Raw genomic sequence first — 257,389 nt, 5'->3', positions numbered from 1 at the left:
TATCATCTAAAACACTATCTCGTCTATCCCAAACGTGCGTGAGGTTTGGGACACTTGGGTCTCAACTGTGTTTAAGAGCTATTCCACCGTCAAGTCACAAAAACTTTAAAGTCAGCTCTTGACTGCGTGTGACGGAGCTGGTGGGTGCGGTTGGGTACACCCAAAACACATCATACCAAGAGTGCCAACTCCTGAGCGGCTATGATGTTGAGTGCGTGTGACTCTAGTTGAGCTCATCCCGTTCTCACCACGCGCGAACACAGCAGAGAGCCGTGTCAATCGTGCGCTACCTACCTACAACACCAAAGTACATTACACATTACACACATTCTCTATGAAGGAATGACACACTGATTAATTACACACATCATTCAAGTGATTACACTTACGAGCTAGTATCTAGAGGATCAGTTATATGGGAGCTGGGGATTGATAAAAGATTGAGACGATGTTGTTTTTTACAGACACACTCACACACACGTTATGAGTTGAGAACCATAGAGTATGGAGACACAGGGCTCGCGATCTCACACACACGATTATCTCTATAGTGATGTCTGGATTTTTCCTCTCTCTCTGCGTGTAGGTACGTACTATCTCTCTCTGTGTGTGGAAGGAAAGGATGTGTATGGAGATAGGTAAGGGAATGGGTGGGGGGATGCGGTTGAGAGGGGAGGCAGGGGGTGAGGTGCAGGGAGGAGTGCGCTAGGGAAGGAAGAGAGAGAGAGAGATATATGCGCGGTGATCACACACATCATGAGAACTGCATATGAGTAACGAGCAGAGTAGCGTGAGATGGATGGTTCTCTGCTGGGGCGCGAGTTGGGATTAGAGTCACAGGATAGTTTTACAAGATGTATATATATACGAGAGTCTAGAAGTAACATTTAGTCACACACACACGTCTCTGAACTGGAGATAGAGAGAACTAACATGGACAAGAGGTGCATCATATCAGGAGTGTATGAGTGCGAGTGGGTACGAGGTGAGATGTTGACTGTAGCTCTAAGGTCTGGGAGTGCCGAGCAAACACAACGAAATTCGTCTCTATTTATGTCTTGAGGCTGTGGTGAGGGTACAATCGATATGTTCTTTTCTACTGGTTGGAGATGGTAGCGTAGCTGAGGTGTATTTTGTTTAATGATTGGGACTGGTTAAATTTAGTGTGAAATTGGGGAGGTGGGGGGGGTAGGTTCTTTATGGTTTAGTAGTTGGGAGTGTGGGAAAAGATGTTTCTAGATCTGTAGGGGAGAAGATTTGGTTTGGTTTGTAGGTTGAAGAAAGTAATGTGAATGGTTTTGTAGGAAATATTGAAAGAATTAGTGGTTTGGTGGTATGTGGGGGTGATGAGTTGGTATAATGATAGAATGTAGAATGGAGTTGTTTATATGAGATGGGGATTAGTTGAATGAGTGGGTAGGGATGGTGTGTTAGGTATTTGGGGGAATAATTGGTTGGATTATTGGTTGTTTGTATTGGATATTAGGGGTAATGGATTTGTTGGGGGAGTTTTGTATTGGATTGGTGAGTTTGGGGTGGTGTTGTGTTATTTTAGTAATTTTTGGTTTTAAGTTAGAGAGAGTTTATTATTGTAAGTTAAATTGTTTAGGAAAGATCACCTGGCTTTGTGAGAACTAATCCCATTTGATTCATATCAAAGGGTGGTGCACACAGTTTGTGTTCCGACCCATGATTTCATTTAAAACATTCCATATTCCTCACTATCGTGCCTCGCCTTCATATAACCTTCTTTAAAGTATCCGTTTTTTTTACCTTATTCAATTTTGTGACTTGATTACGTAGAGAACAGTATTTCCGCCTGTCATCAATAGATCCAGAAAGTACAAAGAGTTTTTTAGCTGAATCTCTCTCTGCCATTAGCGACCTAAGACTAAGGTCAAGCCAAGGGGCAGACCTATTTTTGACAACTAACTTTTTTAAGGGAGCATATTTGTTTACAGCATCCATAAACATTGACATAAATAGATCCAGTGCCGCTTCAGGGTTATGCTCACTACAAACCATATTCCAGTTTGCATTAGCGATTTCACTTACAAATAAATCTTCATTAAATTGCTTATAGGACCGTGTTAAAATGATTTTAGCTTTAGGTTTTGGAATCTTTGTTTTTCTACTAATAGCAATTATATTATGGTCACTAAAACCTACAGGCACAGAGATTGCCTTAGAGCACTGGAGAGCAGCATTTGTGTAGATGTGGTCAATGCATGTCCCAGAGATAGTTCCATCACTACCAATATTTATTCTTGTGGGGACTTTAACAATTTGAGACAGACTACATGCACTCAATATAGTGAGTAACGTTTTCCTGTTAGGACAAGAATGCACCAACCAGTCAACATTTGCATCACCCAGCAGATAAATCTCTATTTTTATCTGATATCTTATCAAACATTTCACACAACCCAGTCATATATACAGCATCTGCATTAGGGGGTCTATAGAAGCAACAAACTAAAAGTGGTTTTAAATAAGGCACGTGTATTTGTACACAGCATGCTTCGATGTCCTCCCTCATCAAATCAAAGCGTATTTTGGCAGGTAAATTATTTTGTACATAAATAGCCACTCCACCCCCAAATCTATTTCTGTCTTTCCTAAAAACAGAAAAACCATCAATGGCTATGCTTGAGTCAGAGAAGGAATCATCAAGATGGGTCTCAGAAACAGCAATGATGTTGATACAATTATCTCTGACAATTTGCTCCACGTCCAGGTACTTGTAACGTAAACTACATACATTCACATGAGCCAACACAAGTCCCTTATGCAAGTTCAACTTAATGTAAAGCATATCCTTACTGGGCACAGTCATACGCTATCAAAAAGAACATTAAATATATCCAACTATAAAACTAAAAACAGCATGACATCAAAAAAACCACAGACTCATACAAATTTTTCTAAATCCTTCTGACTCCTGACTACTAAAACTCGTGCCTGCTCAGGTGCACCATTAAGTTTTATATAAATCTTACAATTTGAGGACCATGTTGCCTGTATTTTTCCCTCTTTACGCAGGTAACGAGCTCTCTTTGCAATATCAGCATTGCTCTTCGTCAAATGTTCATTAATATAAACTTTTGAACCTTTTAGCTTCTTGGCTTGTCGCAAAAGACTGACTTTATATTTTCTGTTTGCAAATCTCATGATGATGTTAGGTGGTTTGCTTTTGTCTATTTGAGGAAAAGGGTGACAAGCTTCAATGTTCTCCTTGCTTATACTAATGCCTTTTCCGTGGAGAAAATTCACCACCTGTTGCTCCACAGAGTCCAAATCCTGGTCCATGGGCAAAGAACCCTGGATGCCAGACCTCACTGCAGTAGCAAATGAAGAGGGTCTTGTTGAAAGTCCTGTAATAATAACATAATTCATTCGAGTATATTGCTCTAACTCAGACAATCTGCCTTCGAGTTGTACAATCTTAGCATCTTTCTCCTCATTTTGTTTTTTCAGTTCCTTAATGTCTTTCATCAAGCCCATCAGAGAATCTTGCTTACTTGCCATAGTTTCCATTTGGTGTGCCATGAACTCCACTGATTTCCTCAGCTCCTCATTTGCTCGTTTTAGCTCCTCCATGTCTCTTTTGGTGGCCATGGTTGGAGATAGAGCAAGGTGGCAGTCCCAGCAACCAGGGCAGATTACACAGAGGCGAGGTAGTCAGCTCACATCTGTGCCTGGCCTGGTGTTGAAAGCTGTTGTCTGGCCTGGTGGAAGAGGCTGCTGCCTGGCCTGATGGTGGAGGCTGCTGCCTGGCCTGGTGGTAGAGGCTGCTGCCTGGCCTGGTGGTGGAGGCTTCTGCCTAGCCTGGTGATGGAGGCTCCTCCTTGGCCTGATGGTGGAGGCTTCTGCCTAGCCTGGTGATGGAGGCTCCTCCTTGGCCTGATGGTGGAGGCTGCTGCCTAGCCTGGTGGTGGAGGCTTCTGCCTGGCCTGGTGGTGGAGGCTTCTGCCTGGCCTGGTGGTGGAGGCTTCTGCCTAGCCTGGTGGTAGAGGCTGCTGCCTGGCCTGGTGGTGGAGGCTTCTGCCTAGCCTGGTGATGGAGGCTCCTCCTTGGCCTGATGGTGGAGGCTGCTGCCTAGCCTGATGGTGGAGGCTGCTGCCTAGCCTGGTGGTGGAGGCTTCTGCCTAGCCTGGTGGTGGAGGCTCCTCCTTGGCCCGATGGTGGAGGCTGCTGCCTGGCCTGGTGGTGGAGGCTGCTGCCTAGCCTGGTGGTGGAGGCTCCTCCTTGGCCCGATGGTGGAGGCTGCTGCCTGGCCTGGTGGTGGAGGCTGCTGCCTGGCCTGGTGATGGAGGCTCCTCCTTGGCCTGATGGTGGAGGCTGCTGCCTGGCCTGGTGGTAGAGGCTGCTGCCTGGCCTGGTGGTGGAGGCTTCTGCCTAGCCTGGTGATGGAGGCTCCTCCTTGGCCTGATGGTGGAGGCTGCTGCCTAGCCTGGTGGTGGAGGCTTCTGCCTGGCCTGGTGGTGGAAGCTTCTGCCTAGCCTGGTGGTGGAGGCTCCTCCTTGGCCCGATGGTGGAGGCTGCTGCCTGGCCTGGTGGTGGAGGCTGCTGCCTGGCCTCAGCAAACAAAGTTAACAGGCAAGCATTCAACTCAAAAATCCATCAATGACCCGCTTAATGAGAAAGATTAATTAAAAAGTCAAACTAAAACAAAGCAAGACTGGTAAAAAGTGGAAAATAGTATGAGACAGTCCTGATGTCTCAGCTCCTGCTGCTCCTGCTCAGTGGGTGTGTTTGTATAGATCTTTAGTGCAGGTTTGTGCATTTTAAATGGTAATTTGTAAAAATGAAAAAATTTTTTTTTTAAAAGATTGTGTTTGCAACTGTTTCTAAGATATTAAGGATTATTTTTTAGGTCACCTAGAGATCAACTATCCCACCATTAAGCTCCGAATTGAATCGACATTATCTAGCCTCTAAATTAAATTAGCCTAATTTTTCACTGCTCCTTCATTTGTGCAGGTAAAACTACAGTATTGTTTGTACTGATTTGGTTTTGTTGATGTCGTCACCATCTCAAATGACGGTAGTGCTGTGCTTGTTCCTAATTCAAAGTCATTGCATCACATCACATGTCATTCCTGTGCTGGTATTGAATATAGCAGTGGGCAGGTTTACCTCCCAGACCCTTCATTTTCCCTGTAAACGCATGTAATTTCCTGCCAAGGTCTTGCTACTGGTATTTCACAATAAAAGCACAGGTGAAACTTAACATCACTAATGCTAAATTGTTCCCTATGAACAACTGTTGAATCACCTTGGAGAGACAATCAATTTATAGTGCCAAAAAAAGCTCTGAAAAAAGGAGTCACTTTGGTTCATCTAGAGTTGTGTCTGGATGAATTTCAGACTTGGCGGGACTTTCTGTAAATCTACCCATGCAGAAAGCACCAATGCTGGGCAGTGGGCAGTGACAGACTGGGGTCTGTGCTGGAGGTGAGGACGAGCAGTGCTTCCAGGACTAAATAAAAACAGCTTTCTTGAAGCCACCAAAACCTTTTGAGAATATACCTTATATTTAACATTAATTTATCTGTATTCCAGACAAGTCGTGGACTTTGTGACTGAAAAAGTTGATGCATATGAGTTTTTTTAAATGATTCCTCAGGCCAATATACAGAGCTTGACAGTATTAATGCTACGAGCGGGGATCCCTCCTTGAATTAGTGACTATGTTAGTTGGGAGATGAAGGATCGCTCCTAGTATACAGTCATATATTGGTGGATTCTGTGCCGGCGCAGACTTTGTTTTTCTCCTGTTAGCCATATTACTCCATGGTTTCTGTTAGGAAACTGGATTCATCCTCACAAAGGGTGTTGAGGAAGCTAGAATGGACCAAATTGTTAACATTTTTTACCAATGGCTGCATGTTTTTTTCTTTTCTTTTTTTTGCTCGGCAACGTTTTATACATGAGGCCTTTGTTCCAGTTTTTCTATAAAGATCTGAGGTTTTTTAAGTTTAAGAATATCTTCTTAAATATCAAGTAACACAGCACACAGGTCAGTTGTGGACAAATCCAAGGAAAGAAAAAAAAATCTGCTGTCTTGTTATGCTGCCTAATATTTAAAACTTGGGTAGAGAGTTGAGACAGAATGTTTAGAATTTATAAAGAAGATTAATATTTTTACAAGGCACTATAATAAAATAATCTTAATTTCTCTGTTTCTACAGGCATGGTCTCGCAAACAACTGGGTTACTTACAGTGGTTTGCATTCTCAGTTCAATCCGGAGGAAGCTCAGATGCGTAAATTGAAGAGGATAATCATCCATGAATTTTACAACTCGATGACCTTTGACTACGACATTGCTCTGCTAGAGCTCAATGAGCCTCTGGAGTTCAGCAACACCATCCAACCAATCTGCCTCCCCTCATCCTCTCACGTCTTTCCCCCGGGAATGTCCTGCTGGATCACAGGCTGGGGCGCAGCACGGGAAGGAGGTATTTGGCTTTAATCATCTGATTTATGGTGATAGTCCTTGTTCTAGTTATTATTGTACCTTTAAAAAGTAGTTATTATCTTTGTCTTTGTTGCACTTCCTAGTTTATATTTTTCATCTCCATCTCACTTCTTTCTGGACTTTTTAGACTTAGACAGATTTTATTGTCATTTTGTACACACAAGTGTAAACAAAATTGTGTATACACTTGTGCATACTATTATTTTGCCCCCGTTTCTTTTCCCGGCCTTCTAACATGAAATACAGGTGCTGGTCATAAAATTAGAATATCATGAAAAAGTAGATTGATTTCAGTAATTCCATTTAAAAAGTGAAACTTGTATATTATATTCATACATTACATACAAACTCATATATTTCAGATGTTTATTTTGTTTAATTTTGATGATTACAAATGACAACAAATGAAAATCTCAAATTCATCATATCAGAAAATTAGAATATTGTGAAAAGGTTCAAAATTGATGGCCCCTGGTGCCACACTCTAATCAGCTAATTAACTCAAACCACCTGCAAAAGCCTTTAAATGGTCTTTCAGTCTAGTTCTATAGGCTACACAATCATGGGGAAGACTGCTGACTTGACAGTTGTCCAAAAGACGACCATCGACACCTTGCACAAGGAGGGCAAGACACAAAAGGTCATCGCTAAAGAGGCTGGCTGTTCACAGAGCTCAGTGTCCAAGCACATTAATAGAGAGGCGAAGGGAAGGAAAAGATGTGGTCGAAAAAAGTGTACAAGCAAGAGAGATAACCGCACCCTGGAGAGGATTGTGAAACAAAACCCATTCAAAAATGTGGGGGAGATTCACAAAGAGTGGACTGCAGCTGGAGTGAGTGCTTCAAGAACCACCACACACAGACGTATGAAAGACATGGGTTTCTGCTGTCGCATTCCTTGTGTCAAGCCACTCTTGAACCACAGACAGCGTCAGAAGCTTCTTGCCTGGGCTAAAGAGAAACAGGACTGGACTGCTGGTGAGTGGTCCAAAGTCATGTTCTCTGATGAAAGTAAATTTTGCATTTCCTTTGGAAATCAAGGTCCCAGAGTCTGGAGGAAAAGAAGAGAGGCACTTCATCCACGTTGCTTGAAATCCAGTGTAAAGTTTCCACAGTCAGTGATGGTTTGGGGTGCCATGTCATCTGCTGGTGTTGGTCCATATTGTTTTCTGAGGTCCAGGGTCAACGCAGCCACATACCAGGAAGTTTTAGAGCACTTCATGCTTCCTGCAGCTGACCAACTTTTTGGAGATGCAGATTTCATTTTCCAACAGGACTTGGCACCTGCACACAGTGCCAAAGCTACCAGTACCTGGTTGAAGGACCATGGTTTCCCTGTTCTTAATTGGCCAGCAAACTCTCCTGACCTTTACCCCATAGAAAATCTATGGGGTATTGTGAAGAAGAAGATGCAATACACCAGACCCAACAATTCAGAAGTGCTAAAAGCCACTATTAGAGCAACCTGGGCTATCATAACACCTGAGCAGTGCCACAGACTGATCGACTCCATGCCACGCCGCATTGCTGCAGTAATACAGGCCAAAGGAGGCCCAACTAAATACTGAGTGCTGTACATGCTCATACTTTTCATGTTCATACTTTTCAGTTGGCCAACATTTCTATAAATCCTTTGTTTTTATTGGTCTTCAGTAATATTCTAATTTTCTGATATGATGAATTTGAGATTTTCATTTGTTGTCATTTGTAATCATCAAAATTAAACAAAATAAACATCTGAAATATATGAGTTTGTATGTAATGTATGAATATAATATACAAGTTTCACTTTTTAAATGGAATTACTGAAATCAATCTACTTTTTCATGATATTCTAATTTTATGACCAGCACCTGTACTTTGCTGCTGCCTCCTAACATCTCATTTTTTCTTATCTGTCCTAATTATAATCTTGGCGAGATGTGTTATGCAACTTTACCAGCAGATTATGAACCTATTAATAATTAGAACTGGAGCTTGTAGTTAATTAATATGTCATTCAAATCAAGTGTAAATAAGTAATGGTCGTTAGTTAAATGACCATTACTGTACCCGCTCCCGAGAGTGAAAGCCTATTAAACCCGTGTGAGAGCCCATTTCTCCTCCATGAGGTGCAGGGATGCAATAAGATGGTCGCTTGGATGGATTTCATCTTATCCATATTTATACATAAACAGTTTCCCCGCAAATAAGACTACTGGTAAATTAAAACATCATGACATTCTTGTATGTGTGTGTGTGCTGCAGTGAAAATGTTAACCTGTCGATTAAAAATTTGGCAACCGAGGCATCAGTGGAAAGCCCGGCCTGTTATTTCAGAGTATGCCATCGCATTAAGAATCTTCCTAAAACACTGTGGTCCTGTTTCTCTCTTCTGAGGCCTTTCTCTTCTTCTCATACGCAATTTTCAAAGAACCGCGGTGAGCGAGGCAAGCTTCAGTGACTGGCTGAAACCATAGCTCACCACATAAAAGTGCGCATACGCAAAAGACAGCTAACTGAGAATGAGCATGTAGGACGGCCTTACATAAACATATTACCAGAATGATTGACAATTAGGACCACTTATTTTGATGATGGAAAAAGAACATCCTCCACTATACCTTTACATATAAAACTGGATTTATTTGCAAACATTAAAAGGTAAAAAAAAAAAATGCTTCTGGACATAGGTGGAGGTAAGGACAAGTGACTCAGTTGTCCCCCATAATTCCTGTGTTTTTATTGTCCATACACTGTCACAAGTACAGCGCAACAAAATTCACTCTCTGCATTTAACCCATCCCCTTGCGGGGCAGTGGGCTGCCATTTGCGGCGCCCAGGGAGCAGTTTGAGGTTGAGGCTCTTTGCTCAGACACCCAGAGTGGCAGTCTGTGGGACTGTCGCAGACTCAGGATTCCAAGTCCTACGGCCTAACCACTAGGCCACCACATCCCGCCACCATTGTCTCTTTTAGCACAAGTTAGACTTTTTCTACATACTACATGCTACATTTTCATGTGCATTCTTTTGTTTGAAAGACTCGTTTTTTTAATATCTAATATGTTTTTGTGTTTTCTTTTTTTTTTTCTTTAGAGGGTTATAGTTTATGGATGTCTACTAATAATGTACATTCTTCTTTTTGAAAATTTCTTTAAACTAATGTCGGTGTCATATATATTACATTTTGAGCTGCATGTGTTTGTCAAAAGGATAAAGGAAAAAAACAAAAAACTTTAATAATGGTCTCAAAATCAAACCTCCTGATTCTTGAGTCACTTAAGTTTCCTTTCCAATCTTTAACTCAACATGGACTCTCGCTCTTAGAAAGTCCCCTAAGCTTTGTTAGCTCCCTCTAATCTAGGACATTAAGGCCTTTTAACTTAGCTTTGGAAATTAAGAGAGGGTAACATGGTAAGATCTGATGACCTCTCTGTTTCTGCTCACCAAGGTGGTGTGCAGATCGTCCTGCAGAAGGCATCTGTGAAAATCATCAATGATAACATATGCAATGAGGTCTTGGGTGGGCGGCTTACATCCAGGATGTTCTGCAGCGGATTCCTGGCAGGAGGAGTTGATGCATGCCAGGTGAGATGAAGCAAAATTTTCCATAGAAAACATTTAAAAAATAGAAAAATCCATTTTCATATCTCTGTAATCACTGTGCCCTCACATCCATACCCAATCTAATTATTTTACACTGATACATGTTATGCTTTCTAGGGAGACTCTGGAGGGCCCCTGGTTTGTTTCGAGGAAAGCGGGAAGTGGTTTCAAGCTGGCATTGTGAGCTGGGGTGTGGGCTGTGCACGTCGGGATAAGCCTGGAGTCTACTCCCGCGTCACCAAGCTCAGAGATTGGATCAAAAGGGAAACAAACATTTAAAGACCAGGATGATGTGAGGAGCAGCAGCAGGGAACAGCAGAGGGCTAAAAATGGTGAAGATGTAACATTTTAATTCCAGCCAAGTCTCTTTGAGTGTAATGTCTTCATTAGTCAGAGTAGCATACTGTTTTGTGGAGCCCAGCTTTTGAAACAATGACTCTAAGCACTTTATTTGGTTGCCAACGTCCCACAGGAACTCCACAGACTCAAGATTTTAACCTTTTCTAAAAGTTTCTCTTTCCTGCCTGTTGTTCTCCCATGTATTCAAGCAATATGGCACTGGTGAATACACTACAGAAAGAATGTAACTTGTTCAATTTGGGAAGACTTTACCAGTCACTGGTTGTTTAGTTTAACTTTTTTAACGTTTTCCTTGGCCTTTTAAACACTTTTTTTTTTAAATTATGTATGGTATAAAAAAAAAAAAAAAAAAAAATCTAATATATTTTTTGTTTTATGTATTCAACTAAATTCAGCTTATTTTCTGGCAGCAAATTTGTGTGCCACATTTGTCACAGTTTTTAAATAAAATTTAGATTTTAAATTAAGAAACAGACCTGAGGGGAAAGACTCAAACAGACATTACCAGAAAGGAAAACTGAACCAACACCATTTTAATTAGCTATGTTTATGTTGCGATCGGGAATCATAAATACCAGGAGCTGAGTGGACTGTAAGGAAGATTTTTTACATTGATCCTGTGTCGGATATCTTTTGAAAGGATAAATTGGCAGAAATAATATTATAAATGTTTCTTTTAAAGTATTAAGGAGGACCAGCCTTGAGTTGGTATGTAAATCTTTGTACAATAAGTTTGATTAGGGAAAAATAAATATTTTACCTTTTTTTTCAAGGAGTAAAGCAGCATTTATTCCTAATGTTGCTAAAACATACTATTGATTATACTTAAGTAAACAGCTTTATGGGTAATATATAATTCTGATTTGACAAATATTTTTTCCCCCCTTTAGGTCAATAACGAATAGGAGAAAATACTGTTGTGATTCTTTTGGTTGAGGTGTTATTTTTGAGTTTAACTGAAAATGAATGCATCAGAAGTTGACAGTGTATTACTGTAAATATCCCTGTTTTTGTCTTGTTGATTTAGAAGTTTTATTTAACCATCCCAAAAGTGCATGAAACTAAGTGCTATTGGTAAAAGGCTTTAAAGACCAAAAATGATGGGAGGTCTTCATTTCTAGGGATTTAATTGAAAAGGGAAAGATACATTTTTATTATATAATCTGCTGATTACTACTCAGACCTGAGTAAGGTAAAACTGGCATCCAAAAAGTCCCCAGCAGGAACTTTATACAGTTCACCATGGCAGCAGAAGCACAATTGCTCTGTGAAGGACAGTAAGAGAGGCTAAAAAAAGGCTTAAGATGGGGGTCAGTGTTATCTTTCAAAAGGACAAAAAAATCTAGTGCATCATGTTTATCGATACCATTCAAACCTGAAGCGTAATGTTTTGTGTATCATTTCATCAATCCCTTTCACATAGATTAATAAAATATAGACTACAGATCTGCTAAATTTAGCTTTAGTTGCCAGGACTGCCATTCTGCAGTTGCTTTTCCAACAGCCGCGCATGGTGTACCTTCCTGACAGTAACTGTTATAACAATGATTTGTGAGCTTCTATTGTGATTTGCATCATATGCAATGGCCCTTCATTTGATTAAGGCAAGCCAACTTTGACATTGAAAGATATGTGCCAAAGAAATGGGGTAACTTGACATTTTAGAGTTTTTTTCTTCCTTTTTTTTTTTTATTTCATAGATATGCTTTATGGGTAATGCCTTGTGTGAGATGTGGTTGTATATCATAAATCCAAACTAAATGCTTTGATGTGAACTTGCTTTGTTTTTATATGAGAGAATTGTGTGAATAAACTTTTATCTGACTATGCAGTGTCTAAACACACTACTGTTTCCTGTCTTTAATACGTTTTGTGTTGTGAATTATATATTGCATGATAAATGCATGTGTTTAGAGAACTCATCTCTCAGAGCAAATGTGATGAGGACGTATTTCTCCTCCCTGTTGTGCTTAATAGGGCTGGGTAAAAAAAATCTATTTAATCGATTTTGAATAGATTCCTTTACATTTTTGCAAAATCGATGTCTAGGGAATGAAATCGATTAATTTTATGGTGACCCGCTTGACGTTCACATTCAAATAAGCAGGAAAGATGCACTCAAAATTACTTCAAGCCAGACAGCTGCAAATATACCAATAGCCTGAATGACGACATTAACAAATGGGGCCTGACCAGCAAACACCCTGTAGTTGTTACAGACAACGCTGCAAAAATGGTTTGTGCATTGAAGATAATGCAGCTCATGAATGTCTGCTGTGTCAAGTCTGCTTGCTCGAGTGAGGCTTCACTTTGTCACTTTTCACAAACAAGTTTGCACTTATTAGACAGACAAAATACATGAGTATTTTTGAAACACAGTTGAACCATTGTCATTATTGTTAAAACAGATTGAATCGAAATTAATCGATTTATAACTGCATGAATCAAAATCGAATCGATTCAGGACTTTAGCAAAAATACCCAGCCCTATTGCTTAATAGGGTATGCTTAATATGCCTAAGGGTAAGAGGGGAGATAAAGAAAAGTCAGTTTTGCCAAATAATACCTTATTTGGTCACAGCTCTATCTTATTACCCTACCAAATGGCCATGTTGATTTCAGGAGGTGGATACACGTGTAGTGGGGTATCTACACCTACATGTACTCAGCCGAATAGCATGTAGATATCTGACTGAATGTTGTAACAGGTCATGTATCTTTCCATTATTACCTCCACCAAGGAGCTAATGCTTTTTGTAACAGTGGTTTGTGTGTTGATTGGTTTACAAGATTATGAAAAAATTAATTATAGATGGACCCCTCTGAAATTTTTACTCCAGGTGTGTCTTAGCACAACTCGGAGATCATTTTATTTTGATAATGAATAGAAATATTTAAAGCGGTTCTTTAAAACTCATATACAGTAGGGAACTGAGTGGAATGGCAGAGGTCTGTGCTCTTGTGCTTTATAGTTGTCAATGGTACAGCATGGCTATTTATGAAAAAAGTTGAGGATATTGAGTGTTTGCATTTACAAACAGATCAGCATAAAGAACATTCTGAATCTTGTTGCCATTGAACAAAGTAAATATTACAGACTGGCCTCTGAATCGATTCATGTCAAGCTCTAGCATACATTCCATAGCATCCTCTCTGGTATTACTGTACTTCTCTTGTAAATACCAGTAAGGCTTTACTTAAGCATGACCCACAACTTCCTCTGGTGGAGAGTGGTGATATTACAACATTAAAAAACATTTTCAACAAATTTTAATATCTAATTAAGAAAAAAACTATTTATAGTAAGTCAATTTGGTCAGAAAATTTGGATTTCTCTTATTTCATATATTAATTTATTCTATTTACCAACTATAAAAGTTTTTACACGGTCTCTTTCACCTGCTCAATTCTCCTGCTTGAGGGTGTTTGTAGACTACTATTATTACTACTCTGTTGCCACACTTCAGGATTCAAAGACAACATATAAAACTATTACGGTATTTGTGAAGAATCAACAAGTGGGACACAATAATGAAGTGGAAAGAAATTAATTGGATATTAAGAAAAATTATTTAACAAATAAAAAACTAGAAAATTATCTGTGCAAAATTATTCCCTAACAGAGCAATTTGCTCTCAGTCTGCAAGTTTATTTGTGGTTCCTAGAATTTCTAAAAGTAGAAAGAGAGGCAGGTCTTTTAGTTATCAGGCTCCTCTCCTGTGGAACCAACTACCAGTTTTGGTTGTTTTTGTCTACTTTTAAGGCATGGCCTTTTTGATAAAATGTATATTTAGAGTGGCTCAGGCTATCTTCAGCTATCTCTATAGTTATGCTGCTATAGGCTTAGAGTGCTGGAGGACATATGGAGCCATTTTTATTATTCTGCTTCATTCTTTCTCTCTTCTCCCATTCTGCAATATTTTTCGTTCAACCTCTAAGTTTATGCTCTCTCTGCCTTTTTTCATCATAGTAGCTTCATCTGGTCTGTAACTGTTTGACTGTGACACCATCCCGCAGAAAAATATCAGCTGCGCTGCTGCAATCAACACCTTTGTTTACAGATGTTGTAGCTTGCCCTGTTCTTTTAGAGTAGTCCTATTTCTCTTACTATGACTAACTGTATGTGCTCTCTTCCATCCTCTGACATCGGAACCGGCTCAGAGCTCGTTTGCTTGGCTATGTTTCCTGGATGGGGCCACCTGTGGAGCTAGTAAAAGGTTATCTTTAGGATACTGCTTCTTTCTGTATATCTGCTTCTATCCCTTTGAATGCAGTTGGCCTTGGCATATGGCCGCTCACAGTGAGCCTGGTTCTGCTGGAGATTTCTACCTGTTAAAAGGGAGTTTTCCTCTCTACTGTCGCAACATGCACGCTTGGTGTGAGGAATTGCTCAAGAGTTTATGCAATCCGCTGGTTTTCCTTAGAAAGAAAACTTTGAGCCAATATCACTGTATAATTGTATTAAATCGGATAATACCGTAATATTGGTTCAGCATTTCCATAGATAGAAAACTTTAAACCATTCTGACTGTGTGATCTGATTGAATTATCTCTGTAAAGTGATTTGACAAGAGATGTTGTGAATTGGCTCTATATATAAACTGAGTTGAAATTAAAATGGCAATCACAATGATTGACTTTAGCAAGGAAAAAATTCAAGTGGACTCATCTTACTGCTAAAGAGCTTTGTTATTTTTTTAGCAGCTGATATTTTTTTGTATATTTTTGCATGTTCTATCAACAGCTGACTTGTGGAGAACAAATTCACCTTTCAACTTTCAGCTTCCAAGAGAATACATGGCCCAAAAAGCTCTGACGTTATCTTCTACTGTGTTAATCTGTCCAACATTGATAAAGAAAACCAACAGAAGAAGGGAACGCCCCAGTATGAGCGACTTCTCCAGATTAGACCCCTCTACGATGAAATGCGGATTGCATGTTGCTCTGTAATGTGTGGATGAGTATGGTGGTGAGCAAGGCCAGGATAAAATTCCAGCAGTACTGTACATTAAGGAATATCCCTCCAAGTTCTGACACAAGTTGTTTGTCTTGGCTTATTCCAGTTGTAGGTACACTTGGAACTTTTTCCATCTATGAGGGAAAGACTGAGAAAGTCAACCCAGTCTCATGGGAAAATGTACCCCCACTACGTTGGTCCACACTGCAAAACGTAGTGGAGGTACATTAATGGCCATTTTTTTGTGGTACTGTTACGTTTCTTCTGCCTATACGTTTTCTATTGTTTTACGTCCTAGTCACGTGACTTTCAAGATTCCAGCTGGGAGAAGAAAAAAAATATATATATATAGATGGCCAACATTCGCTCATTTTTTGTGGAAAGATTAATAACTTGAGTTTGTTTTTGCATTAAAATGAGTTTTGATTACATTTCTAGTGAGAAATGTATAGTTTGTTGGCAGAATATTTACTCAGGGAATGTACATATTCACTTGCTTGTTCGTTTCTTGCAAAGATTTTTCAAGATAATGTGAAACTGAAACGTTTTGGTATAAACATGGCTGAGATTTCTCTAACTTTTAGTGGGAAAATCAATAATTTCAATCAGTTTCTGCATTTAAATGGGTTTTGATTACATTTATAGCGAGAAGTGTAGGGTTTATTTACATAATATTTACTTCGTGAACATACATAATCACCCGCTTGCTAGTTTTTGCTACGTTTTTCGGATCTCGTCAGGATTATGTGAAATTGCAACGTTTTGGCTGCTACCCATCGCCTAGCATTTAGCTGCCGCCCCGATTCAACATTGAATTCTTTGTGATTTAACTCCATCTGACGGATCAAACCCTCGCCACTGCGTGCGTTGCGTCTGAGGTTGATTTTCAGATCAATGCATTACGTCGTGGCATACGGGAGAAACTAATTAAACTAGTTAAAAAAAGGATCATGGGTTAAGATCGGATGTGTTTTATTTGGAAATCTACCGGATCCTTTGTGCAATTAACTTCCTGTTTGGTGCGATCTCATTGATGGGTTTTGACCAGATTTTGACCAAAGAGGAACTAAAAAAAACAAAAAACAATTTGAATACACAACCAGCATATCTGGAATCAGTGACAGAGAGCGACTGGGACCAGAAGTTTATTAATTTCTCCCCACTGATTTCCATTCAAAATGTTTTCGATCCCACCGTGCTCTAGGGAAGGGGCGGGCATACCGCCACCTACTGTTCATGAGTGTGTAGCAACATTGTTTTACATCTATTAAATTCTATTTTTTTTATTTTGTATTCTGAAGATAAATAAATAATGCTTTCCTTAATCTATAAATATCTTTTATATTTCCTTTATTTCCCAATAATCCTTTAAGACTCCATTCTTGGCCTGTCCTCTTTTCAATTTCTTCCTTTCAGGTCCAGTTGTTTTAAAGTTCATCAATACGTGTTCTATATTTTCTATCTCTCCACATCCTTCACATTTATCATTATTTTTCCTCCCTAGTAAGTATAAATTGTCATTTAAATAAGTATGACCTACTCTTAATCTGATCATTATTATTTCTTCCCTTCGGTTTCTCTCATTAATATTTCTATTTAATACTGACTTTTGTACTTTATATAACCTTCTTCATTTTTATCTTCATTCCACCTTTTTTTTTTGCCATTTTTCAATTTCTTTCCTCTTAATAAATGATTTTCCTTCCCCTTTCCCTAAAGGAATTGTAATTGTTATTTGTCTACTTTTCATTCCAGCTAACTTTCCATTAATTAGCTTGAAAACAGCACTTTGTAGGCACCCAGTTTCTCTAACAATGGCCCTTTTTGGGTTACCCTCCATGCATTGGGTGTCAGTTCAGTGGCAGTTCCAGAACATTTTCTTAGGGTTGACCAGGCAGCACAATAATGTGCATGTGGCCAAAAAGTAATAGGGATCAAATTCGGTTCAGAGTCAAGCTATTGGGATCAGGCATCAGGTTCAATTTGCATATTTTCTTAGCCAAAACAAGGATTTGTTGGGCTACTGTAATTTTGAATTGAAAAACGTCCTGAATGGGAAGTCTTCAAACTTGAAAAACAAAGTCCAAATTTTTTTTTTGTTTTTTTTTTTGGAATGATTATGACCTGGATGTCTAAGAATCTTCACCAGCTTATCAGGGAAATGAATGCCCACAATGTCTATATTCTCCAAAAGAGAATAACAGAACAGACCTTCATGAGGCCCTTGTTAAAGCTATGCATATATTTATGCATCTATGCTCTTCAAATAACTTTCTGGTTCGATGCAACATTTACATTAAATGGGTTGAGAGGTTGTTCTTTACCAGTAAATACATAAAAGATTCCCAGATGACTGCCGATACAAACTCTCCCCTATAAAACCTAAAACTAATTCTTATAAGAGAGTAAAATCTGTATTAGTCTTCATTAAATGTAGCATATTGTTGTACATAATCGATTGCTTTATTTTTGGTGTCAGCTTTTGGTCAATATACTAACCTTAAAAGGTCAAAGTGGGAAAATGTAGTAGTAGTAGACAAATTAGCAATTAGAGGAGGCAATAACAATTACAATTCCTTTAGGGAAAGGGGAAGGAAAATCATTTATTAAGAGGAAAGAAATTGAAAAATGGCACACAAAAAAAAGGTGGAATGAAGATAAAAATGAAGAAGGTTATATAAAGTACAAAAGTCAGTATTAAATAGAAATATTAATGAGAGAAACCGAAGGGAAGAAATAATGATCAGATTAAGAGTAGGTCATACTTATTTAAATGACAATTTATACTTAATAGGGAGGAAAAATAATGATAAATGTGAAGGATGTGGAGAGATAGAAAATATAGAACACGTATTGATGAACTTTAAAACATCTGGACCTGAAAGGAAGAAATTGAAAAGAGGACAGGCCAAGAATGGAGTCTTAAAGGATTATTGGGAAATAAAGGAAATATAAAAGATATTTATAGATTAAGGAAAGCATTATTTATTTATCTTCAGAATACAAAATAAAAAAATAGAATTTAATAGATGTAAAACAATGTTGCTACACACTCATGAACAGTAGGTGGCGGTATGCCCGACCCTTTCCTAGAGCCCGGTGGGATCGAAAACATTTTGAATGGAAATCAGTGGGGAGAAATTAATAAACTTCTGGTCCCAGTCGCTCTCTGTCATTGATTCCAGATATGCTGGTTGTGTATTCAAATTGTTTTTTGTTTTTTTTAGTTCCTCTTTGGTCAAAATCTGGTCAAAACCCATCAATGAGATCGCACCAAACAGGAAGTTAAATGCAGAAAGGATCCGGTAGATTTCCAAATAAAACACATCCGATCTTAACCCATGATCCTTTTTTTAAACTAATTTAATTAGTTTCTCCCGTATGCCACGACGTAATGCATTGATCTGAAAATCAACCTCAGACGCAACGCACTCAGTGGCGAGGGTTTGATCCGTCAGATGGAGTTAAATCACAAAGAATTCAATGTTGAATCGGGGCGGCAGCTAAATGCTAGGCGATGGGTAGCAGCCTAAACGTTGCAATTTCACATAATCCTGACAAGATCCGAAAAACCGTAGCAAAAACTAGCAAGCGGGTGATTATGTATGTTCACGAAGTAAATATTATGTAAATAAACCCTACACTTCTCGCTATAAATGTAATCAAAACCCATTTAAATGCAGAAACTGATTGAAATTATTGATTTTCCCACTAAAAGTTAGAGAAATCTCAGCCATGTTTATACCAAAATGTTACAGTTTCACATTATCTTGAAAAATCTTTGCAAGAAACGAACAAGCAAGTGAATATGTACATTCCCTGAGTAAATATTCTGGCAACAAACTATACATTTCTCACTAGAAATGTAATCAAAACTCATTTTAATGCAAAAACAAACTCAAGTTATTAATCTTTCCACAAAAAAATGAGCGAATGTTGGCCATCTATATATATTTTTTTCTTCTCCCAGCTGGAATCTTGAAAGTCACGTGACTAGGACGTAAAACAATAGAAAGCGTATAGGCAGAAGAAACGTAACAGTACCACAAAAAAATGGCCATTAATGTACCTCCACTACGTTTTGCAGTGTGGACCAACGTAGTGGGGGTACATTTTCCCATGAGACTGGGTTGGAGAAAGTACAACAAGAGGGCCTAAGCCTTGGCAATGGTTACCATCTGTATGTAGATCATTTCTACACCAGCCCTGTTCTGTTCTACAAACCGGCATGCATTCACAATGTTACATGTGGCACCATCCAGCAGAGGTAATTTGGCTTCCCAAAGACGATAAATACCTTGCTCAATTTAGCTGCAAAAAGAGACATGAGATGACTGCAAAAGGATGGACTTCTGTCTGTAAAATGGAAACACCAGGGAGGTGACAGTTTCAGTGGAAAAACCGTCCAGAGGAGAGTCAAGAAAGTGTGTCAGGGGTGTTCAAAGGACATTTCTGTTCCTGATTCTGTGAAGAACTATAATCAGTTAAAGAGAAGTAGATCAGTGAGAGAAGTAGATTTGTCAGATGCCTTGATCCATTCAAAATCTGTCAGGGAAAAAGCATGAAATGGTACAAGATATTTTTTCTATCATTTCATGGATATTTTTATTGTACACTTTCTTAGTTGTAGGCCGCTGGAAAATGAGACACAGAGAAAGTTTAACATTTCACTTACAAAGAATCTGAAAACGGTGAACTTCAGGAAGCGAGTTGAACTTTCAGGTTGGTCTGAGGGGAAAAAGCAGAATGATTGAGAAGGAGTTTGTTGATAACAACTGATAATTGATTTGTTCACTTGAGAGATGAAGTGAATTTAACCCTGTAAAGCTCAAACCATTAAATAATAGACAGAAAATTCCAGTTCTTTGAAACTGGAGCCTTTATTAGTCCTTCTGAACAAAAAAAAAAAAAAAATCAAATATCAATTTCCATATAGGAATTTTAATTTGTATCATATTTGATACAGCGGGTTACAATGCTCAAAGATTTTTTTTTTCTTGAACAAAAAATACACAAACAAATCCAACAAAAACAATGCAGCAATGGAACTGGCAGGGTGGAAGTCTGGAAGACATAACATTTCAGTTCTTTTTACTCATTTTACGATTGACACACTTTCTAATTTTGAGTGATGATAGGCTTGAAAACAGTTTCTGTCCTTGTTCAGACAAAGATGCACTCTGCATTTCTCACAGTACACATGGGCAAAGTGGCCTACGCAGTGCTTGCATCTCTGTCGGGTTGCCCATGTTGGGAAATGATGAAGGCCATCTTTTCTCACATCAAGGGGCAGCTCAGGGGTTTTCCTCTTCCAGGGAGTGGTTGGCGAGAGGACAGTGGTCTGCCACACTTTTTGACCTTTCCTGCGCTTATGAGGGCGGTGCCAACAGAAGCCTGAAACCTTTGAAGGGGCAGGGCTTTCTGCCTGGGCTGCAGTTTTTCCAGGTCTCTTCTGTAGCGGATCCTCCGCACTGTACAAGTTAGTTTCTTCTGCAATTTCCTGTAGCATTTCCTCCCTCACAAAATCTTTGAAATACATATATGGTGTCCAGTCAAGTCTCTCATCAGAGTCTTCGTCAACACATTCCACAAACTCTACAGATGGAGGTTCAAACTGTTTTCTTCTCAACCAATACTCCTTTTTTACTTTGCCCCTTGCCAACAGCTTTGGTGTTGTGTCCTCTTCTGGGATTTCTGGTCCTTCATCATTGCCACCTGGGTTTTCCTCTTCCTCATCATCACTACTTTCTGGGCTTTCACCAATCTTTGCAGTAGGAGCCCATTCCTCCTCATCGTCTTCCCAGAGCTGCTTAATGTCAATTGAATTCCCATCTATAATCATCTTCAGAGCATCTTAGACACAATTTTTTTGCAAGATTATTGTGTATTTTTCATTTGAAATGGTCAGTTTTTAATGAAAATCATTAAGCAAATCGTAGTTGCTCTCCATCGTACCATTGCACCACCCAACTAGTCATCATGGTACAGCAATTTGCATACAATTATTTTGCACTGAATTTACCAAGTAATGTAATTTAAACATTTAATTAGTTTACTTGAAAAACAAAAAGACTGTATGTTGCTTGATTTTATTTATAATGCATGAAATACAATATAATGACAATTGACTGATTTATGGTTACATGACCTTATACACCTGCTGTATCAAATTTGATACGTCTTTTTTAACACAGTTTTACTAAACCATAGATTATGAAATATTAAGTAATTTCACATTGCATCAACCCAGTAACTGTTCCTATTGAGGTTTCACAAAAAAAAATTACATTTTTTTCTTACCATAACGTTTTCAAAATTGGCAAAGTTCTTCTGAAAAGTTTATGGCAGTCTTGTAGCATGGCTGGAAAGCCCTCTAGTGGTAGTAAGAAATCACATTTCTTACTACCACCTGGTGGATGATCTATGTACTGCATGTATATAATTGTATACATTGGGTTTTTCAGGGGAAAATTTTTTACACTGTCATGTGGAGGGCTCAAAAACTCATGTATCACATATAATACGTTTGGCTTTATAGGGGTAAGTATGGAACGTAGGTAAAAGATTGAGGTAGTGTGGATCTGTAGGGGTTTGATTCAGCAGGCTATGCAGACTGTACCTCAGGGGTCCAAGAGAATATAAGTGAGATCTGAGAGCATTGGTACTTCTTACAGACATTGTACTTCTTTAGACAAACTGACACAATTTAGCTGATTTATCTCTTCATTTTTTATATTATGCTGTTTCCATTATTGCATTTAGATAGCCTAAAACCAGACTAAAAACTAAAGGTGATCGTGCCTTTATGGCAGTGGCACCGAGGCTCTGGAATAACTTGCCTTGGCATGTTAGATCAGCAGGCTCCTTTGAGGTTTTTAAATCCTCTTTAAAATCACATTTCTTCTCCCTGGCTTTTAATCATGTCTAAGTGGACATTTGGCAAAATTTTATTTTTAATTTTATTTTATTCTAAAATGTATTTTAATTGAAACATTCATCTTATTCTATTTTTATGTGTTTATGTATTTTAGCCTTAGCTTTTATCTTATGTTCCTTAACTGCGAGTCCTGTACAGCACTTTGGTCAACCCCGGTTGTTTTAAATGTGCTTTATAAATAAAGTTTGAGTTGAGTTGAGTTGAGATATAAAATGGGGGTAAATACTATGAAAAAAAAATTTGTGATATGCAAAAGTAGCCATACATTGAAATCAGCTATTTTATTTTCTATTTCATTTACAAGAATATAGAAAACTAATAGAAAGCTAGATGTGTTGCATAAAGAGAAAAAAATAAATTCATTCAGCAACACTGATATGGAGTCAGAGGCAGAAATTCCTGTTTGGTTAGTTAAATGTGTGTAATGTGTTGTGGGCGGGCTTATGCCTAAGGTGTGTGAGAAACATGTTTCTATCAGGTGATTTATTGGCACAGAGATTTTTATGAACCTCTGAAGGACAATTCATTAGATTCGACTGAACTTTTCAATAGAAGATAAAGAAGAAGTTGTGGAGTTGTCGTCTCTTTAAAAATGAGAGAAGCCACATATATGGTAAGTAGGTCACACCAAGTAAATATTTCTATAGTTTTTTTCTTGTAACTCAGAGTTAGCCCAAGTAATGAGTAATCTGCTTACCATAAGAGCTCTTCCATAAATACTTGAATTTAAACATAGATAGAAAAAAAATATATATTTTTTATTGAGAGTAATAGATTTTTAAACTAGATTACAAAAAATTTATATGTTTGAGACTCTTTTCCCAGGTGAAGTCTTACTGTAACAATTATTTCTCTCTTCCTTGAAAAGAAAATAGTGGATGTACTGTAGATAGACATATTTATAACTCTGTATTCTTAGCTTTTATTTTGTTTTTTTCTAAAGTTTATATAGTTTTAACAATTTGTACAATTGAATTGTTTGAGATGGAAGTCAAAAGTCCTACAAGTGGTGTAGCGACTACCAACCACCTTTTTGTCGCTTGCGGGTGCGGGGAATCTGGGATTTAACACGCTTAAAAGAGGAGATGGAAACCAGGATATGAGGTATGGGCGTTCCCATTTATTGAAGTACGTTTGTATATGAACAAACTTTCCAAACAATCAGAGTAGCGGTCTTTACATCAAGTGAGATGGACAGGTAACTATGGAGAATGTGAAAGATAACAGAGTTTAACCGGAGGACGCAGGCTATTGTGTGCCAAAGAAAGCGGTAAAAACCGTATGACCTCCCGTCACCCAAAACCCTTTCTGCCCCCTCACGTCTTACCTATAAAGCATTCCCCTCCACACCGCCACCAGTGGTAGAGCAGAATATAGGTCACCGCCACCCAAAACAAATAACCCAGAAACAAACCATACCTAAACACCAACAACTATAAATGGCTCCTACACACCGGCCCCAATTGTGTAGACAGCACAATTCAACAAACATCAAAACAGGAGCCCCAGAAATGTACAGGCCCAAGCATTTTTTATTTTTTTATTTTTTTTTAAGTTGGTTCAAATGGCTTCTTGAAGAAGAAATATTTTGGAGATGGGTCTTTCCAGTTGTCCTGTTTGTGTCTTCAACTGTACAGCACGCACAAGTCCATGTTTATCTGGGTAAGTATTTGTAACTCTTCCGAGGATCCAAGAACCACGAGGAGCAGAACGATCCACAACCACTACGATATCGTCAACAGCAAAACTTCGCCGAGGTCTGGACCATTTCTGTCTTTCTTGCAGCAAAGGTAGATATTCCTTTGTTCATCTTTTCCAGAACAGGTCGGAGAGGTACTGCACTTGCCTCCAACGTTTCCTGAGGTAAACATCACTTTCTTGAAAAACACCAGGAGCAACAGTAGGCCTTCCTTTGAACAGCAGAATATGATTTGGAGTTAGAGCTTCCAAATCATTTACATCATCCGAAACCTTTGTAATGGGGCGATCATTAAGGATAGCTTCCACTTCACATAGAATGGTTTGAAGACTTTCGTCATCCAAGGTTTGCTGGTGAAGAACGGAAAGTAACACCCTTTTGACCATTCTGATGAGCCGTTCCCACACTCCTCCATGATGGGATGCAGCAGGTGTGTTAAAAATCCAGTCAATCTCTTTCAACAACAGGGCTTGATGGATTTTTGTATGATCTACAGCTCCCAAAGCCTCCCTTAACTCACGCTCTGCACCAATAAAATTGGTGCCATTATCTGATCTCATTTGCCGTACTGGACCTCTGCGACATACAAAACGCCTGATGGCATTGATGCAGGAGTCAGTTGTTAATGAATGAGCCACCTCCAAATGTATGGCTCGACTGGCCATGCATGTAAAGATAACACCGTATCTTTTAACCATAACACGCCCTCTCTTGACCTCAATGGGCCCAAAGTAGTCCACACCTACATTAGTAAACGGTGGGAATTCTGGACAGACTCGTTCCTGTGGCATATCAGCCATTTTCTGCTCTGCTGGTTGTCCTCTGTGGCGTCTACATACAACACATTCAGATAATATCTTTCTGCAAGCTGAGTTGGCGCGAGTAATCCAGTATCTTTCTCTGAGAGCTGACAGCATATGATTTCTACCTGCATGACCAAGCTGCTGGTGGAGGTCTCTCAGAATTAGTTTGGATACATGCTGGTCTTTAGAGAGGATCAAAGGATGTTTCTGTTCCTCAGGTAGGACTGAGCGACTAAGCCTACCCCCCACTCTCAATAAACCTTGATGTAGTACTGGATCAAGCCTGTAAATGTTGCTTGTGTTCTTAACAACAGATGCTCCACTTTGCAGATCTTTAATTTCCTCTCTGAAGCTGGCATGCTGGCTGTAACGGATAATGGCAACCTCTGCCTTAGAAATGTCCTTTACTGTAAGAAGTTGTTTACAAATGGCAGCTCTGTTCTTTCTCATCTCCTCTTCCATCCTCCTAGGAGCTATAGAAGCGTCAACAGAGGGACCCGTTGCCATCAACTCTTTCCTCTTCGTACTCATGCTGAGCAGAACATCCTTTAATTTGAGCAACCAAGCAACTGAAATCTTAAGTTTGGCCCAGCTTGAAAAATAATGGACAAACTTAGTAGTAGCATCATGCGGTTGTGTGTCAATGGCATTTATCAGTATATCTCTTTTCACCTCTGGGTCCTCAGAACAAACAGGCTGGGGTTCAAAGGGCTCTGGCCACTCCTGCTCGGGCCTTTGGAGGAAATCCGGGCCATTTATCCACCTCTTGCATGACATAAAGCTGTCTGCAGAAAGACCTCTGGAGGCCTCATCTGCTGGATTGGACTTGGAACTGATGTACCTCCACTGAAACACATTGGTAGCCTCTCTTATTGCAGCCACTCTATTTGCAACGAAGGTGTGAAATCGTTTGGTATCATTACTGATGTATCTCAACACCGTTTGACTGTCTCTCCAGAAGAATGAGCTATTCAGCTGGATAGAGAGCTCCCTTTTCAACATTCTGTCCACCTTGACAGCCAACACAGCGGCAGTGAGTTCAAGGCGGGGAATTGTTGTCTGCTTTAATGGAGCTACTCTAGCCTTTCCAAGCATGAAAGCCAAATGCACATTTCCTCCTTCATCTTGTACCCTCAAATAAGACACTGTTCCATATCCATGGTCACTACCATCTGCAAAATGATGCAACTGGACAAGTAAACGTCCTTTAAAACTACTTGGCTTGATGCAACGCCTCACTTTAAACCCTGCTATTTTCTCCAGGTCCTGATACCATGATGACCAAAACTGTGACATAGACTGGGGAATAGGGTCATCCCAAGACAAATTTTGTCTACATGCTTCCTGTAACAACAACTTAGGTTGCAAAGTGTAAGGTGCCAAGAAGCCAAGAGGGTCATAGATTGAACTGACCATTGAGAGAATGCCACGCCTAGTGTGAGGCTTTTTTTCCACAGCAAGTTCAAAGCAAAATGTATCACTCTCTGCACTCCAGCTGAGGCCCAGCGCTTTCTCCACAGGCAGCCTGTCTCGTTCCAGGTGAAGTTGTCTTGTTGGTTTGGAGCGCTTTTCTTCTGGAATGGTTGACAACACTGCTCGGCTGTTGCTTGTCCATTTCAACAGCTGAAATCCTCCCTTTGAGCACAAATCAGTGAGATGCACCACCAACTGTACTGCCTCTTGCTCTGTGGCCACAGACTTCAAACAGTCGTCAACATAAAAATTTTTGTAGATGGTGTCAGTCACATACTTGTTGTAGCTGTTTGTATTATCTGCTGCTGTCTTTCTTAGAGCATAATTGGCACAGCTTGGTGATGAGACAGCTCCAAAGATATGCACTTTCATCCTGTGTTCGACTGGTTTGACCGATGTATCTCCTAATGGCCACCACAAGAAGCGGAGAAAATCCATATGTTTCTCTGACACCTTCACTTGATGAAACATAGCCTGGATGTCTGTCATCAATGCAATGTTCTCCTCTCGGAATCGGGTGAGCACACCGAACAGGGAATTTGTAAAATCAGGCCCCTGTAGCAGCTGGCTATTCAACGAGGTGCCTTTATAGCTTGCTCCACAATCGAACACCACTCGCAATGTCCTCTTCTTTGGGTGGTAAACTCCGTGGTGGGGCAGATACCACACACCTCCATCCTTGGGTTCCAGCTGGTCATGAGGAACAACCTCAGCATAGCCTTTGTCAATTAGGTCAGTAACAAATGCTGTATATTCTTCCTTATAGGCCTTGTTCCTGTCAAATTTTCTTTTGAGACTTTGAATGCGTTGCTCCACAATACATCGGTTATTGGGCATGATTGTTTCATCCTTATTAAAGGGCAAATCCATGCAGTAATGTCCATCTTGGATACAAGCTGATTGCTCCAATATTTTCATAAACTTCTTGTCCTCCATTGACATTTCATGCTCCTCTTGCAGTGTCTTCTCACTGAACTCCATATTGTATTGAGACACCAACAGCTCCTCCAATTTGACAATGGAAATCCGATTAGTGTAAGCAGTAGGACAGCCTTTCTGACCACCATTTCCACTCCTTAAAGGTCCGTTTATGACCCATCCTAATAGGGTTCTCACGGCATAGGGTCCATCACCTTTGCTGTTTATAATCTCCCATGGCTCCAGGAGCTTTGGTGCGTTTGTCCCAATCAAAAGTCCAACATCAGCATCCAATTCTGTGATCTTAATTTTTTTTAAATATTCCCATTTCTCAACATCTTGCTGACGGGGAATGTTGGTCTTTGAAACGGGAATAGTTTCTTGGGTGTAGACCTCTGGAAGCTCTATGAAGTTGTTTTCTTCCAGCTCAGAAATTTCCAGTCCAGAAACACAGTGGCTAGGCACCACTTTTTCTTGACCCATGGTGCACAGCAGAATATTAGTCCTTTTACTTTGTAGATTTAGATGGTTCATTAGCCTACTGGTGATAAAAGTGGCTGTACTCCCAGGATCTAAGAAGGCATAGGTCTGCAACACCGTATCTCCTGTCTTAGACCTAACTTTAACTGGAACAATAGATAAAGTACAGTCGTGGTCCCCGGCCCCAGTACAAGAACCAACCTGGTGAGACACAAACGCACTACTTACTGATGGTTCTTCACTGTCTAGATGCAGAATAGTGGGGTGTTTTAGATAACATTTGTCGCAGGTGAGCCGACTCTTACACTCCTTACTGATGTGTCCAACCTTTAAGCATCCAAAACATACTCCTTTCCCTCTCAGGAATTCAATTTTCTCCTTGTGAGAAATTCTTTGCAGTTCTTGACACTTTGATATTAGATGAGGCTGTTCGCAGTAAAGACAGGAGAATGAAGGAGGATTGTTTTGGACAATTGGCTGCTTGTAAAATGTTGGTGCAGAGGCACTATCCGGTGCTGAAACTGATGTTACAAAGCTGCTGCCTTTGATGTTGTCCTTTAATAAGGATTTAGACTTAAATGGTCCCCTAATTACAGGGCTTGGGTTGGTGTCAGAGATGTCTCCAAACAGTGGATGGGACAGGATCTTTACTTGTTGTTCAAGAAAGTTGACCAAATCATTAAATGTGGCTCGGAAGCCTTGCCGCTCTTGTAGTTTATAAGCTGTTATTCTCCATCTTTCACGGAGCTTATAGGGCAACTTCATGATTACTTGTCTCATATGAGATAGAATGTTCAACTCCTCCATGTACTGTATTTCTAACATGGCATTACAGCAGCCACGTAAAAACAAGGCGAATTCCTGCAATGCTTCAACATCCTCAGATTTTATGACTGGCCAGGCAAACACCTTCTCCATATATGCAGAAGCAATGTGATGTTCATTTCCAAAATGCTCCATTATGAGTTCCTTTGCTCGCTGGTAGCCCTGCTGTGATGACATGTGCATGCAGCTCCTGACCAGCTCCCTTGGCTGCCCTCTGGTATATTGCTCTAAAAAGTACAGACAATCCTGATAATTGTTTGTTCTTTCTTCCACACAATGTTCAAAAGCTCTTAGGAAAGATATGCACTCCAAAGGATTGCCATCAAAAACTGGGATCTCACGCTGAGGAAGAGTAGCTGATAACTGCTGCTGAACGAGCATTGATGTGATTTCATTCTGTTTTTGCATAATGGTACAGATTACATTATCATTTGGAATTGATGGATTATTTAATTGTTGTTGCATTTGTGCCTTGTGTGTTACTCGTAATTGTAGATCTGATGGTTGAAAGGGAAAAGTGTTTAGTTTGGAGTTGACGTTTACAGAAGGTAATCCATCCAACTTTGAATCTGGTTTAACAGCGCCATACAGTGGTTGTTTCGGGTAGTGCGGCTGATCTTCTGGTTTTATACTGCTATAAACCTTTTTCCTCACAGCTGGCGCAGAGGGAGCAGTTGCTGTAAAACCCATCGGGGTGTTTGTGGCAGCATTGGGCACAAATTCTGTCGCCTGTGGGTTGAATTCAGCGCGTCTTTGCTCTTTAAGTCCCTTACTGACATAAGAGTTCATTCCATCGGACATCGATTTAGATTTTCCTCCAACGCTACTGCTTTCCAACACAGAAAGGCGTGCTGCTGCAGCTGCTAATTGCGCATCCAGTTCCAGTTGTTCCTTTTTCTTTCTTATCTTGTCAGCTTCCAGTCTGTGTCTCTGCTCTAATTCCTCCAATTCATGTTTCCTTTTCAAAGCCTCTGCCTTTGCCAGTAAAGCTGCTTGATCAGCCAGGGCTCGTTTACGAGCAGAGGATGTGCTGGACGCATAACTGCGCTTAGAACGCTTACTTGAGACGTTTGAAGCACTATCCTCAGGGTTTACGTTATCTTCGACCGCACCACAACAGTTCTCCACTTGAACGTTAGCAGCATCAAGTTCATTACACGCCTTCAAATTTTCTTTCAACCAGGTGTTCACTTTATTCACAAACTCATTATTTGCGCCTTCTTTCTCCTGAAACCAGGCATTTTGTCTTTGTTGCTCATCCTCGGGCAAATTAAAATTATTTAACAAGTTGTCGTGGAGAGATGATGCCTTTTCACACAACGTATTGAACTCTTGTATGTATTGTTTAACCTCAGAAACATTTTTATTTGACAACCACAGCTCTGTTATTTTCGACTTTATTTTACTTGCATTTTTAAACACTTCGCTTCTTTCCTTTTGCACCTTTTCAAATGCAAATACAGTACCCTTTAGCGAAAGTTTCCTTTGTCTTTTTTCAGCTTGTGTGCCCATAGGCTCAGTTTCATCATTAATATCACTCATTTTCCACGGTGGCTTAATAAAGACAGTAACGTGCTGCGTTACGTTGCTCCTGCTTTACGTTGTCAGAAACGTTCCAAACTGCAGAACACCAGCGCATTTACATTAGTGGCTGTTGAATATTCACACTTTGAAACATGAATGAAAGAAAGCCATCACATTAGTCCTTGGCAATAAAGAGTATTAACTCCAGAAGACGGCCCGACGCCGTTGCGCATCAAAATCCAATCCAACACGCCCAGCTTTATATTTAATAAGGATGACTGCACTCACCGGAGATGTCTTGATGGTATTCGTGCCTCATACCTTATTGTTTGATTGATCTTACTTAAGATGACAGCGATGGATGGCTGGATAAATCCTTCCTTTGTTGTGCAGGTGAGCTAGGACAGTGCGACATGACGTGCGCCCAACTTATCCAGGTGAGTCGTCCTCTTAATCCAAAAAGGTCGAGGTTTTTACTTTGTGTAGCGACTACCAACCACCTTTTTGTCGCTTGCGGGTGCGGGGAATCTGGGATTTAACACGCTTAAAAGAGGAGATGGAAACCAGGATATGAGGTATGGGCGTTCCCATTTATTGAAGTACGTTTGTATATGAACAAACTTTCCAAACAATCAGAGTAGCGGTCTTTACATCAAGTGAGATGGACAGGTAACTATGGAGAATGTGAAAGATAACAGAGTTTAACCGGAGGACGCAGGCTATTGTGTGCCAAAGAAAGTGGTAAAAACCGTATGACCTCCCGTCACCCAAAACCCTTTCTGCCCCCTCACGTCCTACCTATAAAGCATTCCCCTCCACACCGCCACCAGTGGTAGAGCAGAATATAGGTCACCGCCACCCAAAACAAATAACCCAGAAACAAACCATACCTAAACACCAACAACTATAAATGGCTCCTACAAGTGGTATAGATTTTGCACACTTTGACGCTTTCAGCAAAGCATAACTAACCAGTTTTAAAGGCACATAATCACGATATTTGACATTTTTTAAATGTATACCACAGTAACCGTAACATAACATTTTTATAACAGATTATGGTGTTCCACTCGCACAGTATTTGTTATCTTGGTCTGTTAAACGTAAATAATTTGTTATTAAATATAGAGTTTCTGTGTATATTTAAAAACAAAACAGAATCATACATACAGACTTAAGGCCAGCAACTTTTCAACAACTGTTTATTAACTACTGGTACCATTAATTTCTTAAACACAGAACAGAACAGTATTGGTATTTTATTTTTAATACTTTCAGTATTGTAGCCTTGAACATCAGTTATGCTTTCTGTTTTTCATGGGGCTTCAGCATACAGTGCACCTCGCCACGGTGTCATCATTCCTCACCATGGCCGGTTCTAGACAGGGGCCAACAGGGGCCAGTGCCCCTGTAGATCATGTCCTGGTCCCTGTTATGGCCCCTGTACTGAAGACATAATACTAATTCTAATGATGATATGCACTAGAACAGACGTGGTTACTGATAGGTCCTTTGGATCTATTTCATTCTTTTTCTTTATAAATTCCGTTATTATTTACAAATTCTTATTCAAAAACTGTGATAGCTTCAGTGGTATTGAGATAGGATCTCAGTTTTCATCTGTTAAATATTTTTTTTCACAATAAATAGAATAAAAAATGCTCTAATTATTACAGATGAATTTAACAGTTTTTCTTGAATTCTAATTTCAATTTTATAGAAAACTGTAGTTTTAACTTAAATTAAGACAAAAATATTTAAAATTAAATGTATATTGACCTCAAAAGAAATAGAATCTTTATTGAACCTAATTGAAAAGAAATTTCTCTTTATGCAGCTCTCTTAATATATTTGAATCTCTTGCCCGTTTTTTTTTTATTTCATGCTCTTCTGTGCCCCCTTGAAAACATGTTGCCCCCCTCCTGGCCCCCTGGTACATTTGGTCTCGATCCGACACTGCTCCTCACCTTCCCTGGAAGTGGATATACTTTAGTATATTCTGCTGTAAAATTAGTCCTATATTTTTGTTTTTTTACTTGAGGATTCAACCTCTGCCGTTTCACAGGATGCACAGCTTTGAGTGAAGTGACTGCCTGAGAGTCACCAAGAAAACTTATCGGACTGATCCAATCAGCTCTCTGAGAACCAGTCATCTGGAACGCTCACTGAACAGAGCATCGCTTTGTACAGATACGCTGCACAGGTTTCACCAGCAACCTCCTCCGCACACCCCGCTCTCTCTTGTTGTCTGCGCAATCTCAGCAGTTCTAATCCACACATGATGCACGAGTTATTGTACTGCCTGCTGGCTCTCACTCGCATTAAAAAAACACCACCTTGCATAGTCTAAAATCCGGGATAATTTATCCGACTCGCAGGCATACGTGAACAACTATCTATATCAGGGAGACTCTCGGAACTTCCGGGAGACTTGGGATGTCTGAAAATTGGTCAACAAGCTTAAGTAATAAAGGGAATTAAGGGTGGAACTCCCAGTGTGGTTGCAAAGAAAAATCCAAGATCAAGTGTAAGTGCAAGAAAATGATTTCAAGAGGGATAAAATTCAAGTGTGCTGGTTAGTTGCGCAGTATAACCTTTGCAGTAAACCTAAGCTCAGAAATATCTCAGATGTCATTCCAAAGTTGATAGAAACATGATTAAATGTCATTGCCAACACTCCTATGGGTGTTAGCAATGCTTTTAAGCCCCAGTTGGTTTTCCGAGAGGCATTATCGCTCAGTTGGTACTTCCAGGCCTTATTTTGTAACTGCGTCTTACCTACCATCTGTCTTTTTGGTTGTTCACATATGTTTATGTCAGTTCTTCCCAGCTGTTTTTGGGGTCTATTTTGTTATCCATCCATTTTCTGTCACGCTTATCCCAAGCGGGGTCGTGAGGGGTGCTACTGACTCCAGCTGTCTACAGGCGAGAGGCGGGGTAAACCCTGGACAGGTCGCCAGTCCATCGGAGGGCAACACATAGACACACAGAGACAAACAACCATGTACACACACACTCACACCTAAGGACAATTTAGGAAAGCTGATTAACCTAACAGTGATGTTTTTGTACTGTGGGGGCAAGCTGGACTTCCCAGAGGGAACACACGCATGCTCATGGAGAACATGCAAATTCCATGAAGAAAGGCCCCAGGCCGGGAATCAAACCCAGAACCTTCTTGCTGCAAGGCGACCACTGTGCCTCTCTATTTAGTTAAATATTTCAAATGGGCTATTTGTACACAACTATATTTAGTTTGATAATTACCAATACTGGTGATTACTTTGATGCTCAAACTTTTTCTCTTAGCCCCTCTACTCCATCCTACTAAATTTCTATTGAAAAGTTTTAAGTGGTGGAATTGTTGTGCATGAATTTGTTCAGTGAATGGCAATCACTGAATACGTTCATATTTTTAGTGAATAGTGAACTAAAAGGATCGGTTTGGAAGTGATGAATGTAAACGAGAGTGACGTTCGCTCTGAGGATAATGAGCAACAAACACAGCCGTTCATTTGATAACACTTTTTATTGGATAACAGCACTTTTCATGGCAAACAGCATGACAGACCAACATGTCTGCTGCTAGTACTAGTCTGTGCAATTCGGACTCATCTACAGGTATTTCTGATGCCAGTTAAAAAATTACCTTTACTATTGGGTTGTTCCTGATGCAATGCATCTAGTTTGTTCAGAGTCTCTCCCTGGTCTGGGTGTCAGACATAATTGGGTTAATTTCTGGGTAAACAAGTTTTGTCAGTTTATCTTCCAACAGTTCATACCCCAAAGCAAAACTGTAGTTTGTTATAATTAAAGTGCTTTCGCCGTCCTCGCCTAGTGCTTTCACGGTCCTAGGCAACCTATTCTCATTATGAGTGCGTGTGAAATCATACGAAAAGTTATGCACCGTAATTTTGTACGTTTTGGACGTTTTTTTCGTCGTATGTGCATGCGCATCTGACGCACCATTCACGAATATAGAATATAAATTACAATTAGTCCTAACCCTGACCCTAACCCTAACCCTAAGATATAAAACAGCAAGCAACGTAGTTAGAGACATGAATAAGTGATGATTGCACTGTTTTTCCCATTTTTACATCCGTCCGCAGATCTGTTTTTTTTTCTGTCTGCCAGCGCATGCGCACTGATGTGGTTTTTTGAGGAAAATCGTCCAAAACGTACGAAATAGTGTGCATAACTTTTCGTACAATTTCATACGCACTCATAATGAGAATATGTTGTCCTAGGATGTGATGACCGTTCAAGAACTAGAGGAGGTGTCTCAGCGAAAGAAATACTGCTAAGAGCTTCAGATAATTTATGTGGGACCGCTGCAGGTTCTGGCTCCAGAGACCTCTTACATAACGGCCCTTGTAAATTCCTCCCAATCCTGACAGGCTTGCGTCTGTGGTGATCCCCTTCTGTGAGACCAACAGACCTTATGGCACACCCTGCCTTCAGGAAGCCCGGGTGGTGCCAGGGGCACAGCACCCCAAAGCACTGTGCTGTCACCGCCACCCTCTGTACACCATGTTGCACCAGGCAGCGTGTGACTGCAGCTGCCCAACGCTGAAATCCTCTCATGTGTAGAAAGCCGAGGGGAAGAACTTGGATGACGGAAGCAAAAAGTCCCACAAGCCGAAGGTACAATCTGAAAGGGACTGATCGGAGCAGGCGAAATGAATTGAGACAAGATTCCAGTGTGTCCACCCTGTCTGCCGACAGACTAGCAGTGAATAAAACTGAATCCAGTGCTAATTCCAGAGAGATTATAGTTTGTACCTAAAGCACTTTTCTCTCAGTTCAACACGAAACCCGGATTTAGTAGGTGGCAAACGAGCATCTGTGTGTGCACCACAGCTTCTTTTTGGAATTGTGCCAGAAGGAGCCCATCGTCCAAATAAGTGACGAAGCGGATGCCCCACACAAATACTCTCGGGCTCAAGGAGAGGCCAAATGGGAGCACTGTAACAGACGCCCTGAAAAGCGAATCTCAGATATTTCCTGTGTGGTGTGTACACTTAGAGATGCAAATATGCATCCTTTAGATCTCTGGAGGTAAACCAATCGCCCCTTTGATTTACCAAAATAGGGATGCGTGTGTGAGACTGGGCCTGATTGCTCCTTTCCTCAGCAGTGCAGAGATTTCTTTCAGCAGTGTGCAAACAGAGTTTCCCGGAGCCTAACTGGAAATAATGCCGGAAAAATTAGTGTTCTTCGGGGACATTGGCAGCCATGGGTGCAGGTGTGCTGCTGCCACCGGTTCTACTGCAGACATGAGGTGGATGGTCAGTTTTTCCATGACCTCGCATTCCGGCGGTCGTTCCAGGAGACCGCTACCTCGTCCAAGAGGTCAGGGAAAAAATAGTAAGCAACTGTTTGGCTGCCTGAGTGGTCTCGGGGAATTTCTGAGGCTGTAGCTATCCCTTTGCCTTCCCGGTGAGCCAACCGGGACCTGTTTGCTCTGCAGCCTCTAGGCTTGTAATGTCATCCTCATCATAATCCTTCTCTCAGATGACTTCATCTTCATCCTTGTAGTACAGCTCCTGGACATCCTCAACTGGCGAGAGTGAAGCGGCTAAATCTGATTGGGAACCCCAGCTGGCCTTAGCACTCAATCTTTTATGGACAATCCTCCCCGGTTTGTCGTTGTTGCTGGGCAGATGACCAGCTAGCTTGGCACGCTAGCCATCTACAGAGGCAGTTCAGTGTGAAGCGGGAACAGTCCGCACATGAACCCAGGGCATCAACTGTCAGGCAGTGTTCCAGCCCAAGACATGTCGAGCACACACGGTATGGGTCCTAGATTGAAATTATTTTCCCACACCCACAAAGGCGAGCCTTTGTGCTGCAATCTCCACTAGTGTGAGGGGAAGCAGGGTCCCTTCCTGTAGTTAGTTACTGTAGCCAGCCAAACAGCCCAGAACAGGTGATATTAGCTGGTTTGCTAATATAGGGAGTAATACCTACAGACTATGGTGAAGAATGGAGTTGTAGCAGCTAGAACCTGATAACAGAGAGTTAGCTAAAAAAAACTTCACCTTCTAAGGACGGTTTAGCTAGTGTGCTGTGAGAGAAGCCTCATAGCAAGAAGAAGTTTTTGAATGGTGCTGTGTCGTGGGGCAAGCTACTTATAGGATAGGTGATGTGGATGTCGTGATCACCAACCAATCAGGATTGGCATAATGAGATAAATGCTCCTGAGCAATATGGCGAGGGGCGTATCCCATAGTGAGACATTGAAACGAAAGCTATGAATGAGAACTGACAACATATTAACTAAAAGCAGTTAATAGGACTAAGACTATGAATAAAATCTGACAACCAATTAAAGGAATAGTACACCCAAAACATGATTAGCCTTCATTTTCTACTCACCCCCATGCTGAACAACACCCTGGAGTACTTTTTTGATATCTCAAATGCATCTGGAGATCTGGGAGGCTTCTTGCTGTCTGCTGACATTCAAATAATGGAGGTCTATGGGGCCTGAGACAGAAAGGTCCATAAAAGTCCACAAAAAACATGTCAATATTCCTCCATACTGCTCGTCCAATGTATTCCAAGTGTCCTGAGTGGGTAACATCCAGAATTTACTTGAAACGAAGTCATTTAGAATGTTTTTAGAGCATAAACAGTAGTGTATAGGATTTCCTGAAGCCCTGCGCGTTCATGACGCTACGGAAGCCGGCAGACCAAACCAGATGAAAGTGCGCATTCAGCGTCTGCTCTGCCAATAATGCAAGCGTAGAAGAAGAAATGTGCTGTTTACCTGTGCAAAGAAAGAAACAACGAAAGAAAAATGTCTGAGGACTTCAGTGTTGAGGAAGAGCGTGAGTTCTTTGCCGAGCTGAATGCGCACTTTCGTCTGGGTTGGTCTGCCGCGGTTTCCGTAGCATCGTGAACACGCTTTCAGGAAATCCTATACACTACTGTTTATGCTCTAAAAACATTCTCAATGACTACGTTTCGAGTAAATTCTGGATGCTGCCCACTCAGGACACTTGGAATACATTGGACGAGCAGTATGGAGGAATATTGAAACGTTTTTTGTGGACTTTTATGGACCTTTCTGCCTCGGGCGCTGGGCACCTCCATTATTTGAATGTCAGCAGACAGCAAGAAGCCTGCCAGATCTCCAGATGCATTTGAGATATCAAAAAAGTACTCCAGAGTGTTGTTCAGCATGGGGGTGAGTAGAAAATGAAGGCTAATCATGTTTTGGGTGTACTATTCCTTTAATCAAAAGCAGTTAATAGGACAAAGACTAAAATCTCCAGACTAAAAGTAGCCTAATGGGAAAGAGGTATATACATTTTTTTTCCTCAATTTACAATACATTTTAGTCAAACGACTATAGGCAAACACTTATTGAAAAATGTTTAAACTGACACTGGTTAAATGTTGCATTCAATTTGGATAAGCCTCTTGAAATAATGTGTCTGATGTAGTGGTGGGCCGTTCTCGGCGTTAACATGCTGCATTATCGCCAGACTGTCACGGGCATTAAAAAAATATCACTGTTAATCTATTCTCAAATTTGGTTAGGGAGATGGGTCTATTGCTATGATGAATTAGCTCAGATCTATATCTGGTGTGGATGTATATCGGGGGGCGAGAACGAATCAGTCTTGTGTGTCAGCCTGCTGTTAACACTTTGAGCATAACGTGTTAACAATGATGCAGTTATAAAGCCACAGAGCTTGCTTCAGGGAAATTTAATTTTAAGAACTCCGATCAGCATGGTTAAAGATGATGGGCTTGAGCTTGTTCTCCAGGCGGCCACAGGTGACTCATTTTACAAACTACCTGCAGGGCAAACTATCATGAGGAGTATACATGAGAAGCATGCCATGGAGAAAACAGCAAAAGATGAGAAGTTGGTTGGGGCGATAGTGGCGTTGGATGTAGGAGTTTGCCCTGAAATGGAAGGGTTGACAGTTCAAGCCCCGGCTCTGACTTTCATTGTCGTTGTGTCCTTGGGCAAGACACTTCACCTGCATTGTCTACTGATGGTGGTCAGAGGGCCCGGTGCCACCAGTGTACAGCAGCCCTGCTTCTGTCAGTGAGCCCCGGGGCAGCTGTGGCTACAATGTAGCTTGCCACTAGGGGTGTAAATAATAATCGTTTTGTATCGATGCATCGATCCAAAAGCCGACGATCCGATGCATCGACACGTCGCAAGATAATCGATTCATGTTTTTTTTTCCTCCGGTCTATTTTTATCCATTTGCTCCTGGGCGTAATTCTCCCTCCCGTGCTGCGGTGCCGCTAAACCTATTTTGCCCTCCTACCGCGCTTCCTGGTTATACTCTTACAGCAGTTTGTTGCAGCAAGCTTCACACAGACATTTTTAAATTATGCTCAGTATTGAAGCGTGGTCTGTGCTACACACTGTGGGTCTAGATACGGCCGAGGCGGTGAGGAAGTGGGGACGAGTTTAGTCCGATGACGAAGGGACATGAGGGCAAAAAGAGCGGAGATTCAGCTGGAAAAAGGGTCCCAGCGTTCTCGCGCACCTCGCTCTTCTAGCGGGTCAAACTTCACGAGTTGTTTTCCGCAATTTCGGTCATAAAAACAAAACAAGCCGGCCTCCTGTCTGGTGCACTGTTTGCGGTCAGCTACAATCTGGGAGAGGAGCAGCGGAGCGTCTCTCAAGGGGGCGGTGACGTCAACACTCTGAAGCCTTCTTCTTCTTCTTTTTTTTAATGGCGGTTGGCAAACAACTTATAGGTGCATTACCTGCCACCTTCCAGAATGGAGTATGGACCAGAAAAACTATTATATTCTCCCTAAAATACCCGTTCTTCTTAGAAAATTAAAAATACTACCAAAAACTACATCCCCAGATGACCTTTGAAACAATTCCCTTATATGTAGTTTATTTTTATTCCTGTCTAACTCTCTAAGCAACATCTCTCTTTCCTGAGTATATTTATTAGATTCTAAAAAAATATGTTGGACAGTTTCTCTGGAGCCGAGGTATTGCATTGAACTCATTACACTGATATTGTGCAGTATTTTTGCAGTATTTTTTGATGCAACTTTTCTACTTCTGTTATTTGCTGTTGTTTCTAAAGAAAATGCATAATGATATTACAGCTTTCATTGATTTATTTCAAACTTGAAACTTTGTTTAGCCTGTAAGGTGTAAAAAAAAAAATAATAAAAAAAAAAAAAATAACCGATTAATCGATTAATCGAATCGAATCGTGGTGTATTCTTGAGTATCGAAAATAATCGAATCGTTGGGTCAGGAAATCGATACTGAATCGAATCGCCATGGTGGATGTGATTTACACCCCTACTTGCCACCATCAGTGTGTGCATGAATGGGTGAATGAATGTAGTGTAAAGCACTTTGGTCAAGTCTCCTGACTTGAAATAAGGTGCTATTTAAGTACATACCATTTACCATGTGTAGCACTGACGGGGACCACTTGACACCTTTCAATAACGACAACTATTTCGGTGTCACTGTACACCTCATCGATGAAACATTTTAGTATTATCCCCAAACAAAGTTTGGCCTCAAAGTTGGTCTGCCTGAGTGACTGGAGGAAAAAGGAGATATAGAGCTTGGACTGACTGACACAAAGCTTCTGACTGTAGAAAGTTCTACAGTTCAGAATTCATGTTTATCTGAATAAACCACAAATACATCTTAATGAATATTATTTATTTTCATTGCCAGTTATCAGACTAATGCGCCACCTGGCTTGAGAAACCTGTTCATGACTTACTTTTACTTAATATTATTTAGGTAGCACACACACTTCATCCTCATCTTATCTTATTCTTATCCTTATTTTATTTTCATACTTATATGCTATTTTTACTTACAATATAATTTTCTTTCTTCTGTAAATGATTGCACTGCAAAAAAAATTGTGCAAGGATTAATAATTCTGATTCATGAATCCCTTTGGCAGAACTCAAATGAGCCATTTCAATCTAGATTAATTCCAAGATTACAGTGAGATTAATCTAGATAAAAAAACAAAAAAACAACAGATGATGAATCTGATGAAAAAGTTGACTTTTTACTTTTATATATCCAGTCTATCATCAATGGCCTGCCACGCTCTTACCTCTAGTTTTCTTAATGGCAGCATTATTTTTCTTTTTCAATTTGCAAAATAATTTTTCACACGGTTTCCTAATTAACTCCACAATTTACCGCACAATCTGCTTTTATATGAGGCACAACAAATAAGTTGAACCTATCTTACATTTGTGACAACAAGCAAGCAATGCCTTTTGGTGGAACCCAGTAATCACAGCTTAGGATGTTTTGCCTAAGTTGATGCAGGATAGAGTGTCCGAGTCATACTTTTCTGGGCGAGTTTCATGAAATCCATATCCCTGCTGTTAATGTTTTTATTATGATCCAATACCACAGATATTAACTGTGTTCAATAAGTAGGTGAGGTATTAGACAGGCATGTAGACTTAGTGCTATCAGAATAAATTTGGCAAAATATATACAGGCATTAAATTACTGTTTTTAGCTGTATAACATTTTGAAAACCATCTATGCCTGTTCATTTCTCTCAACTGTTACATTTTTAGCAAAGAAATATTCATGTACCTTTGAGCTTATGGTAGCCTATGTCCAATAAAAAAACTGTGTGGTCAGCAGGATGAGAGCTGTAAAGCTAACAGGCAAATGGAAGTTAAGTCCTTAGAAGTCTTTAGTGGCTGGTTTGGGATTGGGCCATAGAAAATGGAGAGCAGTAAAGTGGAAATATCCAGCAAATAAATAAATCTATAGGATACTAACACAGAAACATACAGAACATTACTTTAAAAAAGGAACTAGTTATAGTAACTTCTCCAGATAAGTAAATTAATTAATATAACAAAATTTGAGTTAGTTTTTGGTTTGCAATAAATGAGCAATAAAGCAGATGAGATGTTTCAGAATTCTATATTTTTGATCATCGACAGCATTTAGCTTGCTATAAGATTAATATAAATACATAAACAGAGATTTCACTATATCAGAAAAAGCAGCAGGGCTGTTTAATCCCAATTATTTCTTTTTGATAAAAAAAAAAATCTTAAACCACGCAAGTGAATTTTGTATAATGCTGAAGAAGAAAAGAGCCTGTTAATTGAAGGCAGGCAGATGTCAGTGCTCAGATGATGTGAGAAGCTTACAGATGTTTCTAACCATTTGCAGCCTTTGTTACAGTAAATAATTAGCAAATCACAGGAACATTTTGAATTCTGCAAGCACTTTTCTTTTATTCTGTTAATTAATCAGTGGCTCTCTGCATCATCGTCACTCCTCTCAGTTTGTGATTATAGAATGCTGAACAGCAACCCACATTACAGCTTCTAAGCCAATTACATGACGTATGCCTCTATCGCAGCTTCAACCAATGAATCAGGGTCACGTATATTCTTCCCGCTGGTCATTGCATTAAAAATGACTCTGCAGCAGAGGAAGATAACTTAGAAAAAGTCACTTTGATAGACTAAGGCTTCATTCACACAACAGGTCTTAAAGTTCAATTCCGATTTTTTTGTGAAATGCGATTTTTTTTGCATTGTCTTTCACATTTCCAAATATATGCGACTTGTATGTGGTCTCCTGTGTGAACTGCGTTCAGACAATGCAAGCATCCTGCATGAGCAGTACAGGATGCAATGACCTCACAAGCAAGCGTGCTCTATGCTTACTGAAGTAAACGTGGATGGTAGTCCTGGAGCACATCTTTCTCAACCTTAAAAACTCAATCTTTTAAAGATGGTTAAAAAAGACTGCTCTCCACATTATCGTCTGCCATGGTTGTTGTTTTTCTAACCGCTTCTGCGTAGCAAGACACAAAATAGTGACCTTTAATGAGTATTAAGGAAGTTTAGGTCGGATGAATGCTGGCTATTTGAAAAGATCAGATTCGTATCGGATTCAGGACGACATAGCCAAGTGGCCTGGGTCGCATTGGAAGAAAATCGGATAAGTGTTGTTCAGACTGCCGTGAAAAGATCAGATACAGTTCGTATATGGGCAAAAAAATTGTAATTATGGTTATTTCAGGCTGCAGTGCGAACAAGTCATAGTGATGCGCTGCATTAGATTGCAAATGGTGCTACTAATGCAATCTAAGTGATTAGTCAGAATACTTTTTCAATAAAGATCTTATAGCCATTGTGTACTCCCAACACTGCAAAACACATAGAAAAGAAGAATGCTGGAGGTAGTATAAAAAACTGCAAGTTAAGAAGAGCAGCAAAAGTGTGCTGCATAATGGAAGTGTCCACACCACTAAGGGGAGACAATCACCAACTCATTTGGGACCAGATCTTTAGTAAAGAAATAAACAGAGAAAGATGATATCTTAAAAAAAAGATTCAAAGCAAAGCTTACCTTTTCTTTCTTCCATCCAGATTTCCTCTACATAGCATCCTGTTTTGTTTTTGCTAAGGGTCTGGTTCATAGATATAATTTCATTGTTTTTTTGTCTTTGTTCTCTTCCCATATGATTTTATAATCAATTCCCCCTAGTAGTCAGGAGAACTCGTTACATGAGGCTAGTTTGCTGATTTTCTTAATTTTTATTTGTTTTTGCTACTTGCAGCAATTTGTTTTCTTTAAATGTGTTTTTATGTCTTAGCATCATTTATCTATTTGCAGTGGCTTCTGTTTTTGCAGCAGGTTTATACTTCTATGCTCTCCATTTTCTGGGATTGCAGCTTTTCTTAAATTGCAGATGTTTTTGCTACTTTTAAAGACTAATAAAAAAAATGAAATGATTGGAACATTAAACCTTAAGGCAGAGGAAATACTTCCAAACCACCTTGCCCTTTATATGTAGTAGATGGCTCAGCAGATAGAAGTAAAAGAAAACCAACAAAACATGTTTACTAAAAAAGAAATTTATTTGAGTGAAATTTCATGGTGCATTTAGGTTAAAATAAGCTTGACCTGCCATTAGTGGTGCTACTTAGAATATTTGGTTGGGTAGCCACTATTCTGTTCCAATAAGAGTGGTGAAACATTATAAAAATATCCTTCAAGTAAATATTAAAAATAAAATGCAGTACAATCACCTCCAAAAGTATTTTTTTGTCAAAGAATTTTATCAATTAAATGTAACTTAGTAAATGTAAGTAGTTACTACCCACAACAGCACCTGGATGTTGAGACAACTTCAATAGGAGAGCACTTTGGAAGAAATTGTTCATCATAGTGATCCATGATCAAAAATAAACTGGAATCAAATGGCTTGTTTACATCCTCAGTGGCAGCCAAGTTCTCCAGATTCCTCCTAAGGACTTAATCATTCGATTAAAGTGTGTTAAACAGCTCCAAAAGGTGTAGAACATAGGCCATTGAGGACTGGCATCTATTGTGTTCTGTTCTAAATCTGTAACGAAAACAAATTAACTAATCATATGAAAAGAAAGAAAATTGCTGCAATAAAGTCATGAGATATTAAAATAGGCAGCAGTTATGGGTAATGTGGACCAAGTACAATAAACAAAATCATGAGTTCACCCTAAAGAAAAGAGTTTAAGAATTGACTTCTCATAGGATGAGAAACTATGGTGTTAAAATTGCTCAGAAATTCCTTACAAGCCGGGACAGCTCTATTTCAGCCACACCTTACTGCTGTTTCCTATGAGTAAAACTGGTTAGACCAGGGGTCTTCAACTCCAGTACTTGGGAGCTGCTGCCCTGTAGATTTAAATTGCATCCCTACTCTAGCACATCTGAATTCTAAAAAAGTGTAATTACCAGACCTCTGGCTGCCAAACATGACCATTTCCAAATAAGTAATTCATTAATTAGACCAGCTTATCTAAAATATGTAAAACAATAGCTCTTCGGGGCTGAAGTTGGAGACCCCTGGATCAGACAACAGAACAGGAGTCTCCATCTCCAGTCCTCAAGGATTGGTGTCCAAAAACTTTTAGATGTGCCTCCAAAATGAGCTGAGTAAGCAGAGATTGACAGAGATTGACTGCATGATAGTGAGGTAGATTAACCATTCTATCAAGGTATGTAGGGCAAGGGGCATCTAAAACCTGTAGCACTTCAGCCCTCAAGAAAAACACAGACGTAAACTCTAAAGCTCAAGTTGATTTCTTCTCAGACATGAATAATTTACGCTAGTGGGCTTTTGTGGGATCTTCTTAAATAGCACTTTAAGGGAGAATTTATCATAATTTGCATGCGGGATTGTGAGTCTTTGAAGTAGTGCAGATTGGAATATGATAAAGTGCATATAATGGTATAATTAGGCCCTGATAAGGATGATTGACGGAGAAGAACCTTGGGGCTCTTGCTGACCCCCTATCTAACGATCCTCCTCATTCTGGCCCATGATTTCTGTTACAGTTTCCAATGAGAGAGCATTGCCTTGAATAATCATCTAGACTCAAGTAGTTGAGCCCCTAATCTAAGGAGCAGCGGATATGACAAATTGATATAATACCAAAGAGATTCTCCATCCATAATGGCACTCTGGCTTCTTCACTCATTGGCTGCAGGCAGCAGATTCCTTGTGTGTTGATTACTGAGCAGCCAAAATTCTTTTTTTCTCTTCCCCCCACCACTTGATAAAGCTGAACAACAGACGCTAATCATTTTAGAGCATTTTTTAAACCCCATGCCTGTAATTTTCCTAAACACATGACCTGTTTATCACCTACTGTAGTACGTGGATGCATGTAAAACAAAATGACATGGAGTTGTTTCGGGTGTTACAGTAGGTATGTTAGTGTTGCAGAACAGGTTTTAAGAAAATATGTCCTTTGCTTTTCAGAGCTTGTTCCTCTTAGAAAGTAGAACAAGGTGTGTTCTATAAAAACAACTGGCTTCCTGGTTAAATTCCTCTATTCACAAATTGCACTTCAATTGTTACTTCATTAGGGTCTTTATAGAGCCCTGATATGGTCCTGATATAGAGTTTTTTTAATTAATAAAAACAATTTTTTTTTTTTTTACATTTTTTAAGTAAATCTGTCTACACACTAGTTTCTCTTATGTTGTATGAACAAATCTTTGTCTTCTTACTGTATGTTGCCCTACATAACTAGCTGGTTATTTAAAAAGTTGTAGTTTGTGGCTATTTACTTCCTTTATCATCAACCATTTATATCACCAACAGGCCCAAGTCTGATTTCTACATGACCATTAAAAGGCAAAGTATTACCTGAAACCATGAGCTAAACTAAAAGCATCCCAAAAAGCAAAACAGAATAGCCCAGTATGCAGCGGGTTCTCTGGGCAAATGGCCTGTACCACAACCCCCTAGGCACGCACAGTAGCCGCCATAATCAGGCCCTCAAAACCATAAAACATCTTCAGGCAATCAGCCTGCCCATATAGACCTTTTGATACTGCCTTCAGACATAACCAGTATCGAGAATTGTGAGGAACCACAACCAAAACAGAGAGCCTAAGACATTTTTGCATGAGATTGTGCTGGATCACTCTTCTATTGGATGGGGTATGCGACTTTACCAGTGTGGGACCTCTTTGGATGTCTTGGGCTCTGATCTCCCTACTGAATGCATTTTTTTCCCTTTCTGTTTCCATTTCTCTGTCCATTATATTTTGAATAATCCCAAAATAATAACATTTGTATAAGTACTATAAGTACTAAGTGCTATAAGTACTTCTTTGTAAAAGTAGTGAGCAGAGGGTAACTTCAAAATTTGATATGCTTCTTTTGAGTTCTTAGGTTAGATTTTCTATTTTTCTATTTAATCTTTTTCCACCATTTTAGCATTTTTCTAAAATATTCTTCATTCATTTTTTATATTTTACTTTTTAGCTATATAGAATAGAATGTAACTTTATTGTCATTACAGTGTCACGAGTACAAAGCAATGAAATTCACTATCTGCATTTAACCCATCCCGTTGGGGAGCTGTGGGCTGCCATTGTGTGGCACCCGGAGAGCAGTGTGGGGGTTAAGGATCTTGCTTAGGGACCCAGTGTGGCAGTCCGTGGGAGTGGGGCTTCAACTCACAACCTCTGGGATTCAAGCACAATGCCCTAACCACTAGGCCACTACTCCCCTATTCGTGTTCCCTCTATGCCACTACAGTGTACTATTCTATTTTTTCATGAACATCTATGAGTTCGAAATTGTCTCATGTACAGCACACAATGAAATGTGCAAAAGAATATAGACTCACCTTGCCCTACTTTCTTAGAAGATGCCTACAGTAAGATGTTTTAGAAAGCTAATTCCCTAAATCAAAAGAAAACAACACAAACTTAAACATACTTCTTGTATTTGCTTCTGGCTATCAGCTTAACAACAGCAGAATTGAACCAGAAGGAACCTCTAAGTGGCCATATAAGTTTTTATTGCTATTTTTAAGTTGAAAATGTTTCCTCTCTGTCTTTTCCCAATTTCAGAACCAGGAGCACGTAGAGTTCCTAACCAAGAAAGAGAGGAGGTCATCAACATACAAAAGGTCATCGCCGAAAAGGACTGGCATCCTCATCGGTAGTCTTGTGGTGCTTCTTATCCTCTTGGCTGTTGCTGGATTCCTCATTTGGTTCTTCCTCTGTAAGGAGTGACACTTTATTTCCAATTGTTTTTATTAGAAATATATTAATTGAAATGAGAGATCCAAGTATTCAGATTGTTCATTGCTGTTAAAACTGACACAACATCTCAAAGTGGATGATTAACACTTTCTGTGAAAGCAAGACTCTTTGATATGAGTGTGTAAGAGTGTAAACTTAAATTTCCCATTGGTGTTAGCCTATTTGACACCTCTGAAGTTTTACTTTGCAGTGGAAAAATAATGTCAACAGCTGTTGCACAGTATCCTTGTCATTTACACAGACAGTGGCTCACAAAAAGACCTCTGAAGTCATGAACTGGATTCTGTTTTAATTGCCTCGACAACCAATCTGTTGCCATCGATCATACGATAAAGACTAAGAATTCTACTTCAAGGCCCTGTTTTAAAGTTTTCTCCTTCATCAGAGAAGCAATCTTTCTGTGTTGTAGATGAATAATCAACTCTGTTCTATTTTCCTTCTGTCAGTTAAGGACGCTGATTCCCAAGCCACCGTAAGGAAGCAGCCAAATGTGAGGCTTTTTAGTGGTCACCTTAACATGGATGGTGAGAGGTATTACCAAAAGCTGGAGGATACATCCAGCAAAGAATTTCGTGGTTTGGCTAATAAAGTAGAGACCCTTGTAAGTATATCATCCAAAATGTCTCCTATTTATATTCTCTGGTCGACATTGCTGCAACTTTTGATACCTTAGCCTTTAGGCGTCTACTCTAAGTAAGATTACCTTTTAACATGGCTAGCAAGGTTTTCTAGAATGTCCCTTCCTATGCAAAATAACAGCTTAATTGCATCTCTGATTGGGTGAAAGAATAAAACTTTATACATTTCCTGAAGAGCATTGAAGATATAGAAGTTTGCATTACACCTTGGAGCTGTTGATAACTAAAGGCCCTTGCTGAGACCCTTCAAGTACAAAAAAAGACAAACTAGTGAAAATGACATGCAAACATGGGGAGGAAGGTTGAAGATTGACCACAGTATCCTGCAGCTCTAATGACAGGTGGTGCACGGTGAAGGTGGTGGAAAGCCTATCCAGTCATTCTTTTCTGGTGGGTCATTATTCGGGAAATATTTATTGAATGTTTCAAGCAGGTTCCTGAGGTGAGAGGCAATAATTCTTTTTATAGTTTTAATGGTTATGTCCTAACTCTACATAAAGTCATCAAACCCTTGGAACATTTAAACACTTCTCCATCCTCTCACAAAGACGATTGCTCCAGCTTTCTCTTAAATATTGTGAACATAGCGTTCAGATTTGTGTTGTTGTTTTAGTGAAGCCTATTTAGCGGTTAAGAGTAACTGGTTTTGAGTAATAAAATGCCTTTGTGAGAGCATTTGCTTGCCGTCCGGTCAAAAGCTACATAAAATTTGGGAATTATAGGTAACATAAATATGCAGCATAACTATGCTGTTATACTGTAATATTGTAAGACTGTGTTTAACTATGAAATAAAAGATAGGAAACTGCTCCTTTCTTTTTCCAACTCTTTTTTTCTATTATTTAATCCAGTCTGCGGCAGAATGCCTGTGAGGAACACTTCATTAAAGCTTTATGTTTCTAAAAGCCAGAAGAAAACTACCATTACTCCAAAAACACTTTACTCATTAGGAGCAGCATGACATTTTTGCAGTCATGAAACCGTAATTATCTGGAAACCCCATATATACCTTGTCATTAAAAAAAACATGTTCAGTATCATAATTCTCCATATAAGCAGTATATATTAAAATAAATGATATCCTTAACTTTTTGGTTTGTCTGCTTGTTAACACAGCTGGGGGAATTCTACAAGAATGATCTACTTCTTGCAAAGTATTACAACAGATCTGTAGTCACTGCCTTCAGGTAAGGGCACACCATCATATTCCTACAGATCAGATGTAGCGCATTTCATTATGTAAAATGAGACCTCCAACAGTTTCTTGTAAATTATACTATTAACTATGTACAATATAAGCCATTTTTAGAAAGGAACCTTTTCAAAGCTTGCTTGGATATTTTTTTTTTAATGATGGATTTTTCCTGTCAATTTTCCTATCATGAAGTTTTCCTTTTGATATCTAAACTACAGTGAAGGAGTTATAGCCTATTACTGGTCCCAGTTTAATATTCCAGTCACAAACCTGGAGATTTTGCCAGAGTTCTCAGAGCAGCGGATTTCGGATGCACTGGAAAAAGGCATTAAGTCGCAAAACCGCGCAAGACACAGTAATCAAATCAGGGTTACTGAAATTACTGCTTCACGTAAGTACCATCAGAACCAAGTGCTTGGGTTCAAATGAAACTTTGTAGATGTTAGCCCTAACTGGCTTCAGAATATTACATCAAACAGTAAGAAATAACAAAGAAGTATTTGTCATGACCCATCAGCATTGCTTTCCTTTCTATTCTCCATCCATATCATAGTTTACTTCTCTTAGCTGTCTTAATTCGATGATAGATCATTTAGAACTGTTGTGCTGCATCTGAGCTTGATATTTTATACTGTTTGGATTCCTTAATAATAATAGCCATGCCCCTGGCCATGCATTTGTTTTGTCAACATCCTGGCGCTGTAAGCCAAGTGCAAGGCCTTGTGACTCTGTGGTTTTTGGTCCTTTTTTAATATGATTGCTATTAGTATAATTTGAATGCTCCTTTACCAAATTGTTAGACAGAGATGTATGCTGCTTTAGAAGAAGGTGAGATGGAGCAGAAAAAGTATCACATTTTCCTCAGTTCCCTTAACTGCAATGAATTGGAACAGAAACATACATCAAATTCTATCACAAACTTTGATGACCCTTTCTTTCCCTTTCCCTCAATCTTCCCTCTCACTTCTTCCCACATATCTGTCTTCAGTCACAGATTATCGCATGGCCAGGAAACCCACAGCAGGTGAGTACAGTATGTCCTGTTTCAACCACTCGCTGGTGTCATTTTCCTGTTGGCTAGAAGCTCACCCTCCTGCCAGCCTGTAACAAATTATGATTCTGTCCTGTACTGCATTGGCTCTGTTCTTGTCAAAGATTGCAATCCGTGTAACAATCAGATTGAGATGCTTTAAGAAATAAAAACTTCATATACATTAGTAAGAATTTAGAAAAAATGTAGTTCCAATTAGTTTTACCCTTGTCTGTATCCGATAATCTGACTTGAGCAATATTCTTCTTTTTCTCAGAGGACTGTTTCTTCCGTCTGGAAGCAGTTAAAGCTGCACAAAACTTTTCATCTCCAGGGTACCCCAGACACTACCCGCCGAACTCTCATTGTCAGTGGCAAATCCGGACCTCAAAAGAGAATGCCATATCAGTTAGTTTTCCATTTTTCCACATTGAAGATGATTGCAAGGATGACTTTGTCTCTATCTTCGACTCTCTGAGTCCTGACGATTCTCAGGCCATCACAGTGTGAGTAGAGGTGAAAATAACTGGAGAGTTTGGGAGATTTGTTGGTTATAGTAAAGGTAATAAAAAAAGATTCTCCAAGTAAGTTAAGTATTTAGACAATGTTAAGAATCAGTGTTATAAGGCTGCATATGGTTGGGACAGGAAGCTGTTAACTGAACTGAAAGTAATGTTATGTGTTGGAAGGAATTACTTGGAGGATCTTAATCTAGTCACCATTTCCTTCATTGAGGAGATCGGCTGAGAATTCAACGAAAACTAAGACCAACACCATAGTACAGATCAGATAAGCTCCATAAGATTTGTCTTGAGATGCTCAAGGCATGTCTTTAAAATGATGGGGCTGTTATATATTTATATATATAGTCTTTCTCAGTATGCTTTGAGAGCTGGTACAACGCGCCCAGAGTAATTGATTAGGGTGGATGTCCAAAATTTAAAGAAAGGTAACTGGGAGATATGTTCCCACTATTGACAGGTCCATACCAAATTATTATTTTCCTAGCAAAGTTGACCTCAGGTGTTAACCAGTTGTTACATTTTGGAATCAGGGGGAGCAAGAGTTCTCTTTTGTTATAACCTAAAAATTTATGCCCAAGAGTTTTAAGAGTAATTCAGCTTCTTGCTCAGAGCTGACAGAAATCTTGCCTCAGTGAAGAGTTTTGGTTTTCCTGCTGCTAGGTGTGACACTATATTCTTAAAGCTGTGGTTGGTGGATACAACATTTGTCATTATGATGAAACCTAGCATAAATAAAATTGTCACACAGCATTGTAATATACACTCACCAGCCACTTTATTAGGTACCCCATGCTAGTAACGGGTTGGACCCCCTTTTGCCTTCAGAATTGCCTCAATTCTTCGTGGCATAGATTCAACAAGGTGCTGGAAGCATTCCTCAGGGAGTTTGGTCCATATTGACATGATGGCATCACACAGTTGCTGCAGATTTGTCGGCTGCACATCCATGAGGCGAATCTCCCGTTCCACCACATCCCAAAGATGCTCTATTGGATTGAGATCTGGTGACTGTGGAGGCCATTTGAGTACAGTGAACTCATTGTCATTTTCAAGAAACCAGTCTGAGATGATTCCAGCTTTATGACATGGCGCATTATCCTGCTGAAAGTAGCCATGAAGTTGGGTACATTGTGGTCATAAAGGGATGGACATGGTCAGCAACAATACTCAGGTAGGCTGTGGCGTTGCAACAATGCTCAATTGGTACCAAGGGGCCCAAAGAGTGCCAAGAAAATTTTCCCCACACCATGACACCACCACCACCAGCCTGAACCGTTGATACAAGGCAGGATGGATCCATGCTTTCATGTTGTAGACGTCAAATTCTGACCCTACCATCCGAATGTCGCAGCAGAAATCGAGACTCATCAGACCAGGCAACGTTTTTCCAATCTTCTATTGTCCAATTTTGATGAGCTTGTGCAAATGGTAGCCTCAGTTTCCTGTTCTTAGCTGAAAGGAGTGGCACCCGGTGTGGTCTTCTGCTGCTGTAGCCCATCTGCCTCAAAGTTTGACATACTGTGCGTTCAGAGATGCTCCTCTGCCCACCTTGGTTGTAACAGGTGGTTATTTGAGTCACTGTTGCCCTTCTATCAGCTTGAACCAGTCTGGCCATTCTCCTCTGACCTCTAGCATCAACAAGGCATTTCCGCCCACAGAACTGCCACTCACTGGATGTTTTTTCTTTTTCAGACCATTCTCTGTAAACCCTAGAGATGGTTGTGCGTGAAAATCCCAGTAGATCAGCAGTTTCTGAAATACTCAGACCAGCCCTTCTGGCACCAAGAATCATGCCACGTTCAAAGTCACTCAAATCACCTTTCTTCCCCATACTGATGCTCGGTTTGAACTGCAGGAGATTGTCTTGACCATGTCTACGTGCCTAAATGCACTGAGTTACCGCCATGTAATTGGCTGCTTAGAAATTAAGTGTCAACGAGCAGTTGGACAGGTGTACCTAATAAAGTGGCCGGTGAGTGTATTTGTCTGCACCCTATTTCTATCCTTGTCATAATTTTGAATTGCCTATTATCCTTAGTTCCCTAATTTTTAATTGGATAGAGCTGGATAGAGCAGTGGTCCCTCTCCTCTTTTGCAGAAGAATTACAGATACATGCATTATCTCATTCTACCTTGGTGCATTTATATATGGCAGAGATTTCATTCTTTCAGAGATTTCGGGAACCATTCAGCACCCTTTGTTTCAAGGGCTTCCCGCAAAATTTGTTACGTTTATTTTGCTTAGAAGAGCAGGGATTCCAGAGCACAGCCTGGACAGGGATTTTAAAATAAAAGTTGTTTCATTGTTGGCAGAATTATGGTACTATTTGTTTAAAGGTAAATTACTCCTAAAAAAAAAAGTAAGTCAGGTGTAGTAAGCAAAAAAAAAATAGTACTTGACTGTGAACGCATGCAATGCCGCAATTTGTATGTACACAAGTAAACACAGAGGTATAATGGAAGGGGCCAATAATACATATAGAAACAATAATGCACCAGTGAGAGTGGACATACAGAGATGGATACCCGGCATACAGCATACAGGGTACAATGGTTAACCAAATTTCCAAAACCAATAATAAAATGCAGGATGCAATGGTACACTCAATGTTTTAGGGTGTTTTTAAAGTGCATTTATAAAAAGCAGATCACCATAATCCAGCACAGGTAAAAAAGTAGAAAAAAAAAATCAATGTTTTCTTGCAAAAAAAAAAAAAGCCAAGGTACGATTTGTTCCTGTAGAATAAACCCAAGTTTAGCTTCATCTTTCTTACAATGCTCTCATAGTGTAGTTAAAAGACAGGCTTTGGTCAGTTTTAATACCTAAGTACCTGTACGTTAATATAATCTAATAATTTACAGAATATGGTTTTAGATATACATTTGAGAGGTTGATATAAATATAAAATTCATATATTTATGTATGATTTTAAAATAGATTTAACATTTATATTTAATCATAAGGAAAGTGTGCTAATTAACTGAATTGTAACAGTGTATATTGTATTGTGAAATTTTACCATTCAGCACCGCATATTCAGAATTGGTCTCAAGATTCATCTTACAATGTCAAAGAGGAAAGTTTCCTTTAAATTTTGTTTGAAATTAAAATTGAATCTTGATTTCAACAGATTTTGTTTTAATCTTATCAGAGGAGGCTTGGATATCACCAAAGCTGGACTTAACCATGACCTGAACAGTATTTTGCCTGTATTTCATTAGCTGATGTTATGAAAAACTTATAATGCAGAGATGCTTGTTTTGATAATTTGAAAGAATAAACAACAGCACAAATGTAAAGTCAACAGGCTGCCCTCAGTGTTCCAACTTGGGTTGTGTAATGATGAGTGTGGTGACTGGAAGAGAATGAACTGCACATGCACAGGTGCCCACTTCCTCTTCCTGAATTGTACAGCTATAGGGACTTATTGTTGCTAGTTAGCTTAACTCCAAATAATCTAATGTTCACTCTAAACTCTAAGTATTTGAGTTGTGTAATGCAAGTGATGGTTAACTCACAAATGCAAATCATGTAATGCATGATGTATGTATGTACAGCTACTGTAAATTACAGTGTGTCTTTTCAGTATTTCTACTGACTTTTTTGTTGGCCCTATTCACCCCTGAGCATACCTGCTCTTGAACAGAGTGGGAAAATGTATTTGTGAAATCCACTTTAGGCATTGTCATAGTATGTAAAAACTACTTGGTCATTACTAATGTTCCTAATTAAAGGGAAGTTTTGTTAGACTATTGTCATCTAGCAGTGAAATAGGAGTATTTCACATTCATTTCATTTTAAATAGAATTTTGAACGAGTAACTTTTACATGAGAGCCAATACTTTTACTTATAGTTGAGTACCTCTTCCACCTCTGATAATTAGTTGAGCTAAAATACCTCAATAGAAAAACAAATTTCTATAATATCCTCTCTTTCTTTGTATTTGTGTGATGTTGTTTTAAAGTAGTTCGAAAATCGACATACATTTTTTTGGCTACTACTTAATCCTTTGAATACATTATCATGTAGAGTATTCCAATGTAGTTATAAATGACAGTTTTTATCTTTACTGTCTTTTTCTTCTGATAACTATAACTTATTTAATTTCTCAATCTTTAGATGTTTAGTGTAGAGAACACTTTAGGAACTAATGACGAACTAATGGGTTGTTGACTAGTAATTAATTACACACACAGCCCATCTCATACTGGTTAGTTACACAGGAAACAGAGAGGAACTACTGGGTATGCCATTACCTACCAGTGAACTACCTATTTTATTATTTATGAGATATTGTTAAAAGAACTATAATGCATTTCAGCTCAGCAGTGTGGAGGTAAACTCTCTGGAAACAATGGAAAATTCACGTCGCCACTTCATCCAATCTTCTATCCTCCTTCCATGGACTGCAAGTGGACCATCAAGGTTTGTAAGACTCCTAAGTTCACCCTCGTACCTAATGTTTCCCTGCTTTAGCCCCCTCCTTCCTCAGGACGTCCCCTCCTCCCTCTCCTCCATCCTTAGCCTGCTATGGGAGGAGAGAGGAATGCTGACGCAGCACTATTGAAGGCAAGCTGCTCAGTACTTCTATCAACTATAGCCGCAACAGCAGCATCTGACATGCTGCTGTTGCGGCTATAGTTGAGCTGCTTGGTTTAGTGTGTGAGTTTGGTTTCTGCGTTTGTTTATGTGAAATATATACAGGTGATATTTCTGAAGTTTCAGAACCGTAAGCCACTATTGATTTGTTTGAGCCTTATTGTTGGATGTATAGGCGTCTTTTTCTTTGTGCATGTAGGTAAAATACTTGACTGGCACTTGACTGGTTTAAATCTTACTTGCATGGTAAGAATTTTTATGTCAGCATTCTTTTGTCAATATCTTTATATCAGAGAACAGAAAGAAAATGTATCTGGTGTCACTCAAGGTTCCATTTTAAGACCCCTACTATTGAATGACTACATTCTCCCCTTAGTTCAGATTATTAAAAAAAGCATAATCATTTACTACAACTATGCAGATGACACAGCTTTACATTACAATGTCAGCGAGTGTCTGTGATGGGTTCCTCAGACTATTGGACGTGTAAAACATTTCCTCCAACTGAATAAAAAAAAAAAGGTAACGATATTTTGATCATAGGAGGAGAGGTCTCAGTTAGCAAACATCTTCAGTAACTACAGCTTGAAACTATTGATTTTGTCCAAAATCTCGGTGTTACTATGGACTCAGACCTCAACCCTCAGAGGCATATAAAGGCCAGTAACCAGGTCAGCCTTTAAGCACCTGAAGAACATCTCCAGGATTAAAGGAATAATGTCCAAGCAGGTTCTAGAAAAAAATAATTCATGCATTTATCCTTAGTGGATTTGATTACTACAACAGCGTCTTCATATGTTTGCCTAAAAAGTTAGACAGCTGCAGCTGATCCAAAACTCTGCTACCTGTGTTCTCACTAGGAATAAGAAAGTACAGCACATCAGCCCAGTTCTGAATGCCTTACACTGGCTCCTTGTACAATAGAATTTAAAATCCTTCAAATTCATATACAATTCACTGAATGGATCAGCGCCTAAATACATAGAAGAATTGTTGTGAGTGTATCAAACTCCCAGACCACTCAGGTCTTCTAGTTCAAGCCTACTCTGCACACCCAGAACTAGAAACAAATATGGAAAAGCAGAATTTAGTTCCTATGCTCCACTTATCAGGAAAAAAACCCCGAGAAGACTTTAAAATTGATGAAAGCTTGAATTATTTTAAATCCAAATTAAAAACATTTGATTAGAGCTGCTTTTGACTCTTAAGGTTAAACTGTTAACTGAAGCATCATTAGTTTGTTTTTGTTTTCTACTTGCTATGCTACCGGCTTTTATTGTGTTTTTATCTTTACTTGCCATTAATCTGCTTTGATTTCAAATTTATTGTATTGTGTTATTACTGTAAAGCCATTTCAGTTGTCTTAGTACTGAATTGTGCTAATCAAATACATTTACCTTGCATTGACTTGACCTGGTCAGTAATGTTACAAATCAGTAACTTTTATTTATTTGCAACAGGTTTCTCAAGGTAAAAAAGTACGTGTGACTTTCAAGATATTCAGCATGAAAGAGCCTAATGTAGACACTAGCAGGTGTCACAAGGACTATGTGGAGATCATGGGGCAACGGTAAGATTTGATCCTAATTTCAAGCCTAAAAGTATACAACTGACAATGACAATGTCTTTGTGAATTACCAGATACATAAACTTTTTAAAAATTTCGATGCTAAGATTTTTTCTCTGTCTTTTCTCATTTTAACTTTTTCTTAAAATTGAGACATTTTATTAGTAACACAATGAAATTGGTTTACAGTTATAATTGTAAATTTGAGATTTTTTTTAACTGTAGATTCAAACAAGTTTTAATGAGGAGCTAATTTCTTACAAAAGCCATTAATTAGAAGGGAAGTGTTGTGTTTCAAAAAGGTGAGATTTGGACATTTCTTGTGCCTTAATTTGGATTTTAAAAAGTGGTTTGTTCACATTTTTTTTATTATTGAAAATAATTCAATACAAGGTTAAACTGCTTGTCTGGTTATAATATTTACTGCCTAACCTAAAACACTTACTCGATACAAAATGTTGGTGCATTGGTAATTTTGTTCCAATTCTGTCATCTCACATTTTTGTGTACTAAAACATCAGTCATGTTTAAAATAATGGGCTCTGTGTCTCAGATATTGTGGGGATCGATCATTCTTAGTTTTGACCAGTGATTCTAACGTCCTTGAGGTGAAGTTTCACTCTGATGAGTCCTATACTGACAAGGGCTTTCTTGCAGAGTATGAGGCCTTCAATCATTCTAACGGTGAGTTCATTCTGATTTTTGTTGCCCACATATAAACCAAAATTTGAAAGATGAGTGAATTGTCACAACATGACTAAGGCAGTCTCTGTCCACCATTACTAGTAATTATGTCCTAAAAAAAAAAAAAAGACTTGCGACTGATTGGCAGTAAAGTTAAAGAAATCTCGCTTGTGTCAAACTGGAAACTTTAAAAGGGAAATATGAGAGTTTGGCTATATGGCACAAAGCTTATTTATTGTGTGTCTTTTATTTACAGCTGTCTAACAGGTACATCCCTCCTGTTCTGACGTCAGCTTGTATGAATAACAATAATTTGGAATTTTCCTGATCTGCTTTTTAATTCCTGCTGTAAACATGTTGCTTCCTTTTCACTGTATCTCAATGCTGTCTATTTATGCTCTTCTTTTCTGTGTATGTGATTGTGAGCAGCTTGCCCTGGTGAGTTTGCCTGCAACAATGGCATGTGCATCGCAAAGAAACTACAGTGTAATGGCTGGAACGACTGTGGCGACATTAGTGATGAGAAAAACTGCCGTAGGTTGATCATACAACTCTTTTATTCCCTTAATAGCTCTTCTTACTATCATTTTCCCTTCCATGTCCCCCTTTCATTTGAAACAAAGAAATAGTTTATAAAAAAAGAAGAAAAAAATCATAATGGTCCTCTTGCTGAAAGTCAGATGGGCAGATAGATACCTCTCTCATCTTTGTCTTGTAACTATTGCCAGCAGCCAGTTAGCTTAGCTCAGCAAATAGAGTGAGAGCAGGGGGAATCACTTAGCTGAGATCTGTCTTGAGATAACGAAATCTAGGTAGCATAAAAATGACGAGCTGTGGTTTTATGGCCCAAATTATATATCTTATCCTCTCCTCAGTGGAGAGGATAAGACCCATGCTCCTTATAAGAGCATGGGTCATACTTTCCTCATGAAAAAGGGTTAAAACCTAATAATGACAAGGATCATGCGGGCTGCACACCAAGAAATCTAACATAATGGTTTTGTGACTGTGCTACTATTCACACTGTGTCTGGCCTTTAGTCTGGCTCCATCGAAAAGGAGCTGGAATAAACGATCCCTCTACATTAATAAGTATAGTGTTATTATTGTCAGAATGTTTTTAAGAGATCTGACCCACGTGCAGAAAACCACTCAGAGAAACCAGAGTAAAAGTTTAACAGGTTTATTGAGGAGTTCAAATGGGTTGGATTCAGGGGAACTCAGAGAGCTGGTGAACCGGAACTGGAAGTGAGAAGGGAAGTTCACAGAGGTTAGTTCAGGGTCCGTGGGAACTTTGAACGACATCTTGCAAAAACAGAGATAAACGGGCTCACGTTTGCAGAGAAAGGTTTCTTGGTTGAAGGGCGGACACGTTTTGGTTTGGTTGGTTCCTGAGGACCAATGCAGAGCGGACTGCCATTCAGATTTCCAGGAGAACTTGAACGGGACGTGTGGAGATTAATCCCCTGCTCAGTGTGAAGCTCAAACAATCCTTCCGGGGGGAGAAGGCCAAACATCCAGTATGCAGGATGACTTCCTGCCGAAAGGAAAAAGACAAAAACAATGTTAGACTCAGAGAAACAAAGACTCAGTTAGACTCAGCTAAACTCAGCTTGGCTAGAGTACCCAAAACTGGCGAACACTCTGGCGTCGAGGTAGTGACAGTCCGTCGCTGAAATACTCCTCAGTGATGAGCCAACCAGCCGCAGGTGTGCAGGAGGACCAATGAGGACAGGGCACCACCTGGTGGTGGAGGGAGAGAAAAACAGCAAAAACACAACCCACACAAACTGGATTCCTAACAATTATCAGCTCTCCTTTGCACAGTCTGGCATTCACTAGGCTCTTCGTTAACAGACTCATGTATACCTACAATTTGCACATAGCCTGCTTCATTGAACAAGGTTTACAGTCTTCAGCATAATTGTAAATATAGCATACAGATTTGTCTACCTGTACTTGGAAAAAATCCTGCCATCATATTAGCAGTGATGATGAGAAAGAAGAGAAGAAAACAAGGGCTTCTAGCATTTAATTTACAGCAGTACAAAAAAAATTCTGCACAGTTACTTTAGAGCTTCACTTATCAGTCTGAGCTGATTAGTGAAAATGTCATTGATTTTAGCTTGTGTGGTTTCTTTGGATCACAGTTAGCAATGAATTAGCACATAGGTCAGTGCCAGAATCAAACTCTAACACATGTTAACAAAAAAAAATAAATCACCTGAATCTTTTTAATGCTATAAGCTAGGGCTGGGCGATAATTCAATAACGATATATATCGATCGATAGACGTGTGGCGCAATAGAAAAAAAGAGGGTCGATAAAAGTTCGATAAAAAAGAAACGCAGTTTTCCTTCCTTCTCATTGTAGCCTAGCATGTAGGTTTATGCTAGTCACTGCTTCCTCCCAACCAATCACAATCGCGGACCCAGGCACGACGTCACCAAGCGCCGCCCTCTCAAACCTCAACACAGAGCACATGAAGCTGTGCAGCAAGGAGAGGCGGAGAAAATTGTTTCAAAGAAAGGTTTTTGTAGTTCGGCAGTCTGGCAGTATTTCGGTCATGGCAAGTCGGACCAAAAACAAACCACAGTCATCTAGAAAATGTGTCGGGAACCAGTGAAAACCAGTCTGATAACGAAACCAACTTTTTTTTATCATCTCAGCCGCTCACAGCCGCAGGAGTACCAGCTGTGTATGCCCCTACGCGGCTCTCCTCCGAGGAATCTTCGGAAAATATATATATATTTTCAGTTCTGGGCAGTTTCCCACGTAGTTCTAACAATTGAGATAAAATGCTGAGGGGCCAGAAACTTCAAAGTAATAACTCAGGTTAAAGCAGGAAACGGGGGGGGGGGGGGGGGGGGGGGGGGGGGGGGCATTTATTTATTTGTTATATTAATTTTGGTCACTTTTCTGGTCACTTAAGTTTATTCTTTGTCAGTATTTAATAACATAACTCAGGTCTCTTAAGTTATTTTTCTTTAAAACAATTCTGTTATGGTTAAAAAAGTTGGTTAAATAAAGATTTAATTCGAAGTCGAACTGTTTTTTTATTAAAATTCAATCATTTAGCAATATTATAAAAAGTCCAGGCAGAGCTGCACATAAAATATGGTTTCAAATCTTTTCAATAATTATCGATATCGATCAATAAGCATTTTTTTTTATCGATAAGCTTTTTTTCTATATCGCCCAGCCCTACTATAAGCTATAGTAGTCATGGTAATATAATTTTGTAGGCATGAATAGAGACAGCAGGAAAAACAACCTGCATTCCCAAAGGACAGAGATTTTTTGTAAAATCTGAAGTAATCCAGCTGTGTTGACTTAATGGTCAGCTGGTTTTAAATGGTTGTTCATGGGACATTAGGTCTGCTCATTGTGCTGTCATAATCACATGGCATGGTCAAAGACTTGAGCTGCTTTGAAACCAAACTTTAAAAATCTTTAATAGCAGTAGCAGTAAATGGCATGTACTTATATAGCACCTTTATTCAAGTTAGGAGACTTGACAAAAGCACTTTACACTACATTCATTCACCCATTCACTCACACAATGATTGTGGCAAGCTACATTGTAGCCACAGCTGCCCTGGGGCTCACTGACAGAAGCAGGGCTGCTGTACACTGGCGCCACCTGGCCCTCTGACCACCATCAGTAGACAATGCAGGTGAAGTGTCTTGCCCAAGGACACAACAACACTGAAAGTCTGAGTCGGGGCTTGAACCGTCAACCCTTTGATTTCAGGGCAAACTCCTACATCCAACGCCACTGTTGCCCCCAGCTAATGCCTGGTGCTGATACAGTTTGTTCCCTTATCCCAAAGCTCTTTTAATGCTTGCAAGAAATATGATGCCAGGTGCTAAAATTATCTTTGCTACAGGTCGACCTTCTGTATGATGTCTATATTAATTTTCTCCTAAATTTTTTATTTGACAGCTGATTGCGAACCAAACGAGTGGAGGTGTGGAAATGGAGTTTGTCTTCCTCAAGATGTTGTATGTGACAATGTAATGGACTGTGAGGATGGAAATGATGAGGCCACATGCAAATCCTGTAAGAAGATGAGATTAACACTTTTTGTTTTTGACATAATTTTATTTAAAAATATTTTTCTTGTCATTGTTCTTTAACTCCATCTTTCATTTTCTACCACCGACCTTTTTTTTCTTCATCAATGTCTTTCAGATTTCTCTGTACCGTTCATAGATGCTCACATGCTTTTGAGTTTTAATTCTGTGAATATGGAGGCATATTAGGCCTTAATCCCAATCAACGCAATCTGCTTACATTGAAGCCTCACACTGTGTTCTCACTGATTGCATAGTATTTTACCAGTTAAATGTGTGTTTTCACTTTTGTTCTTTTTCAACCCCTTTTGCAGCCCCAAATATGTGCTCTGACTACAGCTTTAAATGCGACAGTGGGAAATGCATCAACAAGGTGAATGCTGAATGTGACCATGTCAGTGACTGCTCTGATAATTCAGATGAAGCTCACTGCGGTGAGAAATTTCTCAATTTTCTTTTTTTTTTGGACAGTTCAATTGTTTTTTTTGTTTTGTTTCTTTTCTATTTTATCTTGTCAGTGTCATTCAAGCTAGATTATAGTTACTAAGGCAAGTTTCATGTTGGGCTGTCTGTTAGGAAAAAAGCCTCAGGGCATGTGCTACTTCATTTTTATTATTTGTTAAAAGCAGCTTCATGTCTAAATGTGTTATTTTATTGATATATATGTTTCTCATATTTAGGCCTCAGAGTTTCCTTATTTTCCTGTTTTTTATTTGTCTTTATACTGTGTTTCTTATTAGGATTTACATATAATCTATATCATTAACAGCAATGACTGGCATTCTGACCATTAAATAAGTTTAAAGTAAATCTCTGTTGAATTTAAGACTGCGGCATCAGGCCTTACAAGATGACACGCATCATAGGAGGGCAGAACGCAGACAGTGGAGAGTGGCCCTGGCAGGTCAGCCTTCACTTCAGGACATCTGGCCATGCTTGCGGCGCCTCAATCATCTCGGATAGGTGGCTTTTGTCTGCAGCTCACTGTTTCAAATTTTCCCATGAGTGAGTAACAGGCTCTTGCACTTACAGACACGCACAGAACAAACAACTAATATGACTTTTAAGACTTTTTCTTTGCATTATACTCAAATATTTTTTTTGTTTAATTCTGATCAATAAAACAAATCAATTCAGGCTGTTGATACCGTACTAACCATAACTATAACCATATTAGTGCAAGCACAGTCATGATACAACCATTTAACAGCTGGTTGTTTTCCAGAAATGTTTTTACAATATCAAAATGGTTGAGTTTACTAAGATAAAACTATTGTAAAGTGTTAAACACTAAGATTTGGAAATAATCTGGTATTTTAAAGCATCTTTTAACATTGTGTTTTTGTTGAAGTTATATTAATTTAACAAGGATTGTATGAAATGCATGTTCTGTCATCCAACTTTTTGCTTAAGAAAAGGACTCTTTAGGTAGGAACAAGCACAGAGAGAAGCAGATATAAACAGTTTATTTTCTTGGATATGCAAAAGGAGAGCAGAATATGGAAACAACTGCGGGGGTTCGGGAAGGCAAGACAAATTGCTAAGTGGAGGAGTATGGATGATGGCATGTTGCATTAAGTAGTTTAAGGCAGCTTATGGTTAGGAGAAGTCCATGATCCCGGAGGGAGAGATTTTAGCTTGTTGGAAGCAGATGATGATTGTGATGGTACATCACAATTTTTTATCTTTTTGTTTTTTCTTCCATACTAAAGACACCAGCATGAGTACGACATTTATTCCCTAATATTATTTGACCCTATTTATCTATCTCAATTAAATTGTCTTAATAATTTTGTCAGGGTTTCTGTGTGTGAGTTAGTGAGAGTTGTGCATCTCTATTGTAGAAGATCTTTGTGGAGAACTTGGGTAGCCTACACAGGTGAAAATAATCTTTATAATCATAGTGCTCGGCTTAAAAGAGCACCAGAGCCTTCATTCAGTGTTGGTATCTTGTGTGTTGTAGACGTTTATTTTGTTGCCTTCTAGTCTCTAGCTTCTCTAACATATTTCCCCTCACGTTATTGGTTTTTGTTTGGTTTTCAGTATTTTTGCCTCTGTTCCCCTTGGACTTTAATAAATCATCCAAACTCATCAGTGCTTACACCTCTCTGCATTTGGGTCTTCAAAACGTCCACACAACCTGATAAATTTACTGTTTAAATTGCCTAAAGTAGTCAACAAAGAAACCGTCTTAAACCAGACAATGTGAAAAAAGTTCTATTTAAAAAAGAAGTAAAAATAGCACCCAAATACTCACCCAAGAAACAGTGGTGTCAAAAGTACACAAATTTGTTACTTAAGAAGAAGTATAGTTAATGCAGTTTAAAAACACTCTGGTAAAAGTATCAACTTGACCTCTTTACTTAAGTAAAAGTGAAACAGTATGTGCTCCAAAAACTAAAAGTATAAAGTAACCTTTAGAAAAAAACAGCCAGATGCCACTATATGAATTGAAAGCTAAATTTTTCAACTATTTCAAAATGTTCTTTGAGATAGGGCCAAGGAAGAGGGAGGTCTTGTTGGTCTCCATCTCCCGATACGTTCTCGCCTGTGTCCGACCTTTCAGACATTTCAAAATCTTTTTCTGAATCCGTTCATTGTAGCATGGCATAGACTATTCGCGTTTGCAGTTTCAAGAACACCTGCTTGCTTCTGATGATTTCCTTTAGCTAACCAATGAGTGTTTGTGTTATACAACTCATCCAATTACACTAGTTTTCACTAGATGTGGATGGAGACAATGATCTGCATTAGATGGCGCACATGACGTGAAATAAATATTTATAAACATTAAACTGAAGCCAAGAGTAACGAGTGACGTTTGTTTTAAAAATGTAAGGAATAGAAAGTACAGATACTTGTGTGCTGTGTAGGTTAGCTGTGGAAGGAGCAGGACATAAGCCTACAGGGGATAGATACAATGAAAGTCTTAGCCAGAGTGGATCCTGAAGTGCTCTGGATACAATAACCATCTGCCTGAGGGAGCCTGCTCCTTCTTAAAGGTCACCACTGACTGAGGTAATGGAAGCTACCGTAAATCAATTAGCCTGCCACCCTGTGAGAGGTAAACTGCAACTTCACCCAGTTCTGAGAACCTAACACTCGGAGTCTCCTTCCTTGGACATGTTCCTAAAAAGGACAGCAGGTCCAGTTTAAAATACTGCTTTGAGCCACAACAACTACAAAAAAGGACTACCGCAGAAAGTTGAAGGATAAAGTTGTGAACAATCCTGAAAAAAAAAACAAAAAAAAAACAGGGATTAAATATAAGTAAATTATTTACCTAATGTTTGTAATGTTTCAACAGACATGGTCTTCAAGCCAATTGGATTACGTACAGTGGATTGCAGTCTCAGTATGAGCCAGAGAAAGCTCAGATGCGTAAAGTGAAGAGAATCATCCTCCACCCATCTTATGATCAAGTGACCTCTGACTACGACATTGCTCTGCTAAAGCTTAGTGAGCCTCTAGAGTTCAGCAACACCGTCCAACCAATCTGCCTCCCTGCATCCTCTCATGTCTTTCCTCCAGGAATGACGTGCTCGATCACAGGCTGGGGAGTTACACGGGAAGGAGGTATTGGGTTTTTACTCTCTGATTTATAGTTAACATTTGTTCTACAATTATTATTGCAGAAGTAATGTTTTGGCTTCTTTGTGATCTTCGAGTCACTAATTTGTCATATTATTCCTTTTTGCTGTTTTCTTTATTTGGCTTATTTTAACTGCTTCTTTATCAGGTCACTTTTCAGTGATCTTGTCTGATCTGCGCCATTCACTTAAAGAGGCATTGCAAAGTTTTCTAATGATACTGTTGCCAAAACCCAGACCTGCAGCACTCATCTGTTTGTTCTCACAGTGTGTGTTCTTAAAAAATAAATAGATAAATAAATAAATAAATAAATATATATATATATATATATATATATATATATATATATATATATATATATATATATATATATACTGTATATATATATATATAGAAAAAAACAGCCAGATGCCACTATATATATATATATATATATATATATATATATATATATATATATATATATATATATATATATATATATATATATATATATATATATATATATATATATATATATATATATATATATATATATATATATATACCGCCCAATCACAGACACTCTGGTGGGAGAAACACAGGTGAGTGATCATGGTCATCTGACTGAAGATGATGATCTCAGTGAGTCACTTACCTGGTTTTGCAGTTCAGTCCATCACCCTTGAAGGGGGTGCGATCCAGCAGATGGGCTGATAGCTGACGTCCCCAGTGCTGCAGCTCCTGGGGATTAGCAGGATGCCGATCCTGGTCAGGGATACAGATCAGGCAGGAACAGACAAAACAGAATCCAGATCAGGCAGGAACAATGGGTTCAAGGATTTCATCCCAATACCTAATGACAGTCAGGGTGCCGCGGTCTAGCCTGTATAGGTCTGTGCGTCCCTCCATGGATATGCCTCCCCAGACCATCAGTGACCCACCACCAAACCGGTCATGTTGAATGATTTTACAGTCAACATAATGTTCTCCACAGCTTCTCCAGACCCTTTAATGTCTGTCACATGAGCTCAGGGTGAACTTGCTCTCATCTGTGAAAAGGACAGGGCGCCAGTGGCGACTTGCCAATTCTGGTGTTCTGTGGCAAATGCCAATTGAGCTCCACTGTGCCGGGCAATGAGCACAGGGCCCGCTAGAGGACGTCGGGCCCTCAGGCCACCCTCGTGAAGTCTGTTTCTGATTGTTTGGTCAGAGACATTCAGACCAGTGGCCTGCTGGAGGTCATTTTGTAGGGCTCTGGCAGTGCTCCTCCTACTCCTCCTTGCACAAAGGAGCAGATACCGGTCCTGCTGATGGGTTGTAGACCTTCTACGGCCCTGTCCAGCTCTGCTGGCGTAACTGCCTGTCTCCTGGAATCTCCTCCATGCTCTTGAGATTGTGCTGGGAGACACAGCAAACCTTCTGGCAATGGCACGTATTGATATGCCATCCTGGAGGAATATGACTGCCTGTGCAACCTCTGTAGGGTCCAGGTAGCGCCTCATGCTAACAGTGGTGACAGTGACCCTAGCGAAATGCAAAACTGGTGAAAAAGAGTCAGAAAAGATGAGGAGGGGAAAAAATGTCAGTGGCCTCAACCTGTAAAACCATTCAAATCAATATCCCAGATGTTTAATTAACTTGATGCTATACTCTGATTACAAAGTGTTCCTTTAATTTTTTTGAGTAGTGTCTATACAGGTGCTGGTCATAAAATTAGAATATCATGAAAAAGTAGATTGATTTCAGTAATTCCATTTAAAAAGTGAAACTTGTATATTATATTCATACATTACATACAAACTCATATATTTCAGATGTTTATTTTGTTTAATTTTGATGATTACAAATGACAACAAATGAAAATCTCAAATTCATCATATCAGAAAATTAGAATATTGTGAAAAGGTTCAAAATTGATGGCCCCTGGTGCCACACTCTAATCAGCTAATTAACTCAAACCACCTGCAAAAGCCTTTAAATGGTCTTTCAGTCTAGTTCTATAGGCTACACAATCATGGGGAAGACTGCTGACTTGACAGTTGTCCAAAAGACGACCATCGACACCTTGCACAAGGAGGGCAAGACACAAAAGGTCATCGCTAAAGAGGCTGGCTGTTCACAGAGCTCAGTGTCCAAGCACATTAATAGAGAGGCGAAGGGAAGGAAAAGATGTGGTCGAAAAAAGTGTACAAGCAAGAGAGATAACCGCACCCTGGAGAGGATTGTGAAACAAAACCCATTCAAAAATGTGGGGGAGATTCACAAAGAGTGGACTGCAGCTGGAGTGAGTGCTTCAAGAACCACCACACACAGACGTATGAAAGACATGGGTTTCTGCTGTCGCATTCCTTGTGTCAAGCCACTCTTGAACCACAGACAGCGTCAGAAGCGTCTTGCCTGGGCTAAAGAGAAACAGGACTGGACTGCTGGTGAGTGGTCCAAAGTCATGTTCTCTGATGAAAGTAAATTTTGCATTTCCTTTGGAAATCAAGGTCCCAGAGTCTGGAGGAAAAGAAGAGAGGCACTTCATCCACGTTGCTTGAAGTCCAGTGTAAAGTTTCCACAGTCAGTGATGGTTTGGGGTGCCATGTCATCTGCTGGTGTTGGTCCATTGTGTTTTCTGAGGTCCAGGGTCAACGCAGCCACATACCAGGAAGTTTTAGAGCACTTCATGCTTCCTGCAGCTGACCAACTTTTTGGAGATGCAGATTTCATTTTCCAACAGGACTTGGCACCTGCACACAGTGCCAAAGCTACCAGTACCTGGTTGAAGGACCATGGTATCCCTGTTCTTAATTGGCCAGCAAACTCTCCTGACCTTAACCCCATAGAAAATCTATGGGGTATTGTGAAGAAGAAGATGCAATACACCAGACCCAACAATTCAGAAGAGCTAAAAGCCACTATTAGAGCAACCTGGGCTATCATAACACCTGAGCAGTGCCACAGACTGATCGACTCCATGCCACGCCGCATTGCTGCAGTAATACAGGCCAAAGGAGGCCCAACTAAATACTGAGTGCTGTACATGCTCATACTTTAAATGTTCATACTTTTCAGTTGGCCAACATTTCTATAAATCCTTTGTTTTTATTGGTCTTCAGTAATATTCTAATTTTCTGATATGATGAATTTGAGATTTTCATTTGTTGTCATTTGTAATCATCAAAATTAAACAAAATTAACATCTGAAATATATGAGTTTGTATGTAATGTATGAATATAATATACAAGTTTCACTTTTTAAATGGAATTACTGAAATCAATCTACTTTTTCATGATATTCTAATTTTATGACCAGCACCTGTATACTCAAAAATATCCCAAAAATCTTAAATGGAAATCTTCAGTTGTTTTCTAGGTTGGACCCATCTAACATGACACCATATCCGCCGGACAGCTCTGAACCTTTTAACCCGAAGTATATTCCGTGTAAATAGGCCACAGGCTTATATGTGCATTGACGCTGCACTACTGAGGTGTCAGTCTGATCATTAAACGATATATTAGTTGAATAGAGTCAAATAGTACAGGCTATTTTCAAGATATTTACGTTATATTTTAGTTATGACTCTCTTTAAGTCACCTTCCCTATCTCTAAGATAAGCATGGACTCTCACTGTGTCTCCTAAACCTTTCTTATGAAGGTAAGATGGTTACATGATAACATGCTGATCCTTCTCTTTCCACTTTAAAGGGCGCAAGGCGATTATGCTTCAGAAGGCATCAGTGAAACTCATTAATGATGAAGTATGTAATAAGTTCATGGGGGGCCGGGTTACATCCAGGATGTTCTGCAGTGGATTCCTTGAAGGAGGAGTCGACGCATGCCAGGTGGGACTGTATAACATCAGAAAAGAAGGAAAGGGGGGAGATTTTGACACCTTTGTGTTTGCTGTGCCCTCACATCCAAACCCAATCTAATTATCTATTACTTGTTCACATATGACACTCTGCAGGGAGACTCTGGAGGCCCCCTGGCATGCCTTGAGGAAAGCGGGAAGTGGTTTCAGGCTGGCATTGTTAGCTGGGGTGAGGGCTGCGCTCAACGGGACAAGCCTGGAATCTACTCCCGTGTTATCAAGTTCAGAGAATGGATCAAGGAGAAAACAAACATTTAAAGATCAGGATGATGTGAGGAGCAGCAGTAAGAATAATAGAGTCCTAAAAATGCTGAACACATAACATTTTAGTATGATTTTATTATGATTCAGGTCAACTCTCTTTGAGTTTAATCTCTTTAACAGTCAGGGTAGCGTACTGTTTATTGGGGCCCAACTGTTGATATAAATGCTTAAATTATTTCCTTGGCGATCTCCCACAGGAGAACCCTCATTTTAAACAATTTTCAAAGGTACCTCTTTCCTTCGTGTTGTTCTTCCATATATTCAAGCAATATGTCACTGTTCGATACTGTCTACAGTAAAATGTAAATGATAAATGGCCTGTACTTATATAGTGCTTTTACAAGTGAGGAGACTTAACCTAAGTACTTTACACTACATTCAGTCATTCACGCACACACTCAAAAACTAATGCTGGCAAACTACATTGTAGCCACAGCTGTCCTTGGGCTCACTGGCAGAAGCGAGGCTACCGTTCATTGACCATCCAAAGTAGGCAATGCGGGAGAAGTTTCTTGCCAAGGACACTGAAAGCTGGTGCCGCATCTAGTGCATCTGACACCTCCATCGCCCCAGTAAGATGGAGGTGTCTCTGAATCCAAATGGTTGCTTTGTTTTACCTTTTCAAACATCTGTCTTGGCCTAATCAACATTGAGTTTTTTTTTTTTTTTCTATGTGCATCATATAAAAAAATATCTTATTTGCAAGATAGTTTTGTTTCACTTATTCAAACTCATTTCAGTAGCTTTTCTGATAGCAAATTAATCTTCCATAATACTGTCACTGCCTTAAAATTTAAATATTATTAAAGATACAGACCTAAGCGGAAATACTAAAACTGACATTATCAGTTGGGAAAAATGAACCATCATTCTTATGATTGCTGTTTATGTTATAAGAATGCATAAATACCAAGAGCTGGGTGGAATGGAAGCAATATTTTTGCATTAATCAGTAATGTTAATTAGGAATGTTTGATTAGGAAAATGCTCCACCCTTTAAATATGACATATGGTTTTTTGCTGGGCCAAACTAGGTAAAAACTGCAGCTTGTTATTTCCCATCAATCTTTTTGTTATTGTTTTTATACCTGCTTGTTTACTGACTTTTGCCTTAACTTGTAAAGATTTAGATACAATTTGATATGTGGAGGTGAAACAGTAGATCCAACTAGCACAGGTCTCTGATTAAAGCTTGGGATAATAGGAGACTTTTGAAGCAGAAGGTCAAGAGTTAAACCAAAGATAATGATATTACTAATAACAACCGATCTGACAGGATAGTTGATTTTATGTCTGACATGTTTTGAAAAATTGATAAATTCGATAAATTGGTAAAACGTAAGTGTAAATGTTTATTCTTTTAAAGTATTAAGGAAGACTAGACTTGAGCTGGTTTGTAAATGTGCAATATCTTAGCATAGAAAAAAGCTAATATTTTACCTTTTATTTTTTTAAATCATTAAAGCATGAGTTGTCTCTTAAATAATCGAACATACTAATTGTTATACTTAAGTAGCATAAATCCAGCTTTACTTTAACCTCTATACCTTAATTATGATTAACAGGTTATCCCATAAGGGAGATGTGGTTATTTTTCATATTTCCATTCTAAATGGTGTGACCATTTGTTTGCTTTTGGTTTTTTTTATAAGATTATTATGTAAATAAACTTTTATCTGACTGTGAAATGTCTTAATACTGTGTGTCACCTGCTTTACCTGTATTTGTTACATTCTTGTTTTGCATAATAAATGCGTTTGTTGAAAAAAAACTCATCCCTTCTTGACAGTGAAATTGTAAGAACAATTTACTTCTCCTCCCTGTTGTGAGCAACATAGTTAACTTGAAAACAGGGGTGTCAAGACAAGCTCCTACTGCCAAATAATACCTTATTTGGTCAAAGCCATACCAATCAAGTTTTGTATATGAAAATAAAGGAAATTTTACAAATTAACCTGCGAACCGTCCTACAACCCCACTCAACCTCGAGTATCCATTATATTTTAAGATAGGTGCACCAGAAATCTAAAATGATCATTTGTTAACCAATTGCAAACTACAAATAGGTGATCAGATTATGACTCTAGCAACAGTTCCGTTTAAGGACGCAAGTTAATGTTTTTTTGTATAATTTTGTAATACAATAATATGGATGACCGCTAATACGACAGGATGGCAGGAAACTGGGGTATAATACTGTTTCCTGGCAAAATATATATACCCTGTACCTTGGCATCTGCCGTCGCGCTGTGTTGTTTCAGAGTTGTGCCGTCAACATAAATACATTACCAAGTTATCCTCAAAACTGTCACCCCTAAAAGGATTTTGATACTTGAAATGATACAAAAGAACTCTGCTGTCAAGTACTTGTCCTGGCCCTGTTCCTCCTTTGGTTAGCCTGATGAAGATCATCATGATAAAGGAAAGCTATAGATAACTAAATAATGCAGCAGTTTATCTATGGCAATGGCTATCCCTCTGTGTCCCTTTCTCACTTTGCTCACTCAGTCACATACACTATCATTTTGAGAAACACACTTTTCACTTTAACACAAGACACAATTCTGTCATTCAATCCCTCAGCTAAATTTTTTAACTATTTATTTTCTCTAAACTAAACTAATCTTACCTTTAATCCAGTAACTGCTTGTGCTGCGTGAATGATTATTTGTTTTAAATAAATCAGTCGATGCCTTGGTGTCCTGTAAAATATCCTACTCTGTGTTACAGATTAATCTTACAGCTGCTATAGGCAGCTGCTGCATATGTAGGCAGCTGCTGCCAAGATTGCCAAATGTTTGTTGGGGGCGTCTCTCAAGGTTACCCGGTTCTGGCTTGGTGAATAGTGGCATCTGGTGGAAATTACTGGAATATGCACAGCAAAAAACCTTCATCTGTTGCTGATCAAACATCTGTCTGTTTAGATGGATGGATGAACAGACGGATAGATAGATAGATAGATAGATAGATAGATAGATAGATAGATAGATAGATAGATAGATAGATAGATAGATAGATAGATAGATAGATAGATAGATAGATAGATAGATAGATAGATAGATAGATAGATTGTTGATAGTTGTGGTGATTTGCTGCATCTTATTTCAAGTAACGTAACAGTCGTGAAAGGTAATTAATTAGATTACTTTTCCACTGAAAAACTACATGAATTGTGTAATTACCAGGCCTTCGCCAAACTTGAGGACTTTTGAAGAGGTACTTAATTAGAGTCAGCTGTGGTGTAAAAAGGTTTCATCTTACATATCCAGAACGGTAGCTCTTCGGGATTACATGTAGAGACTTATGGATTATACCAGAGGAAAGCAACCTGTGGCTCTAGGGCCCCCCTTGAAGCTCGCTGGAGCTTTTTCAAGCAAGCAAAATGAAGAAAGATGGATTTCTTTGTTTCTTCCTTTCTTTTAATATAATGTGTGGGAGGACAAACAAATGTTCTTTGTGTTTTCTATTGCTGTAAAAAATTGAATAATTCCATAAATAAATTTAAACAATAAATGTAAACCTTTCTATCAAATACGATTCACGTCATAGCCTGCAACACCTTTCAGCAGGGGATGGTGCCAAACCAGTGGGTGCTCTGTAATTAAATTATGTCGCAATTATGTTTGTTTACATAGCCTACTTACCTTATCAAAAGGCTGCTGTTTTGAAAGTTTTATTGCACTTTGAGTTTTATTGCATTGTTGTCCCAATAAGGAAGAGGATTTTGTTGTTACTGTGGTTTGAAGAGGACTGCAATTTATTTCTACAAGGAGGTTTAAAACTACAGGAGTCCTATTCATATTTCAATTTTTTTTTTTCAAAATAATAATTTATTGTATTTCTATAATTCCATCAAGGGCTGCTCAGTAGGTTCTGGGTTTGATTCCCAGCCAGGGGTCTTTCTGCATGTTTGAGTTGCATGTTCTCCCTGAGCATGCGTGGGTTCCCTCTGGTTACTCCAGCTTTCTCCCACAGTCCAAAAACATGACTGTTTGGTTAATTGGCTTCTCTAAATTCTCATTACAGTATGTGTGAATGGTTGTTTGTCCTGTTTGTCCTGTTTGTTGCCTTGCGATGGACTGGCGACCTGTCCAGGGTGTACCCCACCTCTTGCCCGTAGACAGCTGGAGTTAGGCACCAGCACCCCATGCAACCCCACTTGGGATAAGCGTGACAGAAAATGGATGGATAGATGGATAATTCCATTGATTCAAGAAATCATAATACATTAATACTGTAATGGAAGTTAAACTTAAAGTAACAAATATCATACAGCAGATAGTCACATGGTGTGTATTTTTCTCCAGAATGTGCTGCATGGAAAATAAACATTTAATCATGAATGCTTATTATGTATTTAAACCTACTTAGTCATTGTGATAGTGGGCAAATATACACGCAGAGCCCTTAGGAGGCTTATATATAAGCCTGTAAGGTTTATAATTTTTTTGGTTTAATATGGCTCTTTGAACATTTTGTGTTGCCGACCCCTGGAATAGACAGTAAAGCCCTTGAGGGTCCTAAAACTTCTATACGCGTCTCTGCTTCATCATACCTGACTCCAATATGACCTCAATAGCACAAGCTTGGCAGACTGCATGCTAAAGTATTAGCCATTCAAAATTTACCCACTTTCCTTGATTGGCCCTTGGCTGGTCCCCTACAATTCCTTTTTAAACATTATTTGTCATAAAATATTCTTTCTTTAATGATTTGTGGACATTCAGATCTAAAGAGAAGCATAGTCTCCTGGTCAGACTTTGTAATTCAGTGAAAGGGTGGAGTCAGAGTAAAAAAATATGCAAGAGGGGGTCACTCCACTGGCTGGAAGTCGGAAGGGATTTCGCTGGGAGTTGGAGGGAAGTGGGCTGCCATTTGGCTGGCGTTTGACTGGGAAGGGCCATTTTGAACGGCTGCTACCATAGTGAGGTAGACATTTTATTTGGTTATTAGGGCATCTAAAATCTGCTGTAAGGGGCATCTAAAAGCTGCATGACACCAAGCACAAACTCTGAAACCCAAGTTGATTTCCTGTCAAACATGAATAATTTTATGTTGGTGGGCTGTTGTGGGATCTTCTTAAATAACGCTTTAAGGGGACACTTATCATGGTTTACTTGTGGGATGTGGTGTCTTTGGTGTAGTGAAAAATGAGAAATGATAAAACGTATGTAATGGTATAATTAGGCTCTGATCAGGATGATTGATTGAGAAGAACCTTGGGGCACTTGCTGACCCCCTATCTAATGATTCTCCTCATTCTGGCCCATGATTGCTGTTACAGATTCCAATTAGAGAGCATGTGTAGAAGCCTGAACTGGGCAGGGATGGGCCTTAATTGCCTTGAGTTATCATCTAGACTCAAGTAATTGAGCCCCCATCTTAAGGAGCAGCGCATATGACAAATTGATTTAATACCAAAGAGATTCTCCATCCCTAATGGCTCTCTGGCTTCTTCACTCATGGGCTGCAGGCACAGAATTCATTGTGTGTTGATTACTGAGCAGCCCAAACCTTTTTTGTCTTTCTGTCCACCCACTTGATAGAGTTCAGCAACAGACACATATCGCCTCGAAGTGCTTTTTAAAGTCCCATGCCTGTATTTTTCCAAAGCTCATTACTTATCACCTAGTGTTTGGATGAATGTAAAGCATATTGCCATAGATTTTTCTAGGGCGTTAATCATGTCAGTGTTGCAGAACAGGACCTCAGCAAATGTGTCCTATCATAGCCTCCCCCTCTTAGAAACTAGAACAAGGTGTGTTCCTAGGAAGCTGTAACACTACTGAAACACCAAGTTGCTGAAAATCTAGATCAAACTTATTTGTTTGAGTGACCTTCCAGTCTATCTTTTTTCCATTTTATGTTTTTTTTTTTTAGCACTTTGAATTATCTTGCCAATGAAATACACCATCAGAACAGTTTAACAGCAGCAACAAAAACAGATGAAATTAAATAGGATCTATATGTCTTTTCATAGTTATTTTGTTGTTAAATAGTTTTCTTTCTGTCTTTTTCTGTTATCAAAAAAAAGTATTTCCACCAAGAGCAGAGAAAATGTCTTTGCTAAAAAGACAGGCATCCTAATCAGTGGTCTTGTGGCGCTTCATGCCATCTTGGCTGCTGCGGAAAACCTCATTTGGTAATTAATCTGTAAGAAGTGACTCCTTATTTCATGATGTATTTAGTAGATGAAGGAATGGAGATAACCAGGTGCCCTTGGTGGAAAAGTCTCCCTCACCATCTGTGAAACTTTAGAAAGTATATTGGAGAGGTTCAACAGTAAGCTAACATGCTATCATCATAGAAGGAAGTAAAGAGTAAAGGCATAGCCAAAGGTCCAGTGCCCAAGTTTGAAGACCTACCAAACCAAAAGCACCTAAAAAAGACTATGGTTAACCTTCACCCTTAGTATTATTCTCATGTAGGTGAGAACAATTGGCAGAACTTTTGTCACTCTTTTGTCATTTGTCCAGAGGCAGAAATTTAAAAAAACATAGTTTACACTAAGTTTTGGGGAAACAGAGAACTCACCTATCCTAAAGAACAGAAGTTGTTTGCTCCTGATTCTACCTTAAATATATATTTTGATTACAAGCTGTCATCTGAAACATTGAAGGTGCTTTTTAGCCCTCTGAGTCAAACTGAGCATATGTTGGAACCAGTCTTTCAGATTTCAACTCTAACGCAGAAATAGCATGTCAACCAGGTCAAGTCATCACAAAGATCAAAATATTTAGAATGAAGCAGGTCTTCTCTGCAAGAAAAAGAACCTGTGTGTGTTTGATTGTAAGGGGAACATCAGTACAAAGAACCGCAACACTTTTTTGTTTGTTGACGAGGTGTGGTGCATTACCGCTCAGATGTGTTGACTGGCAGTCAGTTCTGGTCCCCTCCAACTTATCCAGTCAGTCCGCATTCTGGTGCAGAGGTTGGACGGCCCTTGAATATTCAAACCTCCAGATTACTACACTGCACTACAAAAGGAAGTAAAAAATACAGCTGTTTATTTGACAAAGCCTCTTCATGCCATTTAAGAGTGACACCAATTTCTTTCCTGGAGTTTTTCCATAATGTGTTGATAAGTATGAGCTAAATAACGAGATGTCTGTAGATGTTTACATTTGCAAACCATCACCAGCCAGAGCTGCTGCTCGCTCGCCATGTGTTCCATGCGGATCTATCGGCGTAGTTACAAATTTTAAAAATTCTATGTGTTGCGTGCGAAAATTCTGGCTTCATGGAGTCCGTTGATTGCCGTGAAAGCTCAAATTGTCATAATTTGGCCACACGGACATTGCGGATGCTTCAAGCATAAATCCAGCTATAGGCTCGGACACAGTGTCTCTGGTGCTGGGCAGCAAGTCGATAAGAGCTACCCCCAGCTGCTTGTGAAGTTTACTGTGGTCCTGCAGCTTGTGATTGGGTTACTATGGCATGATTCCAAACACCGCTGAGGCTGCGGACGAACTGTTGTCTGGTTGAGAATGGACTTGCAGTTTAACAAGAGGGGTAAAGGGGCAGACATTCAAGTCCTCTCAGAAGGTTACCACAACCCTGCAAATCAGGGTGTAAAGAGGAAGAAACAAAAGAATTAGTGTTTGAGAATGGGTTGTATGGTGGAGGATCTGGTGTGTGTGTTTCAGCATGTTTTGCAGACACAAAGCAGTTTTCAGATGTTCCACACATCCTTGCTTTCATCCTGTCTTCATTTGCATCTCCTTGTTTTGCTGTTTTCTAAAACATCTCTCAGCTTCATCCATCATCCAACATTTTAAAGAGGCCTTTTGTTTTCTCAAAGTCTGTTACTCTTCCTGCCTTAAATTCCTTTTAGCCACTAATTTCTTCTCATATTGGTTTATCTATCTTCCAACTTTTTTTAGTGTTGCAACATTATCAGAACCTCCCTGAGGAAAATCTGCAAATGCGATCCAGTCATTAATGCATGCAGTGCTTTAGAGCCCACGTTTTATTAGCATAAAATCAAATGTTTCTCCTTGGGGGTAGGCAATTTCCTGGAACCTTGTCTTTTTTCCCATTCTATTAGAACTGCAAATTTGTCCCATTATTCTTAACTAATTTACCCGTGTTCAATATGTACATACTGGTTAGACAGGTAACACTTGGATAATGACGGGGATCCCTCTATAGATTACTTATGTCTAAGTAAAATCAAGGACCTTCTGGTGATACCTACAGCCTTCCCTCTAGTGCTTTAGGGGGCCCTCTCAAGTAATCCTTTTGTGAATGTTCTTTTTGTTCTTAGGTGGAAAACGCCACATTAGCCTACCGTTCCTCTCCCCAATAGAAAGAGTTATCAGTATTTAACTTGTTTTATTTGCTCTGTATTTAAACACCTTAAGTTAGGTTCTTTAATATTATACTGATTTTATTTATTTTAGTTTGATTTAGTATTTTTTCCCAAATACATTTTTGGAACTAAAATTTCATTTATATTTAGTTTTCTAAAATAATCTTTCTGTAATCTATTGAGCAGTTTTCTAAATTTTCTCTTAAAATAAATGACTTTAAACTGTGCCAACAGAAGATTTATCCATCCGTCTCAAAGCAGGAGTTTGCATCTCCCGCCGACCCCTAGGGACTTCGACGACAGAAGTCCTTCCTCCCTTAAACTTCTAAATGGGGTGCTGGAACACTGCTGCTTCAAGTGGTACCTGACTCTGCTGACAAATGCAGTCTTTGGAAAAAAAAAAATCAGTAATAGCAGATCCTGCTGACAATGTTAAATTGTCATAGGAAAAAAGTGTTCAACTATGCAATGCAATTAAATAAAGTAGATCAATAGTAATTGAGTCAGTCAGCACATTTTATATTTGCAAAGATGATAACAAGACAATCATAACAGCCATCACAGCTTGATGTCCTGCCCTGTTCTTATCTAGACAAGATTTATCTCGCTAACTTGAAGGTCTCCACATAAATGTAACCCATACATTACAGACATTTGAAGAAAACAGTAAAATGTTGAATAAATCTTGAGGGGAAGGAGTCTAGCCTGTTCTAAACAATCCCTAATACACAAAAATATCTGGGCAAATCCCGAGTGAATACAAAAAAAAACAATCAAATGAAAATCAGCACTGATAAATCAATATATATAAAGGGAATTAATAGGAAACAGATTTTTCCAATCACAGAAGATGCTCTGAGGACCTCAGTGATATAGTCCAAGTTATACATGGGTAAACAGCTTATTTTTCAGTTGACATTGCGTATATTTAATTCCAAATCCCACATGATCTTAGATTATTACATCTTACATTATTTGGCAGAATCTCAGAACCAAAGAATCTCTGTGCCAAATGATGATGATAAATCAATTGCCTGCCCTGCTCTGCTTCTAATTTTCTAGTACTCACTGCCTTAACTGATTACATAGGTTAACTTTAGGTATGACTTGTGAGCCAATTGGAGGCAGAGAAGGGCGGTTTACGCTGATGTTAATTTTGCTCAAAAAACGTTTACAAGTTTACTCTAAATAATTTGCCTTGACGATTTTTAAAGAATCAAGCTAGTCAAACAACTCAACTTGCCAGTCAAACAACATTTTCATTTCCTAATTACAAACATCCTCATGAATTAACATTAGTCAGCACTTCAGCTAATGTTAGCAAGGCTACCCTGTTACGGTTAGGCCCACATCGATGCCCACTCTGCCCCCCATCCCCGTTGGACAAGATGTTGTCAGTAAGGGTGCATTTTCGCCCTTAGCAAAAGATGTCGCCACAACTTTGGATGTCTGCTACGTTAGGTGGGTTTGGGTCATTTTTATCGTTGGACCTCGTCAATTATGTTAATAACATGTCAGGGCTCGACAGTACTGGGGTAGGAGAATATATCACTGTTAATGTGTTGGAAATGCATTTTATTTATGTTACATATTGTTATGTTATAGATTGTTTTATTGAATGGTTTGAATGATGAATTCCAATCATCATATGATATAAGTATATATGTCTATGAGTTACACCAAGCTAGTCTTTATTTCAACTTTAAGAGTTTATCAACTTTTCAGTTTATCCAATTGGTTTTGATGCATTTGATTTAATTTTCAAATATAATCTGAAATATGAACAAGGATGTAAAATTCACATCTAAAATCTTTTATTTAAATAAAGTTTTTGAGAAATAACTCAAACACTATGTTTGCCTCAACTGTATTGTATATTCATGCAAGCTGCCTGTGTGACCAGCAATACCAACAAACTGCTCCTGATTAAGTTGTGTTAATTTTTTAACAGTAGCCCACACTAACTGTTGCAAATCAGCTTTTCAAACAGACAGTTTACAAAGGAAACTACTGACTTATGAAGTGAGAGAATAGGTGTTATCCATAGATGTATTCAGGAATAAGGAATAGTTCACTAAAAATCCATAATTGTCTCTCACTGGTCTATGGGCCAGTGTTTAGTTGTTTCATAATCCTTCCTTCCTGAGATCAAATAGCAGAAATTAGATGACCCTGAGTAAATACTACAACGGAATTTTGGGGTAAAAAGAGGGCAAGTATACCCACATCTCCAGGGACCACAACACTAATGGAGGACAACACACATGTATCCCTAGGAAAGTTTCTACATTTCAAGCATAGATACTGTAGTTTTAATAGAAATATGAGATCCATGTATTTATATTCTTAGTGTTCATGTCTGCTAAAACTGGCATACCTCAAAAATGGATGATTTACACTTGCTGTGAAGGCAAAGGTCTTTAATATAAGTCTGTAAGAGTGGCGTGTTTGGACTTTAATTTCCCATTAGCATTAGCCTTTTTGACAGGTCTGACGTTCGCCTTTTAATAATGCATAATAGAAAAATGTCAACAGTCATGGCACAGGTTTCTTGTCTTCACACAAAGGGCGCCTGATAAAATGCCTCTAAAGTCTCCATAAATATAACCTTGATTCAATTTGCTGTTTTGATTGCCATGAGAACCAAACTGTCACCACAGATCATATTATAAAGCCTTGGGACTCTGCTTCAAGAAGTATTCCTTGCCTATTTTGCATACCCGAATGGAAAGCAAATAACTTAGGGACTGTAAACCCAAATTACATGTGTGATGCCTTATTTTAAAGTTAACACCTTCTAGTTTCTGAATATATAAATGAATTGGGTATAAATTGCAAGCTGCATCAGTTCAAAATTACTTGCGAGACCATTGTGCACGCTCTTTTTAAAAGCTGCTGTTCTCATGATTCATACAAGTTTACTGTGTCCGAGCAGCCACCCTAGCCCCTAAATCCCTCAATCACTATATAGACCGGGGACTTTATAGTGAACTTAGTCAACTTACCGCTCGGACAGATGATCACATCTCCGTTGGTCCACTGCAGGGTTCTTGCACCATCTTTGTTATTAGTCGCCGCTATCGGATAGCTGCACCCTATGGTGACAGCGGGCCACTTTGATAGCAAATCCCATAAAGCTTTATCAGGAGAGCTCTCTGCACAAAGCTCTTTGGAGGTCTTTCATTATGACCCTTGGCCATTTTCAAAGCACTGTGGTGAGAAAGGTGAACTTCAATGACTGTCTGAAAACAAAGCTTACCACAGATCTACGCCTGAAATCGCGCATGCACAGAAAAAGATAGCTAACAGGACGAGCATGTAGGAAGGGCTTACATAAAGATATCACCAGAATGATTGACAATTAGGATGACCACTCATTTAGATAATCCCCCTGGAAATAAAAGATCGTCATCAAACCATCATGGATGGTTTGAAGTATGACCAAAAGCTGGAGAAGACGGCAAGCAAAGGGTTAAGCTAAAAGAATGGACACCCTTGCAAATATAGCATCCAGAATGCACCTATTTCTTTTCTTTTGTATACATTGATGCTGCTTTTAATGTCTTCCCCTTAAGTTGTCTTCCCTTGGTAAGATTACCTTTCAATATTCATAGCAAGTGGTTTCTAGAATGTCCCTTCTTGTACAAAATAACTGCTTTATTGCACCTCAGTAGTGGTGAAGAATAAAACTCCATAGATTCCTAAGTATTTCCTGTGGAGGAAAACATGGACCTTCATGGGTGGCACATGTGAAAACTCTGGTTCTGTCTGTGTGTCCCTAGGCAGCTATTGTTAAAACTTGCCATCAACAATGTGTGAGTTGGTGATTAAGTTAATGTACTGCTTTGGAATCCTTGGACTTGATAAATTATTTTATAATTCCTAGAGGTGCGTTTGGCATGATATTTTTACCAGATATTGGTAACAATCCATGCAATCCACACATTGAAAGAAATCAAGCTATAGATATCCAGAAATTAAGTTATGTGTAATAAGTGAAATGGCAGACGGAAAACTTATTTAACACTCGTTCCGAAATTCATTGAATACTTTGTACAGTATAGCCTTTGTTGGCAAAAACAGCGTAATGTCTCCTAAACCAGACCAGACTATATTCTCCCAGTATTTCACAGGCTTGTTTAAATGTTATGCAGCAAACTTTAAATGAGCTTCAAAATGCTTTTTCTTCAGCAAGGGAGTCTTGAATGGAGAATGTGCATAGTCTGTCTCCTCACCATTTTTGATACATCCAACTACTGCAGAGTCATCAGAAAACTTCTGAAGGTGGGAGCTCTCTGTGCAATAGCTTAAGTCTATGGTGTATAGGGTGAAGAGAAAAGGAGAGAGGACAGTCCCCTGTGGGGCCCTGGTGCCGATGATCACCTTTTCTGACATGCAGTGCTGCAGGCGTGCCTACTGTGGTCTGCCAGTAAGGTAATCCACAATCCAGGAAAAAATGGGGGCATCCACCTACATCGCTTTCAGTTTCTCACCCAATTGAGCAGGCCTGATGGCGTTGAATGCACTAGAGAAGTCAAAGAACATGACTTTCACAGTGCTTGCTGGCGTGTCCAGGTGGAAGTAGACACGGTTGAGCAGGTAGATAATGGCACCCTTGACTTCTAGTCGGGCTGGTAGGCAAACTGGAGGGGATCCAGACATGGTCTGACTATGGGCCAGAGCTGCTGCAGGATGAGCTTCTCCAGGGTCATCATGATGTGAGACATCAACGCCACGGGTCTGTAGACCTTGGAGCCACTGGGGTGTGGTGTACATGAATGATGCATGACGTTTTCTACATCACACGGACCTTGTGAAGACTGGCTGGAGATGCTGTGGAGGACTCCAAATAGCTGGGGGACACAGACATTGGACACTCCAGGGCTAACATCAATGCGGGCCTGCACACTTGCCTGAACGGAGTCTGCTCAGTTGTCCCCTGACAGGATCAGGGTTGATTGTCAGTGTGGAGGTGACAGGAGGGTCAGGGGTAGAGGTGTTATGCGTCTACTGAATCTGTCTGACTCTTTTTAAACATTCCTCTCCTCTCTCCTAATGTCTGGGTCAGATGTTTAGTTCATTCATCATTCATCTGTCTCCTTTAGTGATGATAATGTGTAATAAGTATAGTATTTTTGTAGCTTTGGAGGCAAGAGTGTCAGATTTAGAGTCCATGCTTTGAGCTTTAAAACATCCAGGAGTTAGAGTTGACTCATTTGTTAACTGCCTGGAGCTGCCAAAACCAGGGACACGTTCACGTAGTGGTTCTTCAACAGCACCCAGGCGACTGGGTGACGGAATGCAGAAAGCTTAGTTGTGAATCTTTACCCACTGGTCACCACCAACCTGTGCATGTTTCTGACCAATTTTTCCCGCTTAGTGACGCACCCACTGGGAAGCCCACTCTGGTAATTGGCAGCTCCATAGTCAGAAATGTAGTAGAACTCAGTAACGACCCCTCATCTGAGGTCACCAAAATTAGTGTTGAAGTGTGTAAGTTTGCTAAAACAATTCGCTCTTGTCCCCTCCCTCATCTTACCGCTGGTTGTCTAGGTGGTGTCCTGAGAATGATGTGGGCTACATTGATAATTTGCAATCTTTTGGGGGGAAACCTGGTCTAATACTAGTTAACTTCATACTGCCTTAGACAACATAGCCCCTTTTAAAAGGAACAAATTTAAAAGTAGAAAGCTGGCTCCCTGGTTTAATACAGAGCCGGGCACTGTGAAACAACATGCTAAGAAATTGGAAAGGAAATGGCACTTTACATGCCATGCCTTCTCCCGACTCTTAGCACTAATGATTTTTTGGGATTATTTATAAATAAGAATGGTTCCATTAATAATAAGGTCTGAGTTGTCCAGGCTCCTCCTCCCTCCCCTTTTCCTCTCCCCCCTGCTTCTCCTTCTCCGGTGAGAGAGACTCATCGGAGAAGGAGTCCTTATTGGCCTTGGGCAAGCGATGCTCTCTACTCTCCTGAACTGACTGACGAGCAGTCATTCGAAGTCAGGAGGCAGATCCAGGTTCAGTCCACAGGCAGAAAGCAGCAGGAGTCCGAAGACAAGTCAGGCAAACAGATCTGAAACAGGAGGCAGGATACGGAGTGCTTTCTTGTGATTGGCTTACACAAGAGAGCTTTGCTATCGGTTGGCAAACCATCCCTGCTTAAAAAAATGCATTTGGGTATTGAAGCACGTCAGGGCAGTCTCAGAAATCCAAACACAAATGCAGTAAAGTTTAAAGACCACTGGTGCTTTCTAATTTAATTTATAATTGTTTATGGACCAGAAAGACTACGGTGAATCTTGTTCTGTACATGTGTGGATCTTTTGTGCTTGAGTGAACCGTGCTCTGTGTGCATGGATTTTGTATTGTGTGTGTGGACCATGCCACTTTCAATTCTACTGTTGCAATTTTCAACATTTATATAATTACTTTAAATACAAAATAATTTATGCATTTAGCACTTTTAGTGTTAAATGGTTTTTGGCCCCCTTTGAAATGTTTTCTGATGGTATAATTTTGATACTGTTGTCCTAGATATTTAGACAGAGATGTATGAGTTGCTGTTGTAGGAGAAGGTGAGATGGAGCAGAAAGTGCTACAACTGTCACCAGCTCTCTTAACTGCAAGGAAATGGAACAGAAAACATGTGACCCCAATATTTTAGGCTCATACATCAAATTCTATCACCCTCACAACTTTGCTGACCCATTCATACTCTTTCCCTCAATCTTCCCTGTCACTTCTTCCCACATCTCCGTCTCTAGTCAAAGTTGCTCATATGGTCAGGAAACCCACAGTAGGTAAGTGCAGTATGTCCTGTTTTAACCACCTGCTGCTGTAATTTTCCATCTGGTCTGATGCTCACCCTCTTGCCAGTCTGTAACAAATTATGGGCTTCTTCTGTATTGCAATGGCTCTGTTCTTGTCACAGATTGCAGTCCTTGTAGCAGTCAGTTGAAGTTACGTTAGCATAAAGCTTTAACACTATGTAAAAAGTCATATCATACTCTTTTCAAATAATTAAAGAAAATTATGACATAAAAACTTCATATGCATCATTAAGAATTCATTAAAATCTAGTTTGCTTTCAAATTGATTACTCCATCTCTGTGTCCAAAAATCTGAGTTGAGCAATATTTTTCCTTTTCTCAGAGGACTTTTTCTTCTGTCTGAAAGGATTTAAAGCTGCAAAAAACTTTCCATCTCCAGGATATCCCGATGGCTACCTGCCAAACTCTCAGCCAACGGTTTACTGAAGATTACTTCAGGCATGACTTTATCTCAATCTTTGGTTCTCTGAGTCCTGACCTTTTATTGCTTATCTTAGGTCACACCACGGTAAGCAAAACACTACCACTAATCACCATACAATTTACCCCGAAGCCCTGCCCATTATTAGAATATGACAGCCCTCGCGCGAGTCCTGGTTCCGGGAGCCACGGACCCTCCCTGGACCAGGGCTCGCACATGAAGATGGAGAGGAGTGCAGCACGCAAAGAGCGTCATGGGGTGGTTACATTTTGACCTCACGTCTGCATCTCTCTCCCTTCTGTGGCACCTGTCTCCTCGCCTATTTTTTTTTTTTTCCTGCTGAACTGCTCGGGACACGCTGGTATCTGGTGGACCCCTCTCGTACATGAGATGGGTGTGGTGTCCAGTACACCCTTCTAGGAATGCGTGAGGCGGGCTCCGCTGGAACCCTCCCTTACCGCCTGGGTGGTGGTGGTGGTGGAGCTTGGGGACCGGATGACCCGTGTGAGAAGGAGTTTTAAAGTTATTAGATACTATCGTTTCAGAGATGTTAAAGATCATTTTTTTAGTTCAGATAATTTTTTTTGGACATTTGTCTTTAGGCCATATGTAACGCATGTATAGAAGTATTCCGGCCCAAGGCCGGATCTCCGGCTCGTAGTGATTGCCCGTGGTTAACAAAAATCAGTCGAAAATAAATTGATGGTAAATAAATTTAAAAAAGACAATAAAAATCCCTCTAGAATTTGTATGCCAATGGTAGCAAAGGAGCGCTTTGAAACTAACAGTATTAGCCAATCAGAAGAGGAAGGGGGCGGGTCTTAGGAAAGCATGTAAATCATCCTCTCGTTTCTTGCTCAAGTCACCAGATAGAATGTGGTACAGTGCTGAAGTTCTACATGTTCAACAGAGAGATGTATAAAAAGTCAAAAAATAAATAAATTAAACTTTGTGTTTGGAGAGAAGGACGATAGAGAGAACGGAATTGCATGGAGTGGGCACAATGCAGTTCATGGTTCCATTAATACTAATATCATGTCACGACCATAGATAAAGGTCTTAAAAATAAATGTCTCTGGGCATGGCTGGAGCAGACGGGGCGAGATGGCTAGCCATTTAGCAGCTGGTGCAGGAAATTAGGTGACCAGACGCTTGCTTCTGCACGCTGTGCTTCAGGAAGCTTATTTACGCCTCCAGTGGCAAAAAGGTGCCACGCAAACATGGGTTAGACCCTGGTCATCAAGCTGCTGTTCCTGTGGGCCTGCACACTACACCTTTACCGGGCACTACGGCAACAGCTGATGTACCAGCGTCAATAACTGACCGTGTATGCGAGTTAAAAATAAGGTTGTGCGCTTTCCTCGCCAAACACAACACTTGGCAGCAAAACTGGATATCAAAAGAAATGTGGTACATGCAAGTGGTAGATATAGATGCACTTTTGCCATCTCCTGGCCGTTTTTGGTATTGGATTTTCAAAAGACAAATTTAGTCTTTAATCATTCATGCAATCTATATGTATATATATATATATATATATATATATATATATATATATATATATATATATATATATATATATATATATATATATATATATATATACAGTATATATATATATATATATTTATTTATTTATTTATTTATTTATTGCATTGAATAATATGTCATTCCTGTGCTGGCATTGAAAAAGAACAATAGAGATGTTTACCTTATTTATTGTTTCAAAATATGTAGTAGTTCTTCAGCCTCCCAGATCCTTCAATTTGGATCTGCCGTTAACCCTGGCAGCCTTATAGCATTTCCTGTCCAAATCTAACTATTGAAACTTCACAATAACAGCACAGTTGAAAGATAACAGTTGTTCTCTATGCATTACTTTTGAATTGGCTTGAAAAGACCACCAATTAATGGAGGAGCCCCTGAAGCACTGAAAAAGTAGTCTTGAGATTTGGGAGTACTTCCTTTTACATAGCAGGGCACAGATCACCTGTGTTAAGGAGAGGCAGCCACTGGATGGTGTCTGTTGTCAACATTATTTTCTCTATATGCCATTCTGATTTAAAAAGGCTTTGCCTCTATCACAGCAACAACCAGTCCCTGATTGGTTACTATGATGCAATATCACACAAATGTTAAACTCTAGCGGTCACTGCTCTGCTCTCTCTGCACCATGCCGTTGTTTGACAACACCTCGTTTTTGTCAGGTAGCCTGTAGAGAGAATTCACCACAGGCCGCTTCATTGCTCTTAACTGTATGGTTTGCAAAGGGATACTACGTAAAGCAACTTCCCTTTGCACTGAAACTGCATTTGGCATGAATGCACCCAGATATTATTATTTAGATTAGATTGGATCATACAGCAAACACTTGCCTTTTTTTACATTTCTTTTACAGGGGAGTTCTATGAAACCAAGCAAACTGTCATTTGCGCACCCTCAGGTTATCATTTTGCTCACATTGTGTAATTAGCACTTGTGCAGTCGTTTATACTTGTGATGATTATGGTCAAGTTCAGACACCATAGAAGGACTTCCTTTTTTAGATCCTTGAGAAGGGCAAACTTCAAACTGACCACCCAACTGGTTTTAGCAGAATTTTGTCTGTGGGGTAGGTATGTAATATGAATCTTCAGATCCTGAATGCAACATGTATACCAGCAAGCAATTTAAAACTCAGAAACCAATGTTAAAGATATACAGACTTACTAAATGACAAATCCTTTTTGATAAAATTATGAACATCAGGCTTTATTTAAAACCACAGGGTTTATGAGAGCTATAATCTAACACCCTGTAATGATATTAATCTCCTGGAGGTGGATTTACTGCTGCTCTTTCAGGATCATTTACACCTTCACGACTTTTCCTCCAGTGATCTTCAAATCCTTTTGTTAATCTAAATATTTAACTTGTAAACTCCACCTAAGCAATTTAATATTAGTGCTATTATTACTCTCCTTATTTATATTTCCCCCCCTGACAACTCTGCTATTGATCTGCTCTCAAACTGCTTTGCTTTTTATCAGCTTAATGTGCTGTGGGCTAATCTTAGAATTATGTGCTAAAGAGCTGATCCACACACTTCAGAAAATTCACAGAGCATAGAAAAATGTTTTGTGGTTGATTGTTAAAACTCAGTTGGAACACATTTTATAGGTGCCTTTTTCTTTTACATCCTCCGACAATGTGGTCAAAGGCCTCCCTCTAACACCGTGAGTATTGTGTCACAGGTTTTCAGGCACAGTACACAGTCATACCCAAGATTAAAGGCATATTTTCTAATATCCAGAGTACTTAACTTGGTTCCTGCTTTCTCCTGTTAATGGTTCAAATCTATTTTGAAAGTGGATGTACAGTAGAGTTGTTTTATTATTGGTATTTTGAGATTTAAGTGGATCTAGCAGTGTCACATTTTTTAGGGTAATGAGAGATTTAAAAAGAATCTCACATCAGTATGCCAAAATTTTTACTTTTATACTAGAACATTGTTTTGAAGTAACACTATTCTTGTTGGTGTATGATTCTCTTATTTTCTGGGCACCCCACAGGGGAAGAACCCATTTTTACACACTATATACACAAAGAAGATGGCCACAAAGCTTGTTAAAGTAAGACTTCTTCTGATGAGAGTTTTTGTCTGCTGAACTTCTTTCTTTCTTCTTCTGATTTTTTGTCAGTTTTACAGATATGTTTTTTTTTATTTTATAGTAGAATTCAGATTACTTCTTATTAATCTACCTGTCTGATTAAATCACTTCTTAAAGAAAAGAATTTAGACATAATCAGCCAAAAAATTTTGTGCTCTAATGGTTTACCAAAATTTACCAAATTCCTTTAAAGATGTTGTTTGAGAAACATTTTGATAAAACAAGAATAACACAAAGAAACAAAGTAAATAACATTATATTACTTATAATAATGATAATAATAGAAATCTACTCCTTCTTCTTTTCTGTAAATATCCAATTACCAGTTGATTTTAGTATCCTGCATTTAAACAAAAACCAAATTATCCTGAGCATGTGCGATTTGAAGATATATATTTACAGACAAAAGAAAAACAATGCTAATGAGTAAAAACAAAAACTGATGATAATCAGAGTTCTTTAACCTCCATGTACCTCATGAAAACCATATTTTGTACCGCTCTTTGAGCTGAGTCCAGCTTCAACATTGCTTAACCACTGCAACCTACCCTTGTTTAAATAAAGAAATAATAAACCTCTTTCAATTATAATAATAACTTTAATGCAGTTTACGCAGAAATTAAAAATGAAAAAAAAACAACAACACATAAATAGAAAACCACAGGGCCATTACTTTTGCTTTAAAACTAAACACAACTGACATCCAGAGGAGCACTAGATAAAAAGAAAAAAAAAAAAAAAATGTATATATATATATATATTGCTGTAAAAGCACATACATGTTTTAGATTGCATTCTCCCCTAAAATTATATTATTGTTACCTCCACAATGCAGATGTGGAGGTAACAAAGGGGAAAACTCACATCTCCACTTCATCCAAGCCTCTATCCTCCTTCCATGGACTGCAAGTGTACCATCAAGGTTTGTAAGACTTAGAAGTTCACCCTCATACCCCATGTTTCCCTGCTTTAGCCCCCTCCTTCCTCTCATCCATCCTTAGCCTGCTATGGGAGGAGAGAGGAATGCTGAGGAAGCACTATTGAAGCCAAGCTGCTCAGTACCTCTTCTATCTTCATCTGTCAGGCTGCTGTTGCTGCTCCAGTTGAGCTGCAGGGTTTAGTGTGTGAGTTTTGTTTATGTGTTTGTTTGTGTGACATGCATGCAGGTTGATATGTCAGCCTTTTTACACCAGGTAACCACTGTTTATATGTTTTAACCTTTATTATTGTACTTAGATCTATAAACTTCTTTCTGGGTAAAAGTTCTGGTCAGTATTGTTACAAATCTAATAAGCTTCATAGACAATTTTCTTCTCATGAGCCTCGGCCATTTTCAAAGAACAGCTGTGAGATAGGTGAGCTTCAAATGACTGAAACCATACTGTAGCTCACCACAGATATACGCCTGGAAGTGCGCATGGGCAGAAAAAGATAGCTAACCAGGTGAGCACGTAGGACGGCCTTACATAAACGTATCACCAGAATAATTGACAATTAGGAGGATCACTTATTTAGATGATCCTTCCGGAAATAAAAGATCCTCCTCTATACCTTTTATTATATTATAGTCATTATTTGCAACAGGTCTCCTAAAGGAAAAAGGAAGATGTGCTGTCTCTTTATGTCCTCGTTTTCTGTGTATGTGAGCAGCTTGCCCTGGCGAGTTTGCCTGCAACAATGGCATGTGCATTGAAAAAAACTGCAGTGTAATGGCTGGATCGACTGTGGCAACATTAGTGATGAGAAGGACTGCCATAGGTTGATCATGCAACTTTTTTTTACAGTCATTAAGGTCTTCTCGCCAAAATCTTTCCTTTCCATGTCCTCCTTTCTTAAAAAAAAAAAAAAAAAAGTTAATTTAAAAAAATCATAATGGCTTTCTTGCTGAGAGTCAGATGGGCAGATAGATACCTCTCTCATCTCTGTCTTGTAACTATTGCCAGCAGCCAGTTGGCTTAGCTCAGCAAAACGAGTGGGAGCAGGGGGAAACACTTAGCCGGCATCTGTCCTGAGATAACGAAATCTGAGGAGCATAAAAATGACAAGCTGTGGTTTTATGAGCCAGATCATATCTTATCCTCTCCTCAGTGGCACGCTTTCAGACTCCAGGAAATCATTCTGTGCTAATGGTTAAGAAATGGGGCACGACTTACCAACATTTTCTACTTTTTACACCCTAAACACTTTGAATTTAACACTCAGACATATTGTATATGGATAACCGAGAGTTTTTCTGTTATCTCAAAGCAAAGCTGCAATATCTGTTTTTAGTCTTCCAGCGCTATCATAACTGCTGAGATATGTGTTCACAAAGTTTAGCTATTTTAAAACCAATTTTTTAAAATCTGTATAACTATAATACCAATAGCACTGTGCTGGTTGGAGACATTTAATTTCAAATCTTATAATTCTTGGAAGAAAAATGAAGCCAAATGCTGAACTCTATCTTTGCTGGAAAACTGCTGCCTTTCTGTCATCAATGTAATTTCCTTATATATTTGTTTCTTGACAGCGTGAGTCAAATGAGTCGAAATGGGGAAACAGAGTTTGTCTTCCACAAGATTTTGTCTGTGACAATGTAAAGGACTGTGAGGCCTCATGCAAAACCTGTAAGAGGATATGATGAACACTTGCTTTGGACATGATCTTATTTCCAAATATTCCTCGTCACTGTTTTTTTACTGCTTGATTAATTTTATACCACCCTCCTTTTCTCTTTTCGTCAATATCTTTCTGATTTCTCTCTACCAGTCATAGATGCTCACAGAGGGCACAATTGCATTTCCTTTTGATTTTCATTTCTGTGAATAAGGAGGCATATTAGGCCTTAATCCCAATCAATACACCCAATCAATGCAATCTGCTCCTCAATCACTGCACATTGTGGATTGGAGCCTCACACTGTGTTCTCACTGATTGCATAGTAGTTTACCAGTTAAATGTGTGTTTTCACTTTGGTTCTTTTTCATCCCCTTTCACCCCCTGACTACTGTACATGCTCTTACTAAAGCTTTAAATGCGCCGGCTGCAAATGCATCAACAAGGTGAATGCTGAATGTGACCGTGTCAATGACTGCTCCGATAATTCAGATGAAGCTCTCTGTCGTGAGAAATTTGTCAATATTTGGTTTTTTGGACAGTTCTTTTTTTTTGTATTTCTTTTAAACTGCTGAAGCTGGCTCTAATCTTGTCAGTGTCATTCAAACTAGATTATAGTTGCTAAGTCGAGCTGCATGTTGAGCTGTCCGCCAGGAAAAAGAGCTCCAGGCCATGTGCTAATTTATTTTTATTCTTCTTTGAAAGCTGCCTCATCTCTGGAGTTTATATATATATATATATATATATATATATATATATATATATATATATATATATATATATATATATATATATATATATATATATATATATATATATATATATATATATATATATATATATATATAAATGGGGAAGATATATATATATATATATATATATATATATATATATATATATATATATATATATATATATATATATATATATATATATATATATATATATATATATATATATATATATATATATATATATATATATATATCTTCCCCATTTAAGTCTTTGGGTGTCTTAGATTCTTTTTTTATTTGTGAATATTACTGTATATCTTAATAGGATTTAAGTACTTTCTACAGCATTATCAGCACTTGGCCTGTTATTGTTCAGTAAATTCAGTCTTATTTTCTAGTTTCTATAAAATTTCTTTTTTTTTTTTAAATCTTGACATAGGCCTTTAAGGTCTTACAAGATGACATGCATCATAGGAGGGCAGAATGCAAAAAGTGGAGAGTGGCCCTTCCAGGTCAGCCTTCACTACTAGACATCTGGCCATGCTTGCAGCACCTCAATCATCTCGAATAGGTAGTTTTTGTCTGCAGTTCAATGATTCGAATTCTCCCCAGAGTGAGTTACACATTTCCTGCACTTACAGGCATGCACAGAAAAAATAAGTGCAGCTTTTAAGATTGTCTCTTTGCATCATACTATTACATTTTCACAGTTTGATTCTGCTGAAAAACAATCTACTAGAACATACACAGTACACAAAATATTACAAATTCCCTGCAAATTCTTGTTTCTAATTTCTGGCTCTCTTTCTGTGTTCATCGAAGCAGCCTGTTGGTGGTGCACTAACCATACTGTTCAGCCTGAGCACAGTCCTATTAGAGTCATTTATCATGACTGATTGTTTTTTCAGAGATTATTTCAGAATATCGAAATGGTTGAATTAATTAAGATGAAACATTTAAAAGTGTTAAACACTTAGATTTTGAAAGATTTGGGACTTTTATTGTTACTCTTTGAAGACATTGCCTTTGAAATTTTGTTATTTTTGATAAAACCATATTAATCTGAAAATGAACATAGCATGAAATATATATTGTGGAGGACCAGTGTAGCTCCCAGGATTCTATTGGAGTCCCTTCCTTTGGGAATATTATATAAAGGACAGCAGGTGCAATTTAAAGCACTGGTTTTTAATTGTCCGGTTTTCTTGTACAGTCCATATATTCATATTTCATTCACGTTAATATTCATCTCATGGCTGTAAAGCACAGCGGTAACAAGTAACATGACAGACAGATCAAGCATAAAGATTTGAACAATCCTGAAAAGAAAGCCAGGCATTTAATATAAGTAAAGGATTTACTAAATGTTTATAATATTTCTACATGGTTGTCTTCATGCCAACGGGCCTACCTATAGTGGTTTGCAGTCTCAGTTTAACACAAATGAAGCATCATCCTCCACCTATATTATAAAAAAAACAAGCCACTGGAGTTCTGCATCACCATCCAACCAAACCGCCTCCCTTCATACTCCCACATCTTTTTGCCACGGGAAGAAGGTATTGGGCTTTAATTCTCTGATTTATACTCGCATTTTTTTTTTTTTATTATTATTATGGCCAAAGTTATTTCTCTGGTTCTCTGTAATAATTGATTAACTCATTTGTCACTTTTTTCCCCTTTTTTGTGCTTTCTTATGCGAGTTTCTTCCCTTCATCTTTATCTCAGTTAATTAGGAATCTTTTCTCTGCTTTGATGTTACTCCCATTTTTTTTTTTTTTTGTCTCCCACCATGGCATATTTTATCACTTCTTTATCAGGCCTCACTTTTCTCTTATCTTTTTTGTCTGTTCTGCCCCATCCACTTAAGTCACCTTCCCTATGTGTAAGATCAGCATGCATTCTCACTCTCTTGGGACGTTTCCTAACCCTTTCTTAATAACATCTAATACAGGATGTTACCACCTTTGATGTTGGCTGTGAACATGAAGGTAATGTGGCAACACGGTAACATGCTGATCTATCTGTTTCCCCTTTTGAAGGTCCCATGGTGATTATGCTGCAGAAGTCACTTGTGAAAATCATCAGTGATGACGTATGCAATAGGGTCATTGGGGGAGGGGTCACATCCAGGTTGTTCTGCAGTGGAATCCTGATGGGAGGAGTCGCTGTGTCCAAGGTGGGTGAGTATGTACAACATCAGCAAAGGAAGAAAAGGGGGAGATTTTGACATCTTTGCAATCCCTGTGCTCTCACATCCAAACCTGGTCTAATTATTTTTACTTGGTCACATATGACGCTCCACAGGGAGACTCTGGAGGCCCTCTGGCATGCCTTTAGGAAAGCGGGAAGTGGTTTCAGGCTGGCATTGTGAGCTGGGGTGAGGGCTGCGCTCGTCAGAACAAGCCTTGAATCTTATCCAGTGTAACCAAGCTCAGAGAATGGATCAAAAAGAAAAAAAGCATTTGAAGACCAGGAAGATGTGAGGAGAAGCAGTTACAAACAGTAGTATTTAAGTATGATTTTATTAAGATTGAGGCCAACTCTCTTTGGGTTTAATCTCTTTAACAGCCAGCATAGCATACTGTTTCCTAGGGCCCAGCTGTTCACATTAATGACTTAAAACACTTTATTTGGTTGCTGACCTCCCACAGGAACTCCACAGACTCAAGTTTTAAACACTTTCAAAAGGTTTTGCATCCCTGCCTGTTGTTCTGACATCTATTCACGCAATATGTCACAGGTGGATACACTCTACAGTTAGAACAAACCATGATGAATTCGGGAAGACTTTTCCTCGCAAGGGTTCTTTAGTTTGATTTCATAAACACTTCAATTTTGCTGTTTGTCGATGCACATTGTTGCCTCAAAAATGACCTACTTTGTAACATTGCAACATTGTAATATTTGTTTTGTCTGTTTAAAGTAATATCTGACAGGTAGATGATGCCCCATCATTTCACCGTAGCTTTAGAGTGAAACTTTAAACTTAGACAAAACCACAAATTTGAATAGAAATACTTAAATAACATAATCAATGAAGGAAACTGGTCCAACACCATTTAAAGTGCATGTTCATGTTATCCTTAGAATGCATTAATACCTGGCTGAAATGGAAGAAAAAAATTGCATCAATCAGTCTAAAAGCCTGTAATTTACTTTGGAAAACTGCCAATGGTTAAAGTGTGCCAAACTTATAATCAGTGGGCCCAACTAAGTAAACATCTCAGTATCCTCCAAGATATATTTTGAGATATTTTTTGTTCTTTTATTTTTTGGTCTGCATGTTCTCTGACTTTTGGCAAAATTAGTAAATTATTTGACAAGATATATCCATACAAATAGATGTGTGCAGGTTGAACTGTAGATTTAGCAGCTAAAATAGCTACATTTAGCATGGGCCCCTGATTAAAACTCCTTTGTAACCAATGCCTAAGAGTTATGCTGACATAAAATGGACTGATAAACTATAAAACCAAACAAAATGTTTATTTTTGGTATGTAGTTCTCTCTGCAAAACTAGCGTGTGAAAAAAAAAACACATAATGAAGTTAACAATTTCTTTGTTTTTTTTTAGCAGAAAAGCTACAGTCGCCACTTTTGTCTCTCATAAGCCACAGATAAACGGTATCTTGTAGACAGAAGCCCTAATAAGTGATGGGTGATGCTCCTGTTGTCTTTCTCATCTGTATTTTTAAGGCGTGCTAGCCCATTTTCAGCAATCCTACAGGTAAAGCTATGCAATTGGTAGAAGAGGGACACAGCTTTAATTACCTCTGCATATGATGTGCAAATAGTCTTTTGATATATTAAAGCAGACTAAAAGGGTGACAGAACATTTTCATAAATTTTGACGTTTGTACAATTTGAACATGTCTTGTCTTGAAGAGATATGACTTGTATATCATATTTTCTTACTGAATGCTTTGATTTGGAGTTCCATTGTGTGCCTGCTTGTTTTATGGTTTTATATGAAAGAATTTTACAGATAAACTCCTTTTTATTTGACCCTGCAGAGTCTAAATACATCACCTGCTTTTCCCGTCTTTGACGCATTCTTGTTTGGTAGATTATATTTTACATAATAAATGCATGTGTTGAGAGAACTCATCCCTTCCCACAGTGGAATTGTAATGAGGATGTACCTCTCCTCCCTGTTGTGAGCAGCGTGCTTACCTGGGGAACAGAGATGACAAGACAAGCTCCTATTGTAAAATAATACCTTTCTTTGTCACAGCTCTATCTTATTACCCTGCCAAATGGGCATGTTGACTTCAGGAGGTGGATACACATATAGTGGGGAGTGATGAGGGATCTACTGTCTCATCTGTCTTCATTAAAGTCACAGCAGCAGTGGGAAAATTGGAAAATCAACATAGACAGTGCTACTAATTTATGTATTCATCACTTTTGCTACATGGGAAGCTTTGTTTGTCGATGTGAAGATCTGGCTGAATATCTTCCAGGATTTGCAGGAGTCTGTTCTTTACTGGAAATGGTTTTATTTAAATATAAATATGTGTACAAAGGTACAAGCAACAATATCTCAGTTCTAGCAAATAAAATTATTAATGCATCAATATAAAAATGAAAAAACAAATGGCATTTAGTTGTGTTCAACTAAAAGAAAATGAGCATTTTAACTGCAGTTGATAATTAAACAACTCCAATGTGAAAAACTGACAGCGACAAAAAAAAATCAAAAGACAGATTACAGATGTATATAAAGATTTACTTTACAATAGCAGCTCATAAGCTGTACTTTAAGGCTTATATAAAATATAAAAATAAAAGACAAGCAATGATGTTGGTCTTCTCTCTTTCAGTGACAGTTTGTTCACTCGTCAGGCTGCCCTGGCACTAGCTCGCATAGACAAATGGCAGTATGGAAAACATCCAGGTAGTAATCAGATGAGGAGAATCCCATATGCTCAAACGTGAAATGGAGATGAATATAAACGCTGAAGGTTTTTGTCACAAGACACATTGTTTGCATGCAACAAAGAGAGAGAGAGCAAGAGCCATTTGTACAGATGCAGAGTGTTTCAGGGTAGTTCTGGTTCTTGTAAACATAGTAAGACAATTCGATTGAATTTGTAAAACTTTAATGATCCACATTAGGACCACCAATGACCTATCACATAGCTTTTCTGAGCCTTTCAGTGGTTGAAACTATGTTCAAGTTTAGAGTTCGAGATTGCCGACATTTTCCTCAACACAGCTTTTGATTGTTCCAATCTTTGTTTTACAATCAGAAAACAACAAGTGTTGGCTCATATTTTTCCCCATACCGCTCTTACCATCTTTTAAGTTTCCGTCCTAACCTTTTCCTTCTTGCACATGTTTAACATTTACTGTACACACATTCTCCTTGTGTTTCCACGTTATCCGCTGGAGAACAACACTTCAAAAGTCCAAAACATGTCATTACCAGTGGATGCTCCAGGAATACAGCTACACAAGATGTATTCCGCTCTTCATACAGTACAGCGCCAGCAGCACTCGTTGGCCAGTACATCTAGCCTGTTGTGCAGAATAGGATAAGCCTGTCTCTGTAAATAGCTCAGTCTTTTGTTAATGATAGGGACACAAATGTGCTTAGAATTGCTTTCGCATGCCAACAAGACATCATATGACAGATTAACAAAACGAAATGTTGTCCATATTGTTCTTTATTTTTTGTTGGTGTTTTCTTTTCTTTGAATATGTTAAACCTTTGTGAGATCTTCTTTCCAAGTATTCATGTGGTCATTTTTGACATGTAGTGTTGACTCAGAGTTAGGAACTGGAATGCAGGTTTAAGGATATCCCAGCTAAGATGTAGTCGTGTTCCACTTGACCCCTTCCATATTCAGACAATTCGTGTAAAACCTGCTGAGGCATCACACACACACTGTTAAATTTTCCATCTTCAGATCCATCAAAGGGAAGTTTGGTTATCCAACGACCATAATCATAGCTGTTCAAACAAATCCTTGCAGGACTGTCTGAGTACATAGGTCTCTTATCATGTTATTTCAACCACAAAAATGGTATCTACTCACTTCTCCTACTTTTGATTCTGTTAACATTTTTCGTGTCCTATCAGACATGAGTCTGCATCCGTTGAGTCTGCCGGCCGTAGTCGGACTGTTGGGAAGACACTTGAGAGGAGGCGTAGGAGAAGCGAGATGAGCTTGACACCTTGCTGGCCTGATCTGATTGGTCATACGCATCAACCTTGTCGTAGGAAGATGGCTTAACATAGCTGGTGAAGGCACGACCGTAGGTGGCAGGAAGGTAGGCCGAGCCACTGTAGAGGGGATCTGTGGGATACATGTTGGCTGATTGGGTCGGCGACTGAGGCTGCTGCTGCTGGGCTTGTGGCTGCTGTTCGTATGAAGATCTGCTCACGGTGTTGGTGGCACATCGATGGGAGAACTCGTAAATACGAGGTTGAGTGCCATGCTGGCCATATATAGGGCTCGGGGAAGGCAGCTGTGATGGTGTGTAGACTGGCCGTGAGTTGGGCACGTACTCTGAAAAGCCACTGTTGCGGATGTGACGATCATCATGGCCCCGGACATTGTAGTATCCGTTGGTGGGGTCCTAAGATGAAAACAAAGAAAATACAAATCCTAGCTATTAAATATGCTTGATATTATTTATTGTTGTGCAAAGGTCTAAGAAAACAATAGTGCATACAGTTCTTGAAGAAATATACAAACTCCTAAAGGTTTTCAAGGTGTTCTCATGTTGCCACTCTCAACATATATCATGGAACACCTATTAAGATGTAATGCAATGGATTATGTTTTCTAATGGATATTTAGCTTTATTCATCTCCCAGAGCTCTAACTGATTTAAAAGTTTTAGCTAAAAAAAAAAATCCCTCCTTCAAGATAATACTACCACAACCATGGTCAGTCTGTTGGAATTGGTTAACAGTCAACTATAGCCCCATTTACACTACCCTTCTGAAACTGTGCCAAGATCAGTCTGAGCACGGTAACTGAGATAACTGTTGAGTGTAAATGGCACACACAACTGAACTGGACCACACCAGACAAAACCAAACCGCGCTTACATACAGTAGTACTCTTTCATCAGTAGTGCTCAGAGCAGTTCAGTTCTGGATCGGTTCTAAGATGACCAAGAGCGCATGAACAGACCATGTTATCTCCTTACAGTCAGCCTCTGTAATCATGAAATTTCAGACATTCATAAAAATACCAACTTGTTGCTTAGTAGTGTGATGAACCCAGAGATGGGAAGTAACGAAGTACAAATACTTCGTTACTGTACTCAAGTAGATTTTTCTGATATTTTTACTTTACTTTACTACTTATTTTTATGGCGACTTTTTACTTCTACTCCTTACATTTTTACACAAATATCTGTACTTTCTACTCCTTATATTTTAAAAAATTGGCTCGTTACTTTAGTTTTGAATCATTTCAATGGAGTTACCGTTATTATTTTTCACGTCATCAATACCAAATTCAATCTAATTGGATGGGAATCTATGTTGCATTTGACGCACCACTACAAGATGAATCAACAGATGCGGCGGTATTCATTCGCGGCAAATCATTGCAGCTTGGTGGTGGTGGCGTTAGCATAGTAGTATGGACGACGAGATGATTGAAAATGAACACAGAGATCTAGTCCTATTGGCAGACATCCATTTAAAATGTAGGCAACGGCATGAAAAAAGTGGTTTCTACTTTTACTTTTATACTTTAAGTAAATTTACAAGCCTATACTTTGTTACTTTTACTTGAGTAAAGAAGTTTAATAAGTACTTACACTTTTACCAGAGTATTTTTTAACACAAGTGTCTGTACTTTTACTCAAGTACGGAAAGTGAGTACTTTTGCCATCTCTGGATGAACCTAAACTCCTGTTGTTGTTGTTAACTGCATCTGTAAGCCCTGATTAGACTTTCCTGATATCCACTTTCTAAAAGTCGATTCTGTCAAGTAAATTCACCTAAGGCTGCCTTCTTTGCCTGACTATCTGCAAACTTCCTGAATGTTACGGGTGGCGCCATGTTGATTTGCTTGTTTACCTCTAGAGAGCAGTAGTACTGTAGATTGTCATTAGGAGGTGAGGAACCGTGCTAGCGTGGTGTGTAAATGGTTGTAAGGAACAGAGTTCGGCATTGTTAACTGATCCAAGCTCGGCACTGATCGGTTTTTAGAGGTTAGTGTAAATGGGGCTTAAGTCTTAGGTCTTTGTTGGGTTAAGGTGTGAGAGGTCTAGAATTTGTCAAAATGTTTTTACAACAGCTATCACAGCTATCCCTGATCTAGCTGCTTTTTTTATGAGGCCTTCTCCAAAGTGAATAATTTATTCTAAGAACAAACTACAGGAGATTCTGTTTATGAACCGATTTCTTTTTTGGGTTACAAAAGAAATGTGTCTGGATATATGTACAACTTTCTTTTAAAAATGTGTTTTGTTAAAATGATAAACCAAAAATATGTTGGAGTAATTGATGCAAAGTGATATATTTGAGAGGTAAGTATAAGTTGTAAGAATGTTGTAAAATACTCTACTTTGTACATTGATGGTCGTTTTTTTTAAAGTGTTTTGAGTTTTACCTTGATGTCCGATCTTTCGTCGTCCTCCTCCTCCAGGAGGTCGCTGTGTTCTGTGCGAGATGTCCCTGGAGACTCACTGCTGTTTGGAGCCTGAGGGAAGACCAAGCATTTCTAAAGAATTACAAGAATGAATAAGACCTTGCTTGAATAGGAACAAAAGGACAGTTTGAAGTTTCTGTTCCAGTGTCAATGTAACCCCTTTCTTTGTAGCTCGCATCACTGTCTAACTCACAGGGAAGTAAAAAAAAATATACATCACACCTACCATTGGTTCTTTGACATCCTCCTCATCATCGTTGCCGCGAGAAGCGTTGTGATCACTGTGAACAATCTGAACCCTGATATCACTCTTGGAAAGTCGAGTGCATCTTTTACCTGTGGGAGTTGAAAAGGGTCTCAAGTGACTTTGTTTTTAACATTTACATATTTAAATCCAAGATAAAACTGCAAAAAAACAAAAATCTGCATTCAGCATGAGAAAAAAGAGATTTGTTAGATATGAAGAATTTTCTATCTCGCACATACTGACCATTAAGCTCACCTTTGCCTGTGTGTCGGCAGCAGAGGGACACCAGCGTAATCACACAGATGAGCAGGACACAACCCCCACCTACTGCTCCCCCAACAATTATCAGCATAGGTAGGGCTTCTGTTATAGAAGAAGAAAAGGGCAGGGGTAGATGGAAGAAAGACAGTATGTCAAAAAATTTGAGGAAAAGAAATCAGAGGAAACCAAGAAACTTGTCTTCTTTAAATTCCTTAAAAACACTGTTGCTATAAATCCATAAAACGTATGCTTCAGTCTTCTCACAGCGTCTGCAGCATATGCGCATGTGGACAATTCTGCATCGTGGTGCTTGACTATTGTCTCTAATCTCTCTGATGGTAGGGTAACAAGGCCTGACATGCTATGAAGCAATAGACAGTAATCTAATTAGAGATTCCAGCAGAAACTGCTGCCCTTCTCTCTCTGGAGACCCCTGCTCTGATACGTTGATGTAAATCACTGTCGAGGACCCTATTTCAGGTGTTTGTAAGGTTAACATTGGCTCTGCTAATTCTGAAAAAAAAAAAAAAACAGGTAAATTCAAGACCACTTCAGGGGGTTTGCAACCTCATTGTCTGAGCCTAGCTATGCAGTGGTGATAGAGATTAAGATCTGAACCACACACACGTCGTTCCTTATCAATATCTACGTTATGGGGAAACAATATTCATTAATATAAACATGATTAAATTACAATTAATTAGAAGAGTATAATTAAGATAACCGCAAACAGATGCTCAGTTTTCTCCAATTAATCTCTAATGTTCTTGTATCAGGAACTGAGAATAACACTATTACACTATACACCTTCTATAAAAAATGTTAAAATATGTCCAAGCTTAGGTCACCTTAGCTTATGCAGCTGTAATTACACTGCAGAAATTGTACTTCTCATGTAGGGATGAGTAATACAACAGAGCTAGCTGCTATAGCAGGGCACAAAGCTGCAATTTAAAATGTTGCCATTGCAACAAATGCTGTGATTTATTAGTAATTATAGATTTTTAAACGCCCTTCTTAAAATTTATTAATGAGCATATAATGATTTCATTATTCCTGTTGCTGAGCACGTGGCTCCAATATCATAATTTGTCATCCACTATGACAAATTAACTCCAACAGCCAGCCATCTGCTTGCGGTATTTACAAGACAGAAAAGACTTTAAAGATCAAGCAGCAGAAAGTATAATCCACATGGTTACCCTGTTTTTACCAGTAAGGATTAACACAGGAAGCAGGATAAGTGTAATTTAAAAAGTCAATGAGTTATTGCTGAAAATATGGTTATTAATCATGTTGTGTTGTGTTTTAGCAACCATTTGCTATGGATGATATTTGTAGTGATCATATTATCATCTTTTTTATTGGGGCCACTGAGCATAGCTGTTTTTTTCATTAGTTTATTACGAGCCACCATGACAAAAAAAAAAAAAAATCAGCATTGTTTAATAGTCTACCAGTAATTATAAGATGACAAAGCTTTAGAAAATGAAACAGCAGATCCTTATTTCTCCATATTGTGGCCATCAAAGCTATGATTAGTTAGGCAACACAGCTGACTACTACAGGAAGCAAGAAAAGTGGTTATGTTGCAGGGCTGTCAACTCTCACCCATTGGGCGTGAGACTCCCGCATCTCAGGGTCTTCAAACCCTTTCACTCCATATCCCCAATTTTCCACACTAAGAAATATCGGACACTAAAACTCAACTCCATCCTGATGCCCTGTTTATACCCAGTCATATTAATTTATATTATATTATATTATATTAAAAAATACCGGGATTTCTGAGCAGTTATTACAACGTATGTCATTTGAACTTTTATCTTTATGTTATCTGGACTAAGATTATTCACTTTGTAAATTAATGCAGACCTTAATCAATCTAGTACTTCAGTAAATGTGAATAGAATGTACATCAGCTAGCTTAAATTATCAATGTAGAGACTGAGTGTAGGATCACATAAAATGGTTTGTTTTCTCTACACATAGTGTTTTTTTTTAGTGAGGTTTAATCCTTGTTTCCTCTTATTTAGCCAACTGATTTAGTCCCAGTTTTTATCCATGTTTTCCCCACAAGTTAAATAATTATTGCTCAGTCTAGTTGAATAATCCCCCATTGGAATTTGGAACTAATTAAACCAACACAACTATCTAAATTCTTAAAGCTTTGAGGTATGCCTTACCAACCCATAGGAGGTCCACAAAAAAGAACCATTTAATTCTATTTGTCAAAAGATCAGCGACCAAAGAAAAGACCAACCAGATACACAGAGGATGTGCAGAACAACTCACTTATCCAGGATTGATAAAGGAGGAACCACAGGGACGTTCTAATTTTTTTTATTATTTATTATCCTTATTTAGGTCCATCGAATATGTTTAGAAACTTAATTTCCATCACACCTTCCAAAATTAAACATTCAGGGGAATGCTGTCTTGTGTCATGGTAAGTTTCTATAGAATCTACTAGGGCTTAATCGGTTAATTAATCGGTTTATTAATCGTGATTACCGGTAATCAATTGTTGAAAGAATCATTAACTAATTTAGTAATTGATTAATAGTTAACTTGAATATAGAGAGTCTAGAACATGCTTTTGCTGACAGAGCAACCTACCTTGGGCAGAAATTATACCAAAATAGCAAAACAAATATTTTAAACTGTTGTATTTGAAATAAAAAAACTATTTCATCTGTCATCATGCTCTATTGAGAACTCTTCAAGTGGAAAGGTTTTAGCTTCAGCTAGTTTAATTTCGTAAACATTCTTCTTTAAGGAACCTTTGGCTATCTGATTATTAATCGAAAAAAAATTACTTAAAGGTAAATCTATTTTGCAAAATAATGGTTAGTTGCAGCCATAGGAATCTAGAGACTCCTAGAGGGTCTGAATTGTTCAGCTTTTTTGTCACTTGTAAGAAAAACTAATAACATAATGAGTTAAAATTTTTAAATGCTTAGCCTATTACCAAATATTCATAGACAGTGAAGTTTGCATGGGATTTGATTCCACTGGTTCCTGTATTAGTGTCAGTATTCCACTAATAGCTTATTAGTTCCCCATTGTTTATTTTACTTGAACTGCATAGAATACTTAATAAACATAGTTGTGAAATTATTAGTTTACGGTTTATTTAAGATGAAGTATTTTAGTAGGTCCCATTCTTCTTTACTCCAGTTCTCTAAAAATCACCAGACATTAGAAAATATATAATGTTTATGTATAATGTGTGAAAACATTTCCATATAACTGCAGATAATTTATGGTTATTCAGTAACATTTACTGTGCTATCAAAAATTCCCCATTTAGCCACTTTGTTTCAGTTAAATCCTCTTAAAACCTACAACCTGTAGCTGCACCTATCCTCAGAGCCTTTTAATCTGACCATGACAAGGGTTGCCTCTCCAAACTATTTTAAAATCTCACTCACGGTTTGGTGAAAAGTTGGCAGCCCTTGTGCTGTAATTTTATTTGGTTTTGCAGTTTCTGCTAATTGGATTTATGGGACAGATCTATGTTAATATCATTTTAACATTATATACAGAGCCGCTCTCAATGTTTACCTTGCTCTTTCAGTGTCACCAGTGCAGTCCCTGTGCCGAAGCGATTCCAAGCAGTGCAGTTGTACCGCATTTGAAAATCCTGAACCAAAGTCTCAGACAGCACCAGAGAAGACTGGACTCCATGGTCAGTGGTTACAGTCTGCACTGAGTAACGACCAGAGGATCCAGAGGACAGACTCATGTCCCCAAAGGTCCACACCTGTGGAGGGTAAACATTAGGTTGGAAATTACTTTTTTACGTAATGAATCTCTGAACAAATGACCAACGCAAAGGCATGCACACTTGTTTATGGATCCCTGTCAGCTGCTGTCAGAACCAGTTTATTCTGCTCTCCATCTGCTGACCTCCAAGGTGCTCTGTGGCTGACATGGCTCATAGGCTCATCCTTAAGCTACCATCAATATCTACCCTGCGGGTGAGGCCCAACGAGGGTTAGGAGGCCATGCAATGAAATAGGGATCCTCTCTGCTGTCTTCAGCTTGAGGACAGCAGGGCACCTGTCTCTCACTCCTCTTCAAACCTTAATTATCCCATTCCAGCCCAGTATACCTGCAGCGGTTCAACAGGGTCAGCTGAGCGATGCCTCTCTGGCTGCTAATTGAATGTAGTTCTGTAAATCCTGCAAAACCCCCATTGTGCGCTGCTCCCCTCACTCTGGAATCCTTCCAGCCTCTCTGTGCAATTACAGCTGTGAATATGTGCACCCAAGTGTGTGTCTTTTAACAAGTCAGGCTGAGGTATGTTGGAGCAAAGGTCTGATGCTGAGGTCAGGGCTAACATTCCTCTGACTGCGCTCTAATGTGGGTGTGGTAAGTAGAAATATTTCAGTGTTTTATTCTCCCACAAATGATTAAATACACCGCTACACAAACAAAGAGGCTTGCTTACAATCTTATCAGGTGGAGGGCTGCTTCCCACGCGGCACTCAAGTTTGCCCTTTGAGTGCTTGACAGCATGCTGTGTTGCGTCTGCTGTGATGATAGGTGGACCTGGTGTGAGGATGGCAGAAAAATAGATAAAGGAATTGTTTTACTTAACTGAAGCTTCAAAAAGAAACCAAAGAATCCATAACCTACCAATTTAAGACGTTAAAACATTTAAGATTTTGTTAGCTTTATTATTGTTATAGGGGAGTACACAAAGCAAGTTAAGGTCAACAAGTCGGGATGTCTGCTACAGAAATTTAGGAGAGTCACAGACAGTGCATTCATTTTTTAAATCACCATTTTAGTGAACTTTGTAAACCTCTGCAGTGAGCATCTTTAGCAGTTTTTATTAACCAGCCTCGCTGGGGATGTGGCTTTAACATGTTCGTCACCCCAAAACAGATTTTTTTGAATCGTGTAACTTCCTTATGTGGTAAAAAATCAGATCTGTTTCCGATAGTTTTCAAAGCGCCTGCAGTCTGAGTGGTCATGTTGCATTTCATCTGACTCTCCTGTTAATCATCTAGACTCTGACTAATCACTCATAGACTCTGACTAATCATTCATAAAGAACCCTCTCTGGCACAGCAGTCACTGCTTCAAAAAACACATTATAAACAGTTCTGTTCTCTTGTCTTACATTGCGTTCTTCTTGTTATGATATGATTATATTGTTGTCAGCTCTCAATGTCAGATAAATTATAATAACATAGAGACCATAACAATATTCCATAAACATTGCCCAGCTAAGTGACGTATACATTTCTGTTGTGCCCATATGGGTTTGGGCTGTGAAACATTCAGACTGGCGTATGATCTTGGTTGCAATTAAGTAGCAACCTGAACAACCACGCAGAAAAAAAAAATATTTCAACAAATCATTGAAAATGAGCAACAATGCATCCTTAATGACTGACAATGTATCCTTAGTTTAAGATCAAGATCTAGTGCGAAACTTAAAGCCCATACAACTAGTCAAACTAATTATGGGCAAAGAAGAGTTTGACTGCATAGAAACTGTAATATTTTACTCTGTCTATTACCCACTGACCTTTTTTCTTAATCTTAATAGGATTATTAAAAAAATAATTTACCTAAATAATGACAAGAGAAAACAGTTTCTGAAATTGAATACAAACTAATCATCTGCAAGTGCCAAAGTATCTCAAACTTTTACAAAGGAACAATAGTTTGTTTCTGTAAAGTCATTTGCTGCAGCCATTACTCACCATTTACTGTTAGAGTGACATCTCTTTCTGCAACTCCTATACGAGGAACAATGGCCTTGCAGGTGTACGTTCCAGCATCCTCCTGGGTAACAGCCTTCAGCTGCAAGGTGTTACCATTACTGAGCACCTGGAGAGAAATTCAAAGAGACAAGTGAGAAATGTGTCAGAAAGGGAAAAGCGAGAAATTAAGCGGTAGAGAGAATAGGCAGACAAAAGAAGCCCAAGCCTTCAGCAGGGGCCCCCTCATTGCGGAGGCAGCGCAGAGGTGGGCTGACCATTGTAAGAAATGCTGGTGGTTGGAGTTTAATTTCATTGTGAAGAGCTTTAATCACAGCATTAAGCACTCCAGCCACCGGTGAGTGACCGTGCTGCTGGGGAGATTGTTGTAATTAAACAGTGGGGACAGATCGTGGCATACTATGTGTTAGTGGGCCCTAGCCTTTGGAGCTTCTACACTCACTCACTCCTTAGCTCATTGATCCTGTCATTGCATCAAGCTGTGATTAATCCATTTATCCCTGCTCTGTCCTCCTCCCTCCCTCTCTCCATCTTCACATCCGCCCTCTCACTCTCTCTATTTTATTTTTTTATTTCAACACACTTATGGAGTAACCCAATTAATCCATTACTCATGGTTGTCTAAGGGGCAGTGGCAGTGGGTGGATTAGAAAAATGCCTGCACATTTTGCTTGGAGTGGCTGAAAGTGTTCACTCTGAGAGATGACGGCACCGCTTTTTTTTTTTTTTTTTTTTTTTTTTTTCCAACAGCGGTCTGCGCTGGGGCTGCTTTCTCCAGCACAGCTTCAGAAATTATATTAGTGGTCTGGAAAGAGGTTCCTAAGGGACGCTACCTTTAATGGTGTGTGCAGGGAAAGACATTTACCAGAGTGATGTAAAGTTAAGATGGAAACTTCTCATTATTTCAACCCAAGAAAGTGACTTTGAGGAGACAGATTCAGGTGTTGTGTCTAGATCTTTTTTTTTTTTTTTTTTTTTACCTGAGCAGCAGAATCACTGTTATAAAAGATACAGGAATGTTTTTTAAGACAAATACCAGACAATCACAAAATTAAAAGTAATTAACAGGCACTTTATAAAAAAAAAACAACAAAAAAAAAAAACATCAGCATTCTTGCTTCCCAATAGCAGAAAATAATATAACAGAAATATTTGGCAAGTCTGAGATCAATTGAAATAGAGTTTGTTGCTCTGAAAGGTTGGAAAGCTATCCAGTAAGGAACAATCTATTTATATCTTTTACAGTTTAGAAATTTTTGCTGTGAGATTCTGTTAAAAGGTTGAAATAATTTAATACCTGACTTACATTAAATAACTCTCTTTGGGTCTTCTTTTAGCTTAGATGGTTCTAACATTACCTCACACTTCCTCCATGACACCACTTTAGAAATATTATGAACTTGGAAGCAGCTTTCCATTATTACTGATTACATGAAAGAGAACCAAGATGGTTGTATACTGTTGGGTTTGACGGTGTAAATACTAATGCGGAAAAAGAGTTGAAAGAAGTTTTCATTACAGTCTAAGGTTCAGAAGTAAATGTTATCAATTTTGCTATATCAAGTGTCGATGAGTGTATCTGGTTAATATCCAGAAGAATAATTAGCCATCTATATATTACAATACTATGAAGATCTGCTCGGATCACTTTATTTCAGCAATGACATTTTCAAAGGTTTTGAGAAATGGATATATCATTAAAATGTAAAGCTAGATTTGTGGAAACCATGGAGGGTAGAAGAATAAATGCCTATTATTCCCACATTTTAGTTGCATTCATTTACAAGCATTCATATCACTATAAATATATACTGTTATTTCACTTAAAGGTATAGTGGAGGATTTTCAGAACAGAAATGCCTATTAAACACTTGCAAGAGCATGCACAAGCCAACTTCTCCTTGTGAACGCTCTGTTTAAAAGTTGCTGTTTGCATCGCTCATACAAGCTTACTTTCCAAAAGAAGATTTGCAATTTTTCCACTATGTCAGACTCACCACCGGTAAGTGAAAATGGGAACGAGCACTTAGGACAGTCTTATGTAAACATATCACCAGAATGATTGACAATTGTGAGAACCACTTATTTTGATGATTCAAATAACAACATCCTCCACTATACCTTTAAGATAAAGACCATATATGCATGCAAGGCTGATATAAGCAAATTAATCAGCTATTTTCATGGAAAAACAACTGATTACCCTGTATTTTTTCACTTTTTCCACCTTGTATAGATTAATAGCAATAATGGCTATCTTTGCTCCATACCCTTTTAAGAAGAGATCATCTAACATTTATTTATAAGCCCCTTCAGCAGTTCACAGAGCCATATCTCATAAGAAAAGGAGTAAAAAAAAAAAAAAAGCCTTTACAGGTATACTATCAATATGCAAATTTTCTGAGCCACTAACTTACTCCGTCCTTGTGGGAACTATCTGTTAATCCAGATCATTGGTCACAGAGGAAGCTAATGGCTAGTACAAGTGTGACCATGACCTAAGTGGGTCTGTACCAATTTAAAAAAAATTACTATCAAAAGTGTCATAATGGATTGTTCTGATGAAAGATGAATGATTTCTCTGATCAATATCTAGGTAAAAAATTTACAGCAAAGTGGATTATTTTTTTAAAAAAAAGAATGATTTTTTTATACAGCTAAGTAATAAAAAAACATGTGTTTAGATTGTTTATAACAAATAGATCAGCCATGACTGGGTAACCATTTGCATCAGCTTCTGGGACCAGTTATTCTGAATTTATACTACCTGATCAGAATTCTGCCTTAAAGGTCTTAGACCACTCCATTAATCAATCTTACATGAAGCTAAAGGAAGAAAAAAACAACAATAAAAAATGGATATCATGCCAAAAGAGAAGCAAAGTATGGACAATATGGTAAGATGTGATCTTCTTATAAACTGTTTGAAGTCAAGTAGTAATTTCTTTTACTTTGAACCAGTTGTCAGCTGACTGATTGACCAACTGATTGCCTTTGACTTATGGCAGCATGCCATGTGCACATATTTTTCTGTATGAATCTGTCAGTGGGCAGACAGTTTTCTGCCAGAGGCTCTAGCCCGAAGGGAGCTAGCTGTGAGAGTTGTTGAAGATTCAGCCAGGAAAAAAGTGTCAGAAAAAGTGTGTGGGATTCTTGCCTCAAGGCCATGTGCAAATGTTTCTCTCTGGAGGAATGTCAGCATTGAGGTTTAACCATCAAGATAAAGTGGTGACTTATTTTTGCTGGTTGACTTACCACGCTGGAGCCATGCTTTGTCCAGGCCAGAGTCAGAGGAGGGTTTCCAGTCCAAGCACAGGTAAAGGCAGCATCCATTCCTATGTCTACAGTCATTGGCTTGGGCTCTGACAGCAGTCTGGGGCCAACTAATGTAAAGCAAACAGTTTCAATCAGAAAGAAAATTATTTTCAGGCAATATTCACCTTTAAGATGTAAAAAAAAAAACAACCAAAAAGGCAGCTTGCTCTTCAGCATTTCTAGTTTCTGAACTAAAACTCACACTGCACATCGACCAGCGTGCTGACATTGGTGCTGCCCACGGAGTTGGACACCTCGCAGGAGACTGGGTCGGTGAAGTAAGAATAGTCCACTGTCACCTCAAGGCTGTCCCCATTGGCCTCTGAGATGGGCACACCTCCTTTTGACCACCTTGAAAGTAAGAGTAACCATATTAAACTGTTTCATTTATTCAGGAAATTTAATTAACCATGCATATGAAAACGGTCATTAGCCGATTCAAGGCCAGTGCCAATCAAACGCTGCCAATCATGAAGCTAATTTCACCTAGATAATTGACTGGCAAAGCTTTTAATTTTTTTTTTTCTAATACACATCTGTGTTTTCAAGAAAGACTGAAATGACATACTTTATGATCAAATCATTGCAGATAATGTCATTTCCAAGGATCAATGGGAACAAACTGAACTGAAAGAAATGGGATACCTGTAACCAGTGATCTCAGGGTTGGCAGATGCAGAGCAGATGAAGAGAACTTTGGCCCCTTCAGTCACGGTCTGAGGTTGGACGGATAGGGTCACTGAGGGAGGATCTTTGAGGAGCAAACATGTTCATGTTAAAGTTTCAGGACTAACGCTGGCAATCCTTGAACTCTTCATCTATTTTTCATGTTTTAAAGATCTGTATAGAAAGGTACATGCACTTACGCTGGACACTGATAGTAACTGAAGTCTGTCGTCCAGCTGGGGCAGCTGGGTTGAGAACCCTGCAGGTGTAGGTGCGTCCAGAGTCACTGTCTTCTGGAATGATTGGAAGCATACTGACAGCTGCCTCCCTCTTCCCATCCTCCATTAGTGTCTACAGAGTTTGGACAACAACAATGTGGAAACTTAGAAAAGAAAACTTCCTCAATGTTGCAAAAAATAAGTTATTACTTTATGACACTGTGGGCTTTATGTTTTATGTGCATAGTTTGAAAATTGCATTCCCGTTCTTTGGAATGTCAGTTAAGTCATATATTTTATGTTGCAGCCACAGAATATTGTGCTGTTTCTACAATTTTCAGAATGCTCCCTGTCAGCGCTCCGTGTTGGTTATCATACTTTAAATCTATTTACTCCTTAGAAATCAATACTTCTAAGTAAGTAAAGCAGTAGATTCTTAGGATTTGGCTTACTGGATGCCGACTTTTTCAATTATGTTTCTAAAAAATGCATAAAGAAATTTTGAGTAAAGTGATATAGTGCTTTGAAAGGCTGTTTATCTCCCTTTAACTTTTTCACATTTTGTCAAGTCAATGAACCGCAAAATGCATTGTATTTTATAGGGGCTTAATGTAATGGACCAAAGTGATGCATTTAATGATAGAATGATAAGAAGACTCTATAAATATTAATGCTAAAGGCTTACTAAAGATATTGAACTAGACTTTAGATCTAAACCATGCCATACTTGCTCTGGCTGCATATCTGAAGTTTTGGTTCATTGTCCGGGTGAGAGCCCAGGTGCCCTATTTTAGCTGTACCATCTTCCCACCAGCTCTGACCATCTTTATTGTAACAAAATAGGTCCCCACTACTTTCTTTTCAAAAATGGTTTTCTTCTAAACGATTTATCCAAAAATCCCAACTGATTTTTTTAACCAAAATTGCGATTGTGTTTTGATTTGATATTCCTTCACACTAAAGACAATCATGTGTTTTTTTCAGTATTCAATTTTTTTTTTAATGCTTCTTTCCAGGGTTTCATTTTTTTGTGACCTTAAAAGCTGGCCCCACTCTACTGTCACGGGACTTTAATATTACTGAAAAGAGGCTTACTTCTACTTGCATGCATGGATCTGTATGCTAGCTGCAACTCTCTCTTCTTTTCTGTGTTAAAGCAAACCCAATTTCAGTGCATTGCCACCAACTTAAGAGCTGGACTTAGAAAGTCAGGGTCTTAAACACACTGTGGTCAAAACTAAGTTCCTCTGCAATATGAACATTGTAATTATATGACAAAGGCAATTAACTGCGAAACCCTACTTTCTCTAGATCAACCATCTATAAAGGTCATATTTGTGTAACACAGGACTAATACTTGTCCTGCCGACATATTTACAACATCTGAGCTGTAGATGTCTGTATTGACAACTAGTGTGTTGCTTTCTTCTCTGTTGAATACCCTTAATGCTAAGCTTAAGGATGTTTGTGGCCATGTGTGCCTTATTTGATAAGGGAGTAAAAATGTACCTAACACAATTCTGGCATTGTGTTATAAGATAACCCTGCTTCTCCACAACTTTCTTCCTGACCTGCCTGGTGTTTTGGCTGAGTCTGCATGATGGTATGGTGCTCACTAATTCTCTCAAGCAAACCTCAGGCCTTCATAGAACAGCTTTATTTACAGTAGGATTAAATTAATAAATTAATTAAACAGAGGCTGCAAAAATATAAATTATGTGGTGATAATGAAATAAAATAGGTTAAAGTTATAACAAAGTCTAAAGAGAAGATAAGATAACTACAAGGGCCACAGAGAATGTGGGGGGTGAGGAAAAGTGTGACGCATTGAGTGTGAGCTGAACCTTTTCCTTTGACAGCCAAATCAATGGAGCAGTTCCTTGGCTAGACAGACAAAAAGCACATTTATGCTAGATCAAATCACATCACCACCTGTCACCACCACTCACTTGGACAAAGCTTTGTCCGACCCTCCACATGGCCTCAGTTGGGAATATTGACGGATATTTGCTCCGTTATTCACAAAGCGGCCTCATGTTTTAACTGAATATTGATGCCACTCTTCTCCTCTTCAATTTCTTATACCTCACATCCTTTCATATCGCTCACCATTCTGACCCTCGCCCCTACCCCCCAAACCCACGCCCACCTCTCCCTCTTTTGCTTCTTTAAATGTGGCCTTTAGCGTCGTTTAGAGTGGTCAGGGAGCATGAAATATGTGACACTTTCCCAGCCACGGCCCGCTGACGCTTTGGTGCATCTCCATTGTGAGTCTACATTGTTTTGGGTGCTTTCCCCGCTGCAAAGGCTGTACTGTATGAAACGCTCATGCCTGTCTGAGCTTTGGCATGCTCCAGTTATGCTGTAGTATGGTTGCATTAGCAAGCAAAGGGGGGCGGGGGTGGGGAGGTGGAAGCATAAGAGGGGAAGGTGGTGTTCAGAAATGAGTGATAAGTGAAAACAGAGGGGGGGCAGCTAAGAAGTGGAGAGTAGTGGAAAGATATTTAGAGCCCTCAAGAGGACTTATATTTTCTTTTAATAGTCCTGTATTCAATGATCTATAAATTAGTACAAGATTACACGGGCGGTTAATGATTAAGCCCACTCTCACACTACCTTGGAATAAATGGCCATCTCCATGACCTCTCCGTCTCTGTACCAGGTGATATCAGCTGCAGGTTTAGCTCCCGAAGCTCTGCAGGTAAGGTTGTGCGGTGTGTGGGCCTTCAGACGTACAACAGGGCCGCCTTCCACCACTGGGTCAGATGGAGGAACTGTGGATCAGAACAAAAACATAACCATAAAAAAAAAGCAAGATTCAGGTGAACGCACATGCTGGCTGAAGCTTGCTATAGCTTTAAGCTTATCAATGTATGACTACAACTTATTACTACTAAGCATCTTTTAACAAGGTGTAGTTTAAGACATAAGGACCAAAAAGAGTTGCTAGTTGGCAAGAGGAAACAAAAAAGAAACACTCAACCTTGTTTATTTCCTTTCTGGAGACTAGCATTATTACTCTATTTGCTCCCACCGTTGCAGAGTGATGTTTCAGTCGAATTGCTTATTTGTTCATTTATTTGCATGGTTTCGCACGCACCACTGGCAAGCCGAGCGTGCCACCCCTGATGAAGGCGTCTATCTCCCCCGACCAATAAGAAAAGGCATAAACATGGGGTTTGTGCTGGCCTTTCTCGCACCCTCCGCCGAACCAATTTCGCTGTGTGTATCTGAATTGTCAGAGGTCCTTCCGTTGCCGCAGCATGGACACTAATGGAATCCGAGTGCTAGGTGATTTTAATTTCCATGCCGATTCCCCTGACTGCACTCCCACCGTTGACTTCTTTGACTGTGCAGGATTGCTTTGGTCTCATCTGGACAACATTGATTTATACACACACACAAACACACACCTACACACCTCACACACATGCAGACTGTTGCACATACAACACAGGAAAGCCGCAGTTCCTTCTTGATAGTTATGTCCTCACAAACAGCTAAACTGGATCCTGATTTCATTTCTATGTGTATTTCAGAGGCATGGTGATAATGAACATCCAGCAGGAGTCTTAGGAAGCTTTCCCAGGAGAAGTGGTAGATTTTCTTTGATTCTCATGGCTTTGCATTGTGTTTATGTATGTATATTCATATATAGATGCAACTGAAGAGTGCTTTGATCATTGTTGTGCAGCTGTAAAACTAAATATAAAGGTGAGCAGTTGAGCAAATATCCACAAACCTCAAACTTTTCACATATTGTATCATTACAGTCAGCAAATATGATGTATTTTATTTGCCTTTTATCTCCCAAACCAGCAAAATTGTTCCCTTAGTGTGAAGTGGAAGGAAAGTTACGCATGGTTGTCAAGATTCTGCACAAATACAAATGTAAACAAAATGATTTTTCCCCCATTGTTGTTTTAAAGAATATATTAGCAACTCTTTGTATAGTCCAGGGTTTCAAAGAGTCCCGTCAACATATTATCTCACCTGACTGGGAGCTCATTTGGTGTTCCTCCAAAAGGTACCACTGGCCTCTAGATTGCTTTGCTAAAGTATGCTACCCTTTTATAGCCTTTGAATTTAGATAAACACCTGTCTTAGCAGGTTTGCCGTTTACTGTACTTTTCCCCCCAGTTTCTAAAAGTGGATTTGCCAGTGCTTTGTGATCTTTACAAAGCTTGGGATATTTTTTTATAGTCAGACTGTACTTCAAACACCAAAACAGCTTTCTCCCTAACATATCTGCTGTTCTAGAATTGCAATGCTTAAGGTAGTTGCACTTTGGAGTAGCTCCTTTAGCTTGATTCTGATATTCTTTTTTATTCAATTTCTCCTTGGGGTTAATTAAGTATTTTTGAGTTTAATTTTCTTGAACATGATGATGCTGTTCATTTACTGTTCTGTAAAAGCACCATGTTGCCTTCACAGAACAGCTGAAGTTTATATACAAACTGGTGGACTCGTTTTGCAAATTAGGTGGGGGGGATTTGGTGATTCTATTTACAGTTCTTAGAGCAAAGGGGGATAAATACTAATAAATACCACACTTTTGAGATTATGTTGAAAATTTTGTGCATATTATCTTTCTTTCACTTTCCAAATATTTATCACTTTGCATGGGGCTAGATGATGAAATGCACCCCATAATACACTGAGGCATGTGGCTGAAATAGGGCAGATAGTCTTTTGTTCTATTTGAGATCCATGGGAAGTTACCCTACAAAGAGAAACCGGAGCTCCAATCGACAACAATAAATTAAAGAACAGCAGCTTCTGAAGCTCAGTGTGTCATAACAGCTCTGCATAAATTCTTCATTTGAGTTCCCCTCTCCTGACAAGGATTATTTGCGTCTGTAGTAATATATAGAATATTGACAGGACTAATTAATGGAGTGGCGTTCCTTTGTATGCCACCAGATGCCAGCAGTGCTTTCTGTCTTGCATAAGGTCTGTCACTTCTAATCCTCTTTTCAATCTGACCAGCACTATCACCCCTCCCCGCCACTACCACCACCCTCTTCCCTCCACTCTTGAAACTCTGTGTGAAGAAGTAGATCACTCACATCACGTTAATGTACAAAACCGCCTTGCAGTTGATAGATGTTGTGGCTTGCTGCAAAATGTGCTAACTGTGCAGATCTGGACCTTCAAGCGACTATGCGAGTCATTTGTGACTGCAGCAATCACATTATCTTGGACCTGTACAGTCTTGATTATTGCCACTGAGAGTATAGGCGTTTCCCCTCATTTTATTTTTCTTGCTGAGGTTTGCTTGGCACTCTTGTATAAAAAACAAGATTTTAAGCAGCTATGGCAAAAATCGTTACCCACTTAGTCAAGAGGAGGTAAAGTAAATGTATTAGTACATTACACAACTTTTAAACAGAGTTAGAATTGTACAGTGCATTGAAAATCCATTGGCTGTTTACAGATTTCTTTTCTTTGTTTGTGTGTTCTTTTTAAACGTAGGAGTTTCAACATCAAACATATTCTAATGTCATCCAAAATTAACGTGAGTAAATAATAAGTGCAGTTCTTAATGGATGATTTTACTCCTTTAAGGTAAAAAAATATATATATCCATGCCAGCAAGACAAATTGTGAAAAAAAAGAGTAAATCTGATCTGATAATACTAAATCTGATTGATTTTGATTTGTTTGGTCTTCTTTCTATACTTTTTCTAAATTAGAAAACAGAAATTACCTGTCCAAATAGTGCTGATAGTAAGGAAGTAGGACGTGAAAAATGGATGCTTCCTATTTATAGTTTATCTAGCAACATAGGAGCTATTCGTTTGCCCACAACCCTTTGCCTGACAGGCACAACCAACCTCACAGAGTTGAATAAAAATACATTGTTCTGTTACCTGTACGGTGTGTGACACATACAAATGTACACAGCTTTATATGTTTTGGGTTTTATAATGGAAAGCTTCAATCAGTCACTACATCTGTGTAACTTTTTGTTTTTATTTATAGTTCTTTTCTAAAAGGCAGTAATCCTAATTTGACAAGCATTATCCATGTATGTTTCTATTTTGTAATGATGTCTGCAAGGGTGAAAGCTTTTTGGATTCAGCACAGCAGGCTTGAGTTCTTTTCTTACAGTTGACTTACTGTTGAAAGTTTATGGGATAATAGCAAGGAACTACAATTTGCACCACTCAGATGGAGGGGTAGTCAGCAAACTAAGCCTTGAAGAAATGGATCAAATCATGACACACATCAACGAGTTGTAGATTTGAACAATTTCTTTTAAATTTACCAATTTTTCCAAATTACATTTGTCTTTCTGCCTTGTTGTTGCATGATGAAGACACTCCCCTTACTTTTCCCCCCTTTTTTCACAGCCCTGCCAGCCTGCAGACCCTCACAGGGGCTGACTATGAGGATCATGATTGAGCTGTGTATCTTACCTAGTACAGTGAGCTTGGCACGGTGGGAGCGTAGAGCCGCCTGTGTACCCTGACACTCATACACTGCGTCATCCGCCAACTCTGCTGAATCGATCAGCAAGCTGTGCTCGCCTGATAGCGGGTCGCCCATTAAGGAATAGCGCGTCCAGCCTGCATGAAGCCAACACAGTGAATAGAGTTAGAAGCAAACAATCTGAGGAACAACAAACACATATTTGAAAGGAATAAAAAATAAGCAGGGTCCTTCTTTGAACAAAGGCAACAAAGAAGTGGAAAAGCTCTTTCTAAGGCACAAGTGAAAAGCATACAGCACCTTACAGGGACCAGGCATTTAGTTATTGTGTTAGCACAGTGGCATGAAGCTTGAAATGCAACACGTGATAGTTCTGCTGTATGAGGAGGCTGTCCTTTAAACACAGACACAATAAAGATGGGGTTGCTAAGGTCAAGAGGAAGCCTCTCCACTTTCTCGCTGCGCTGCTACACATTTAAATGTCAGTGCGTGACAAAAGCCAATTGATTATCCATTTTCCTACAAGACTCTTAAAATGTTAAGCAACAAATTAAAGTTTGGTGTGTTCAGCAGGATACTGATCTGTCAGGGGCGCTTTCTCACCATTCATTTGTATAAAAAAAAAAAAAACAATGGCTGACAGAGAGGGGGTTGATTTCTAATGAGATCAGGCATTGATTGCAACAAGACCAAATGAGACAGAAAGGACAAATAAATTTAGAGGGAAGGTGAGGTCAGTAGAAACAAATATAGTGCACCTACCTGGTAGGTCTCTCTCTCCACCCAATGCCAGACCATCTTTGGTCCACTGGACCATTCCTCTGTAACCCACAATCACACAGGGCAGAGTCACGGACTGGCCCTGCACCACTACCTGGTCCTGGGGCTGCTGGGAGAAGTAGGCCGCTTTGGTGGCTGCTGGGAGACAGAAATAGAAGGACAATGTGAACATTGTTTCTCTGCTAATTGGATTTACTTATTAGTTGTAAACATACAGTTGTACAATAGAGAGAAATCCAGTGGTAATTATTTTTTTCAGGAACATTTTTATAAAAATTGGGTGTTAAATTATGGATTTTGAAAGAGTGACAAAATACCATTAAACCAAATAAAAAACCAAACTTTCTTCTGGTTGGGTCATCACAAGAAATATTAAAACAAGAGAGCAGATCAGTGACAAACCACAGCAGACAAATGACTACTGTCAAATTTAACATTAGATTTAGCAAAATTTCAAGGTGGGTATCATCTGAACTTTAGAACGAAAGCCTAACTTCTGGGAAAATATAGGTTACTTAGTTTTCTAGTTAGTTTGTTACACCTTAACTATTTCTAAAGACCATATGCTTGTATGTTCACTGACATGACGCAAACAGATACTTCCAGTGAGAAAAATCTGCCACTCTTTAAATTTGTTTCTTTGTAAAAATGGGTGTTAAACAATCAAAACACCATAAAAGTTCCCGGGGGAACCATCCATTTGAGCCTGTTGAAAGTCAGTTAAAGACACCTGCTGCCGTTTCGCCGCTGTGTTTAAGTAAAAGGCGTATACTCTCCCTGCGGATTGGCTGGATTGTCTTCACACACATGCCGAAGCGCAGCATGAATACAGATAGTCAGCTCCAACTGTTTGTGCCACTATGCTAAAGATTGAGTATTACAAATCCTACTGGCAGGGGAAAGATGGCAACACTCCAGAGGTAACTAATCCATAGGGGAAGGTAGGGTGGTGAAGAGGGTGATGAGGTGGGTTGGTTATCTTTGCAAGGTGTCTGTGTGATTTGGGAAGAGGACTTATAAAAAAAAAAAATGAAAAAAAAAATCTTCCCTCTTTCTGTGTTGCTCACAGAATAAAGACTGTCCTATTCATTCAGTGCTAAGCCCCCCCTCCCCCTTTTTAACTGCTTCCCTTGGTGTGAGCGCTTAAACAGACAGACCCCCCCACCACCACGGCAAAGAAAACCCTTGAAAGGAGGGCAACATACGGTGGCCAGAGACACGCTATTGTCCCCTTGTCCCTCTCTTTTAATAGGCCTCTTCATTTCCAATCAATCCTGCTAAATGCAAGTTTAATAGCTTTTCAATAGCAGCTTTTCCCCCCAAGAGGGTGGATGGGATTTTCTCCCAGTCTGAGTCTTTTCTCTTTCTTCATCTCTTTTCACTCCATTCCCCGTATTTAAAAAAAAAACCCGTTTGGAAAGGGAGGGGAATTCAGAGATTGTTGGCACTGTTTATTCCAAACTCAATTACCCACTTCATCTCTGAGTCCAAAATGGACTGAACGGAAAGGGGGGGGACGGGAAAGGGGGGGTCGTCTTCCTTCATCCTTTGAGTCCTCCTCCCGCCAGTGTCACGCAACATCCCAATTAAAAATGCCAAACAGTGAGCTCATCAAAAACGTTAGTTCATCCCAAGCACATGTAGTTCTCAGCTTCCCCCTTAAAACCCATTTTCATTTTTAACCCATTGTTTCTAATTCCCCATCTGCCCCCCAAGGAGGTGTTCATAGTTTAATAAAAGAAAAAAGAAAAAAAAAAAAAAAAAACTTTCCAATATTCTCAGCCTCCACATTACTTTATCTGAATGTGAGTTGGCAGTGGGTAAAAACAGGTAGGCTGTATGTGTGTCACGCACTGTGGATCAAAAGAGGCCAATTTGAGAGCGTCAATGAGAAGTGTAGCGTCTTTGAGCTCAGGCTATTAGGCATTTACCGAAGGCTTGAATTTTCTCGTCATAGTCTTAAAAAAATAAATAAATAAATGTCTTTTTTTCTCTGCCTGTCCCTAACGTGCTGCCTTTATGAGCTACTGAGTGTTTCCTCTTTCTCTCCATGCAGAGCGAGCTGAGGGTTTTCTTTCCCATCCTTAAAGCAGTGCAGACATTGATTGCAATTAAGTTTCTCGCCCAGAATATCTAAATGTTTACAATGGGTAATAATTCACTGCATTGGTTGATTGTTGAGATGGATTACATGCACTGAATTGTTTCTCTTTACCTCGCCTACATACCATTTTTCATGCTTGCAAATGGCAATCAACCCTACGCGTGCACACATACAAGTGCAGTTATACAAACATAAAGTGCAGCGCATGTGCTGTAGAGAGTGTTCTTTTATACCCTATAAGTGATTCATGGCTCTCTAGATCCCTTATTGAAAACGCTGAACGGAACATCTCGACTGGCTAATGACTCATGCTAGATTCCTTTAATTCCTCCTTGCTGAATTAGACAATTCTTTGACGGTGTATTAGCAGCTTAATTACATGAATACATTTCTGACATGGAGGGAGATGGAATAGAACAGAGAAAGAATTGAAAAAGTAAGAAGATGTGGGTGTGAAGAGGATGGTTGTCAGTGTGGGATGCTGTGTCACGCACTTGTACTCAAGTACACAAACCCAAACGGCGATACTTTGAGTGTTTTTTTTTCCAACAAGCTAATATGAAAAGTTACATACTTATAAAAACAACGGCAGCCCTCTTAAAATTTCTTCTGTGCATCCATTTATTCATATTTTATCAGCTATTGGGCTACTGGGTAACAGTTCCTTGAGGTAAACCCACTCTCCTCTTTTTGCCCAGCAACCCTCTCAAGCCCATTTGGGGGGATTCGAAGACACTTGGAGTTTGCACTCTTGAGCCCTGCTACTGGATTCTTCCCCTTTGGGGAGGTCCAGAAAATTATTTAAATATCAGAGAAACATCTAATTGCAGACATGCTGAAATTCATTCATCTCTATTTCCATCCTGCTATTGTTGATTAACAGGACAGCATATGACCCTCATCCACCGCCTATATCTAGAAGCTCATTGTTATAGTCATAATCTACAGTATTTCTCATGACCATTGATGAATAGTGGAACACGAATAGATCAATAAGTCATTTTTCTTTGTGGTTCAACCTGCAGCAGTATGACATTACTTCTGATGAGGCTCCAATCGCTGTGGCCATCTCCTGCTGTGTTCTACAATCATCTGAGACTTTAAGTAGATACTTGATCTCTTAACCTTGTGGTAGAGGTAGACAATCAAACTTGAAGGACCAGTCCACCCTCTTCTGGTTAACAACCATGACCTTAAGATTCAGGTGACCTGATTCTTATCCTGCCCAGCTCAAATTCTGCTATAATCCAATCCATTGCTTGCTGAAGGATATTGCTGTAAGATGCCAATGGCACTATATAATCTGCAAAATGCAACATTTGAGAACCCAAAGTAGCCATTCTCTTTATTAGCATGCCCAAATCAGGGTCTGAGAGAGGCAATCCTAAACAAACTGGGATTAATGAAATGATCCGCTAATATGAAAGCAACACTGCTATCCAGGGTTGAAGAGTTCTGTGCCCTATGTTTACTAAGGCCTCTTGTCTAGGTAAATATGTATGAAGGTAATTATAGTTGTACAAACTCATTGCAACATCACATCTTTTAAGTTCTTAAAGCAGCAAAATATGTTAGTTTTTCATGTTTCTTGCCTTGCTTCGTGTTTAGTATGTGCTTTCCTCTCCTGGTAACAAGGTCGACACACATTAGGCCTGTTAAATTTTAATCCAGATTTCTTAAAATGGAATACCATTTCACACTGCCAGATGCAGATGAAACTGTGTATAAGTGTATTTCTGGATGATGCTAAGACCCGCGTGTGTGTTTTTTTTTTTGTTGGTTACCTTGCTTTGGTAATATTTGTTTCTGTACACATGCATCTGAATATGCGAATGAGCATCTAGGACAGAGCATGTGTTAATAGGAAACACAACGTGTCAGGCACCAGAGGGCACGTTTAGCAGTTGCTTTGACACTGTGACTTTGCTGTGACATGGTGGGAGTTAAGTGCAGCACAGAGTCCTCCCAGATATTACTGTCACCTACTAAAGAGCTTTACATTGACTGTGCTCCCTTTTATATGATCTAAAATCACATTAGAAGGGATCAAGATAAGATGAACAGATGTTGTTTGAAAGAATCCATTCACCACTGGACATCCTCAAATTCGACTGTCTATGTGTCAGTACAAACTATGTTGCCAAAAAAAAATAAATAAACAAGAAATAATATTAGCATTTCAGATAACCTTAAGAGAAACTATGAATCCAACGAGCATAACACATATATTAGAATGTTACCACAGTTACTATTGAATATAAAATAGAAATATATAATCTAAAAACCCAAGGCTAATTTACCAGGAGGCCACATCCTTCAAAACCATAAACTAATACAAAGCTCATACTCATGTTCATATTTCCCCATTTGTTCATTGACACACAGTTGAATAAAACAAGACAGATGCTCCATCTTGCATTGTCATTGTACTCTATGACCTCAATCAAATTGTTTTGTTCAAATAGACCATATTTCATAAATTAAGGACTGTACTTTGGTAAGTCAACACCTTTTTCATTCATAGAGCTATGAAACAAGGGTAAAATCAAGCCAGTTTTATTTTCAATAAGAAGCAAACATAACAAAATAAAATAGATAAAGAAGAATCTGGAATCTGGCAAACTATGAAAAATTAAAGCTCCAAACTTGGAATAAACAACCTTTTTTTTCCAGAATGTCATCTATTGTGTCTTGTCTAGATACGGCTGGAAAATGGGAACTCAGTTTCTTTCTGTGTGGAATTATTATCCCTTTGTTTTGAGCTGAGCTCTTTTGTTTTTCTTTTCCAGTGTGGATACACTTGTGCGTATATTTGTGTGTACTAAGCAGACAGTAGAGCTGAGCGGCTGTACCAAAGAGTCCCAAAGGGGATGCTGCACCCATCTTATGTTTGATCTGGCTACTAAGCTCATTAGCGTGACTCCTACGGAACTTCTGAGAGCTCGAAGGAGGCTAACAACAGATACCACCCACTGGCTTGAAGCAATGTGGCACCAAAAACACATGAGCTCAGTGTGTGACAACCTCTGTTCTTTCCTTCAGCTTTGGACCATTGCAGACAGCTTCAGCCTGCGTCTTTACAGATGGTCTTGTCTCTAATGGTGCCCATGCTGTCTCAGTTCTATCTGTTTCTCTCCCATGCTGCATTCAAACTAGTTCTCCCACCCACCTGATCTCACTATCTTTTTTCCATTCTGCGCTTTTGTGCCCAAATTGCACTCTAACAGCTTTTTAAGAGCTGTTTTGCCAGAGTTTAATCCGCCAGCCTCCCCTTTCAGCCTTTATTCCATTGTGAAAATCTTGGCTCAGGCCTGAGCGCTTTTTAGAGTGGACCAGCTCACACACACACCAGACCCCCACTGTCTGCTGCTTTACTGATACCCCCACCCTGGGCAATTTCCTCCATCCATCTACAATCCTTTGCCATCCTCTCTCTGCTCTGCTTACAGCGCATATGTCTGTAGCTAGTGAGGCATGATCCCTAAAATCAATGGCTAGCAGACCCTCCTCGAGCATTATATAAGGTGCTACTAATTGTTAATTTGCTTCCTATTGGGATCTTCTGCCATCACTCTGCCTTTCTATACACTCTCACTTGTCATCTTCTGCCAGACTTCACCTAAAACATTCTCTTCCTCTTTGTCATCTTAGATTCCTTGTCCCTTTTTTCTTTTGCTCTTTTCATTCATGGTGTGAGAATCACAGGAGTTTGTGTCAGCTTGTCAACACAAGACTCAAGAAGGCAGGTTAGAAGGGGAGCAGCGAGGAATAAAGGAGCTATGTGTTGGAGAGGGAAAAAAAACTAATGTAAAAATGGAAAAAGTGGGTTTCTGTCAACTTCTAGTTGCAAAGGAACAAGTCAGAGGCAGGTGGTGTTGGTGCAGTGGGGGGCATTGATGGAATGCTGTAATCAGCCTGTCTCCAAGGCCATCACCGCAAGGCTTTTCTCCATTGCGACGGGGTGCTGCACACATCAGGGCAGCAGTGAGGCTGATCTCACAGCGAGCAGCTGCAGAGGCACTCAATGAGGAGCTGCAACAACAGTTTGCAGCAGATAATGGAATAGAGTGTTATGTATGCAAGAAGAAGAAAGTGAAAGGCTGGTTGTGGTGGGTGCTGATGTGACACAGTTAGCATGTGAGCGTATGTAAATAATCTGCCCAGTCACCATACGGCAGTGTCTTGACAACCTGCCATATGTATGTTGCAACCTCAAACTTGTGGTTCCGTACCTTCAGGGTTTTGAGTGGGCAGAAGCACCCCCCCTAAACTCCCACCCTTTGAAAACACTCTTAAGCCCCGAGCCAGAGAGCTGAGAGCTCACTCCGTAAAGACAGATAGCAAGTGACTGGCTGGCTGACTGGCAGCAGGTCAAAAACAAAAAGTGATGTGAAAAAACACAGAGAGGAGGGGCTCTGTGGTGATGGTATGAAATTGTCTGTACACATCAGCTTGCTGTGTTGACAAGATGTTGATTGAGCTAGTCTTGTCATTTCGCTCCTGCTCACCCCCTGGTGTTTTTCTCAGCAAGACAGCTGCTGGCTGGATGTGTGTCACAGTTCCAGCCCTTTTCTGCCCCCACCCCCTTCCCTGCATCTTCTTTCTACCCCATCCCTGTTTCTGCTGCTCTCTGCCCTTCTTTTACCAATTTGGATGGAGGGGCTTTCAATTGCAATTTACTCTGCTTTTAATCACTATCTTCTTGTGTTTTGCTCTTTTCCTGAAAGCCCTGATTTAGCCTGTAGTTGAAATTGTAGATAAAACCGCAATACACCACAACTTGTGGAGATGGCCCAGAGGTGGAGTAGGAATTTGAAAAAACATGACAAGCAGGGCTGACCCCAAGCAAAAGTGAAATAAGCTTCTGCCTTGGATAACCAGAGCAGCAGGGGGCAATAATTATCATCCTTTCAAAATGTTGTAATATATATATATATGTATATATATATATATATATATATATATATATATATATATATATATATATAGGATCAGTACTGAATCATTTCTAACTAGACTGATTCCAACTATTATTTTGGAAACCGGTTTTGGATCCATAATGTCAAGTAGATTTGGTGACTAAAACACATTGTGCTTTGGGTTCAATTTATTCTTGGTTTGCCTCCGATGGCAGCTAAATAAAATAAGTCTTTATACTAATAACTTAATGAATTAAAAATCTATAATATAACAAAACAATATCTAAAAGAGACTAAATTTGTTTTTATGTTTTATATCTTCAAAACAATTGAAATAAAAACAAAGGAATTCTTAGCATAGATTATGTAGAAGGACGCAGAGCCCTAAGCTCTAGGGTATCAATTATTTTAGTCATGGGATTTGCAGGCTGCTCTTCCTAATTGAGCCCAGTGGAGACCCCCTTAGCTTTTTATGATAGGAAGTAGTGTGTTTCATAATTAATACCCCCCCCCCTTTATTATTATTGTTATTATCATTTTTAATGAGGGTGGTATTGCTGTAAATGTATGCATCTAATTAGAAGAAAAGGGCCATCTATTGCATTGTTCACTCCTGCAGTGTTTGCTTTGAGTGAGATGAATAACAGACAACCTCATTCAAGAGCAGAGGTGGCACTCCGAAGTCATTGCTGTGCTTTTCTGTGTATTTGAATATAAAACACAGCTAGCTCAATGAGAGTCTCATTAGTGTAGCTTAATATGTGTGCTTTTTAAAGCTTAGAGGTTAATGCCTGACTTGCCTCTGTTTCATTGGAGTTCTCTTTAATTTGATGCATAATTCTCTTTTTTTATTTCATTTTTTTTTTCTGAAGAGGCTCTTTACACAAAGCAGCTGAGCTGAGTTATGAACCCTGCATCCAATGAAAACACAAAGGCAAACAAACACTTTTAATTAAATGTGTTTAAAATTGCTTTTATCACTCTTCGTACTGTGCTTACTGCATATTACTTAACATATTTCAGAACTATACTATCGCCGTCATCTGTCGTCCAGGAACTATAACTCCTGCCGATTAAACAAATTACTTCCTGTCCCAAGAGAGCCATGTCTTCAATGGAAACAAAAACCACCTCTATGCTTCTTACAGACACTGTTCAAACCTCCCATTGGTTATAAATGTTTGTGCTAATTCTGGTTCTTGAATTTCTCTGACTGCAACTGCACCATGTTCAAGATATTGAAAAAAATCAAGTTAAAGTAATAGTTCAGAGTTTCTGAATTGAAGTTCTGTTAAAAGATGCAACGTGGCATTATGTTACACTCTTCATATCAAAATGCATTCTCTCAAGCAAAGTGATATACAGCATTAAATTGTGTCACCTAAAGTGTGTAATTAGCCTAGGATCGGATGGTTTGAGTTTTATGTTTTACACCCAGTAGTCTCTGTTTGAGACTCTTATTTTGAAAGGAGAAAATAAGTATTTGTCAGGTTGGTTAATTTTGTGCTCTTATACATACTTAATTTTAAAAGTTCAGATAAACCTTTCAAGTTTTTCATTTTGATACAGAAGTTTTTTTTCTTTTTACTTTTTTAAGACAGCAGATGTCTACTTTCATTTTGGCCTCTTAAACTAGCAGGTAATTTCCCTCTCTAGGTCTAAATAATCTAAATTTACTCTAACTAAAATGCCAGGAGAGTTATCTACTGAGAGTCAGATATAAACCATTTAATTTCCCACAGAACCTCACTTTAAAAATTAGAACTTTCCCTTTAAAATATTCGTTAAAAAAAATCACTTTATTAAGAACAAAATAAAGTGGGAATATGGTAAGATGCGAACCTCACCACATCCTGCTTTGTGCTGAGAAAAGAAGAGGGAAGGAAAGGGAAAACTAATTTCCTGAAACTCCATTTCTTAAGCGTTGATTAGTAAAAGAGCATAATTAGAGTGAAATGTGAAGTCAGGGTTTTTCAGATTGCACCGCTTCCTCAAGAAATCAGGCCATGATTAATGAATAAATGATTAATGAGGGAACTAATTAATCAATTAATTATTAAGCAAGCAGTCTGAACAAGAAATGGGTAGGATGACAGCGAACAGAGAGTGTTAGAGATGCTTAGGTTGTATCTTGGAAAGGAAGAAAAAAGAACTTGAGATAAACATCCTGTTTGTTCTGTCAGTTTGTTTCATCTTTAGGGAAGAGTGAGGGAGAGGGTGGATAGGAGGATGTAAAGTCAGATTTCTTCTGTCTTTTTGTGAGATTGCTAATCTAGAATTGCAGCAACTTCAAATTATATAACATTTAAAATTACACCTTGCAAAAAAATACATCAGAAGAGGCTGAGTGCAAAACAGACTTTCTGTACTCCCTTGTCTTTAACTAGGACACCCCATCAATCTTTCATAATCTGCACAGTGGGTCTTTCCTGTGTGACCAGGCTGATGGGACTGATGGGACATCATAGCCAGAACTGATGGATGAAACGTAGGCTCCAAATGTAACTGTGATATACTGGACCATTGCAAGTCAAGTTTGACCTTTTTTTCCTCGTTATTAATCACTGCAGTGAAAGAATATATGTGATCTATCCCTCCCACAGGAACTCTGCATACGGTCCTCTTACACGTCTTCTTTCTATACCTCATAGCTTAGAGGTGGTCGGTTTATTTTATTTATTTATTTATTTTTTATCTGTCAAATATTCCCAGAGCTGCAACATAACAGGATATAGGATCAAAAATAAATTTAAAGCAGAGGGATTATTGTCTCCATGAAAATGCACTATTACTCCATAAAGATGCCCCCCACCCTCCCCAGACAATCTAAAGACACTTCCTGAAAGAGAGAATATAAAGGAAGCTTTCATCCCTGCATATTTTTCACTGGAGTTGGGGAAGTTTCTTGCGGGGGGGTACTTTAATGGAGGACAGAAATGCCTCCCAAAGCTGAGGGTGAGATCAAGACTGCATTTATTCAGTTAAAGAGTTTTAGATAGTTCTTTGTCCACATACCGTTCTCTCTAACATGCCTTTTGTTCCTGTATTCGTTCTAGTTTATTGTTTCTCCAAAATGGCCAGTGGCTGGACTAGTGTTGTATTCTGTCCTAATCACACCATGACAATCGCAGATTCCCTTGGAGTCAACTATGTGTGAATAGATCTTTTTCACCCAGGGTGGGCTGGCTTATTAAGTGTGAAACCCTGGACATATGGTGGCTATGTGACGGGATGTATCTGAGCAGAGAATACCAGGGGTTGGGCTTTTGACCCTTTTGACCTTTAACACTTTACCGGCTGCACTGAAGTCTGCAGTTTAATGAACTTAAACACTTCATTGTTTGCTTTGTCTTGGGATGTGTCTTCAAGTGAAGAATGTAAAGTTTCCAAGATGAGGCAGATGTGCACAATGTTTACCACACGCCTTTTCTGCGGTTCAAGATAAGTATGCAAATGCAACTTGCCCTGTTTGCATATTGGAAATAGAGCAATGCAGGAAGGTAACAACATGCATGTTTGGTGGCCAGACTCTTGTTGGGTAATCTGTTTGTGTCATCATGTGCTAAGTCCACTGCTTTGACAGTTCAACTAAAAAAAAGCTGCCTTTAAAAAACAATTAATTTAAAAGTTTAACTCATGACTATTCTACAGTCATAAAAGCTAGCTTTTTGTAAAGTGATATTCTCTCTTAAATGTAAACTGTGTGAACAAGGCCTGTTTCTGGGCTGTATTTAATCAGCTCAAAGTATAAAATACTTAGTCTAAGTTCACACATCAGGCAAATCTGTCCCAAATATTTGTTCATCATGAGGTCATATTATTCTAATCTACTATTGTGCAACAGTTAATTATAGCAAATAGACACTGGCCTAAACTATCACTTCTTTTTTAATGAAGCTTTATTGAACACAGAGAGAAATAGTCATATGAACTATTTCTTCTCTAAACAGGAACTACTTTGTGTCTACATTCTCCTTCTGTCATACCAGAGACTTCGGGTTCTAGAATCTGTAAAGACTGGCTTACACTGTGCGACTGTCAGTCGCGCGATAATTTTTCCATCAGGCCGACTTTCAGGCTTATCGTGCGTCGTGTAGTGTACAGGGAGAAACGAGGGGTGATCAGCCTCTCATGATCACCTCCCAATCAGGAATCGGGAGGTCGGGAGAAAATCGAACATGTTGGATTTTCAGTCGACCATCGAGTGCAAATCGTTTAGAGAGCATGCGCAACTAAGGATTGTTCTTATTTTTCTTACTCTCCGATGAAAACACAAAAGCATGGTTGGGGTGCGGGTGAAATTGAGTTCTTTCTGTAAAATTGTCAGAAAGTAGTAGCCAAACTGTACAACGAAACCATGCGGTTTCATTGTACAGTTTGAGCTGTAGCTGCGTGCAGCGATTGAAAAAATCGCACAATGTATGCCCGGCTTAACAGACAAGTCTGATGGAGTCATATTTCATTACTAATGAAATGAACATGCAAAATAAATCAGATTTTGGCTAAAAATCAAAAATGAGTGTTGATACCTGTTGTCTGAACTGAGCCTCAGACTGATCTGGACAAACCTGTAAGCTTTTACACTGAGTTAAGGTGTTCTAAGGAAAGCTCTTTAAAAAAAATACACGAAAAGGCAGCATTTTAGTACTATTTTGGGACTAATGCTTTGAATAGACAAAATATAAAACCCCTGGTATATGGACTTAATTATTCCACACTGCCAAGACATTCTTTAAAATTATTTTTTTAACTTGTGGGTGACACTGATTGGAAGCATTTCTGTGAATTAAATGAATATTTTTTCTTTTTTTCTTGTATTTGCTGTAATGCGTTAAGACACTACAGGTTGGGAGTATAACAGGTTTGAAAATGATTACTGGATCTGGGCAGTTGGGGTTGTTAGAACATAACAGGGTGTTTAAAGGCATAACTGACACTGCTCTTATACATAAGCTTTTATTTTGCTTCATTTTCCTCCCTTCAGTTTTCACAAATATTACTCAAATGAAACTTTCTTGCATTTGAGAGAAGAATTCATGGTTATATGAATATAGTTATTTTATAAAACCATAAATGTTAGAGAAGACAAGCTTAAGTGTAGAATAGATTACTCACTGATTTATGTATGCATATGTCACTGTGTTTTCTTTATTGGTAGGAATTTCCATCACTCTTACCAAGTCATGCCTTTCTATCTAATATGACAAAAACTTAATAGAACTGAAAAAAATCATTTGGTTTCAGTGTCTCACTGAAAGATTATAAATGTGCCCCAACCTCCCGCAACGCATAAACACACACTGCAAACCCTTTGAAAACTTTCTGAAAGCACCCTCTCATGATTACACCTTTACCCTTAAGCACTATAGGTTTGCAAAATACTTACTTTGCTGGTCACATATACAGATATGCCTCAGGTTTGCAGCTCTGATAAACAAGTGAAGTGTTACAGGGCTCTTAAGCCCATCTGGAGAGATGATCGATCATTAGACAGAGTGTGGAGATAACTCGCTCAGCTTGCCTGCTGGCTACTGCTGATCCCATATCACTCTCGCAGGATACGGTATGAATCACAGGAAGTTGAGATCAATCTATATAGATTGTGCCGCGTGATTACAAATGAAGAAAAAAAAAATCCCATTTGGCCTTGCCCCCTCCGATGTCTCAGTGTCTCGCTGTGCTTGTGTGCTTGATGCACCCATAAACGTGCATTAGATATGAGCTTTTTAACTCTCCTTCCATGCTAATTTTTTTAGTATACGCTGCGTCCAATCTGCAATCTGTCCCACCTTTGCTCGTTTACTCCACTCTGTCCATCCTGTTCGTAAATCTCCCTGCTTGAGTGAGTCGTCTTTTAAATCTTAATTAAAACAGACTGAGAATCCCCCCAAACCTCCACCCCTCCTCCCTCCTGGGGGCTGGCTGAAAGCAGCTTAGAACAATCAAGAGGATGGATTAGAAGTGAGAAGAAAAGACAAGAAGAGGAGAAGCAAGAGGTGGAGGTTGAGATGGAGAGGGGGTGGGTGGGTTCGGATGAATAGAAAAGCAAAGAACAATATTGTGGGGAAAAAGAAAAATGACCCCTTTCCTTCAAGCGGCCTGATCCTCTCTCCTTCCACCTAATGTCTCATCCCAGGGTCTCTCTCTCAGGGCTCTGGAGTCTTGGCCTGACCTATTGACATTCAGCTTCTCGGCAGATTAAGCAGCGAATGGAGCCTCTAAAAAGGGTAAACACACTGGAGGAACAATGACCAACAGCCAGCAACCTTATTGGATTCTAATTAGCTGCCAGGAGAGATGGCTAGGGGCATGTTAAGTGCTGTGGGACACAAGTTAAACCTTCAGACCTCAAGCACCGCAACTCACATCACCAACTACTCTTTCTTTATATGGATAGTTAATGTTTTCTATTCATTTTTCATTCAAGCATCTAGCATATTTCATTCTCTATTTGGGGCCTTCTCTTATGTCTGGAAGAGCAAAACATTTATAAAATAGTAAGGTTGTTTGTCTTTTAACTTTTTAAGGGCTGAGAAAATACCATCATTCATCTGTCTGTCTTTGTATTCACTTTCTGATCTGTGTTTAGCTGATTCAAAACACTGCTGCCCATGTTCTCACTAGAACTAAGAAAGTAGAGCACAGCAGATTGGTTGTCAGTGTATCAACCTCCCAGACCACTCAGGTCTTGTAGTTCAAGCCTACTCTGTACACCCGGAAGAAGAACCAAACATGCAGAAGCAACATTTAATTCCTGTGCTCCCCTTAAGGGCTCATTATACTTGTCGCTCGGACATTCCGCGCGGAAAATGAGCCAGTCAGTGTCTGCAGCGTTTATAATGAGTGTGACTGGGGGGTGGGTGTTCAGCACAAAGAGCAAGCTGAAAACACCATGCAACACGTGGAGGTAGAAAACACAGCCGTTTCAGACTTTATCAAAGCCTCTTCATGCTGTTCGTGAGGGACTGTAATTTCTGAGTTCTGGAGTTTTTCCACGATGTGTTGATAATGGTGATATTTATGAGCTAAATCACAGCATGTCTCTAGATGTTTACATTGAGGAACCATCGCCAGCAGGAGCTGCTGTCCGCTCACCATGTTTTCTATGCGCATCTGTCTGTGTAGTTACAAATTTTCCTAGGTGCTCAGTGCAGAAATTCTGTCCGCATGGAGTCCACACATAAGGGTGAGAAAGCACAAAATGACTTAACAGGACCTCATGGATGCGTCAAGCATAAATGAAGCATTTTCTGTAACAAACTTCAAGAAGACTACCTGCTTGTATCATGTTTATATCTTCACTTGTTTTTATTGTTTTTTTTCTTATATGTATTGTTTAAATCATGTAAAGCAATTGTGCTATAAATGAACTTGCCTTGCATTTCTAACTGTGATTCAGAAAGATTTCTGATTAAAAGCCTTCAGATTAAAAACATAACAAGACTTTGCATTTGCACAAAAACTTGGCTAAAACGGACTGAAAACACTGAGTTTTTAAAGGTACATAATTTTCTACATAAAAAAAACAGAAGACCTTCTATAATAATTTCTTTCAACCACATTACCTTTCATTACACCTTAAACATAAGCAGGCCACTTGAACAAGCATAAATTTTCGACAAATTGAGAGTGAGACTGCATTGGTTAAACAGCAAACAGGACCTTTTGAAAGCACACAGCTTTCCTGGGCTGGCTCCCTTTCTTTAATTTGACAGGGTGGAACAAGGCTTGTCCCCCTGAGGCAGCTGTTTGACTGATCAAGTTAAAATAGGCTGAAAAATTGGGAGAGATTATTTTATATTAAACAGATTGAATTATCTGTGGTGAAGAGTAAGGATGAAGAAGAGCAAAATCATTTCTCTGCATCGCCCTCCGGGAGGAGGGCTATGGGAGAAAGTGAGGGAGATAAATGGGAAGGAGAGAGCAGCCAATCCTCAGTGGTCGCAAATCAGAAAAAATGCAACCTTTTCTTTCCTTGCTCCCTCTCCTGGTCCAAAAGACCATGCTGGGCGGCACATACGTGTGAACTTGCTTGCTTGTGCAATGGACACTCTTGTCTTTTTAGCAGCCCCCTGATTAGGCAAACTCACAGTGGTGATGTGGTTTCAGGGGTCCCCTGTAAGAAGCCCCAAACACTAATTAGACTGGGCTCATTAATGTGTGAGGGAGAGGACCCGGGCCACCAGGGGTTAAAGCTAACACATTGGGGGAGAAATACAATTCCTTACTTGATACAGGCCATAGTCACGTCAGCATATGAAAGTATTCACTAATTAGTGTGAAAATACACATGCACACACAAAGAGCCATGTGTAGACAAAAACTCATGCCGACTCACACCTTGAAGATACACATACTAAGCTTATGGGCATTCCTTATACCACTTGTTAACACAATGGTTAGGATCAAAGAGCCAACGGCTGAAAGAGGAGAGGACAGCCACTGTTATTTGTGGAGAACAATTTTAGCCTAGTTATGCATGGGGGGGGGATACACGAAATAAACAAAACTCTTATCCTCACCATCATGTGAGTCCTCGAATCCTTCAGAACACTTTTTTAAATCAAAGCTGGAAAGAAATGAACAAGAGACTCAGTTGAGATTCATGCCCAGAGGTGTAAACAGGGGGATCCTCATGACCACTGTCCATTTCCACACCATTACAGCAACAGTCATGGCTGTATTTGGTTGAATTGGTCTATTGACTCCACTCGTACACACTGTGTTTGACCTACAAAAAAGACATAATTCCCCCTGTTCTTTCTTAAACAGAATGTGGATTGACTTGAGACAGCGTTGCACAAAATGGAGTTTTTAAATCCATGGTTCTGAGTGGTATCCAGACATTTAGGCCTTCAGTGGTGCCAAGGGAAAAAAAACCACAGTAATTTAATTGGAAGATAAATACCAACAAGAGAAGCTTTGTTTCAACCTTTGCCGCACCAGAAATTTACCAAAATACAGCAAAATTCAGAGAATTTTTTTGTGACCTGAACAAATATTTGACTGAACCTATCTTAACTGAGGCCCAGCTTCAGTAGTTGATCATTGTACATATGCAGTTAAATTATATATATATATATATATATATATATATATATATATATATATATATATATATATATATATATATATATATATATATATATATATATATATCAGTGACGTGCGGTCAGGGGAGGCAGGTGAGGCAGTGCCTCACCAGCCATCATGGAAAGAAAGAAAATATATAATCATAAAGTAATTTAAATTGTTATATTCATCCGGTGGTTTGTACTAAAAAATATTCATTTTTCATGTAGCTTCACCAATTTCGATTTTTATTTGTTCAAAATCGCTGAATTTTCTTATTTTCCCATTCAAATGCTTGGAAGCGATGCCGGTGAGGCAGCAGCGAGCTCTGCCTCACCTTGGATTGCGCAACCCCTGGCTCTGCGCTGGCTGCAAAGCGGAGAGAGCATGTTGCTGTACGGCATCAATAAAATGGTTTAAACAAATGTAATATGTGAACTTATTTCTAATAATTTGGCTTATGTATATAATGTACAGAGCTTTTTGTCACCAACTGTGTTTGTGTAACGTGTTTCGTGTAATGAGCGATTATAAACGGCAGAGAACAAGTTCGAGGTGAGGCAGGCAGTTCTCTTGCCTCATGGCAGGGGGTGCTCAAGAGACTGAAAACATAAGGCAGGAACAGGACGGATCAAGGAAGGCTTTCTTCCCTGGCAGTGATCTCCATTGAGACAGAGAGACTTTTAAAACTGAAGGAAGATAAGGAGGACTTCTATTCATTTATAAGTAAAGGTAAGACAGTAATAACATTTATTTTGTTTTGTTTTTTAAGGAAATGTGTGTTTTGTGAGCTACAGTTTGTATGTGTAAGGATGCAGAAGTGAAACATAACCTGTAAACTGCTGTCAATCTATGCATCTATTTGCAAATCTGATTCTGATGACGTCAGTGCCTCACCAGCTATGAACCTCACCGCACGTCACTGATATATATATATATATATATATATATATATATATATATATATATATATATATATATATATATATATATATATATATATATATATATATATACTATACTTAGCTATCAGGCTTACTTTGACTACTAATGATTACATTAATCTTCTTAGCATTTTGAGCAATGGGTAAAAATGTTCACTAAAGAATATTATCAAACACTGTAAATATAATCAAATTCTATACACAAGACATCCCTATTGGAAGACTGAGGTTAAGGTAAGCACATCATAATTTCCTGCTCAAAAATTTAAACTTTACATCCAGAGTTCTGTATTTTATTTTTTTACTTGAAAATCTCCCCCTTAAATTAAAATACAGAGTTGAATTTCCTTTGTGAACCATTCAATCAAAACCATTGCATAAGAATCTTTATTCTTTATTATTACTAAAGGAGAAAAATAACCCAAGCACATACTCATACAATACCAATGCAGTGAATCATGGCTTGAGTTTCTAAGGAGGTTAAACAAAGGGCTGGCTTTAAAATTGGCTTTTAAAAAAACTCCCTTGACCACTCATGGAGTTGACATTAGCCACCAGTCTCTCGTAAGACTGTTTAGAGAAGGAGGAATAGTTAAACTAAGGTCTATAGTGTGGTTAATGGCCTAACTGAAGTGTGACGACTCAAGAGCATCTCTTTGACAGGCCTCAATAGGCCTCCAATCAGGCTTGACGGACTCCTACAATCTTTGGTCAGCTGTTTTAACTGCCCTGTGATAAAGGGGCTTCATTAAGAACCTATTTATCTTTCCTTCTACCAGAGTCCTAAAAAGGCTTTTGACGCATCCAGCACACCCCTGAACCACCTCAACAGAAACTAGAGCAGATGCATCACTGTTTAAGCACATTAAGTGAAGCTATGAGAGCTGTATAGATAGTTAATGAACCAACTTCATTAAACCCCTAATCTGACTTCTGTAGCAGTAAAACCTCAAACATACTTTCTGGAGAATATCTGAGCTTGTAGTTTATGGAGGGTCTGGTGTGTGTTGTTAAGTGTAATCCGGCCCTAAAATAAAAAGCAGAGAAGATGAACTCGCGACCTGTAAAAAGACTAGGACCCTCCCAAACAAGCCACAACAAACAACTCTCTGCAGGCACTCTATGCCTTTGATCTGAAGGAGCTGAGATTAGATCAGCCTTCTCTTCCCTCTCTTCTCTTTTGCCCTTTTTCTTTTTCCTTTACAACATCTCCTTATATGTCTCTTTCCCCTCCTGCTGAGCAGGTGTATAAAATGAGACGCCTTATTCCTGTGGCACTGGGCTATGCCTAAAAGTGTAGTCTGTGAAGAGAGCGCTTCTCTCCCTGCCTCTCATCTTTTATCTCCCCATCTCCTTAACTCACCCCTTTTCCTCTGCTTTTATCCATATCCATCCCCTTTACTCCTTTTAAAATGTTCCCATGCACTCTTGAATATGACACAGAAAGTCCCAATCCTCTCATCTATGTGAATTCATCAACACCTCCCTGTCTATCTCCTTCTGCATCTCTCTTTCAGCCTATTGTCTGTTTAGCTATACGTCTAATTATGCTGTCTCACTTATGTAATTAGTGCAAAAATAAATGGCTGCCATAGTTCTGTGTTCCATTGCCCCTCCCAATGCAAGCTCTGAGAAAACAAATTATGGAGTACAATAGGTACAAATGGCTTCTGCACCAAACCACGTGATGGATGCATCCTTGGTTCCCTGCATCTCATCCCTTCCCTTTTTTTTTCATTTACTCACTTTAGTCTTCCTTCTTCCTCCATTATCTCCAGCTCTATATGTCTCTGTTGGGAAACTGTAGAGGACTTGAGCACTTTCTCACCCACACACCCTATCATTGGATGGCTATATCATCTGTCTTTCTGTCTTGACAATGACACTATATTCACCCTGACAAGATATTAAGCACACTTTTTTTCTGCAGTGTCTTTTCTTTTCTTTCCTCAGCGCCTTTCCATTCCCCTGCTGTCTCCAGTGGTTCTCTCCTCTCCACTATCCCCCAGAGCATTTCCTAAACCATGACTGCAAAGCAAACGCCTGGGATTTTGAAAACCAAACAGCGAGCCTCCTCACGCGGTAGTCCCATCTGTGGATGCTTTGAGTAGAGGAATAATCGGTCCCTCTACTCCTCCGATTCGTTCTATTTCCAGCCCCCAGGGATCCTCACAATGTGAAAGATACCTAAGTCAGATGGGTGCAATGTGTTGGAACAATGGTTGAGTTGCTTTGCCTATAGGAGATGGGTGTTTGGTTTACTTTAGCCAGCCTTGGAAGCACTCAGCAATGTACCCTCCCTGCAGCATCTTCACAAAAATGCAGCAAGCATCTCTTGTACCCCACCCCTATCTGCACTCTCAAGATGACAAACAGCTCATGAGAGGACAGGATTTTAGGCAAAGGGTGTCACATTATCAACTTTCTGTTAATCCTCCACAGACTGTCAGTTACCTCTTTGTTGCCTTTCACCTTTGTTGTCTAGAGAAGAAGAGTGACTGGTTTTCTTTACACCACTACAAGCCTATCCATTACCCGGAATGCTGGGCTCCTAGCAGTAAATCCCTTTGACCCCTATCCCTTCCTTTCCTTTCTGCTTTCCTCCCATCTTTCATGCTGAGCCTGGTGTTATCTTTGCATTGCCTTTCTTTTCCCAAACAGAGAGAAAAATAGAGAGACACACCTTAGCCTCTCACCCCTGCCATCAACACCTCAGCCAGCTATTTGCTCTGCTTACTTTTTTCACAACTTTACTAGATAAATATTTTGCCATCGAAGGAGCTTCGTTTAAATGATCAGTTGATATGTGTTGAGTGACATCACTTCAGTTAATGGATCCCCTTTTTTGCTTTCCTTACCTCCCAGGTTGAGATCCGAAAATTCCAGAGGAAAATGCAAACAAAAGACACACTACATTTACCATAAAGACCTCAAAGAAACCTCCCGCAACCACACTGAGCAGCTCAAGCAACAGCAGACTAAGTGCTTTGTTAGTATCGATAACCAAATATTAGTCCAGAAATTCCTTGCTGTGATAACTGACAAAGAAGAAGAAAACTAGATATTATTCACCAAGCAACTTGAGTCTTAAAAATATTTTTTTTCTGCCTTTCCTCCCATGAGCTGTAATTATATATTTGTACGAGTAGCAGAGGTTATGTCATAGTATACTGTATATAAGACGGCACATATAGAAAGTAATAGTACATTTATTAAAGACAAAATCATAACAGAGTTCATCTTACATCTATGATTAGCCTGTTTAGTGCAACTAACAAGAGTGAAGCAGCATTCTCTGTTTGCATTCCCCAGAGAAAGTGGATACTTACCGTAACGCTAAGATTTCCAAAAGGCTTTCAACTTTTTCATACCCAGGCTGTGCAATGCATAAAGCAATATTCCTGGGAGACAGTCAACCTTCTAGCTATTTACTGAAAGTCTTGAAATCCAAGCTTGAATGAACCACCTTTTTTATATTTTTCTATGTAGTTTCCTTGATGCTAATCTAGAATTGTTATGCTGCGTAAACTACCAAGGAGAACTGATGTCGCCATGTTGGTGTGCTTTCTGATCTGCTAATAATGTAATTTTGGCACTTCGGAGCCAACTGAACAGTTTCTGTATTGAGTTGTTCTGCATGAAAATCAGCCAATTTTGGTTAAACTTAATTTCTTGATAAATCTATGGTTTGCATCCATGTAGGTGGCCAGGGAATTGTCATGTAAATGGAACTGATGCATCAATAACTAGAGAATTGCAAATTAACTAATTACTGTAGAAAGAAACCACACCTCTAACAATGTCAGACTCTTCTCAGTCTTCATTTTTCTTTCAGTGTCTGCCCTTGACCTCCATGGTCAAGCCCCTGGTACACAGCGCTACATTTTTCAGCTCCACAACTTAGTCAGTTCCACTAACAATCAAATTTCTTATAAGGAGAGTTGGATGCAAAGTGAAAATAAACAAAAAAATAAAATAAAATCAGCATCTTGTGTCAAATTAATGCTGTCTGGTGGCACTGCAAACATAACTTTTCTTGTTTTAACAAGAGTCGCCTTGGCTGCCAAAGTCCATACAGCTATCTGTAATACAAAGTTAAAGAACAAAGCTAGTGAAGACAACAAAAACAACAGATATTGCCGTAATGTAGAAGATATATTTCAATTTGCTGTTGGTCTTTGTCTCGCGGCAGGAGATATGAAATCCCTGTCCTACCAGGCAGCAATTGATTGGAAATAAAAATTAATGTGTGGTCCTATATTTCTGATGTTTTTTTTCATTGTGTCTTTGTTTCTGGGCTTAGGCTCTCCTGAAGCCGATGATACATCTCTCTAGAAGGAGGTGACATGCATTTTTAGGGGAGACAAATGCAATCCAAGTCTTCCTTAAAAATAGCTGCTACTGTATGAATGTGACTGTTCCCCTTGGGGGTATGTTTTAATGAAAGGCACCAAATTAATCCCACTTTCTTCCGCTCTCCATTCTTCCCTTTACGGTGTTTGCACGGAGGGAAAAAAAAGAGTAAATAATTTTCTGCTTTCACATCCCCGCTATATGTTGATGTTACAGCCCCTGACGGAGAGAAGGGAAGAAGACTCAAGGCAATGGCAGGATGCTGACATGGCCCTCCTTTGTCCTATTCTCATTCATTTCCTCCTCAGATCTTCTGACTGACCCAGAGGAAGACAAGGTGAGGATGTGCGGAGACAGACAGAGAGAGAGAGAGAGTGAAGACAAAAGGAGGATGGGCAGATGGAGATAGAAACAAAACTGGATGAGACGATGTGCCATCAACAGTTTGCTGCTCGGATACTTTTGAGCTTCCTGTGTTTTGCAAGAACCAGCAGCACACATCCAGTTAAGTTGATCAGAGTTGATAATGACGCCTCAAGATGCACTGCCAAGTTCCTTATCTGTGTTTACCCAAATGGCAAAACTGATTACAGACAAGCAATCTTATGAGGCTCCATTGTTACCCCTGTTACTCCAGAGTGTGTGCCTGTGCTCATGCTTTGGAAGATAAAATATTTACCACCCATTACTCTTATTTTGATAGCGCTGTTTTAACGCTACATTTGGCAAGCTACTGTATAAGCTGCTTTTCCAGTTGTTTTTAAATAACTAATTGAAGCTAATTTATTCTTTACATCTTTTGCACTTTTGATACCACGGAACCACGGTATTTCTGTGCAGAGTGATCATACTTTGAGAATCTCATACTGGCCTGCTTCTAATTTAGATTCCATTTTCAGTCCAAACTCCTACAAGATAATCATCGCTTCAGCTCACAGAAGATACCCAGCAGTGAGGAAAATATCCATATCTTTGCCATGACTTTGTCTTCTAAATAATGCAATCCATTTGAGTTCAGGACTTGCTGGGGTTCTTCACCTTCCAAGCATTGTTTTTTTTTATCATGGTGACTTAAAAAGACTTTTAAAAAGTAAGGCCAAAGCAAACGGAACATATTTGTAAATGTTTGTGACAAGAGTAATGAGACAGAGCAAATTTTTAAAAAACCTCAGTGGAATTATTGCTGTTCATGAGATGCTTTTTTGCTTAATCACCAGGATGTGGGTGACACGTCCAAGTCTAAGCCTCCCTGCCTACCATCTTCCTCTATCCCCAACTTCCTCTTTAACTGTCCCCGTCCAGACTTTATCCACAAGAATTCAAAGAGCCCAGAGTGTCAGTTTATAAAATATGTACGGCTACTTAAAGCAAACCTCATGGGCTCTGTTGTCTCTCCACCAACATACAAAGTTGGACTCAAGTAGAAAGGGCCTATCTTTAGTAATAAGGAAAAGAGGGATGGCAGGGAGGAGAGATGGGTATTCCTCATCTCCTCTGCTACATTACAGTTTCAAATTGGAACTTCACTGCTCAAAGTATATGACTGTGAATGGGCTTTTCAAAACCTTTGGTGAAAGTCTACTTTCTGCCTCCGGCCCATTAGGCAGAGTTACTCTCATATCCTCCCGATTCAGAGTCACACATTCAGGCAACCTGGTGAAAAGAGCTGTGAGAAGAAGAGGAGGAAGCAAGGTGGAAAATTTCTCCTCCGTTACACTATAGTGAGACATGAGTGGTGACACGACTTAAGAGGAAGGGAGAGGAACTTGTAATCTCAGCCTGCAGCCTTTGAACTTGGCCCGATGAGACGCGGGCGACCCAAAGCAAAAGGTTCCAAAAAAGAGCTCACTGAAGATTACTCGGAATACTGATGCAGTGTGGAATCCAATTCCTCTGGGAGGCCTCTGAAAGTAAATTATCTGTGTTGAGCAAGACTACATACAGAGAAATATATGCAATATTCCATGCATGTGCATCAAAAGTAATAGAAAAAAAGAAGCTAGAAGTTGAAGTTCTGAGTACAAACAATTTTAAGCATCCGTGCCTTAAAAAGTGACCCACTAAATGAGGTCTAGGGTCTCTTAGGTTCTAATTAGGGCAGCTGTTGCCATTTTCATTATTTGTGTGTATTTGTTTGAAGAGAGCATAAGAGAGAGATGTGACTGTTTCCAATGTGCAATGGGGTTGAGGTCATGGGATACATGCCACTGTCTAGCTTTGGCTTCTTCTCATCCAGCTGCTGCTGGTCTGTCAGGGAGCGGAGGTTTACTGGTGTCATGTCTCCTCCCTTGGGCTTTTGAATAATGACAAAATAATGCGGAACTAGGGGCTGGAGGTGAAGACGTATGCATGCAGCAAATGGCCATTTGGGCAAGCTTTGCCATTTGCTAAGAGCTGCAAGGGAAAAACTGATTCATGCAAGAAACTAAAAATGCTGCCAGAGGTCTTAGATTTTATAATACCATCTTCTGTCTTTCCAAGAGAGTGCATCGGTCAGAATGGTGTTGTTGGTTATTAACAATGACCTGGAATTATGTATTCCAAATTTTGTACATGCTTGTATGGGCTGAAATGTTATAGACTGAGCAATTTGGTATTTTTTATGTTTTGTGTGATGTAAATCTAAGAAAAAATACAATAACTGTGTCAGATTTAAAGTAGGGAGTTAACATCTATTTTTCATATAACAACATGATTTAATTAGGGTATTTACTGTGGCTATCCACTTATTTACCAACCTGCAGTCCCTTGCTTTAACCTGCTTTAAACCCATGGATCTTGTTGCTTGCCTAATACATTTTTGCTATTACCCAGGAAGAATTATGGTGATCTTAGATTAGTCAGTTGAGTGTCATTGTGCACCAACAGGTAGGATACGGTATTTAGCAATAAATAGAAGTAAATACTCTGTTTCTTTGATCATACAGTTACATTTTCCCATTAAAAGGTGACTTCAACAGAACAGCAAAGAGCATACATGGTTAAAGTATGGACATTTTATGACCATTTCCCCCCTCTATCTGTTCGTTAAATCCATGATTAAATACAAATTTGAAGATTTGAAAAAAAGTCAAAGATTTTATTCTTTGATATTTAACTACAAACCACGTTTTGAGAGCTATAGTTTGTATGAGAACCCTCCCCGGGCCCCTCTGCAGCTGGCCTGGGGGCCCTAAACATGAGCTAAGTTTGTTTATCCCTTGGGCCGGCTCTGAGCAGTTGCTCAGAAATGCACCTTGTTGATCCTGATGTTTATATTTCTGTAAACTATTTTGAATCTACCAACTTCAGAAATGTAATTTAAGTACCAAATGAAACATTATTACAGTGTCAAAAGCAGAAATGTGCCAAATATTTTCTTAAAAAACAAAATAAAACAATAAAGAACCCACATGGTGATGTATTATCAAAGCGCATGGGCGCGTTTTGCCACAATGGCTCACAAAAGCAGCGTTAAGTCAGCCCTACAAAGAACCGTAGGAGAGGGTGACGATTTGTACGGAGAAGAGACAGGTGCTTTGTGTCTGCCCTCCGAGAAAAAAACAAGCGCTCTCTCCCAATTTGTCTATCCCATTAACTCACCCGATCCACGCTGACCCTCTCTCCCCTCCTTCCATCCCTCACTATGTGTCCCGCTGCATCCACACCTATGCGCTTCTATTCTGCACTAACGATCTGCTCCCAAACAACGAAGCAGTTCATCTTTTCATAGATGAAAATCACCGCGTGGACCACTGAGTAACTTTCTAGTGTTGTAGGGATACGGAGCCGTACGCAGAGCAGCATTAACGCTTGCAAGCCTGTCTTTGTCCCATTCATCCTCGCTGTCTGATCCACTCTTTAGTGTTCCGAACTGAGTCCCCCCATATGCTCTGCAGTCCGTATTCACAGTTTCCTGTTTGCTTTAAGCACAACGCCTCAGTTATACTTCATCTAGGTGCGCCCCGAAGACATAACCCTGCGCAAAGTCCCCGTTCAAAACAGACAACCTGAATTTGCACAACAACAGAGACGAACCAAACCAAATTACGCATTGGCTTTTTTTTTTATTACCCGGACTGACGTGAAGTGAAATCCCTAGATGCGGTTGGTTATTTTCCTTTTTTTAAATAAGTGATTAAACATTTACTGGGAAGTAACAGCAGTGAAATGTAGCATTGCAGCAGAGCAGCGCTCTAAGGCGACTTGACGCAGCGCCATATGGAGCAGCAGTCCATCCTCTTGTATGGATAGAGCTTTGCATGCAAAACTATAAAATCAAAGAAAAAATAAATGAATTAAAACATCCTACCTGTCACCATAAGGCAAAAGATGAGGTATAGAGAAGTGAGTGCAGGCATCCTGTCCATTGACTGTGAAAAAGATGCCGAACGAGCTGGCTGGGTCCACCACGGCACTGGGGTCGGATGATAAAGCGCACCGGATTCTGTCTATAACCTCATTCGGTGTGGGGAAATGACTGTGAAGGGGTTCGGTCAGTACTCAATCTTTTCACTTAGCTGTACATCTCCATAGTTGTTAACTTTCCCACAGCATCAGCTCCTTCTCCAAAGCCAGGTCCTTCCTCGCTGGCGCGCCTCTTGCCTCCTTCTCCGCTCTCCGGCAGCGTCAGTGATTTGGACGTTTCAGTCAAGTTTCATCCACGATCCGCTTTTAAGTCTTTTCTTGCATGCTTCTTCCTTTCGGAGCCGCTCAGAAGCAATCTATCCTCTGCCTCAACGCGCAGTGACAACAATCCCGGTGAAGTTGCCTCTCTGCGGTCCGTTGGAGTCCGCTTACAGTTTGCTCTGACTCTGTTCTCACTGTGCCTCAGCCTCTTTCTCTAACACATGCCTTTTTTCATCTCCCAGGCGGGTCTCCTCACTTTAAATCTCACTAACTCTTCCCATTTGGACATACACTCTGACAGTCATCTGGTGGTGGGTTTCGACAAATCTGGCAGGAGCTGACTCGCAGGAGCCCCTATGCCTCACACTCTTCCCCCTCTTCCCCTGCGGCTCACGCCCCCAGGGGACTACCATTGGCTAAGGAGGCGCCAGGAGGAGCGTTTCAAGAACATCTCAAAAAAGACTGCACAATCACGCTGGGTTGCTAAAAAGACTATTGTAAAATTTGAAGTATGCTTGTGAAAAAAAAAGAAAACGTCTTTGATTTCTGCCTATTGAACTTTCATGCCTTGTAGGTATTTAAAAAACTATGATCTAGGTTAGATAAAAGGCAGGAATTTGAAAATGTCACCCTATTTGTCAGTTTCCTTCAGTTGAAATTATTTTCATTAATTTACAGCAAAAAAGCAGCAACAAAGTCTATTTCTCAATGAATATTTAAAAACTTCTCCAATGGTTAATTTCCTACAATGGACTCAGCTTTTAAGCTCATTCCACACATTTACCTAGAAGCCAGAGTAATTCTGGAGGCTTAAGGTCATCTTTTAAAACCCGTCTTAATATGTTTATGAACACTGATTGCTGTCCAGGTTTCAAACAGGTGTTGATTCAAAGAAGGGCTGAGAGGTAACCCTCTAGTTGCTTTTTCTGCTCATCTTGTGCACCAGCACCCAAAGCACTCAAACATACCCATAGCAATGATACTTTTACCTTAATGCTTAAAAAGTCAGCACTTTGATCTCAGGTTAGAAAAAAACCCACTTTCAGTCCTCTAAACATTGTTTTTGTCATTGTGGATGAATTGTCCAAAATAGAAGGCATTTAGTTTATTCACATGGGCAGCTGTTGATTATGTAAGAGCTTGAAAATATAAATTCTGGAGCAGATGCCCCTTAAATTCCCGGAAAAACAAAACTGACTATATTGTAGAATGTGGCCAATATTTTCCAGGATCTTTAACATAACAGTAGTGTTGGTCTTTAGTAGCTTCATTGTTGCTTCTAAACAGTTTCACAAATTTCCCTTCAACTGGGTCAGTTTTGGTCAGATTAATACATTTTGGGCATAATATGGGTTCTGATAAGACAAAGATCCAGTTGGCTTGTTATAGTTTAAAAGTAAAGAAGATGGTGTGAGTTGCTGCTCCATCAGCATCTCCAAAACCTTTTTCTATGGGAACCTTTAATGCATTTACCTCTTTAATGATTAGATAGAAGACGGGTACTAAACATAGATGCGATGAGTGAGGGTGGAAAAAGTAATACAAAATGCAAAAAAAATTATTTAGCACTACTTTATGAGCTGCTCATAAAGCAGTGGGATTGGATCTAACATACAAGTTGAAGGCTTAGATGAAGATAATAGTTTTGCTAACTTTGGAATTTCAACTGGATCAAAGCAGTCTAAATCTGGGTCAGATTTTATAGTTCCTTCAGATGCTGCCTCACCTTTCAGAGATAATCCGAACAAACCAATCTTATTTTTAATAGTATCAATCTTATTTGAAAAGAATCCTATAAAATCGTCACTGCTAAGAGCAGTGGGGATGGATGGTTCAACAGAGCTATGGCTCTGGGTGAGTTTGGCAACTGTATTAAAAAGATATCAATGATTATTCTTATTCTTCTTTATTACTGGGGGGAACTATGTTGCTCTTGCTTCACAAAGGGTCATCTTATACAGCAGCAAACTTTTGTTTCAGATTAGGTAGGATTCCCGTAGGATCAATTTAATTTAATTTAATTGAACTTTATTGATCTCACAATGGAGAAATGAACCTCTGCATTTCTCCCATCCCCTTGGGGAGCAGTGGAGTAGCTGGGTGTTAAGGGTCTTGCTCAGAGAGTCAGAGTGGCAGTCTGTCGGAGTGGGGCTCGAACTCAGAACCTCAGGATTCCAAGCTCTATGCCCTTACCACAAGGCCGCCACTCCCCCTTTTGCTAATAAAGGGGGAAACCAGGGAACCAGCTTTCTATTTTTAAGGCTTTTCTTTTTCAAAGGGTCTACGATGTTTAAGGCAATATACAGAGAATTAGCAACCACATTAGACTTAGATTTAGACTTCCTTTATAGTCATTGCACAAAAAAACACAAGGTGAATCTTGACAACGAAGTGTCGATTACTTGGCTACCAGTGTAACAGGGCTAAGACCTTATTCCTGCACAATAAATATGTTTTCTATGAGTAAGAGCTAGCTATATACAGGGTAGGAGTATATATATACATATATATTGCAAAGAGTTATTGAAGGAGTAACATCAGTAAATAAATATTGCACTAAGTTATTGAATACTGCACTGAAGAGTTATTGAAAATTAAACATTAAATTGAAGACAAAACTAAACTAAGGTGCGTGTATTGTCCATGTCCATGGGGGGAGGAGTGTTATGTGGCGTTAAGCAGTCTGATGGCGAAAATACTGGTTAGCTGATTGACCTATGTTGGTGATAGATGGGCCAAATAAACCAATCAGATCAACGAAGCATATGCCGTACTAACAACCAGGCTACTCTTGCCGAAACCAGTCGGGAGAAGAGCAAAAACATCTTTTCCTCTGAGAAAAGCCTCCAGAGCAGTGTTTTGCTCTTTTTTCAGTGAAGAAATACTCTGTAATTCAGATAAAACTTGCTCGATGGCCACGCTAACGCTAGTTTCATCGTCTGAAGCCGCCATGCTCTTTAGACTGAACTGTCGCGCTTCTCGTTGCGTCACACCTTAACCCGCCTCAAAGCCAACGCTGATTGGACGTTCGTTTGGTGAACGGCTCCAAATTTTCTTCAACGGAGAGTCTCCAGACTGATTAGTGATTGAAATTTTGAAAGCTCACGAGATCAGGATGGTCTCACGAGGCTAGGTCTGGATATCCTGAAGTCGATGATAATCTCTTTGGTCTTTTTGTCGTTCAGGATCAGGTTATGTTTAACAAAAATCATTATGCTGTGAAGGGGAATACACAAAATTTTTGCTCTGCAGCACAGCTCAGCGACACAGAGGAGAGAGAAAGACAGAGAGAAAGACAGATTCTTTAAAATTTATGACTACAATATCTTATAATGATCTGCTAAAGTGAAACCTTATTTTGGGGGAGAGGAACTAATCATGTAGGCTATCAAAAAGTGGTCGGAGAGGACAGGGTTGTGAGGAAATACTGTTATTTCTTCACATTCAATGCCATACAGCAACATAGGGTCCAAAGTATGAAGATGAGAATGTGTGGGACTATTCACAGTTTGAATAAAGCCAATAGCATTAAAGGCTGCATTTAAGCTATCATCAGCGTGTCAAAATCCCCCACTATCAAAATTCCCCACTATCATAACCCTGTCAGTAATCAACACGAAATCAGATAGGAACCCTGAAAACTCATCTCAAAATTCAGAGTAAGGACCTGTTTAATGATACAAAGTTACAAAAAGAAGAGGTTTTGTTTCTTTGCAATTTGGATAAGGGAAACTAAGGGTTAAATGTTCAAAAGAGTTGCATACCAAAATAACCATAAATTATATATATATTCCTAAAGAGTTAATAAAAGTGGATTTTTACTTTTACTGAATGGCTAACTTTAGTTTGAGGTCACCTCATCATCTAAAAAAATCAGCTTTCACTTCTCTAAGGTTCTAGGGTCAACTTTTATGAACTATCTTTTTTCTGTTTTGTTTTGCAATTAGATCCAACTCAGATTATTGACATGAACATTGACCGCTCTTTCAAAAATCTTAAGAGGGTGCTTGCTCGTGGCTAATTTGTAAAGAAGTGATGTCCTTACTTTTCCAGATGCTGGCCCTAATATTGCTCACCAGGGCATTCAGACTTTTTTTAAAAAACCTGTAACCAATGCAATATGAATGTTGGGCATCAACAACGTCTCTGTTTTTAACCCAGCATAACAAAACCAGTTGGTATTAACTTATATTGACAGAAATAGATTGCTTTCTAAATAATGAAAGATTCTAGCTATTTTCTTACCTAGTGGTCATTTAATTGTAAAACAAAACTAATAATAAATAATAAAAAAAAAACAACCCAACCGCAACAAAAAAAAACACGTGTAATTTTAGATTACCATTAAAGTGTAAGTCTCTAACCTTCTTTCAGTCAATAAGTGTTTGTGAATATACAGTAGACACTAAGATAAACACAAACAAAGTATAATTACCATGTTCTAACAAAAGCCTCAGCTTTTATAAGAGAAAGAAAAACAGGGCTGTCTGTTAGTTGCCCCTGGCTGTTTGTAGTGTTCAACTTTGATGTTGTTCATTACTAATTCAAGGATCTATTGATTAGTCAAAATAAAAGGGCTTGCGGTCATCTGGTTAATCAGACTTTCATTTGTATATTGTATCAAGCAAAGACTGAGGCTCATTTACTGTGAACACAACCCTCCTTGTAAGCGTCCCCCTTCAACCACACACACACACACACAACACACATGAGTAAAGGCACACATGCATAAAATGTGCCCTGTTATATCATCCAGGTGGTCCAAGCTCCATAAAACTGTGAAAAATTCATCAAAGAACCTTAGACTTGGACGCTGAGGACCTCAGTACACATTGGTTTTTGAAAACATCAAACATGCAGACAAATACACAGTTTTTTAATTTATTGAAACATTGAACCATGTAGTGATTAGGGTTCACTTCTCATGAGCCCCCCTCCTTCCAAATGGTAGTTTTAAAACCCCAGGGTTGGCCTTCCTGTTTATTGCCTCCCTGTAATGCAAACATAAGGGTCCCCTGCCAGTAAACACATGTTGATGGAGGAAACAGCTTGCACAGCTGGGAAGCCAACCCAGGTTAGTGTGACTGAGCACTTGGGTAAATGAGTGTGTCTGCGTATGTGCCTTCATGTGTGGAAATAGATTCTTACTTGATGTTCTTATTGATGTCATTTCAGATGTGATCTACACGTATAAATGCTTTAAAAGTGGATTAGCAGACATAAGCCATCAATCACACACACAAAGCCCTGGTGTGAGTGTTAGTCAAAGGGTGCATATGTGAAACCGTCAATCAGTCAACTGAAGGCGCGCTTTGGGTGAGCAGTAAAAACAGCAGGGATCCTTTACCAGTTGTGCAGGGCTAATAAAATCAACATCCATTGTGTGAAGTCTGTCACTATGCATGATGCTGTGATTGAAATGCATGGTCTCCTATGGCTCACACAGATGGACAGGAAGATGAGGCAAAACAGATGACACATGCCGCAGCATCACTTTGAGCCAATAGTCTTAATTATACTGGTCTCGATGGCATCGAATGGAGGGCGCCCAAACTCCCCGAGCTTTTGAGTTTGTGAATAATTTATAAATGAAAAAGGGGGTTTTCAGCTGTGGGTTTATTAATAATAAATATGGCTTGATATTTACTAAACTGTTCAGAGGGAGAAAGGGGGTGACAGTTAAAACATTGTTCGCATGGTAATTGTTAGGAGGTAATAAATAAGACATGAAGTGGAAACATATGGAAATGCAATTCAAAGAGAAATTAGAATAATTTAACAAAATATTATCCCGCTCAGCATATGACCCCGGGTCAAGTGAAAAAAGAAATGTCAGTCACTGTGAGCAGCATTTTGAGAAAGAGAATTATAACCCCTTTAATTTTCTTTTGTCTTACTTAAAAGTGGGTAACATTCCATGGAGGAAAATGTGATCATACTGACACAAACATATTAATAAATGAATATAAAGCTCATTTTAACAGAAAAACAATAATATCTCCCAAAAATGAAGTTGGCAAAGTATGAAGAAGAAGTTTAGGAATGTGAGTTTTGTTTTGGTCCAACATTTTCTAGTGTGCTTGTAAAGCCTCACATAACTATAAATGGAAGAAATATTCTTTGCATTCCATGGGTTGTTTAACCATTTAAATAGATGAAGCAGCACTTGATGTAAATTTTACAAAAGAGTAGTCTAAGAAATATGCAAAATGAGCACTACATGGTAATACATTTTTTTCTAAATGCGTTTAATGTGCTGAAATGATGTTCTGTTACCACAGTGAAAAAACAAGTTTCTCCTCTGTCGACATTAAAGGGGATGAATCTCTCCCAGTACAATGCAGTTTGCATATATTCTTAGCATATATATTAGTTCTAAACTTTGCAAATAGTGTGCTATTATGTGCTATTGACAGTGTAAATCTACAAATGTACTTTTTTTAAAATTTCTCTGCCCAGTTTCATATTTCCTTAAACCATAATATGCTATTTTTAATGACGTCCAGAATTTTTGTTAAATGTTATATTTTGCCTTGTGTCTTATTTCTCATTCTTTGTCATTATGTTTTCATCATTCTTGTCACTTCGTTGGTGCCCTGTATTTCCCCACTAAAGGACAATGAAGGAAACTTGTGTACTATTCTTAACAGGAAACATAACATTACATTTCTCTGTTAAAGGCTGAATCTCATCTCCAATAACTACCCATATAAAGTCACCATGCCATGTTTTGAGTACATTATCAGTGGTCCCTGATACTTCACAGGCAAACATGTCAGTTTTTCTTAGCCGGAATGCATGGGTGATCATCACAGTCATGAAAGTCTGGAATGTGTCTCAACTTATACTTTCCAGTAACTCTGAGTCAGGTCAACATGACGTGCTTCAAGAAGTACCACCTAAAGTACATCAAAAGCCACTTTTCCACTGAAACCTCTGGGTTTTACCTGTGTAAGACTTGAAAAGAAAGGAAAAACTGCGCCACACCCTTTTACTAGTAGATGGTGATTTTATCCTTTACTTCCACTGCTCTTTAGATCAATTAAATCACTATTTATGTCTAAAAAAATATTTTTTTGGTTTCAGATTTAAACAGGATCAATATGCAAAAAACAAAAAGTTGTACCGGTATAATCATTTTACATTTAATTTTTGAGACCACAATTGTTTTTTATTTTCCTATAATAACCAGGAAAGTGTAATATCAGTTATATACAACAGAAACAAAAACTGTGTTTGTCAAGTTATTTAAATTAGATTTTTAGTTTTACCTTCATTCAATCTAATTTTAAGTTTTTTAATTATTATTTAAAGCGTCAGTCCGCCATTATAGGGAATTGATAACTTGATGGCATTACTCAAAACTCTAAGATAAGGATAACTTCATGTTCCTTAGATATATCAAGGACCCCATATATGGCTCCTTGGACAGCCTTCAGTTACATGGAGAATTGTTCTGTGAAGGATATTGTCCTACTAATTTTTTGACATGGCCCTAATTTACCTACAGCATCCAAACACCTATACTGTTAATGCGGAATTTGGTTTAACTTTCAACACCATCCTTCTAAGTACGGCGGCCATAAAACTCCACACAGTGAAATAACCTTATCCCGACAGTAACACGACCAAAGAAATTGTAATGGCCAACAGGAGGTCCAGGAATCAAAACGTAGGAGGAGGTTGTGGAAAATGTGGACAACATTAAGTTCCTGGGTATTCCTTTACTATTCTACCTCCTGCACTGAGAAAATCTCCTACCAGGTGAAGAAGACCCATAAATGGCTTTTCTTTTTAAGAAGTTGAAACAGACTGGTCTCTCTTTTCAGTGTTCTCACTAGAACTAAGAAAGTAGAGCCCAGTTTTGAAGTCCTTACACTGGCTCCCTGTAGTTCAGAGAATAGACTTTAAAATCCTTCTGCAAGTCTATAAATCACTGAATGGATCAGCACCTCAATACATAACTGATTTATTGTCAGTGTGTCAGCCTCTTAGACCACTCAGGTCTTCTTGTTCAAGCCAATAGGGTACCCCCAGAACTAGAACCAAACATGGAGAAGCAGCACTTAGTTCCTGTGCTCCACTGATCTGGAACAAAACCCCAGAAGACTGCAATAGTGCTGAAAGCCTGAGTTCATTTTAGTCAAAGTTAAAAATCCATTTAGAGCAGCCTTTGAGTGTTGACGTTAAACTGTTAACTGAGGTAACTGAGGTATCATAATAAGGTTGGTCCAGTTGTCTTGTCTGTTTTACAAATGTTTTTTTTTTTATTTATCTTTATTTGCTTATATTTGGCTTTTGTTTTTTTTCCTATTTTATTACTTATTTCATATAAAGCACTTTGAATTGTCTATGTACTAAATTGTGCTATACAAATAACATTACCTTGCCTTGCCTAAAAACCATTCCAGGTAAACTTGCCTCTTTACTAAATTCTGCCATAAATCTCTAAATAGTTTGAAGTTCAAACAAGAGATGATCACGCTTTTCCTTTTTCATTTGATGAATTCGTAGGTTTCACTGTTCCTAAATGACGTTTTTTGGTATAAAAAGTGAGATAAAAAGACCACTAGTAAATAGCCAATCTATTCTCTTTATGAATACGTTAATCAGCAGGATGCTACTTGCTTATACATTTAATGACGATGTAATTTTATTTAATAATTATACCTATATTTTACATACCAATAATTGCAGTTAAATAATTTTACAAATCTGCTATATTATATAACATTAATTTCACCTAAATGGGGGGTCTGAGACAAAATTAAGCAAAGTTAATTTTAATAAAATCTTTTCAGATCTAAAAAAACCTAACAGGATAAAATATAAAATTTGTCTATACAATGAATCACAACATTTAACTTCCATTCATATACCTTTCTTAAAGTGGGTATGAAGAGGTTTGTTAAGAAAAGAAAAGTAGGAAGAGGAAGAGGCAAAGTTTGTGTGAAGGTATTTTAATTAAAGGTGGCATATTATTAGTTTTGTGCCACGAAAAAAAAAAGAACTAGAAAAAAAAGTCTGTGTCTGTGTTAAACAACACAAAACTCATTTCTATTCAGTGTGTTAAAAGTGCCTGATTAACATTTTGCTTTTACAGCAGTATTTTTGTTAATAGAAGGGTTTGAGGTTTAGGCTGCTATCCATATCAGGAACATTACACCAGCTTTTACTGTAATTGTGATATTGAATGTAGAGCTGATCTGTGTCAACCATAACTCTAACTGCTGCTACAGTCTCATAACTCATGAAAACATACAGCGTTTCATTGCAAGGCAGTAGCATCCATCTACCCAGCTCGTGAGCAATTCAAAACCAGTCTCCAATAATATGACGTCAGTCTTCTGCACTGGCTCGAAATGTGCAATTAAGCAGTTTCTTTATGTGTGATTGAGGAGCAGGAGAGCCATTAAAGCCCAACACAGATCTGGGGCCTACTCTGCAGTCTGCAGGGCTATTCTTCAGTTTGTATCAAATCCACGTCCTCTGCCCCAATATTAGAATATGACTCTGGCCTCCCATGGATTGTGTTTTTGTCTGTAATGAAAGTATCTCATGGGATCAGGTTGAGGGATTCTTTTTCTCAGGGGTCAAGGAGAGGTTGAGGCTTTTGGTTCAAACTGCTTAGAAAAATGGAGTAGATTACATGTGGCCATTAGCCTCAGTTTTACAGCCAAACAGAAGAAATCTATAATCTGATATAATTACTGTAGATAAAACAGCAATATATAGAGGAATGTCATAGTCTGGGTCTGGTTATGCTTTTTTTTTATGTCATTTTACCAGTTTGTCACTTCACAAAACATTCAGAGCCTCACCTTAAATTTAAAGTCAGACAAACTGGGTTGATGGCCGCCTTAATGTGTCTTCAGCAATAAGTACAGCATTAAGCTGCCTAAAATATTCATGCCCTGATGCACAGTTGTTGTCCCTTGATGGGCCTGGCCAACATCTGTTCCCGATGTCATGGCGTGCTCCTGTGTGCCAGAAATGCCCTGCTGGAGTTTGTGGTATCTCTACTGTACTATAGCGTGTCCAGGCACACACACACTGCTCCACCCAGCTCTGATAAAAATCTGAGATGACGACAGTAATCCAGTCCACTGGACAGAACTATTTAACTTCTCTACTAATCCATAAACACAGATTAAGGCGCTTTAGTTTCATACTCAGATAAGCAATTCTGTCATTCCCTGATAAACGTTTCACTTGATTTCTTGCTCTGTCTACATTTTATGAATATTTGGAGATAATTCTAGGATGACTACTTAGTGGAGCAGATCACTGGTCTTATGAAACAATGTAGTTTGTCAGCTGCCAGGAAATTACACTGCCATTGTGGTAATGCTATTGGCTAAGTAGCAAATTGGTGAAGTACATTTCCCTCTCCCTTTTTTGCAATACTTTTCAAAAGCAAGAAAGATTTAAAAATAAATCACTGTGGTATAAAAGATCACATTGTATAAAAACAGGGTGAAAAAAACTCAGTTCACTGGTATTACAGTGAACTGAGTGTTGTAAATCTCATGCAAAGATGTACAACATGACCCATTAAAGAACAAATAGGAACAGAACAAAATATTCCTACTAGTCCCAAAATGATTTTCCATATTTCTTATTTCAACTCTGGCATATAATTTATCAAGCTTGTGAAAGCACAAAACATGGCCTGAAACTTGCATTTGTCACTTTTCACACACAGATTTTAATTTATCAAAACAAACGTCATGTGCGGTTGCTCACACCAACTATGACGTTTCCATACCTATAGACACATTGTGAAAAGAGTAAAAAACTGGCAACACAGATGGTGACTGAGGAGGGAAACTGAAGGCGAATTTGCATCATACTTTCTCTTAGACATTTAAGTTCACTACATATGCAAATTTAATCACAAATCGACTTTTTCAGAACCAAAACTGCAGTCATCTAGCTCCATATTTTTGGACTATGGGAGAAGCTGGTGAACCTAGAGGGAACCCATGCATGAATGGGGAGAAATATGCTATGCTACTAACTGCACCACCCAATTTAGAATACATTCATAAATTATAAATATAAATAAATTCAATATTTGATATGAGCGAAAAAATTTTGAGGTCAATTTATTAACTCTTATTATTATTAACTGCTTGGTTTTTTTGAGGGGCTTTGTTCTTTAATTTATTGCAGCATTCAACCACTCTGTGGATCTTGTCAGCCCTTACCAGAATGAAATGGTGTTAAGCATAATCAGCAATGAATTGACCTTCTGCCTTAAACCACTTTTAGGAACAAAATAAGTCTGTGAATTTATCAATACATCTGAGATATCACAGTTAGCAATAAACCCGACAAGTTTTACCCGATAAAGAACCGAGAGGGAACTCCTATTAAACGCGTGTGAGAGCGTGCACAAGCCCATTTCTCCTTGTGCATGCTCTGTTTAAAAGTTGCTGTTCTCATAGCTTACTGTGGCCAAAGGTCGACCCTAACCCCTAAATTCCTAAATCCCTATATAGAGGGGGTACTATATCGTGGACTTCATAGCGAACTCAGTTAACTTACCGTTCGGACAGATGATCACTGCTTTTTGCTCCCCCTTGGTCCCGTAACTCCTCCTCCACTGCGCGGTGCCTGCAACATCTTTGTTTTTAGTCGCTGCTGTGAGGTAGCGACAGCCTATGGCGACAGTGGGCCGCGGTGACAGCTAATCCCATAATGCTTTGTGTGGAGAGCTCACTGCGCAAAGCATTCTGGGATATATTTGCCTCTTCTGAGGCCTTTCTCTTCTTTTCATACACTTCGTAGACACTTTTCTCATGATCCTCCGCCATTTTCAAGGAACCACAATGAGAAAGTTGAGCTGTAATGACTGCCTCAAACCATAGTTCACCACAAATATATGCCTTAAAGTGTGCATGCGCACTAAAAGATAGGTAATAGGAAGAGCATGTAGGACGGCCTTACATAAACATATCACCAGAATGATTGACGATCAGGAGGACCACTTATTTAGATGTTCCACCCGGAAATAAAAGATTGTCCTCTATACCTTTAAAGATGATTTTATTTTTTTTGCTGCCAAAATCTTAAATATTTTAATGTCAGTAGTCCAATATGTTTACAGGGAGAAAAGTAAATAATTACTTATCTAGTTAGACCTTAATACTGGTAACTGACACATCTATCATAAAATAGTTTTACGCAAATTGTATTTTACATTGTTTCTATGTATGAATGAAGCAAAAAGGAAACAATAACAGGGAGATAAACACAGTCAGCAATAGCTGAGGTAAATCCTGCCCATTTTCTACAAGCAGCCATAGACACTAGCAGCTTCTTCCAGGACAAGGCTTGCCTCGCTGTCTACTGACAATCACATGAATGGGCCTCGACTGGCTGCTTGTTTTGTGCCATGATCCCTTGCTACTCATGCTGCTGAAAAAATAAATAACTGAGCTCTGCACTACTATAAATAATGGATGACTCGTCCACTGTCACTTTTCATAGCATGTCAAGCCACGACTCGACCATTATTAGGGTCTGTCTACTCCTCTCTGGCTCTGACTCCAGTTTTGTTATTGTTCTGGTCGACTTGCCTACACACCTCCACAGCGGGTCGGCTGTCACTCTTCTCAGTTGGTGCAGTTGATGGGTGCTACAGAGAAGAAAGAGGTTCTTTGGGGAGGTCTTATAGAGAACACCTAAGCCAGTAGAGCAACCATTCCTTTGTCTTCACTTGGAACAGGAACTTTTCACAATTATCCTGTAAATGAAACGAGAGCACATACCACATGAAAAGCCAAAATGGCCAAACAGTATATTTCTCCTCAGAATTGAGATTTTTTTTCACAATTTCTTATATTGTGGTTTAGTCAACATCTCTTTGTTTTGTAAACACAGTCCAAGTCACCATCACATGACCCACATAATAATGGACATTATCACCTATGTCTGTGTTTAAGAATTCTATTTTAAAGTAAGAAAGTACCCCACTTTTTGAGACAGAGTTGACTTCTCTTGGATGCAAAAGTACTCAAGATGTGCCAAATACTAAATTGCTTCTCTTATAAATTGTAAATGGTCTGTACCATACTGTACATTCAGTCATTTAACCGCATTGTTGATGGTGGCAAGCTACAATGTAGCCTAAGTTGCCCTGGGGTGGACTGACCAAAAAAGAGGCTGCCATAAAATCAGCCATAGATCCTTTTGACCACCAACAGCAGGCATGCCAGTTGAAGTGTCTTGCTCAAGCACACAAACAACAAAGAGGGAAGGAGCGGGGCTCAAACTAGTCACAGGACTAACTCCTACACTCTGAACAACCATCTCCCACAATAAGAAATAGAGCTGAACGGAAGGCACAGTAATAATTACATTTATTTCACCATTGCTTCTCCACCTTTTGATTTCATTTGAGTATAGGAAGACATGATGCCATAAAAAAAACATTGTCTTGAAACCTTTACCATACAGTTTTTTACAGCAAAGTCACCAGACTGCAAGATCGGCCAGACCTGCTGAGGCTTTTGGATTTTTTTGGTATGTAAAAATTTACTTTGGCCAAATGAGCACTAGAAGTCACTATTGCACACTTATGCCACCGTTATAAAAGTAACGCCAAAATTAAATACATAAAAAACTTAGCAAACTTACATGCCACAGTAGATAGATGCTTCACTCCTCCTCAACATGCTAGATCCTTGAAAAAAAACTTGAAACTGAATGTATCACATTTCAGTTGTTGGTTCTGATACCTTTGGGGTACATAGAGCACTGAACTTCTATTCCAAGATGGCCAGTTGGATTTAAATTTGGGAAAAAAACTTGACAGTAATTTCCCAGCTGAGGTCATGCTTCTAGTCTAGAGGCAGTGACAGATTAATTTCTAAACTGTTTATCAAATTAAAGACCAACCACATCAACAAAAAACCTCTATATGCATAATTTTCACAGATATTAATAAAATATCTAGCATTTTCTTTTTTTGGACCAAAAATGTAATATATTTGTACCTCCTCCTGGTAGTGTCAGATGGTCAGTGTTCCCACTGATGTGATTAGTTAATAATTTGTTTTTTAAGATTTACTTTTCATTATTGTACAGATAAGGATAGAAGAAGACATGCAGGTTTAAAGATTCAGGTAAGCATTTGCTGTTGGGTTGCAGGCCAACAAAATCCTTAATTTTTAACCCTCTAGACTTAAATTTCATAGATTATTTAGAAACGCATCTGCACATGGGAAAAATGAATGAGGAACATCTGGCTTGAGTTAGAGAGAAAGACAGGAAGAAGGGTTTAGACATTCAACTAATATTAGTAAAAGAAAAGTCTGTGCAGAGAAAACGGGGCTGGACACTAACACAGACAGAGACACAAAGAAAGCAAAAATTGTTATTACTGTCCAATCAGGATGAGGCCAATATTTGCTCAAGATGTGCTTCTGTGGGCACCAGGAAAAGCCTTGGGCAAGTATTGTCCACCAGCATCTTTCATTTCCATAGACTCAGACAGTCACTCCATCTGCAGAGTAACAGCATCAAATCAGGGCCAGGAGCAAACAAACCCTGACAGATCCTCTCATTTAAGATTCACTTTGGGACAGCTGTGGTGCAATCCGAAGAGGGAACCGAGTGGGGGAAGCCAGTACTCGGTAATGTATGCAGAGTGTCTCCACGTCCTGGATGACAGCAACACGAGCGCTTGTCACAAGAGACATCAGTTCTACTTAGTCACAGCGCTGTGGGGCAATCCATATGACTGCAGTGCTGTGCGAACTCTATTAATAGTCATCTACCTTTCAGGAGTTATTATGCTGAGTGGGGGATTACAGAGAAATATAATGGTAGAAGTCTCAAATGAGGGACAGAAACATTGTCTGCTGAGTGTCTTTTGTGTTTATCAGGCTGTTACAACTAAGAAACCTCCTCCAATCTCCTCTCTCACCCATTTCCTCTAGGCAGTGCGCCTTGTAGTCTAGTCCCAGAGACGCAGTTTATTTATTGGGAAGGAATGGCAGGGAGATAAGATTATGATTCCGGGGGAAACCTAGCAATTGTAATGTACCAGAGAAGGAGTTAGAGTGGATCTATTTTTTTTTTTTATGTTTTAACCTTAACTTTCACCAGGGTATAGAAACCTTTACAGGTTTTCAGTTTCCACCTTAGAGACCTGGATCTAAAATAAATCACTTCAGCTGCCACAAGGTATTAACTTAAGGGTTGCACTTTCTAAAAGTTATGGAACGTTGGGAATATGATCTGCAGCTTAGGTTAATAATTTCATTTTATGGAAAAGACCACCTTTCCACTCAAGCGAATCAATGCACGCACCGGCACCTATATTTATAGCAACAGCACAGGTTAATGCTACCCTTTTTAATCCACTGGAATGGGTAAAATATATCTTAAGATTTTTGCTTAATTGAAACATCTCTTAAATGTGGCAAGCATATACTTCCTCGCAGTCTTTTTAGGTCAATTAAAAAGAGATTTAAAATTCAAAGAAGAATATTTTCAATAGTTAGATCTCAATAGTCCTAACTGGCAGCAACATGCTTTGGGATGTTTTTCTTCAGAAAGTGGCTGGGTTTGGCAACATGGTGAAATGATAAATGGTATGATTTAGATAGATGGTACAATTTAAGCTGGGCATACTCTGTGCGATTTTTTTCAATCGCTGCACTCAGCTACAGCTCACACTGTGCGATGAAACCGCAGGGTTTCGTCGTACAGTGTGAGTTCACAGCTCATGATGTATGTTCTCAGACTGTGTGGCCCGACGTTCTGATGCGATCTACTTGCTCACACTTTATGTCTAAAAACCAATTCGAACTCATCTCAGCTGTGAGATGACGCTATCCGGCCTATCCGGATAGACGAGATAGTGTCTATCAGGAAGCCAAATGAGTAGAAGAGGAATATGAAGCTAACTGGGGAGAAACGCGCTGCCTTGGCAATTTGTGCAATTTTGTGCTGAAAGCCCTAACAAGAAAAGGACAACATATTTGGACAAAGACATGGCTGAGCAAAAGTGGCTACTACGCTCTGTCAATTTTACAGAGAGAACTCAATTTCATTCGCACCCCCACCATGCTTCTGTGTTTACATCTGAGAGGAAGAAGAAGAAGAAGAATCCTTGTTTGCGCATGCCCACTGAGCGATTTGCCCATGACAGTTGACTGAAAGTCAAACATGTTGGATTTTTCTCCCGACCTCACAATTCCTGATCGGGAGGCAGCCATGAGTGGCTGATCGTCCCTCCTTACCCCAAGTACACTACACGACGCAAAACGAGGCTGAAAGTTGGCCCGATCGAAAAATTCTCACACGCCTGCAAAGTCGTCCGGAAAAGGAAAAGAAATCACACAGTGTAAGCCTGGTTTTAGAGGTACAAATAGGTGCAGGGGAAAATTTATCCATAGGCAGTAGGAGGTTGCAACACAATTATAAATCCTTGCCTGAAAAAATTCCAGTGTATCTCATAATCTAATACCTGGTATTTTTTCACTATTTTCAGTAGAACTCCTAAAGATGTATTCCCTAATGTTTTGTTAATGATTCTATAATGAAAGAAAAGTTTTGGAGGCACTGCTTAGTATTGCATCTTAGGGTACATCTTTTTTAGCTAAACGCATATGATTTATTGATTCTTTAATGATAGATTAATGCATCCATCCACCTGGAATTATTGTTTAAGATGGTAGATTTTATTCAATTGAAAAATCACGGATAAAGTTAAATTTCAAACACACCTGAAAGTTAATGCAATTTCTAGTTTTTATGGTTTTCGCAAGCTTATCATGGCTTTTGTGTTACTTTTGGTCTTTCATGGGCCTTTAGTCTTGCACATTCTATTTTATTTTTTCCTTGTTTTGTACGACCTTTCATTTTGTATTAATAAATAATCTTTAGACCATTGCATGCTATTGTATCAAGCCCTCCCCCATTTACATTGATAATCATTCTTAACCCCATTTGGGAAGGTTGCTTTTATGAACGATTATTAGTTATGAGAGAAGTGTGAAATTCTTGGCGGTGACCTCACGTTGGTACATAATACATTTTTTGACCCCCATTTCATGTAGTTCACATAAATGGATTTCTTTGTGGTAGGTGTCTTGCTTATTTTCAATCATCAGTTCTTAAATCAGGTTTCTTGTTTCAGATTTTTCAAGTTCACCTTTCTCAGACCTGAAATTGCTGTCTTATCCTTGTTCATTTGTTCACTTCATCAACTACCTTGTTTAACAGGCTTTTACTCTAAATAGACTTCCTAGACTAACACACTAAGTGAGATGACAGGATTCAAGATGCAACATCTGGAAAGGCTTGGGCATACTTATTCAAATATCTTCATCGTCCTGTTTGATTATGGCAAGATCTAAACAAAATGAATCAGGGCCCGCACACTGTATATCCCCTACTTTAGTCCTAAAAGCCTTCAAATTAATTCCCATATGCTCTAAATCAATACCACATTTCTTTCACTGTAAGCATTCTCTGTATATCTTACTTTCTTCAGCCACTCACATTTTGCAGTCATCTCATTAGAGGTAACGTGAATCCATTAGACTTCTACATATTTTTTGATTACCTCTGTCCACCGTTCCTTCACTGCCAGTCTGCTTCCTGTACTTTCCTTGTCTACAAAAAAGCCACATGTCTGAAATAGGCATGAAGTCAGCATAATCAGCCTCCTGCGGGCCATGCTTATTGCACCTCTTTTCCTTGATTTCCAAGATTAGAACATAGAGGAAGGGGAGAGAAATGATAGACGTGTATTGTTTTAAAATGGCAAACATGTAGATCTATGGATGAGTACTAAGCCCACAGCTGCCAGCCAAAGGAGAGAGGGAGACATAAAGGTTCTTTGTGTTCAGGCTGAAAGACGGGCCAGAAAAAGGCAGCTAAAGATCTACTAGTGTATCTCAGCTGTCTTAAGGGTCAATAGATCCTTTCCTCCTACTGAACAGGCCTATAACCTCTAGTTCTCTTCCAAAGACAGTTCATCAGTGTTGAATCAACGATAGGGAATAACAATGGAGGGAAAATAAGGATTCCACTTTGACTTCTTGAAAATATTCAGCCCCAGATGAGATTTTGTTGTTTCAGGATGGAAACGCAAAGAGGCCGTTAAAAAAACTAAAAAAATGTTTTGTTTCTTCATATTGAGAGAGCTGCTTCTCTCTCTTTCATGTCCTCTTAATATACTCAGGATAAACATCTGTTACCAGGTAAATTTTGAAGGAAGATGCAATGTGACAAGTTTTTCTCTGAGGAAGTATTTTCTCTGAGGAAAATAAGAAGACATAGGTTTTTGTAAAACAAGGTTTGATTTAATCAGCCCTACAAGAACCCTATTTTCATTTTTTTAGTGGAAGGATTCTGAACTGATCTGTTAAGAATTAGTCGTTGGACACCAAATCAAGCATTTAATGCTATGTGAATTTTCTCTGCTTGCTGAGGGCTACTTTAACATTAGAAAATAGGTATCCAAAATTTAATAAATCTGTTATATTTTATTCCATATGCATACCATACCATATGCATACTTGTTAAAGTCATGCCTGACATTTTACTCATTTTCCTGCAAGAGCAGATTTCAAGCAGTTAGTTTATATTGTTTGTGTAAAACTGCTCTCTTATCTCTATTATTAGCAGGGCATTCACTCCCTGCAGTTTCTTTCCTTCCGCTATTTCCTGATTACATTTTTCATCCCTGACTTAACCACATCCCGCGTTCTTGTGTCTTGTGTACTTTCCTTGACAGTTCATATGTAAGACTACATCCTCACAAAGATTAGAACTATTTTTCTTTTTAAAAAAGGATATGAGAGGAAGTTTATCATTTTCCTGCCATAATAAGGATCTTGCTCCAAATCTCTGGGGTTGGTGTGGGAATTACAATGAACAGTTGGTTGGGCACTAGATATCTTAAAGCTATAAAGTTACATATTTTACTCTTACCAAAAATTGAATCAAATTATAAGTGAAGTATTACACAATTCATATATTGAGACTTGAGTACTAAAATTACTTCTGCATCTTAATTAGAATCCAAATACATGAATTGGTCATAATCACTCTCAGGGAAAAAATCGTAAAGACTAGAGGAAGAATTACTGAAACACTTGCTGTCAATGCAAATAGAAAACCAATTTGTCTAGAGAAGACCATCAGGAATATTTAGCACACCCCAGAGAGCTGATTTGCTGTTATGCTGGTCAGCAACACATGAACTAACTGAGCGTTCATCAAGAGTTATTGGATAATTTATGTTTTTTCTCATTCCCTCCCACAAATTTAACATCTGTAGTTTAAAATTAACATCTAAGGGAGTCCCATGCATTTTAGAAACTAGTTAGAGAACGAGGAGGTTGTTGTAAATTTTTAATGAGTTAGTGTGTTGAAAAAAAAGACGCAAGAGTCCTGTCAAAAGACCTTTCTTAAAGTTAAAAAGGGAGGTTTATAAATCATGCTTTGGGCATGCGGTAGGGCCAGTGGAACAGGGAACATTGCGAGATTGGAATGAATTAATGGTCTAAATGTTTGGGTTTTGCAATGAAAGCTGAGTTCAGATTTAAGCCTTCTATGAACTTAGCAAATAGAAATTGAAGTTATCATCCAAGAGACATGATATTAACCTTCTGCCCTATTCACATCTCCAGATTTTTAGGAAATATACACACATTTGAATAATGTTATAACCACATTTTACAAAACTGAAATATGGACTATCAAAAAACAGGACTTACAGCTTTTCTGAAGCAGGGTTTCCTTCTGATATTCAGTCTCTCTATACAAGTGAAATACCAAAGATACCTTCCAGAAACAATAATGCCAGCAGGAACCCACCATTGAAGAAAAAGTCAAGAAATGCACTGTAGTTACAGCCACATATGCTCTAGCTCTTGTGCCACCAGCTATCTGTGGACCGAAAGTTTCACCTTGTTGGGCGGAGTAGGACATTGGTGAACCATGCCAATGATTGGTTCAATTCTCCTTGTCTTTAGCTTCATTCAGGTCCAAAAAAGTGAATTTCCTGATTCAGCAGAGTTTAAATACAAAATAGTTCAACTTATATGGACACAAAATCTTTAGAGATATTACATAAATTATGAAAAAAGAAAGAATTTATTCACATAAAGATATAGTAATTTCACTCATACAGACTAATTCCAGCAATTACAAATCCTACATCCAAATTGATCATTTTCAGTAAACACCACATCTAGTTTAGATTATGAATAAAATATAAATATTTTTTTGTATTCCAAAAAAAACCAAGTAGATTGTATTGAGTTACTGACGTTGGAGCTATGCCATCTCCTTAACGAGCATGCAGCAACAATAGACAATGGATTGCATGGAGGGGATTTGTGGACTCAAATGCAGAGATGAGAGAGGATGAGATGAGTTCTTGTAGGTTTAATCAAAATCTAAAGGCTACAGAAGCAAAGTCCAAAAAGAAAATACTGAAAATGAAAAATCCAGGAGATGTCATGGAAAACACACATGGGAGCAAAGAAACAAGAAGGAACCAGCGCTGAAGAACATGAATATGGGAGACAGAACAAAGACTGGGGTAATCAGCTGATATGGTGTGGATGGAAGTGTCTAAGAGGGAGGTAGGGGAAAAGCAACATGCACAAGGGGGGCATTAGAGAGTAACTAAGGACTGCTTAAATTGTCATGATTTTACTAAAGTTCAGACCCAAATGCAGAAGACCAAGCAGGGAGACCAGGGGAAAAGGTTTAACAGGTTTTATTGAAGAGATAATGCAGAGAGAAGTGTTGCTCTGAACACTGCTCAACCGGAACTGAAAAGTGAGGGGAAGGCACAGCGATTAGTTCAGGCCCAGTGGGAAACCAGATTCGTGAACTTGGAAAAGAGGATTTGGTTGCAGACTCAGGTTTTTTCGAGAAGTTGTTGAATCCTTGACTCTAGTCTGTATGCTGTAGTTCTAGTATTTGTCTGATTCGGTGGAGGGCGGAACAGGGTTTACCCAGAATGCGGTTGTGTGTAGGTGAACGGAGAAACTGACTGCCACTCAGACTTCCTGCAGTACTTGAACGGGTCGTAATGGAGATGAATCCCTTTCTCAGTGTGAAGCTCAAACGATCTCTTGGGGAAAGTGGACCCAAACCTCTTGTTTGAAGTTTGAAGCTCAGTTGATCCTTCAAGGGAGAGAAGGTCCGAAAAATCCAGTTTGCAGGATGACTTCCTGCAGAAAGGCAAAAGACAAACAACGTTAAAACTAGTGTTGCGCCGATGGCATTTTTTGGCCCCGATACCGATACCCGATACCTGGCTGTGCAGTATTGGCCGATACCGATACCATAATAATGTAAAATAATTGCCATCATGGCTTTGTCAAGCTGCTGCCTTCCTTTGTGAAGCAGAAAAAATCTAATACAAAGTGAATCCAGTAGAACTTTTTGATAAAAAGTTCTACTGGATAATAAAAATAGAAAGTTTTTCTTGCCTACCAGGAGTGAATAAACTTATGGCTCTCAAAATGGTATCTGTGCCCTATTTGTTGGTGCTCGCCGATACCGATACCACCATTTTAGGGCAGTATCGGGGCCCCGTCCGATACTGGTATCGGTATCGGTGCAACACTAGTTAAAACTCAGGTGGACAAGAATTCAGTTTGACTCAGCAAAACACAGCTTAGCTAGAGTTCCCAAAACTGGCAAACACTCTGGCTGCGAGGTAGTGGCAGTCAGCAGCTTAAGAACACTCCGTTAACGAGGAAACCATCAGCAGGTGTATGAGGAGGCGGACCAGAACCAGGCGCCTCCTGGTGGAGGAACAGAACACAAACAGAACACAAACACAAAGACAGGAGTCCTGACATAAATATGAAACAAAATGGAAAATAAACCAAAGATCAACAAAGCAGAATTGCTTGGGTATTTGAAAACTCAAAACTTAAAGTCCTGAAGGTGAAAACCATAACAATCCCTAAACCTAGGTAAACATGTGGCAGCAGAGGACAGAAAAATTTAACCTCTGACTTATAGAAAAACTATGCACTTTAGATTTGTATATTTAAAGCATCTAAATTAGTTTACAAAAGAAAGGCATTTTGAAATATATTAACATAACATTCGTGGATGTTATACCTCCCCAATTGACTCTTGAAAAGTAGTATTTATTTGGTATTACATTCCCAGTTTGTAGAGTTTCAACAGGTTTGGTCTGAAACAAGAAAACTTAATTATTTTGCAAAAAATATAATGTTTAGTTAAATACATTTCAACCCTAGAATGCCAACCCAAAGATTAATTGGAACCATTGGTTGGTTGTTTTTTTCTGAACTGTTGTTGCATCCTTGTGTTTTAAAAACTGATATGGAATGTATTATGTAGGTTTCCTTTGACAGATTTGTACATTTGTACAAGTCTTTTTAAGAATTGTAACTTGGTTGCATTCTAAATTACATGTGATAGTCTGAGTATGTATTCTTCCTCTATCAACCTGTGAAGGAGACTGAAACTTTTAGATTAGCTAATAGGAAAGGCCAGCTCTGTTCTAGGAATCCCCCTTAACCCAATGCAGGTGGGAGACAGAAGAAATTCAGCAAAAAATACATTACTGTTGGACATTCTTTCCAATGCTATGCACCAAGTTATAGAGAACTGGAGAGCTTCCTCAATTCCAGGCTGCTGAGTTAAAAATGCACAAAGGAGTGTTATAGCATATCCTTGTAACTGTTAAATTTTATAAGCATCACTGCTTCCAACAACTTAAATCAGTTAAGCATTACACCTTCTTAATTACCAAATGTAAAATGTTTAGAGATTTGACTCAGCTTTCAGGCTCTCTGGACATGTAAACAGGATTGAGAAACATTTGCATACCACTTTAACCCCATTTTCCGCATTGTCTGACATATATATGCTTTGTCCACAACAGATCCTATCCATATCTGCACTGTCCCAATGATGCTACCTGAAGAAAATGAGATTGTCATGATTTTCTTAAGAGATCTGACCCACATGCAGTAAACCATTCAGAGAACCAGGGTAAAAGTTTTAACAGGTTTATTGATAAGGTCAGCAGGGGTTGGATTCAGGAAACTCAGTGTGCTGGTGAACTGGAACAGGAAGAGGGAAGGGAAGTTTCAGCGGTTAGTTCAGGATCCGTGGGTACTTTGAACAATGACTGGAGAGACAGAGAAAACGGGACTCACGTGGAGAAAACTTTCTTCCCAGAATCCAGTAGGCATGGGTTTATCCAGAGGTAGAGACTCGTTGGAGGGTGGACAGGTTTAGACTTTGTTGGATCCTGAGGAGCTATTGAGCGGACTGTCACTTGGAAATCCAGGAGGACTTGAACGGAACTTGTTGAGGTTAATCCCCTTCTCAGTGTGAGACTCAAACAATCCTTCCAGGGGAAGAAGGCCAAACATCCAGCTTGCAGGAAGGCTTCCTGCGGAAAAGGCAAAGACAAAAAACAAGGTTAGGCTTAGTGAAAACAAAGACTCAGTTAGACTCAGTGACAGTCCACCACTCAAATAGTCCTCAGTAATGACCCAGCCAGCCGCAGGTGTGTGGGAGGACCAACGATAACAGGGCGCCACCTGGTGGTGGAGGGAAAGAACAACACAAAAACACAACCCACACAAACTGGATTCCTAACAGAGATAATCAGCCTTGGAGGGGGGCTTTTTCGATTCACTTTATGGATACACCTAACTTGAGAGCTGTTGTTGTAGTACAACATATATAATGTCTAACAGTTATATCTTTGGACTGCATAATTTACCTTTCTTTTGATTGTAAAGTGCATCTGTAAGGATGATCAGATATTGTACTGGTAGTAAGGTGCTTCGATCCTTACAAGCTACTCGCTCAGTCAGACATGGAAAAAGAAACATTATGAGACTGACCTCAGTAAAGATTGGAGTTGATATTCTGAATATTCAACTTATGCTTTAAATCCAAACTCTAAACTCTTTAGCAAACAGCAGAGATGGTGTGTTGAGTCACAATACTTGGACTTATGTCAGATATGAGTCAATAATTGTAAGACTTGACTTGAAAAGTAATTGACCTGGGGTGTTACAACAATTACTTTCGACTTGAATTAGACTACATCAGTTTACTTCAAAAGACTTGATATTTTACCCAAAACCTAAAGTTAATAACATATTTTATTTCAAAGGTACACACCCATAATTTTATTCAGTTTTATTAGACTCTGTACCCTTGTGTGTGAGCTGAAGCACAACCAATGAAATTAACCTGATAAAAAAGAGAAAGCACATGACGAATACCAAGATTCATTTCCTCCGGGGTGCTTAGTCTAGAAAGTATTTAACAAAAAGCAAAATGCAATACAAAAAGAGTATCATGAAATAGGATTGTTTGCATTGCCAGCAGTAAGTCAGACCTGTTCTTGGTGCATGTTGGTCTCCACCAGGGCTGCCCTTTGCCCTTTCTGTTCATTACAGTTATGGACAGAATTTCTAGGTGTAGCCAGGGACCAGAGGGTGTCCGGTTTGGGAACCTCAGGATATCATCTGCTTGTCAGACCTTTAGCATGCACGTGCGGTTTGCAACTGAATGTGAATGGCCGGGATAAGGATAAGCACCTCCAAGTCCGAGGCCATGGTTCTCAACTGGAGAAAGGTGGACTCCCTTCTTCAGGTCGGTGGAGAGTCCTTGTCTCCAGTCGAGTAGTTCAAGTATCTCAGGGTTTTGTTTACGAGTGAGGGGCGGATGGAGCATAAATCAATAGACTGATCAGTGCAACGTTGGCAGTGATGTGGTCGTTATATCAGACTGTTGGGAAGATGTCTGTAAAGAGGGAACTGGGTCGGGGGCCAAGCTCTTAATTTCCTGATTGATCTACATTCCCACCCTCACCTATAGTCATGAGATCTGGGTAATGAAAAGGACAAGATTGCAAATACCTGCTGGCGAAATGAGTTTCCTTCGCAGGGTGGCTGGGCACACCCTTGGAGATCGGGTAAGGAACTCAGTTACCCAGTAGGAGCTCGGAGTAGAGTCGTTACTCCATGTCGAAAGGGGCTGGCTGAGGTGGCTCAAGCATCTGTTCCAGATGCCTTATGGTCGCCTCCCACTGGTGGTATTTCAGACATGTCTGTTTGGGAGAAGTCCCTGGACATGCTGGAGGGAATATGTGTCTGAGCTGGCCTGGTGTCACCTCACGGCCCCCCCAGAGCAGCTGGAGGAGGTGTGTGTAGATCGGGAAGGCAGTCAGTGTTGTGCCTGAAGGCGTTTCATGAACGAAAGTTCATGAACTCGTTCATATTTTGGGCAAACGTGAACTGAACGTACTGTATTACTGCCTGATGAACGTTATTGTGAACTTGTTCATTCTGGTGTCTGTGAACGGCACGCTCTCAGTTCAACTTCGTTCAATAGGTTGCCAGATTTCTATAGAGCCCTCCAGGCGAAACCCTGGCTAAATCACACCGTAAACAGGCCTTAATATGTAGCGGGAAAAACACCCAATCTGGCAACACCAGCTACCAGTGTCGTAGCCTACAGCCGCGTGCGTCTTCAAAACAAAATGCAGCGCGGAAGCCACAGCAGCATTGAGATGACCGTGGAGGCGACAAAGCAGCAGTATGATCACTTAAAACAGTTTTATGACCAGGTGGTCGGTGAGGATGATGGCAACAATCTTACATTTCTCTGCAAACTTTGCCCGCCGGCTTTCAGTAAAAAAAATCCGCACTTAAACCTGCCTGGTATAATTTTCAAGGATTCCAGTATTCCTTTTTAGTATGTACTGAAATGAAATTTCAAATGGAAAAAATAATTAAAGTAAAAAAACATTTGCACCTTAAAGACTACTTTCCTGTTTTTCTTTTAATAATTCCTCATAAAAAAGACCATTCAAGCAGCACATTTTTCCTGATGTTTTTGAAAATATACAGTAGGAGTGAAAGCTGCAGCTGCTACTAGTGTGAAGTGAATGTACAGCAACAAAGCGTTAAAGTAACAATGGGGAAATGCTGTCCCCTCAATGCTAATGTAAACCTTAATTGGATAAGGATTCAAAACTGGATATGAAGATGAAATCCAACGCACAGTTTCAGTGTTACAACTGATAAAATTATTGCTGTCTGTGGTTCTACAGTAGACTATGGTGTAATTGAGCAATATATGAAAAAAAACAACAAAAAGAACTATAAACTAGTTCCTTTTTTGGAACTGTGAACTTAGTTCCAAATTTTGAATTATGAACTATGAACTGAACTAGTTCATTTTAAAATGTGTGAACTGAACTTTGAACTAGTTCACGTAGAAAGAGAACTTTCCCAACACTGGAAGCAGTACTTGAGTATAAATAATTGAACTTACCTGGAACTTGCAAAACATGACTTAGCAAGACCTTTGGTAAGCAGGAAATCTTTTTGCACTCCTAAATAAATAATCTTGAATGGTGATATTAACTTGTTTGTTTCTCTTCACAGCTAAATTTCTAAAAAGATGATCTTACAACCTACCAACCATTCAATGAGTCCAAAAACACATTTTGCAATCATGTGAAAGCAGCAATACTTGAACTTCGACTGAGCAAAAGTTAATGCTTGATTAATTATGATAAAAAGTGATAGAAATTGTCTAACATTTTTCAGTACCCCAAAGAGCATGTTGCTTGTAAAGATGACCTCACCATTTAATCGCCAGTTAGAGATTAATAAATACACATCTGGTTTAAAACTGAGTGTACCTTAGTGTCAATCAAAAGATACTGTCAACTCAGACTTGTGTTATGTCAATAAATTTTTTTAAGTAGCAAGGATAGAAAAAAAATAAGATATCAAATACATATTAATGTCATTATTCCCTGTCTTGGTACAGTCTTTCATTCCAGGTGACTCAAATATTAGGGAGCCCAATTTGCAGAGCTCAGCTTTGCACCAGCAAAAAGCAGGTAAAGTACATTGCTCAAGGGTACAACCGTTCCACATAATACATGTTGTATTAAAACAGGTCGCTCTCAAATTAAGTGGATCCATGAAGTGAAATGAAAAAGAGCCCCCTTTGAGGGCAAAATAGATTAGCTTTGCTGATAGATGATCACTTGAAAGCTTTGTGCTGTGAATAAGGAAATCTTGACCAGCTGTAGTAAAGCCGATTTATATAAGTTAAGATGTTGTCCTGAGGCCCACTGCAGGGGGGAGCGGGATATGCCAATTTATCCATGAATACATCAAAGCCCTCTTAGCAGCTCATTGTTATGGACACTTTTTTGTTATTTAGAGAGTATCAGCTTAATTACTTTGCTTGGTGAACTTCTCTACATCATCTCTTAGCTTTACATTCTTAATATTATTTGAACCACTGAAGCTAAGTTCTAACATTTCATGCAGATGTCAAACACATGCTGCATGACCAGTGCTGCACTGACCTTTTAATAGGAATATATTAAACAGAGATCCCTGCGGCACTGTTCAATATTGTTGTAACACCAAAAAAAGTACATCAGCGGAAAGGAGAAATTGTGGTTCCCTTCAACCAAAACCTGCTCATTATTGTCCATGTGAGCAAGTTCTCTCATTCATTAAGCATTCCCCACATTATGTGCTCAAGAGACCAAGAGAACACAAAGGAGAAGAAACTACAGTAGGATAAACAATGATGATGGTCGAGTTGAAGTTTAACCTGGGTGCACCTCAAGTGAAAATATGATTGATAAGAGTATTCTTAGGCTGACATGCCCTCGCTGCAGCTGAAATCTGTTAAGTCGATGTGCCACGGACTGGGCTGAATGAAGAGTGAAACTTGTTATGACTCCCACATGGCAAATATTGAGCTTGACTGGCCAGACCACAGTTCATGTATGGTAGAAGCTTTATAAATAAACAGAATGGATTAGGAATCAGATGTCTGTATCCAATGTAGTGGAACAAGGACATGTGCAAATGTCTTTTTATGGATCTGTGTATGAAATGATTTGTTTTTTCCTTGCTGATATGAAATCTTATCCACTGAGGGTGTCTAAACACCTGTTTGCAAGTATTCCAAAAAAAAAAATACAACACCATAGTAATTTGTCCTGAGTTGCATAATGTGGATAACAGAAGAAACTCGGGGTTGAGTATTTGGTGCCCTTCAAACCAGTTGAACTTTTTAAATACTTTATAGCATTACAGCAGCAACGTTTGGAGCCTTTATTGTGATCTTAAGTGAATATAGCATAATTATGGACTTAAAAAACAAAAAAAAAACAAAAAACGTAAGACCTGGCAGCCACGAGATAGGTCTTAAATTTTCATCATAGGTACGCAACTATGCGAGACAACATAAAAAAAAAAAATCTAGGAAATCAGAGTAGGATTTTTAAAGAATTTACTTGTAACTTATGGTAAATGACCTGTACTTATATAACACTTTTTCAAGTCAGGAGTTTTGACCAAAGCACTTTGTACTATATTCACAGTGACAGTGGCAAGCTACATTGTTGCCACAGCTGGCCTGGGGTTCACTGACTGAAGCGAAGCTGCCACACACAAGAGCCACCATGATCTTACCATGAAGTACCTTGCCCAACTGCGTTAAGTTACTTAAAGCCAGAGTCTAGGCTTAAACCAAAAATCTTCTAGTTGCAGGGCAAATTCCATCATCCAAAGTCACTGTCTCCCCCAAATGATGTTGGAAAATAAATTTTAATTATAAGACGTTGCCATTACAGACCTGTACCCTCTTCTGTCCTACACTTATATTACCAGTGTTGTAACTAGTTATCTGTATAAAAGACAGCTGTCCACAGGCTAAAACAGACAGACTCCAAACTCAGTGATGTCCAAAGATCATCAAATGACACCATGAAGAAAAGTGTAGACCTACACCAGGTTGTGAAGAGTGAATCCACAAAAGAAGGTTGGTGTGAAAAAAATCAAATGAGGGAACTTTTGTATCAAAATGGAAGACATGCAAGAACATTTTAGAGACACCCTTGAACCGGGCCCACATGCAAGATCTTACCCAGGGTGGTAAAAATGATCATTATAAAAAGGTAAGCTACACAAAAGGACCTGATGAATAACTTGCAGAGAGTTGGGATCAAAGTAACAAAGGCTACTGGCAGTAACACAGCACACCGCAAGGTACTCAAAACCTATGACCCCTGTGTAGGCCAGTACATGTCCAGACCTATCTAAAGTAATTTAGAGGGCACATGGATGATCCAGAAGAGAATTGTGAGACTATCGTGTGGTCAGATAAAACCAAAATATTTTATTAAGTTTTGTATTAAGAAGAACGCTGAGTGCATCTAAAGTTCACCATATCTACTGTGATGCATGCCGATGGAAATATCATGATTTGGGCTGTTTTGCTGCAAATGGGGACAAGATCCGTGTTAAGGAAAGAATGACCTGGGCGCTTTAAATTTTATTAATGTCCAATGCACATATATGTGACACACAATATAAAACTAAAGTTAACAATAATAGACTAGATGAAACACAATACTAAGGCCATCAAAAACATTGGGCTCGGATATAAGCAGGACCCCCTTGTTCCATGGTGTTAGCAATAACTAGAGACGTAAACTACACACCCGTGCTACTCTCAGTCACCTAAATTACACGTTACTCAACCATACCAGAAGCAAAAAAACTTGTTGAAATACAGGAGGGAGTGGAATGTTTATAATGAATGATAATTTGATTAATCAACCCCATAGTATTAGCCAGTATAAATATGTATGGCATTTTAAAAATGAATCATGAAGCTCTAGCGGAAGTTCAATTGAAGAAACTCTGACTTACCTCCATCCAATCAGAAGCTAATCCGTCTCCGAAGCGAGCCATTCAGCTTCGAACTACTCCACCACAAGCCCAATCAGCGTCCTGCTCTCACTTTATAAACGCTCCAAATCTTCATCCCAGCCGCTATCCTGCAATCGCAATGTCGGACTTCGATTCAGACGACAATTCATTCTCCCTGCTCACAGAGGCTCCCGTTTGGCTGCTCTCGCATCTCCTTCTTCCGCATTGCGCTCCGAGGGCGTGTTGCCGGGCTCCGGCATGGACTCTGCTCGGCTGTCTCGGCTGGCCTCCCTCCTGCCTCCTCGTGGTTCATCTCCCTCGCCCTCCGCTCTTCAATCTGCTCCGATACCTGGCCGCAAAGACATGCAAGTCCTCCGCTCCCCCCGCCAGCGCAGAGGGCTCCAGATGCGCCCGCTCCTCTCATCGTATCGATGCGGGCTTTGGACCTTCTTCAGCTTCCCGATTTGTGGCGGCACCCACGTCCGGTCCTTCAGCTGTTTGGCAGCTCCCGGCCTCCCTCCACTCCTCTGGACTCTCTAAGCTCAATCCGTTTCGACGCTGTCCGCACGCTCCGAACCTGGAAAATCCCCGCACTGCCACGTCATCCCTGCCGCTGCCTGCTGAGACGGACCCCCCCCCCCCCCCCCCCCCCCCCCATTCACATTAAGGAACGCCCGCGGGCCAGCCCTAGGTAAGATGTATCCAACCATGTTTTCTTCCATATCTTCTATCATTAGATTCGCTTCATGCTTGTCTGCCCCTTATTTAGGCATACACTTTATTCCCATGCATGCTATATTTCACTAGCCTAGCTCTAATTATTCTAGGGAAACTTGTTAATTTAGTCTCTCTTTTCCTCCCTCCCCTGAAGTCGCATCAGCAGGTGACGTCTCAGCTTTAATCATTGATCAGCCCGTCATCTTACTACCCCTTATTATTTTCTGATTATCGTCTTGTCTCCTCATCATCTGTCGTCTAATAATTATAATAATAATTATAATAATAATAATAATCAATAATAATCATAATAATATAAAAATAATAAAATAATAAATAAAATAATTAGATAATTAAAAATATTTAAAAATAATAAATAATAACAAATATAAGACGATATTATCAATCTCCTGCATGCTCCAATTTACGGGTGCTGGTTCATCCTTAGGTTTTGGGGGGTCTTCAGGTTAGGTGTTCGTGGTCCACGGCCTTTATTCTGCACCCATCATCTGCCCTGGAGGCTACCCCGTTCCATAGCCTGCCGTCGAGGGGCCGTTGGGAAGATCGCATATCCGCCCACCACAATATTTGCAGTAGTAAAACTTTATTAGGTCGCTTCTCCCGTTTCTTATGCCCTCACCAGAGCATCATCCGGCAGCAGTTCTAACATTTCATCATCTAGCGCATCATGTTCAGGCATTCTAGCTCTTCATTACACCCGAGGGTTACCCCACGTCACTCGATGGTTCTTCATCACCTCAGGATACTTCAGATTCATGCGGCTTCCCTCAGGGTGTATCCTGGGCATCCGTTCCGATTGGAGCAGCTACGTAGTCAGCTACTTACGGGGTTTCTGAGGCTTCCCTCAGTACTGGGTCGATGGTCTTAGCCTATACCTCATCTTCCGCCCAGATCTCATCAATTCTCGCAGCGCAGCACTCTCTCTGCCTCTAGGTAACTCTAACACAAATACTGGTGGTGGTTCGAACTCTTTCTCATCATTACCTGACCTAACCATGCCCATCCTCTAGCTCGTCTTCTCCTCCTCCTACCCATCAGTTATCAACATTCTTGCTTTGTGCAGCCTTCATGCTGTCTCCCTGCTATACTTATGCTGTCTTAATTCTGGCTTATACGTGCAATCTCACCTTTATGTCAGGCAGCATCATGCCTTCCCTTGTGTGTCTCGTCGTGTCTGGTCTACGTCTCGTCATGCTCTTTACGCCATTTTGATGCATTCCCTAATGCACCAATATGCACCATGTCTGCGTCTCGTCATGCGTCTGTATTTCGTCATGTCTTTTGTTCATATATGTCATCATCCGCAAGATATATGTTCTATGTCATCCGCAAGAATCATCCGCAAGATATATGTTCTATGTCATCCGCAAGAATCATCCGCAAGATATATGTTCTATGTCATCCGCAAGAATCATCCGCAAGATCATTATCAAACTCATCCGCAAGATTCATCATCATCTCACCTTATGCCAGGCAGCAACATGCTTCCCTTGTGTGTCTCGTCGTGTCTGGTCTACGTCTTGTCATGCTTTTTACGCCATTTTGATGCATTCCCTAATGCACCAATATGCACCATGTCTGCGTCTCGTCATGCGTCTGTATTTCGTCATGTCTTTTGTTCATACATGTCATCATCCGCAAGATATATGTTTTATGTCATCCGCAAGATCATTCAGCTCATCCGCCAGATTCATTATCAGACTCATCCGCAAGATTCATTATCAGACTCATCCGCAAGATTCATTATCAGACTCATCCGCAAGATCCATTATCAGACTCATCCGCAAGATCCATTATCAGACTCATCCGCAAGATTCGTCGCCGTCGTCATCATCACCGTCGTCGTCATCATCGTCGCCGTCATCATCACCATCGTCACCATCGTCATGGGGTTCTTCATCATCATGGGATCATCATCGTCATCATCATCACCATCATCATGGGATCACCAGCATCATCATCATGGGACCTTCAGCACCATCATCATCATCATGGGTTCATCGTCATCATCATCGGGGGATCGTCAGCATCAGCAGCATCATCAGAATCATCTTCATCATCACGGGATCATCATCGTCATCACGGGATCATCATCGTCATCACGGGATCATCATTGTCATCACGGGATCATCATCGTCACGGGATCATCATCGTCATCACGGGATCATCATCGTCATCACGGGATCATCATCGTCATCACGGGATCATCATCATCACGGGATCATCATCACGGGATCATCATCATCGTCATCATCATCACGGGATCATCATCATCATCATCATCATCACGGGATCATCATCATCATCATCACGGGATCATCATCATCATCATCACGGGTTCATCACCATCATCATGGGATCACCAGCATCATCATGGGATCACCAGCATCATCACCATGGGATCACCAGCATCATCACCATGGGATCACCAGCATCATCACCATGGGACCATCATCATCATCATTATCATCGGGGGTCATCAGCAGCATCATCATCATCATGGGGGAATCAGCATCATCATCAGCATCATCATCATGGGGGAATCAGCATCATCATCAGCATCATCATCATGGGGGAATCAGCATCATCATCAGCATCAGCATCATGGAGGTTCGTCATCGTCATCATCATGGTTTCATCATCGTCATCGTGGGTAAGTATTCATCGTCATCACCATGGTTTCATCATCGTCATCGTGGGTATGTATTCTTCGTCATCATCATCATCATCATCATCTTCAGTAGTAAGTTTTCAGCGTCAACCTTGGTCACCATTCTCTTCAACAACCTGGCTCGGTAAGTTGTTCTCAAATCTTCTCAGCATTTCACTACGCACACTTTTATTCTGTCCTTAGCGTATGCCTCACGAGCATACGGACTTTCCGGCCTCTACCTCAGCTTTTTTTTGGGGGGAACATCCCTATTCTCATTTATCTACTCATGCATGTTAAAGCATAATTCAGCATGAATGTTCCTGCCGAGGTCTGAGCGCCAAAGACTATACTTTCTATCAATAAATTCTTCTAATTATCTTTTCTCTCTGTGTGAGTTTTTCAGATTGAAATGAAGCTCTAGCGGAAGTTCAATTGAAGAAACTCTGACTTACCTCCATCCAATCAGAAGCTAATCCGTCTCCGAAGCGAGCCATTCAGCTTCGAACTACTCCACCACAAGCCCAATCAGCGTCCTGCTCTCACTTTATAAACGCTCCAAATCTTCATCCCAGCCGCTATCCTGCAATCGCAATGTCGGACTTCGATTCAGACGACAATTCACCCACCTCCATCCCCTTCTCCGCCATCGCAGCTGAATCGTCCTCCATGACTCGACTTCACCTCAACCTCATCAGAGAGTATTAATCCCAGTTGTCACCATCCCCTGTCTCACCGCATTGGTCCGGCAGAAGACCACCATGTTGAGCCCGGTTCTACCAGAGGTTTCTTCCCAAGGGGGAGTTTTTCCTCTCCACTGTCGCTTCATGCTTGCTCATCATGGACAGTTCCCGAGTCTCCGAGTGAAGCCTGGCGTCAGCTCCCTCAGTCTTCTAGTCCCACATTCTGCTCAGCAGATCACCTTGTCAACCAGCTCCGATTAAACCACCACCAGTTTCAGGCCGGGGGAACATCCCTATTCTCATTTATCTACTCATGCATGTTAAAGCATAATTCAGCATGAATGTTCCTGCCGAGGTCTGAGCGCCAAAGACTATACTTTCTATCAATAAATTCTTCTAATTATCTTTTCTCTATGTGTGAGTTTTTCAGATTGAAATGCCAATAGAATTAATGAATAAAATCAATTTAGAAATATACTGTATTAAATTAACAAATTATATTGCTTAAAGCATAAAGATAAGTAACATAATAAAAAAAACTGTATGTATATATATATATATATATATATATATATATATATATATATATATATATATATATGTATATATATATATATATATATATTAGGGGTGGAACGGTTCACAAAATCCACGGTTCGGTTCGGTTCACGGTTTCGTTGTCACGGTTTTCGGTTCGGTATATGTTGATTGTTACACCTAAATCCCATAAAAATTTATGAAATTAATGAAAAAATCCCCAAAAATTTATGAATTGTATTTATTTTTAATGATCCGCGGAAACCCTGGATCATTTCCGCATTTTTTTGCTGCTTTGAATTTAATCATCTTGCGCATGCCCTCTACGATCTCCAAGGAACTCAGAGCGGAGTGGACGGGAGCCACAGCTGAGGCTGTAGGCTTTGCTATGCGCAGGCGGTCTGGAGCGCAGTGGAGCGGAACGCTGATGGAGTATATGGGATTTTGGGATTAGCATGACATGTTGGTCATGTTGCTGTTAGCATAAACAAAACGTGTTGCACAATGCTTGCACACTGTTGCACTTTATCCACAACTTTCTTTCCGCCGTCATCATCGGTCACTCTAAATGCAAAGCGCTCCCATACAGCAGACCTATAAAGTGCTGCTGGCACGTCTTCCAACTCCTGTTCTTTCCCACTCGCCATACCCACACAATTCTCCACAACAAGTGATTTTTTTCTGCTATACCCGGCTAAGCTGCTTCGCTTCTTCTTCCTCTTCTTCTTTTTACTATTGGTGGTTGGCTTTGGTCGCAGTACCGCCACCTTCTGCTCTGGAGCGTACACGCTTCCCCTATGAGAAAAAGGAGCAGTGCATTAACCGAACGCACTCGAACCGAGACAGTCAAACCGAACAGTTCGGCCGGTTTTCATAAACTGTTCCATCCCTAACATATATATACATATGTTTCCATTTCTTTCTTTGAAAAACTTAATAGAGCCTTCTTTGTCTTCTGTTTAAATATGTTGATATCTTTAAGGGATATAATGATAAGGGATCATTTCAAAAAGAATGAGGAGTGACCTACAAATAACAAAATGCTTGATCTCATTGACAAAGAATATGGCACACACATTTATATTGGATATTTTCTCATTATTTGATAAATTCATGTGTTTGAAGTTTATTGTAACTCCATATTAATTTATTTCAAGCGATGACAAATTACAAGCTTTATGTATGACTAAGTACTTTCTTGATTAGCCTTTTACAAAAATATAAAATTAGAGAAGTTGAAGAGATAAAACAAAATGCTGCTGTAGGCACACTATCCATTCAGAGGTATGCAACTTGAGCAGTGTTGATAAGATATTTTCCTTTTTTTGTTTTCTGTAAGGTGGAATCTTAATCTGGCATCTACATTTTGGCTGGGGTAAAGTCACTGGGTATGCTACCACCCATACTGCCACCACCATCATACCAAATGTTTTCATGCAACAATAAAATTTTACACTCATTAAACGACCTTTAAACCGAACTAGTTGCACTTTCAGTTATTGAGGGAAAACAGTATAGGGGGTTGAGAATTTTACTAGTAAAAAAAAAACAGATGAAAGAGAAAATATGTACACTTATACACTGTTGCTGTTGGTCTAACACGTGTATCCCTATCAAATGATCAAAATATTCAAGTGGCACACACATCATAGATTATCAAGTATCACCCTCAGGGCTGGCTCAAGTTATAATTAAGCCTTATTCATTGTATTGTTGCAGGTTCTTTGTCAATCTTTTCATTAAGCCTAGATGGATTACTGTAGATTTAACAAAATTCAGTCAAATATCAGGTTAAATCAATTACAAAGATGAGGGGATGCAACAAAAAGAGGCCAGATGCGCTGTAAGCTGAGCCTCTCTGTCAGAAGCTATTAGTGCTCACATTAAAGTCTGAAGAAAATCACTGATGCTGTTGTTAAGATCTTTAGATCTGCAAGATCTATGTAACTCCTACATAGCTCTGAGTGGAGACTGGAAGTCAACACCATTACCAGTTGTTCTACTGGGTCAGTTTAATACCCATTTCTGCTGCTAGTTAGTGAACAATAAGGTGAGAGTGGGCAGGCATTCAGAATTTATGATGCTATCACAGCAAATATTTAAACCACAGCTCTACACTTCTCAGCTGAACATCCATTATCACTGGTAATATATCCTCTCAGCAGTTCTCCATTATGAACCCTCACACAAACATTTTGATTTTTTTTTATACACAACAGAAAACACCTTGGAATCAGTTAGTCTTGTCACTTTACCATAAAGCAACAGGTAAGGGTCTGCAGCTTGCCCTTCATGGCGGTTTAAGAGAATGTTCTTTCAAATTCATACCAATGCAGACACTGTGAATTTTAGCCATTCCTGGGGCTGTCTGGCTAAACATCTGTCTGTGCATGGGCTCTGAGATGAGGACAGTCATTGTAATCCCTTCCACGGGGGTAGAATAAGTAGCTCACAAGAGTGCAGTGTGGCTGCTACAGCAGGCCAGACTTGACAGGCGTGCTCTTGAAAAGTTGCTGTGCTGTGAGTGACTGTCCTATCCCTCCTGTCTAGCCCTTATCTAGTTCACTCAGCCGCGGCCATGGAAGACACACACACTCACTCACCCGCACAACATTCATAGAGTTTTGTGCTGCAACAACTGTCTCCCTCAGTCACCTCTGTTCTCTGCCTTCTCATGTTGGATGATGTGTGTTTGATGGCCGAAATCACCGCACTTGCTTCCTCCCTCTGCCCAACCTGGGGGCGTGGGTGGGTGGTTGGAGGGGATGAGGGGTTTAGTGAGTCGCATTTTTGTACTACTCAACATCTTCAGAGAAGATGTAGTGCAGCCGATCTGTTGTTTTGCTTGTTTAGTTGCGTGTCCCTCTTAATTAGCTCCATGGACAAACAGTTATAATGTGCCCCCTCAAAGCCACTGCAGCTAATCAGGGATGCCGAGGAGCCTGAGATGAAGAGCAGAGTGATGCTGACCTCAAAATGTCAGCTGGTGTTGCATTACTTATTGTTTACTCTCACTGTTCCATGCTGGACTGCTCATGATTATGCTTGAGGCTATTTACATATTTGAACTCTGTTTTTTGTCCAGTGTCATTTTTGAAAAAAAAAAGAAAAAGGATTTGAAAAAGAGGTTCAGTCTTTTTCTTTTGAAAAGTTAGAAGCTCATTATGGGGAACAGGTCATCTCCATAGCTTTAGTTATGAAACTCAGGCTATGTTTGCACTGCAGACCTTGATGCTAAATTCCGATTTTTTGTGAAATCCGTTTTTTTTTGCATTGCCATTCACATTTACAAATATATGCGACTTGCATGCGATCTCCTGTGTGAACTGCAGTCATACAACGCAAGTGTCCTGCATGCGCAGTAGAGGACGTGATGACGTCACAGGCCAGCGTGCTCTGTGTTTATGGAGGTAAACATGGATGGTAGTGCCGGAGCGCATCTAGCAATCTTTTCCAACCATAAAAACGCAATCTTACACACATATACTGCTCTCTACATCATTGTCCGCCATGGTTGTTGTATTTCTTGCCGCTTCTTCAGAGCAAGACCCAGAAAAGTGACCTTTGTCGGGTATTAATGGCATTCAGTTCGGATGAATGCGACCTGGCCGTTCAGGCAAAGGTCGCATTTGAAAAGATCAGATTCGTATAAGATTCACGACCACATAGCTAAGGCTACGTTCACACTGCAGCCTGAAGTGACTCAAATCTGATATTTCCAATGCGACCCAGGCCACTTGGCTATGTGGTCCTGAATCTGATACGAATCTGATCTCTTCAAATATGTCACTATTCTGTTTCTTGCTACACAGAAGCGGCAAGAAAAAACAACAACAATGGTGGACGATAATGAGGAGAGCAGTATTTTTTTAACCATCTTGAAAAGATTTAAGTTTTAAGGTTTGGAACGATCGCCAGATGCGCTCCAGCACTACCATCCATGTTTTCTTCCGTAAACACAGAGCACGCTGGCCTGTGATGGCATTGTGTCCTCCACTGCATATATTTTGAAATGTAAACGGAAATGCAAAAAAAAATTGCATTTCACAAAAAAATCGGAATTGAGCATCAAGGCCTGCAGTGTGAAATTAGCCTAAGTGGCATGGGTCGCATTTGAAAAAAAAAATCGAACTTCTGTTTTTTGGACTGCCATCAAAAGATCAGATCCAGGTCTCATATGGGCCAAAAAATCGGATCTGGGTCACTTCAGACTGCAGGGTGAACGTAGCCTCAGTGTCCTTTTGGGAGACTTTGGTTAAAAAATATCAGATCCTGTCATGTGCTTAGGTGTTAGATGGAACTTTCCAGAATTCTATTTGAATACATGTTGGCATTCAGTCAGAGAGCAAAGGAGAAACAGTGAAACGGAAATGGAAAAAAGGTGACACTGGTCAGTCACCATAATCCTAGTGATTGATGGTAGTGTTGCAATGATCTCTATCAAAATGCAGCTGTCTATAAGGATATTCCCCACACAACTCCTAGTAATTGCGATGACATGCAGATGAACAGAGAGAAAGTAAAAATGTAATTTCTGAGAAGTCCTCTGTCCTTGTCTGATTAATTCTCTCCACTAAGTCTACCGACATTTCCTAATGGGTTTTCATTTTTTTCCCCCAAACTCTTTCCATATTTGAACATAGATTAAACACAGCTCCAACAGATGTTCAGAGCTAGGACTTTTGTGATATAAGCTAAATCTGCTTTTAACTTCTACATAGCTTTCTCCCTGAGCTGTCTGTTGAGCTCCTCATTTGACACCAATGTCGAATGCACACCTACCCGGTAAGCTATTTGCAGAACAGATTAAACTCACATGGAGTCGGTGTTTACAAATGAAGTGACTTCTAAAGGCCCAAATTAAATATATTTCATGTAAGGGTGCATAAAAAGGGGTTTGAACATAATCACGGGCCACATGTATCTGATCTTTATTTATAAAAACTTTGAAAAAAGAAACACCTATCCATTTCTAGATCTGTTGGCTACAAAGATAAACAACTTCTTCAACCATATTTGTACTTTTTTGAAAAAGGTTTGAAAACATTTTTGATTTGCCCCACATTTTTAGGTAGGTATACTACTCTCTTATTCTCCATCACAATGTGTGATCTATTTCCATCATATCCCAGAACCATCAAGCACAAAAGCAGCCTTTTCACATCTTCCCTCTTATATATTTGCAAGTAAGGATGAGGAACAGGATTATTCAGCTGGTTGCAGCGGATAACTTCTACATCGCTCTATGAATCCCCAAAGCTTTTTAGTTGCACCATTTGTGGCCAGTGACATACAGGCCATGCGTACACACACGCAAATGAAAGCTTAGGAGGGAATAAAAGAAAAATATTTATTGTAAAAGGACTTGGGATATGTTTTTTGTACAGTCATCATGTAAATGTTCTTGTATTTTACGAACAAATTATTCGTACAACAAAATAATTTTCAAATAAGGAAAAAGCCAACCTTCAGTCTTCTATTTGTGCTCTACTTCACCTGCAAATTTAAAAGATGTGCAAAACTGAGAGCATACAACTCCTTCATTGATTTTCATTTTAAAACAACATGCTAATAAACATTTTTTTTTAATAACACCAGAAAAGAAAAACTTGAGTACAACTATTAGCTTAACGTGCACCAATCACATATTCAAAAATCTTACAATTCTATCTTAGAAATCCTAAAGAAATTGGGGAAAAATAGTAAAATTAATGGTTGTACTACATTAGTGAGCAAAGAAAGCAATAAGAAGTTGGTGAGGGAATAATGAATGGACGCAGCATTTAGACATAAAATTTGGAAAAATATTTCTCCATACTTTAGCTTTCTTTTTCATACCTATCAGTATCTGAAAACACTAAAACTTGTCCTCAATTTCTAAAAACTGTGTACTTATTCCACTAATTAAAAATAACACCAAATTCTTGTCTTACCCTGTCAACCCATTCATTATTTTGAATGTTTGACAGTTTAAATTTTTTTTTTTTTCTGTATCGGTTTAAGCAAACCAACTGCAGACATCTTTCACAGTCACCAGCTGTTTTTCATCTGCTTGTTGCTACTGGAAATGATGGCACTTACACCCCAAGGGTCCTTTTTCAGCCTTGATGGAGCTAGCTATCTATTCTGAGCCCCTTGGCTGTTTATACCTCACCTAAAAGCATGGCCAAAATCTGTCAGTGTGGCCACTATCTCACTGTGGTCTCGTCTGTGTGACTGGCTCCAGGGAAAGAAAGCAAGGGCAATAGTGGTTTTGGGTGATATTTATGATTTCAAGTTTCACCCCCATCCCTTGATCTCCATGAGTCCTATGGTTGAGTGATAATGGAACAAAGCTTTGGTTTAATCATCTATGTGTGTCACATGTCCAACCCCCTCCCTGCCTCCAATGTAAATCATCTGCGTCACACTAACTGGAGCACATAGTCACTATGGCCCTTGGTTCTGTCTTGCCAGTGCCAGCTCTGAATCCAATGCCTGTCCAGGGGGAGGGAAGACAGGGCACAGAGGGCTTTGCTTAGATCTTCTCTTCCTGCCCCCGAAGCTTGACGAGTTCCTGCTTTGCATGGCTGCCCTGTCTGAGGATGTTTACTCTTAATTGAGCTGCTCACTCATCCTCTGGCCCCCAGGGGACACCTCTGTGTCACTTCCAATGATTAACCTAAATTTCATCCGTTGTGCAGGACTGCTGCCAGATCTGGTAAGGCCACAAATTATGTGTTGAGACATGAACAATAAAAGAGCAAGGAAGAGGAAAGGAGACGGAGTAAGCGGCAGGGAATGGCACAGTTTGATAAGTGAAGCATAGTAAATCCACCCATCAATATTCACATATGCACATAGAAAAGGACAGATGAGGAGGGAGATTATTAGGTAAAAGGCACAATTTTCATGCCTCAGCAAAAGCCTTGCTGCACTGATGTCACACAGTTGGTCAAGTGCATTTAAAAATGGCCTCTTGTAAGGCTGACTTCCATTAAATTGCGCTGGTGCAGACCAATTTAGGCTTTTTAGCTCTGGCCTAGCTCCAGAGGGAAACACGTCCGTAATGCATGGAGCTTTCTGAGTTTGTCGAAGGCTAGGTTGCTCATTTCCACCCTTCAGTAAGTAGCAAGAGATCAAAGGCAGTGAGTGAAGAGCTGTTCTGTTCAGTTGTACATCGAGCCAATCAGACCTTCCACTTATTGGCACTCACAGAAGCAGTATAAATCACGTCAAATAGCATTGACCAGAGCCTTAGTCATGAACAGCAGCTCACAACAACACATGGATTTGCTGTTGTCTTTGATCAATGTGAACTTATTTAAAAGCTTAGAAAGAACCCATGTTTTTCCCTTTTTACAGAGTTCAAGAATTTTGACAGTTTTTTCATGTTTAAATTCACACTTGCTTTTTCATGTCTTTTCTCATTCCCCCCCCCCCCCCCCCCCCCCCCCCCCCCACAAGGCACTCATGAAGAAGTGATAGACATAGGGAGTTTGTGGGCCGGCAACCATGAAATAAATATGGATGGTCATGAGCGAAGATCATCTGTTTTGCCATCTGCTTGCATGAGAGCATGGATGTAATGACTGTAGTTTTGCCCAGCCTAGTTGTGCCCAGGGTCGCGGGAAAGATGCATGATAAAGTATGCATGCTCCCACCACGCGGACACAAGTAAGTGCACACTGTTAGTCATATGCACAAGCTTATATCCTACACCGCCCTCTCCCCTACGGATATTTTGACACTTGTGCCGTGCCTTGCCATTTTCACAGTGTCTTGCCCTTTGTCAAAGTATAACAAAAACTTCAATGTGTTATGTTGGATTTTTTGTGAAAATCAGCAAATTAATAGGATATAAACGTGAAGTGGAAAAAAAAGATAGAAGGTTTTCTAATATTTTACCAAAAAATATCTGAAAAGTGTGCCATCTGTTTGAAGTTGGTTGGATTTAAAACCAAGTCAAATAATTTAATGCACTTGGTTTGACAATGCCTCCTCAAAAGGGATGCCCCGTTTTTCCTACTTTAGCTGTAAAACCTTGTTCTATTCAGATGAAACAACAAAATACCTTTTTAAGCCTGCATGCAAAACATACAAAAACACCGTGATCTTCCTTGTGAAAATTGTGACAGTGTACCTACCATATAGCATCATGCATACAGGGACAGAAAAAGCTTCTCAGAGTTGATGCACTGATGAAAAAAGGCTAATTACATGAAAATTTACGAAGAACATTGGTTATCCATTGTTAATCCTGAAGAGCTCTGAGGGTGACTAAATTATTCCCACAAAACAGGCATTTCTTTTAAAACAGCTCACCCTGGAATCAAAATGTGAAAATATTATATCTACTATCTACTTAGACTATTTTAGCATATTTTTGTTCTGTTGCATCGGCAATCTTTCTGATTTGTGCATTGGTTTTCCCTTTTCCCTGATTCTTCAGAGGACTTGAGTTCTGATGATGACACTATGTTCTATTTGTAATTTTGAAATTGAATTAAATGGTTTTCTATCTAAGGAAAACCAGTTAATTGCATCGACTCATAGTCTCTTCAGCAATCCCACACTGAGCAGACATGTAGCGACAGGCTCTAACTGAGACTGGTTCTGCTGGAGGTTTCTTCCTGTTAAAAGGGACAACCCCCAGGAGAATAAAGGGTCAATTTGAGTGGCCATCTGCTGAGACTGACTGGAGTTAAAAAAGATAGAAGCAGAAATAGAAAAGATACAAAAGGTAACTGTCAACCAACTCTACAGGCGGCCCCGTCCTGGAAACTCACAGCCAGCCAGATGAACTCCAAGCCACTTACCATATCAGAGGACAAAAGAGAGCACATACAGTTAGTCATAGAAAGAGAAACAGGAATACACTGAAAAACAGGTCAAGCTCCAACAGCTGATATTTTTCTCCAGGATGGTGTCACAGACAGAATTGAGGGTACTATGATAAGAAAAAACAGAGAGAGCATAAGGTTAATGGTTGACCTAGCAAATACTGCAGAAAGGGAGAATAGAGAAAGAATGAAGCAGAATAATGAAAAGGGGTCCCTATGTCTTCCTGAAGTCTAAGCCTATAGCGGCATAACTATAGAGATTGTTCAGGATAACCCGAGTCCCTCTAACTACAAGCTTTATCAAAAAGGAAAGTTTTAAGCCTAGCCATACAAGTAGACAGGGTTTTTGAGTCACAGATTACAACTGGTAGTTGTTTCCACAGGAGAGGAGCTTGAAAAGTAGGAGATCCATCTCCAATTCAATCAAGAATTTCTAGGAACCACTAGAAAACCTGCAGATTGAGGGCAAAGCGCTCTGTTAGAAAAATAAGGAATAATCAGATTGCTGATATAAGACAGAGCAAGACTGTTTAAGGCTTTATATGTGTAAAGAAGAATTTTTAATTCTGTTCTGGATTTAACAGGAAGCAAATGCAGAGGAGCTAGGACAGGAGAGATATGATCTCTCTTTTTAACTTTCATCAGAATTAGCTGCACCATTTTGAAAAGCTAAAGGCAAATTGAAGTTAAAAGCTAAAGGCTTTTAATTACAGTTTGTGGACTTCCTGATAAAGAATTGCAATTGCCCAGCCTTGAAGTAACAAATGCATGGACTAGTGCTCAGCATCAAGATATTTTTTTAATTTTGGAAATATTATGGAGAAAAAAGAAGGAAATTCTAGAAATCTCTTTGATATTGGATTTACCTGACAGGTCCTTGGGGCTTCACAATGGTGCAGCAAGAAGGTTGGGGGGTTCGATTCCCGGCCCTAGGTCTTTCTGCATGGAGTTTGCATGTTTTCCCTGTGCATGGGTGGGTTCTCTCTGGGTACTCCGGCTTCCTCCCAACAGAGTTGGAATCGGATCTCAAAGAAGAATGCATATTCAATATTAAAATTTAGTAGAAACTTAAACCCCAATTGCTTACATCCATACCTGTATTAAAGTGATTAAATTGATTCTTCAATGATTTTTTACTGAAGAAAAACGATTTGTATTTAATTTCTCCTACACTTCAGATTAATAACCCCTGTTTGTTACTCTGTCACATATTATTAACGAAACACTTCATCCTTATGTTTGTAAGATGACAAAATGTTAAAATACTCAAACTCTATTGATACTTTATATGTTGCTGTGAATACCCAAAGTCACACAGACACAACAGCGGCTTCCCCTCCGTAGTCAGGTAAAAAGTCTGGGCTGCTGCGTGTTAGTTGCTTATTCTGCAAGCATCTGGCCCACAGTGGCCATTAGAAATGACAGGTTGACAATTGGCAGACAGGATTGGTGTTGGTGATTGTTCAGCTGGCAGTGTCCTGCCATGTGACAGTCTGTTAGTATCCCTACATGAAGGACAGCGTGGGACTTGTATAAGCAACACTCTGGGCATTGAAGAGAATAAAATATATATTTATAAAAAAAAAAAGCTGCAGCAACCCACCAGCAACTCCTCTGCCACCCGTCCTCTCTGCTCCCCAAGCAGACAATCCTCTTTTTTCCTTGGATGGCTTCGTCGCTCAAGGCTGGTAATACTATGAGTGTATGTTTACGAAAAAAAACGAGAGGAGGAAAAAAACAGGCTGTTGAATTAAACATATTCCTTATGGAGGGTGACACAGTAGGAGCTCTCAGAATCAATCTTGACGCTTGGATGGAATCATGGAGCGCAGAGAAAATGGCAAACATTGCTGTGGCTCAATGGCCTGATGCTCTCATAAATATGTTTTTATGGCCATGAATGAGTGGGGGCACAAAGATGTTTGGTGCTCATAAAGGTATGTGTGTGAGGCTGTACAGGATAATGCTTTACTCGGGAGGTTATAGAGCATTTCTAATTCAGTTAGCTAATATAATACAGAAATCAATAGAAGGTCGATCATGGTTGTGCATGTTATAAACCCTAAATCAAATCTATGCAAGAGGGCAATCTTATTGATAAAAAATGTCTTGTCGTTCAGTGTCTTTACTTGTAGACGAGGGTTTTACTAGTTACTGAATCAACCAGTTAACAACGAAAATTTCAAAAGCGACAAATTCTGGATGAAATACTTATACTCTCATCACATTTTTTTTTTATGTCACGCTAACAATCTTTAATGGGTGTCAATGGGAAATAAAGTAAAAAATAGGATGCTTAGTAGAATATTTGTAAAAGGATGAAGAGACGGATGGGGGTGGGGGGGGTGATTGGTGGTGATCTGAATGAGAAAACTGATCAATTGCTGGAAAATAGAGGGAAAGGATTCAGTATATTCATGGCTTTGAACATTTGTTTTGCTTTGCCTACATGGCCCAAAAGCTGCCAGATGTTTTAGCAGATTTCATTGAAATCTGTTAGAAAAACAAAAAAGATAGCTCACTTGCATGAACAAAGTCACAAAACAGGAGTAGCCTATTAAATAATTTTACTTCTTACTATTATGTAGTATTTCTGTTGTTTGTTTTAATGCTCTGCTCCTAAGTTCCTTGCTTCCTTTTGTCTGATTAGGAAAATCACTGTGTTCTCTTTGGTAAAATGAAGAAAAAAACCAGAGCAGAGCAAAACAACAAAACAGCCATTCAGCTGTGATGTTTTTCTCCCTCATTCAGTTTGAAGCTTCACCAACTGGCACGCTGTGTGCTCCATTTTTTTTTTTTCATGTTGCCCTGGCATTTAAACTGCATTGGAGACACACTTTGAAATGTGTGGCTCGCAATAAAAGAGAAAAAAGTTATATCTATCTTAACTGATACTTTATGATTATGAAAAACAAAACTATGTTCTTAGATTGTGTCATTCAGGGATTAATGTTGACCCATGAAACTTATTTATCTCCTGTTTTATTGAAGCTTAGGGAGTTGCATAGACAGCAAAAGGTGACTTTTGATACCAGCAGACTTATCTGAAGGGAATCCCATTTCTCTTTCATCCCCACTGGTTCTGATGATTCACTGCACCGTGATAGAAAAAAAAAACTACAACAATAAAACACTTGTATTATGTGTTATATAGAGGCAAATCGAAAAATAAAGACATTGTGGCATTCAGATTTAAAAATAGAAATGAAAATTTTTGCAGGTAAGTTACAGATGTCAAAGATTTATTACTTTTGATTGAGATGACTTGTCACACTGAACTACTGTATAATTAATGGCCTGTTGATTTTTTTTTTTTAGTAGTTCAGTAAGCAGTCATAACAACATGGTCTGTCTATTAAGGCCTGTAGCCATACATATCAATTAAAAGTTAATTGAAAGAAAAAATAAATGTACAGGCAGGCACTACTACATCTTTTAGAAGACTGAGAAAAATCTCTGTTGAATAAAGACAAAAAGTGGAAAAACACTGAATTCCAGTTGTGTGAAGGTCTCAATGTCATGATCTTGGATATGATGATGGGCCAAATTATTCATTTCATTCACTTGCCTATCTCCGCCCAGTTCTCATTACCGTTCATCTGATCCACCTGCTTCAGCCTCTATATAACCAGCCTTCAACCAGTCATCAGTGCCAGATTATTTGAACCTTTGGTGAGAGTTCTCTAGTGAAACCGAGTGTTTCTAATTGCCTGATCGTGATCTGTTCTGCCTCTGTACCTCTGAGCCTGCCTGTCCCCGTTCCAATCTGTTTGCCTGACCTGTCCCCAGACTCCTGCTAGATTCTGCCTGTGTCCCAAACCTGGAACTGATTTCCGACACCATCTTGGATTTCCCTTCAGTACCACTTCAGATCTCTGATCTCCTAGCACTTGTCTTCACCATCTAAATTACTCTCTCTTTCTTTTTTTCAGTTCGGTTCTGCTCTCCTGCCTGTTTTCCGATGCCCGGGACTTCAGCGTCTGGGGAACTTAAATTAAAGGTCTATGGCGTCAGTATTCTGTCAAAAGTCCACACACAAAATGAATACACCTACGAGCAACTTTACTTCATACAGATGGCCATAAACTACTCCTCATGTGCATCTTTAGCATGTGACGTGTGCAAATAGAGAACCAAGGGGCAACAATATATCACAAAATAAGTGCTTTTTCCTTCTCTGCGCACGTGTGGTTTGACATGCTGATATCCATGCACTAGGCTCCCTGCTCCTTGGTGTGGAACTGTTTCCGCGCACTTTGAAGGCATTACCCACCGGACAAAGTAACCTGCCTATGATTAGCTATTTTTCAGGAAATCCTGTATCTTCAGTTGTGACGCATAAAATATTGGGCTATTTGACCTGATTTTTTTCTGTAAATGTCCTATAACCCTTTTTAACAGACACCCTACAGCAAATCAGAAACCTGCATTCATTCAGATTATTTTATATCTAATTATGACTTTGCTTACCAACTTAGCTTGCAGTTGCTTTGCTTTTAAGAAGAAGATTACAACATTAAGAGTTGGGATTTTCTAAAAGTAGCCAATCACAGGCAGGTTTCTTTTTCAGTCATTAATGCCTTAAAAGTGACAAAAGCTGACATGAATACAAAGAAACAGGTCCATATATGAGGACGAGGGAGGCTGTGCACACATGAATATCAAACCACACAAGCGCAGAGAAGGATCATGCACTCGTGTGTGTTATATATATATATATATATATATATATATATATATATGTATATATATATTTGCACATGTAACATTTTAAACATGACCATGAGTGAGTAAGGTAATGAGTGCCTGTATGAAGTAAAGCTGCTCGAGGTGTAATGTGTGGACTTTTGACTAGGTACTGATGCCATGAGATTCTCTGCTCACTTTTATTCAGATGTTGATTTTTTATTAGGACTTGGCTATTTCCTTGTATTAAATGTTCAACCATTATGCTGTGAACAGCATGCTTCTTTAACAGTAACGTTTTGTGACTTCATTCTAAGATAGTCAGAGACAATTCAGGAAACTTCCAAGCTATGGCCCGATGGTTATATAGAATACAACGTAACATTTCTGTATTAAAAATTTGTCCTTAGTTTTTTTAACTAGGGCAATCAGATTTTCAGATTTCTTGGGAAACAAAGTTATGGAATAACATTGTCATGGAATAATGTTTAGCCATGATTATCTCCAATAACAAGAAACACTTTTAACTCCTAACAGTCCTAAGAATCTATGTAATATAAAATTGTGACCTTATTGATTTGAATAACTGAAGCGAGTGAAATTTGATAACATTCTACTTTATTTAAATGTAGATGTAATGTAGCTTTAATCCCCACCCCCCCAAAAAGGGGAAAAAAACGGGTCAAATCTTTGGTTAAAGCCATGTTCCTCTTTCTACACAGAGCTAGAAATGGTTGAAATCTGACCCAAAATGTTGCAGGGAAACTGGAATTAAGTTCAGCTGGATGTCACCCCTCTCTCTCCAAATACCCAGCACTTTCCCACCAGCACTCTGACATCTTTGTGGGTCATATCACAGAATCCCTTTCATGAAGGGTGGCGGGTTTCAACGTCAGGAACTGTAATATCTCCTCCCAAAACCCTTCCCTCTGCCTCTTCCCCTTCCACCGATAACAACTAATCCTTGCCTCGCATTAAACTGTGACCAAGATCAATTAAAACCCAGCCTCACCCCGATAGCAATCTCCCTGCACTGCAGCCAGTGGTGAGAGGAGACTGTGTGTGTATGTATATGTGTGTGTACAGCCTGAATGTGGTTGCCAAGCCACAGGGAAAGCCTGCCATTGATTTTCATCGCCTCTTACCAGAGATGAAAGACAATAAAAAAACAATAACAGTGATGATCACAGCACTGCCAGCCATGGATGCATATAATAATTATCCACATCCGAATTAGTATTCCTTTCTTTGCTTAATTATTTTGATTTGGCACTGGCTTAACTATTGTTATGAACTCCGTAATGAAAGTGAATAAACCTAAGTATTTCTTTGTGGGTCTATATCCCTACTCATTTTCTTATTGCTCATTTAAAACGAGTCCAATGAAGATCTCACTTGTAGGGTTTATGTTCATTTTCTCATGAAATGTCTTTTCCGGACTAAAATTCATCGCCTGGTGTCAGGAATGGCATATGGCGGGCAAAGAGTGTTGATGGATGGATGGATGAATGGATGGATGGATGGATGGATGGATGGATGGATGGATGGATGGATGGATGGATGGATGGATGGATGGATGGATGGATGGATGGATGGATTAATGGATGGGTAAGTAATAGGTGATATCTGGGTATATATATATATATATATATTATATACATATGCAAACAAATATTGATACAGCTTATATAACATTTTAAAGGAAATAAACTTATGCAGACCTTATAATGACCTCAATCAAATTTTAGACTTTCCCAGGCTGCATAGGAACCCTGCAAGCACCAAGAGGCAATTCTCAGCCTATCCCTTTAATTTATAAAGTTTAGCGTAAGTGGGCAGCAATTCTGTTACATATGGTGTGCCAGTACCTCAGTGTGTCATTGTTTCCAAGAATATTGGCATAAACAGTGAGATCGGTTGGCAGAAACGGAGGGCTTGATTCTTGGTTGCCAAACATGCTTTGGCTGTGAGATAGTGGGTGTGTGTGTGTGGTGGGGGTGTTGCAAGACACTAGAAAGGTAGAGGATAAGGAAGAAGGAAGTGGGCATGGCAGGACAAGGCGGGAAAAAGGGCGGTGTGGAGTCTCCAGCGGGTATTCTGACTGCCAAGTCGACTGTCATCTCTGCTACTGGGACCGACTGCTGTGGGCCTAAGGTTGTTTTGGTGTGTACATCAAAGGGAAAGGCTGTGAACATGAAAACATAACTAATTTCACCCCTATCCATTCCATCTTTTACATCCCTTCCATTACTACTGCCACATGTTCTCTCTTTTCAATTTGCCTCCCCTACAGTGCCACATCCAAGGTGGAGCACAGTCTTTGTGCTCAGGGGGAGAGACTGCATGCCTGCAGGATTTACCAGAAAATATGTGAGAGAGGATGGACACGGAGAGTTGAGGTGGTGAGCTTTCACACCCCTTAGTGCTGTTTTATCAGGGACAGTTTGCAACATAAACATAACCCAGGAAAGTTTTTCACAGCTGTACAAGCCCCAAGTAAAGCACCATCTGGTGCCATTTTTATCCTCCTTCCACTGCGCCTCTGTTTCGCTGTTGCACTGCTGTCAGCACTGTTTCAATTACACTCTGCAGCTTATGTGTATAGTGGATTACACCAGCTCGACATTTGTGTGTACGGCTTGTGGCAGGCTTGTGCTTTTAGGCTATAAAGAACTTTCTTTTATTGTTGAACCAAAGACAATGGTGTTCTTGGCCTGTGAGGAGTTTCCATCCCTTTGCAACGAAGTGGCAGAATGAAGATCTGAATTTTCCAGATTCAATTTAGAACAAAGCGATCTAATTTAGATTTTTTTTCATGCCTTTTCACCTCATTATGTATGTATGATTGTTTTATTTTTAGTTTGTTTGAGAATTTTCTTAGTGTTGATTGGGTTTGCTTAGTTGTGACCTATTTTTATTTGGTGGTGGTGGTGTGTTTTTGTGTGTGTGGTGGGGGGCTGTTGGACAAGCCATGGGAATGAGAAGCAGCTTAACTTTCTGTTAGGTCTCTCTAGCAAAGCTCCATATGTCAAAGGTGCTTCTGTGTAAAATGGATGTCAATACTTGTGTGGATGAAATGCACTAACACTATGAATCTCAATCCCTTGAATGTTCAAACTAAAAGCTTTTGCTATCCTAAAGAATTAATTAACTTAGTCCTATTACGCTAACATATTGCAGTGTGCTTCAGTTCAAATTTGCATGAAAGATCAACACAAATAACTAAGAAGTAAAAAAAGAATCAGTGGTTTACAAAATACAAACACTTGCAGCAGAATTTGTTTAAAGAACTCATATTAATTACAAATCAGACAGACAAGAACAAAGCCATAGCTTCATTACACCATGAAAAAAGGTGTAAGAAGGTGCTTTGTCCAGATGAAAACTAATGCAACCTTTTCACTATATGTAAACATCTTTACCTTATATACCTCCCTAAACACACAACATGCAAAACAGGGTTGTAAAAAAAGAATCTTGGAGTACAGACACCTTACTCTGCATGGAAGCTGGTCAGAGCCAGTGAGAAGATGAATGAGGAGAAACGGAAAACAATCCTAGAAGAAAACTCAAAGGCATCGAAAAACGTACAAAAAGCAAAAATAAAGTAAAGTAAACTGAGCAAAACAACAGTAGGATGGAGATACCTTTCAGCAAAACAACCCTTAACTATTAACTAGAGGAACAGTAGCGAGACTCTATCCAGTCTGACTGATCTTGAGCTATTTAGGCATGAATGTTTTAAAACTGAGGGATTCATATTCCTTAAAATCTGGAGCTGTAATTGTGGATAAAGGTTGTTCTGCAAGCTGCTGGCTCAGTGAACTAGAAATCCATGACTTAAATTTCACATTTTTTATTGTATTTTTTTTAAATAATTTTCCTTCCACTTTAGAAGGATGGAGTACTTTGTGTTGATGTATTACATAACTTACCAGTAATCCACACAATAGTTTGAAGTTTTAATGTGGCAGAATGCAGAAAGTTTAAGGAGTATTTGTAATGAAACAGAGGCTGGATCCCAATAAACCAAGACAGGTTATCAGGCCAGAATCAGTGCAGAGACCATTACAGTATTAGCACGTTCGGCAAGCTGCACAAATTATGTCTGTCTAGAATGTTTTTAGGTGCAAAAACCCAGAAAACCATTAGTCTTCAGCATAGGAAGTTATGGGTGAACTTAAGCTTTAAAGACATGGCAGTGTTGTACCTCTTTATTCTCCTGAGGTAATAGGGTTTACTGTTTTATACTTACTTGATGGAGAACAGCATCCAGAGGAAGGTTATGACTTTGCAATATAAGAAATAAATTATATTCTCCTGGCACCACTGTGAGGGATACACACTACAGTTTCTTGAACCTGCTTCATGTTGTCAAATCTTTCAAGTAAAACTAGCAGGATAAGAAATGTTTGTGTGCAGAGGAAATGTGGAAAGCTACTCAAGAAATTCTATGACAACTGCTGCTGACCCCCCACACACTGCTGGAGCCCTGATGTGTACTGTAATTACATTTGTACAGAGGTGTACACCGCAGGACGTAGGTACCTAATACCTCAGTGCAAAGTCACTCGTCAGCTTTTAAGAGCTCGAGTTTATAGTTTAATTTAGAATGAGCAGAAGCAGGAGAAAAATGAGTTTGTTGCTTTATTAAAACTGAATTTCCAGTTGAAAGTCTTTCAGGAATCATCCACTGTCTCTTGTATCCAATCAGAATAACTATCAAATTCAAACTGTGCTTGGCAGAAAAAAAGCTACATGAAATTTATTACTTTATTATTGGGTTGAATAATGTTCTTTATACTGCCTCAGATGGGGCTTGTTTTAGGAAGATGAGTTGAAAAACATACAAGGACCATCTGTCCCACTTCTTCAGATGCGCAGAAAGACAGATAAATAGTGAAGACACTCGTCATCTGCCCTATATATTCATTGTTTATATGTCCTGATCTGCTTTTGCCTGGCTGAATCGTAAAAATCTCTGTGTTGTGCACAGCCATGCTTGTAATTAAGCACATTCTGTGTTGATAACATTGTTGAATCTCAAAGCATTAACAAGGTTATCCAAATGAAGACAGCTTACAAAAGAAATCAGGGATCAGGAGTGAATGACAAGAGGATAAAGAGATAGAAGGTTAAGTGGAAGGGGTGTCTTTTTTTAGTCTTCTTATTCACTGTTCCTACACTGTAAGGGATTGCTGTTTATTTTCATGTTCAGTGTTATATGACTTAAATTGAATTGAATTTTCACTTTGCTTCAATGAGGCAGAGTTTCTTTATCTCCTAAAATAGCGTTGATCAATGTTTCTTTAAGCTTTATGTCTTTTCAAGACTGTATTGTATCAATTGTTTGCTTTTCAGCCTTTAGTGATGGGATGAGACTGACTTTTGACAGCTAGACGAGTACTCGGCACAGAACAAGATTGCTTATCAGAGCTAATTTATTATTATGAGCTACTTGGTCCTTTTAAGGTTTGATATGGAATCAAAATCAGCCTCCAGACCTACAACTAGTTTTTAAAAGACACTTTCTACAAATAGTGATGCAAGAAAATATTTTTCTAGAATAAGAATTTCATGTAGGACACTGCTCTCCCACATTTATGTAAGTGCTTCATTGTTTGGCTATTTAATAATGGCCATAAAGATAAAACAAAACCACCATGATTCAAATGACTTGGATTAAACCATGCTTTGGCTATTCTGAATACCAAATTTTTGGAGAAACAGTACACCTGTGTTAATTGGGTCTAGTATTCTGTGATTGCTAGTGCTTAAATGCTGGACAACAAACTGACAGTCCATACATTGCAGACTCTATAGTTAGCCTACTATAGCAGTATGCCAAACATATGCAAAAACATCCATCCATCCATCCATCCATCCATCCATCCATCCATCCATCCATCCATCCATCCATCCATCCATCCATCCATCCATCCATCCATCCATCCATCCATCCATCCATCCATCCATCCATCCATCCATCCATCCATGCTTATGTGATAGGCTTAGTAGTTGTTTATTGAATGAGTAAATTATACTGTGTTATAACAATAAAGTTGCCAAACAAATTTTGAAAGTAGGTAATTGGAAAGATAGATGATAAAAGCAGAGAACATACCCAAGAAGAGATTTAGAAAAGAAATACAAGTAATAATTAAAAAACACATTCAATTTCAATTACAATTATTATCTGCATTTTAAGGCGGTTTACTAAAAAAAGTCTGTTCAGTCAAATCATATGGACAGATTCCACATCAAGTAGATGCATTCTAGATGAGCTTAGTTATCAAAAAAATGCAATCAAATCACAGAAATAAATTTAATCTAAAAAAGTAATAGCAAATACAAAATTTATGAAAATGAACAAATGAAATTCATAAAATACTGGACAAAAATGATGGTACCATAAAGTTAATATTTTCTTGCACAACCTTTTGAGGCAATTACTGCAAGCAAATCATTTCTGTAACTGTCAATGCGACTTCTGCACCTATCAGCAGGTTTTTGCCCACTCCTCATAAGCAAACTGCTCCAGCTGTCTCAGGCTTGAAGGATGGCTTTTCATTACGTCATGTTTCAGCTCCTTCCAAAGATGCTCATTGGATTTAGGTCAGGGCTCGTAGAACGCCTCCTCAAACAGTCCAATATTTTCCCTGTTAGCCATTCTTGGATGTTTTTAGCTGTATGTTTTGGGTCATTATCCTGTTGCAAGACCCATGACCTCCAACTGAGACCAAGATTTTTTACACTGGGCAGCACACTCTCGAGAATCCATTAATATTTTAGAGATTGTATCATAACCTGTGGAGATTACCTGTACCTGTGCCAGATGAAGCAAAGCAGCTCCAGAGCATAAAAGAGCCTCCTCCATGTTTCACAGTAGGTACAGTGTTCTTTTCTGAATATGTTTAATTTTTCTGTCTGTGTTTAAATGTAAAGTTGGTATGCCTTGGCAAAAAGTTACATTTATGTCTCATCTGTCCATAGTACTTTCTCTAATAAGCTTTGTTGGTTGTCAACGTGTACTTTATTGTCGCTGCAACACTGTCGCCACTTGCATGCTCGGTACGAGGCACTGCTGAAGAGTCACCTACAGTATGCAAGTGAAAATCATCACCGCAAGCTCATCCAGGAGGCGCATGCATTGCACTCAACAGAATTATCCAGTTTTCCTTGACAGAAACTTTTTAATAAACTGACTGTATTGTCTTTGTAAAGTGCCTTGAGATGACATTTGTTGTAAACTGACACTATATTAAAAAACTGAATTGAATTAAATAATTTTTGAAAATTCCAGTCTGCCTTTTTTTATTATTTGTTTTAAACAATGGCGTCATCTCTTATTAGGTCCACTTTGGCTCAAACAGCGATGTATGGTGCAATCTGACACTGATGTCCCTTCAGATGGAAGTTCACTTTTAGCCCCTTGAAAAGTTTTCTTTGTTCTTTTGTTACAATTTATAATATCTGTCTGTTTCATGTGTCATCAAATTTTCTTCTGTGGAAACATCCAGGGAGGTTAGCTACAGTCCCATGGATCCTGAAATTCTGAATAATATGTACAACTGTACTGTAGTCATAGAAACATCAAGCTGCTTGGAGATGGTTTTTGTATCCTTTACCTTTAAAATGCTTTTCTATAATTTTATCTCTAATTTCCTGAGATAAGTCTTTTCTTTGCTTCCTCTGGTCCATGTTGAGTGTGGTACTAACCATGTTACGAAGCAGTGCAGTGATTACCTGTAGCCCTATAAATAGGCCTACTGACGGATTACACACTGGAAGGCACCTGTGATGGTAAATAGTAGACACATCTTGGTTTAGCACTTTTTCTGGGGGATCCATCATTTTTGTCCAGGTCAGTTTCAGTATATTTTAATAAAGCATTCAGTCAAAGCATTGTAGAAAACCAATACTTGACTTTCATTTGTTTATTTTAATATCATTTTTATGTTTTATTACTTTTGACCAATTCAGGTTAATTTTGTGACAATTGTGGGTTGTTAATTTTTAAACGAGAGGTGACTACAATTATGTCCACATGTATAAATAACCTTGCCTCATGCTCCCACACTTTGAAAATCCCCGATCTAAGGGATGAAAGGGAGCACATGCATGATTTAAACCGATGTAATAGATTAAAACAGGGAAGCCACATATAAAGAAAGAACAGAAACATTACTGTTGCATATACTATGGAATGGAGCTCCAAAAGAATGGTCAGTGTAAGAGTGCTATTCTGCTTCCTATTTCGCTTCAATTTTCAAACTCTTTAAAAGACATATGTTGTTGATAAAGAGGAGCTTTCTTTATGCACCTGTTCCGACTTCCCTGATTGCACTGGACCAGACCAGTTGTGGAGAAGAGATTTACTTCTGTGGAGCAGTAGTAATCAAAATTTGACCCTGATGTCAAGAGTTTTTTTCAACATTAACATTCATCACATTAAGGACACAGATCCAGGGTCAGAGAAATATTTAGGGCCACCAGTAACACACCACATGCAAAACAGTAACAAAGAGATGAAAAGTAGAGGCAGAAAAAATAGCCCATGGATTCATGGGTGGAAGTGAGATCAATTCAAAAAAGATTGAAATTAGCATCCTGGTTATGCAAACATGTTCCCACATTTGCATGTTGACTGGGTGGCTAAGTGTTCACATTTAGTTTGTTCCATTTGCGATTGGCAATATGTTCTTGACCAAATGTTCATGTTGCAGGAACATTTAAGGATAAATTTAAGTCATTTGATGTTTGTAGAAACCATTTACGCAATACGTATGACTTTCAGAACAGATAAAACCACACAAACATAATCAAGACTGGAGAGTCCCGCAGGGAGTTTACTCATCTCTGTCTCCACCTTTCATTACCTGCCCCGCCTTATGTGAGGACAGCTGGATAAACCTGCTGCCTCTGCAGAGCATCTCTGCAGGTCTCCCTCACGGTGGTCCCCCCAATCTCTCCTCCCACTCTTGGCCACTAAAAACCTACCCATGGCTACTTTCAAACTTGTATCGCATGATTAGACTTGGGTTCCATCCCAGAACACTGCTTAGCCCCAGCAGATATTCAGCGGGGAGCAACACAGCCAATGCATAATTTCTCAAGATGGGGTAACTCACACTGAGAGAATGATTCCCAATCCTGCACCGGAAATATGTGACAAGCATACTAAAAGACTAAATAAGATGGCACTGACCAAATTACAAACAGCAAAAGTTGACCTTTTTTTACCCTGTCACTTTAAAATGGAGCAGCCAGTAAGGTAAAATTTAAACCTTAAGTCTTACAAATGAATATAAATCAATGGAAATTTGAGAATGACATGTTCTTATGTCCTATGCTCACCATCTCCTTTTTAAAGTGAAGTGTGAAAGACTCAATTGATAATTTCCATCAATTTTGTTTATATTTCTGTTATGGTGTATAGCTGATGATACTTATGATTTGCATGACAAGTCCACTCTAGCTGTAGGTAGTGAAGAACACAGTCTGAAGAAGCAGAGTACTGATGATTTTATGTTTTATTTTATGTTACTTTATATTAGTGAGCCATTCAGCGATCGCTTCATTTAGTGAGACAAACTTTTCTCCACATAATGAGCCTATGATTTGCTTGTGAAAATGTTGCCACACAAAAAGGCCCTAAATGGTTTTTCCAAAATAAAACCTGAATGTTTAGTGGATGAAAAGGAAATGGAATTGAAAGCATTGTTAAAAATCTGACTATTCTTTCCCTCATTCAGCTCCGAATGAAATAAAGTACCACCTGAAGCTAATTATTATGGCTTAGCACGCATGCAGGTTTATGTCCGATTGTTTTGAAAGCTTGGTTGATTAAAAGCTATCTGTTCTCATCAGTTGATATTTTATACTGACAGAAAGCACTACAAACTAGAACTCCTGTCAAATGAAACATTTACTTACCTGGTAAAGTTCATGCTGAAAAATCACTTCTGTGGGCTGACTGTTAACGCCTTGTTTGCAGTGGCATACAAAACCACAAATAATTTAACAGGATAAAAATGAATAAGATAAGATGATTATATAAAAATTAAGGGAAAGTTTGAATGAAAAAATTACCTAATTACTTTTGGATAGTACCGTTGAAGGTCACACTAAAGAAATAGATTCTTAATTTTGATTTTAAAGCGTCTTATAGTTTTATTGCTTTTACAGTTTTCACGGAGTTTAAAAGCTTCTTCTTTAGGTCTGGTTCTGGTTTGGTGTACAGAGTAGATGTAGTCTGATGTTTCTGGGAAATGTCTTTTTTTTTTTTACAAAAATAGCATTAAATGACTTGTTTTTATCAGATATTTGAGATAACATATTATTTTGGCCATGTAAAGCATTGCAAGCATTTTATTTTCAAATGTGAAGAGGTAGTTGGCTTTAGGAGAACAAAAGAAGCATCAAAAATATGTTATGAAGATGTTTGTGGGCCTCTGTATCTGCCAAACAAGAAAATTGCAGTTCCCTTTCATCCAATTCTAATCAACATGGAACATGTGGGAGACTAATGGTGTTTTTCTGTTGGCAAAGCTACGCTCGCTTCACCTCTGAGTGGGACAGTGAGTCGAACTGAAGAGATTATAGGCAGTGCAGTATGCAGGAACAGGTCAAATGGGCAAAATGTGAATTTTTTATTTTCAATAGCTTCTGAATATTTAACTGCAGGGGTCATTTAGAAAAAAAATATCTTTATAACCTGTTTATTTATTTTAGTGTGTATTTTAAACTTAAGTAAAGCCTTTTTTTAACATTAATACCATGACTTACCCCAGCTTTATCCCCTGAGCCCTCAGTTGAGTGAAGGCACCATTCCTTCACACATTGTGTGTTTTGGTGTGTTTATACAAGTTGCATTTTTGTCATTGTGATTATTTCTTCATGTGAACCTTTATTGGGGAATTTTGCACAACTGGCTGCATTTTTGGTCTGTGTAATTCACAGGTACATAGCCTGGTTCCTTTAGCATTTATGCATACAGCTCAGGTTTATGCCACTATAAAGACATATTTCCTTCAGTCATGCCCATAAATTCAATTTCTAGGTCGGGAAACATGAAACAGGAATTAAAAACAGACTTCCACTGTGACTGGATGTGTGCCAAGATACTTTTCAGCCAATTTCTTTTTTTTTCTTCCCTGCTTTTTCTTCTGTATGCATCCGGGGAAGGTTTTAACAGAGGGTGAACGTACAGACCTGTCTGCCAAGGGTTTTAGGGAGAGCAGTGATGTTACCATGGCACTTGCACCCCTCTGTGTGAGCCACTGATTCCCCGTTGGGAAGATTTTGCATGCAGGTTGGAGAGAGAAAGCTGCTGGCCCCCCAAATGCATTCCATCACCCTCACCCCAAGGGTCCTCTGCTACAGCAGTATTTCAATACACAGAATAGAGCCGGGACAGAGGGGTTTCAGGCCATAGAAAAGGATGTGTATATTAAAGAGAAAAAAAGGTTTCATATGCCTGCTCTGAGTTGAATAAGAAGGGATGTATTTAAAAGACACATAAGAAGACTGATGTAGAGGTCATGAGGAGATCTAAAAGCATGGAAACAGAAGGATTAAATGCTTTGAACACAAGATTGTTGGACTTTGGATATCTTGAAATGTCACTGTGTTAAGGTCTAGACCATTGGTGTTCGAAGGTGAAGCTTCTTTACACAAAACAAAAAAAAAAAATCATGAAAAAAAAAAGTAATAGGTAGCATAAATCTTCATTCAATGCACTCCAAATAGGAATGTCCAGGGGAAGCAAATATCAGAATATTAGTATTGGAATTCCGTGATTAAACTTAAACCCACTAATAATATGTGTACATTTTATCCACGATTATAACTGCACTAATATTGAACTTCATGGTGCTGTTTTAGGAAACTCATGGTCTATTTAGCACAACAGTCATACTTGTTTTATATGCCATGCACATTATTCAAATGATGTTGTCATGGTTTTTCTTAAAACGTGTTTATCTTTACAGCTGCGTTTAATGTAAAAGAAAAAATTTATGTCATTTTCTATCAGTGACATAATGTACTCCTCATTGTTAATGTTTCAAGCTTAGCAATTTTTTTGCTATACTCCGTGAGTATTTAAAAATCTTCAGGGGTTCTTCTACCCAAAAACACCTAGCAGAAAATCTACTGAGTTTTTTTGTGTTTATACATATCATTTAACACATATCAGCCTAATTCATGTCAAAAAGAAACACCATTAGTCCTTTGCTATACTAAAGTAAGTTGGCCTAGTCTTCATAACATGGTCAATCGCGGATTCAGTCTGCAGATTTTTAACCCTGTTCTAGAACAAAATGCATAGTAGATGGTCTGCTATAATTGAAAAATAATCTCATTTTTATTGACTAGTTGGAAGTCCCAAAGTGGACCACGTGGTTAAAAACTAAAATTAGATCTGAGTTAATGAAAAAGTTATAATAAAACCTCATTACCTACCTTGTTCAAATGGTAAATGTCTGTTTAAATTTCTTTTGGTTAATTTTTTGCTAGTCTTAGCAGAAAGGAAAGGGGGTAAGACTGATGCTATAAAAGACTAGAATCAGAAGAACATTTGATAAATAGGTGTTTTTTGTTTGTTTGTTTTATGATTTTTTTTTAACAACCTATTGCTTTTCCTATTGAACATTTTTTATACTGCATCCTTTGTAATTATAGCATATGGTAAATTATGTAAACAAGATGATTAAGTGCATATAACAACTTTTCTAAAAGATTTAACTGCACATTGTAAAGTAAAAAAAAACACTCAAACACATAATGAGTCAAATTATTATCAAATAATAACAAATCAAAGAAGAATCATGCTGGCATTAGCCTCACTTGAGTTTTTTTTGTGTGTGTGTTTAGTCTTTTTAATAGCAGTTTATTGTGCAAAGTCAGCCATATCTGTTGAAATATTGTCATTGATCAAGACTTCAAAATCCATTTATGGCTGCAGAACATATAGTCATTACTTCTAATTTGTATGTCGTTGAATAATTTGCTCAACCTAGAATTGTCCTATCCTTCACTTCAAAACCCTTAAAGTGCATGGCGTCTAAATCCAACTTCCACTGCAAATAAAACACAGCATATTATCTGTGCTTTTAATGAGGAGCCAACACTGAGCATCACAAAGAAAAATAGAGACCATACAAACTATGTAGTCTTGGAGCAATGTGAGGCTGAAGTAAGCTGGTAGACCTTAGAAGCTGGGTTCTTATCACAAGTTTGATTTTTTTTGTTTACTTTTTGGAGCTCAATCCTTTTATCTAAGATCTAACCTGTAATGAAGAGATAAACCCATGCTGACTTCTTAGTAAATGCACTTATCACTGCAGTAGAAGGACTTCAATGCCAATGAGATGAGTTGGATGCTCACTTAACATTCAGTATGCATGTCCTCACCTACACGGCCCTGTATTCCACACACTCTAGGCCCACATTATACAAACATACACACCCAAACTGTTATTACATGATCCCATACACAAAACACAAAGGTGCACACAAAGGTGCTGGCTTTTTCACCAGCTGTTCAGCTCTGTTTCTTCAACTCAAGTAACACTATAGTGCTGTTGAGTTGACATGTAAGATTATTGAACAGACATTTTTTTCTTGAGGTATTTATACCAAAACTTGTCCATGTGACAATTTTTTCATAATTTGGTGAGGTAATATTAACTCATTAGAGTAATCAGCCTGTCTATTTAATAAATGTGGTCATTCTGCCTGCCAAAGGCGGATCAGCAGTTGTATGAAAACAGGTTCCTCTAATCACTCTTCTGCACCAACACCTCCGATCCCAAACTAGACACATATCAAAAAGCAGTGTGGATAGTATTTTAATGTCCTGATACCAAAGAAGAGGTTGTATTTTACTTTTCTGATACTCAAGAACAAGGGTGGGCAAATCCAGTTCCCGAGGGCCAGTACCTTAAACTTTTAGATGTGCATTTAGTTCAACACACCTGAATCAAGTAATCAGATGATTGAGAGGGCTCTGAAGGAACTGACTGTATACTGAGGAGGTAACTCAAGCCATTTGCTTGAGGTGTGTTGGACAAAGGATGGATGAAAAACTTTCAGGATATCAGCCCTCAGGAACTGGAATTCCCCAACCCTACTGTAGACAGAAGTAATTTCATTCTCCAATACAAAGACCTGCTTTCAGATTATCTTTGCTTGCATGTGTCGTCCTAACACTTTTAGTTTTTCAGGTTCTCCCAAAAGGCCTTAAACTGTAAGCAATGTAGTTCCTAACATCTACATTTCTGTTATAGAACTTATTCTAAAGAAATGACATGAGCACAGTAATCATGATTCAAATGGCCAAATGCATAACCCATACACAAAAGAAACCAACAACCAAGGCAGACAACAGGTTGGTCATTGATCTGCATCTTACTTGCAATGTGCTTCAGAGGATGGACCTCCTTGCTGCTTAAAGATATCTGCTTTTCAGTTACATGTTGCTCTAGCGTGAGCAGACAGAATTGACAAAGACTCATAAGTAGATGTCGAAACGTCTTCAGAAAAACTGAGTGAAAGTCCAGGTAACTCTAATCTAAGCCTGTTATGTGGTTGCCATTACCCGGATGGCTGAGAATTTACACTGACATGTTTACGTTGATTTCCTTAGTGTTTTGTTAAATTGCATAATGATTTATTGAACTGTTTATAGTATCCGTGGCCCCTACTGAATATCTTTCTCACAACAGTTTGCTGAAATTTTGGCCCAATGTTCCTGACAGAGCTGGTCAAGTGAATTGGGTTTTCAAGCAGTTGTCCACCAAAATGACTGTAGCACCATTCTTGTATATTTATAATTCTCATGTGTGCTTCAGTTTTAAATTAATGACTGACGTCTTGATATCTTGTTTGTTTGTGTAGATCCCCATTAGCTACTGAGTCAAAGCAGTAGCTATTCTTCCTGGGGTCTTAACATTTTTTAACAGATAAGCTGTGTAACAATGAAGCCAAATACAGAAGTACACACACACACACACACCCACACACACACATACACACACACACACACATGTTGTGTCACAATATCCTTGTGGGGACCTTCCATTCATTTCCCACTAATTTATATGGCCTAACCATGACCCTTGCCCTAACCTTAACCATTACCGACACATACCTATCCCTAAACCTAACCTAAACTCAATTCACACCTTAGTCCTAAACCTAACCCCCACCCCAAGAAGAGAAACTTTCCTTATGGGGACCAGTGGTTGGTCCCCACAAGTACCTATGAGTCCCCAAAATGTAGCATATTCCTAGGAAATTGTCCCCACCAGGTATTAAAGACATGGCCACACACACACAAACACACACACACACATGTTGTGTTACAATATCCTTGTGGGGACCTTCCATTGACTTCCATTCATTTCCCACTAATTTATATGGCCTAACCATGACCCTTGCTCTAACCCTAACCATTACCGACACATACCTATCCCTAAACCTAACCTAAACTCAATTTACACCTTAGTCCTAAACCTAACTCCCACCCCAAGAAGAGAAACTTTCCTTATGGGGACCAGTTGTTGGTCCCCACAAGTACCTATGAGTCCCCAAAATGTAGCATGTTCCTAGGAAATTGTCCCCACCAGGTATTAAAGACATGGCCACACACACACACAACAATACAACTTCATACACATATAAAATATACACACAAATACACATAACAATATATTATGTACTATGTACAAAACAATACCAATCTCTGGGTATTATGTAAATTACGAAACATTTCAGTTACTAGTGTTTATTATGAATTACTTAATTCCATAAATGTTAAAGTCACTCCAAAGTAAATACATAAAGTCTAAGCCTTTTGGAAAAGCTAACATTCTACATCTCTGAAACCAAGAATTGCGGGAGTAATTCCAAGTTAGCCTGCTGTCCACAGTCATGCCAAGCAATTTGGCCTCAGCCACTTGTTCAATGATTGAACCGCTAACAATCAAGTTAAGAGTAGGTGAGCCTTTTAAAAGATGATTAGATCCCAACACCATACATTTGCTCTTGCAAATGTCTGATATCTCGCTTTAATCCTATATAATGTCATATCTCATCTTTAAATCACTCACAAAGCATTATCCAATAACCGTTATCCTCTACATCCCAGTTGACAATGTCTTCCAAAATTAGAAAGCTCACTTTTATTTTCCTCTTTCTTTTTTTCTTCTTTCTTTTTTCAAAGGTAATAATGATCTTTTTAGCCAAATACTTATTTTTTACCCTAACCATTCCTTTGGACTACATTAATGTCTCCAAACATTAAGGTGTTTGTCCCTGAGTCCATTTGCAAACTGTGGTCTAGTGTGTTATGTTGCTTTTAGACTAACTGCTTCTCCATCTCTGAGCAACCTTTTAGCTCATGATCCTACAGCAATTGTTCCTCTTGAGTGACGATTTTTCCCAAACAGCTTCTTCATCAGCCTCTTCAGAAATATGTGTTGCCTTAATTAAGTAGTTTATATGTACTTTTAATCTCTGGGACACATAACCCCTCTCCTTCCTAAAACATGCTATTATCAGACATTACAGTGGTGTTAATATTTGTACAATACAAAAGAAAAGGGTAGCACCTTCAAGCACCTGGAAATCGTATCCAAGGATGAACAACTTTCAAGGAAGTTCACATTTCTCTTCCTAATCCTTTAGATTTTTCAATGATGCCACACTGAGAAATAATCTATTTTAGGTTTTGCCTTAAAATATATATATATCCATAGGTGTGTCTTTGTTAACTCATATGGTGTGAATTACCCTAGTAGAGGTGTAAACAGCAAGGTTTCACTCAATATAATGTGAGAAAAAAAAGAAAGAAAGTGTCTGTGAATATATGTGTTTAACTGTACTTTTGTTTCTTAGTATGTCAGAATGTTATTAACTCTTAAAATTATGACTCTATTTTGACTTTGATTCTTATGTTTAGGAAAAGACTATATCTACCATTTCGACCCAGTTTCTGTGAAAGATGTTTGACAACAACTATGGTACATTTGGACAAATTTACAGTCCTGCTGTTATTTTCCATAAGAAGTGACTGTTGGCTAATTAATTTTATTTTTTTTTGTTATATAAAGACTTGTTCTTCTGACTCTAGAGGTCTTTTTAAAGGGATTCATTCATTTGTTTGCGCATGAGTGAGCCAGTCTGAGAGCGAGTGAGTGAGCAAATGAATAATTGAAAGTGTGCGAAGGCAATAAATGACTGTTTGACAGTGAATCTCAGTTGGGAATCTATTGCATCTTTTTAAGTGTTAAGGGGGCTTTAAATGGTTCATAGGTAAAAACAAAAAATGATGCTCAGTTTTCAAGCCACTCTGACAAGATATCATATTCCATTTTAGGTATTTATATGTGTGCAAATATAAATGTTCATGGTCCTGACAAGGCAAGAGGTTATGTGACTTTAGGGTCTTTGGACAAAAAAGAAAAAAGTACGATTTAGATTTTTCCACCTGAATAAAGTAGTGGAGAGACAAACCTAGACTAAGTGGAGGCATCAAACAAAATCCATTCAGTTTTGCCAATTGTAGTGGGATGGTGGCCAAGTTGTTAGGGTATAGAGCTTGGAATCCTGAGGTTCTGAGTTCGAGCCCCACTCCCACAGACTGCCACTCTGGGTCTCTGAGCAAGACCCTTAAAGGGATAGTTCGGGATTTTTGACATGAATCTGTATGGCATCCCCATCACCAGTGTCATGCAATCACACTGACTTACCCCTGGCAGCATCCTGTGAGCAGAGTTCTCGTCCAGCTTTGGTCAAGCCGAAAGTAGTCCGGCAGGTTTGCTAGACCCAGCGAAATAAAACGTTTCTCTTCCCAAAACATTATGTGTTCAAAAGAGTGATATTTTTGCATCCCAAAAACATTGCAGTGGAAAAAGTCACATGTCGTTATCACTTGGTCCTATTTTCTCTCTGTTCGTATCAGTGCGCGCGACACCATGACCTGACAGCTAGGGCCTACTAACCTGACAACAGCCAGATGCATGTCTCGCTCCGCCTAGCTCCTAGCTGGGCGGAGCGAGGCATGCATCTGGCTTTTGTCAGGTTAAGGGCCTACCTGTTTGATTCGCGATTGTTTACTACTGGGGAAGATGTCTGACTACGAGAGCGACGAGGAAAACATCGACTTCCACTTAGAGCCAAAGGGATATCTTTATGAACCCGAGTACACTGACGATGAACTTCGACAAATGGAGTTAGATCGGGCAGAAAGAGAGAGGGTGGACAGAGAAGTGATGGAAGCTGAAGCCGGAGCCGCAGGAGCCTCAGCTGGAGCTGCGATACCCAGGGTGGCCGACAAATCATGGTGCACTTGTTTCAAGTGCGAATTAATGCAGACAGAGGTGGATGCTACTGTTGCCACGAGTGGGATTTAGTAATGCCCGAGATACAGAACCTTTCCATTGATGAGGATGTTGGAGTTGCAGCAGCTGCTGTCTGCATCACAAACAACAGCGACTTCCCTGCCCTCCTCAAAGTTGAGCTCGCTGTCAGAATGACGGCGCGCACTGATACGAACAGAGAGAAAATAGGACCAAGTGATAACGACGTGTGACTTTTTCCACTACAATGTTTTTGGGATGCAAAAATATCACTCTTTTGAACACATAATGTTTTGGTAAGAGAAACGTTTTATTTCGCTGGGTCTAGCAAACCTGACGGACTACTTTCGGCTTGACCAAAGCTGGACGAGAACTCTGCTCACAGGATGCTGCCAGGGGTAAGTCAGTGTGATTGCATGACACTGGTGATGGGGATGCCATACAGATTCATGTCAAAAATCCCGAACTATCCCTTTAACCCCCAATTGCTCCTTACAGTAGGTGCCCCACGATGGCAGCCCACTGCTCCTAAAGGGGATGGGTTAAATGCAGAGGTAAATTTCTCCAAAGTAAGATCAATAAAGTTTTATTAATATTTTGCCCTGTTAGCCTGCAAGACACAGGTATCTTATTGCAGGCTAACATGGAACCCAAAAGACTGCCCAATCCTAAGGGGTGGTCCCATTCGTCTGGTTCAATTGACATGTTTTCTAAGCCAAAACAAGGCTTTGTTTTTGGTCCACTCTATAAAGCCTCAAATTATTTTGCCATTTTGAATTGAAAAACCTTCCTGGATGGGAAGCAAAACGTCTTCAAACTTGGAAGCAAAGTCCAGTGGATTGTTTTAAAACTTTTTTGGTTGGAGATAATTTCTTGATAAATTATGCGTAAGTTATACACAGGTTACTCATAGGTTTTGGATAAGCTAGACACCACTACTTATGAGTAACTTACCCTTACCGTATGTCAATGATCACTTACCGTATGCCAATGATCAGATAACTTTTCTGTAACTTATGTGTCTTATGCCCCACGTATGAGCATATGCAGGCATACGTCTTGTTGTACTTGCCGTATGTCGACATGTGCCTGCGAGTTTCAGCGTGCTTCAGCATACTTCAGCGCGCTCATAACTTATACAAAACATACCCATAACTTATCCAATGTATACAAGCATTTTTGCCAGATTTTTTGTATGTCAGGCATACGCTGCCTGAATCGTAAAGGTGTGACAGGGGCTTTAGTTACAGGCATGTCTTGTCAACATCTGTCTTCCTCACAGCTGAATTTCATGATTGCCCCCTTACTGAGTCTTACTGAGAAAATAAGGAAAATAAAGAAGACGAAAAAAGAAAAACCAACAACTTACTGTAACTAGAGAATAATATGAAATGGGGAAATCTATCTAGTTATGAGGGTGACAGAGGGAAATATACTGGGAAGAGCTAACAAATCGTGGTTGAAACAAGAAAATGTAAATACTAGAACAGTTAGGTAATCAAGAGATTTGGGGCAACGACCAAGAAGGGTGTAACACAAAAAATGTTGTCTAGCTCTGAGGGGTCAGTGAACTGAGGTGATTCGGGGAGAATGAATACGCAGAAAACCACAGAAAGGAAACCAATTTCCTACAGAACAAAGACTAAATACCAAAAACGGGGAAAAGTAATAATGAAAAAAAAAAAAAAAAAACTAAAACACATAATAGCACAAACCCAAAAACCAAAGCACTTCAGATATAGATCAAGATAGTTACATTAGTGAAGGGGAATTTAGCAAACCCTACTGTATTCTTTCAAATCTATGAGTTTATAATTCTTGTTTTTATTTTCCTACTGATTTTGTTCTAGTTACAGCTTTTTATTTATTTCCATTACTTAATATATTTATTTCCTTTAATTAATCTACCGTATTTTCACGACCATAAGGCGCACCGTACTAAAAGGCGCACTCTCAGTTATGTGTCCTATTTCTGTATTTAACACACACATAAGGCGCACCGGACTATAGGGCGCGTTTTTTATATACCGGTACATGTCCTCTACTACCTTTAAATACCTCTACTGCGTATTTAAAAATACAGCGGGGGCAAAACTGAGTATGATTGTGCTTTATTCATGTATTTATTACAAAGTATTAATCAAACCTGGGTGCTGGCCGTGAGACAGACACATCGCAGATGACAGTGCGCTGTGATCACTCTTAAGTTAACTTAAAATCCTGAAACCTGCCGACGGAATTTGTTCGCTTTTATTATCGGTATCCTGGTGCCTGCAGTTTAAATTATTTAGATGAAAAACACCTGCCAGCAGCCGCCGGTGAACCTGGAGGCTGCCCAGCCAGAGGCTGCTGTTGAATGGATTTCTGCTGTCGGTGCACCGCTGGTATGTGGGGGTCTGAGCGCCTCCGACAGAAATAGATAATCTGGATGAACTGACTGCAATTATTAAGTTTTCAGGTGGACTTTCTCAGTTAAAAACATAATAAAACTACTTTATTCCCACTGATCACAGCAAATATAGCTGCAAGATTTAGATTATTTAGATGAAAAAACACCTGCCAGCCACCGCGCTGAAGAGGAGGAGACGCGCCCAGAGGCTGCTGTTGAATTAAGTTTTCAGGTAGAAAAATAGAGCGGGAGCAAAACTGAGTATGATTGTGCTTTATTCAAGTATTTATTACAAAGTATTAATCAAACCCATCAAAGTCATCATCCTCTGTTTCTGAATTAAACAGCTGCGCTAAATCAGACATGCCAGTTTCCCATCTTCGCTGTCAGAGTCACTTTCCGTGCCGGGCAGCTCCTCAGAAATAATGCCGGCTTTTGCGAAAGCTTGAACAACAGAGCCAGCAGACACGTTAGTCCAAGCATCTACAATCCATCCGCAAACGGTGGCGTAACTTGCCCGGCGCTGCCTTCCACTTATCCTGAAACTGTGGTCTCCGTCTGTCATCCATGGCTCCCACGCCGCTCGCAGCCTTACTTTGAACGGCCGCTTCACACCGATGTCGAGCGGTTGAAGTTCCTTTGTCAGACCCCCCGGGATAACGGTGAGCACAGCGTTTATTTTTTTTCACCATGTTTTTCACATCAGCTGTGAGATGGGCAAGCATGGAGTCACATATTAAAAGTGATGGTGATGCGTGGAAAAAAACCACCTGGTCTCCTCACATAGCCTACACCTCTCTCTCCTCAGCCACGCTTTCATCATCTCCGCATCCATCCAGCCCTTTCATTTGCTTTAAAATCATATGTCATCAGAGCGCTGTGTCTGTCTCGCTGTCAGCTCCCAGATCAGCTTCTCTGATTGGTTGATGCGGCGCTTCCAGCAGCAAAACTTCAATTTTTTCCATCTCGAGCAGCAGCAGCGCGTTGGCGGTGCGCTCCCGACTCGCTCAAAACGCGCTGCGGGACCTTTTGCTGCGTCTATACGCTCGTCAACCGTTGACTTTGTATGTAAACTCGCTGCTTCTGCTGCACCTGCTGCGTCAGGTTCACAGCGAGCACAGCATTAATTTGTTTCACCATGTTTTTAACATCAGCTGTGAGATGGGCACGCATGGAGTCACATATTAACAGCAATGGTGATGAGTGGAAAAAAAACACCTGGTCTCCTTACATTCAGCCACTCTTTCATCATCTCCTCAATGAGGTGGTCTCAAAAGTCGCAGTTGCAACACACATAGGGCGCACCGCACCATAGGGCGCACCGCACATTTTGAGGGGAAAAAAAGATGTTTATGTGCGCCTTATAGTCGTGAAAATACGGTATTTGGTTCCAATTAGAAGGAATTTTCTTTCTTTAATCTTTTCACTTTTATTTTATTGTTGGTTCTCCAATGTTTTTTGTGAGATTCTTAGCTTATTCTTTCTCTAAATTTTCTTGGCTTTACTATTTTAGTCATCTGGTAGTCCTCAGTTTTCAGGAGCTAGTTTGCCTCTTTTTGTCTTTTGTCTATTTTCTGGGGTTGTTAAATTTTTCTACGGGATCGGTTTTGATTGTCCTAATTCTTTGCTCATGTCTATTTTTTCAGATTTCCAGACTTTGGTGTTTAATGTCTTTGGCTGCTGCTTGTAAAAACCTACAGGTAGTTGGAGTAAATTGCTTAGTTCCACTTTAATTTGTATCTTACGTTGTCAGCTATACACATAATACAGGGCAACATCTGTTAATAATGCTTAATAGTAAATGATGTTATGAATTGGGATCAGTTTGTAATGCTGATTGTAGTTAGCTTGATCAACAAGAACAAAAATAAACAAATCCTTTGTCTCAAGATTGAAAGGTTCTAAACGCATTTTGTTGTACAGAGACCAAGAGTTGCAAATATAGAATCTATGAAACCCTTCATAAAGATCTTGCTTTCATCTGCTATTTATAGTTTAGCAGCACGTTTGTAATAAATGGAAGCTAAACAGAATTGTTTTTTAGTTTAAATGCAAATCTTTATCTCTAGGGCAGATAAAACAATACATTCCATCAGATCAGCTTTCATCCATTCCTCAGTAAACCACTGTTTTGTTGTGATTTTTGCCTTTTGTTTCTTAATCTCAGAGCATACATTTTATATTCAACCATTAAACCCTTCAAAGGATGTAAGAAGATCAAGGTCCAACAAATAAATCTTAAAAGAAAGCACCTGTTGTACTGAGAAACATCTTTTTAATTGCACATGTTTTCAGATCAAAGATTAGATAAAAATATTTAATTTATGTTTTGGAATGCACATCTCAGTACTACCCTCAAGGAAATGTTTATGTTTGTGCCAGTAGAGAATATAATTTTTCAAAGACATAAAGCATGTAATGTTCTTATAATTATGTTTCTGCATTAGTTAATAATCAACAACTAATACAAACAGATTTAGAATTAAATGAAACCTCCCTGGCTTTGTACATTCTTTTTATGATTAATCCCTTGCTATTTAATAGAATAAACCGTTTGGAGTAAGTATATACTGTAACTTTAGGAAATCAACTGTGACGCAGTGAATAAATAATTTTTTTAGGTGTAGATTGGCAATACTTAAAGGTCTAAATACAATTATACAACACAAGATTTGAATTTTATTGTTAAAATGTGTTTTATTTTTTATATAATATTATATTTTATTATTATTTATTTATTTATTATTATTATTATTATTATATATTTTTTTAGATATATCTTTGACAGATATGCTTCAGTGTCTTAATGACATTTAATGGCAAAAGAGTTCACACTGTCTTCATTACATGAAGAATATACTGTACAAGAACAATCATTATAGGTACAGATTCTGAACTGTTTTTAGATCAACCAATATGTTTAATTCCTATGTAATATATATATATATATATATATATATATATATATATATATATATATATATATATATATAAAACATGTATTTTTGTCTTTTTACTTTGTAAATTATGCAAACGGTGTTTATATGTCTAATAAAATATATGCTTAAATGTGTGGTGATTTTAATTTGACAAAAATGCAATTTAAGAAATATCAATACTTTTGAAGCGACCATCTCTATTTTTACAAGTAAAATAATCTTTATTTTTAATGGCCTCGTCGCCATAACACTTAGAGATTTTAAATCACGCTTAATGATACAGACACTCTGCCCATCTGTGTCAAAAGAGGACAAACAACTAAGGATTTGAAAAAGAAATCCTTCCCAATCCCATGATATAACTATATATATGTTTCAACAAGTCTTAGTCCACATTACACGGATTACACATGAGATACACAGGGATTTAAGAAGATCAACGTCTGCTCTGAGACAGAGAAAGGCAAAAAAATATTCTCTTTCTTTTTTTGACCTATATGAAAGCGAATTTAAGTGAATTTGTATCTTTATATGGTGGTTGTGCGGGGGACGATTCATAATATTATTTTTTTGCATGTTTGAGACAAATCCATTGAGGTCTTTACAAGTCCCACATTTCTCAGATCCCATAAGGCTGGGATCTGTTATTGCTGCTGTTGTTGTCATGTTTGCTCAGCATGGTAATGCTTCTCACCAAGGAACCCTTATAGCGCCCCTTCACACCTATTTGCGGTTCTAATCCTCCTATACACAGGTTATAGTCTCATAAAACTGTCTCTCATGATCTTAGTCACAAGGATTCATCATGATGAAAGATGACATTCATGACTGAATCAAGAATAACTCCCTGACTAATGTGTTTGTGGCACAACTTCACCACCCACTTCTGTCTGGTGGAGCTCAGTACTCTCTGCTTTGTTTGACTCTGCCTGACCTTGCATGCTCTGCAGATTCTGCTTGTATTATAAGAACCAAATCTTGTTCAAGGCTGCTTAATAAGAGGTTTCTGCCATGTCTGCTTTATATTCCGTGATTACAATCAAGCTACAGTGTGAGCTTCAAGAGGCCCAACACTGGTTCCTGCTATCCAACTCTGAGTCAGCAGAGCATCCTCAAGCCAGCGGTTCCACCTGTAAGTACACCTGTCTTCACAGCAACAGCATTACAATAGAAACTAACTGGTTTTACAGCAAGCACATTCAGTAAGTCCTGTATTGATTAACGTATATATATATATATATATATATATATATATATATATATATATATATATATATATATATATATATATATATATATATATATATATATATATATATATACAGGTGCTGGTCATAAAATTAGAATATCATGAAAAAGTAGATTGATTTCAGTAATTCCATTTAAAAAGTGAAACTTGTATATTATATTCATACATTACATACAAACTCATATATTTCAGATGTTTATTTTGTTTAATTTTGATGATTACAAATGACAACAAATGAAAATCTCAAATTCATCATATCAGAAAATTAGAATATTACTGAAGACCAATAAAAACAAAGGATTTATAGAAATGTTGGCCAACTGAAAAGTATGAACATGAAAAGTATGAGCATGTACAGCACTCAGTATTTAGTTGGGCCTCCTTTGGCCTGTATTACTGCAGCAATGCGGCGTGGCATGGAGTCGATCAGTCTGTGGCACTGCTCAGGTGTTATGATAGCCCAGGTTGCTCTAATAGTGGCTTTTAGCTCTTCTGAATTGTTGGGTCTGGTGTATTGCATCTTCTTCTTCACAATACCCCATAGATTTTCTATGGGGTTAAGGTCAGGAGAGTTTGCTGGCCAATTAAGAACAGGGATACCATGGTCCTTCAACCAGGTACTGGTAGCTTTGGCACTGTGTGCAGGTGCCAAGTCCTGTTGGAAAATGAAATCTGCATCTCCAAAAAGTTGGGCAGCTGCAGGAAGCATGAAGTGCTCTAAAACTTCCTGGTATGTGGCTGCGTTGACCCTGGACCTCAGAAAACACAATGGACCAACACCAGCAGATGACATGGCACCCCAAACCATCACTGACTGTGGAAACTTTACACTGGACTTCAAGCAACGTGGATGAAGTGCCTCTCTTCTTTTCCTTCAGACTCTGGGACCTTGATTTCCAAAGGAAATGCAAAATTTACTTTCATCAGAGAACATGACTTTGGACCACTCACCAGCAGTCCAGTCCTGTTTCTCTTTAGCCCAGGCAAGACGCTTCTGACGCTGTCTGTGGTTCAAGAGTGGCTTGACACAAGGAATGCGACAGCAGAAACCCATGTCTTTCATACGTCTGTGTGTGGTGGTTCTTGAAGCACTCACTCCAGCTGCAGTCCACTCTTTGTGAATCTCCCCCACATTTTTGAAGGGGTTTTGTTTCACAATCCTCTCCAGGGTGCGGTTATCTCTCTTGCTTGTACACTTTTTTCGACCACATCTTTTCCTTCCCTTCGCCTCTCTATTAATGTGCTTGGACACTGAGCTCTGTGAACAGCCAGCCTCTTTAGCGATGACCTTTTGTGTCTTGCCCTCCTTGTGCAAGGTGTCGATGGTCGTCTTTTGGACAACTGTCAAGTCAGCAGTCTTCCCCATGATTGTGTAGCCTATAGAACTAGACTGAAAGACCATTTAAAGGCTTTTGCAGGTGGTTTGAGTTAATTAGCTGATTAGAGTGTGGCACCAGGGGCCATCAATTTTGAACCTTTTCACAATATTCTAATTTTCTGATATGATGAATTTGAGATTTTCATTTGTCGTCATTTGTAATCATCAAAATTAAACAAAATAAACATCTGAAATATATGAGTTTGTATGTAATGTATGAATATAATATACAAGTTTCACTTTTTAAATGGAATTACTGAAATCAATCTACTTTTTCATGATATTCTAATTTTATGACCAGCACCTGTATATATATATATATGTAAATACATGTAAATGAACATATACATAGCTACATAAACACGTCAGGCTCCACATTTTACACCTTTGTGTACATTGTACACTGGCACTCAGAGATAATCACAAGCGAAGGACAAGGTCCACATTAAGCTGCAAACAGAAGAGCATTTTTTTTAGGGTAGAGCTTAGCTCAAAACACATGCGAGATTTCTCTGTCACTTTTGCCAACCTTATTGCTTTAGCTGGTGCACAATCATTCTCTCCTGCTCCGATACGATAAGATTTATGGGCATGTCCAAATGGATAATCTTGTTTATTCACTGTAGCGGTTTGGAACATCCCAAGATTTCCATGGGAGTTAAAACATCTGTGTCTGAAGAAAATCAAAGAGGGAAAAGGGAAATACAATTTTTCTTTCTTTCTTTCTCTTTCATCACCTGTTGCTCTCAAATGTTCAATGACTAATTTAATTTGTGTTCAACCCTAATCAGTATTTCCAATGTTATTTCATATAAATAACACAAGACAAAATTTGTAAAAACAAATACAATATGATATGTTGTTCAATATTTTGCATCAATCAATCAATCAATCAATCAATCAATCAATCAATCAACCAACCAACCAATTAATCAATCAATTAATTGATATTCTTGTCCTTGATGTTCGTCCAGATCAATTAGGTCATATTGTATGCACTAAAATAACATTCTGAGAATACTCTGAAGCAATGTTGGTTTTAGAAATCTTTAAAGAGGAATTACAGCGTTTTCTACTACCACCTGTGAGCAAAACACCTAACTGCATCCTTCTGCTCCTTCATGTAGCTTGTGCTCAAGTGTTGCTTTTACTTTTTCACTTTACATGGAGTTGCCATTGGTGTCTGTATGCTGGTTGCTTCTGAGCATCCACAAAATTCATCTTGAATACAATGCTTCGATTGTTTACCTGGTCAAACCCATTTAATATGGACATGCTTGACATCACATCCGCTGAACAAAGCTTGAACTCCCAACCCAAAGTAAATTAAGGAAAATAGACTACAGGCTTATAGATGCATTGCCTCTTGACAACTAATATGTCAGTCTGCTCAGCAAATATGTTTTTGTCATTAAGGTTCAAATAAAAAGTCTATTTTAATGATGTTTTTCAATGATTTTCAATTTTTAGCATACTAATAAATATCCCTATGTGAAAACTACCCTCTTCTATGGCCTAGGACTGGAGAGGTGGACTGGAGTATATCGCTAGAAGACATTTTTTAAAAGTTTTAAGCTTAATCTGTGATACAATTCTTCTTTGGTTGTAGGCGAAAGGCAAGAAAACAAACCTTGGCCAAACAGGTTTAATCCTCAGATTCAGATAGCTGCCATATACAGCAAGTGAACAAGAACACAACACAGTACTGACATGGCAGCAGACACATCACAGTGCAATCAGACTGCGGTGCTGTGCTCTGGGGCTGACAATCTCTTCATCAGTGAAGCGCTTCACTCGCCAAATCAATTCAGCTGTGAGGAAGAAACAAACCACACGGACAAGACATCTTGGGTGACAGAGAGCTTTTATTCATCCTCTTTCTTACTTCAATTCGTAATAGATGAGACATCAAGATAGCCGCAGGGGATTGTTTGTGGTATCTGTGAATGTGGTTGAGGGTGGTGCAGGTTGTATTGGGTTGCATCAGCATTAGTGCTGAATAAAGATTCCTGGATTTCGCTCACGTATCGTGTGCTATTGAAAGAAAACAGGTGGCAGAGTACAGCAGAAGGTGGTGGTGGTGGTGGGGGGGTTGTTATTAATGCTACAGATGCTGATCTCTGCAGTGCATCTGGGAAGTGTTCCCATTATCTGAAATCTCCTACACATTTTTAACAAATCATTGCAAGCCTTTGGGGTTATTTAAAATATCTTTGCAACTTCCTGCATTTTCCCTTGATTCTTGACCACCACCTCTTCCCTTTTTTTTATTTTTTTTAGTTTGTTTGTTTTAGGTATTTTTACCTGAAACATGTTGGGTTTTTACCGCTTTGGGCTCATCTGCCCTTCTCTGGTGGGTGCGGCCATCCCTATGTCTGCCCTCCTTGTTAAGGTTTCAGTTGGCTTCGGAAGCTGGACAACACATTTCTCTATAGAACCCTTTTGTAGTCTTGAGATTTCATTGCACCCCACAGAGATGCAAGACACCCTGTGCCAGATCCAGCAAAGCAGCCCCATAACATAACAGAGCCTTCACTATGTTTCACAGTAGTGACAGAGTTATTTTCTTGATTCACTTGTGTTTTGGACTTGTTGTTTTGTGCCAACGTGGGTGGGTTGTTTTTGTTTTTTGATTTTTTAGGGCGTCTGTGATCCGCCCTTAGGTGGGGGTTACTGTCATGGTTTTGGTTCTGTTTAAGTTTTATTTTTGAGTTTTCATTGGTTTTATGCTCGATGCTTAATTTGTTCATCTTTGAACATAGAGGTGATGTGCCTTGGCAAAATTTATATTTTTGTCTCATTTGTCATTAGCATTTTCTCCTACAAGCTTTGTAACTTGTCAAAAAAGCAAGAGTGGTGAATTTAAATTTTAATTTTTATTTTTTAGGATTTCTTCTCAATAACAGTATTCTCTTTGGTTGTCTCCCATTAAGTCCAATCTGGCACAACAGCGATGAGTGGTGTAACCTGACAGTGATTTTTCTTGAGCTAGATGTTCATTTTTGTTTTGCTTCTTTTTTTTTTTTTACTTTCCAGTGTTACCTTTCGTATTACCCGTCTCTTTGTTTTGTCATTGATTTTCCTCCTGTGGCCATTTCCAGGGAGGTTGGCTAGTGTCCCACAGTTTCTGGTCTGGCTGCTCCAAGACCAGAAAATCACCATGTAGCTGGCTTGGGTCACTGTAAACATAAAGAACAGCTATGTATTGATGGCAAACTTCACATGCGTAGCTGGTTGTGTAATGTCATTAACATTACACACCAACAGCAAAGAAATATGCCAATTTAAGCTCCTTGTGTTGTTGACCCTGTGACGGTTTGTATTGGCTGCCTCCGGTTGTCAATTTGTTTTGCCACCACCCACCGCTTGGCAGAGAAAGAAAAAGGGTCTCTATAGGACCATTGACTCCTTACAAAATTGTAGATATGTGATGCTATTTAGTGGAGATACAGTGATATAACACGTGCCTTTGGTCACCTTATTTCCAGTCTTTTCTAGGGATACCATAATTTTTGCCCAATCCTGTCTCATTTGTTTGTTTTTAAAATCCTCCTGTCGAAGTATGGTGAAAAACTAATCTCTGACTTTCATTTGTTTGTTTTCATATAATTTATAATTATTCTTCCTTTTTCTGATTCAAGTTATTTATGTGACCATTGTGGGTTTTTTCTTTAACTAAAAGTGGGGTATCAAGAATTTTGTCCATGTGTGTAAATATCTGTTTCTTAAATTTCTTCTAAGTAACAATAAAATCAATGACCAATAGTTAAGCAGTTTGAGAACAAATAGAACCACTTCATTACCTTTTAAACCTAATTATGCATATTTCACTTTTACAGATCTCATCACAGAAGCTCCACATCACAGGAGCTCCACAGCCAGCCTGCCTCTTCAGAAACAAGGTACACCAGGTGGAAAGTGGTTATCAAACCTCATCAAATCTGAGTTTCTGTCCCAAAGTAAAGATTAGATCAGTACTTATAAAGATTGCTGTGGCATTTTTGTAACCTTTTACCATATATCCTGAGCAATTTTATAGAGCCTGGGTAATAATAGAGATGGTAAACTATACTCTATGGTATTTCATCATTTCTATTCTGCTCCACTGTCATTTTGTGTGAATACAACATTCAATAAATTCAGGAGGGAAAAACACATTTTTTGATTTGCATTAATTCACACATCAAGGGCACATTGAAATAAGAGCAAAGAATTTTGAATTTCCTCCCCTCTTATCTCCCTCAGCTTTGTAAGTGCTGTGCCAGTGAATCAATAAGGGGAAAAAGCATCTTTGCATAAAAAAGCAAACAGGCAAAAATCTAAAACAGTTGGTAAGGAACTCTAAATAATCATGGTGCTTTTGGAGATGAATGCATTAGCATAACTTAGTCCCTGTGAAGTAATCACTCTTCTCAGGGTGAAAAGATCCCCTCTGGGCTCATCTTGCAGCTCCTGTTGCTTCTTCCCCCATGAGTTCAGCCTTGGCAGAATGACTGACTTCATGAGACCAAGGGGTGTCTGTGATGTATGGCAGAGAGACCAGTTCAACACCCCTTTGGCTTGTACGAAAGTTTTTGATAACTGTTTTTTATGGGAAAATGTTTACATTTAGAACATTTCCTTTTGTTTCTTGATTTTTTTTCAAACCAACATTGCATGAATTGCTCTTTTACCAATTTCCCTTTCACTTATCTTTTGAGAAATGCTACAATTTGACTAACACACAAAACACATGCAAGTGTTTTGTGTGTTTGTATGCAACGTGCTACAGTTGCACACAAAAAACAAAAGTAGTAAACGTAAGTAAAGACATAAATGGAATGCTCAAAAAGCTATGCTTACATGTCCTTAAAGTATTTAACACAAACATCTTTTCATTTTGCATCACATTGGCAACCCATTTATGTCTTTACCAAGGGACAGAGGTCTCATTTATGAAACAGCATGGAATCCATACTAAATCTTTCTGAATAAATTCACAGCATTATTTTGTTCCTAAAAGGGGCTTCAGGCAGAGATTTAGTTAATTGTTGATTGTGTTAAACACCAATTTGTGCTTGTAAGGGTGGAAAGGAACCACATGGTTCACTGCTGTAATTAATAAAAAAATAAAACACAAAAAAATATATTCTGGGAAGCAGCACATCTATAGGATTGAATAACAGCAAAAGTGGTCGTGTTTAGGCTGCATCATCTTAATCTATTTAGATGTTTCCTAATCTTTCTTAAATTATTTGTTATCTTTTATAAACTGATAGCAGCATAACCTGTTGCTGATTTTTTCGCCACATGCAAATGAATTATCCCCATAATTCCAGAATGTAGTTTAAATTATATATGCACTACAGATTGTTTTTGTTTTATATTTATTTGGATTCTTAATTATTATATTACATCTAATTTCCTTTTCGGATGACTGAAATATTTTTTAAATGAATATGAATTGAATTATAACCACAAACTCAGCTACTATTTCCCTTTTTTTTTCTCTTGTTTTACATTGGGGTTACACGCACTGACCTCTTCCTGTTTAGCACCTGCACAGGGTCGCTGGGTCTCTCTAATACTGAAGCCGTTTAGCATAGCCATCTGAAGCCTGTTAATTTGCATAAATATTAAGTTTGAAAATATATAGCTTGCTTTATTGTTATTTTAATAAAAACAATAAACATGATTGTCATCTCTACATAGATTTATTGCAGTTGAATATCTTGGCTCATTTGCCCAGCCACACACACCAAAATGATGTAGATTAGTGTTCATGGTTTTTAATAATTTTGTTATTTTCATTAATTGATACTTAAAGGTAAAGTGGAGGATTTTCGCAAATTTTTGAAAAGACCCACCCTCTCCACTTAAAAAAAATTAAAAAAATGCACATGAACAACCCTGTACCTGCTCCCGAGAACGAACGCCCATTAAACACGTGCAAAAGCATGCATGAGCCCATTTCTCCTCATGCATGCTTTATTTGAAAGTTGCAGTTTGCATCGCTCATACAAGCTTACTTTCCAAAAGAAGATTTGTGATTTTTCCCTTATGTCAGACTCACCACCAGTAAGTAAAAATGGGGACGAGCAAGTAGGACGGCCTTGTGTAAAGATATCACCAGAGTGATTGACAATTAGTAGGACCACTTATTTTGGTGATCCACCCAGAAAAAGCGTATCCTTCAGTCCTCCTGTAATGCCCTGCACTGCTGTTGCTAGAAGCCATTTAAGGCCTCAACAGTTCGAAATCCACAGGCTCATCTTCTCCTGACCTTTTTTTATGTTTGTGTGTTTTTAGAGATTTTTACGGCACAAGTGGCTCGTTTTTTTTTTTTTACAGTAGGCTGACAGGAAAGGGGGTGAGACATGCTGCAAAGGACCTCAGGCTTCATAGTCACCTGGTGACATGGTGATGTAAAGCTGTGTGTCGTCTGCGTAGTTGGTAACTGATGTAACTGAGGTAACTGTTGTTGTTGTTGTTTGCTATAATCTAAGTCAAGGAAAGCATATAGATGTTGAATAGGAGGGGCCCCATAATGAAGCCTTTAGGAACCCCGCATGTGATTTTTCTAGTTTCTGATTTAAAGTTTCCCAGTGACACATAGAAATCCCTGTCCTTCAGGTAGAATTTAAACCAGTCGCGTGCATTCTAGTCTGGGTTGACTCAGTTTTCAGTTTTCAAAAACCTACAATGCAGCGATAGAGTTGACACCTTCCCACTGTCATCTCAATCCTCAATGCCATGCAGGGGACCAAACATCTCACCTTGTCAGCCAGGCCAACAATGACCCTGACAACTCCCCTTTTCAGAGGTATAGGTCAGTATCGGGTTTCGCAGCCTAACAAAGACCTCAATTACAAAAGGGTGGACCTGTTCTTCCGGTTCTATTTGCATGTTTTCTAAGCCACAACAAGGCTTTATTGGGCTACTCTATAAAGCATGGAACTCAAAGCTAATTTAGACATTTTGAATTGAGATTAGCTTTTTTGGAAGGCTACTAAGAACTACTGAAGGTTGCCCAGTTTGTCTCTGCATTTCCATCTCATACTGCAAATGTTGAAAGGTTTTTTTCACCAATGATGAACCAGTTGACCAAGCAGAGGAACCATCTGTCTGTGAAGTAAATAAAGTGTATTCTATTGGTGCAAAAACAATTTTAAAGACACTTCTTGCAAAGACTTCTATGCGTATTTGTTGAGCAACCAAAAAACTGCTGGGAAAGCTCAGCTTTTTTTATTGAAGGTATTTATTGAATTTATATTTCCTAATACAAAAGAGGACATATTAAGAACAGTTTTTGATTTATGCATTTTAAAAAAGGGCTATAATTGTGTAAATGATAGTTACAGATTGTGTTTTACTACCGAAGTTATTTTTGCACTATTGAGGTATAATTGCTCTAAATAAAAATAAATGAATGTCGTTTTTAGTCACTTTGAAAGCATGATGCTATTACCATTAATGCATCACTCATTTATGGTTGTTGTCTTGTCTTTAAAGTGAACTTAACACATATAAACTATTTTTCCTCAATAGATAAATTCTGAAATAGGCATTAATAGATATTGCTTAGGCCTGTTAGAGTGAAGTTATGAAACATTTTCGCTCAACTTTCGAATGAGGTGCTTTTTTGTGTTGGTCTATCATATAAAACCCCGTAAAAGTACAATGAAGTATTAAACTGTTGTGTATTCTTTTTTGCATGACTGTATGTGCAGTGACTCTATCATAGACAATATGCTATATAAAGCACCAGACAACTATTCTGTTGCAGTATTGGATCTTTCTCAGTTTTGGACTCTAAAGTTACTAGCATATTGCTAGTTTTCCTCTCAGAGGGATTGACATAGTTTTGCATTTATGTGTTTGTGTGTTTTCTTTTGCTTTAACTACTTGTCCTCATGTCTTAGCACTGGTTTTCTGCATGATTTGGGCCGTAAATGTGATTAGGAGGGAACTGCATGCTGGCTTCCTACTGGCAGAGTATAAATAAGAGCCAAATGAAAAGGAGGGCAGGGACAGAAGTTGGAAAGGAGTGAAGACCGAGAAAAAGATAAAAGGTTTACATAAATGCAGAGAAAGCCAGTTCCGTGTGTGTGTCTGTGTGTCCAACCTGAGCTTTTTCAGGTGTCACAGTTTATCCCATTCCCTTTTATGTGCCTGCCATTTTCAAACGCTTTGCAGTCTCTTCTCTCTTGCTCTGTGTGTGTGTATGTGCCTGTGTGTTTCCCTGCTGTATTGTCTCTGTTTCCTCTGGCCTTAGTAAATGTCAATGCAAGCTGCTGCTCTTCCCAGACCACGCCGTGTGAGATGGACCAACCTCATCGCCGTGGTAACCCTCTGTTCTGGCTCTAATACAGAGGCTAAGGAGGAAAAGAAAGAGCCTTTTATTCCTCTGAACACCCCCAAGTTTTCTTTTTCTCACTGGCTCTTGTGCATTGCAGCCCAGGCCTGAACCATGTGGTCAGTCTCCCAGGCTTCACCATTTTATTGAAGGATGGGAGTGGTGTTAAAGGGTGACTTAAATGATAAAGCAGCCAATAAGCCAAATATTTGTTAATTAATTTTAGAAAATAAAATGTTATAGAGATTCTCTAAGATGTCAATTTAGGCATAGCTGTTTTAGGATTACTTATAATGTGATGGACTGTGGAAGAAATTCTGTTCTGTTATTTTGAAGGAAAAAAAAGACATTTTCAACAAAGGGTAAAGAAAACTTCACCCGAATTATCAGCAAAGCAAAGGAAATGGCACTATTAGATTTCCCAGAGTAACTACTTTGCTTGCAGCAATTGTATTTGGTTTCAATCTATACCGGCAGGAGGCTGTCAGGTACCTTTCTTCTCTGGTAATGGCTTTCTTTTCCAAGCTGACTTGTCACCTCTAACAAGAAGTGCACCTTAAGGGATTTCAGTGGTCATACGGAGTATTTGTAGTAGCCTGGCCAAAGACTGTCACTCATTTCCCAGAAGAAAGCATTTTTTTCTCTTTTTATGTCCCTGAAGAATTGGTTAAGATACAAAGTCGAGTTTCTTAAATGACAGCACTTAGCTATTACCAAACCTGGGGGGGCGTAGGTAACTGTCAGAGAGAAAAAGATTTGGGAGAGAAATAAGAGGATTGTGGTCAGAACTGAAGAACCATCTGGTTGTAGGGGAGCAACCATATTTTGCACTGGTACAAATCCAACATTGTTTTTCTTTTTTACTTATCTCAGTTGCAAGAAATTCAAATACTCTTGGTGTATTAGGAACAAATTGGTTTTGTTCCTGAAACTGCATATTAATCTTCCAGTATCTTTTTGTGAAATTATTCACATTTCCCCATCAACAAGCTAATACTTGTATTCCAATGTCTTTGTGATTGATTTTAATAAAAGCCTCTCTCTCATATTCTTTCTGTGGAAACCTTTCACATAAAGACAATTTCGTTCCTTCGTAAGACTGCCTGAGCCACACTGATTTCACTTCAGATTATCACAGCAAACTTAGGTTGTATTTGCAGAAAAAAAAGCCAGTGAGTCTCTTTCTGATTTTAATAAAAAAAATATATTTATAGTTGACATTGGTCATGACTGTTTGGTTGGTACAGAGAGCCCATTTACCATAAAAGGTCATATAATCTTAAAAGCCAGAGATATGTGTGAGACTGTTTTCAGTCTAAATTTTTGGCATAGCATATTTGGTTTTTGTCCAGGGTAAAAGCTGGGTTTTGCATCAAAAATATAAGTTTTACCCTGTGGCTTAAAAATTCATCTGTAGCACAGTTGCCCGGTTGTGAGAACATTATGACTTACAACCTTTTCAAAAGCAGAATTAGAAATCACATAATAGGATCTTTAAAGAATATATTTGCAATGCATGGTGGAAAATAAGTATTTGGCTACCCACAAACAAGCAAGATGTCTGGCCCTCACAGAACTGTAACTTCCTCATTAAAGTTCTGAAAATGTGTTTTGTTATTTTTTGTTATCTTTTGTTATTTTTTTAACATATAAGAGTAAGTGACCATTTGCTGTTATCATATGTACCTCGATTTTTCTCATCAAATTATACATTTTTCATGTTAAAAAAGTAATAAAGTCTTGTCCTGTATCTCAATAACACTCTTAAAATTGTGATTTTTAACATATTTCACTGAGTGCCCTATAAAAGTCCTGCAGTGGCCAGTCTCCAGGCCACAACCACAAAGAGCATTTGTGGAGGAAGTTGAAGGTGTGTTGCCCAGCAACAGCTCTGAAACATCACCACTGTAGAAGAGATTTGCCTAGATGAATGGGCAAAAATGCTGGTGAAGATTCTCAGTCATCCAGGTCATAGTCATTCCAAAAAAAATTTAAAACAATACACTGGACTTTGTTCCAAAGTTTGAAGATGTTTTGCTTCCTATCCAGGAAAGTTTTTAAAATAAAAATCGAACTTTTTGAATTGAAAAAGCTGGAATGGGCGAAAATACCAGCTAGAAACCTGGTGAAGACTTACAAAATATATGTTTGACCTCTGTAGATGCAAACAAAGGTTATGCTACAAAGTATAGAGATGAACTTTCGTTACAAATAATTATTTTAATGAAAATTTACAAATAAGGCAATTTGATCCAAAAACACTAAATGAATGGGGGCAACATGTGCAACATATGATGTAAATGCTTAATATCAGATCGCCATCACTCAACATGAAGCAGCTTTCTGGAAAATCTCCTTTTAATAAACATGAACAAGTGTCTGTCATCTTTTCATCACACTGTTCATCTCTCTCATACATAAACATAACAATTTTAACTGTGCAACTCAAATTTTTGACAAATTGAGACAAACCTGAGCCAAAACATATTGTGTATTAACAAACCCAAACACCTACAATGAAGTGAAATTAACAGATAGAGGATCTTTGCTGAACTTTGTATCCCTTTTCTGTTCCATGTTTTATTTAAATAGTTTGATCTCTGACTGTTCTTTCCTTTGACGAAATTACAACAAATCAAACCAGTCTCCCCTGGATGCTGACATGTTAGCTGCAAGTACAGTGAGCAATAGTTCATTTTTAGTCATCAGCGAATAAAAAAAATAATTTATAATTGCAGAGTTGCATAATATATAATGAAGAGGGCTAATAAAATGGACAATTGCTTCTAAATAAAACTACTGTAATTTTGTGAAAAATTAGGTTAACAGATGATTGATTGTAGAAAAGTCCTACATCAAGTCTGGACCAATCGTGAAAAGTTTTAATTTTGAAAAAACAGTTCTACAGAGTGTACCGACTGTGAGGATTTCATTGTGTTAATCAGAGAGATAGCCTGGGGAACAAAAAGCTTTAGTAAAGAAGTAAAAGTTCTTCCTCAGTTACCTCAGGAAGTAAAGTCTGTTGTGTCTTTGGAATAGTTTCCATGTGTAAGGGCTAGCTCAGGTCAATAGAAATGCTCCTAAAAACTGGAAATGGTGCACAGCCAATGCAAGGCTCATCTCCAGCAATTTTTGTTGAAGCTCTGGTTCAAGTGGACCAACCCCTGTCTGTATGTAAATGTATCCAAGATCAGACCAAGTTGTGTCATCTACAAAACCTTAGGAGTTCCACATGTTGGTCCACTGAGGTGCAGTTATTTGTATACATGGAGAAGAGGAGGTGTACAAGAATATGCTGTGTTTATTTTTTTTATACACCTGTTTTACAATGTAACCACTTTCCATCAATCTACAACAGCAAGCATAAAAAGAAAATATACCGTATTTTCACAACTATAAGGCGCACTTAAACGTCTTTTTTTCCCCTCAAAATGTGCGGTGCGCCCTTTGGTGTGGTGCGCCCTATGTGTGTTGTAACTGCGACTTTTGAGACCACCTCATTGAGGAGATGATGAAAGAGTGGCTGAATGTAAGGAGACCAGGTGTTTTTTTTCCACTCATCACCATTGCTGTTAATATGTGACTCCATGCGTGCCCATCTCACAGCTGATGTGAAAAACATGGGGAAACAAATTAACGCTGTGCTCGCTGTTCAACCGCTCGACATCGGTGAAAACCGGACCCAGCAGGTGCAGCAGAAGCAGCAAGTTTACATGCAAAGTCAATGGTTGACGCGCGTATAGGTGCAGCAAAAGGTCCCGCAGCACGTTTTGAGCAGCAGGCGCTGCGCGTCGGGAGCGTTTAAGCATCTGCCAACGCGCTGCTGCTGCTCGAGATGGAAAAATTGAAGTTTTGCTGCTGGATGCGCCGCATCAACCAATCAGAGAAGCTGATCTGGGAGCTGACAGCGAGACAGACACAGCGCTCTGATGACATATGATATTAACGCAAATGAAAAGGGCTGGATGGATGAGGAGATGATGAAAGCGTGGCTGAGGGAGGTGTATGTGAGGAGACCAGGTGGTTTTTTCCACGCATCACCATCGCTGTTAATCTGTGACTGCGTGCCCATCTCACAGCCGATGTGAAAAAAAAAGGTGAATCAAATGAACGCTGTGCTCGCCGTTATCCCGGGAGGTCTGACAAAGGAACTTCAACCGCTCGACATCGGTGTGAACCGGCCGTTCAAAGTAAGGCTGCGAGCGGCGTGGGAGTGATGGATGGCCGACAGAGACCACAGTTTCAGGAAGTGGAAGGCAGCGCCGGGCAAGTTACGCCACCGTTTGCGGATGGATTGTAGATGCTTGGGCTAAAGTGTCTGCTGGCTCTGTTGTTCAAGCTTTCGCAAAAGCCGGCATTATTTCTGAGGAGCCGCCCGGCACGGAAAGTGACTCTGACAGCGAAGAAGGGGAAATTGGCATGTCTGATTTAGCGCAGCTGTTTAATTCAGAAACAGAGGATGATGACTTTGATGGGTTTGATTAATACTTTGTAATAAATACATTAATAAAGCACAATCATACTCAGTTTTGCTCCCGCTCTATTTTCCTACCTGAAAACTTAATTCAACAGCAGCCTCTGGGCCGGGTCTCCTCCAGGTTCACCGCGGTGGCTGGCAGGTGTTTTTTAATCTAAATAATCTAAATCTTGCAGCTATATTTGCTGTGATCAGAGGGAATAAAGTAGTTTTAATATGTTTTTAAGTGAGAAAGGCCACCTGAAAACTTCATAATTGCAGTCAGTTCATCCAGATTATCTATTTCTGTCGGAGCCGCTCAGACCCCCACATACCAGCGGTGCGCCGACAGTAGAAATCCCTTCATCAGCAGCCTCTAGGCTGGGCAGCCTCCGGGTTCACCGCGGCGGCTGGCAGGTGTTTTTCATCTAAATAATTTAAACTGCAGGCACCAGGATACCGGTAATAAAAGCGAACAAATTCCGTCGGCAGGTTTCAGGATTTTAAGTTAATTTAGGAGTGATCACAGCGCTCTGTCATCTGCGATGTGTCTGACTCACGGCCAGCTCCCAGGTTTGATTAATAGTTTGTAATAAATACATGAATAAAGCACAGTCATACTCAGTTTTGCCCCCGCTGTATTTTTAAATACGCAGTAGAGCTATTTAAAGGTAGTAGAGGACATAGTCCGGTGCGCCTTATGTGTGTGTTAAATACAGAAATGGGACACATAACTGAGACTGCGCCTTTTAGTACGGTGCGCCTTATGGTCGTAAAAATACGGTGATAAAAATAAAATACAAGGTAATCTAAAATGTTTCAAACTGCTCAGAAGCGACATACCAAACCAGTCAGCCTGTTGTAATTACACTACCTCCTTGATTTTCTCTCATGACAGCATGGGGATCATTATACAACCGAGCAATGAAAATTATGGAAGAAAAGCCAATATGTCATCATCACTGTCTTATCCTCAAAAAATATAACCTAATGAGTTTTGATAGTTTTAGCTATCTTTGCTTTCTAAAATTGATTTGTAATTGCATTAATTATTTAATTTCTGGGCCATTAAGTAAATTCCTTGAAAGACCAAACTGCATCCAAGTTACTTAAAGCTCCTCAAATAATGTCTGTATAATTCAATATTGCAGGTGCATCTTTGAATAGACTGCTTTCCCTGTTAAGGGCTTTAAGTTCACAAACTTTGACCTCAAGACTTTTAAGATTTCTAAAATGTTCTTTTTAACCCGGCTTCTGCAAGGCAGGGAGTGAGCAGACAGTTATCCATCCTTGGACTTTCCTGTCAGTCCAGTAACAGAGGCAGTTCTTTTAGGCCAGTCATTTGGACTATCGATGCAATGAGGCTGCTTCTGCTCATTAGCCATGTTGCAGGCTTCAAGCTTTGTCTTTGAATGTAATAAGAGAAGGGTGGTCTACAGCTTTAGACTCCAGAAACACAGCACCACAAAGTTACCGCATTTTGAGAACACAGTGGAGCTCAGCTTAGACACGTCTTTAATATGCTGGGGTAGATTCTCAGTCATCCAGGTCATAGACTTTTCCAAAAAATAAAAAAACAATCCAATCAAGTTTAGGTTTTCCAATAAGGATATTCTCCCTAGTTGTCCAGGCATCTCTGATAAAGTTGGTTTGTTCCGGTCAGTGTAAGGCAGACACGAGTTAATTCCCTTAAATTGCAATATTAAGCTGTAACAACAGTCTGTTTGCCCCTGCTTTTTCTAAGATAAAAAAATTGTGTTTTTCTAAAACAGTCAACAATGTCACCTGTCTTATCGCAAAAGCTCAATTTACATCCTGTGGTAAATTATATATATTTAATGTTTTTCCTACCTTAATGTTAGTATCATTTCCTTTTGTATGTATGCGTCCTTATACAGTATATTCCTGCATAGGAATGAATAAGCTGTGTGTATACAAATAAAATAATCTTGTCATAGGAGCTTTGAATAGTGTGTGTGACAGAATTTTAATGTGAAACACCTTTTATCCATAACTCACGAAGATAGCATGGATGAATGTATGCATTATTGAAAATGTGTGAAATGCATGGCTGTATAAAATGCATGACGTTATCTGCTCTGGTTGCACACAACGCCTATGTCCACAGGGAGGTCTACATCTGTTATAGTCCCTGTTCAGTTTTGCCTCAAATCTAGGTCAAAGGACTAAAGAATCACCCCAACTTGCTATTACTCTAACATAGAGTGGTACTTATCCAGCATGCTCTGAATAATGGCTTCCTGGAGAATTGGGTAGTAACACAGTGCCATTGTGAAGATACTGTCAAGAATTACAACAGAAAGCTCCCTGTCCTAAATTTAGTTCTTGCCATTTCTTTTTGTGAAGGACATTTATGCACAGCCCTCCCTTGTCTGGCATCATAGCATGATGGCAGACAAGGCAACTTAAATTTGATTTTAGTTTATCTCATAGATATATCCGGTTCATACCCCGTCTGGAAATGTCTAGATTTAAACGTGACTATTGTACAGGCCTTGCAAAACATAACATCTATAAACTTTATTTCCTGTCACATTACCATTTTTATGTAGGCTGCACAGAGGAGGAGTTTGCATCACTGATGTTTTGCAGTAATAAATGCTTTAAATGGTTTAAGTGGTTTAAATTTTGGCTTTGGGTCTTTTTACATTGAGTTTGCATGTTCTCACTGTGAATGGTTGGGTTTTCTCTGAATGCTCTGGGTTCCTCCAGGAGTCCAAAAAAAGGATTATTAAGTTAGTTGATTGAAGAGAGGTGCAGAGCTCTCCGCCGACAACACCTGGTGGTGAGTTGGTTCCGATGGTGGGGGAGGACGCCAGTCAGACCAGGTAGACCCAAACGTATTGTGAGTGTTTGCTGGAAATGTCTGGCAGAGTCCCCTGTGAGAAGGAGCTTGAACTTCCACCTCCAGAAGGGCTTTGAACACACTCCGAGGAAGGTCGGGTTGGGGACATTGAGTCTGAGTGGACCATGACTCCAGAAGCAGTTGCACTCAAAGCAACAGGTGGCTCAGTCTGTTTCACCTGCAATGCCACACAATTCCCCTGTATGAGGGTGTTTTTAGACCAGACATACCTTCTCCTCATAACTAACCAGATTCTTTCTCTTAACATGTTACTGTTTAACCAAAGTGCCTTTAATTTGTTTTGACTCTAACAACTTTCAATTATTTTAAGTAAGGGGGTACGAACACTGCACAGTCAGAACAGGGTGATTTACCAAGTAGTAAAAGCTGCATGATGAACTGTTCTCTCTTTGCAAACATATGAAAATAAAGTGCCAACTGAATTAAATCCATTGATTTCCATTTATTTAACTGGGATGAATAGTTGAATGCTTTTTTTCCCACTAGAGGGAAGCTGTCTAGTAAAAGAAGGAGTCCTATCGGGCTTTTTTTTTTCTTTTTATCTGTGGGACTCCAAAAGCAGCTGATGTGTACCGGCAGTCAAAGCGGCAGGTGGCTCAGCTCGTCACTGAGGCAAAAACTCGAGCATGGGAAGAGTTCGGAGAGACCATGGAGAAAGACTTTCGTACGACGTTAAAGTGATTCTGGTTCACAATCCAGTGTCTCAGGAGGGGGAAGCAGTGCAGTACTAACACTATTTATAGTGGGGATATTGTGCTGCTGACTTGACTTGGTACGTCATGTTTCGGTGGGCAGAGTACTTCAAAGACTTCCTTAATCCCACCAACACATCTTCCATTGAGGAAGCCCATCTCTGGTGCTGAGGTCACTGAGATGGTTAAAAAGCTCCTTGGTGGTAAGGCCCCAGGGGTGGATGAGATTCAGAGTACCTTCAGTCTCTGGATGTTGTGGAGTTGTGTTGGTTAACGAAACTCTGCAAAATTGCATGGACATCAGTGGCAGTTCCCTTGGATTGGTAGAGTGGGGTGGTGGCCCCCCTTTTTAAAAAAGGGGACCGGAGGGTGGAATCACACTCTTAAGCCTCCCTGGTCAGATCTATTCTAGGGTTCTGAAAAGGAGGGTCCGTTGGATAGATGAATTTCGGATTCAGGAGGAGCAATATGTTTTTTTCCTGACCATGCACGGGTTTTCCCAACCAGTCTACGTGTGCTGATCTGGAGAAGGCATTTGACCATGTCCCTCTGGGGATCCTGTGGGGGGGTGGTACTCCAGGAGTATGGAGTACCAGGCCCTTTAAAAAGAGCAGTTAGTTCTCTGTATTGCCAGTGTCAGAGCCTGGTCCGCAGTGCCAGCAGCAAGTTTGACTCGTTTCTGGTGAGTGTTGGACTCCACCACGTTGCCCTTTCTCACTAATTCTGTTCATAACTTTTAGGGACAGCATTTCTAGGCACAGCCAAGGTGTTGAGGGTATCCATTTTGGTGGCCTTAGGATCGTGACTCTGTTATTTTGCAGATGATGTGGCTCTTTTGGCTTCATCAGGGTGTGATCTACAGCTCTCACTGGACCGGTTTGCAGCCAAGTGTGAAGCTGCCGGGATTAGGATCACTGCCTCCAAATCCGAGACTATGGTCTTGAGCCGGAAAAGGGTGCCTTCTCCAGATTGGAGAGGATGTACTGCCCCTAGTGAAGGAGTTTAGGTATCTTGGAGTCTTACTCACGTATTAGGGGAAGATGGAGCAAGAGATCAAAAGCCGGATTGGTGCAGCGTCTGCTGTAAAGCATGCGCTGTACTGGTCTATTGTGGTGAAGAGAGAGCCGAGCCAAAAGGCAAAGCTCTCGATTTACTGGTCGATCTACGTTCCTACCCTCATCTATGGTCATGAGCTTTTGGTCATTACCAAGATCTCGGATACAATAAGACCAAATAATTTTTCTCCGTAGTGTGTCTGGGCTCTCCCTTAGAGAGAGGGTGAGGAGCTCAGTCATCCAGGGAGGACGCAAAGTATAGCCACTGCTCCTCGATGTCGAGGAGGCTCGGCATCTGGTTTGGATGCCTCCTGGACGTCTCCCTGGTGAGGTGTTCCAGGCACGACCTACCGGGAGGAGGATCAGGGGGAGACCAAGGACACGCTGGAGGGACTATGATGCTCAGCTGGCCTAAGAGCTTCTTGGGGTTCTCCTGGAGGAGCTGGCCCAAGTGGCTGGGGAGAGGGACGTCTGGGCCTCCCTACTGAAGCTGCTACCCCAGCAACTCAAACCCAGATAAGCTGAAGAAGATGGATGGATGGACACTGCTCAAAAAAAATAAAGTGTACGTGTACACATCACAATGTAAGTTCAATCACATCAAACTTCCGTGAAAACAGGTGTACAATATTGCCAATTAGCAAGACACACTCAATATAGCAGTGGTTATGCAGGTGGGGACCACAGGTCACTTAGTATCTATGCCAGGCATGTCCAAAGTCGGTCCTCAACAGCCACTGTCCTGCAGTTTTTATAGATTTCTCTTCTACAACACAGCTTCAGCAAAAGCCTTTAAATCAGCTATCAATGGAAAGCAGCTGTGTTGAAGCAGGGAAACCTCTAAAACCTGCAGGACAGCGGCCCTCAAGGACTGACTTTGGGCATGCCTGAACTATTCTTTCTTGCTGATGTTTTGCAAATTTTTTGACTGCTGTTGGTGTATTAAGACCCATTTTGGCATGAACTCTACAATCCACACAAGGGGCTCAGGTAGTGTAGCTCATCCAGTATGGCACATCAATCAAAGCTGTTGTGTCAATGGGCATGGTAGTGGGTGGAAAAGTACACCTCACCACCCAGGGCTCATATAGGAAGAGGGGCCCACGAAAACCCGATTTTTCTTTAAAATGTTTTATTGAATAACTTGGGCCCTCAAATTAACTAGTGTCATAATTTATTAAAAATATATATTGATAATATCCTCTGGGAGAACAAACTTTATGTCACAGTCCACCTAACACATTCTGGAGCTATGTATTCTGGAAGTGTATTCCAACTAACCTTGGAAGCAACACCTGCTGACAAGCATAACATCAGTGATCCCAGATTGAATGACCTGTGGGCAACAGCCATCCTGCAGCACATAAACCAAGGCATTACATGAGAAAGAAAGAAATTAGAAAGAGGGAGACAGCTGATGACTACCTTCTTTTCCAAAGGTGAATCGAGTTTGCTTGTTATGCAAAGTGAAGTTAAAGTTCACTCCAGACAACTGCTGTTATATGCTCACCTGAAGTAGCTATTTAGCTCAGCTAGATGCCAAACAGGTTGCTGGCTGCTGTAAGAATTAAGACAATTATGGGCCAGCTAACTTTAGCTTTTAAAGGTATTGTGGAGGATTTTCTCAAATATTTTTTATTGAAGTGGAGATCCACCCTCTCCACTTAAATAAAAAAATGCGCTTGCAAGAGCATGCACAAGCCCATTTCTCCTTGTGCACACTCTCTTTAAAAGTTGCTGTTCTCATAGCTCATACAAGCTTACTGTGCCCGAACATCCAACCTAACCCCTAAATCCCTCAATCACTATATAGAGCTGGGACTTTATAGTGAACTCAGTATACTTACCGTTTGGCAGATGATCACTTCCCCATTGGTCCACTGCAAGGTCCCTGCACCAACTTTGTTATTAGTTACCGCTGTCAGGTAAGTGACAGCAAATCCCATAATGCTTTGCGAGGGGAGCAAAGCATTCCAAGATATATCTGCCTTTTCTGAGGTCTTTTTTTTCTTCCCATACACTTGGTAGACACTTTTTCTCTAACGACCCTTGGCCATTTTCAAAGAAGCTTGTGCAAGGTGAAGGCATTGAAGCTATGGACTGGACTGCCCGTTGCTCAGACCTGAATATGATTGAGAACATCTGGGACATCTTGTCTTTATCCATCCACCAACATCACATTGCACCACAAACTGTTCAGTAGTTGGCGGATGCTTTAGTCCAGGTCTCAGAGGAGGTCTCTCATGATATTATCCATCACCTCATCTCAAGGTTTTTTAAGGAAGTTATACAGGCACATGGAGGGCACGCGCTGGGCCTCATTTTAACCTGATTTAAAGACATTCCATCTGAGTTGGATCAGCCTTTGGAGTTTTTCCACTTTAATTTTGTGTGTGACTCAAAATGTAAGCCTCCATTTCTAATACATTTGATTTCCATTGATGATTTGACAGGACAATCAACTTTGTACGGAAAAAAAAGTATTCAACGAGAATATTGTGTTATTTCAGTGTTCCCTTTAATTTTCTGAGCAGTGTATATATCCAAGTGTGTGGAAAGATTCCTGGATATGTGAGAGGGGAAGTTACTGTGAAAAAGTAAAAAGCTGGTCAAGAAAAAAAAAAAAGAAAATGTACAGTTGCTTACATTTTTTTTTTTTACATTGTTTTCAAATAGCAAAAAAAGACTGAATGGAGACAAAAAATAGTTCTGGTCCTAAGACAGTCAGCCTCTCCTTTCCTGGAACTTCACCCTAAGGGCATGGGGCCTGGAACAAGACTTTGCAGATAATATTAAGACCTAAGGTCTACTATATATAAAGGCTGAAGCCCTCCCACTGGCAATAGGGCAATTGACCATCTGGGAGGACCACTTGTAGTGCATCCATGAATCCTCCAGCTCCACACTGTCTTAGTCAAACATACACTGCCTCATAAAATGTTTCCTGCTGCATAAGGAAAAACCCTTATTGTATTGATGGAAAAGTCTCTGTGGCCTACCTTCTGTCTTCCAAAATCACTTTAAATAACTACTCAAATTAGAAAGACTGTAGTCTATGAAAACTACTGCCACCTTGTTGCTATTGTGAGCAACAAGAGGGGTAGACCTCTGCTTATTAATAAGAATTAGGGTCTAGCTTATGTATCAACGTGTTAATAGTCATCAGTGCCCTGCAGGGGGCTGTGATGGCTAACATGTTTTTTATGCCAGCATATCTTCCTCAACTAAAGGAAGTACATGGTACTGTTTGTCCATGCACCAGTCCATGTGTGCCATTGAGCACAATGAGGTTTTCATTCTGTTTATGATGACCCAAACTGAGTAGATATGAAAATATCAAGATGAAGTGTCCCTGTGGTGCGCTTAAGCCTGATTATTTAATCATGGAAAATGATCAGCTTGTTTTTTTTTGTTTTTTTTTTTTTTTTTTTTTTTTTTTGCAATCCTAAAGAGACTGTTCCATCACTCCAATTGAGCATATGGCTTGAAATATTCTTGTTTATCCACATTCTGTGATAACCTTACTGCTGTGTGCTCTGTACGCATTTCTCCAATGCTAACAAAGCAGTGCAAGACAGTTAAGTAAAATAGTAAGTTCTTCACATGAGCTATTTGTGACACATGCAAGTGTACACACATTCCTATGTTTTGAGTTTTGTAATAACCGTTGGCTACTTTTTGTAACTTGCTTTTTCTTTGTATTTCTTTTACAGAAGACTGTGAACATTTTTTAATCAAACATATTCATCTGTTGGAATAACCCAGTAAAAGCCCACAATTTGCAATTTGTGTGAAAGTAAAAAACTGTTGACAATTGCTATCCATGCAATTTGACGGAACATATTTTTTTTTGTTATTGCAAAGAAGAACTGTAAACTTACATTTGATGCCACAATGGAACATTTTTGATCAAACATATTGATCTGCCGGTATAATCCAATGAAAGCCCAGACTGGTATCAAGAACTTGTTGCTAAAGTTAAAAAATGTTTACAGCTGCTATGCAGCCAGTATGACTAAAATTTATTTATTCATTATTTTTTTGTTTAGTTTTGCAAAGTAGAACTTCACTTGAGCAAAGTGCTTCTTTAGATATTGACTTATTTGGAATACCAAATTTGTTAGGACCACACTTGTTAGATTAGTATCAGCAATAAACATAAATTCATTTCCTTCGACTTTGCATTTCTCTACTACTTTAGTTTGGTCAGTCATATAGAACCCTAATTGAACACTTTGATGTTTAAAATGTGAGAAATGTTTCAATTAGTATTGGGAGTATGGTGCTTTAAATGGTATATAAGTATATAATATATTGTAAAACAATATTATTTGTAATATTATGCTTGTATCACCATCACTTTAAATGCCATATTTACCCAGCATGTTTTATTTTTTATTTTGTTTCTTGCTTTATTGGTAAAAAAAAAATTAAACATATATGTATGACATTAGAATTAACCATGAGTTTCCGATTCTCCTTGATGGTAGCTCGTTACAATTGAAAGTCTATCAGAATGGACAAATTGTTGGTCTTTAATGCACAGATGCACACAGAACAGCTTGTGAGTAATCCAAGGAAGTTGATGTGTGCTGAAGGACATCCATCTATTCAGGTGCTGATCTTCTGTCTTTAGCAAGAGAACCACTATGAGTGAGACAAAAAGCCATCTAGGGAAATTACCTCACATGCAAATGGCACATTTAGACTTCATTAGTTAATCCACAGTCAGATCGAACAGAGTATCCCACTGTGATCCATAGAACAAAGCAAAATCAGAGTCGGTGAAGAAAATAGAGTTTGTTTTTATGTTATTTAAGTGCTTCCTAAAGGTTTTGAGTATTAATTTCATTAACAAGTGTCACCAAATTTCCTGTGGGTAATTAATATCCATTTTGTACATAACTATTACCTATCTACACCAATTATGGACAAAAATATGATGAGGGAATGCTGAAGTTGATAAAACTGTTTATCTTTTATAAAGCAACTGAATAAGCATCCTGTCCCCCTGTGCTCTTTCAGGTCTGCAGTAGTATGTATAAAAAGCATGAGAGCCCATACTAGTCAATGGGCTTGTGATGAACTTGTTACAATAGTTAATGTACCTACAGTGGAGACATAAAAACCCATCGGAATGTGATGACCATTCCTTAACATTGATTTCAACATATAGATAGCACAGTTTCCATAAATTTTTGACAATGTGGGCCAATAAGAGACTTTTGAAAGCTTGACAGCATCCTTTACTGCAACGTGCACCAAGACAAGCACCCCATACTCTACTGCCACAGCTACAGTGGCCGCGTAGACAATGGAGGCAGAGGACATGGCACACTCAGAGTCCAAGGCCATTTCTCAATTCACAAAAACAAGAGTGCTGACTCGTGTCCTCGCCAAGTATATTCTTGACAAGAACAAAGGAAGGTATGGACTCAGGGAGAATGGGAGCACGCAGCATAGATTTCAGTCAAGTGGAACAGAAGAGTACTTTTGACGTCACCACACGCTCAGTTCGTGTGGAGCTTCATTTCACCTCCTTTTATTAATAGTGTAGATAATAGTAAATTCTTGCTTGGGTTTCTCAAAGAGGAGCTAGAGGAGGGGTCTGTGGAAAGGTAAATCTGGGAGTATCTGCTGAGGCTGCTGTCCCCATGACCGGGTCCCAAATGAAGCAGGAGACAACAAAACAAAACGGAAATCATGAACTTAAGTTTGAATATATATATATATATATATATATATATATATATATATATATATATATATATATATATATATATATATATATATATATATATATATATATTCAAACTTACGTTCATGACTATATAATTTTATTAACCACTTAAATTGGTTATTAAATGTCATAATTATTTGATAAAATATGTTTAATACATTTTATCTCATCTGCTTTATAAAGTAAAAGTAAAATTTCAGGATTTTATCAATCAAAATTGTCTATTGCTTTGATCATTATGACCCGTTTGGACTACATGAGTCCTTGGTGTAGGCAAGTGTATGTATATTGGTTGGGAGAGGGATGGGCAAATTGACCAATCATGGTTTGATTTTGTGTTGGTGGGACAAAAAAAGCACCCTCCTGCGCCTGATCAACGTCATTGTCTTTGTTGAGCAGAGCCATGAAAGCAGATATTAAGAGCGGCAGAGTTCAGTTGTGGCGAACAACAACAATGTTATGGCTAGCTTGCTTAAAACAGCTTTTTATAGGTGCCCCTTTGCTGAAAAGCAACATCATAAAAAAAAAAACGGACGACCAACTCCAGATTTAGATTTGAATGAAAAAAAAAGTGGAGAGTGATTTTAGGGCTCAGAATTATCAGCACTTCCACTGACTGACTGGCTGTAAGAAAATTAGTCTTAAAAATCTGACAAAATCAGCCCACTGACATCAGGAATCCCCACCACATCTACAAGCCAGAGTCACTTTGAATACCTTTGGAGACACAAGGGTTGACCTGCTGGGAAATAAGCGGTGCAGGAATCACACCACAGCCCACAACAACAAGGTCCAACAGAACAGAGAGATCCTAAAACGTTTCATCGATATTGTCAGATCTCTTGGAATGCAAGAGAAGGATCTGACAGAGAGCGTGCAGCAGCTTTATCACATTACCTGCCTGTTCCTGACTATTCCACCTCCTCTGTTGAGTGCCCTGAGCCCTAAATGTGACCTGTGCTGTGGTCTTTTCCAGTAAGATAATGCATCATGTAAAAGAGAAAATATGGTTTATGAATTGCTTGAAAACTACAACAATTCCTGTGTGATGTTGATGTTCACCTTCAAAATCCCAGCATCTGAATCCAATAGTGGAAAGTGTTTAATCCATTGAAATGTTTTCATAATGCACACACCTAATTTGCCATTTATTCCTGCATTAAACTGCATTAATAATTTCAGCACTTTAAACAGATTTACCTTCTTTCTTTAATTATGTTTTTTGCAGAAAATATTTGTGTTGAGAGCAAAGAGAAAAACAAATACCGTACTTAATTTTCTTTTTTAGGTTGTCTTTTTTAACTTTCTCTTTTTGCATCACAGCACAGTAAGGTTTGTGCTTCTAAGACACTTAAGGAGTCAGCACTCCATAGTTTGCATCCTTGCTAAGTCTTCTGTGCCTAAATTGATAATTGAATTGACTATCGCCATGTAATCAATTAGGGTGTTCATCCTCGGCTCTGAATCAAACAGTTAATTGGCTTGTGCCACAGAGAGGCTGGCGCTAGAAGCACACTAGTGCAGGAGGGACTGCTGGATCACTACAGATGGGCTTCTGCAACTATTTACAATGTGTGCCTGGCTTTAAGTCTGATTGCCTTTGTGGGTCTTTACTATTGTTCAGGTTAATATTTTACCTTAGAGAGAACTTTTTGCTGTTTTAGGTAGCAGTAGATATAGATATAGTGAGCATCCACCTTTTTGTCTCCTTTGATTTGATTACAATCTTTAAGACAGATGTGTAGAGGCTTTGCTTCCATTACTTAGGATTTGTTGTTTTGTTTTTTACCAAATGAGCAGAAAAATTCATTGCTACCTCTAGTTAGTGCTACTTTGAGTACAGAGAGAAAAGTATTTCAAGTCTAAACAACACTGCAGTATTGATCCACCACACACCTTATTCCATTTGGTTTCTAAAACATGCCTTTTCACTCTGTTGACTTCTATTCTAAGCTATCCAAAGGCATGTGTCAATGGAGAAGCTTGACTTCCTTCCACAGCACGCAAAGCCCCCTGGGGCCTAAGCATAGGTTGCTAGACCATGACAGACAGGGGGCTAATAGGCAGGATAGGAGTGGATAAAAGAGGAAAAGAGGGTTGTTATTGAAAAGAAAAGGAGAAGGAAAAAAGTTTTAAGAGCAGCACACTGCCATCTGCTTTTGTAGTGGTGATAATCAAAGCCTGAAGGAACCCTGTTGGGTCGCTCTTTCAGATGGCCGTGCCACATATGGGCTTCATATTTCACCAGGACAGACAGTTGGCCAGGTCCATTGGGCCACAGCTGGGGCGATTATTTTGTCTCACTGCCTCTCGTTTTCAGGCTTTGGGAAGACCCGAAACATTACTTATATACCTATTGAGAAACATGCTAAATAAATCACCATGTTTGACCCAGAGAATTTATTTAGGTTTGGACCCCCACCTTACTGACAGAATGTGCATATCAAGGGGGGGCTTACTTTGGTCTTGTCCCTGTAGTGGAAATGGTTGAGAAATAGGTCAACAAATGGCTACAACAATATGCTTACAGGGAAATTAATTATTAAAGTGACTAATACTTAATTTGCCTGGGATCACCAGGGGCTTCAGTTCCCATGTATGGCAGCAAAACAAAAATCATCACGATCATATCTTTTATGCTCATCTACAGCCCTTCACTTTTACCTAATTTCCTTCTATTTTTTTTCTCAATCTTATGTTTTTTTTGGCCTTACATATCTCTTCTGGTTCTCCCACATGATAAACACAGACCTCATTATCTAATTAAGCCTCTTCACTTATCCTTGCTATCCCTCTCCCTTTCTTTCCCCCCTTCCTCGTTCAGAGCCTTCTCCTATCTCCCTTTTGATATAATCATAGCCTCTATCTATAGGGGAGAAACTTGGGAATAAGTGAGAACCTTGATGAGAAATGTGAAGGCCAGACACATACAATATCACAATGATGGAAACCAGCCCATCGTATCTAAGTCCGGAACTCCTTTGCTTTTTCCTAAGACTTTGTCTGCCTCAAGGTAGCATATGGCATTCTCTCAGACTGCTGGACTTGTTGGCCTCCCACGCAACAGTGTGCATCCATCTCTCTCTCACTCACTGCTCCTTTATGGGCTCTCCAACAGTTATTTTCTCCCTTTTCCCTCATCCCCTGATGCTGCACAGAGCCCCATCCTTCCACATTCTATTTCACACAGCCACACTTCAGTGACGCTCTCTGCAGAGACGGCCGAGGACTGGCAGTTGGTGAGAGGAGGGCGGTCGAATCTAGAAGGCACAGTCATTAGTTAAATATTAGCCAGACTGTGCTCTATTCCCTCAACATCAATGGGAGGGGTGGAAGAGCAGTGCACTTCCAAAACAATGGGCCATGAGGGGATGCTTGTGCCCTCATTCTTTATGTGGAATTCAAGTCATTGAAAACTCCTGTGCATATCATACCTTCTGACCTTTGCTAACCTTATAAAGAAGGAAATACCAGCACCAAAGGTTGTTTTAGGAAACAAAATTTCTCTTAAAAAGAGTGTGTTATACTTTGCAGACATATGTAAAATGAGTGGCACAATGGCCTGGCCTAATTAAGACTCAAACTTGTTTTACAAAAGCAGTAACACATGCGTTTCCATAGGAATTTATCCTGTGCTGTTAGGCTGTAATATTCTTTGCAGACATTGTTACTGTTTGGTTGTGTTTTTTCAAGGCAGCTATTGTTTGCTAGAAAGGCCTTTAATAGGCTTTTGCCATGTTTGGGGGATTAGAGGAACGGCTGATAAAAAGCAATGGTGTCCATAAAATCAAGACACAAAGGTAGCTTGTCTTCCTTTACTGTGGCTTTTCTATATTTAATTTTTTCCCTGAAAGTTACCAACACAGAGCTACCACTTTTGTTAGGATTGCATCTGCTACACATGCAGACTGTTGAATCACAAAATTCAGTAGCACATACAACAGAGCTGTTTTGCTCAGATTTTCTGCAAATAGTATCTTCCTGTATAAAGTTGGAGCAAAAACTTTTTAGCAAAAATCCCATTTGCAGCGCCATCAGAAGTGTGTATTTGGCATTAACAGGACATACACATATCTTCATAACCTTCGCTGGCAACAGAAAAATGAACAACATGAAGGAGGGGCTATACAAGTAACACTAATTAGGCCACACAAAAAAATACACTGGAACAAGTGGCTTCTTTCATAAAGAATTCCCTAATGCTATTGGTGCGCTGGATCACACTCACTTTAAGATATGATACTCTGCTGGAGCACATGTTAACAGAAGATCTTAATGTCCGTATAGTTGGGTTGCACACACCTTGGCAATAATAAAGGGACACTTCTTCTATTGTCTTCTGTTCTACCAATAAAATGTTTTTTTTTTTTTTTTGCTTTTTTCTTCTGTGTGAGTAACAGAATTTAATTAGTCATATGCCTTTGGTCTAAATATGGCACTGTTCCTTATTTCAAGGAATAGTAAGCAACCTTACCCTGTAGGCAAGAGTGAGTTATGACTAGACCTATCAAATACATACATTTACTATGTGAATTACTTTACCAGAGCAAATATTATTGCTGATAATCTGTTATTTTGACTGTATCTTCACCAATTATAGAAGCAATGTGGCCTGAATCAGTCCATGGCTCCCAAACCTATCCCTCCTAAAATCACTTCTATAATGGGTCTCCTTTTTAGTTCAAGGCCAAATTATCTGCTGCCGTGCCAGATAAACATGACATGTTATGGTATATGACATATTATGGACCATAACATAGAAATAGCATCATGATATATGTTATTTCTATGTTATGGTCAACATTTTATCCAGATATTACCAGTCTAGAACATTTTTGTTTGTTTCATCTTTACCTGCTGCTTCTCTTTGGTCCAGTCATATTTGTTCTCTATGAATATTAACAGGGTGTCTATTAAAAAATTGATAAAACATATCCTTTGTTTATCAAATTTTTAAATTCCAGGTAACATTCGTGATCTTCCTGGGTTTTTTAATTTCAATTCTCTAACATTGAAGGCAGAGACTTAAATTACTACACCACAAAGGGATTGATTGCTAAGACAATAAAATGTATAAAACATTAGAATCTATATGTTACAATATTGTCTCCACTGTTCATTTCTGAGATAATATTCATTTGTTTCAGAAATGACAATTGACAATCCACTATTCTTTGCCAAATTAATAAATCTGTGATCAACCTCATGTTTTATAGAAAGCTGTGGACCTGCATTTAGTTTAATTAAAATCACCTAGCTTGTTATAGCCCCATCTGTTAATCCTGGATAAAAACCAGGATTCACTTATCACGCTAGGTCAAGCCTGATTTAATCTCTATCTGGAATTTCTGTATTCAGCTTTTGTGAAATAGGCCTCTGGGCAGGCACATATGATGCTGAACAGAAGCTTGAGGACAGTCCTTATTGTTTACATGAATTTAATTAATTCTGCACTTTTAAATGCATTTAAATAGTTGTTGTTATAGCTTTGGAATGGTAATTGAACAGACAACCGCAGTATAATGGAGTCAATATTGTCTAAGGCAATATTGTCCCCATTTTCACCGAACTAGAGCTGGCCAATTAACTGCATTTGCAATATAACTACAATTTAAAAAGAAAACAAAAAAAAATCCAAATCACAGAGCCACACAATTTTTGATCTGTTATGTTTAACAGCAATAACACACTAAAGTTCTCATTCTGGCTTTTTAGGTAGCGGTCATCTGCTTTCACTGGGTTTGCTACCATAAAGAGGGGAAGAGAGGGTTACAGCTGATCCATCCATGGAGGCTAGAAATAAGCATTTTTCTAAGAAACAGTAAAGTCCTACAACAATGAACTCTAAAGAAGAAAGCATTCAGGGCCATAAAAACTATGAAACCTTGAAGCTATGCTTATAGCAATTGCAGAAGGAAATCTGAATAAAATCAAAATCACAATAAGCGTATATATATTTTTTTTTTTATCAAAGCCCTCATTCACTCTACTCTATTCATTCTACACTTAACTGTGAACAAATTTGAATCACCTTACCCAAACTGTTATTTATTTATTTTTTAAGTTTAGCTATAAAACAAAAAGGTCCTAGCCATATGTGGTTTCATTAATGAACAAAAAAGTAAGTTCAACAGTAACATAAATGGTGAGAAATTCTAAGCAATAAACTCTCTATAAAATTAACATTTTCATGTTCGATGGACATTGGTCTAGTACAGTGGCAGCAGAATAATCCTTAGTTTCTGTTAATACATCAGTAGATATATTAGAGTAGGAGGAATAACTCTGAATACCTCAGCTTCACCTCAGGCGACCAATAGATGGTTGTAACTCAACACAATTAGGCGTTCAGACCTAAATTTTGTGTTTTCTAAAGCTGTTGACATTAGTCGTCTGCAATTACCCTGACCTGAATCAATCCATTCATATAAATCTTCCAATCCAGTTATGCAATAGGATACTTCAAAAGGTTGCTCACATATATTTGCAATTTATTAAGGTTAATTAAATGAATATGTATATTTATGTCTCTATGCATGATGTTGAAGATTTTTCAAACATCAATTATACATTTCAATATGTGTTTGAATATTGCAAATTTTTAGATTGGTATAGGAAATGTGTTACATCTTCATACCCACCTTCCCCAAAAACAGATGTTCAAATGAATCTCTATAAACTCAAATATCAATCAAAACAAATATGAATTGTTTCCATACAATGCTTTGTGTATGTAAGCCTCTGTCCTCAACTATATGTAACAATTTCTAATGTCATATATCAATAAAATGCCACCTTATGCCAAATTGTTCCTGGGCATATCCATACACCTCACAGTAAAAAATCTGATAATTCCCCAGAGGTAGATATTGCTTCCATGGGTAATTCTAACACAAGTGAGAACATTTTTAATGTTAACATTCTAAGCGGTGATATGTGTTTAAAATGAAGCTTCTGATAAAACATGAGCAGCAGCATCACATCCCAAATGATAGTCTCAGTAGAGAGAGTTGAAAAGATAAAGAGTGTATCTTACTTTTGCCTCCGGATGAAGACAAATCTTGTAGTTATAATGAGAACACTGTGGATACCATATCGGTCAGAGTTTCATATCTTGCTTGGAGTGATGATTTGTACATATGTTTTCTTCGCTCTGTCTGTGTGTGTTTGTGTGTGTGGGAGCCTAGCATGCAGAGTGCAGGGTTCATGCTGCTTGTGTGGGGCTGGGTGTGTGGAATTCATGCTGTGCAACTCAGAGATCATCTCTTCTCTGCCCAGGAAGCTTCTGGTCACACAACAGATATCTCAGTACACTCTATCTTCTTTGTATATTCTACATTTCCAACTCTCTCCAAAATCTCTGTTCAGTGACAAGTTTTGTTATTTTTTTGTCTTAAAGGCATAAAATAGCATAACAGGTTAAAGCTTTTTAATCAATGTTTGGAAATCTGTTAAAATATCTTTCTGTTGTGACATCCATATGTTTGCAGCCCATTTCTTTATCCGTCATTAAAATTCCCTTCTGAGCGAACTCGGAAGGCACAGGTGTGAGCAATTAGTTGAATTTAGCAATGTACTTTCTCTCTCTCTCACATTCTTTTTTTCTCCTTAGCTCCAAACAAGGTCCATTGGGCAGGCAACAGTGCAATTAGTTTAATTTGGCCGCCTTGATTCATCTAACATCAGCCCACAATGCAAGTTCTCTCTATAAAACTCTGCCAAGAACCTCACTCCACAGAGCTCAAATAGAGCCTCTAATGTCCTCTCACATCAGTGTTGTAATTAACATACTCAAATACATGCTAAAGCTATTTAGTTTTTAATTTGATGCTTACTGCTTTTGTTTTTGTTTTGTTTTTATTATGTAATTTATAACCATATCATATTAATTTGGAAAAATTGTTTAAAAATATATTTTCCTTTACTGGGTCAAAAACTGAACAGGTTACAAATTATTTTTATACCAAATAATAATTAAAGTTCCCTGACCACATTGGTCTGAAAGTTCAGTGCAGTATATAAAGTGTACAACTGCTCCAGAATAGTGACATTATAAGTCAAACTAATAAAAAAAATATCCATAAAGAGTCATAAAGAGATGGATGAATCCTCAACAGGGCCGAAAAAGTGCTTGCAAATCATAAAATGAGGTCACATAGAGGTTCTATCAGATCATATCTATCAAAAATATGTATCTAGAAAAGCACTGTGAAGTACCTCCACCAAGCAGAAAATTTTGCCCCAAATTGTGACTTACACCTCTAGCTTAAACTTGCACATGATCTGGACCACTAACAAATTTATATGAATTTTTATATGTATTAATGTTCTTTGGCGTGAGGTCTACCTCTGGTAAAACATATCCATAAAATCCATTCATAAGTGTTCGATTGATCCTGCAAACACTTCAAAAATGTTCCCTTTCCTTGTGTTTTTGTCTTCGAAATACCTGCAGACTTTTTTAGTCCAATGCTGAGGCTGTCAATACTCACTGTGCCCCCCTTTGGCTTAGTGGGGAACTGTTTGTTCCACCAAATATCCCTATTTCACAATGCAAGAGAATCTTTTAGAAAAGTCCTGTATCCAGATTATGATCTGGAGTGTTTCCAGCATTTTCTGGATTGTTTCTTGGACTGAGATGCAGCTCTGATAAATAATTAATTAAAATCTGTCCATAAATTATCAAGTTTTCCTGTACACAGACAGACAGACGAACACACAAACTCTCCCAAAAACAACACCTCCTTGGCTGAGGTAGTTCTTTGTTTTTTCTCACTTGCTCAAAATTTATAGCAGTGGAACATGTGCAGGATATGCAGATATGTCTTTCAAATACAACACTAAAAGTACAGAATTCTTTATCATTGCCAAAAGATGCTTTGGCATGAAATCCCTTTACTAATGCACCTTACTTATTGTTGCTAGGGTGAAAGCTTTGAATTCTATGGTTGCATAGTATTCTGAATGATGTGATCTTTTGTTCCTACATAGTGTATTAAGAGGGGAAACTTGCTGCTTTTTGATATTCTGTATCCGTCAGCATACCATAGTTTGCCTTCTCACGTTTAAAGAAGCTACGGCATACAAGCATAAACATTTTTAAAACAAAGGGAAGGAGGTTGTTCCACAAAATCTCGCAATACATAACATGTCATCCTTTCCTTAATACAGTGCAGTCGCCAACCGACAGTCGCCCCATGTGCAAAAAAACACCCCCAAACATGATGCTACCACACCCATGCTTTACAATATGGATGGCATTCTTGGGATGGTACTCATCTTTCTTCTCTTCTTTCATCTCCAAACACAGTTAGTGGAATTACGACCAAAAAGTTCTATCCTGGTCTCATATGACAACATGACTTTCTACCATGAATCCTCTGAATCATTCAAACGGTAATTGACAATCTTAAGATGGGCTCTGACACGTGCTGGTGTTAAACACTGATTTGCAGCTGTATCATACAAATAAATATTTTTTTTTTCTTTTAGATTATGTCTCTCACAGTGCAAATGCACCTACTATGACAATTTCAGACCCTCCATGATTTCTAAGTGGCGCAACTTGCAAAATAGTACAGTGTTCAAATACAGTACTTATTTTCAGCACTGTAAATAAATTATGAATGGCTTAAAAACCCTCTTCATATTTCCAGCCAATGGCTCCAGAAATGTCAGATTTTCAGAGAAACAATCACAAAACTGTCAATCTAACAAAGGTGAGTAAACATCACATGAACACAGACACACCTGCCTCTAAAAAAACTAACTGAAAAGTTTAGGACTGCATTGCATTCAGATATTGCTGCTTTGCAAGCTAATATTACCAATATTACATGTTTCTTGATTTTCATTGAATTTCATAGTCTTTTACTGAAACCCAACTGTATAATATTCTCTAAATCAAAATTAAAAACTACATTTATATGTTTCTGGGAATTTGTTTTTCCCCCCAGCATTTTAGTGTCATTACACTGTCACAAGTACATAGCAATGAAGTCAAGTCTCCTCATTTAACCCATCCCTTTGGGGAGCAGTGGGCTGCCATTGTGTGCCACCCAGAGAGCAGTCGGGGGGTTAAGGGTCTTGCTCAGAGAGCTCAGGGAGTGGCAGTTGAACACTGAACCTCAGCCGATGCCCTAACCAATATGCCATCACTCCCCAAAGCAGGCATTAGCATGAAAGGTCTTGCCTATGGGCCCACACTGGCAGCTCATTCCCCCCAGCTGGGATGAGAACCCAGGCTTCCTGTTTGCAGGATGGGTGACTTACCGCTTCATTGAGATTTGTTTGCTTTAAATGCAAAATTCATTTTAAACAATTTTTATCTTTATCGTCCCTGACACCCATTAATGCAGACAATGTTCCCACAGAAGATGAACTCTCCATTGTGCAGAAGGTGATTTGACAGGTTGACAGGTGCATCAGAGGATGGAGGAGGAAATATAGATCTGTAAACATATATATACACTCACCTGCCACTTTATTAGGTACAAACCAACTGCCAATCACATGGCGGCAACTCAGTGCATTTAGGCATGTAGACATGGTCAGGACAATCTCCTGCAGTTCAAACCAAGCATCAGTATGGGGAAGAAAGGTGATTTGAGTGACTTTGAACGTGGCATGATTGTTGGTGCCAGAAGGGCTGGTCTGAGTATTTCAGAAACTGCTGATCTACTGGGATTTTCACGAAAACCATCTCTAGGGTTTACAGAGAATGGTCCGAAAAAGAAAAAACATCCAGTGAGCGGCAGTTCTGTGGGCGGAAATGCCTTGTTGATGCCAGAGGTCAGAGGAGAATGGCCAGACTGGTTCGAGCTGATAGAAGGGCAACAGTGACTCAAATAACCACCTGTTACAACTAAGGTGGGCAGAAGAGCATCTCTGAACGCACAGTACGTCGAACTTTGAGGCAGATGGGCTACAGCAGCAGAAGACCAACCCGGGTGCCACACTTTTCAGCTAAGAACAGGAAACTGAGGCTACAATTTGCACAAGCTCATCGAAATTGGACAATAGAAGATTGGAAAAACGTTGCCTGGTCTGATGAGTCTCGATTTCTGCTGCGACATTTGGATGGTAGGGTCAGAATTTGGCGTCTACAACATGAAAGCATGGATCCATCCTGCCTTGTATCAACGGTTCAGGCTGGAGGTGGTGATGTCATGGTGTAGGGAATATTTTCTTGGCACTCTTTGGGCCCCTTGGTACCAATTGAGCATCGTTGCAACGCCACAGCCTACCTGAGTGTTGTTGCTGACCATGTCCATCCCTTTATGACCACAATGTACACAACTTCTGATGGCTACTTTCAGCAGGATAATGCGCCATGTCATAAAGCTGGAATCATCTCAGACTGGTTTCTTGAACATGACAATGAGTTCACTGTACTTAAATGGCCTCCACAGTCACCAGATCTCAATCCAATAGAGCATCTTTGGGATGTGGTGGAACGGGAGATTTGCATCATGGATGTGCAGCCGACAAATCTGCGGCAACTGTGTGATGCCATCATGCCAATATGGACCAAACTCCCTGAGGAATGCTTCCAGCACCTTGTTGAATCTATGCCACAAAGAATTGAGGCAGTTCTAAAGGCAAAAGGGGGTCCAACCCGTTACTAGCATGGGGTACCTAATAAAGTGGCCGGTGAGTGTATATATATATATATATATATATATATATATATATATATATATATATATATATATATATATATATATATATATATATATATATACATATACACACACATATAATACGTTTGTGGGAGATAAATGAAAAAACTATGGAAAGTCCCCACAAGGATAGTGCTACACAACAGTTATGTGTGTGTGTGTAGCTATTAATATATATGTATTATCCATCGAGGATGTAATAAAAGATATGAGCCAATAAACTTTTTTTATATAGTTCTGGCAAAAATGTAAATCTCTATTCACCCTTTGAGAAAATTCATCAAACATATGTTGTCCAACTCTGTGAAGGCATAACTTTACATTGCAGCTATCATGAATAAACCCAGAACATTTAGAGCCCTGAGGGCAAATTCACCGGTTCTCGCTTGTGATTTGGTTTGATTGTTTTAATAAGTATGACCAGTTTAAAATATTTCAAAGTAACTGGTACTGCTTTGATTTCTATACTGGTTTCCCTGCTCTGGTTATATTCTAGCTTAGTTTAGGATGTGAAATGATTTGTGATTGGAATTTCTGTGGTAAAGGTTGATTAAAATTACAGCGGCACGTATTTTGACTTGAGTCTGTAGTCCTAATGAGTACATTAGTGGAATTACTTGGAATGTGCCTTTAGGAGTCAACAGTATTCTGAGCCTGACCAGACCCAAGCATCTAGTGATTGTGCCAAAGAGGTGGGGCTGATAAATAGCACCCCATTCAGCATAATTGAGGTGCAATCCTTTGCCCATATGGTACGTATTTGCCTTGCACACACACACACTGCAGAGCATCTCTGTACAGACATGTTCATGACCCTTTAATCAATTTGTTTTTGAATTGCATGGGAATGTCAGCTGGTAGCACTCAGAAACCCCTCCAGTTATTCTCACATTAGCACAAGCTACTCATTTTTAATCTTCACTACTGGCTTGAAAATCAGCAGATGCCTGTATCTCTTCATAGACATAGACTTGGACAAACTAGGGTTAGAAAAAATCGAAGTGATTTTGAAAAGTTGAAGCATGTAGTCCATCCATGTTTATATTGTTTGACATTACAGTGTATAAAAATTTAAAATTTTCTTCTTTTTTAAAGTCCTGTGAAGTGTGCATACTTTTACTTGTCTGAAAACTGACCCTGATCACTCAGCCGGCAGACCCTCCTCTAGCTGCTGTGGGAGATCAGAAATGCATAGACACGTTTAGCCCATAATGTTCTTACCGTTTACCTTGTTTATGCAGCCTGCACACTCATTTACATAACCTTGATTATTTTACTTCACATTGTGCGTATGTTTGTGTGAGAAAAACAGTGAAATGATAGGGAGAGACAGGTTACATAGGTAATATAGAGGTTCTTGGCATTTTTAATTTCATCTCATGACGGTTTGTGCAGCCTAGTCTGTTTGTTATTTTATCACAATGTCTGTATGTGTTTATTTTAATAAGGATTATAATGAATGGAACCATTAGAGTGGCGAATTCAGGAATGTGAATCTCTGATTGCCCATTCAGGTTCCACCCTGTTTTCTTTGAGGGGTTGGTGGTGGGGGGTTGACTGCAAAATGGTGGTGCCTATTTACACAATAATTAGAAAAATCCAGCCATCCATGCTCTGTTTATTTCTTTGCAAGGCTGGCTAATGGAAGAGAAACGTTACGGGTCTGTTTTTGCTTTCCTTTTTGACAAACTTCATAGTGGTATGCAATTAAAAGCATCAAAAAAATAGAAAAAATAAAACCCATATCGAAAGTTATTCCATCTAGAAATTGATTTGTGAGATAAAATAAAAAAAAAGGAAACCTTTTTTTCATCAAATAATTAGGTCTTATTTGGAAGAGGAGTACCTTTCAAATGAGTTGAAATTCCTCACATTGTGCACTGCAGTTTTTAATCACTTCATGCTCCTTTGTCCTTCCGAGTTTTCTCACACTTGTGTAATTAGGCAAGAATTTCTTTTGAAGTTGATTGCCCCGTCTCTCTCAACCCTTTTGACTGTGTTTATTTAAATGATCGCACAGTGACCGAGCATACCACTCCCTATTGTGCCTGCTGAATTTATACCACAGCTATAGAGCGTAAACAAAGACTGTTTAATTAGGTGCCTTGCACTTCATTGGTCCTTAACTCATACTTAAGTTAAATGCACACACACGTACACACTGCCAAACACACGCATACATCATTGTCTTAAATGAAAACACTCAGCATTTTCCAAGCAATATTCCAAATAGCTTGATATAAAGAATAGTTAAACTGCATTGACAACCAACTTGAGCTTTTTGATGTGATTATACATGGATTTTTATGAATGATGATAAGGCTGGAGAGTTTGTTAGGAAAACATATTTTCTTGGCCAAATTTCAATGCAGCTTTTTACTAACCATCTTTTTTTTTTGTCAGAAATACAAAGAAAAATGTCATGCTAAATTAAGAGGTTAAACCTTGGTAAGCAGCTTCTACTTGATGGCTAAAGAAATAAAAACTAATGTGTTCATAAAGTATTCATGATAAAGTAATAAATATTGAATGCTTCAAAAAAAGGAGGTGTGAAGTTAATAAATATATCCAGTGGTTTGCTTCAGGTTACAGCCTATAAATATGTATCTCATTAACAATGTTTTTCCAGTTGTCCAAGACACATCCCATGATGGATGAAAGCAAACAGTGCTTTCCAACATCCTCTTATATATTGGTTTAAACCTGACTGGATTGGTGACATATGTAATTCTAAGCTTCAACATCTCCATTTAGCATTTTAAGGGCCATTATTCAGAAGGCCTCCGTACTGAAGCTGCTACCCCCGCGACCCGACCCCGGATAAGCGGAAGAAGATGGATGGATGGATGGATGGATGGATGGATGGAGTTTTTTATTTTTCCAAATAGGTAATGCACTCAACTGTAAAACCCTCTACGCATGGTTACTGGACAACATCACACTGCTGCGGAAGAACCAGGTTGAAGGTTTCTAGTTGCAGCTCCAGCTCTACAGATTACACCAAATGTGAACAGTTTAAATGTCGTTGCATACATATTTAGAGCAGGCACACCAAAAAATGACCCCACTTACAATAAAGTTTATGAGTGGAAGACAGTGGTGTGGGGGTGTCCAATTAAGCAGAATCATAGAATCAGAATCATCCGACGCAGGATGAATAAATTCTTTATGAAAATCTAAAGATTTGGGCCAGGAAGCACAACTAAGGAATTTTTAAACTAGTTTTAGAGAAGAAAATTTGAGCTAAATGATTTTTCTGTCAGTCAATCAACTCAAATCTAATGGAAGGGAACCAATGCTCAGAAAGAGAGTGATAAGCTTGAAGATTTACCAACATCTGGTGTGAATGATTTTATAAAGGGTCAAAGAGAAAAACTTTACAAAAAAAAAAAAAAGTTGATTTGGTTATTAAGTGTTGTCTTTTGCTCCATGCTCTCTAATAGTATAAACCTTTAACAAATCGTTTTACTGTTTTTGATCCTTTCGTTTTCCCGGACAGTTTTTAAGGTTAGTGTTTTTTAAAAATGTGTGTATGTGTCTTTGGGGGTTGGTGAGGGGGGGGGGGATGGGGTTGTGGGGTCAACCAGGGAGCACTGCGGGGGGGTCTCTGAAAAACGGGGGGGAAATATGAAAAACTGTTATTTTTAATTATAATTATAAATTATACTCTTTTCTAAACATTATAATGAAATATGACTTTTAATTATCAGTAGTATTAAAATGAAAAACTGTGGAGATTTAAATAGAAACTTTGAGGCAATAATTTTGAAAGAAAGGAATCTCCCCACTTGGCTGTCATGTATTGAATTGCCCTTTCCCTTTTGCACTAACATAAATGTGTGAATCTCACTTTTTTATCTTTTAAGATCCTTGAAGTAAACAGCAATGGCATTCGGATGTTACTGAAAGACTTTAAGCACAGCCCTTCCCCTATACAATACATTTTATGGTTTAATTACTTTTCTTCTCATCTTATTATTAACAGTTTCTTATTCTTTTTATTTAATGGAAATATAATAAAGTATTGGAAATATTAATGTTGATATTCTGAATATTAATACTGTTATTATAAACAACGTCATATTTTGTAGCATTGACTATTTGTTTATATTGGGGGGATTCTAATGTTGTTTGAGGGGCCGTGGCGTGCAAAAGTTTGGCAACCCCTGCTTTAGGTCACACACCATGAAAAACTGGTCATGGGAGGTCAAGCTGAAAGACTGTTTAGTAGGGATGGGAATCGAAAACCGGTTCCTGTTCAGAACCGGTTCCGTATTTTCCGATTCCATGGCATCGTTTGGCAGCTCGCTGAACGATTCTTTTTTCGATTCCCGCAGCACCAGAGCCTAGAGCGCCGGCTCTGGGGAGCACGACTTACGTCACGTTTTTTACGTACGTTACGTAAGTTGCGTAAGTTACGCAAGTTACGCAAGTTGGAAGAACTATTCGAGGAGGAAGACAACGAGCTGCGGTCACTTTGTGAATCAAAGCCCCGTCTTTCCTTAGCCCAGAGGGTAGATCAGGAAATCCAGCTCTATAAAAGCTTGCCCTCCATCCCCTGCAGGGATACGCCACACTGTGGTGGTGGAACAAGCAAGATACGCTGCCCTTGCTATCTGACTGGCTGAAAACTACCTCTGTGTGCAGGCTTCCTCCACCCCATCTGAGAGGGTGTCCTCCATGGCTGGAGACACCATAAGCCCTGAAAGATCCCGTATCCTTCCAGAAAAAGCAGATATGCTCATCTTCCTGCAAAATAACTGTTAATTTTCCCTACTACTGTTTTATAATTAGTATTTTTTGTTATTTAAAATAGGTTATTATCCCATCATTTGTTATTAGACATTGTTGGTTATTAAGTTTGTTCTTGTATTAAT

At 39.1% G+C, this 257,389-nt stretch overlaps 3 protein-coding genes and 1 long non-coding RNA gene across 8 annotated transcripts; 2 read left to right on the top strand and 2 right to left on the bottom strand.

Annotated features, from left to right (window-relative positions):
- The first annotated feature begins 6,178 nt into the window (after nt 1-6,178).
- LOC119771542 (suppressor of tumorigenicity 14 protein-like) lies at nt 6,179-11,768 on the top strand. Its single transcript, XM_038267589.1, has 3 exons — nt 6,179-6,463; nt 9,913-10,049; nt 10,185-11,768. The coding sequence occupies exons 1-3, from the start codon at nt 6,265-6,267 to the stop codon at nt 10,344-10,346; spliced, it is 498 nt and encodes a 165-aa protein (XP_038123517.1). The 5' UTR covers nt 6,179-6,264; the 3' UTR covers nt 10,347-11,768.
- Nucleotides 11,769-22,784: 11,016 nt separating this feature from the next.
- Nucleotides 22,785-68,834, top strand: zmp:0000001114 (suppressor of tumorigenicity 14 protein homolog). Its single transcript, XM_038267591.1, has 18 exons — nt 22,785-22,934; nt 46,431-46,584; nt 47,072-47,226; nt 48,380-48,450; nt 48,677-48,849; nt 49,447-49,482; nt 49,766-49,994; nt 54,331-54,439; nt 56,074-56,183; nt 56,734-56,864; nt 57,294-57,492; nt 59,533-59,561; nt 60,810-60,926; nt 61,255-61,374; nt 61,768-61,945; nt 64,248-64,516; nt 68,211-68,347; nt 68,473-68,834. The coding sequence occupies exons 1-18, from the start codon at nt 22,914-22,916 to the stop codon at nt 68,632-68,634; spliced, it is 2,400 nt and encodes a 799-aa protein (XP_038123519.1). The 5' UTR covers nt 22,785-22,913; the 3' UTR covers nt 68,635-68,834.
- On the bottom strand, nt 58,048-59,102 carry LOC119771543. Its single transcript, XR_005279157.1, has 3 exons — nt 58,490-59,102; nt 58,198-58,400; nt 58,048-58,105 (listed from the first exon to the last, which is right to left on the bottom strand). It is a non-coding gene; the product is annotated as an uncharacterized LOC119771543 (long non-coding RNA).
- Nucleotides 68,835-95,675: 26,841 nt separating the features above from the next.
- kirrel3l (kirre like nephrin family adhesion molecule 3, like) lies at nt 95,676-143,839 on the bottom strand. 5 transcript variants are annotated; one of them, XM_038267584.1, is made up of 15 exons: nt 143,161-143,837; nt 117,460-117,615; nt 116,685-116,834; nt 112,879-113,036; nt 110,245-110,395; nt 110,024-110,129; nt 109,581-109,729; nt 109,319-109,446; nt 106,046-106,172; nt 104,779-104,879; nt 103,890-104,088; nt 100,305-100,424; nt 100,041-100,150; nt 99,776-99,886; nt 95,676-97,778 (listed from the first exon to the last, which is right to left on the bottom strand). In XM_038267584.1, the coding sequence occupies exons 1-15, from the start codon at nt 143,216-143,218 to the stop codon at nt 97,275-97,277; spliced, it is 2,328 nt and encodes a 775-aa protein (XP_038123512.1). In that variant the 5' UTR covers nt 143,219-143,837; the 3' UTR covers nt 95,676-97,274. The 5 variants fall into 5 exon arrangements, with proteins under 5 accessions (XP_038123512.1, XP_038123514.1, XP_038123513.1 ...); XM_038267586.1 differs by having other exon boundaries at nt 100,317-100,424; XM_038267585.1 differs by having other exon boundaries at nt 97,275-97,778; nt 117,460-117,612; nt 143,161-143,839.
- Nucleotides 143,840-257,389: the final 113,550 nt, after the last annotated feature.

The sequence above is a fragment of the Cyprinodon tularosa genome, unplaced genomic scaffold (assembly GCF_016077235.1).
Source record: "Cyprinodon tularosa strain WSP-4 unplaced genomic scaffold, ASM1607723v1 ctg679, whole genome shotgun sequence".
NCBI classification, from domain to species: Eukaryota; Metazoa; Chordata; class Actinopteri; order Cyprinodontiformes; family Cyprinodontidae; genus Cyprinodon; species Cyprinodon tularosa.
This window is presented reverse-complemented; position numbering and strand designations above follow the sequence as displayed.

Excerpts from the sequence above, each read along its gene's own strand:
- kirrel3l (XM_038267584.1), bottom strand. The coding sequence starts at position 143,218 with ATGGACAGGATGCCTGCACTCACTTCTCTATACCTCATCTTTTGCCTT. Across the intron at positions 116,835-117,459 it reads TGGAGAGAGAGACCTACCAG|GCTGGACGCGCTATTCCTTA; the intron begins GTAGGTGCACTA and ends GGCTTCATGCAG. Across the intron at positions 113,037-116,684 it reads TGCCAAGCTCACTGTACTAG|TTCCTCCATCTGACCCAGTG; the intron begins GTAAGATACACA and ends TCTGATCCACAG.
- LOC119771542 (XM_038267589.1), top strand. The coding sequence starts at position 6,265 with ATGCGTAAATTGAAGAGGATAATCATCCATGAATTTTACAACTCGATG. Across the intron at positions 6,464-9,912 it reads GGGCGCAGCACGGGAAGGAG|GTGGTGTGCAGATCGTCCTG; the intron begins GTATTTGGCTTT and ends CTGCTCACCAAG. Across the intron at positions 10,050-10,184 it reads GAGGAGTTGATGCATGCCAG|GGAGACTCTGGAGGGCCCCT; the intron begins GTGAGATGAAGC and ends TATGCTTTCTAG.
- zmp:0000001114 (XM_038267591.1), top strand. The coding sequence starts at position 22,914 with ATGAGAGAAGCCACATATATG. Across the intron at positions 61,375-61,767 it reads TTCAGATGAAGCTCACTGCG|ACTGCGGCATCAGGCCTTAC; the intron begins GTGAGAAATTTC and ends GTTGAATTTAAG. Across the intron at positions 64,517-68,210 it reads GGGAGTTACACGGGAAGGAG|GGCGCAAGGCGATTATGCTT; the intron begins GTATTGGGTTTT and ends TCCACTTTAAAG.